The sequence below is a fragment of the Lissotriton vulgaris genome, chromosome 4_1 (assembly GCF_964263255.1).
Source record: "Lissotriton vulgaris chromosome 4_1, aLisVul1.2, whole genome shotgun sequence".
NCBI lineage: Eukaryota > Metazoa > Chordata > Amphibia > Caudata > Salamandridae > Lissotriton > Lissotriton vulgaris.
Genome location: NC_141691.1, coordinates 2,113,418,684 through 2,113,707,041, shown reverse-complemented (window position 1 = coordinate 2,113,707,041; position 288,358 = coordinate 2,113,418,684). Strand labels below are relative to the sequence as shown.

The 288,358-nt window shown below is 47.2% G+C and overlaps 1 protein-coding gene across 1 annotated transcript; it reads right to left on the bottom strand.

Moving 5' to 3' along the window:
• Positions 1 to 67,869: 67,869 nt before the first annotated feature.
• LOC147725149 (uncharacterized) lies at positions 67,870 to 273,864 on the bottom strand. The gene is made up of 5 exons (XM_086918190.1): positions 273,267 to 273,864; positions 136,718 to 136,801; positions 111,001 to 111,191; positions 100,400 to 100,503; positions 67,870 to 68,041 (listed from the first exon to the last, which is right to left on the bottom strand). The coding sequence occupies exons 1-5, from the start codon at positions 273,862 to 273,864 to the stop codon at positions 67,870 to 67,872; spliced, it is 1,149 nt and encodes a 382-aa protein (XP_086774316.1).
• Between the last annotated feature and the right edge of the window lie 14,494 nt (positions 273,865 to 288,358).

The window sequence follows — 288,358 nt, the reverse complement described above, 5'->3', positions numbered from 1 at the left end:
TGATTGTAGGGAAGCAGGCGGATCTCTGGGGAGATCAGTGGTGGCCTCCCGAACTAGGGGCGTCCCCCATCCCAGCGGCCGAAGTTAAAAACCTGGGGGTTTGGATGGATTCTAATCCATCTTTCACCAGCCACACGAAGAAGACAGCAGCTACCTGTTATGGTATTCTGCGAGGACTGAGACCAGTCCTCAAATTCTTCGACCCTCCCACTCGGCAACTGGTGGTTCAGGCCTCAATCCTTTCCCGGATTGATTACGGGAGTGCCTTGCTGCTTGGAGTCAACCAGGCTGAGGCCACTAGGCTTCCGAGGGTGCAGAACGCTGCTGCACGAGCCATTGTTGGCCTTCCGAGACGTTGTTTGGTCTCGACTGTTCTGACCTCTCTTCACTGGCTTCCGGTCAGACAGAGAATCCAATTCAAGGCTCTCTGTCTGACATTTAAAATTCTGAAGCTTTCTTCTCCCCCTGCCTTGACGGGCCTCATTTCTTCGTACGTCCCCACGCGGTCCCTCAGATCTGAATCACTCCATTTGGCGAGTAAGCCTAGGTTCAGGCTGAGCAGGATGTGAGGACGTTCCTTCCGTGTCCTGGCGGCGGACTTATGGAATTCCCTTCCTGTCCATATTCGCGCTCTTAATAGCCTGACTCTTTTTAGACGCGCCATCAAAACCCATTTGTTTTCCCCTGTTATCTGATCTCTTTTCCTTTCAGTTTTGACCTGTTGTGTTGTGTACATGATCTGGCGCCAGGACGCCCCTTTGCTGGGGCAGCTGTTTGCGCCTAATAAATGTTATTAACATAACATAACATAACATTCTGGTTTCATCTCCACTGCCCACTCTGGCGCTTTGGTGGCCCTCCCCAGCGTGGCACGTACAGATGCATCCACCCAGGCAGCGCCACCTCGAGCAGAATGTGCAAATAATAGTGAACGTACAACATTTCTCCTCCACAATGTCCTGCAGCCTTGCAGGGACACAGCAGAAACTCTTCGGCTTCATGTGAGCAGGGTGAAGTGAGTGGACCCACTCACTAAAAGTTGTCAGAAGGAGGCTTCACTGTATTCTAAAGTGCCCTTGACACAGCATCTGCGAAACACATCTTAGTCCTCTAAGATCCTAGCAGCAAATGACATACTGCTCACTGCTAGAACCCTAGAGCCCTGTGAACATTGCTGTACACACATGGTACAACTTGACATCATGTGATCACAGAGCACAGGGCATACAAAGATGCCATTGATTGGCAGGCATGTAGACCAATCGCAGTGCCGGGGAGGAGATGGCCAGGCCAACCTCCTGTCCAGTCATGGTCAGGATCTGACTGGCAGTAGTTGCGTCATCCTGTAAGAATCCATGAAATAACGAAGAATAAACGAGGTAAGTTCAAGAGATTTATTTGTCGACAACCATCGCCTAGAACAAGGCAGTTAGACAAAGGAGCTTGTAAAGGAACATTAGAAGTAACATGGAGGGGTGGAAGGGAAGGTTCCAAAGGAGAGAGAGAAAAGGAAAGAGTGGAGAAAAGGGAATTAGAGGAAAAAGAAAGAGTAGAAGAAAATTACAACAATCCATAATGATTGGCTACACACCTGCAGTCTGTAGAATATGCCACAAATAAGAAACACACAGTCAATTTTGGCATAATGGAATTCAGAGTGCACGATAAGGAGGGAAAAAGAGGGAACACTTGGGGAGAGGGGAAGTAAGAAGGATAAGGGGTAGCAGGGCAACCACTGTATGTGTGGGTAGGTGGATCTATCTATCTATCCATCTATCTATCTATCTATCTATCTATCTATCTATCTATCTATCTATCTATCTATCTATCTATCTATCTATCTATCTATCTATCTATCTATCTATCTATCTGTCTGTCTGTCTGTCTGTCTGTCTGTCTGTCTGTCTGTCTGTCTGTCTGTCTGTCTGTCTGTCTGTCTGTCTGTCTGTCTGTCTGTCTGTCTGTCTGTCTGTCTGTCTATCTATCTATCTATCTATCTATCTATCTATCTATCTATCTATCTATCTATCTATCTATCTATCTATCGATCGTACTTTGTAAACCTTTCTATCTGTTTTTCACACCTCTTCATTTATCTATCATTTCAAACTTCTCTATTTGTTATAAAAAACGCAAGAGGATGCCAACCATCACCAGATCCATTGGCTTTTTTAGGTCGGATCTTAGTTTGACCTTTTTGATTTTATTAAAATTATGGGCATAACTTAGTTGCGTATAGGATCACCAGCCAGACTTCATCCATACCTCTGTTGTTGAGTCTTTCACATTTGCCTTCCACCCACAGCTCGGAGGGCCATGAAGAAGCATGCTTGGGTTATAAAGATGAGTGGGGCTGTCCAGTATCTTCCAGGTGTCTGACACCTGGTGCTGGGCATGCTGGATGGTCTTGTATGGATGCGAGCTGCAAACCATAGACACTGCCGGGTTCTGACTACTAGTTTTGATTGTGCATTTCTAGAGGTTTCAACCTATGTGCTTGATCGCCTCTACTCTCTTCGCCTCACCCCTTCTCCCTGTCTCATACACCTACCTGTCTCCTGACTTCACCCTCCTTTCTCCCCATTTTACTCTGCCGTCCTGCTCACCACGCCCTTTACTTCCTCCTGCTTATTCTTTTCACCTCATCCTACTCTTTGTACCTTTTCCTCCAGTTTCCCTGCTGTGACAATCTCTTTCTTCACTTCACCCTCATATTTCTCTCACCTCACCATCCTCTCTTTCCATCTTATTCTGCTTTCATGTGCCATCCTCTCACTGTGGGTCAACTTTATCTCGCTCCACTTCACCCTCCTACCTCCATCTCACCCCTCTCTCTCTTCCTCGCCCTTGTCTCTGCTCTTTGCCCACCTCTCACTCTTGATCATCCTCCTCTGTCTTTCGGACTCACCTTATTTCTCTCCCCTCAACAGCCTCCTTTTTAGGTCGAGCTATTTATAGCTCTGAACTATTGTAGTTGAAACAAACTCTTTGACCAAGAGGATTCCAAGCCGGATTCCACCCAATGCATGTTGTCTACTGAAGCATAATGCTTCGCCAGGCATGCGCTTGGCCTCACTCACACCCCATATGCTCTTTCCCTCCCACTCGATTGCTCCCCTGCTCCCCCGCCCCCCAACCGACTTGAAAGGAAGCCTCTCACACCAACATTTGTCTCTCACACCACCAGTCATCAAAGGCTGCTGCTCCCCGCCCAACCACCCCCCTACCTACCCGCCCACAGCAATGCCGAGAGCTTGTTGCTATTGCCTCTGAGTGTCCTTTAGGAGCTGCCCGCGCTCCCTTTGCACTTTGGCCCCCTGCTGCCCCTCCCTAATCCAGCCTGTTCTGTGCCATCGTAATCAATGCTTGGCGTGTTCATTCCACTTAAGGCCCTATCTGTACCTCTCCCACAATTATCGGGTGCTGCTTACTCTTTCGCTCTCCTGCTGCCCGTCCTCTCACTTGCCCTCTCCCTTGTCCCCTGTGTTTCTTGTGTTTCTTTTTTTCTGAAAGTGCGCCAACTCTACACGCTATATTTGCATGGTCTGCCACAGTGAGTGCATTGTTTTAGTATGAATATTTTTGCTGGGGAAGGGCATGTAACGCTCCAAGTGGCATGTCTAACGCTGCTTAAGGCCTCCGAGGCATTGAGTTTAGTGATTATCCTGTCCATCAAAGTGCTTCCTCTGCAGTAAAATCAAATGCCTATTTTAATTAGTAATTGACATGATGCCAAGGCAAACTATGCCACTAACAGAACAAGATTATTAAAATAGAGAAAGGTCCATATGAAAAAATGTTCCAAAACCATCATGCCACTTTGATTTTATTGCACAGTAGTTAAACACTTTACATCTTTCAAGTTTAAAAACGAAAACATGTTCCTCATATCTTTAAACATGATCTTCTTGACTATAAACGTGTTACTTTCTCCTCCTTTGCTTGCTCTTTTCATGCATGGCTTGAAATGTTGAGCGAGCGCTCTTCCTACGATTTTGGCATTTTTAAGCTTTTTTTTAAATTAAAAAATGCTAAGCAACTATTACACAAATGCTTTTAACATGAACACTGCACTCAGTTTATTATTATATTTTTTCTCCCCTCCTCCCACCGCCCGCACTCTGTTGACCGTGCCTTTTCACCCCCTCCACCCACCCTCACCATATGCACGGGTCATCTGAGTTTAATTAACGTGGCTGCACGCGCTTGTTTACGCGCCTTTCATTTCTCTAGCGAATGAATAACGTTCCGTCTCCTCACCCACGCACACAAATCCCTCTACGACATGGGACCGGAATGCCTCAACACGCGTCTATCCTTCTACACCCCCTCCCGCCAACTACGATCATCCAATCAAGCCCTCGCCACTATTCCGCGCATCCACAGATCCTTCTCCTACTTAGCGGCTAAAACCTGGAATTCTCTCCCCACCCACCTCCGCCTCACTCAGAACCACCTCTCTTTCAGAAAGCAACTAAAAACCTGGATATTCGATAAGTCTATCACTACCCTCCCTCAAGCGCCTTGAGACCCTCTGGGTGAGTAGTGCGCTATACAAATTTTGGAACTTGAACTTGAACTAGTACAGGGGTTTCCATTCACAGTAGTCAATGACCACTTGTAGCTAACTACATCTGAGAGCCTGGGCATCTTTTTATTTCACTGAAAATCGTTGTTATTCAACTGTGTCTGGAAATACAGCTGTTACGTTGCTTGGTGGTGTATCTGAATCTGTGTGGTTGATTTTGTTATTTCTTTTGGTTTGTATTGCATTAATCTTGCTGCTCTATGCTGGTAGAATTGCTGGTTTTGCACCCCCCAACGCCACAGCACCATTCAATGCCACAGCACCACTCAATGCCACAACACCACTTAACGCCACAGCACCACTCAGCGCACAGCATCCCTCAATGCCACAGCATCCCTCAACGCCACAGCATCACTCAACGCCACAGCATTACTCAACATGACAGCATCACTCAAGGCCACAGCATCACTCAAAGCCCCAGCATCACTCAACACCACTGCACCACTCAACGCCACTGCACCACTCAACGCCACAGCACCCTTCAACGCAACAGCACCACTCAACGCCACAGCATCACTCAGCACCATAGAATCACTCAGCACCACTAAATGCCACAGCACCCCTCAACGCCACAGCACCACTCAATGCCACAGCACCACTCAATGCCACAGCACCACTCAGCGCACAGCATCCCTCAATGCCACAGCATCACTCAATGTCACAGCATCACTCAAAGCCACAGCATCACTCAATGCCACAGCATCACTCAACGCCACAGCATCACTCAGCACCACTCAACGCCACAGCACCACTGAATGCCACACCAACACTCAACGCCACAGCACCACTGTACACCACAGCACCACTCAACGCCACAGCACCACTCAACATCACAGCACCATTCAACGCCACAGCATCACTCAGTGCCACAGAATCACTCAGCACCACTAAATACCACAGCACCCCTCAACACCACAGCACCCATCAATGCCACAGCACCCCACAATGCCACAGCACCACTCAATGCCACAGCACCACTCAATGCCACAGCACCACTCAATGCCACAGCACCACTTAGCACACAGCATCCCTCAACACCACAGCATCACTCAACATCACAGCATCACTCAACGTCACAGCACCCCACAATGCTACAGCACCACTCAATGCCACAGCATCACTCAACGTCACAGCATCACTCAGCACCACTCAACCCCATAGCACCACTGAATACCACAGCATCATTCAGCACCACTGAAAGCCACAGCATCACTCAGCTCCACTGAAGGCCACAGCATCACTCAGCACCACTGAACACCACAGCATCACTCTGTGCAACCATTCAACAACAACTGGTTCTAATATGTTCTCTCAATGTTTCAAGCTTTATTACAAATGTCACAAAAAGATGTTAATATTCCACTGCTGTTCTTGGATTTTCATCACAATAAATTACAATGAACATAATCTTCCCAAAAGTTATTTACAAAAGTTTAAGCTATTGCCATTATAAATTACAATAACATTTATTTAAGTATTAATTATTAAAAAAATAAAAGCCATTGTTATTTGTAATATTAATACATCTAAGTCATGCAAATACAACACATATTGCATTACAAATGCTATAGGTGTGACGTTTGCGAAAGTTAAAACTATTGGCATTGTAAATGACAAAGCTATTAATTTCGCTATTTTCAAAACCAACACATAAATAAAATATTTGTCATTTACAATACCAATAGACCAAACTTTCCTAATGCGAGACCTATTGCATTGCAAATGCTTGTTTCCCTCACTATCCTCCCTGTATCTTAAGGGTAGCAAAGAGGAAACATAGAGTTTATGTGGGTGCCTTAAAATTGAACTGTCTTTCCCAAATAGTGACCGGCATGCTTCCTCTCCATCCCCAGTGTCCGCTTTTCCACCAGTTACTCCTATTCCCATTGCTGCCTCTTTACCCATCACCCCGACCATTAATCTCTCCTCCCTCTTGTTCTAGCGCTATCCTCCAGTCTCTTTACACTCCATATTTGGTCCCTCCCCCACCACTTACCATTTGCTTCTGACCCTCCTATGTGACCACCCTGTCTCATCATCCCCATCCATCACCAGTATCATTATCTGCCTTCATATTTCTGTATTCCTATCCCTCTACTCACCTCTCATCAACCCAACTCAGTCCATGCTTTCATCCCCCAATTATGTAACTCATTTTGCTCATCAATTGCATGCTTCATCAATCCTACTTCCTCAGTCTCCAATTTCATCCTCCTTTATCCACTTCTCACACCATCTTCATCACTTTCTATATTTAGAGATGTGTCCCCCCTTTCTTCTCACTAATCAACCTTCTCTGTCATATTTCTCCTCTTCACTGTTAAGCACTGCTCAATTTTGGTTTCATCCACCTGTTGCCTTACGTTCCATTGTCTCATGCTTCCTTTTCTTTTTTTCATACTCATCTTTTCTACCCTCATGCTCTCCTCTAATCGACTTCCATCTCTCACCTCTGTTCTCCATCACCTTTGCCTCTAGTCATGATTCTACAATGCTTGATCATGTGTGTTACCCATAAGAGTTAGTTCTGAAGGTGGCTTTGGGTGTTTTTCAGCACCCCCGCTTCCACAACTGCAAGTTAATCATTAGTTAACATCATTAGTGTTATAAGTGAGTCTTGCGCTCTATCATTCGAAATGCCACAAAACATCAAGTTTATTCAGAAGTATAATACTGATGGTAGGACATCAAAGATTATTTTCTTATAGTGCTCGCTGTCTGTAGGAAAGGTGATTATTATTTTGACGGGTGATTGCCCACCTCAATGACTAGTAACACTTGTTGTCAGGGTGAACCCTCAAATCACTAAACTAATCTGAGCTGAAGCCCCTGTTAGTGATGGCAAAGAGCAGACAAGCTTAACTTAGGGGAATGTGGGAACTATTTATGCTATACCAAAACAGTATAAAAGTAAAAATACCAAGTAATAAACTGAATTAGACGAAAAGAGTAAATTGAATAAGCAGAATTATACCACAATAACAAACATCCAATAAGGAGAACTGGAGAAATTAGTTTTAAAATGTGTAGGAGAAAATTGAACCAAAAAGCACAAAGTGCTAATGGTAGTCAATGCTCATGCTACACTGGGACCTAGGTACGATTTGAGGCCAATCTTAATGACGCTTGGGTCAGATACACCAGGTGGATTGGTCCTGATGAAATTCCGAAGTCAAAATGTTTTTAAGTTCCACTTTAGAAAAGGGACTTTGTCACTTTTTTAGATAACAAATCCTCTCCTTGTGGACATCACTGAAACCGTAGCCACTGCAATGGAATCCATTCACGTATACCTGAAGCAAGGTGGTCCTACTGGCACTCCGAAGCATTTTAGTTTTCTTACCGAAATAATTTCAGGTCCCAACTCAGAATGGGATACACTCAGGGTGTCATTAAGAAACCAACTGCAAACTCCAATACAGTTCCAGTTTCCACTGCTCAGCAGACCAATTTAAGGAAAAAGCTTGTTGTGTCTCTCTAGCCACACAGGATGTCAGCCAACTGTCCCTTGGAGCCCACCTCTTTGTCATGGGTAACAGAGGAAGCATCTGTAGCCCTTCACAGCTAAACTAAAGTCACAAAAAGCAGGTCCTGTCCTTTTCTGATCTTTCAAAGTCCAGACAGTGCTTTGAGGAGGGTGCATTGGGGTTCCACATTTATGGTTGGAACAAGCACTTCCGTAAGGGTGACTCCTGGGTGTGATACAAGTTACCAGGGACTGACCTACCTACTTCTCTCAGTTTTCAGTAGTTCCAATTTGTCTACCTGCAAAGGGCCCAAAATGGTGTCCAGAAAATTCCAAGATTGGCAATTCTTCAGGCACATTAACCTAATGTTCCAATAGCTGAGAATGTGTTTTTGTAGGAAAGCGGGTTCTGTTGCAGTACCCCCCACTTTTTTCCTGGCTTTGATGCAACTTCGACTGTAGAGTACTGGATGCCTGCTGTCCAGGTTCCCAGTACCAGTGCTCCATCCACAAAACAATACCACAATTGGCAAAACTTCCATTGCCCCTATAAGCCCCCAGTAGATGGTTTTACTAGTACCTAGGGCATGGGTACTGAAACTGATCCCCTGGGGCTGCAGCACTGGTTGTGCCACCCCGAGGAACCATTACAAAACCTATGCTCTCTGCCATTGCAGGCTGCGTGTCTTGGTGCTGAGAAATCTGAAAAGTCAACATGGAATACAACCCTGTGTGCCATGCCTCCTATGCACTGCATAAGATCTAGGTAAGTTATCCCTACTGCAATCCAGTAGCCCTAAGGCAGGGTTCACGATATTCCCTGTGTTGGCATGTCAGCATGAGCAGATATGCCCCTACCATGTCCAGTCAATTATGTGCTGTTGTAAGGGCACATGGAAGCCATAAGCTGTCTGAACCTACGGACTCAACATTGTGTCATATGCAGACGACATCCAACTCATCCTCTCCCTATCCAACGAACCCAATACCGCCAGACAAAATGTTCGAGAAGGCATGGAAGCTGTTGCCAAATGGATGAAAAACAGCTGCCTAGAACAAAACATCAACACAACAGAAGAACTCATCATAGGCCTAAACCCTGACGCATGGAACGACACCTGGTTGCCCCCACTCCTCGGGAGCCCGCCCACTCCCACAGACCACGTATGCAACCTGGGAATCATCCTGTACTCTGTAATGCCAGATCAACTCTGTCTCATCCTCCTGCTTCCACACCATCCGCCTCCTAAGTCAGACCTTCAAATGGATCCTCCTCGAACACGGAAAGACAGTCACTCACGCCCTGGTCACCAGCAGACTCGATTTTGGCAACGCACTCTATGTCCGAATAAACAAAAACCTCACTGCAAGCTACAGAACATCCAGAAGGGCGCGGCAAGACTGGTCTTCAACTTGCCAAGACACGGCCACATCTCCCAGCCCCTGTACACACTCCATTGGCTCCCCATCGAAGCTAGAGTCACCTTCAAGATGCTCACCCATGCCCACAAGGCCCTCCACAACACCGGACCAGCATACCTGAACAGCCAACTCAAATTCCATACACCCCCTGAGGACCCTATGATATACCCAGCTCTCCTAAGCTGTGGTTTCCTGCACCAGAAAGACCAGATCGGGAGGCCACTCCTTCTCCTTCCTTGCGGCCCAAGCCTGGAACCCCCTGCAGCTCCACCTCAGACAGACAAAATCGCTCCCCATCTTCGCAAGAAACCTCAAAACCTGGCTCCTCAACAGACCCCCCCTTGATGGACTGGAGCCTCCTAACCCCCCAACCCCTTGAGACCCTTATGGGTAAATACGTCTTCAGATCCTTCCTAAAAATGGGCTCAGAACTCTCAAGCCGGAGTGCCTGAAAAAGCGAATTCCACAACTGAGCTGTTAAATAGCAGAACGAGCGTCCGCCCATCCTGGCTCTTTTAATTTTGGGGACACACACTCTACCTGTTCCACTGGACCTTAACAATCCAGTAGGGGCATTGGGAGCCAAAAGACCATAAAAATACACGGGACCTTTCCTTTGTAGGATACTTTGGCTCACACACAAAGCCTTGAATTTCACTCTTTCCCTGATAGGGAACCAGTGCAAGGACGCCAGTGCCTTTGTCACCGAGGCCCTTTTTGGGAGCATGAGGATTAATCTTGCTGCTGCATTTTGAATGCATTGCAAGCGCCTCAGGCCTCTGACCGGAGCACCCAAGTACAAGAGATTACCGTAGTCCAGGCGGGAGGTTACCAGCGCGTGAACAAGTATTTTCCTTGATTCCGTAGGAAGGGCGTCAAGGGTCTTCCAAAGTCTCCTCAGAATACTAAAGCAGGCTCCTGCCACCCGCCTGATGTGTAACTTATTATCCACCCAGATACCAAGATTCTTGGCATGTTCACAGGGTATAGGAGTGGGGCCCAGTGACTGGGGCCACCATGCGGAAGACCATACTGATGGGGCCTTGCCTATCACCAGTACCTCGGTTTTACTGCCATTCAACCTCAGGCAGTTGCTGGCCATCCAGCCCGCCAGTTCTTGAAGGCAGGATGCAAAATTGGAGGTTGCACCAGGCTGGGCCTGGGTCAAGGAGAACACCAGCTGGGTGTTGTCAGCGTAAGACAGGGCATTAATCCCAAAATTATCTGAGATTTTAGCCAAGGGGGCGACATAAAGATTGAATAGGGTAGGGCTCAAAATAGATCCCTGAGGCACCCCCTGGGCCAGCTTGATGTTTCTAGAATGGAAGTTACCCTGCATAACAGTGAAACTGCGCTCAGATTAAAAGGATTCTAGCCATTTTAGTGCTCTGTCCGCTACACCCCCTCTCATTAGATCGTGAAGTAGGGTATGATGGGAGACGGTGTCAAACGCGGCACTTAACTCTGACAGAATTAAGGCCGCTGTCTGTCCTTCGTCCACATGCTTCCTGATGATCTATGTGGAATAGAGTAGAGCCGATTCGGTGGAATGCAATGCCCGGAAACCCGACAGCGAAAGATGGAGGAGGTTATTAGTACAAATGTGTGTAGTAAGCTGAGTATTTACAATCTTTTCCGCAACTGTAGCAAAATAAGGAATCAAGGAAATCGGCCGCAGATTATCAAGCTGATCGGCGCTAATGTGAGGTTTTTTCTGTAAAGGAAGTACCACGGCCTCCTTCCACACTTCCGAAACCCCTCCAGAGTTAAAAGACAATTCTAAGAGATGTCGCAGAAAAGGTTCCAATATATCTATGCTGTCTCTGAGTACTCTTGGCGTATCAGGGTCCCTAGGCGAACCCGACTTAATACAGATCGCCACCCTTTTAAGAATGTCCTTGGAGGGTACAATGAAATTATGGAGACCTTGTATTCCACGCACAACCAAGCATTCCTTATCAGCTCTTTTACCCTCATGAGCCGATTGCAGAAAAGAGTAAACCCTTTCAACCTTTTCTGTGAAATGTTCAGCAACTCGACTGCACGACTCTACAGAGCCCACAATAGGCGTTGCAGCAGATGCCAAGGATGATATCTCTTTAAATATCTTAAACAGCTCTTTTGTAGAATTTTCCGCTATTTGGATCCTATTATTAAAGTAAGCTGCCTTAGCCTTCCTAATGAGTGAGTGGTAGTATTTAAGGCTGACTTTGTGTTCAGCTTCCAGATCAACTGAAAACTGCTTTCTCCATCACCTTTCTAATTGTTTACAGGTCGATTTAGTAGCCTGTAACACTTCACTGAACCACAGGGCTGATTTGCGTCTGTTTGTCGCCTTTTTAGTTGAACAGGGTGCCGTGCAGTCGAGAGTGGCAATTATCCCCCCCTCGAGATCTTTACACACCCTATTTATGTCCCGGCCATAAGGCAGATCATCCTTTAGTAAAGCCAGGTTAAAGGCCCCCTGTGAGAAGCCTTCTCATTTCCTTCTCTTTATATCGAAGTGAGCTTTCTCCTGCTTTTTATGCATGGGTAGCTTTATCACAAACGTGATCAAAAAATTATCTGACCAGAACACTGGGCAAGGAGGCTTAATTTCCACAGCATCCCAGTTGGCAAGAATAGGGTCAAGTAAATGTCCCAATTTATGAGTCGGGAGTTCTGATTTTAAAAATATTTGTAGCACTTCAAGTCCCTGGCGCATCTCATGTTCGCCGGGGTCACGTGAATTATCAAAACGTAAGTCAAAATCCCCCAGTACCCGAAGCTTTTCGTACCGGAGAGCAGGTTGGATAAGGTAATCAACAACACTGGGTATGAAATGTGAGTGAGGTCCCGGGGGCCTATAAATCAGGAGCCCCTTCACAACATAATCAGTGGCTAGTCTGATAGTAAAAAAAACAGCCTCCCCAACATCCATGCCCACAGGTACAAGGAAGCACCGTGCGATGCCCCCCCTTCCTGACATTCGGTCTACTCTCATGATTCCATAGCCACTAGGGAGTGTCTCTAAAATTTCTGGGGCAGAGTCATCGTCCAGCCATGTTTCCGTAAGAAACATGTAGTATCAATGTGGACTAGCCCACTGTGTATTGGAATACACTCTGATATTCTTAGTCGCTTGAAACATAACATCAGTTTGACCCTCAGATAGTATATCATAGATCTCGATCCTATGCTTTCTCAAAGATCTCCAATTGATTTACGCTAAAGTGAGTGCGGGGCTTCCCTCCCTGACGTCTACTTGTTCTGACGCCCCATATGAGCAATGATTGCATTGCCAGCCCTCCCCCTCCACATTAATACTATGCTTACACTTAATATCAATCGTTGGGCGGAGAGCACGAAGTTTCTGGGGGCTGTATTGGCGTCTTGGACCAAACCCAGCAGGTGTTCTGGCCCCTAGCTCTGGTCGGCCACGGACGGGCGCAGACAGGCTTGACTTTGGCGCGCCTTTGGCGCACCAGCAGCGCGCCCACTGCGCTGCCGTTGGAGCATGTGAATTTAAATGCAGAGCCCTCACAACAACTAGAACCCTGCCCTCCCCAACCGGAAGTACCTGGCTCTGTATCCCCCGCCCTCCGCTCAAAGGCAGCGCCGCATCAGACCGAGGCAGGGAGACCAGGCAATCGAGCCTAGGTAAGCGTAGCCCCACTCAGACACACTCAGGAATAATTAAATTTAAAAACAAAGCAATGTCCAGTATTAAAAGTAGATCGTTTTTATAACTGATGCTGTTGCATGGAGAGAAACCGCGAGCAGACTGGGAGCACTGCCACTGCCCTTCGCCCACAAACTAGCAAAAACCTCCAAAGAAACCCCTAAATCGCTAATATATTGTGAGGAATTCTCCTCCTTCTTCTGCAACAAAATCTCTACCCTAGGAATCGAACACAAATCTGCAACTCTCTCCCTAACTCCTTTGGCTCTAACTCCTCTCTCCGCGCTGCCCTCCCAGACTTCACCCAAAAATCAAGCGCACTGGTCCAACTTTAAAATCTATGATGACCACTCTGTCTCAAAAATTATATCATCGCTAAACCCGAACAATCATTTCAATTATCCTCTCCCCTCTAACTGTCTAGCCGCCGCCTCTAAGTTTATCATCCCTTCCTGAACTGCAATAATCAACGCCTCCCTGCTACATGGATCCATACCTGACTCTCTTAAAGCTGGTCAAGTCACCCCCATTTTGAAAAAAAAACTACCCTGGATCCTACCGCCCCTGACAACTATAGACCTATATCAAACATCCCACTCCTAGCCAAAGTTCTGGAAAAATGTGTTCAACAGCAGCTGAGCCTACACATCACTATCTTCCACTTACTGGACGATTTCCAATCTGGTTTCAGACCTGGACACAGCACTGAAACCACCCTCCTCCACATCGTGGATGATGCCCTTCAAGCCCTGGACCAAGGCAAAATCTGACTCCTTATCCTCCTATGTATATCTTTGGCTTTCGATACGGTCAACCATGAAACACTCATTGAACACCTCAAACTCACGATGGATTTGGATGACACCATTCTTGAATGGTTTATGTCCTTCCTCCAGAATCGCTCACAGAGAATCCAAATTAACGGCAACCTATCCGCTCCCTCTCCTTTCACAGTGGGAGTCCCTCAAGGCTCAAACCTGTTCCCAACCCTTTTCAGTTTTTTACCTGGAACCACTCGCAGAGATGCTATGCCACGCAAATATCTCCTACCACATGTATGCCGACGACACAAAGATCTACATAAAAATCTCTTGTCCTAAGGACATTCTCTCCCTGAATGAGGCCTTGAAGCTAAATGTTCACTGGCTCACCTCTAACCAGCTCAAACTTAACGCAACAAAAGCGGAGTTTCTTCTTATTTCCCCACCCAAAACTAATCCAGACATCCAAGAATGGATCAAGGCTATCACAGCGCTGAACTGCACTCCTACCATTGTGGACTGTGCTAAATCCCTGGGAATAACTTTAGACAGCAGCTTGAACATGCGTGGCCATTTCAACTCGATGGCCAGAGCTGCCAGATTTCACCTGAGTTACCTAAGAAACCTGAAACTCTTCCTTGACCCTCCCGACCTAAAAATGGCAAAACAGGCACTAGTCATCTCCTGACTGGAATACGGATGCTCTACTCTTGCAGGTCTACCTAAGAACTCCCTGGCCCCACTGAAAGCCCGCCTCAACGCCACTAGCAGACTCCTAACCGGTTCAAGGAAATTTGACCATATCTCTCCCCACCTTAAAGCCCTGAACTGGCTTCCTCTCAAGGCCAGAATCCAAATTAAGATGGCCTGCATTACTCACAAGGCTCTATACTCTAATTCCCCTGTCTTCCTCGCCTACAAACTTGTGATATCCGGAGGGTCCAGAAACTCCCAGTCTGCCAGAGACCTTTTGCTCCAACCAGCTCGCTTCTGAAAAAAAACTACAATCGGGCCTTCTCTGGGGCCGCTCCAAGAATATGGAACTCTCTCCCGCCCACTATCAGAAGACTGTCATCTTTCGCACAATTCAAAAAGGAGACCCAAATTTTCCTTATGGGTAAATTCCTCGCCTAACGATTGCAGTACAATCTCCTCTATGACCTTGTACCACCCTCATTTCGGCATTATCCTTGACTTTTCCCGGATGATACCTTCCTGGCCTTTCTGGGCATCCCACCCGGGAGCTGAGACTACTTATTTTCTTGTATAACAACTCTACCTGTTTTTATCCCAAATGTTTCCGAAATTTGAGACTGCTTGTTTTTCCGGCACAATGTACATAACCCTTTGAATCCCATTAATATCCTTCCCTCCTAAGCCCTTTGTATACCACCCTTCAATCCTGTTTAGCGCTCTGATACCCTCACCGGTCTGGTTCGCGCTCTATAAAACCTTAAAATAAATAAATAATAGCCACTCGCCGGTCTGTGAACCTTCCCTTTACTGTATGTTGGTCACCCATTGGAGTGGTGTGGCTCACTGGTTAGAGGCGGCAGACCAGGAAGCAGAGTACGGCCCGGGACCAAGGTTCCATTCCCGACGCGGCAGGGTTGTGAACCAGGGTCAGCGGACTTGATAATTCTTGCCTCGGTGCCTACTCTAACCAGGGATTACACTCGGTAACTCTGGGCATTAGCTTGCCTCATCTCCACAACGGCCCCCCACAAACGCCGGGGATGCCTGGTTTGACCTTGGAGATACCCAGGAGGGAACATCTCACAGGGAAAGCCAGGATGGGTTCCCCAGCGGTCTATAGCGCCAGGACACCTCCGGGTAGCAGTGCACTTTACAAGACACACACATTTACACATTTACATTGTTAGACCTGTCAGCCTTAGGGTGGTCTTTCCCTATTTTTTTCGCATTTGCCTCATTTTTTCCCACCTTCTTTTTGTTGGCCTTAGGTCTCTGGGCACCTTCCCATTGCTAATCAATGCTAAGATGCAGGTGGTCTCTTCCCCCAATATGGCTGCCAGTGACCCCTGCTACTGCAGCGTGGTCTTTTTAGATGCACTGTAGTAGCCAGGAGCTGGCTGGAACCCTAAACAATGTTGCAACTCCAGCCTGCCTGCCCTGTTCATAGCTAGAGTGAGGAAGCTCCTGGAACCTTCCGGAATAGGGGAGTGGTCACAAGCTGCCAACTGCCACTATAAAAGAAAAGGGAGGGAAACTTTCAAGTCAGTTGGGGCATCACTGACCTGGGGGACCCTACACATGAGACGTAGTCGTGAACCTATACCACTGGGGGTGACAGGGTTTAGACACTGTCCACCAAGCTGAGTGAGGAACACTGAACTTGCCCACTGATCTGGCCCGGCGGGAGGGGAACCCAGGGACCATCTGAAGTGACCTGCTGAGGAAAGCCTTCAACTCAACCCCCCCCCACCTCAAGAAACGAAGAGACTGTAACCTATCAAGGGTGCAGGAACCACCAAGCGCCAAGGACAAACCCATCTGCCAGTACTACTGGGGATCAACCAGGTACTAGGCCTGCGCTGTCCTGCCTAACCCCCCTTTGCTGTCCCACATCATCTCCACTGTGGTGCTGCCTGCCCTTCCTGCCCAGTGCTCCCCTACTTTCCTCTGAAAGGCTAGTGAGAAACCTGTCCCCAGCGCTATCCTTACTAAGTGCTGGATTCCCCTCTGAGTGCTGTGCCACCTGTGAAGCGCTGTAGTTCTGCCTCAAGCACCCACCTGCTGGGTCCTGTGAAGCGCTGGTATTGGCGACCCTGAGAGGGACTTCCAAGCGTTCCTATTCCTGGCGAGACGCTGCGAGGAGCGGGGGCTGTGTGCCTTGTGGAGTGCCCCCCCGGCTGTCATCTGCCCGGCGGCCCCCGACGCCAGGAGATGGCCTCCGCCGTGCTGCAGTGGGCCGCGCCCAGCCCAGAAGGAATTGGGGGAAAGGCGCTGCCCTCCGGTGCGCCTGGTGGGGCCCCGTTACCTCCGCAGCCCAGCCCAACCGTGAGGAATACCCGCGGCAGCCCCTAAGGCTGTGAGAAGGCCGCCGTGGAATTCTAGTCAGGCCGTGTTAGGCCCGAGAGGCTGAGACACTCACCCCAAGCCCCCCCCCCGCCGCGCACTAATTGGTCTGCGCTGCTGAGCCCCGTCAGGTGAGGCCGCTGATTGGCCGGACGCCGGAAGAAGCCTGGTCGGCCCGAGAATCCACACGGAGGGGGCCCAGAGGAGCGAGAGTCCCCTCCGTCGTGCTGCACCCCTGAGGCTGGCTATTTCATCTCTGTTGGGGCCCGGGAAGCCCGGCTGAGACCTGCAACCTGCCCCCACAGCGCCAGCCCTGCCGGAGAGCTCTGTAACGAGCATGAGCCCCCCGACCAGCTGGAGATCTTCGCAAGGGCTCAGGAGGAGCCGAAGAGTCAAGGTAACCCCCCAGGAGGAGGGCGGAAGGCCTGAGTTCGCCCCTCCCCTGGTGAAGATTGTTGCTGGGCCCCATTGGCCCCAATTGGCCCTTTCAAGCACTGGAACCGGGCCAGGGCCCCCAAGAGACACCGTGGGGGCCGCAGCTGATAACAGTAAACCCCTTGTTAGGGGAAAGGCCCTGATTAAGGAACAGTTAGTTATTCTTGCCCCATGAATGGTGGTTATCCTGGCCCAAGGAAATGCTCTTTTTACCGGGAGGCATGGTTTTCTAGTGCCTGATGCCTAACTAATGAACTGATGTATTGTTTACCTAATGAAATGGTTACTGCTGAGCAATGAAATTGTTATGAATTCCGACAGGTAGCTGCTGAAAGGGTTGTCCTTACCTACTGAAGGGTTTACTTCTAATACATGAATTGCTTTATTCCAGTCCTATGAAATGTTCTACTTCTGCTGTTGCTCTGCTTATCTTTGCAGCTAGGAAATGTTTTACCCCCATTTAATGATATGCTGATTCCTGCAGTGATGAAATGTTGATTGCTAAGTAATGCAATGGTATTTGAATGTCTCTATAAGAAATTCTTTGCAGGTGCTGACTAGGAGCAAGGCTGATGTCAGGCTTACAGTTATTTACTATTTACTATTTATTTATTTATGGCCAAGTAATGGAAAATATGCGCTTTTAATGAAAGGTAACGAGTTAGTACTACTGTGATTTTGGATTGCCCTGACCTTGATCTTAGATAAAACTTATTTATTTGAGTCAAACATACTGGTGTGGTCTCAGTCTTTGCGTGCATTTATCGTCTCAGTGGATGTGTGTGCTGTGTAGTCACTTAACACCTACGCTTTCGGGTGCCTACCTGCTCGGGCCAAGCTACCCCCCGGGGATCTGGTGACCCCAGGTCCTACACCCATACAGAAGGCCTGCGGGCCGCGTGCGTTGTATGTAGAAGGCAGGTCATGCCCTGGAGTGTGTGGGTTGACCTGGTAATGAATTACCCCCGCGCATTTTTCACTATTGTGAGGCTACCGATCGGCGTAGGCTAGAATGGGCAGTTTGATTATAGCATCCTATAATCCCAACAGACTCAGGGAACCAGGTAGAGAATCAAGTTTAGTATGTCTCAACTCAGAATGATAAGATGCATATTTTAGTAAACTTGGATTTAACATTCTGTGTTTGAAAATACCACTATTAGAAAGACCGTATTTTATAGCTTGACCATCCAGCCTGCTTCTGCTAGCATGTGTATAGTGTGTCTGGGTTTCGAGCAACAGGTCTGAGGGGACTCCAGGAGGTCGGGTGCGACAGCACTAGGCTGATCATCCTAAGAGTGGTGGGAGGGGTAGGCACCTGGGTCTGAATAGAGCTGGCCATCTCCCCCAACGTTGGCTCCACTTCCTGTGGTGAGTCTGAAATCCCTGGCCCACCCCGACAAAGGAAGAAGACACGCACTGGTAGAATGCACCCAAAAGTGGTTTTGACCAGACAAAGGACCCTCTGCCTTCGGAGGACAAAGGATTTATGGGTATAAATACTGGGGCCCAGACCCCAGATCTTCGGAATCACTCTGGAACAAACAAGACCGCCCTCTGCAGAGGAAGAGCATCAGGAGACCGCAGAAGTTGTACTGCCCCTCTGCCAGAGCGCTGTATTGCGTTGGCTTGTGGTGGTGCTTCTCGCGCCAAGGAGAGGTAGAAAGGACCACAGAAGAATCTTTCATCATCTTGCCGATAATTACCCGAGGGCTGGAGTTTAGCTAGCTTCCTGTTTGAAGACGCAGGGATACCACCAACTTTACCTCTTCTGTTTGCGCAAAGTTGGAACTGCTGTTCCAGCCGCTAAAGAGGAACTCTGCCACTCAAGCCAGCTAAAGTCACCGCCATCTGTCACGAAACCGTGTGCGCTGCTCCGACTCGCACCATAGACCAACGCCTGCCGCTGTGCCTCAACCGGCTCTGAGATTGATATCTGGGCAGAGCCGATTATCGACAAGAGTGACCAAGCACCCACTGACCCAACGACATCAGCAATGACCTGTGGTGCCAGCACTGCCGTAACGTCACCTCCTCTCCGGTAAGGACCAAAGCAGCCCCCTGCAAACATCTGCTGCCAGGGTCCCACCGCATCACTTTCCCCTGAAGCAAAGAACCAATGCTACCAATTTGCCACATGACATCGCAGCTCCCTGATGCAGAGAAGAGACTTTGTTTTCTTAAAGGTACTGTCCTGTGAGAGTCTAGTTGTGGCTCCGGTCCAACGCTGCTCTCCTGGCAGGCAGACTGTACCCTGAGAACCTTTTTGTGCATTGAAGCAATAACTCCGGTTGGTGTTATCTGTTGCCAATGACACTTGAAACTAAGAACGCATTTTTGAGTAACGGTAACGCATATTCGAACTGTGGATTTTTGCCATTAAGATCTTGTGTTAATTATATAAACCTTACTTATATTTTGATACATCCCATTTGTAGTGGTTTATCTATATTACTGTATGTGTTCACAAATGCTTTGCACACTGCCTCTGAGATAGGCCGTTCTGCTCGGGCCAAGCTACCAAGGGGATGAGCAGGGGTTATCTACTCCCTTGCCTGAGGTAGAAGAAGGGTCCCTACTTGACAAAGGTGCATACCATTACCAATTAGAGACTCCAGGTTCTAACAGTGTAGATTTAGTTGGGGATGTTCCTGATGAGCTATTTTAACCTGTAGCTTTCAGGGAGTCCACTCTTTACTTTTTTCAGCAAGATAATCCACAGTGCTGTAGTTTCGGATGGTGCAGTCTTCAGAGGTCCTGCCTTAGAAAACTTTGCACAGCAAAACTTCTCAACAGGGCACTTCTTGCTTCAGTAAGTTTTAAGCAGCAGATCTGGATGGCTCTGCACCTCTCAGGCACTTATTCCAAGTTATCTGGGTCAAGCAGGAGGTCACTTCTGACCAATGGGAGCAGGGTAACTCCTCCAAGATATGACCACATCATTGAGAGTTTGGCATTATTTTGTCCCAGAGGGAATCAAATCTTCAAAATCCATAATGGCTGATTTTCCAGCATGGAGGTAAGAGCTGGCTAAACACACCCCTAGGATGGCTAATTTACTTAGACCCCCTCCTGAATCTGCTCATACCTTCCTTAAACCATGCCATCTGTTAAGATGGGAAGTTCAGAGTTGTAAATGACACAGTTCTCTGCTCTCCCCTTTGAAGAACATAGTTTACGACTCCTCTCCTTGGCCTGGCATTCCTATGGAACAGCACACTTCCCTGCCAGCAGACCTGGTTGCCCCCGGGGCTCTTTATCACCTCCACAAGGCAGCCTGGCTAATCCACTTAACTCTGACCAATCAGGACAGACCACTGGCAGGACTGATTTTGGACTTACAAACAAGAAAGTCTTACAAATTCTTATATGTACACTTTAGTAGAAATTCAAAAATATGATATTGTTGGATTTCTTAATACCATTCTGGGAAGTCTTTGAATGGCATTTCTAGCCCTCTCCTATCAAGAGTTATTAACCATAACTTCCTTCCTTGTTAACCTATGTAGCAGGAGATTTGCAATGGGAAAAATGACTTGGGCCATTTTTCCAGCACTAGGACTTAAAAAAACATATTTTATAAGTACTCGGCTTATATCTACAGGACCCCACCCCAGGTGCTACTAGGGGAGACTTTAGGGGTTCTCAATCTGTAAAATATTGCAGATCCTCCCCCCTCAGTACTGCTAGCATCAAAGTCGAATTTGAGCTGCACTTTACCACAATGTGGGGAGTGAAATGTTAAATTTCACTTAACGCAGGCATATAAAAACTCATTTTATAAGGGTGTACCTTATAAATACCTGACCCCCCCACCCCTGGGATACATAGGGGAGACCCTGGGGGTCCCCAATGTACCCAAATATTGTAGGTTATCTATTTTTAAGTGCCCAAACATCAAAGTCGAGTTTGGGCAAAAAGTACTTTTTAAAAGCAGTCTTGGCACCCAGGGCTGTTTTTAAACTGACCTCAGGCTTCAGCAGTGCACAAATGCAAGTGCAGTAAAAGGCTGCTGGCCTCTAAATTGCCATGCCCCAGGGTACTGGGCACTTCTCTGTAGTTTCAATTCCCCTGCCATATTGTTTAATAAGGGCCTCTAGGGTAAGTCATGCCAATCACAGGGGTACCCTACCATCCATTGTGTACCCTAGTGTATGTTAGGTGTTTTAACTGTATTCTAATGTGTCTCTTTCAGCATAGCACTGGCCCTGGGCCTGGTTAGGCAGAGCCCAGGGTCACTCAGAGTCAGCTACCACCAGAATCAGTCAGCAAAAGTTTGAAGGGTGCCCAGGGCACAGGATGACTTTGGAACAGTGATGGAGGGCTTTGTTCCATTGGACTGGTTATCCAACAGACCAGGGAGGCTGCAACATTATCTTTCAGTGGTGATTTGCATCTACACTGAGTGTGCCGGCCCTTAACCACAGTGTTTACTCTACGGGGGACTAGAGCCTGTAGCCCAAAGGGAGGTTCTCAGCAACTGGTGAAGTCTGCAGGGGCTATGTGGTTTCTTGGAGGCCTTGCGTGTTTCAAGAAGGGCAGCAGGGCCCTGTTGTTGAGTCTGTTTGCAGTTGGCAGATCGCCTATTTCTTCTGCAGCAGCGATCAGTTCCTGGTCCGCCAGCAGTCTTCTTCTGTTGTCTTTTTTAGGTCCATTGATTCTGAAGTCAGCTTCTTGTGGGATCACCTAAGTACTGAATTAAGAGATGTTTTTTTGAGAAGCCAGGTAGTAGTCATTGGGCTATCAACCTGTAGGGTGTCTACACCCTCTTTATGTTCGTCCCACATGGGGGGTGGAAATACCGTGACTTCTAATTGGCTACTAACCCTATCCTCAAGATGGCAGATAGAGAAAAGTGATGTCTACCTCGTCTGACCCACCTGAGGGGTGCTGGAGGGTGAAGGTAGACCAATTTCCTAATTTACCTCATTTTCCCACCAGTCCTCCCACCGAAAGTGCAAGCAGAACTGGGGGGGGGGGGGCATCTGCTTCTAACAGCAGAGGACAGGGGCAGATTTCAAAGGTGCCTTGTCCTTTGAAGTTCACTCTTCTGGCGAGACAGATCCTGCCAGGGGAATGTATGAACACCTCTGCACAGAGCAGACATTGTTTCGGGTTCCTGAGAACTCTGGCTCTCTACCCAGGTGTCCAGAAACATGTCTGGTGATGGCAGGCTGGCTAAAACTGAACAGGTAGAAATTCAAGAAAGAGTGGGAGCTCGCACAGCGTTTAGTGGCTGAAGTTGCGTGTTGAAGGACTGGGTTCTTTAAGACCCAGCGGTGCCAGGGCACAACACCTGAAACCTTCGTGGGTAACCTGCTCCGGCGTACGAATGACAGAGACACGGGACACTTCCTTCGGCGTCAAAGATTCAAGGTTTATTTACTGCAGGGAACACAGAAGTCACGACAAGTACAACACGTGCAACTTGGGGAGACTGCTTCAAATTGGTTCTGTGGATCGCTCCTTTTATACAGATTTTACCCATAGGACAACATGATACACAAAGGTTTACAACCCGGTTCCCATAATTATCCCCCAGAGGGGTCGCTTTTGGTCACTTTGATACACATAAGGTCCGGAACACAAGTGCGGAAACATTTGGCGGTTCCCAACTGTAAAAACCCATCTTCCCAACATTAGTGCATTCCAATCGGCAGTAAAACAGATCGAAATAGGAACAAAGACAGGTGCGGAGGAAGACGGAGACAGTGGGGAGATCGGAAAGGGTGTAAGAGGGGAGGTATCGGGAAACACGAGATACAGGCATCAAAGGGACGTGCCTAATGAGATGCACGGCTGAGACAATAAGTCCGTGCGGCAAGATGAGCCTCGAGCGGCGCCATCTGCTTTACAGCATCATCCCCCTCGTCATAAAGACACTTACAAAGGACATGTGTCTTCCGCAAATATCTTGGGAGTCCCAGGGTCGCGAAGCGGACATCGTCCGTTCGCTGGCTACTTGAGGGCAAGAGACAAAATGGATGCCGTATCTAAGATGGAACCCGTGGGTACAGATGAAAAACCCACATAACAAACGAACGGTTTAAGTTAGCACAGCGAAACTGCGCATACTTACTAAACTCGTCATTTGCGGTTCATAGATACCAGACTCGACCATATTCGTGCGAGTCGAAAACACCACTTACAATTGTCACAGAACCTCAGACGCTCCTTTTGCCCTCATGTAGGCAAGCACTAGTCGGAATCATACTCGATATTCATCAGACCATCGAGATGTTGCTGTAGCATAGCTCTGTCCAACCGAGTCCCCTTGGTAACAGGTGGCTGTCTCATACACGTTGTAGCACAGAGGCCACATAAGGCAGGACCGCACTGCACACAAAGGCAACACGTGAACAGGAACGCCACAACGACTCCGATGATCATCAGAATCTTCCAACCCCAAGTCGACATCAGGCCCCAAAACCACCCAAGTAGCGTCCAATCCCCTACATCCACGTGTATGGATTCGGAGATCTTATGCAACTTCGAGATGGCTTGATAGACAGTTGGAGCGTTATCTGGAATGAAAATGCAGCAGCTCGAATGGATCACCTTACATACCCCACCTCGATCTGCTAAGATCACGTCTAAAACCATACGGTTTTGTAACGTCATAAGTCTATCCGCCTGAAGTTCAGTGGTGATATTACCAAGGGCACTGGCAGTAATATTAGCGGTTGATTCTACCACTTGAGTCAACTGTCTCAGGTTCCTACTATTAACCATAGGTCCCCAAAACGGGAGGAAACCCTTGAAAAAGTCTCCTGCCTCTTGACCGGCAGTATCCTCTTCGCTAATTACGCCTCTCACAACTCTAGTCTTATGATAATCGGCATCTACAGTGAACGTCGGAGGCAACAGATTTGCAATGAAGCATGAGCCCATGAAGTCAGAGGGCAACCATGCATATGCACGATCATGGCAGATAAAGTATGTACCCTTGGCAGCCAGGAACACAGGGGACGAGACCATCGGCAGAATGTAATTTTCAGTGCAAGCACTCTCTCCAAGTCGGGCTTTCGATCTTCGGCCGCGACCTATGAGACAAAAATTACCAATGTGGGGTACGACCCATATCGGGGGCGAGCTTTTAAGCTGCTTTTCACTGGTGAACACACTATATTCGCCTCTACTTAGGACCCTATAGGCTTCTACCTCTTCTTCAGGAATAAGCGAGGGATCATAGATATCGCTATCTAAATCCTCTATTGCTATAGACAAAGGTTTTTGATATGAGGTAGGACCAGAGTAGGGGGAACGTGGTTCTCGAATGGGGTGGAAACCCAGTGCGCTTCGAAACATTGTCTGAAATGCTCGAGCAGACCCTTGGGAACTATACGGTAACACCAGATATGGAATTCCCTTATCCGTAGTATGTGGCATCAACCCACACACCCAACAATTAGTAGTTTTAACCACTAACTGATGCTGATGGAGGAGCTGAATAAAGGAATTATTGCGGAATTCTGCACGTCTAGCCTGCTCGTGTTCGGGTAAGATATGGAAAGAATGAGGAGATGCAGTGGAGGTAAGTTTAGGGTCAGGGGTAGAAGTAGGTGTAGCAGTAGGTAAGAAATAAAACATCGTGTAATACACCCCACCCGCCAAAAATGCAGAAGCAATCAAAAACAATGCGAATAGTTGGAATATAAAACATTTGGAACGACTGAGTTGCTGCAGCTTGAATCTATGAGCCTGAGCTCCTTCCAAATCCATCAGCTTCGAAAATGCCATTCCCTATGACCGTCCGCAACGTTTCTTGACGCACTTTGTTCTGTGCACCAATAGTCAATCCCTAGGAGTTCCCAGGAACCGACGGTCTTTAACCTAGCGTCAAGACCTACTATCCAGAAGGAAGTACGCGCGCGGCCCTACGGCCTTTATTTCACAAATGTATATGCAAAAACAATGTCTCTCAGCTGTGGAAGCAAAAAGTGTAAGGAACGAAGCTCAATGAATATGTACAAAATAATTACAATAATATGAGTGTTCAAAACTGATCACGGAAAACGGGATAATGCAGTTGTCAATACAGCAAAGCAGGATCTTTTATTAGTCTTTAGTGCTAGATCGCAAAAAGTATCGGGTTTTCCCAGGACGTGTCTGTTCGTCAAACAAAGGATCCGTTGAAGGGACAGCGTCCTGTTGATCAGCTGAATGTTTTGGTCTTGAGTCTTTTGCTGACAAACATTCAACAGTGTCTTTCTGCTGCACTGAGGATTCTCCGACAGGTTGTGCGTCGCTGAAAGGTACAAACGCCGGCAATCCTTCGGTTTCAGTTGATGCAATGCCTTTCCTCACCCACGAGTCTGCTGGCAACGGGATGGGGACTTTCTTCGTGTGGGTGGCGTGCACCCAATTCTTCCGCCCCTCAAGACGAACTGCAGTTCTCGTGGCAAGGAGGACCTGGTAGGGTCCAGTAAACCTCGGGTCCAAGTTGGTTTTGCGCGAAAAGTTCCGCGTCACCACCCAATCTCCGGGCTGGAGCTGGTGGCCTGGACCCTCCGTCCGCGTCGGCAATGCTTCGTGAACCTGTTGGTGAATTAACCTCAGTTTAGCAGTCAAGTCATGAAGATAATCGATCAACATTGGATATTCGAGATCACAGAAAATACCTGGCCTAGGAACCCCCCAAACATTCGCAGGACGACCGAACACTATTTCGTAGGGACTAAGCCCTACTCGGGAGTGTACAGTCGCCCTAGTTGACAGTAATGCTAAGGGTAAAGCGTCAGGCCACGAAAGACCAGTCGTAGCCTGAATCTTTGCTAGTTTTAGTTTAAGGGTGCCGTTATACCCTTCAACCAAACCAGCTGACTGGGGATGATTGGCGCTGTGGAATTTCTGATTAATTCCAAGGCCCTTACACACACTCTTCATCACACTCCCCACAAACTCACTTCCGTTATCTGACCACACGATTCTAGGCATTCCATACCGAGGAAAATATTCCTTCAGTAGGATTTTCGCAGTAGACAAAGCAGTATTGTCTTTGAGAGGATAAGCCTCGATCCATCGGGAGAATGCGCAAACCACAACTAAGACGTATTTCAGGTTATTGCATCGCTCCATATGGATGAAGTCCAATTGGATCACCTCAAAGGGACATGAAGGGGGAGCAAAACTGCCATAAGGAGTTGGGGTTCCCTTGCCAGGATTGTACATCATACACACCAAACAGTTCTTAACTAAGCGTTCAGCACATTTCGTAATACCATCATTCTTCCACACAGGGGACAACAACTTACAAATACCTTTCGTGCTAATATGTGCTAACCAATGCGCCATTGTCACAACGGCCAGCACATACGCATCCGGTAACATCCATCTTTTCTGATCAGACAAATCAATCCAACAACCATTCGCATCCAACTTTCCCGCACTTTCTTTCCACTTCATCTTTTCAGTCTCGGTGGCCTCATTCTGAATTGCTTTCACACTCTCAATAGTGTCCTCACACATACTCGATTCTGTAGGCCACCTAACCGAACTCGTCACATACATTCGAGTGCTAAGGTTCCCGGCAGTCTCCTTAGCAGTCTCATCCGCAAACGCATTACCACGACCGACATCATCCGTCACCTTACGATGCGCACTACATTTAACAATCGCCACTTGCTTAGGCAACGTAAGTGCATCCAAAAGATCATTCACAAGCTGGCCATGCTGAATCTTCGTACCATGCGATGTTAGAAAACCTCTCTCTCTCCACAAACGTCCAAAACTATGTGCGACGCCAAATGCATATTGGCTGTCGGTAAACACATTCACACGTTTCCCTTTCGCTAACACACACGCTCTAGTAAGAGCAATCAGCTCTGCGGCTTGGGCAGAATTCTGATTTAATCTTGCAGTCTCAACAACAGTATTCAACGTTACAACAGCATAAGCAGTAGTCACATCACCATTCGGTAACTTGAAACATGAACCATCCACATACAGTGTACCATCCGGATCTTCCAATGGGGTGTTTTTAAGGTCCACTCGACCTTTTGTTTCTTCTTCTGTCCTCAAGTAACAATCATGTTCTGCTACTTCATCTGACTCTGTGCTAATTGGTAACAAAGTTGCCGGGTTCAGAACATTACAACGTTTTATTTGAATGTGGCTTGCCAACAGCGTCAACTCGTAACCAGACAACCTCGCACTCGTCAAGTGCTGAGTTTTCGTACGATTCAAAAGAGTATCGACTGCATGCAGAACCATCACCGTAAGCATATTATCCATGACCAATCCTGCTGATTGTTGGATGGAGACTGCGGCTGCCGCTGTTGCTCTCAAACAACTCGGCAATGCTCTAGCTACCGGGTCCAAGGTCGAGGAAAAATATGCACATGGACGTTGCTTACCACCAAAAGGTTGCGTTAAAACACTCAACGCACAACCTTTCCTCTCGTGAACATATAATGTAAACGGCTTGCTATAGTCAGGAGTACCTAACACAGGAGCCGAACATAATGAATCACGCAGTTCAGAAAAACTTTTCTGACATTCTTCCGTCCATGGTAAAGGAGTTGAAACATCCTTGCACGTAGGAGCCACTAATGGTTTCGCTAGCAATGAAAAATTTGGAATCCATTGCCTACAGTACGACGTGATACCTAGAAAGGCACACACATCTCTTTGGGTTTGTGGCACAGCCATACGTGCAATTGCTGCAATTCTCTCTGGGGTCAACCTCCTTCCCTCCTTTGACAATAAGTGACCTAGATAGGTTACTTCTTGACAACAATATTGGAGTTTAGAAGGGGACACCTTATGATTCAAGTCACAAAGATGTTGCAGCAACGACACCGTAGCAATCTTGCAAATGTCCTGAGTATCAGCAGCCACCAATAAGTCGTCGACGTATTGTATTAAGGCCGCACCGTCCGGCAACCTAAACGCATCCAGTTGACCCTTCAAGGCTTGGCTGTAAATCGATGGACTTTCACAGTAGCCCTGAGGAGCGCGCTTAAACCGGAAGCTACGTCCACCGAGAGAGAAACCGAAAAGGTCTCTGCTCTCTTCTGCAATCGGGATGCTGAAGAACGCATTCTTCAAGTCAATCACCGAAAACCACGATGCAGAAGCTGGAATCAGAGTCAGTAGCGCCGTGATGTCAGGCACAACAGGGAATTGAGGAACCACAATTTTATTCACCTCCCGTAAATCGATAACAAAACGATAAACAGGTGGTTTCGAAGGATCAGTACGTTTTAGAATGGGCAGTACAGGGCTGTTGCACACATTTCCCCGTGTTTCCTCAATAACATCTTTCTCGATCAAATCATAGATGATCGCCAACAGTGCTCGTTCACCATCAAGGGAGATACGATATTGGGGAATACGTGGCAACCGCACATTAGATTTCAACTGAACAACATATGGTGAGATATCAAGTAGGCCCACATCGTTGGGACCTGTTGCCCACAAAGACGCAGGAAGAGAACTCAATTCCGGTGGAAGCTTATCGAGAGACAAGTACATGGGAGAGACAACCCTCTCTCCCAACGTAAGCTTTACACCCGCAGGAGAACAATACAAAGTTGCATACAGACGTTTAAGCAAATCCAGGCCCAAAAGATTTTCACCACAGCCAGTAGTCAAAATCAACGGGGCTTCTAGCTCACGAGGCCCAATTTTAAGGGGCAAAGGGCGCGAAACTGGATTGCTAACGGGGGCGCCAGAGAATCCAACGGAAACATTTGTTAAGCCAGACAAAGGTGCGCCAGGGAGTTTCGAATGCTTAATGGAACTTTTCGCTGCACCAGTGTCCAATAGAAAAGGCTCAACGACGCCCGATGTAGCAACTGCGACGTAAGGCCCTCTCTGATCAACCGGAACTGATACCACTCCCTCTCCTTGTCTATGGCTGTCCTAGTAATTACTGTCGTCAGTTCCCTGATCGACGTAATAATCGTCTACATTGTACTGCGCAGATCGTCCTTGCGACGATCCACGTTGATCAAAACAATTATCGGAATTTGATGAGTTATCTGAGTGATCGTTCTGAGCTCCACGACCTCTACCACGTGGTGTCTGCTGTGAACCACCACGACCTCCTCTAGATGAGTTACCACTATTACGTTCATTCAAAACGGGACAATTGAATTTAATGTGACCCTCTTGTCTACAATAAGCACATTGATTGTACCCCAACGAGGATCTTTGGGAAGAGGAGTCATTACGAGTTTGGGATCGGTTCGATTGCGGCTGCGATCTATTTTGTTGTGAAGTATTCTGATTCGACCGTGGAGGATACGCTTGCTGAAGCAACACTTTAGTTTTTAGGTCTTTCGTCTTTTTATCAGCACGGTCGCTCTCTTCTTTCTCCCTATTCTCATAATATTGTGCCGTAGCCAATATCTGAGCTGAAGTAGAAACGGCCCATGCACTTTCTGAATTTTTCAATTTATTGCTCAAATCGGGCAATAAGTTCGAAACAAATTTATCCACGAACAACCTCTGACCACCCTCAGTGCTCATATCCTGACCACTATGATCGATGAATGCCTCCTCGAACCTCGTAAAGAAGTCGGAAACACTCTCGTCCTTCTTTTGCTTGCAAGCTGACAATTTGTCCCAATTTACCCTCATAGCTGGCATAAGAATTTTCATTAGCGTTATTATTCTTTGAGGGAGAGCAGTAATCATCTGCTCGGGTTTAGCTCCACCAGTTTGTAAAGCATCCGATGCTACAATGGCAGCCCAATCACCACCTAGTTCATTCGGATGATTTTCCTGACGAATCTTAGCCCATACCGGTTGCGGTACAACATTGCCAAACAGCATGTCAATATCGGCAAGATTCATTATCGTAGCATCTACAAGCTGCGATAATTCCTTATAATACCCTGCAGGATTTTTGCGAGGGTCAGGCAAAGATTGCTTCACCTGCAACACTTCCGAGCGTTTCCATGGGAGATGTATCCATACTCTCTGGAAATGCGGCGGAACAATAGGAATAGCAGTAGCATCACCTGGCATCCACACTTGTGGAACTTCGCGCATAGGAAATTGACCAGACTCATCTGGCTGTCTTTCAATATCCTCGACAAACAAGGCTTGGGGTATAGGAGTGGGACGAAAAGATAGCAATCGCTCAACAGCTCGTCGAACGTTGGTATCCACTATCAGTCCAGCCGAAAACTGAAGCTGTAAATCAGACAACGCGGTCAGCACCTCGTCAGGTGCGTCGGCCGATATCTGATCACGAAGGACCTTACACATTTCTTCGAACACAAATCTCTGGGTTGGTATATTGAACTGACAAAACGTGTCGAGTACAATACGGGGTGGATTTCTAAGGGGGTGCGTCATCCAACCCATCGCCATATTATATAACGACGCACGTTCCCTATTACCTGGAAGCTGGCTACGTCTCTGAGGACCATCTGAACCAGCGGACCCAAGAACAGGTCCGAGCGAATAAAAGAAACTAGCCGCAAGAGGAGAATTACGACTACGAGTAGAGGGAGAAGTATAGGACACAGGACTAACAAGTGAAGGAGTAGAAACAGAAACAACAGCAGGGGTTAACAAAGCAGGAGCAGTAGCGTGAGCAGGAGTATGTGGAAGCGGAGGAGCAGTAGGAATAGCAACAGACGAAGGAGCAGGAACAGTCGGAAGAACGGGTGCAGGTTGAGGAACAGGCAAAGGAAGAATAGGTGCAGGAACAGGTACAGGGGGAATCACAGGGGCTGTGGTACCCTGTACGTACAGAGGTGGCGACTTCATTAGATAAGACATTAAAGGATCCTCAACTGACTCATCCTTCTTTTCCGACTCCGTAGGCAAAGCAGGATAGCACTTATCTATAGTCATACGCTGTAATCTGTCAAACACTTCCTTTTCCCTAACCTCCTTATCATGCTGAAACTGCTCTGCTTTCTTTACAATGGTACCAGCACTATCTCTCTGATTTCGCTTAGTCTGTCTGATTTCTTTCTGTCGGGCTTCTTTACGCCACAACCGAAAGGCATCAAACATGGCCGGCCTTGACTTTTTCGCGAACAATTTAACCTCTAGATTATCTAAGATCGGGGCCTCGAAGCTACCATGTGGTGGCCAGCGAAGGTCACCATCTTTCTTCGTGTATTTGATCCAATATTCATTGAAAGTAATCGGGCCTAGCCCATGTTTACTGTACAGTTCATAAGTGGGAGTTCCAACCGGAGGTATCGGACACGAGTCCTCCAGTCGGGAATCCGTACCACAAGGTCTGAAACAACTAAACAAAGTACTGCGACCAGGCATCTTGCACACTAGCCGAGTTTCACAAACTTCAAGGGTCACGGGATTTACCAAGTCCCAGCAAAGAACAAAAACCCTCAGTTTTTGGCGGCTGCAGTCGTCAAACAACACAACAAAGTACGCTAGCAAAGTGTCACCGACAAAAACACTCACACAGCGTCAACAACAAGAACACTCGCTAAAGTGTCAACAACCAAGAACTCTGGGAGCGACCCAAAAATACTTAACTCAAAGATCGCTGGCGTCACCAGGAAGGCCCGTCAATCGTCTCGCTATACCAAGGTCTACGCCAGGCGCCAAAACAGGTCTACAGTCAGGGCAGCAGTCCGTCGCAGCCGTCAGGAGGCGGGAATCTTCGCGGGAAAAGTCTTCGGGCCACTTGTTTCGACAACAGGATCGATGAAGCGGAGTGCACTTTCCCTCGGAGATTTCACACGAAGTTCCTCACGATCGTCGGGCTTGGACCGGTACCACTGATGCAGCCCCACGTTGGGCGCCAACTGAAGGACTGGGTTCTTTAAGACCCAGCGGTGCCAGGGCACAACACCTGAAACCTTCGTGGGTAACCTGCTCCGGCGTACGAATGACAGAGACACGGGACACTTCCTTCGGCGTCAAAGATTCAAGGTTTATTTACTGCAGGGAACACAGAAGTCACGACAAGTACAACACGTGCAACTTGGGGAGACTGCTTCAAATTGGTTCTGTGGGTCGCTCCTTTTATACAGATTTTACCCATAGGACAACATGATACACAAAGGTTTACAACCCGGTTCCCATAATTATCCCCCAGAGGGGTCGCTTTTGGTCACTTTGATACACATAAGGTCCGGAACACAAGTGCGGAAACATTTGGCGGTTCCCAACTGTAAAAACCCATCTTTCCAACATTAGTGCATTCCAATCGGCAGTAAAACAGATCGAAATAGGAACAAAGACAGGTGCGGAGGAAGACGGAGACAGTGGGGAGATCGGAAAGGGTGTAAGAGGGGAGGTATCGGGAAACACGAGATACAGGCATCAAAGGGACGTGCCTAATGAGATGCACGGCTGAGACAATAAGTCCGTGCGGCAAGATGAGCCTCGAGCGGCGCCATCTGCTTTACAGCATCATCCCCCTCGTCATAAAGACACTTACAAAGGACATGTGTCTTCCGCAAATATCTTGGGAGTCCCAGGGTCGCGAAGCGGACATCGTCCGTTCGCTGGCTACTTGAGGGCAAGAGACAAAATGGATGCCGTATCTAAGATGGAACCCGTGGGTACAGATGAAAAACCCACATAACAAACGAACGGTTTAAGTTAGCACAGCGAAACTGCGCATACTTACTAAACTCGTCATTTGCGGTTCATAGATACCAGACTCGACCATATTCGTGCGAGTCGAAAACACCACTTACAATTGTCACGGAACCTCAGTATGGTAATGGATTGTAGTGTGCAACCAGATGAGACACTGTCTGGCCAGGCAGTGTAAGCGTCAGCAATAAAGTTCGAAGGTCCCCCTACTGGGAGGGGAACAATCTAGTGCACAACAAATAGACCGTAGTCTTATTCCATAAACAAATTAATCATGAGTCTATATGTATGATTTCATGATTTTAATCTTCACGTTGTGAATATTCTCTTATATTCATGTTCAAAGTTGCAATAGAAACCAAAAACGTGTCATTGCATAATTTGTAAATCAACCATTGTAATCCTCAAAAGATCCCGATGCATTTCGGGCCGGAGCCCTTTGTCAAGGGAATACTCTACAATGAAAAATAAAAGTAACCAGAATCAATCTCTTGTCTAAAACAAAGGGTGTAACATCAGGCTAAATCAAGCAATAGCCGGAATTTAAGTGCCTAAAGGATTGTGACGAAGACTAAAGGAGTGTGACATGAAATCAGCCTGGTGGTTGTCTATATGCCAAGGTACATAAGAAAAGAAAGCGTGACGGTGGTATTCCCAAGTGAATATAAGAACAAAGCGTGAGTAAACGCAAAGTGAAGGAAACGATAGGAGCAAGATTGTTTCCCAAAAGGTGCCAGTTTCAAATGCGTTTGTGAGTACTGCGAGCGCTGAATAGTCCGCGAGAGAAAACTCCCATGCGTTACTTACTGAAAGAGGTTTACGAGGTGCCTCGCGGTGTGTCTGCGGGACAGAGATAACGCTGATCAGTGTGCGCGTGTGAATTAAAACAATAATAGTGAACATAGAGGAAGGGTAACAAACCAAGGGTGATAAAAATAAAGAAAGGACCATGCAGTGAATTGGGAGTATGAAAAAATGAAAACGCCATGTTTGACAGTGTATAGGAAACAGTAAACGATGATGGAACAAAGAAAAAAGATGACATGAAAAAAGTCTGTGTATAAGGACAAAGATTGGGAACATTTATAAATAATATAAGAATTCGATGCGATCATTCAACCCGTTGGGTGCCATCGTGGAAAGAAAACGGATCCAGAAGTTTTCTCGCTTGAGTAGAGTGTTCTTGTTGTTCTTGGTGACTTGAACTTGTTCCAAAACCTGGAATTTGAGTTGGGCGACAGTGTGTCTAAATTCAGTAAAATGAGAAGCTACACTGGATTTAATGTTGTTAGTGCGGATGTTACTTTTATGTTCTAAAATCCTGGTGCGGATTTTTCTTTCTGTGTGACCAACGTAACATTTGCCGCACGGGCACTTCAGGAGGTAAATGACATTATCAGAATTGCATGTGGCATTAACTTTAAGTCTGATGGAGTGTCCTTTCATAGGGTGACAGATGACGTTACCAGTGATGCAATTATTGCAATTAGAACAATTATAACAAGGTTTCAGTCCTTTGTATACCTTCTGTTTGTCATCCTGGCTGGGTTTACACAAAAGTTCTTTGAGGTTTCTTCCTCTTGTGAATGCAAAAATGGGTGGTTTTTTGAATAGGCCCTTAAAGTCTGGTTCAAGTGTTAAGATGGACCAATGTTTTCGAATGATAGCTTGAAAACGGTTAGAGGTCTTGGAATATTTGGATACGATGACCAAACGTTCTGATTGGTCTTTAATCTTTGGTTGCAGCAAGGCAGACCTGCACTTTTTGTCACTTCTTGACATTGCTAAATCCAATATAGGTGTAGGATATCCTCTCGCTTTCAACCGTTCGAGAGTATGTTTCATTTGTTTTTTGCATTCATCTTCATTAGAAACAATGCGTTTAATGCAAAGAAGTTGAGCATAGGGTAAGTTGTTCTTAAGGCCGGGACGGTGAAAACTGTTGTAGTGGAGGGTGGAGTTTCTATCCGTGGGTTTACGGTATACAGTTGTAAACCAATCGCCTGTTCTCCTGTGAATTTCCACATCAAGGTAATGTACTTGTTTTTCACTGTGTTCCCATGTAAACTGGATTCTCTGATTGAAATGGTTCCATGTGTCAAGAAAGGCATTCAGAGACTCTGTAGTACCCTCCCATAGGAGGAAAATGTCATCTATGAAGCGCAGATACAATCTGCCATGTTCTTGCCAACTGTTTTGGCATAGAATGTAAGACTCCTCAAATTGCTTCATATAGATATTCGCGTAGCATGGAGCAGCCGAATTTCCCATGGCAGTGCCATTGAGTTGTAGTATCCATTTGTCTTTGACTGTGAAATAGCTGTGGTACAACGTGAATATAGTTAATTGCATTAGGAAAACTTTCAGGTCAGCATCTAAATCAGATGAGGAAAAGAACGTTCTGAATGGATTCAATACCTCCTTCATGAGGGATGGAGGTATATAGTGAACACACGTCCACCGTACACATGATGAGTTGGGTGTTTTTGAGTTCATTCATGATGGGTTCGATTTTTAATAGAAAGTCAGTTGTATCTTTGACGTGTGATTTAGTTGCCTGAACAAAAGGTTGGAAATATCGGTCCAAAAATTTGCCTACATTCTCATGTAGGCTGCCTCAGGTCGACACAATGGGTCGAAAAGGAGGGTGCGTAGGATGCTTGTGCATCTTAGGAAGCATGTATAATTCTGGAGGTCTAGGATTGGAAGGTGTCAGGAATCGGCGGGTCTTGTCGTTGATGGTTCCTTGATCAAATGCTGTCTTGATGATAAGTATCAGATCTTGTGAGTACTCATTAGTGGGATCTCCCGGTAGGAAATCATAAGTGTCTCTGTCATTAATGTGTAGATTAATTTGCTGGTCGTAAAAAGTGGTGTCCATGATGACCAGGGCACCACCCTTATCAGCGTTTTGACATGTGATGGACGGGTCGTCGGCCAGTTTTTGGAGGATGTTTCTCTCCTTCCGGGTGAGGTTCCCTCTTTTAATAGTCGGTTGAAAAGGCAGGTTCAAGATTTTATGTTTGATCAAGTTTTCGAAAGTATCAATGATTTTATGGCTTTGGAGTGCCATGAATGTGCTGTGTGGTCTTAATCCTCTAAGCATGTCTTCTTCCTGGGTGAGTGTGGGATTGATATTCGAAAAGTAGTGTCTTAAGCGGATGCTGCGTATGAGTTTGAATACGCTAACTTCCAACTCCAATGAGTTAATGACAGTGGTTGGAACAAAAGACTGACCCTTTTGTAGGGTATTGATTTCATCACTGGTTAAAGTGGTTGAGGAAATATTGATGACCAAATTGTCTTGAGTATTCAACGTCTGCCTTTGGGTTTCTTCTTGGTTTGCGGAGGTGTTTTTTCTGTGTCCTCTGCGGGTTTTTCCCCCCCGGGATCTTTCTGTTGGTCCAGGCCTAACTCTAAAAAATGAACAGAGGGATCAGTGGAAGTGCTCGGTGTTTGTGAATCAGCACTAGGTGTAGTACGAGTTGATCTAGATCTGCTGTCATCCTCTGAAGATGAAGTTTCGGTAGCTGATGTGGGGTTATAAGGTTTGTTAGAGCGTCGGCGGGCATACACCTCTGCCCAGGTGTACACCTCGCCGAGCTTGTAGTCTATAGTGTCCCTCTTAAATTTACGCAGTTTTCTCTCCTGTGTCTCACGGGTGTGTTTGTCGAGTTGAATATTGATGTCCTCCAACATTTTGTTCAGGTCCTCAGCAGACATGGTGTCGGTCAGCTCTTTTTTTATATTGGTTATTTCAAGCGTTAGTTCATCAAGGGATTTGGAGAGTTCCTCTACGATCAGTAGGATCAGATCGAGGGAACATTTGTTGAGTATAGAGTACCAACGTTCTACAAATTTGGTGTTGTTTTTGCAGAGTAGCGGTTTGAGTGGGACCCGTAGGCCGCGAGGGATCCGTTGGACACGATGGTACCGTATCAGGGTGCTCGCATGTAATTTCTGGTTAGATTCCTTTTTCAAAAGGTAGAGTAGTTGTTTGAGGTTACTTTCCGCACTGCGGATGTTGCCGGGGGCAGTGATTTCTTCCTGAATTAAATTATAGATTTTACTGGCATCTTCGGTCGTGTACGCAAAAGTGGTTGCTTTTTGATCGGTCATCCCTGACACAGAATCAAAATTCATCTTGAAGCGCGTGCTGAGTTCCGGGGACAGAGTAAGTAGAAATTCAGGAAAGAGTGGGAGCTCGCACAGCGTTTAGTGGCTGAAGTTGCGTGTGGTAATGGATTGTAGTGTGCAACCAGATGAGACACTGTCTGGCCAGGCAGTGTAAGCGTCAGCAATAAAGTTCGAAGGTCCCCCTACTGGGAGGGGAACAATCTAGTGCACAACAAATAGACCGTAGTCTTATTCCATAAACAAATTAATCATGAGTCTATATGTATGATTTCATGATTTTAATCTTCACGTTGTGAATATTCTCTTATATTCATGTTCAAAGTTGCAATAGAAACCAAAAACGTGTCATTGCATAATTTGTAAATCAACCATTGTAATCCTCAAAAGATCCTGATGCATTTCGGGTCAGAGCCCTTTGTCAAGGGAATACTCTACAATGAAAAATAAAAGTAACCAGAATCAATCTCTTGTCTAAAACAAAGGGTGTAACATCAGACTAAATCATGCAATAGCCGGAATTTAAGTGCCTAAAGGATTGTGACGAAGACTAAAGGAGTGTGACATGAAATCAGCCTGGTGGTTGTCTATATGCCAAGGTACATAAGAAAAGAAAGCGTGACGGTATTCCCAAGTGAATATAAGAACAAAGCGTGAGTAAACGCAAAGTGAAGGAAACGATAGGAGCAAGATTGTTTCCCAAAAGGTGCCAGATTTCAAATGCGTTTGTGAGTACTGCGAGCGCTGAATAGTCCGCGAGAGAAAACTCCCATGCGTTACTTACTGAAAGAGGTTTACGAGGTGCCTCGCGGCGTGCCTGCGGGACAGAGATAACGCTGATCAGTGTGCGCGTGTGAATTAAAACAATAATAGTGAACATAGAGGAAGGGTAACAAACCAAGGGTGATAAAAATAAAGAAAGGACCATGCAGTGAATTGGGAGTATGAAAAAATGAAAACGCCATGTTTGACAGTGTATAGGAAACAGTAAACGATGATGGAACAAAGAAAAAAGATGACATGAAAAAAGTCTGTGTATAAGGACAAAGATTGGGAACATTTATAAATAACATAAGAATTCGATGCGATCATTCAACCCGTTGAGTGCCATCGTGGAAAGAAAACGGATCCAGAAGTTTTCTCGCTTGAGTAGAGTGTTCTTGTTGTTCTTGGTGACTTGAACTTGTTCCAAAACCTGGAATTTGAGTTAGGCGACAGTGTGTCTAAATTCAGTAAAATGAGAAGCTACACTGGATTTAATGTTGTTAGTGCGGATGTTACTTTTATGTTCTAAAATCCTGGTGCGGATTTTTCTTTCTGTGTGACCAACATAACATTTGCCGCACGGGCACTTCAGGAGGTAAATGACATTATCAGAATTGCATGTGGCATTAACTTTAAGTCTGATGGAGTGTCCTTTCATACGGTGACAGATGACGTTACCAGTGATGCAATTATTGCAATTAGAACAATTATAACAAGGTTTCAGTCCTTTGTATACCTTCTGTTTGTTATCCTGGCTGGGTTTACACAAAAGTTCTTTGAGGTTTCTTCCTCTTGTGAATGCAAAAATGGGTGGTTTTTTGAATAGGCCCTTAAAGTCTGGTTCAAGTGTTAAGATGGACCAATGTTTTCGAATGATAGCTTGAAAACGGTTAGAGGTCTTGGGATATTTGGATACGACGACCAAACGTTCTGATTGGTATTTAATCTTTGGTTGCAGCAAGGCAGACCTGCACTTTTTGTCACTTCTTGACATTGCTAAATCCAATATAGGTGTAGGATATCCTCTCGCTTTCAACCGTTCGAGAGTATGTTTCATTTGTTTTTTGCATTCATCTTCATTAGAAACAATGCGTTTAATGCGAAGAAGTTGAGCATAGGGTAAGTTGTTCTTAAGGCCGGGACGGTGAAAACTGTTGTAGTGGAGGGTGGAGTTTCTATCCGTGGGTTTACGGTATACAGTTGTAAACCAATCACCTGTTCTCCTGTGAATTTCCACATCAAGGTAATGTACTTGTTTTTCACTGTGTTCCCATGTAAACTGGATTCTCTGATTGAAATGGTTCCATGTGTCAAGAAAGGCATTCAGAGACTCTGTAGTACCCTCCCATAGGAGGAAAATGTCATCTATGAAGCGCAGATACAATCTGCCATGTTCTTGCCAACTGTTTTGGCATAGAATGTAAGACTCCTCAAATTGCTTCATATAGATATTCGCGTAGCATGGATCTGCCGAATTTCCAATGGCAGTGCCATTGAGTTGTAGTATCCATTTGTCTTTGACTGTGAAATAGCTGTGGTACAACGTGAATATAGTTAATTGCATTAGGAAAACTTTCAGGTCAGCATCTAAATCAGATGAGGAAAGAACGTTCTCAATGGATTCAATACCTCCATCATGAGGGATGGAGGTATATAGTGAACACACGTCCACCGTACACATGATGAGTTGGGTGTTTTTGAGTTCATTCATGATGGGTTCGATTTTTAATAGAAAGTCAGTTGTATCTTTGACGTGTGATTTAGTTGCCTGAACAAAAGGTTGCAAATATCGGTCCAAAAATGTGCCTACATTCTCGTGTAGGCTGCCTCTGGTCGACACAATGGGTCGAAAACGAGGGTGCGTAGGATGCTTGTGCATCTTAGGAAGCATGTATAATGCTGGAGGTCTAGGATTGGATGGTGTCAGGAATCGGCGGGTCTTGTCGTTGATGGTTCCTTGATCAAATGCTGTCTTGATGATAAGTATCAGATCTTGTGAGTACTCATTAGTGGGATCTCCCGGTAGGAAATCATAAGTGTCTCTGTCATTAATGTGTAGATTAATTTGCTGGTCGTAAAAAGTGGTGTCCATGATGACCAGGGCACCACCCTTATCAGCGTTTTGACATGTGATGGACGGGTCGTCGGCCAGTTTTTGGAGGATGTTTCTCTCCTTCCGGGTGAGGTTCCCTCTTTTAATAGTCGTTGAAAAGGCAGGTTCAAGATTTCTTGTTTGATCAAGTTTTCGAAAGTATCAATGATTTTATGGCTTTGGGGTGCCAAGAATGTGCTGTGTGGTCTTAATCCTCTAAGCATGTCTTCTTCCTCGGTGAGTGTGTGATTGATATTCGAAAAGTAGTGTCTTAAGCGGATGTTGCGTATGAGTTTGAATACGCTAACTTCCAACTCCAATGAGTTAATGACAGTGGTTGGAACAAAAGACTGACCCTTTTGTAGGGTATTGATTTCATCACTGGTTAAAGTGGTTGAGGAAATATTGATGACCAAATTGTCTTGAGTATTCAACGTCTGCCTTTGGGTTTCTTCTTGGTTTGCGGAGGTGTTTTTTCTGTGTCCTCTGCGGGTTTTTCCCCCCCGGGATCTTTCTGCCTGGCCAGACAGTGTCTCATCTGGTTGCACACTACAATCCATTACCACACGCAACTTCAGCCACTAAACGCTGTGCGAGCTCCCACTCTTTCCTGAATTTCTACTTACTCTGTCCCCGGAACTCAGCACGCGCTTCAAGATGAAATTTGATTCTGTGTCAGGGATGACCGATCAAAAAGCACCCACTTTTGCGTACACGACCGAAGATGCCAGTAAAATCTATAATTTAATTCAGGAAGAAATCACTGCCCCCGGCAACATCCGCAGTGCGGAAAGTAACCTCAAACAACTACTCTACCTTTTGAAAAAGGAATCTAACCAGAAATTACATGCGAGCACCCTGATACGGTACCATCGTGTCCAACGGATCCCCCGCGGCCTACGGGTCCCACTCAAACCGCTACTCTGCAAAAACAACACCAAATTTGTAGAACGTTGGTACTCTATACTCAACAAATGTTCCCTCGATCTGATCCTACTGATCGTAGAGGAACTCTCCAAATCCCTTGATGAACTAACGCTTGAAATAACCAATATAAAAAAAGAGCTGACCGACACCATGTCTGCTGAGGACCTGAACAAAATGTTGGAGGACATCAATATTCAACTCGACAAACACACCCGTGAGACACAGGAGAGAAAACTGCGTAAATTTAAGAGGGACACTATAGACTACAAGCTCGGCGAGGTGTACACCTGGGCAGAGGTGTATGCCCGCCGACGCTCTAACAAACCTTATAACCCCACATCAGCTACCAAAACTTCATCTTCAGAGGATGACAGCAGATCTAGATCAACTCGTACTACACCTAGTGCTGATTCACAAACACCGAGCACTTCCACTGATCCCTCTGTTCATTTTTTAGAGTTAGGCCTGGACCAACAGAAAGATCCCGGGGGGGGAAAACCCGCAGAGGACACAGAAAAAACACCTGCGCAAACCAAGAAGAAACCCAAAGGCAGACGTTGAATACTCAAGACAATTTGGTCATCAATATTTCCTCAACCACTTTAACCAGTGATGAAATCAATACCCTACAAAAGGGTCAGTCTTTTGTTCCAACCACTGTCATTAACTCATTGGAGTTGGAAGTTAGCGTATTCAAACTCATACGCAACATCCGCTTAAGACACTACTTTTCGAATATCAATCCCACACTCACCGAGGAAGAAGACATGCTTAGAGGATTAAGACCACACAGCACATTCTTGGCACCCCAAAGCCATAAAATCATTGATACTTTCGAAAACTTGATCAAACAAGAAATCTTGAACCTGCCTTTTCAACCGACTATTAAAAGAGGGAACCTCACCCGGAAGGAGAGAAACATCCTCCAAAAACTGGCCGACGACCCGTCCATCACATGTCAAAACGCTGATAAGGGTGGTGCCCTGGTCATCATGGACACCACTTTTTACGACCAGCAAATTAATCTACACATTAATGACAGAGACACTTATGATTTCCTACCGGGAGATCCCACTAATGAGTACTCACAAGATCTGATACTTATCATCAAGACAGCATTTGATCAAGGAACCATCAACGACAAGACCCGCCGATTCCTGACACCATCCAATCCTAGACCTCCAGCATTATACATGCTTCCTAAGATGCACAAGCATCATACGCACCCTCCTTTTCGACCCATTGTGTCGACCAGAGGCAGCCTACACGAGAATATAGGCACATTTTTGGACCGATATTTGCAACCTTTTGTTCAGGCAACTAAATCACACGTCAAAGATACAACTGACTTTCTATTAAAAATCGAACCCATCATGAATGAACTCAAAAACACCCAACTCATCATGTGTACGGTGGACGTGTGTTCACTATATACCTCCATCCCTCATGATGGAGGTATTGAATCCATTGAGAACGTTCTTTCCTCATCTGATTTAGATGCTGACCTGAAAGTTTTCCTAATGCAATTAACTATATTCACGTTGTACCACAGCTATTTCACAGTCAAAGACAAATGGATACTACAACTCAATGGCACTGCCATGGGAAATTCGGCAGCTCCATGCTACGCGAATATCTATATGAAGCAATTTGAGGAGTCTTACATTCTATGCCAAAACAGTTGGCAAGAACATGGCAGATTGTATCTGCGCTTCATAGATGACATTTTCCTCCTATGGGAGGGTACTACAGAGTCTCTGAATACCTTTCTTGACACATGGAACCATTTCAATCAGAGAATCCAGTTTACATGGGAACACAGTGAAAAACAAGTACATTACCTTGATGTGGAAATTCACAGGAGAACAGGCGATTGGTTTACAACTGTATACCGTAAACCCACGGATAGAAACTCCACCCTCCACTACAACAGTTTTCACCGTCCCGGCCTTAAGAACAACTTACCCTATGCTCAACTTCTTCGCATTAAACTCATTGTTTCTAATGAAGATGAATGCAAAAAACAAATGAAACATACTCTCGAACGGTTGAAAGCGAGAGGATATCCTACACCTATATTGGATTTAGCAATGTCAAGAAGTGACAAAAAGTGCAGGTCCGCCTTGCTGCAACCAAAGATTAAAGACCAATCAGAACGTTTGGTCGTCGTATCCAAATATTCCAAGACCTCTAACCGTTTTCAAGCTATCATTCGAAAACATTGGTCCATCTTAACACTTGAACCAGACTTTAAGGGCCTATTCAAAAAACCACCCATTTTTGCATTCACAAGAGGAAGAAACCTCAAAGAACTTTTGTGTAAACCCAGCCAGGATGACAAACAGAAGGTATACAAAGGACTGAAACCTTGTTATAATTGTTCTAATTGCAATAATTGCATCACTGGTAACGTCATCTGTCACCCTATGAAAGGACACTCCATCAGACTTAAAGTTAATGCCACATGCAATTCTGATAATGTCATTTACCTCCTGAAGTGCCCGTGCGGCAAATGTTACGTTGGTCACACAGAAAGAAAAATCCGCACCAGGATTTTAGAACATAAAAGTAACATCCGCACTAACAACATTTAATCCAGTGTAGCTTCTCATTTTACTGAATTTAGACACACTGCCGCCCAACTCAAATTCCAGGTTTTGGAACAAGTTCAAGTCACCAAGAACAACAAGAACACTCTACTCAAGCGAGAAAACTTCTGGATCCGTTTTCTTTCCACGATGGCACCCAACGGGTTGAATGATCGCATCGAATTCTTATGTTATTTATAAATGTTCCCAATCTTTGTCCTTATACACAGACTTTTTTCATGTCATCTTTTTTCTTTGTTCCATCATCGTTTACTGTTTCCTATACACTGTCAAACATGGCGTTTTCATTTTTTCATACTCCCAATTCACTGCATGGTCCTTTCTTTATTTTTATCACCCTTGGTTTGTTACCCTTCCTCTATGTTCACTATTATTGTTTTAATTCACATGCGCACACTGATCAGCGTTATCTCTGTCCCGCAGGCACGCCGCGAGGCACCTAGTAAACCTCTTTCAGTAAGTAACGCATGGGAGTTTTCTCTCGCGGACTATTCAGCGCTCGCAGTACTCACAAACGCATTTGAAATCTGGCACCTTTTGGGAAACAATCTTGCTCCTATCGTTTCCTTCACTTTGTGTTTACTCACGCTTTGTTCTTATATTCACTTGGGAATACCGTCACACTTTCTTTTCTTATGTACCTTGGCATATAGACAACCACCAGGCTGATTTCATGTCACACTCCTTTAGTCTTCGTCACAATCCTTTAGGCACTTAAATTCCGGCTATTGCATGATTTAGTCTGATGTTACACCCTTTGTTTTAGACAAGAGATTGATTCTGGTTACTTTTATTTTTCATTGTAGAGTATTCCCTTGACAAAGGGCTCTGGCCCGAAATGCATCGGGATCTTTTGAGGATTACAATGGTTGATTTACAAATTATGCAATGACACGTTTTTGGTTTCTATTGCAACTTTGAACATGAATATAAGAGAATATTCACAACGTGAAGATTAAAATCATGAAATCATACATATAGACTCATGATTAATTTGTTTATGGAATAAGACTACGGTCTATTTGTTGTGCACTAGATTGTTCCCCTCCCAGTAGGGGGACCTTCGAACTTTATTGCTGACGCTTACACTGCCTGGCCAGACAGTGTCTCATCTGGTTGCACACTACAATCCATTACCACACGCAACTTCAGCCACTAAACGCTGTGCGAGCTCCCACTCTTTCTTGAATTTCTACTTACTCTGTCCCCGGAACTCAGCACGCGCTTCAAGATGAATTTTGATTCTGTGTCAGGGATGACCGATCAAAAAGCAACCACTTTTGCGTACACGACCGAAGATGCCAGTAAAATCTATAATTTAATTCAGGAAGAAATCACTGCCCCCGGCAACATCCGCAGTGCGGAAAGTAACCTCAAACAACTACTCTACCTTTTGAAAAAGGAATCTAACCAGAAATTACATGCGAGCACCCTGATACGGTACCATTGTGTCCAACGGATACCCCGCGGCCTACGGGTCCCACTCAAACCGCTACTCTGCAAAAACAACACCAAATTTGTAGAACGTTGGTACTCTATACTCAACAAATGTTCCCTCGATCTGATCCTACTGATCGTAGAGGAACTCTCCAAATCCCTTGATGAACTAACGCTTGAAATAACCAATATAAAAAAAGAGCTGACCGACACCATGTCTGCTGAGGACCTGAACAAAATGTTGGAGGACATCAATATTCAACTCGACAAACACACCCGTGAGACACAGGAGAGAAAACTGCGTAAATTTAAGAGGGACACTATAGACTACAAGCTCGGCGAGGTGTACACCTGGGCAGAGGTGTATGCCCGCCGACGCTCTAACAAACCTTATAACCCCACATCAGCTACCGCAACTTCATCTTCAGAGGATGACAGCAGATCTAGATCAACTCGTACTACACCTAGTGCTGATTCACAAACACCGAGCACTTCCACTGATCCCTCTGTTCATTTTTTAGAGTTAGGCCTGGACCAACAGAAAGATCCCGGGGGGGAAAAACCTGCAGAGGACACAGAAAAAACACCTGCGCAAACCAAGAAGAAACCCAAAGGCAGACGTTGAATACTCAAGACAATTTGGTCATCAATATTTCCTCAACCACTTTAACCAGTGATGAAATCAGTACCCTACAAAAGGGTCAGTCTTTTGTTCCAACCACTGTCATTAACTCATTGGAGTTGGAAGTTAGCGTATTCAAACTCATACGCAACATCGGCTTAAGACACTACTTTTCGAATATCAATCCCACACTCACCGAGGAAGAAGACATGCTTAGAGGATTAAGACCACACAGCACATTCTTGGCACCCCAAAGCCATAAAATCATTGATACTTTCGAAAACTTGATCAAACAAGAAATCTTGAACCTGCCTTTTCAACCGACTATTAAAAGAGGGAACCTCACCCGGAAGGAGAGAAACATCCTCCAAAAACTGGCCGACGACCCGTCCATCACATGTCAAAACGCTGATAAGGGTGGTGCCCTGGTCATCATGGACACCACTTTTTACGACCAGCAAATTAATCTACACATTAATGACAGAGACACTTATGATTTCCTACCGGGAGATCCCACTAATGAGTACTCACAAGATCTGATACTTATCATCAAGACAGCATTTGATCAAGGAACCATCAACGACAAGACCCGCCGATTCCTGACACCATCCAATCCTAGACCTCCAGCATTATACATGCTTCCTAAGATGCACAAGCATCATACGCAACCTCCTTTTCGACCCATTGTGTCGACCAGAGGCAGCCTTCACGAGAATGTAGGCACATTTTTGGACCGATATTTGCAACCTTTTGTTCAGGCAACTAAATCACACGTCAAAGATACAACTGACTTTCTATTAAAAATCGAACCCATCATGAATGAACTCAAAAACACCCAACTCATCATGTGTACGGTGGACGTGTGTTCACTATATACCTCCATCCCTCATGATGGAGGTATTGAATTCATTGAGAACGTTCTTTCCTCATCTGATTTAGATGCTGACCTGAAAGTTTTCCTAATGCAATTAACTATATTCACGTTGTACCACAGCTATTTCACAGTCAAAGACAAATGGATACTACAACTCAATGGCACTGCCATGGGAAATTCGGCAGCTCCATGCTACGCGAATATCTATATGAAGCAATTTGAGGAGTCTTACATTCTATGCCAAAACAGTTGGCAAGAACATGGCAGATTGTATCTGCGCTTCATAGATGACATTTTCCTCCTATGGGAGGGTACTACAGAGTCTCTGAATACCTTTCTTGACACATGGAACCATTTCAATCAGAGAATCCAGTTTACATGGGAACACAGTGAAAAACAAGTACATTACCTTGATGTGGAAATTCACAGGAGAACAGGCGATTGGTTTACAACTGTATACCGTAAACCCACGGATAGAAACTCCACCCTCCACTACAACAGTTTTCACCGTCCCGGCCTTAAGAACAACTTACCCTATGCTCAACTTCTTCGCATTAAACTCATTGTTTCTAATGAAGATGAATGCAAAAAACAAATGAAACATACTCTCGAACGGTTGAAAGCGAGAGGATATCCTACACCTATATTGGATTTAGCAATGTCAAGAAGTGACAAAAAGTGCAGGTCCGCCTTGCTGCAACCAAAGATTAAAGACCAATCAGAACGTTTGGTCGTCGTATCCAAATATTCCAAGACCTCTAACCGTTTTCAAGCTATCATTCGAAAACATTGGTCCATCTTAACACTTGAACCAGACTTTAAGGGCCTATTCAAAAAACCACCCATTTTTGCATTCACAAGAGGAAGAAACCTCAAAGAACTTTTGTGTAAACCCAGCCAGGATGACAAACAGAAGGTATACAAAGGACTGAAACCTTGTTATAATTGTTCTAATTGCAATAATTGCATCACTGGTAACGTCATCTGTCACCCTATGAAAGGACACTCCATCAGACTTAAAGTTAATGCCACATGCAATTCTGATAATGTCATTTACCTCCTGAAGTGCCCGTGCGGCAAATGTTACGTTGGTCACACAGAAAGAAAAATCCGCACCAGGATTTTAGAACATAAAAGTAACATCCGCACTAACAACATTTAATCCAGTGTAGCTTCTCATTTTACTGAATTTAGACACACTGCCGCCCAACTCAAATTCCAGGTTTTGGAACAAGTTCAAGTCACCAAGAACAACAAGAACACTCTACTCAAGCGAGAAAACTTCTGGATCCGTTTTCTTTCCACGATGGCACCCAACGGGTTGAATGATCGCATCGAATTCTTATGTTATTTATAAATGTTCCCAATCTTTGTCCTTATACACAGACTTTTTTCATGTCATCTTTTTTCTTTGTTCCATCATCGTTTACTGTTTCCTATACACTGTCAAACATGGCGTTTTCATTTTTTCATACTCCCAATTCACTGCATGGTCCTTTCTTTATTTTTATCACCCTTGGTTTGTTACCCTTCCTCTATGTTCACTATTATTGTTTTAATTCACATGCGCACACTGATCAGCGTTATCTCTGTCCCGCAGGCACGCCGCGAGGCACCTAGTAAACCTCTTTCAGTAAGTAACGCATGGGAGTTTTCTCTCGCGGACTATTCAGCGCTCGCAGTACTCACAAACGCATTTGAAATCTGGCACCTTTTGGGAAACAATCTTGCTCCTATCGTTTCCTTCACTTTGTGTTTACTCACGCTTTGTTCTTATATTCACTTGGGAATACCGTCACGCTTTCTTTTCTTATGTACCTTGGCATATAGACAACCACCAGGCTGATTTCATGTCACACTCCTTTAGTCTTCGTCACAATCCTTTAGGCACTTAAATTCCGGCTATTGCATGATTTAGTCTGATGTTACACCCTTTGTTTTAGACAAGAGATTGATTCTGGTTACTTTTATTTTTCATTGTAGAGTATTCCCTTGACAAAGGGCTCTGGCCCGAAATGCATCGGGATCTTTTGAGGATTACAATGGTTGATTTACAAATTATGCAATGACACGTTTTTGGTTTCTATTGCAACTTTGAACATGAATATAAGAGAATATTCACAACGTGAAGATTAAAATCATGAAATCATACATATAGACTCATGATTAATTTGTTTATGGAATAAGACTACGGTCTATTTGTTGTGCACTAGATTGTTCCCCTCCCAGTAGGGGGACCTTCGAACTTTATTGCTGACGCTTACACTGCCTGGCCAGACAGTGTCTCATCTGGTTGCACACTACAATCCATTACCACACGCAACTTCAGCCACTAAACGCTGTGCGAGCTCCCACTCTTTCTTGAATTTCTACTTACTCTGTCCCCGGAACTCAGCACGCGCTTCAAGATGAATTTTGATTCTGTGTCAGGGATGACCGATCAAAAAGCAACCACTTTTGCGTACACGACCGAAGATGCCAGTAAAATCTATAATTTAATTCAGGAAGAAATCACTGCCCCCGGCAACATCCGCAGTGCGGAAAGTAACCTCAAACAACTACTCTACCTTTTGAAAAAGGAATCTAACCAGAAATTACATGCGAGCACCCTGATACGGTACCATTGTGTCCAACGGATACCCCGCGGCCTACGGGTCCCACTCAAACCGCTACTCTGCAAAAACAACACCAAATTTGTAGAACGTTGGTACTCTATACTCAACAAATGTTCCCTCGATCTGATCCTACTGATCGTAGAGGAACTCTCCAAATCCCTTGATGAACTAACGCTTGAAATAACCAATATAAAAAAGAGCTGACCGACACCATGTCTGCTGAGGACCTGAACAAAATGTTGGAGGACATCAATATTCAACTCGACAAACACACCCGTGAGACACAGGAGAGAAAACTGCGTAAATTTAAGAGGGACACTATAGACTACAAGCTCGGCGAGGTGTACACCTGGGCAGAGGTGTATGCCCGCCGACGCTCTAACAAACCTTATAACCCCACATCAGCTACCGAAACTTCATCTTCAGAGGATGACAGCAGATCTAGATCAACTCGTACTACACCTAGTGCTGATTCACAAACACCGAGCACTTCCACTGATCCCTCTGTTCATTTTTTAGAGTTAGGCCTGGACCAACAGAAAGATCCCGGGGGGGAAAAACCTGCAGAGGACACAGAAAAAACACCTGCGCAAACCAAGAAGAAACCCAAAGGCAGACGTTGAATACTCAAGACAATTTGGTCATCAATATTTCCTCAACCACTTTAACCAGTGATGAAATCAATACCCTACAAAAGGGTCAGTCTTTTGTTCCAACCACTGTCATTAACTCATTGGAGTTGGAAGTTAGCGTATTCAAACTCATACGCAACATCGGCTTAAGACACTACTTTTCGAATATCAATCCCACACTCACCGAGGAAGAAGACATGCTTAGAGAATTAAGACCACACAGCACATTCTTGGCACCCCAAAGCCATAAAATCATTGATACTTTCGAAAACTTGATCAAACAAGAAATCTTGAACCTGCCTTTTCAACCGACTATTAAAAGAGGGAACCTCACCCGGAAGGAGAGAAACATCCTCCAAAAACTGGCCGACGACCCGTCCATCACATGTCAAAACGCTGATAAGGGTGGTGCCCTGGTCATCATGGACACCACTTTTTACGACCAGCAAATTAATCTACACATTAATGACAGAGACACTTATGATTTCCTACCGGGAGATCCCACTAATGAGTACTCACAAGATCTGATACTTATCATCAAGACAGCATTTGATCAAAGAACCATCAACGACAAGACCCGCCGATTCCTGACACCATCCAATCCTAGACCTCCAGCATTATACATGCTTCCTAAGATGCACAAGCATCATACGCACCCTCCTTTTCGACCCATTGTGTCGACCAGAGGCAGCCTACACGAGAATGTAGGCACATTTTTGGACCGATATTTGCAACCTTTTGTTCAGGCAACTAAATCACACGTCAAAGATACAACTGACTTTCTATTAAAAATCGAACCCATCATGAATGAACTCAAAAACACCCAACTCATCATGTGTACGGTGGACGTGTGTTCACTATATACCTCCATCCCTCATGATGGAGGTATTGAATCCATTGAGAACGTTCTTTCCTCATCTGATTTAGATGCTGACCTGAAAGTTTTCCTAATGCAATTAACTATATTCACGTTGTACCACAGCTATTTCACAGTCAAAGACAAATGGATACTACAACTCAATGGCACTGCCATGGGAAATTCGGCAGCTCCATGCTACGCGAATATCTATATGAAGCAATTTGAGGAGTCTTACATTCTATGCCAAAACAGTTGGCAAGAACATGGCAGATTGTATCTGCGCTTCATAGATGACATTTTCCTCCTATGGGAGGGTACTACAGAGTCTCTGAATACCTTTCTTGACACATGGAACCATTTCAATCAGAGAATCCAGTTTACATGGGAACACAGTGAAAAACAAGTACATTACCTTGATGTGGAAATTCACAGGAGAACAGGCGATTGGTTTACAACTGTATACCGTAAACCCACGGATAGAAACTCCACCCTCCACTACAACAGTTTTCACCGTCCCGGCCTTAAGAACAACTTACCCTATGCTCAACTTCTTCGCATTAAACTCATTGTTTCTAATGAAGATGAATGCAAAAAACAGATGAAACATACTCTCGAACGGTTGAAAGCGAGAGGATATCCTACACCTATATTGGATTTAGCAATGTCAAGAAGTGACAAAAAGTGCAGGTCCGCCTTGCTGCAACCAAAGATTAAAGACCAATCAGAACGTTTGGTCGTCGTATCCAAATATTCCAAGACCTCTAACCGTTTTCAAGCTATCATTCGAAAACATTGGTCCATCTTAACACTTGAACCAGACTTTAAGGGCCTATTCAAAAAACCACCCATTTTTGCATTCACAAGAGGAAGAAACCTCAAAGAACTTTTGTGTAAACCCAGCCAGGATGACAAACAGAAGGTTTACAAAGGACTGAAACCTTGTTATAATTGTTCTAATTGCAATAATTGCATCACTGGTAACGTCATCTGTCACCCTATGAAAGGACACTCCATCAGACTTAAAGTTAATGCCACATGCAATTCTGATAATGTCATTTACCTCCTGAAGGGCCCGTGCGGCAAATGTTACGTTGGTCACAGAGAAAGAAAAATCCGCACCAGGATTTTAGAACATTAAAAGTAACATCCGCACTAACAACATTAAATCCAGTGTAGCTTCTCATTTTACTGAATTTAGACACACTGCCGCCCAACTCAAATTCCAGGTTTTGGAACAAGTTCAAGTCACCAAGAACAACAAGAACACTCTACTCAAGCGAGAAAACTTCTGGATCCGTTTTCTTTCCACGATGGCACCCAACGGGTTGAATGATCGCATCGAATTCTTATGTTATTTATAAATGTTCCCAATCTTTGTCCTTATACACAGACTTTTTTCATGTCATCTTTTTTCTTTGTTCCATCATCGTTTACTGTTTCCTATACACTGTTAAACATGGCGTTTTCATTTTTTCATACTCCCAATTCACTGCATGGTCCTTTCTTTATTTTTATCACCCTTGGTTTGTTACCCTTCCTCTATGTTCACTATTATTGTTTTAATTCACATGCGCACACTGATCAGCGTTATCTCTGTCCCGCAGGCACGCCGCGAGGCACCTCGTAAACCTCTTTCAGTAAGTAACGCATGGGAGTTTTCTCTCGCGGACTATTCAGCGCTCGCAGTACTCACAAACGCATTTGAAATCTGGCACCTTTTGGGAAACAATCTTGCTCCTATCGTTTCCTTCACTTTGTGTTTACTCACGCTTTGTTCTTATATTCACTTGGGAATACCGTCACGCTTTCTTTTCTTATGTACCTTGGCATATAGACAACCACCAGGCTGATTTCATGTCACACTCCTTTAGTCTTCGTCACAATCCTTTAGGCACTTAAATTCCGGCTATTGCATGATTTAGTCTGATGTTACACCCTTTGTTTTAGACAAGAGATTGATTCTGGTTACTTTTATTTTTCATTGTAGAGTATTCCCTTGACAAAGGGCTCTGGCCCGAAATGCATCGGGATCTTTTGAGGATTACAATGGTTGATTTACAAATTATGCAATGACACGTTTTTGGTTTCTATTGCAACTTTGAACATGAATATAAGAGAATATTCACAACGTGAAGATTAAAATCATGAAATCATAAATATAGACTCATGATTAATTTGTTTATGGAATAAGACTAGGGTCTATTTGTTGTGCACTAGATTGTTCCCCTCCCAGTAGGGGGACCTTCGAACTTTATTGCTAAAACTGAACAGGGACAACACCAGTGGCTGGTAGGTTTGAGGGGATACTCTAGTAAGGTCCCTTGTGAATTTATTAATAAATCCAATACTGGCATTTTTTAAGACGAGGTGTTTGGTACCAAACACCTTCAAAATCAGTGAAGCCATTATGATGTTAGGAAGTTTGTGTTGACGAGTGTCCAACCCATGTACTCTTTGTGGCTTCCCTGTATACCTACAACACAAAGAATGGACTGGATATTGTAGGGACCCATGTGCTTGTTCTGATGGGCCCTCACAAGGATATAGCGTACCCTGCCTCAGGGCTTAAGGGCTGTCGTAAGGGTGGCTTACCTATATCTTATGCCATGCGTGGTTGGCATGGTAGACAGGGCTGGGTGTCATGTTGGCTTGGATGAGGGGTCTCTAAGGGACCATCTTCTGTCCTTGCGCCCTGGGTACTGGAGGTATCATTTATTGGAGCCCTGAGAAGCAACAGAAGGGGGCATTTGGTATAGTTTTTGGGAAAGATCTGTCACTGAGAACCTGATCAGCAGGGACTCAGTACACTTTCAGTTCAAAATTACATCAGAAATCAGGCAAAAAGTGGGGGCTAACCATGTCAAAAGAGGCACTTTCCTACATGAGTCATGAATGAGGCAGGTTCCTGGATAAGTAAACAAAACAATGCTGCCAGAACATGGACATGAAGAGTGTATGCAATGCGTCAACACTTGAAAGAATAAGTAAATTCATACAAGGATGCATGGATGAACAATTGACGGCATGGATGGATGACTGGATGAATGAGCGGCTTCATGAATTGATGTCTGGGGAATGGACAGAATCAGACAGATGACATCAATCTGAGGCCTCGGCCAGGGGTAGTGATAATATTATGTATATGTCAAGAATTACCAATATTATACCAGCGAAAGTGTCACAGCAGGGCGGGGCACCGTGGTGCAGAGAGTCTCTACAATATGTCAAGAATTACCACCACTACACCTGTTTAGGTGCATCACCCAGGGACCCTTTGTGCTGGATCAGATGCCTGTCATCACTCATACATTATTATTATTATAGAGGCTTTTGTAGCGCACTCTGTTACTAAGAAAATAGTATCCTGGCGCGAAAGGGATGAGAGGCAAAGCAGAGTAGACCGGCACGGTGGAAGAATAGGGGGGGACCCTATACAGTGATGTTGAAAAGGTGGGTCTTCAGTCCCTTCTTGAACAGAGTGATGGATGGGGCTGTTCTTAGCTGCTGCGGAAGGGTGTTCCATGCTCTCACCGCTCTGATTGAGATGGATTGGCCTCCGAGCCTGCTGTATTTGAATTTTGGAACAGTCATTTGATGCAGGTTAGATGATCTGAGGGGGCGGTTGGGAACATAGAAGGAGAATCTTTTCCTCAGGTAGACTGGACCAGCTTGGTGGACAGCTCGATAGGCGAGGACAAGGATTTTAAATAAAATCCTGTGGGCAACTGGGAGCCAGTGTAGGGTACGGAGAGTTTGACGGACACTTGAACTTTTTGGGATATTAAACAAAAGCTGTACAGCGGCATTTTGTATAACTTGGAGGTGATGGATCAGGTAGGCAGGAAGGCCGCAGAAGAGGCCGTTTGCGTAATCCAGTCTGGATAATATGAGGGCGCGGATGACAGTCTCCTTGGCCTCTCTCGGGAGGAGCGGGAAGAACCTGCATAATGTTTTAAGTGTGGAAAAGCAGATCCCGGTAAGTTTTTTTAAATGATCCTCGAATCTGAGGTCATTGTTGAACCAGACTCCAAGATTTTTGGCAGGGCCTCCGATGGATTTGGGGCATGGTAGATCGGCCGGCCAAAGAGAGTTGCCAAAGTTGTCTGGGAAGGAGCCATATAGCAGAATTTAAGATCTGCTTTCGTTGCATTTTAGTTGGGCGAGGGCAAGCCAGCGAAAGACAGATGATAGGCAGGCTTGGGCTCCAGATGTATCCAGATTGTTTTTGGGCCACGTGAACAGGAGTTGAGTGTCGTCAGCGTAGGCCATTATTTTTGCTCCCAGTTGTTCAGCGAGGTAGATGAGCGGGGTCAGATATATATTAAAAAGCAGGGGGCTAAGGGTAGAGCCCTGAGGTACACCCGTTGCAAGTTTCTTGGGGGAGGAGGCAAAAGGCGGCATCCAGACTTGTTGGGATCTGTTGTCCAAAAAAGACGTTAGCCAGACAAGGGCGGAGCCTGTGATGCCTATGGCCGCTAATCTGGTAAGCAGGAGGGAGTGAGGGACAGTATCGAAGGCGGCAGAGAGGTCTAATAAAATCAGAGCCACTCTGCCACCTTCGTCCAAACACTCCCGGATGGCCTCAGATATTTCCACCAGCGCCGTCTCCGTACTGTAGGCTGCTCTAAAGCCTGATTGCGCTGGATGAAGAGCCTGGGAATTTTCGACAAATTTGTCTAGCTGAGTGAAAGCGACCTTTTCACATACTTTTGCTAGAGCCGGCAGCAGTGAAATGGGCTGGAAATTAGCGGGGATAGCAGGATCTAATCCATTTTTCTTTAGAAGTGGGAGCAGTTTAGCTTGCTTCCAGCAGTCAGGGACCGTGGCAGTGAGGAAAGAGCGGTTGATAATATGCGTTACCTCATTGCCGATTGTGTCTGCGAGACGCGCAAGCACTCTGGCAGGACAGGGGTCAGAAGGGGATCCTGATTGTAGGGAGGCGAGGATGCTAACAATGTCCGTGTTTTCTGCTGGGGTGAACTGGTGAAACCGTTCCGTGGGGGTAGGTAACACAGGAGACGGAATGACCAGTGTGGGTGGAAAACTGTTGCATACAGTAAGTAGATCATCCTGGATTTTGGTGATTTTGTCAACGAAGAAAACGGAAAGTTCTTCGCACCATTTCTCCGTGGAGGCAAGTATGGGTTGGGCAGCGCAGGGTGAGATGAAGCTTTTCACTATAGCAAAGATTTCTTTGCTATTATTATTGGCCTTAGTTATGCGCCCTTCGAAATATTGGCTTTTTGCGGATCTGATCGCCGCATAATATTTCTTTTGCGCCATTCTTAGGTTCTTTTTAGCCTCGGGGAGATAGGCTTGTCTCCATGTCCGTTCAAGTTTTTTACAACCTGACTTAAGATCACGGAGGGTGGGGGTGAACCAGGGTTTGGAAGGGGTCTTCTTACAGTATCACTCACAGAGCCCAAAGGGAGGTAACTAACGACTGTCCACCCGCGAGGGCAAGGGGTGCTCCACTTACAGCCACACCACGTATGTGACCCCTCAACTTCTCAAACCTGACCTCGTTCACCCCAGTCCACAGCTGAGTGTGTTAGATGCTGATGTCAGGGGGCCGGTGCAGCCGTCACTCCCAGCTCATATTCTGTGTTTATTGAACTTTGCATTTCACACTCATTTATCATGAGTTATGGGTCGAGGTCACGTGTCCTGTCATTCTAAGCTGGGTTCAAAGTTATAAGGTGTTATAAGGTGCATCATGTGTGAGCCCGATCTGAGGTGTCCATCCCCCCTGCTGTCCTGATGACCGGTGAGAGAGAAAGGGCAGTTTCATGAAATAACCGCTCGTCCCCAAAACAGCTCTCGAGGCACGTGCACTTCCGTGTTCAAATATGTTTAATATGATTTGATAACAAAATTCAGAGAAAACATTTCTTAATTTGTGAGATGAATGACTAGATCAAAAAAATATAATGCCGTCAATTGGCAGGATTAATAGCAATGTAAACAAACTGAATAAATAACAGAATTATAGAAATGACTTGCTTGACATCATCATTAAAAACTTTACTCTGCTACCATGCCAGACAAGTTTAGTTCACAGTGCAATACAACACAGTAAAATGTACATAAGCAAAATGTTATAACCAAACATAGACCAAAGAAAGGAAGGTTTGATCGGTTCTGAAAGAATCCTTTAAAGAATGCACGAATATCATACAGTATACAGTAAATCTTCTTTTTAAATTAAAGCCTTATCCTTTCTGCAACCTCTACTCTTGGTTAGTTTCAAGGGAGCAACTCCAAGTAACATGCTCCCAATGAGGTGAGAGTATAAACACATATTTGTATTTCTCTTGCATAAAACATAAAGTGCAAAGTGCATTCAGCATCGGAAGCACAAATGCAGAGGGGCCAAAATCTCTAAATTCCAACATTGTTCTGATTTGTGCCAAACATACGGAACTGATGCAAATCACAGCTGCCATCTTCAAAGGCAGAACAATCGAAGGAAAACTAATATAGGTAAAAGAAAGTTTCAATCAGAGCACCCAAATTACCACTCATGGAATCAATGCAACTAGTCCGCTGCCCCTTCGTAGCGTGCTTCAAGGGGGTCTACCGCCAGTCACTTTCAACTGCTGTCCCTGGAGTATTTAAATGTGATTTTGAGGGGGATCAGGGGTATCCCATCAATGGATAAGACTCGCTCAACCTAATTATGTACAAAAACCTTTCTTCGGGCCGCTATGTAGCAATGAGGAACAGTTGAATAAGTTTGATATGGCAACTTTTCCCTTTATGATCCACTTTCTTCCTAGAAAGACGCAATGTACCAAATGTTGTGTCGCGCGATGGACAGCGCAGACACTTGAAGAGCAGACGTGACGTTAGGGGGCTGGGGGCCTACTTTAATAATGACCACAGGAGCCACGTGTGCTAGGTAACTACAGGGAGTCGTCTCCGTCGCCAACTGGCCGACGTGAGCACGCCCCTTGCTCTTTACTAACTCAAGGTCATGTGATCCACACGTCGTGACGTGACATGCTCGTCACGTATCGCGACATTACACCAAGCATAAGATGGTCCTGGGTCTGATCTTGATATTCTTAAGGCCTCTGCATAGTTTTGTCGGGTTGGCCAGTTCCCACTGGCCTCAGGGTCAATACTGATTTGCATATGGCTGGGTCCAAAGTGGAATGGCATGGTGAGCAAAAAAAACGATGGATTTAGGCCCAGATCTCTGTACTGGGGTGAATGTGTGACATTGTTCTGCATTCTGTCCATCTACTCTTCTCTTTGCATTTGTCACTCCTACAGCCAGTCCGGCCCTGCCCACAGCCTTCGAGTCAGAGATACACGGTGTTCTTTTAGTATGGTGCCCACACCTTTTTTCGTGTTTTAGGGTCATTTTGTCAAAACGCATTTTCCATGACATTTTGGATGTTAACGTGACCCCTAAATACTCAAATAAGTCTACCTTTCTGAGCTTTACTCCTCCCAGTGTCATCTTCCCTTTATATGACCTGTGCTAGTTGACTGACACATACTTACTTTTAGCTGTATTTATTACTAACGCACCCAAAGAACCAACATTCTTCAAAGTGGTTCAGCAAGCGCTGCAATACACCTGGAGTTTAGGACACTAGTCGGGTGTCATCAGCAAAAAGTAGGGTAGGCATTTTTACTTTAACCAAAAAAGGGGCATCAGAAGCATGCAGTGAAAGGAAATGAACAACATCGTTCAAATACAAAGAAAACAAGGAGGGAGCCAAAACGCAGCCCTGGAGGAGCCCCTTACTAGCAGGAAAAGAGTTTGTAAATTGTCTCTGCTCGCCCCATCCTATTCTGGCAAAGCTGTCCTTGTAAAGAGGAAAAACTACATTCAGAATATTTAAGGGCATCCCCATGTTCCGTAGTAACTCTCACAGTTTCTGCCGAGGTTCGACCAAAATCGGACTTCAAATCAACAAAGACCACATATAAGTGACCACTGTCTTAGCAAGGTCAGACAATACAAAAGTTCAAATCGAAAGACCAGATCTCCGGTGCTAGTCTTTCCCTGAATCCAGCTTGCGCTGAGGTGGGTTTTTTGGTCCTCAATCCACTCGTGGATTTTTCCACTACCACCCGGCAGAAGACCTTTTGTATGGTATCACTATCACTTATTGGCCTATAATTTACGGGCAGCGCTGGGTCCGCCTTTTTCTAGATTGGGACGCCCTGCGCTCCTCATTGGTCAGAGCTAGAATGTATTTAAAGTAACCAGTTTTCTGTACCATGGATGAAGATATCACCTGTACACCATTAGGGCCTGGTGATTTACAGTGTGCAATGGCATTAAAGACAGATTTTATATCCCTTAATTCCAACTCCAAATTACCTTGCTTCAAGTCTTGAAAATTGAGTGACTTAAATATACTTATCATATACTTTGTAATAATACTAATACATGAAAATCAAAAATCCTAAACATGTTTAGGTGCATACCTCAGGGACTCTTTGTGCAAGGGGATGTCTCTCTCCTCTTAAAAGCTCAGGGGTGTTGCCACCTGAAATTGAAACACGGAGCAGCTAATTCGAGACGCTCTGTTTTTCACTTGAACGCCCCAACACAGCATGACTGGGGGCAGCTCATTCAATAATGGGCGCACTTTCCCTGTTTGCACCAGGATCACCTGTTTTAGGATGCGCTGAGGTTTAAACAGGGAAAGTGCGCCTTATTTCTAATATGATGATCACTCTCCTTATCAATTTTTAGGTCTCGCCTTGTCAGTGCGTGCGCTGCTTCCGCGCTCTCAGCGAGACATAAAGTAATCTGTATGTTGGCTGAAACTTCTTCTAATTTGTTTTTCCACTTGTGATTGGTTCACCTGAGGCATTGCTGTTGTTTTTGTGCTTTCTGTTGGCTGTTGATCCTATAGTTACTTCCCTGTTGTCTCGAAGCAGCAGAGTCTAAGTACAGTTTTTGTCAGCTCCACTCGCACTTGTTTTAATTGCCTGCAGTGTGCCATCTGTTTTTCACACCATATTTGTTTATTTATTTTGATAGACGTGCTCCCTGTGTTCGCGATAGAATGGTGGATTTCCTCAAGCCCAGCATGCTACTTTCAAGCCTGGTCGTATCACGTGGATTTGCTAATCCTTCCGTAAATGACTGCGGAGCACTATCGGCCACATGCATCATTGTTGCCATTTGCGATTTCTTAATTGCGAAAATTAAGGAATCGCAATTAAGAAATCGCAAAAGGCTATGCATCAAGAAATCGAATTTTTTTTTGCGATTTCTAAAAATTCCCTAATTGCGATTCACAATTTGCGAATCGCAATTAAGGAATCCCTTTCCATTGATTCCTACGGGCCAAGAGGCCCATAGGAATCAATGGGAAGTCATTCTCCATTTGCAATTAGCAATTTGCGAATCGCAAATTGAGAATGCAATTTCAAGGGTGCAGGGGGGGTCCAAAGGAACCCCCCTGCACCCCTGAAATATAACTTTAAGTGCATTTTTCACACACACATGCCCCAACGGCATGTGTGTGTGTGAAATGAAACTTTCAAAAATGCACTTATATGCATTTTTGAAAGTTTTCGCAAATTACCATGAAGGTCAACTTCCTATTTGCGAATTCGCAATTTGAAAATGTTCATGCATTGCATTTAAGAAAACTCAAATTGCGATTTCTTAAATGCAATCGCAATTTTAGAAATCGCAACATGATTGCGATTTCTAAAATTGCGAAAAACATGATGCATTCCAATTTTGACAATTGCATTTGCAAACGGCTGAAAATTGCGATTCGGACCGTTTGCGAATGCAATTGACAATGATGCATGTGCCCGCTTGTGTTGTTGTTACAGAGGCGCTCCCTGTAAGTGTTTTTGAATGGAACTTTCTTTGTCAGAAGCACTTTATTTTTTATCAGCCTGACAGAGGAGCAGAGCCAAGCTTGTTTACTTCATGTTGCCGAGCGATCTTTAGCCCTGTGCGTGCTCTAAATCTCATTATCACCATAGGGCGGATGCTTTCAATGTAAATGTCAGCCCACAGTTGGTCTTCTGGCGCCTAGACGCGCTGCACAATTTCCTAAAGTGCTTCGGAACGTGAATGTCTATAATTCTGGTATTCGTCATTAGGCCAATGAAAGGATTGATGAAGCAACCACGTTCTAAATGGTACATGCCTGGATGTCTTTATTACAGTAACTCCAGACTTGTTGGTTACAATCGTGCAACATAGGAGATTTCGTAGCATATCATTTTTGAATTACTTTACTGCAGTAAAAGGTGTCGCAGCCATGAGTGCAGTATGTAGCTAAGTGCTGTGCACACAGGGAGCGCTGTAAAGTAACATTGTGGCCGGTAATCTTTTACATGACGAAAATTGCCCAATTGTTCCTAAATGAGTTTCTGGGGGGCATATTATCAAGGACAGGCGATACATTATCGCCGCTTTTATCGGCCGGAAATTGCAGATAAAGCGGCGATAATGGCATTGATAATATGCCCTTGTGAATTCCAATCGAAGCCCATGTTAGATGTGAACACATCTAACATGGGCTTCGATTGGAATTCATAGAGCATATTATCAAGGCCATTGTCGCCGCTTTATCGGCAATTTCCGGCCGATAAAAGCGGCGATAATGTATCGCCTGTCCTTGATAATATACTCCCTTATTCGCTGTAAAATAGTCATGCACCTTCGAATCCTGTCTAGAACATTATAGTTTTGATCATAGGGGCTTTATTAAAATAATCTTCATTCTTAAGGGGTCCATATACTTTTAATTATACTGTTCGGAGTTTTAAGATGTAGCCCCTACCGGGGTTGTAACGTGTTGCTTAACTGACAGCCCGTCCCTAGCGCTTCCTATTGAGGAGACGGGGAGGGGCTACACTAAATAGGTTAAAGAGCAACAATGGTTTTAAGCTAGGAGATGACTTTGTAAGCAGGAACACTTACACATGAGTTTTAACGAAAAGCATTCACATTCTTGTAAATTAATTACAGTATTGTGTTAAAATCAGGTGCATTTTAAATTGGGAATGTAACGTCATTTTATTTTCTATGTTTTTTATCAACATTGGGGGGAATTGTAATGATTTTAATTAATCAAACAATAAACAATGACTTGACTTAACTAGTCATGCACCTTCCAATCCTGTTCTTTTGATGGAGAGAAAACATGGATTGGAAGGACTCAGTTGGAGATGTGCTTATGACGCCTGCCATATCTCTGCGGGGGCTGTGGTGCAGGAACAGTTTTCAGAGTGGAGGACGAAGGAGGGTGCTGCAATCAATTGGGTGAAGGAGAGGGGTGTCGGTGTGGCGTGCAGGAAGTGGGGCATTTTGTAGGACACTGTCGGAAATATATTAATAAAGCATGGTGTGTTGGCGCCCTATCATTTACAGTCAGCACATTTTCCACTGAATAGGCACTACATTTGTACAAACAAATAGTTTTCTTGATGACACGATACAGTGTAACAACAATATTGTGTGGAAATCAATCAGGTGTCAGTGAAAATGTATAATTTGCGCTTCACCAAGTAAAGTGTCTAGATTTATTCTAATCCTATTAAAATCTTTGTTTTCATCACACTTCACACTTGCAAAATAAAGAGCTTCATTTCTGCAGGGGCGGCCTTAGGCATGTGCACGTTTTGCGCCTGCACAGGGCCTCCAAACCCCAGGGGCCACCACACCAATATATATCCTTAATATAATAATCCTCTGAGGATGGATACATATTTGCTTGGCGGCCCGTGGCAGGGATTTGGCGTCCGGCTCTGTTCCACTTCCAAACACACTGACCCGCCCCTCTTCACTGGCCAGCCCCGCCCGGACCCCCTCTTCCGGGGCCCCCTACCTACGCTCCCTGCCCAGGCCCGCCATGAGCCTAGAGCCACCCCTGATTTTTGCTTTCCTAACTTGCTTCCTGGAGCTGCCATCTTTGTCAAAGGACCTCGCTCGGCCCTAGGTCTTGTTTAGGACTTGTGCCCTGTATATGTGTGTAAGTTGATAAGTGTGTTTTTATGCCGTTACGTCAACACTCTCTCTCCACCTCTCCCAGTTATCAACCCTCGATGTTTTAAAGCTGACAACAAAACTGTTTACTATGGTTTTGTTTCTGGTTTCAAATGTGATGCCCTTGACAGTCTGGCTAGCTGCAGCCAGTCACAATGTGGCGCTCAGAATGTGACATTTCACTGCTTGTGGTAATATTGCAGTCCAACAGCCCAGACACGCAACCTTTAAACTGCAGCACCCCCTTCTTACCATATTCTCTCCTCTAGCAATCTTTCCTTTTATGACAGGAAGTGCACAATTTACAGAAAGCCCAAAACTGCTGTCTTTCTTCCCTAAAACTGCTTTTTTTTTGCGAATAACGGGGCATATTATCAATGCTGGCGATATGCTATTTTCGCCGCTTTAGCAGCCGTTTTTGGCCGCTAAGCGGCGATAATAATATCGCCCAATTAGCAAGCTGTCGCTAACTGATGTTAGCAACAGCTTTAAGGCGATAGCAAGCGGTTTGGGGCCCGCTTTGCATGTTAGCGATAATTATCGCTAATGACATGAAAAGTGGGCATTCCCAACCCGTTAGCGACTGAAAGCAGTCGCTAACGTCGCTAACGCCTATTAGCAAGGCAGGCTTAGTGATGGCAATATTTGCGCTAAGCGCGAATATCGCCAAAACCTAACACCTGCCCGGACCAGTTCTTAGCCATGGTATCCAATGGGAGGTGGATAACATGGCTAAGAACATTTAGTCGCTAATGCGTGAATATCGCTGTATTCTCAGCGATATTCACGCTATCGCCGGGAAAATTATCGCTTTGGAGATAAACGTAGCTAATAGCACGTTATCGTAGCAATAATTTCCGGTGATGCTTAATGATAAAAAAATCGTTGCTAAGCCTAGTTAGCAATAAATATCGCTAATCATTGGTAATATGCCACTTCATTCACTGCTGTTTTCATGGCAGAAACGCTGTTCGCTTGAGATCAATCAAACCTGAGTGCAGCGTTTGTGTAATATTACCCGAGTCTCCGAGCCATGATACTAAAAGCTGAATATTCATCCTAATTGTAGACTTTGCTGTGTCCATAGAAGGTGTGTGTATTTTAATATGGGATTTCACATTGCATAGTAAAGTTTTGTTTTGATCAGGTCTGGTATATTTTCAGGGTTAAAACTTTGGCAGAGTCATCGTGGTGTGCACAAAACTTTAAGCAAAAAGAAGTTTGGTTACTACGCATGTTTACCTAGTTTTACCAGGTTGGTCTTTGTAAGGCTTGTGGTACCAGTGTCTGTAATATGGCAGACAATGCAAGGGCACAGACATTCAAATCTAAGCATCCCTTTGATGTTGTTTGCCCCCGTTACTTGCCTCACCCCACCCATGTTGCTTTTTACACAGCTGCAACTAACTTAAATTCTGCCTTTTCTCACCCCCAGATTGCCTACTGTTATGTTTCATTTTTGTGTAACTGTGTCTATTTTACCTTTTCCTACACTTCTCAAGGCCAATTAAGTAATGTTATCAGGTTGCATTGAAGCAGTTCTCACTCCATTCAATCGCACAAGGTTCCCCTCTACCTGAGCATGAGTATCTAAAAACTCTGCCAGTTTACCGGCACTTCTTTATATCGCACTCCACTACAAACAAAAATTCATAAGTAAGAAACAATGGGGCATATTACCAAGGGCCTTATCGCCGCTTTAGCAGGAATTTTTCCCGCTAAAGCGGCAATAATTTTATCGCCCTATTACCTACCTGTCGCTAACACCATTTAGCGACAGCTAGTACGAGATAGCGATCATTTTGGGGCCCGCTTTGCATGTCAGCGATATTTATCGCTAATGAAATGCAAAGTGGGGGTGCCAAGATGTTAGCGACTGGAAACAGTCGCTAACATCGCTATCTCCTATTACCTACAATGGCGTACTTTTGGAAATATTTGGGCTAACCGCGAATATCTCCAAAAGCTAACGCCTGCCCAGAGCAGTTCTTAGCCATGTTATCCAAAGGTAGGTGGATAACATGGCTAAGAGCATTAGCTCGGTAATGCATGAATATCGCTGACTTTTCAGCGATATTCATGCATTTGGGACGATTTTTATTGCTTTTGATAATAGCAAGGTTTATCTGCGATAAAAATCTACGGAGCTTGGCGATAATGATATTGCCGCTAACCGTGTTAAGCGATAATTATCGCTTAATCTTGGTAATATGCCCCAATGTCATTTACAAAGCCAATAGCTCAAACTTTCACAAATGCAAGACTTGTTGCATTGCAAATGCTTGTTTCATTTGCATGTCCCCCATGTGCCTCTTGGAAACCTTCTTTGCAGCAATAGAAGCAATGCTCACTGAGTTCCTATGCTGTTCCCAAAAAATACAAATTGCTCTAAAGAAACTAAGGCTTTCCCATAAAATTTGGGGCCTAAACTTACCAGACCACAGGGGGTACCAACACACTTTCCTAGCGAAACGGGGAAGCCAATGGTTCCTACCCACTATCAACACCTCCCGCTCCTCGCTCAACATCGAAAAGGAACTCCCCAAACCATTATCCCTACACCCCTTTAGCATCCATTATAACCATTCTAAAAGTTAGAAGAGACCCTTCTGCAAACATTTATCAAGCACAGTACAGGCCCTAGGCAAAATAGACAGCAAACTACCCAACACAATGAGACACTCACACTTAGCCTCCGTATTGCACAACGAAAACCTGAAATTAGAAGGCAGAACGCTATTCATAGAGAGATGGGCACAAAAAGGCATCATTTCGGTATATGATCTAGACACCCCCTAAGAGCCAATACCCTTCTCACAACTCAAAGCCGAATTCGACCTCAGCAATCTAGACTTTTACCAATTCCTAAACATTAAATCACTTATAGCTAGACATAAATCACCAACCTCCCCGACCTACCAAAAACACTAGGGGCCTCAATTATGAGGCTGTGCGTCAATTTTACGCCACTGGTGCGTCACTTTTTGTGACGCACCAGTGGCGTAAAAATGCGCCTTGTTGCGCCATATTTACAAAGTGGCGCATCTAGGTAGATGTGTCACTTTGTAAACCCCTGCGCCACATTATACCTGTGCCAGGTATAATGTATGCAAGGGGGGCGTATTGACACGAGGAAGGGCCGTAAAAGTGACGCAGTGAAATCTATGCGATTTCACTGTGTCACTTTTAGGACGCGGTTGCGTCAAACTCTTGCGCCTGCCTCACAGCAGGCGTAAGACTGACGCAGGCCCTTTCACATGGGGCTTGCCCCATGTGAAAGGACGCATTGCTGGAGTTGCGTCACTTTTGTGACACACTCCAGCAATGCGTCACTTTTGCGCTTACAGATACGTCATGATGCGTCATACATTAAATATGACGCATCAGGAATGTTGCAAGGAGTGCACACTGAGAAGTGACGCATCACTGCATTCACGCAGCAATGCGTCATTTCTCATAAATGAGGCCCTCGAAACGTATAGCACAGGCGTACACCAAGCAGCTAAAGTATATGTTCTCCTCACGCCCAGTAAACCTTCGTCAAGAAAACCAATTCAAGATCAACGGGAAACCCTAATTTCCGACTCTAACTGCAACTTGAGGATAACACAACACTGGCCGTCCATTTAAGAGAACATCACTGCTAACAAAATGACTCCTTCACTGGCACAACGTCGGTGCTGGATTGCCACTATGGCCCTCTGGATCCAGGCAAACTTCATAAACTAGATCTTCGGCTCTCCAATACCTGCTGGAGCTGCGAGAAAGGAACAGGTGACCCTAAGCACAAACCTCTTGAGTGTTTCTCCGTTACTAAGAATTACTGGCCGGACATCAGCAACACCATTTCACAAATCCTTACATAAATTGTACTCCTAGCCAGCAGCCATAACACTAGGGGGCATATTTACAAGGAAAGTGGCAAAGTGAGGCGTTAGCCTTCCTGGCTTTACGCCTCACTCTGCTACTTCCGAAACGCAGGTCTGCACTTAGCCTAGCGACAATGCAGGCCCCCTTGAGCCATAGTGCAAGAGTGTCAGCATGCAGGGGAAGATTGTTTATGTACTGGCAGGTCCCCCTTCCTGCACATAAACAAACTTTAAATGCAGTTGTGTAACTACTATGTGTGCTGCTTAATGTAGCACACATAGAAGTTGAAAAACAATCATTGGCCTTTTGCTGTTTTCATGTGTGCGGCACAATGCAGCACACATGAATGAATGAATGAATTGTATTGACTGTTCGATTAATTAAAATCTTTACAATAAAAACAATAGAATAGGCAACTCCTCCCTCCTGCCCCCTGCACCCTCCCCTACCCATCAATATCCTGGGTTTGTGCGCCGCCATTTACCTTTGTGCGGACACATGAAAAAGGCAAGAACAAGAAGAAATGAAGCATTTCTCCTCGTTTCGCCTGTTTAAGACCAGGTTTTCCATGCTCTTAATTTAGGCGCTGCCTCCTATGTATGCATCCCTTGTAAATAGGGAGGAGCGTCATAATCAATAGGTGTTGTGATGGAACACCCACTGCAACACTCACTGCCCACCCCTTTCGCGCTAAACATAGCGTGAAAGGGGGACTTTTTTATAAGGCAGCGTTAAGCCATGTTAAGTGGCTTCACGCTGCTTTGTAAATAAGGCGATGCCCCTATCGCCACGGGAACATTGTTGATGTTCCCGTGGCGATAGGGGCTTGTAAATATGCCCCTAGGTATCCTCCCCGCATGCTTAACAAACACCCACCAAAGACTGAGAAACTTTATGGAAAAGACTGGTCACTACCAGACTCAAGGTCACCCTCTCTGAATGGAAAGGCTCGTCCAAACTCCTCCCACACCTGGCGGGAATGGACCCAGTTTACCTGAGGAGCAATTAATTACATCAAACCTGCCCCTACATCGGCACGGACAGTCATCCCATCCACTCCCTTCCCTTCCCTGTTAGCCCCACCTCCTCCCCATTACTATACTAACCCCCCCCACCCCCGGGCCCTTCCCTTACCCCCACCATGACTCCTGCTATGCCCCCTGCAGGGCTCTCTCTCTTTCTCGCGCTCTCCCTTTCTCCTTCTGTTCTCTCCACCTGTTCTACTTCTTTCTCTCAATCTACAGCCAAACAAGGAGCCACACAGACCTTATGCAGCAACCGCCCTCACCCACTCCTCAAACCGGCAGCAAATACCCGACCCTCGGCTCGCTCCCTCGCACACTCCTCTCCCCCACACAGTGGTGCACTCATTTCTTTACGGGATCTATTGGTGTTTCTCCCCAGTTTTGTTGGTCCTTCCTATTATGGAGGCTTCTGTTCTTGTGTTTTGTTACTGTCTTTCCTGTATGAACAAATCCGTAAAAAAATTCCCCTGAAAAAAAAAAAAACAGGTAGCAGCGTAAAGTGATGGGAGCTTACAACAGGCGGAAAGTGAAAATATTTTTAGCTAATACTGATGTAGCAGCGCCATCCAGTGGCATAGACTGATCTCTGCATCTCCCACGGTGCTGCAGGGGGTGACACCCAGACACCCGCAGGGCTCCAGCTCCGATGTAGGCGCACTCCCCGAAGTCTGTGATTGTACATCTGGGAGGAGAGAGAGAGAGAGAGAGAGAGAGAGAGAGAGAGAGGGTCAGAGTCAGACAGAGTCAGACAGAAACAGAACTCACTGCAGCCGGTGTGAGAGAGAGACAGGGTTAGAGTCAGACAGAGAGAGACAGGGTTAGAGTCAGACAGAGTGAGGCGGGGTCAGACAGAGAGAGACAGGGTTAGAGTCAGACCGAGATACAGGGTCAGAGTCAGACAGAGAGACAGGGTTAGAGTCAGACAGAGAGACAGGGTTAGAGTCAGACAGAGAGACAGGGTCAGAGTCAGACAGAGAGACAGGGTTCGAGTCAGACAGAGAGAGACAGGGTCAGAGTCAGACAGAGAGACAAGGTCAGAGTCAGACAGAGTGAGACAGGGTCAGAGTCAGACAGAGAGGCAGGGTCAGAGTCAGACAGAGAGGCAGGGTCAGAGTCAGATAGAGTGAGACAGGGTCAGAGTCAGACAGAGTGAGACAGAAACAGAACTCACTGGCGCCAGTGTGAGAGAGTCATGGAGACGTGAGACACTGGGGGAGGAGTCAGAGCTGGGAAGGCATGAGCAGTTGTATATCAAGTGACCTCATTGATAAGGAGGTATGCATAGGGAGTGAAGCCATTGAGAGGGAGTTATTTATACGGAATGAGGACAGACACAAGGAGCTATGTAGAGGGAGGGAGGCCCTGCAGAAAGGAGCTATGGATTGACACTTATGTATAAGGAGTGGGCTATCCACAGGAAGGTATGTAGAGGAAGTGAGACCATGCAGACGGTGCTCTGTATAGGGATTGAGACCATATATAGAGACTGAGGTCATGCTCAGGGAGGTATGTATAGGAAGTGAGGCCATGCACAGGGAGTTATGCAGATAGTGTTATGGATAGGGAGTGAGACCATGCATAGGGAGTGAACCCGTGTATACGTAGTGAGGCAATGCACAGTGAGCTATGTATAGAGAGTGAGGCCATGCACAGGGTATTATGTATGGGCCGCAAGGCCATGCAGAGGGAGGACTGTATAGGGAGTGAGCTCATACACAAGGAGGTATGCATAGGGAGTGAGGTCATGCACACAGAGTTATGCATAGGGATTGGAATCATGTGTACCAAGTTACTCTTCTCATAACACACAAGTATCAGTGTTTGGAATGAGGTCTGATCTAGAGGAGGTGAATCCCTCAGAGCTCATGTCCTGGCACTGGAGTCACTCCTGGGATTGAGCTCCAGTAAGAAGGCAGCACAGAGCGATGTATAACCAGGTGCAAGAGAGCGACTCATTTACAACACAAGTGTTGGATGACAAATCTATGCAGGGCACGAGATAACATGACCTGTACTTTTAAAGAGCACCCTAACCCCTGTGGCATCTTGGCGTTTAATAACTGAAGTTTATTGCTACGCAACACAATGAGGCACATTTTATCAGCCTCAGAAACATAAAAGGCTGAGTCGACCTGCTGAGATCCGACTTGTGCATTTGAAGTTATCCATAGAGCCTATGCAGGCATCAGTGCCCTGTGCCACAAGACACCCAAGACAGGGAATAAACTAGCTATGCTGCCTGGTGCAGAGTGAGCCTTCTCCAGCCGACGGCAGCTTGACCCACGGGGTGGGCCAGATCTGGGGTCGAATTATGGAAAGTTCACCGGGGGTGGAACAGACATGTGCACCTGTTTTGCACATGCACAGGACACATTGGCATTGCAGAAGCGGCCACAGGTGCTTGTGTGGCTCCTTTTGTAATATAGATAGTGCTGGCACACTTTTAGCACCAGCGCTGTCACCAGAGGGTGTTCCCTCATTTGCATGGAGGCGTGGCCCTATGCAAATGAGGGAATTCCTTTGCCTCTGCATCTGCGTTGTATTATTGATGTGAGAACAGAGGCAAAGAAGCTGTCAGAAGGCGCACTGACAGAGCGCTACCTAGGAGGTGGCACACTCTCAGTGCACCCCTGATAGCAGCCCTCTGGAGGGGACCCCTGACAACCCCTTGCAGATGGGTGCAGTCACACTTAGATGGGTGCAGTCACTCGCTGCACCCACCTGCAAGGGGATCTCTCAACCCCTCAAAAGTGCTGGTGGGTTTCCAGCTGCACAGGGAACCATGGGGCTGCTGCTTTAAAGCCGCTCCTTATTTCACTTGAATGTGCTGCCCTGGGGTTAGCATGAGTCTGCAGCTGCCCTGGAGGTAGCGCATTCTATGTAATAGGGTGAATTCTCCCTGTTGACACCCGGCACACCTGTTTTAAGGTGCGCCCTGGCCCAAAGAGTGACAGTGTGCCCTATGTGTAATAGGGCACCTGGAGTCTCTCAAAGCATGTCGGCTCTGTACGTTTTGACTCCATGTAGGCAAAGTTTATGCAATGTTAGTGTATTGAGAAGAATATAACTCATTGTAGTGTAGTTCGTATATTCCCAATAGGCTCTGCGCATTGGAATAACATAAACGATAGTTTAGACGTAGGACTGAAGTCGGCTAGGTCTCTATTGAGTATGTTAGACTTCATTGTCAATGCCAGCTAGCTCAGAGGTCATTAGAAACTTTCTCGAATAAACAAGAAGGGATTAGTTTCTGAGAACCATATAACATGACAACTTTGTTCCCCAAGAAAAAGAAATATATCTTCAGAGTCGCGGAAACAATAGATGCTATTTCACTCAGTCAATCGTGCATGCTTAGTTTCACCAGGGTTTTTGCAGAGAAATAGAGAGACTGGCGTTTTCAATAAAAAAAGGTTACTTATTGAGCAGTCTTCTTTCTCATGCAATAGAAATTAATTGCTACAATCGCAATACATGTCATAAAGTAAAGTGCGTACAGTAAAAAGAGTATTATGAAATAATACTGTAAAAGCATGATATGGTTTCTAAGCCATGAAATACATGAAATAGATAAAATACATACAATGATAAATAATGACTAAAAGTACTCAACTGGTGCATCAAAAATACGCCAACCCGGTGTACCTAACCTAAGTCTAGTACAAGGGAAGAAGTAAGTGAGGTGTTGCTTGAGTTAAATAGTTTCTGCCAAGAATCTATCCAAGAATTCTCTAAGGGTCTAATCAGCTCCGTACCTTGGTTATAGAATGAAGGAGGTCTTGTATCTCTCTCTCAGGACTCGATCTTCCAGTAACCCGCAAGGGTAGCAGGGAAACACTGGAGCTGGATTTCTCGGCAGGAGGAAAGACAGCGTCTCTCTCAGAGCGTCAGCTGGAGGGTCGGCTTCCTTCGACACACGCTACAGCAGGGCATCAGGCAAGTAGTTAGTCGATCTGCTCCAAACCACTGTGTGTTTGCTAGGGCAGGTGTGGGTATATTTATACCTGCAAGGTGCCGAGTTTGACGTAAGGGTGGACATAATAACGTCACTAAGAACTCAAAGTTCTTTGCATGCTCCAGGAGTTCTGGGACAATTCAATACTGAAGCAGGGGGAAGTCCTGTACTGCTGAAGGCTGGTTGTCTTCAATAACTTGTTGTACTCTAGGAGCTTAGTGGAAGTAGCCATGCTGTATTTGGACTGCATTGGCTGTGTCTAAATATGGTTATGATTCTTATGCCTATATAAGGATATGATAAGTTATACCTATATAAGGGCATGAATCGGGAAAATTACACTAGGGCCCTAGATACGTTTACAACACCCACTCCACGTAAAATGTCCATCTTTACTAAATACTAAGCAGTTATAACATTTCTAAGCATGTGTTTACAATCCCACCCCAAAAATAAATAAAAATGCACTTGAAATGGTTTGTACATGAAAAATTAGTATTGTACTGTACGTTTTCTAAGCAGTGGTATCATTCAAATAATGCATATAGTTTTACATTTGAAATGCTGACTGAATGATTCATGAAATTACATTCATGAAATGGCTCTTAATGCAGAAGAGAAGGTCGAGACCATTTCATCACAGATTTATATAAGACTGTACATGTGCTAGGGGCTAAGTATTGTCTCTAGGTTTCAAAAATAGAAATCTTGTTCTCTAAGAATAGTTCTACATTAAGCAGATTACTCTGTGCCAAAAAAAAGGTAAATATTTTGGTAATGAGGAAAATAATTTTGTTGTAGTAAAAAATAGTTCAAATTTTTAGGAGTTCTGTTTATCAAAACTGAAGGCCGAAATCAAAGTTCAGGGAACACTTTGTGCTTGTTTCTCAAGAGTTATTCTAGTTGTTAGGAGAAAACATTAACTCAGATAGGCTGGCAAAGAATTTATCTACCACAGTAGGTGAAAGTTGGACCATTTCCGAAAAAGTAGAAATAGTGCATATATGAGATGCATTACTGTCAGCGTTATCTGGATCAGCAATGTTCAGAGAAAGTTGTACCTGTGTGCCGCTTTCATCTAGTACCTCACCGCCACCTAGTCGTAATGGTGAGGTCTCAACGAATGCCATCATCAAAATTGGTAGCCGCTGGGGACAACACGTTGCATGAGCCGTTACCGAACCAAGCAAAGTATCGACATCCATAGGTACTGCTGATGGGAGTGAGAGACAGATGTCTAACACGCATTCTTCTCCGCAGAGCAGGCATCGTAGAACAGGTAAGATGCAATCTTGCCAGATTGGTCTGAATGATAGAAACCATGTGGTATTCTGATCTCTTAGACGAGCCAAGCCGAGGACCTGTGTTATCTTATTTCCGTACAGCATTGCCTGGATCATTTGTTCCATGGTAATCTGGGTATCGCTGGTGACTGGACTTGCCATATCGGAGCAGAAGGAAGAAAATAGAATTCCTGCTACGAGTCCCAAAATGAGAGGCAGACCGCCGAACACAGAGTGCACGAAATTTGGGAAAATGCTCAGGACTGCTTCAAAGGGTGCTAACAGTCCCGAAAAAAGTGTCTTAAATAGATGTGCGATGCCAGTGGTATCTGACATGTTTAAAATTTGACCTAACATTTCTACAAAATGTACGGGGAAGTTTGTTGATAATAATGTATGTATCTCTGCTGAGGTCCTTGCAACTTGCAGATCATACGTTTCTCTAGACGAGGTTAAAGGCATAGTTTTTTGTAAAAGAATGGCTTTCATTCTGCTTAATGTATCAATTTGAATAGAAGAGATATTCAATGAAGGCGAAATCGTTGCCTCCTTGTCTGGCTTGCTGTTTGGATACAATACTTGCATACAACAAGTGACATTGGATGTAACACTGACGAGATAGGCCGTTGGAAAGCTGCCTGAAAACAGGTTCTATTTGTGTGGCTGGGGTGCCGTGCAAGTGGCAAGAAAAGGTCATTAGATGAACCCTCACAGGCTCCATGTAAATTAATTTCTTGACACAGAAGTGTACCACTTAGCGAGTTTTCACAATTTTTCCCACTAAGAAAGGCTTCTCGGAAACTGTTAATGGTAATCTTTCTAGTTTTTCAATGCTCAGCACCGTATAGTCTGCTCCTTTTTGTGCCAAAGAGATTTGTTTATCTGTAAGGTTAAAGATAAAAAATAATGACGTTGTGTTGATTAGACGCCAAGGCACGTAGCCTGAACGCAGATTTTGTAATGTCCAGCCTAACTGTACAATAGAGCGTAATTGGGACTGGCCATGTTGTAACATTAGCGTATCCTGTTCTATTATATCATTAGCAGATGATAGAAGGCTTTCCAAAGAATAAATTCTGGAGGACAGAGTCATTAACCCATTGTTCACTACAGACAGTGACTTTTCCAAATTAATACAATCAATTTCTCATATTTTTTCAGCAGTTTCAATTTGCATTATTTTCCAAGCTTCGTTGTAAGCAGCATATATACCGGCGTATATGAAACGTTTTTGACGCTGTTTGCGAGGTCCCAATAAGAAATCCCGCAAGTCAGCACCTTCTTTAAGTAAGGTCAAGTGTTGCTTAATTTCAGGTAGTGTGGATTTCTGTAGCCATTCGAGGCAAAGTTTTCCTTCACTGTATGTTGTTATTATCCCTGGATGTTGTCTCTGGGAATATCTTGGGTCTGGCCTGTTCTGTTTGAACCACTGTGTTTTGTTCAGGAATCTATCTTGACAGTTATTAGTGTCTGTGGGCTAGATCAACCATTTTTTCCAATCAGGATTAGTTCTGTTTTGGTGTAAAATATGGGACACGTCTAACCCCTCATCTGTAGTGCTATTTCTATCAGGCATAGGCTTTGGTATAGACGGGTTGTTTAAATCTTTTATCCTGGCTAGGCCAAGACAGGTTGTTTGTTGAATGGTGTCATTCAGGAACATTATTTGTTCTGGGATCATGCAGGCTCTGAATAATGATTCTAATCCCTGTACTTGCCAATCTTTTGAATCCCAGGTTGTTTTTGTTTCAATGTTATCTTTCCAGATTTCAAAACCAAATGTAGACAACTGTTCATAACATTTTGCAGAATATATCTGTTTTGTATTGGTCAGCATATTTTTCATTCCTGTCTTATTCACCTTTTTGAAATAAAACGTTTCTGGATCTGTGATATTAAACCCTGGGAAGTATTGACATTTCTCATAAAATGTTTTCGAGCTGCCTTTTGGAGGTGTTGGACAATGTTCCCATTGATTATAAGTAAAAACATTTCTAGGTTTTGCAGATTTATGCAAATAGTGGTGCCCATAATGATTAAAGCAATACATTTCTTCACAATCAGATGAACCTTCTAAATAACCATGATCTGTACATTTTGCTGACATTTCTAAATCAGACATCATAGTCTCAAAGTCCCAATCATCAGAGAAAGTGCTCGGCGAGACAAAGTCACTTAAAGAAACCTTAAACTGGTGTGGCGACTTCAAGAGTTCAACCGGGCCATAGATGTTGTAATTAGTAGCGTCCCATGCTACACCACCAGGTATAGGAATGGCTGTGATGTTTACTGATGACAGGTCTCTTTTTTCAACATGAGATGACTTGTGAGATTTTAGGACCAAGTTGATTTTCTGACTTGCTGTGTCCATTGTACTGTATTTTCCATCAATCATTCTTCCCAAGCTTAAAACCAAAATGAGCCAGAGCAGGAGGAAAAGTACACCTAACACAATCCACAATTCAATCCATGGTGAAATCAGATATATTTCTACAAGTTGATGAAAGAGTTCTGTTATTTTTTCTTTGAATGTTTTGTTTGCTGGCTTTTCTTCATGTTCACTGGGATCTTCAGAAAAGTCATTGAAATTGATGAACTAGCCAGAGGCAGTTCTGTCATTTGTTGGAATCGCATCATGATTGTTATTAATCTTTGTAAACGCTTCTTCCTTTGTCATATCAGTATAGTCAGAGGCTACATCATTATAGACAGGTGTTTCTTGACGAACTGTTGCAATTTGGGTTTCAAGAGGCACAAGTTCCATGGCTTTGTTGCATAGTCCTTTTTTATTCACTGCAGGTTTATAAAATGTGATTAGTCTTTCAATTTGAACCTCTTGAATTGTAGCAAGGTTTGGTCTTCTGCTACATCTTGGGAGTCCACTGGGCCTACTACTTATTATTGGCCACATGATTGTGGTTTTACCAGGTCGATTGATACAACTCTGTTCTCCTTTTTACCAGCAAGGGGCGGTGGTACTACTGATCTTGTTCCGTGGATTGCTAAGACAGGTACTGCTTTTCTGTAAGAAGGCCTAAATTCCTTCTTCACCACAATCTTTTCTCTGACCAGAAGCCCAATCTTTGGAATCCAGACAGGTCTTGCTGGGACAGGTGGTTTTTCTTCAGTGGCCGTTGGCTTTAGCTTTGTGTTACTCAGACTTCTTCTTGTTTCATTTAAGTCCTGTAAAACAGCCAAACTATATTTGATATCAAAGGTTTTTTGTTCCACCACTGAAGTCTGACTATCGAGGTCTTCGATTATCATTCTAGTACCAAACAAAAGTTCATAATGAGTGATTACACCCAGAGAATTTCTAGGCAGATTATTAAGACTACGTTGGACATTTATTAGATGCTTGACCCACCCATCACCCGAACCTAATACCCTTGCTGTTATAGATTGCTTTATGTCACGGTTTTTCTTTCCACCGCATTACCCTCACGATGGAAGGAACTAGAGTACCGCAATGCAACGCCCAAGCTGCCCATGGCCTCCTAGTAAGCTCGAGAGCTAAACGCAGGACCCTGGTCAGAATGTAGTGTGCCGATTGCGTATGTGCCGATAGAGACTCGCAATCTTTTACAACAGTTCTGGCGTCAGCCGAGCGCTGGGGCCACATCCAAATGAATCTTTGTCTTAGTAGTTGTGGGGCGCATCCGTCTGTAGGGACGCCTGCGTGTAGACAGTCTAATGCTAACATAGGTGTCTTGGCTGGGCTGACTGTGCTATTGTCAGTTACCTGGTCCAGTTTATAACTGCGATCTCTGTTGCAGTTTTGGCAATTAATTGCAAAGTTATAAATTTGCACGCTCATTCCCGGCCACCAGTACTTCATTTGTAATTCTATTAGAGATTTCAAGATTCCTTGATGTGTCAGCCCCTCTCCCAAAAGTGCTTCTTGAACCAAGTAAGCCCTCCGTTTCCTGTTTGGGATTACTCGGTCCCCCACTCCAGGGATTTGAGCAAAAGGAAAGGAGTTTGCATCAATTATGTATGTATTTCCGAGTGGATAGTTTAGAGGTAACGCTGCATGATTGCCTTCCATTGAGGCTTTTACTGCTAGTAGCGTTTCACCATCTATTCTTTTTTAGAATGCTTAATTGTAGCTACGGAAGCCGTGTGGACGGCTGCCTTTGCGGCTTCATCAGCCAATGAATTCCCTGCAAAGTGAACGCCACCACGTTGATGACTCAGTGTATGGATCACGTGAGTCTTTTGTAGTTCTTTCTGTAAAAGAACTACTTGTTCCCAAAGCATTTTATGCTTTATTGTGCCACCTTTCGCAGCTTTGAAACCATTTTGAACCCAGTTCTGCAAATATTCATTGTAAGACAGGACGCAGTAATACCAATCACACACTATTAGTGTGGGGAACTCGCCATCGGTATTCTCAAGCACCATCTTGAAAGCCTGTAGTTCAGCTCGCTGAGCTGTACAGTCTCCGAGTGATTGGGTTTTTGTGACCATAGTTCGGAATTTCCCTTCGCGCCAGCAACCTTTAATAATCGCGCACGCATCACTATACACTTGTTTACCCCCAATTGCGGGCTGTGCTGATCCGTCTGTATATATTATACAGCCGTAAGGTTCAAGAGGCAGAATTTCGTTCGGAGGAGGACATTCGTACTCGTATTGGAGAAATTCTTGTGTTTTCAAGCTATGGTAAAAAACGTATTCAACGTCTGTTGCAGCAAGAGAAATAACCCATTGTATCCATCTTGGATGTAATGCTTTTGCAGTTGGAATGCTCGCTCTTGTTACTGCCTCCAGGGCAGGTACAGGTGTAACAACCAATATGCATTTTCCCTGTGCGAGGGCTCTTTCTTTTGCTATAGCAGTTAGAACCGCTGTCAGAATTTTCTCTGTTGAACTGAATTTTATTTCAGCTTGTGTGTACAATTGTGATTTGTAAGCTATTGGCACCGTTTCACCTTCGTTATAGGTCAGGTACGTGAATCTGCATCTTCCTGGGATGACTCGGATTACAAGGTTGTGTACGTTTACGCGTGTTTGTAGCTTTGTTTTAGCTAACATGTCTGTTTGTATTGAACGTAAAATTTCTGTGTGTGTCTGAGTCCAATTAGTTGGTTTGAAATCAGGTTTTATTAATTCGTAGAGAGGTTTAAACCTCTCTGCGTAATTCAGAACGTACGTTCTTCCAAAATTCAGGAAACCTAGAATTGATTGTACGTTTTTCTGCGTTTTTGGAGCTTGGAGCAGCGCACATTTCTCTAAGAAATTGCCTGCCAGGCTTTTCCCTTCACTTGATAACTCATATCCTAGAAATAGGACAGTGAGGTGGGCAATCCGTGATTTTTTAAAGTTGGATTTGTACCCTTCAGATGCGAACCCAAGTATAATTGTGTTCACTCTTTTCAAGTGCCTGTCCAAATCATCGTCTGTTAGATAGATGTCATCGACATAAGATAATGCCTCATCATCATACATTTGTAGTAACTCTGTTACTCTGGCTGAAAATAATCCTGGGCTATTCTTGAATCCCTGGGGGAGATAGCAAAATTGCCTCTGGGCCCCCGTACTTGAGAAAGCGGTCACATACCTGCTTCCTGCTGCAATGTTTTGACAGAAGAAACCATTTGAAATATCTAATGTTGTTTTATATTTTTTGAGCACAATGTTATTCATCAGTGCAGCACTGTGTGACTTTTGTATTGCAAATGTTTTGCAACAAGAGTTTAAGTGTCTGTAGTCCAATACTAGACAATATGAATTGTCTGGTTTGGAGACAGAAAAACAAAGGATTGTTCATTTGAGAGGTGCATGTTTCAATCACCCCCTGGTAATCAAGTTGATCTAAGATCTCCCTGACTTCTTTTTTTAGCTTCTTGCTTAACAGAATACTGCCTTTGTGCAGTAGGTTGATTTTTTAACTGGATTTTATGGTGAGGGGATTCCTCATCCCAACCTACAAGATTTTTAGGTCTCCGGCGTTAACCGCGCGAAAGCGGGGTCTCGCCAGAGATCTATTGTGAGCGACTCTGCTTCCCAGGAGAGGGGACAGGAGCTGGCCACGCGCATGGAATTGAGCGGGCCACGCACACACGATCACGCTTGCTGTGGCCAGCTCCTGTCTCCTCTCCTGGAAAGCTCCAAGAACCACGCATGCGCACACACAGAGACACACACATGAGCACCCAGGCACGCACGCACATACATACAGAGACACCCCCCCCCACGCATACACCCACACGGCACACACACACAAGTGCACCGAGCCCCCCCCGCCGTCGCACACATACATAAACACACGAGCACACACACACGAGTGCACCTAGACCCCCCCCCCCCTCCAGCCTTTTTCAACTTACCGGGCCAATCTCTGGGGACTCCGCTCTCCGCAGGCGGCAGGCACCGGGCATATGCAACACTTGCGCAACCTCCTTCTGGCGGCCCCGGGGCTCTCCACCGCTCACAGGAGCCCCGGGCTGCGAGACGCTTTCACTCAGCCTGCCTCCTCTTCCGGTCCGGACGCTGCCCCGCCCCGTCACAGGCGACCTTGCCTGACTTCCGGTGAGGCTGCGCATCGTTCGCGGTGCTTCAATGCTCCCCCCCACCACCACAGAGCGTGTCTCGTTCTCGTCGCTTTAGCGGACGCGCAGCCAATGCTTGTTGTCAATCCTGAGTGGCCCCGGCTGGATATGTCAATGTATGAAAGCGAGATTCCTGTGTGCTAACCCTGAGCAGTCGCATCACAATGCCCCTTTCTTCAGATAAATAATCCACCCACCTCCCTCTATCAATCAGGGGGCCTTTTCTACTTCCCCTCCCCTCGGCACCCCCCTTCCTCCGGTGCCTTCCTTGCTGCAGGTACCTCCGCCTCCCGCGACAGCACCAGACAGCCCAATTTCCTGTTCACACCGGAATGTTTTAGCCGGGAGTGCAGGAGCGGCAGCGCCTGTCGTTCCCTTCACCTTTCAGGCAGTGCTCTCGGCTCCAGCCCCTCCCAGCAGCAGCATCCCCGGCCTCTGCTGTAGTCCAGGAGGACGCACGGGAGACAGACAGACAGACGGAGCAGGAATCCCCGAGCCAGGGAAAACTTTTTCAGACAAGTGAGTGCTGAAGAGGAGCTAAGGAGAGGTGGCAGCAGCGCGCACAGAGAAGGGACGGGGGCAACAAAGACCTGCGTGTGCAACGAGGAGCTGGTGCAGTCCAGAGTTGTATGTGGTGGTGTTTAGTGGGGAGTCCCAGCAGCGACAGGCCTTGGCTGTCCCCCCAAATCACCTCTTCCTTCTGAGATGACACCGCCTGCTCTGAGAGGTGCTGCTGGAACTGCGCAAGGTTGCCGGCCCCCCGCCCGTGTAGTCTGCTGACCCGAGCTCTCTGCCCCGGACTTTCCTCCCCGCCTCCCAGTGCGATGGACCTTCACCCAGGCCCGGCCCTGTCCGCCTGCAGGGCCCCGGTGCTGCTCTAGCCCGGCTGGTCGCGTGGTCTCGGACGTGGTTTCCAGCCCATTCTCCATGTCTTTCCCCCCTCGCGCTGCTGATGGCTGAAGCCTGGCTGGAGGAAGAAGAGGAGGAGCTGAGGGAGCGCAGAGATAGCGCCGGGAACAGGAGGAACAGGAGAGCCAGCGCTAACCCTGCCACAGGTCAGACAGGTCTCGGTGACTGCTGTGCTGGGGCTGTCCCCTGTGCTTGGAGCTGTCAGTCCAATATATACACAGTAAAGTTTTAACTTAGTCAAGTCAAGTCAAGTCAAAAGATTTGTATAGCGCGCTACATAGTCAGAGGGTCTCAAGGCGCTTGAAGAAGGGTGGGGAGTTATTTGTCGAATATCCACGTTTTGAGTTGCTTTCTGAATGCTAGGTGGTTCTGAGTAAGGCGAAGGTGAGTGGGAAGTGAGTTCCAAGTTTTAGCTGCTAGGTAGGAGAAGGATCTACCTCCCATGGTGGTTTTGTTGATGCGAGGTACAGTGTCAAGGGCTTGGTTGGAGGATCGTAGCTGGCGTGAGGTGGTGTAGAAGGATAGTCGTGTGTTGAGGCATTCGGGTCCGATTTCGTAGAGTGCTTTGTGTGCGTGGGTTAGGAGCCGGAAAGTGATCCTCTTATTGACGGGGAGCCAGTGGAGGTTTTTCAGGTGATCAGAGATGTGTTCTTTACGCGGGATGTCTAATATGAGCCTGGCTGAGGCGTTCTGGATGCGTTGTAGTTTCTTCTGGAGTTTTGCGGTGGTGCCGGCGTAGAGGGTGTTTCGGTAGTCCAGTCGGCTCGTGATCAGAGCGTGGGTGACTGTTTTTCTAGTTTCGGTAGGGATCCAGCGAAATGTTTTTTTGAGCATGCGAAGAATGTTGAAGCAAGATGAAGAAACAGCGTTGACTTGTCTGTTCATCGAGAGTGAGGAATCCAGGATGACGCCCAGGTTCCGTGCGTGGTCCGTCGGGATGGGTGCTTTTCCAAGGGCCTCTGGCCACCAAGAGTCGTCCCAGGCGGAGGGGGAGGTACCTATGATGAGGACTTCTGTTTTGTCAGAGTTCAGTTTCAGATGGCTGTGCTTCATCCATTCGGCTACTTCTTTCATTCCTTCGTGTAGGTTGGTTTTGGCCGTGTTAGGGTCTCTGGTGAGTGATAGGATCAGTTGAGTGTCGTCAGCGTAGGAGATGATGTTGAGGTTATGTTGGCGTGCGATGGCCGCGAGGGGGCTCATGTAAACGTTGAAGAGGTTGGGACTGAGTGAGGACCCTTGAGGTACTCCGCAGATGACTTCAGTGGCCTCTGACTTGAATGGTGGAAGGCGGACTCTCTGGGTTCTTCCGGAGAGGAACGAGGTGATCCATTCCAGTGCTTTTCCTTGGATTCCAATGTTTTTGAGGCGCTGTAGAAGGGTGCTATGGCAGACTGTGTCGAAGGCTGCGGAGAGGTCGAGGAGGATGAGGGCGACTGTGTCTCCATTGTCCAGTAGAGTTTGAATGTCGTCTGTTGCTGCGATGAGGGCGGTTTCGGTGCTGTGCTTAGCTCGGAAGCCGGACTGTGAGGAGTCGAGGGATTTGTTGGTTTCGAGGAATGCGGCGAGCTGGTTGTTGATAGCTTTCTCGATGACTTTGGCCGGGAATGGAAGGAGCGAGATGGGGCGATAGTTTTTGAGTTCGGGGGGGTCAGCTGTGGGTTTCTTCAGGAGGGCGCTGAGTTCGGCATGTTTCCAGCTTTCCGGGAAGGTTGCGGAGTTGAGGGAGCAGTTGATGACGTCTCGGAGGTGTGGTGCAATAATGGATTCTGCTTTGTTAAAGATGTGGTGAGGGCAAGGGTCTGTGGGGGATCCTGAGTGGATAGAATTCATCAAACGGATGGTGTCCTCAGTTGATATTGGCTTCCAGTCCTTGAGGATGTTCAGGGTGGGTGGGGGTCCTGCAGGGGATTGGGTGGGTTGGTCTCCGGGTTGGTTGTCGAAGCTGTTGTGGATGTCTGCAATTTTGTTGTGGAAGAATGAGGCTAGGGAGTTGCAAAGGGCTTGAGAGGGGGTGATGTCGTTGAAGTTGGCTGAGGGGTTGGTAAATTCCTTGACGATGTTGAATAATTCCTTGCTGTTGTGGGCGTTGTTATCTAGACGGTCCTTGAAGGGGGCTTTCTTGGCATTTCGGATTAGTTGGTGGTGTATGCGGGTGGCGTTTTTGAAGGCGTCCTTGGTGCTGGTGGTTGGGTCTTTTTTCCAAGCCTTCTCGAGGGAGCGACAGAGTTTCTTGGATTTCTTAAGGTCGTCGTTGAACCAGGAGGCCTTCTTGCTGCCTAGTTTGATTTGTCGTTTTTTCAGTGGTGCTAGGATGTCGGCGCTGTTGGATAACCATTGGGTGAGGTTGGTGGCTGCTTGGTCTGGGTTTGAGGAGTGGGCGGGGGGCTTTTGAAGAAGCGATGAGGAGATCTGGTCGATGGTGATTTTGTTCCAGTTTCTTTGCAGAGTGGGTTGGGGGTGGTTGTTGGATGTGGGCTTGTTGTAGGTGAAGTGAACGCAGCTGTGGTCAGTCCAAAGGAGAGCTGTGGTGTGGCTGAAGGAAACATGCTTGCTGGAGGTGAAGATAGGGTCGAGTGTGTGACCTGCGATGTGGGTGGGGGTAGTGACAAGTTGTTTAAGTCGAGGTTTGCGAGGTTGTCCAAAAGGGTGGTGGTGTTGCGGTCGTTGTTCTTTTCAAGGTGAAAGTTGAGGTCTCCCAAAAGGATGTAGTCCTCGGAGGGGAGCGCGTGTGGAGTGATGAAGTCCGTGATGTCTTCACTAAATTGTGCGCGGGGTCCTGGTGGCCTGTAAAGGAGGGTGCCTCTGAGTGTGGTCTTGGGGTCGATGTGGATCTGGAAGTGAAGGTGTTCAGAGTTGGCGAGATTGACGTCTGAGCTGGTTGAGATGCGGATGGATTTCTTGTGGACGATAGCGATGCCTCCTCATGTGTGGCCGGTACGGTCCTTGCGAATGATCTTATAGCCTTCCGGGATGGCAATGGTGATGTCCGGGGCTGAAGAGGCATTCATCCATGTTTCTGTTAGGAAGGCGACGTCCGGAGAGATGGTGTCTAGTAGATTCCAGAGGTCAATGGCGTGTCTGTGGACCGAGCGGGTGTTGAGCAGGATGCATTGTAGGTGATTGGGGTCGGATATCTGTTGTGTGTTCGTAGATGAGGAGTTGTTCTTGGTGCCGTCGAACTTGCAGGAGTAGCAGGAAAAGGGTCCATGGGTGTGTCCAGGAGCAGCTTGGGCGCAGTTGAGGGAGCGGCCGGGGTTGAGGGCTAGGAGGGTGGTGGCATTGTAAGTAAAGCGCCAAGGGTGGGCATTATGAGGACCAGGGGCTCTGGCGCTGGGCGCGGTCCAGGCGCGGACGGGCATAGACAGGCTTACCTTTGGCGCACCTTCGGCGCGACTGGGGCGCGGTCGCTGCGCGTGGACCCTGCGCGTTAATGCAGCGGTCATATATGGATGGTGGAGGGGGAGGGGCGAGGGCGGCTCAGCTGGGAGGCGGGGCGGGCTACAGAGGACGACAACAACAAACAAAATGGCAGCGGAGGGGTGAGCACAGCAGAGCGCTTGGGGAAAACGCGCAATCAGAGTCAAAGTTACAATTGATAATTAAAAGTGCATAAAAAGCAAAGCGGCAAGCAAGGCAGACTACAGGCAATAATTAAGAGGCAGTTTTGATCAGAAACGCAGCACAACGATACCAAATGTCGCCAGGGACACTGGGGAGCGACCACTCAGCCCAAAAGCGAAGAGCGAGTCACAGCGCTTTCAGGTAAGGGAGCGCTGTTTGTAGTCTGTGGGAGGGCGGCTCAGCTGGGAGGCGGGGCGGGCTACAGAGGACGACAACAACAAACAAAATGGCAGCGGAGGGGTGAGCACAGCAGAGCGCTTGGGGAAAACGCGCAATCAGAGTCAAAGTTACAATTGCTAATTAAAAGTGCATAAAAAGCAAAGCGGCAAGCAAGGCAGACTACAGGCAATAATTAAGAGGCAGTTTTGATCAGAAACGCAGCACAACGATACCAAATGTCGCCAGGGACACTGGGGAGTGACCACTCAGCCCAAAAGCGAAGAGCGAGTCACAGCGCTTTCAGGTAAGGGAGCGCTGTTTGTAGTCTGTGGGAGGGCGGCTCAGCTGGGAGGCGGGGCGGGCTACAGAGGACGACAACAACAAACAAAATGGCAGCGGAGGGATGAGCACAGCAGAGCGCTTGGGGAAAACGCGCAATCAGAGTCAAAGTTACAATTGCTAATTAAAAGTGCATAAAAAGCAAAGCGGCAAGCAAGGCAGACTACAGGCAATAATTAAGAGGCAGTTTTGATCAGAAACGCAGCACAACAATACCAAATGTCGCCAGGGACACTGGGGAGCGACCACTCAGCCCAAAAGCGAAGAGCGAGTCACAGTGCTTTCAGGTAAGGGAGCGCTGTTTGTAGTCTGTGGGAGGGCGGCTCAGCTGGGAGGCGGGGCGGGCTACAGAGGACGACAACAACAAACAAAATGGCAGCGGAGGGGTGAGCACAGCAGAGCGCTTGGGGAAAACGCGCAATCAGAATCAAAGTTACAATTGCTAATTAAAAGTGCATAAAAAGCAAAGCGGCAAGCAAGGCAGACTACAGGCAATAATTAAGAGGCAGTTTTGATCAGAAATGCAGCACAACGATACCAAATGTCGCCAGGGACACTGGGGAGCGACCACTCAGCCCAAAAGCGAAGAGCGAGCCTTAAAGGAAAGGCTTCTAAATAAAAAGAAACTTAGTATGATGAAAGTGAGTAAGAACATCTTTACAGTGCTTACTGCCCCACTCTTTCCTTTTCTATCAGCATTTGCTGGATTACACTGTCCCAGGACTCCATTGTCTCTAATAGGCCAGCCTTCCAAAGCCATACTGCTCGTAATGGTGAAATCTGAATGAATCCATATGACGGGGTGAGAGTGAAAACAAGTTGTGACTGCTACATCCAATGATGAAACGCGAGATATCCATGTGGAGCTGTGGCCCTAGTATAGTTTAAGCTCACACTAATACCCAGGGGAACCAGAAGAAAGGTTAGTGTCCCCGGGGTATCAGAGGCTTGCCCCATTAATACACATGCAAAATACATTCGGGCACCGCCACCTACTTCAAGAGCAAAATTTGACAAACAAAGAACTCAGAAAACCTTTCAAAGTAATCGGATTTGTGTGTGACTAACTAGCCGCGCTCTTGCTTAGAATGCTTAATAAAGCGGCATTCTCGTGTTGTAAATACGGATTTTGTTTTGGAGTATATTTAATTTCTTCCTATTTGCACTAGGGGTGGGCATACTAACAAATGCATCATACCTGCCAACAGATTTGCTCCCGATTTTTAAAGCCAAAAATGTCTTTTGACTGCTCCACCGCTGAAATTACCTATGCTTCAATAGAAGTCACTGAGAATATTTTATTTATTTAGTGCATTTTTAGGTCTCCACACTGCTCTCAAGAACAGCATACTCTTGCACACACTGCTCACCAATTCAAAGTTTGCTAAAAATGTTATGCAACGCATTGTCATACACATTGCCAATAACTCAAACTTTAATGCTGGAAGACCTATTGCATTGTAAATGCTTGTTATATAATGCAGGGGCTTGGACCACTGCCCATTTTCTTGCATATGTGTATTTTTATGAATTGGAATATGATTTGAGAAGGCAGGCATAATCATGTCTTCGCCATGTGGGCACTCCCTAACAAATTCTGGTGGCCAGTCTTTCTCAGCTAGAAGAATATCATAGCCTTTAGATAGCTTCTCCTAAAAGAGAGTTCTTATTTTCCTAGTTCATGTCCCCTTCTATACGCAATGTTATTTCATATAGTTTATGGGGTACACTAACTCTGGTGTCTGCAGTTTCCACCTGAATGTACTAATTTGTGTCCACTGTCTCCAAAAGATTCATCAGGATCCTGCGAGCTATGGTCACTTCTGCTGCACTGTCTAGCATTGTCTGGGCCCACTCTCCGTTCTTGAGTTGTGTCCTCAGGATCCTTGGCATGGTTTATCTTTATGCTTGCTACCTTCTTTTTGGAAAATTGAGATTTTTTACTTTGGTGAGCGGGTTCCTTGTCTTTGGACTTGACGCGCTCTTCTTTATGTTCTGACCGTCCTCTTCTTTCCGATTTCTGTGAGGAAGTCTGAAAAGATCGAGAGGGACGTGTATCATTATCTTGATTTCTGTCAGTTTTTTTTAAATTATCCCTATTTCTGAGGTTATATCTTTTCTCAGAGGGCTCCTGTTGTGGAGATCTACCCCCCCGTTCTGGAGATCTATCTCTCCGTTGGAAAAACCTTCCTCTGGACTGAAACTGTTTCTCTTTAGGAAGAGTCTGTCTGGTAGTTTCCCATTTCTTTTTAGGAGTAATTAAACTTTTTTTTCTGTTAGTTGTGGTTTTAGTGGTTTCCCACCCAAACTATCTCTATCTAATTCTTCATAGGATTTTTCAATTATTCTGGCGAGTTCAAAAGGTTGTTCTGCTATATCTATTTCTTTTAATTTTTGGCGGATCGTCACTGATGCTGCTTCTCCTTTTATGTTGGCTAGTAGTATAGCCGAGACTTGTTTAAAATCTTTCAGTAATTTCATACCTAGATTTAAAGCAGGCTCTGGACCGTATTCATTTTGAATCTGGCTTAGTACGTCCTTCTAACCGCCATAGATGGAACACCATGTGTTTATGTGTAGATTGAAGCAAAGACTGTTCCCCAAGTGTCATAGTCTTCCACATGTGGTGCGATCCCCATTGGTAAACAGATTGTCAGAATTCTGTGTTTTTCATGAGGTGTACTATCAGGGAATACTGCCTCTATTTGAGTAATCTTTGAGGCAAAACAGAACGGAATTTGTTCCCGTTTTGCGGGTAATTTACCAATGACTGATTGTGTAGTCTAAGGTGTAATTTTGTTTGTATTCCCCTGGTGAGGGGTTTGCTGTTGAATTGTTATTGCTGGTTGGACTGTTAAAGTCCGCATGACATATTGGACTGTCTATGTATTTTAATTAATTGTTTTAGTTGAACTAACAGTTCTCTGTCTGACATTTCTTCAATGTCACGATGTGGTGTAAAGCTGGCTAGAACCGGCCATGTGGTTCCTGGTCTACCTAGTCAACCGAGCCTGGTAATGTGATTTTGATGTTTTAGGGTGCCATTAAACCAGCGCTGATGCTCCTGGTAAGTTAGTGGAATTTCGACGTCCTCAAAAGGAACGTATTCCGCTGGGTGTTCCTCTGCTTTGTAGTAGTGGAACTCGTGTGTTACTGCATTTGCTGCTGGAAAAGTTATCCATGAATAGAATACCTCTGTCTGCCGATACTCATGTGCCTCTACCACAAATATGACTGTACCACCTCTCGATGATACTCCATTATTTATTAGTTTGTAAGTTACACTCTTTCTTACATTTACCGGGATGATTACTGCATCCCGGTTGTTTTGCTGAAGACTTGTGTCTTCTGCTAATAGTTGAGTTGCTATTCTAGCTCTCTCCCTTTCCTCGTGACTCTCCATCATTTTGTTGACCGAAAGTTTGCAGAGCAAGTTTCAAGGAAACAAAAATTAGGTGCACAACATGTTGGAACACTGTATCCTTCACCGTTGAATAAACCAAAAACTAATACATAGGATTCTGGCCCTATTTAGTTCTGGCGGATACTAACCTTTTACCCACTTCAGACATCTATTGGAGTTTTTACGGAAAAAGGGGTCTGTGTGAAAAGCATGACTGAGTTACTCTAGTATCTAGCGTAAAATTATCGCCTTACCAATGGTTGGGCGCCATGAAGTGTGGTTCCTATATTCCCAATAGGCTCTGCGCATTGGAATAACATAAACAATAGTTTAGACATAGGACTGAAGTCGACTAGGTCTCTATTGAGTATGTTAGACTTAATTGTGAATGCCAGCTAGCTCAGAGATCACTAGAAACGTTCTCGAATAAACAAGAAGGGATTCGTTTCTGACAACAATATAACATGACAACTTTGCTCCCCCAAGAATAAGGAGTATATCTCCAGAGTCGCGGAAACAATAGATGGCTATTTCACTCAGTCAATCGTGCATGCTTAGTTCCACCAGGTTTTTTGCAGAGAAATAGAGAGATGGGCGTTTTCAATGAAAATATTATTTATTGAGCAGTCTACAATCGCAATATTTGTCATAACGTAAAGTGCGTACAGTAAAAAGAGTAATATGAAATAATACTATAAAAGCATGATATGGTTTCTAAGCCATAAAATACATAAAATAGATAAAATACATACAATGATAAATAATGACTAAAAGTACTGAACTGGTGCATCTAAAATACGCCTACCCCAGTGTACCTAACCTAAGTCTAGTACAAGGGAAGAAGTAAGTGAGGTGTAGCTTGAGTTAAATAGTTTCTGCCAAGAATCTATCCAAGAATTCACTAAGGGTCTAATCAGCTCCGTACCTTGGTTATAGAATGAAGGAGGTCTTGTATCTCTCTATCAGGACTCGATCGCCCAGTATCCCGCAGGGAAACACTGGAGCTGGTTTTCTCGGCAGGAGAAAATACAGCGTCTCTCTCAGTGCGTCAGCTGGAGGGTCGGCTTCCTTCGGCACTCGCTACAGTAGGGCGTCGGGCAAGTAGTAGGTCGATCTGCTCCAAACCACCGTGTGTTTGCTAGGGCAGATGTGGGTATATTTATACCTGGAAGGTGCCGAGTTTGACGTAAGGGTGGACATATTAACGTCACCAAGAACTCGAAGTTCTTTACACGCTCCAGGAGTTCTGGGACAAATCAATACTGAAGCAGGGGGAAGTCCCGTACTGCTGAAGGCTGGTTGTCTTCAAGAACTCGTTGTACTCTAGGAGCTTAGTGGAAGTAGCCATGCCAAATTTGGACTGCATTGGCTGTGTCAAAATATGGTTATGATTCTTATGCTTATATAAGGATATGATAAGTTATACCTATATAAGGGCATGAATCGTGAACATTACACTAGAGCCCTAGATACGTTTACAACACCAAATGGTCTTTGTCTACCACAAGTAAATTATATCAAATTATTGTACTATATAAATGCACCCTACTTTTGCTTTTCTTGCGTTTATGTTTGATAGGTGTACTACAATATGTCTGCGCACCAGTGCTTGTAGTTGTGGGGGGAACTGGTTTGTTGCAGCACCCCAAATACAAACTGAATTAACTCTAAGGTGACAAGAGTTTCCTTCCGGTTTAAGCTCCTTCACCGATGCTCAACCCAAGATCCATCTCTCAGCTCTGGGAATACTTCTGAGTGTGGTCAGATGTACCATTGAAACCTCCTTGTAATTGGTCAATACTAACCCCAGGCAGGGAAGTATGCAAATAGACTTCATGCTCACAGTGAGTTTGGGAGCTTGGGTTGTAGATGACAACCCTTCTAATGTGACCCTGGTGGCCAGCAGTGTCCCTAGCCTCCCATAAGTGCTGGTTCTTTGGGCCAGACCCCTGAACTTGTCTGGACTTCAGCTAGTGACAGATGCTGTGAGCAGCCCCTCCCCCATCCACATCTGTCCTGTCTTCAAGCCCAATGGAAACCATAGATTTCCCCCTTTCACGCAGGGTCCCATTCTGTTGAGTGGGCCCACTTGTGATTAACTTCAAACCACAGGAAACTTCTCACAATGACTTGTGGTTCCAACTCATTATGGAAAAAGTCTAATATCAAATTAAGATAAATGAGGGTCCAACATCATCAGGGGTTCAACCTTGTCCAGTGAACCCCCTTTACAGGATAACTTGAGGGTAGCCTCCTTCTGATGTCCCCACTCCCATTGCCTGTTTGTTGAAGCAAAAAAGTCTCCTGCATAGTGATAGACATGCCCTCCCACCATGAGTGCCGTAGCCGCACCCATATATCGAGCCCTATACAGATTTGTGGTCATAGGCGAACACGTATCATATATGTGTGCCATGACCCGGGTCCTTCCCACAGTAATGTGGTCTGATTATGCCGGTAGGGACACACCAAGCGCTACCCTTGTAAAAGAATTAAGTGACACACGCAACCCCGTTTTTGTGTGCAGTAGACTCAGCAATATGAACACGCCTCTTAACCTATGTCATGGGAATAAGGCCTTCTGGCACAATCATGTAAACCTCTGTGGCTGTGCACTTAAGTCACCACCCTTGGCCTGTATGGATTATATGTAGCACTGGACAGCATGTGGAACTTGTGTGTGCATGCTGGGTTGCATGTGTGTGCCTCTGAATGGTGTATAACATGGAAGCCTGTGGGTCCCAGTTTGGGAGCCCAGCACCTGGAGAGGCCAGTGGAGGTGAGTACTGCAATCCTCAGACAGGATGTGTATTGCTGACATTCCTGAGGGCTGGGCTGGGGCACACACGCTAAAGGGACAGGAGCAGAGCATCCTCTGTGCACAGCAGAGGGCTCCTTCATTCCAGGAAGAGTCACTGGTGAGCGGAGCCTGGGCTCAGTGTCAGGGAGATAAACAGACTGATAAGTTAGTCACTGCCAGGAAATCTTGAGGCCGAGGATGGTTTAGTCCTTGAACCTTTTGGGGGTATATTTCAGTGGGGCTGAAAGCCATGTGTGATACCTGGTTCCTTCCTTGGCATGTGTGGTGTTTCACTCAGGACTGCAGACATTCCTGCTGTTACAGACTGTCCCCTTGACAAAGGACAGTGTAAATGAGAGAACACATACAAGGAGCTTACATTCACAGATCAAAAGCCAGGCCCCGAATCACACATGAGTCTGGACTACGAAGATGGGACCAGGAGACCGTACTTGTTTGAACATCACCATCTCATCAGAAAAGGGAAAATTCCTAAGAGTTCTTCCTGCTGGAACCAGGGCTGATGACCAAAGTCTGCATGTCTTCCATTTGGGTGAGAGGGTTCATCACCCAAGAGCAAGAACATTTCCCCTGTGCCTGAAGGGCTAGCCTTCTGGCTGCCAGCCAAGACAAGTGTGTCCTCTGTAGAGGACGAAAGAGCCTGGATGGAGAAGGGCCCATCTGGCATACTGCCAATTGGATCCCAGAGAGCAGAGTGTGAGGTGCCCGGTCTAGAACGGAACAGTGTTTTAAGAGTGTCATTTACTCTCTGATCGGAGTCGGCAACTCCCATCGAGCTGCGATAAAGATGCTGGCAGTCGTCAGTTGCATTGATCTTGTTGTAGGCATCGCCCGTGTCGGTGATCCCTGTGTTCTGGTAGGGGAGCCACTGGGACCATTGAGGCAATTACTCATGAAACTGAGCATGAGGGTTGTCACTCATACAACTGAGACTGGCTTCTACAATTGATGCTGTGTGCCATCGACTGTGTTGGCCAGGAGTGGGTCACTGAGACTGTTGTGGCTGTCGCTCAGAGGATCTGATCAAATTGGGACTATCACCGGGTGTGTGACCCCTGTATGCCTGGAGGTGTCCACGGGGACCACTGGGGACAACACTGTCCACAAGACCAGTAAAGGGACTTGGGAACAAACCTAGAAGTCTCTGGCAGAAGTGCGGCTGCTGCTTCCTTGACTTACTTCCAGGAACTGGGAAGAAGAGAGAGCTGCTGCACCTGGAAGCCATTGCCCTCTGCGACCACACCAGCATGCTGATTTCACTGATCGGGGACAGGTGCGCGTGCAAGCAGCTCCTTGTGAAGCACTGTTGGGGGAAGGAGCCCAAGCCCCTGGATACTTCTGCGAGCTGCCTTTGGCGTAAGCTGGAAGTATTGCCATGGGCCCAAGTGAGACTTTTAGGAGATTAGCGGGTGATGGCCTGAAGAGCTTAAGGACGTTCAAGGCCAATGCCAGACTTTGATCACATCGCTATGTGGACCACTGTATAACTCCCGCCGTAGTATTAGAAACTTTGCTGGAGACAAGATCACATCTATCAGGAGTGACCTGTGTATGACTTACGTCCTGAAACTGGAATCAGTACTGGAGGTGAGGACAGACCTACCCAGAGTGGCCTTTGCATAACTCTCATCCTGGAGGTGGAATCAGTGCTGGAGATGAGATCTGTCAGGAGTGACCCGTGAATAACTCACATCCTGTGATTGAAATCAGAGCTGGAGATGAGATGAGGGCTATCAGGAGTGACCTGTGTTTAACTCCGGCCCTGGGATTGGAATCAGTGCTGTAGATTAGATCAGATCTATCAAGAGTGACCCATGTAAAACTCAGGTCCTGGGATTGGACTCAGTGCTTGAGATGAGATCAGATTTATCAGGAGTGATCCGCGTATAACTATCATTCTGGTATTGGAGCAGTGCTGGAGATGAGATCAGATCTATCTGAAGTGACCTTTGAATATCCCACCTCCTGGGATTGGAATCAGTGCTGAAGATGTTAATAGATATCAGGTGTAACCAGTTTATTACTCACTTTGTTGGTTTGGAATCAGTGCTGTAGTTTGGGTCAGATCTGGAGTGAGTGACTCTTGTATAATTCATGTGCTCGGGTTGGATTTAGCACTGGGTTTGAGATCATATACCAAAGGACTCAATCCTTTGAAACACGTGCTACAAATGTAGTAAGTGTTTGATAAAAGTTCAAATGTGTGGAGTGACCCATTGTTAGACCTGGCATCATTGGTGTGAGTCTCCCTTCCATTTTTACTGATTGCCTCCTCTGTTTTTGATATGTTTTTGCTGGTTATATGCTTTGGGCACTGTGCTGTTTTATAGCATTTTAGGAACCTAGTGTAATTTTCCCAATTCATGCCCTTATATAGGTATAAAGTACCGTATCCTTATATAAGCATATAAATCGTAACCATATTAAGACATAGCTCATGGAGTCCTAATACGACTTGGCTACTTCCACTAGTAGCGCCAAGATGCTCCTTCCGGAGCGAAAGTCTGCGCTCTACAAATACTCATAAATATCAAAAATATCAAATAGTTCAGAAAATCTACAACGATTTCTTGGAAAAACCCGCCTTCAGCAGTCAGGGACCTTCCCCTGCATGAATATTGATTTATCCAAGAACTGTGTGACGATTATCTTTAAGAAACCACTAAAAGCACGACTAGTTTTTAAACTAGTAGACCCAGGTGGCAGATGGGTCATAGTAACGGTAATCCTCGCTGGGGCTCAAATTACTATTCTGGGTTACTATGGGCTCAACCCGGACGATTTATCGGTCCTGAAGTCCATTTTTTCTCACCTATTATCTTTCCCGGAGCCGATTATTTTGGCTGGGGATTTTAATATAGTCCTGGACCCCTTTTTTGACAAAACTCCTAATAGCCGGCCTTTAACTCTCTCTAAAACTATGTCTTCTTGCTTAACAGCATGAAGCAGTATGGTTATTTGGACATTTGGAGAATTAGGTCGGGTCAACTTCAGGGCATTTCTTTTCGTAACAATAAATACCATCATCAGTCAAGAATTGATTTTATTCTGATTAGTCAGAAACTGGCTGATTTGGTTAAGAACATCTACTATCTTCCCTCCCATTCATTGGACCATTCAGCTGTATCTATGGAACTTGTTGGTTTCACTAAAGTTTCCCCCAGAATTTGGTCATATGACCGCTCATTACTTTCGTCATCAGAAGATATTGCCTTTTTTATAACGGAAGCTCAGTGCTTTATGAATAATAATATTGGATCTGCCTCATCAGGGAGCGTATGGGACGCTTTTAAGGCCTTCTTAAGGGGCCTAATCACCAATAAGGTTTCATATAGGAGGAAACTCTATAGAGAGGAGGTAGTATCCATTGAAGATGAGATGGTCAAGACGCAAGCTGAAATCGATTTGAATGCAGCTTCGTCTGGCAATGTCTTACAGTTATTTCAGAACAAGTTACTCTCCCTAAAGGGACAGCTGGGTTCAGTCCTGAATGCACGCATTCTTGAAAAGTGGGAAGCTAGTAAAATAGCCCATTTCCAGTATGGAGAAGGGGCGGGGCAACTATTGGCCTGGAAGGCAAAAACTGACCAGGCCCGTAACAACATAGATTCCATTACCTGTAATAATGTGGTTTACTCTGCGGACGAAGACATTAGAAGAATTTTTCCACAATTTTTTCAAACCATCTATCACGAAGATAAGCAAGTTGAATTAGATTGCATTCAGGATTGGTTGAGTGGGATCTCTCTCCCCTCATTGACCTCAGAACAGCGTACTTCTCTTGATAACATTATTACGGAGGAGGAGGTCAGAGCAGCTATCTTAAGTAGTAAGAAGGGGAAGGCAGCAGGACCTGACGGCCTTCCGGCCGAAATCTATAGGGCTTTGGAACAGGCAATTGTTCCTTTTCTTACTATATTATTTAATCATGGCCTTCAGGAAGGTCTGCCACCCCCTGTTTCTTGGGATAGCATGTCTATAACTTCGATTTTAAAGCCGGGAAAACCAGCATCGTGTTGTGGGTCATATAGACCAATTTCTATACTAAATGTCGATTATAAAATCTTTGCTACTGTATTGGCAAAGAGATTGGGGGCAGTAGCAGCTGACATTTTACATCAAGATCAGAAAGGATTTGTCAAAGGTCGTCAGCTCTATGAATTGACATATGATCTGATAGGGGCTATCGATATGGCAACAACCGATTCCCTCCCCCTGGCTGTTCTGACGCTCGACGCAACCAAGGCCTTCGACAGGTTGAATTGGTCATACCTGTCGGGGGTCTTGGCTAAGTTTAATATCGGTGATGGTTTCCGTCGAGCAGTGAGATTACTTTATCAGAATCCCACAGCTTGCCTCTTGGTGAATGGAGAACTGTCAGACCTGTTTACCATCACAAGGGGAACACGTCAGGGCTGCCCTCTCTCCCCTCTCCTATTTGACTTATATATCGAACCTTCGCCCAACGATTGAGGGACGACATTAACATCAAATTTTTTAAGTATAGGGGATGGAAGAAAAAGGTGGCCCTGTACGCTGATGACATCCTGATTTTCTTGTCAGAAATACTCACAGCCCTTCCATCAGTCATTAAGTTAGCCTTGGACTTCGGGGAAATCTCTGGCTATGAGTTCAATGCCTCAAAAACAGAGATGGAATGATAACGATCTTGGGACAGGGGTCAAGCCTAGTCCAAATTTGCGTTATCTTGGATTTAATATTGTCTTGACTTAACATTGTCAACGATATGAATAAAATTATTACAATTAACTTTTCTGCTGTAGCAAAAGACTGCTGTAGACTTATGCGATCTTGGTCACAACTTCCATTGCCTATCTTGGGAAGAGTAAACCTGTTAAAGATGACTATTCTATCAAAAGTTTCTTTTTTGTTTAATACTATTCCTCTCTATTTTGAATCATTCTCAGGGTTGGAGGTTTGGGGTTATCTGTTTGTGGAAGGTTGCTTGTTATCATGGGAATCTCTGAAGGATAAAGTTGGGCTAAACCTCTCTAGGTTTAAATATCTTCAGATTGTTAGTTGGGCTCACTCACATACCTCACTCAGGAGTGGATTCCCAGTAGGAGGGGGTAGTCACCTTGAGTCGCTAACACTTGATAAACCATCAGTTAGAAAGGAGGTTTCTTTATGGTACAACTTAATGTTAGATGAGGTTGACAGCGAATTCCAACTGCCGAAGAAGTTATATGGTTCCTCCCTAGTTCGTCCTAACCTAGATAACCTGTGGTTTACATCGTTTAAGGTGCTGTGGGACATTGTTAGGCCCGCTTGGCTTTGGAGGAACCATCTGTTCACTCTTCATAGAGCTTACTATTCTCCACAGAGACAGTCAACATTTTCTAAAGAGACCCCAGTGGCATACGCAAGATGTGGTTAGGTAGCTGCCTCTGATGTTCATATGTTTTTTGAGTGTCCCCTTCTGTCCTCGTTTTGGGACTCTATAAGTGTCTCACTTACGGCTTTCTTGGGTTTCCAAATTTTGATTAACCTCCCTCTTGTAATTTTTGGGTTTATGGTTGAGGCCCGAAGTCCAGCTAAAAATCTTCTTTTTTATTCCATTTTACTGGCCAGAAGGGAAATCTGTAAAAAATGGAAAGACTCTACACCACCTTCCCTCCTTGACTGGTGTACCTCAGTTTTGCAGGTGTCAAAGCTGGACTTTGTTAGGTCTGGAAACTGAGAGAAAAGAGCCTTTTGGCATTAGCTGAAATGGGATCAACAATGAATTTGACTGTGGGTTGTTTCCCCCCACCCATGGTCCAATGATTATGCTGCTGTGGTTTTATTTCCCTGCGTTGTCTGGTGCACCTAGGTATCCCGGTCCGATTCTTGAGGCTGGGGTATGATCAATCAATCAATCAATCAATCAATCAAAGACATTTATAGAGCGCACTACTTACCCGTAGGGTCTCAAGGCGCTTGGGGGGGTGCCGTTACTGCTCGAATAGCCAGGTCTTCAGCTTCTTCCTGAAGGAGAGGTGGTCTTGGGTCAGGCGCAGGTCGGTCGGGAGGGAGTTCCAGGTCTTGGCGGCGAGGTAGGAGAAGGACCTTCCTCCTGTTGATTCGGTTGTTGAGGTAGCACGGGCCTTGGTCGTGTAAGGCTTTGTGTGCGTGGGTGAGGAGACGGAAGGTGATTCTTTTGTTGACGGGAGCCAGTGCAGGTCTCTCAGATGTCCGGAGATGTGGCTGTTGCGAGGGATGTCGAGGATGAGTCTGGCTGAGGCGTTCTGGATCCGCTGGAGTCTCTTCTGGAGCTTGGCGGTGGTACCGGCGTAGAGGGCGTTGCCGTAGTCCAGTCGGCTGGTGACGAGGGCCTGGGTGACGGTCTTCCTGGTCTCGGTGGGGATCCACCAGAAGATCTTCCGTAGCATGCGCAGGATGTTGAAGCACGACGAGGAGACGGCGTTGACTTGTCTGGTCATGGAGAGCGAGGAGTCCAGGATGAAGCCCAGGTTGCGTGCGTGGTCTGTCGGTTTGGGTGCGGTGCCCAGGGCGGGGGGCCACCAGGAGTCGTCCCAGGCGGAGGGCGAGGAGCCCAGGATGAGGACCTCCGTCTTGTCTGAGTTCAGTTTCAGGCGGCTGGTCGTCATCCACTCGGCTACATCTTTCATCCCTTCGTGCAGGTTGGCTCTGGCGGCGGCGGGGTCGTTGGTCAGGGACAGGATCAGCTGGGTGTCGTCGGCGTAGGAGATTATGTTGAGGTTGTGTTGGCGTGCGATGGCCGCGAGGGGGCTCATGTAGACGTTGAAGAGGGTGGGGCTCAGAGATGATCCTTGGGGGACGCCGCAGATGACTTCGGTGGACTCTGACTTGTACGGTGGTAGGCGGACTCTCTGCGTTCTTCCGTCGAGGAAGGAGATGATCCAATCCAGTGCCTTCTCCTGGATTCCGACGTTGCTGAGGCGATGCACTAGGGTGCGGTGGCAGACCGTGTCGAATGCCGCGGAGAGGTCTAGGAGGATGAGGGCCGCTGTGTCTCCGTTGTCCATCAGGGCTCGGATGTCGTCGGTGGCAGCGATGAGGGCGGTCTCGGTGCTGTGGTTGGCTCGGAAGCCAGACTGTGAGGGGTCGAGGGATCCATTCGTCTCGAGGAAGGCGGCCAGCTGTTTGTTGACGGTCTTCTCGATGACTTTTGCTGGAAACGGGAGGAGCGAGATGGGGCGGTAGTTCTTGAGTTCGGTGGGGTCCGCTGTGGGTTTCTTGAGTAGAGCGTTGAGTTCGGTGTGCTTCCAGCTCTCAGGGAAGGTGGCGGAGTCGAAGGAGGTGTTGATAATGTCCCGTAGGTGGGGTGAGATGATAGCGTCGGCTTTGTTGAAGACGTGGTGAGGGCAGGGGTCGGTCGGAGATCCGGAGTGGACGGAGTTCATCATGCGGACCGTGTCTTCGGTGCTGATCGGGGTCCAGGCGCGGAGGGTGGTGGTGGGTGGCGTTGCTGCGGTCGTGGCGTGCGTCGGTTGACTGCTGAAGCTGTTGTGTATGTCCGCGATCTTGTTGTGGAAGTAGGAGGCGAGGGAGTTGCAGAGGTCTTGCGATGGGGTGATGTTGTTGTTTCCTGCGCTGGGGTTGGAGAGCTCTTTCACGATGTTAAAGAGTTCCTTGCAGTTGTGTGCGTTGTTGTCCAGCCGGTCCTTGAATGCAGTTTTCTTGGCGGTGCGGATCAGTTGGTGGTGTTTCCGGGTGGCGAGCTTGAGGGTGGTCATGTTGTTCGGTGTAGGTTCCCTTCTCCAGACTTTCTCGAGGGCTCGGCAGTTCTCCTTGGAGCTCTTGAGTTCGTCGGTGAACCATGGTGCTTTCTTGCTGCCGGGTCTGCTGGGCGGGGTCCTCAGAGGGGCGAGTTCGTCCGCGCAGTTGCTGATCCACTTCGTGAGGTTGTCGGCGGCCTGGCTGGGGTTCGCTGAGCTGGCAGGTGGGTGCTGGCTCAGGGAGGTCGGCTGTGATCTTGTTCCAGCTTCTTCGAGCAACCTGACCTCGATGGCAGTAACTTCACACTTTAATGGTTTCTCTAGAGTGGGGGTCTTGGAGACAATGACATCACTGATGGGAAACACTGAATTATATCCGGCGGTCCCTGCCAGTTCCTACTGTGGCAGTATGTTGCGCTCTGTCTGCCTTAGCACTTGAAACCACATTGGAAAATAAGGACCATAAAACAAAAAAAGAAGTATTGGTCGGGTGTATTTACCCGTTATCAATTGCCGCTATTCAATGAATTGTGATTAAGATTGTGATTCTTAGGTGAAGGTTGTGGTTTTATGACCCTTCACATTTATTTAGTGAATATTGATATATTTGGGTTCAGTGTATATATTGTACTGAACACAAAATCCTGCGCACTCAGACAGAATCTCAATAACAATGTGACAGTAAATAGGATTGCACAAAAGAGAATTTTTTGTCCAACGTCGTTTTCATGGAGGTTCATGTATCTCTCCTTTTTATTCAAATAGGCAATAATATACAGCCAGCCGACACGTGTTTCGTTGTAGGACTGTACATACACAGTGACTACAACTCTTCAGGTCTCAATGGCTGAATCATCAATACTTTGGCCCAGTTCCGGTGATAACTCCAACCCGGAAGGGTACCCCTTGTGGTGTTAAACACGAGAAATAATCGTCATCGCTATGTTTGAAAAAACTCAATCCAATGCGCCAGTATTAATCCATATAGTTCCAAAGTTAAGATTAGGTCCAGTCATATCCAAATAGTGAAATTCCAAAATAAGTCCGTAACCCACAGGTACGTGTGGTACGAAATCCTGTGGAACAATCGCCCTCACTCTACTGGCGTCCAAAATCCGGGTTGATGGCAATTGATCCTTTGTATGTTTTCTTCAATCATGTTTTTCTCAACCAAGAGTCTTTCCCATGTAGTATAAATGTATGTATTAGTTGGTTGTATTATCTGTCAGTAAATCCCTGAAAGCAAACCTGAGAGCAGTTGTAATATAGAAAAAATAATTTAGTTAAAGTATTTGTGCAATGGTTATAGGAATGAGTTCTAAATATTGTGTTAACCTACTTTTAGATCTTTTGATCGTATCTCCCTGATGAAGGCATGCCCCAGTGCTGAAACGTGCGTCGAAGACAGCATTCTCACCGTATATAATTGTGTATCCTGTATATGTTTTTAGCCAAGGTTTTGATGATATGTAACAAAACTTATTGGTGATGATTTTAAAATATAAATGTATTTACTTAAATAATTAAAAAACACTAATTTTTTATTTTTGTTTTCCTTTGAACTAATTTCTTACATTGTATTTGTTTAAAATTACCTGGGAACTTTATTCTCTATTACATGTCTTTAGTATTTCTCAGAGTGCCAAAGCACACGTCTCTCTCTCTCTCTCTCTCTCTTAGTAATAACATGGTCAACTGCCGATGACTAACTCAATATCTTATTTTCTCTCCCCAATTGCCTGCAGGTGATTTATCACATGTGTCTTAAATAAGAGAATGAACAAATATTAACAATGCTAATTATTATGTATATGAATTTTTGTATTTTAGATACCCCCGATGAAGGGATCATTCCCGAAATGCATTGGGTAATTTTAATAAAAATGTGATATATGAAAACTATCACCCCTCCTGCACTTGTGTGAATACCTATGCATTGTACTTCAATTAGTAAAATGAATTGAAAAATATACAATTGATGAAAAAGCAACTGAGTAAAATATGGATAAACAGAAGATTAAGATAAAACATTTGATTGATTGGATTCATTTGTGAATTGGCTGTGCAGTTTGAATTGGCACTTAAAGAGGTTCCTACGTGTTCTGTTATGTTGTAAAGCAATTGGGCGGAGCGCAATCAAGCTTGCACGCCTGAACAGTTCTAAAGATATTAAGCTTTACAAAATCTGGGAGCACGCCGGTGTGCATCTCACCATCACTGATGAGCATTTATGTTGCAACACTTCTATCAGGATGCAAACCACAACATTAATCTAAAAATGATTAAATCTCACAGGCTGCTGCTGCAGGCGGTCCCATTGGCCCAGTGGATTCCATCCTGTCTCTTCCTCAGACCCACCCACATGTGGTGCTGACAGGAAACGTCCAGCAAGAAACTCTGCATCAGAAAACAAAAACAAATCAGCTCTATGTTTTCTACAGTTATCAAACAGTATCTGATGCAATAAATGAATCAGTGTTTGCGGCAAACGCCTCCTCGCTCACGCAGTCTTATATTGGGAACTATCTGATTAAACTCATTGTCAAACAATACTTTGTTGAGTCCCAGGTTCACTCTAAGTGGGTTTGGTATAACTGAGCGGTGTCTGTTTTTAGGTCTCGCTAGAGCCAGCACATGCTCTACTCTAGCGAGACATTTAGTAAGCAAGTTTTTAAAGTGCTGCCAAAGGCAGCCACCAGCTTGCTCTTAGGCGCACAAGTGCGTGTGCCTCGCTCTGCTGCTCCAATGTTCTGTTGCTTGTAAGCGCGAGGCGCGCGCGCTTGTCTTTTATCGTTTTAGTTTTGCCGGCACACGTGCACCACTCGCGTACTTTTTTTCTCCGTTCAGCCCGCGCACGCACATAACACCCTTGCTTGTTTTGCCTAATGGCTGCTCCCTATGCCTGTAATGTTTGTTATGGGTTGACTGGTAAATGAAATTCCGCACTTTTCTTGGGCATGTCAGAATCTTCACAGCGGTGTTTGACGAACCTATTTTCCACCATGTGTATCCCTTTGTGGGCTTTAATTGAGAAAAATAAGAACCGCAGAACAAGAAAACACGTGCAGAACTCCCACATGGTTTGTACACAGCAGCAATTTATTTAACAAAAAGCTTGTATTAGGCTGCAGGATCAAGTCCTTTCCAAGCATCTGGTGTCAGTACTCGCTACAATGCACATAGTTATTGCCTATGTATATTTTGCTAGTTTGCATTTCTATGATTTTGCGCCGCTAGCCTGGAAATAAAGTTATTTATGAACTCAGCTGCCCGTGTTTGCGGTGAACAGCGAGCACATTTTTAAAATGCTTCTGCGCGTGTTCCCTTCACAGGAAGTTATCGCCCCTCCGCGTGCACCAAATGGAGCTCCGTGACGGCGTGCAATGTGATCTAGCTGTGCGGGGAAATAAATACACCCTTTACCACTTTTTATCTGCCCGAGAGATGTCCCCGCTCGCATTGGCACACGCTGCGCATATTTTAGTTTTATGATTTTTGCTGTTGCTGCGTGAAAGAGGCGGTTTGCCATCTCTGTGCACTGGCATGCGGATGGTGTTTATTGGATAGCTTGAACATGCTGCAGTACTGTGAAGGTCTCCCCATCAGTGCGTTGAAGTTGGATGTTGACCCGAGCATCAAGGTTCAGCTGGAATTATAAATATGGGGTTGGCTTCCTCGTAGAGTCACTATTCGATTAACTTTCAGATGTCCTTTTGTCTAGCTGTGGGTGGCAGAACGTTTAAATATATTGTATTTACACTTATATGGCGCTTACTACCCCAGCCTATGCGCCGAAGCACTTTATCTGCAAGTAGCACACTACTCCGGAACCCAAAAAGGATTAGTGGTGAAATAGTATCAGGTCTTTCACCATTAGCACCTCCAACCCAGAACTCTGCTTTTCTTTTGTGAATACAAACGGTGCACCGTTTTATCCATTTCCATGAATCTCAGAGTCACAGCTTTTTACAAATCTTACTGATTATGGACCATGCCCATATATTCCGCCAACCAAAGTTTTTTTTCCCTTTACCATTTATCCATATCACTGATTTTCTTTCGCTACTCACCTCAGTTTTCCCTTCTTATCGGTTTCTCGCGCTATACCCTTTTTAGCTGCCTTGTCTTTTTCTCTCACTTCTTCTTTTTTGCCTTCTTTCTTTTTCAGTCATGCTCCCCCCGGGCCCTCTCAGCTCCCTTCCCGCGGATTTCTCTGCAAAGACCATGCTTATGTCACTGTATCAGTTCGGTGGCTTTCAGCTCTGCGTGAACACTCTCCCCCGTTCTTCCTGCATCTGTTACATCTATCAATACTGCTTGTGTTGCCTATCTGTCACAGTATGCATCCGTCAGTTTCTTGTCTTACTCGTATTTGTAAATATCGCTCCACCTCTCTCTATCTCTCTGTTTCCATGTGTGCTCCTGTCTCAGCTGTCCGTTTCTACCTCGTTGTTATTCCTTTTTTCTGACTCCTCAGCCTGTTCTATCCATCTTTCCCCTGGTTAGGCTCCTCTGTGCTCTAATCCACTGTTCCCAAGTCCTTACCCTTTTCATTGAACAAGTACATATATAAAAAAGACAGTTTGCTTGGTTAATAAACCTGCTGCAGAGATACTTGCGTCATTTGTAGGTCACTGTTTCAAATCATGGCGAGGCAGACTCAGCCTTTCCTTTCCTTCGAATATCTTTCAGCTCGATGATTGGGTGTGAGGGGCTGACGTACTCAGCACGTCCAGGTCGCTCTCCATTGCCAAAGCTCCAGGCTCCTGCCAAGGTCAACATCCTCTTCTGATTAAAGGGGTTTGTGGAGAAGGGGGTTCGGATCCCAGGAGCCCCTCAACACGACATGCATTCATGAAGACCGTCCGTTTGCATTTTGACACTGGCTGTTATTTCCACCACTAAACTACTGGCGAGGAATACTCTATCTTTCAAAGCAATGCCTCTAACAACATCTCTAGTTTAATCTCGAAAGAAGAACTTGCCTCGTCTGTTTTTCAGCATACCCCTGTCTCTGAATCCCTTCTGGTGGAGCTCTTTCTATGGCCTGCACATGCCCTCTTGGCTCCATTCCTCGCTTTCCACACCCTCTCATAGCTTCTATTGACTCTTCGGTTCTCACCATTCCCGTTCTTGAGTTTTTAATAACTTAGGTTTGAAATGATTTGCTTTGGAATTATTTTAAATTCTGGTTAAAAGTTCAGGGTTACTTGGCTACTCAGGTCATGCTAAACCACGTGTGTATGTGGGTGTGTACCAGCAAAGCACTGCCTTAGTATTGTTTCTGATTTTAGGACGCCTAGTGGCAGCGCGCATGCACTGCTCGCTCTGCGAAGCATGCAGTAGTCTAATAGGCTGTGGAAGCCTCGCCCACTCTCCTCCGATATTTTTCATTGGCTGGTGTTATTGTCCATGGTAAATGCTGGCTTCTGATTGATAATGAGGCTTGTTAGTCCCTCCTTGTTACCGCTCTGTCGCTATTTGTTGCCTCCCATGAGGACTGAAGATTTTACTTGTGGCGTTAGATCGTCTCCTTCATAAGTTTATCATAAGTGGACTCACAGCCTGATTCATGTACATGCCGTTTTGCGTGTCCCTAATAGCGAATCATAGCGAATCGCTATTGAGGACACGCAAAACGGCATTCATGTAGGAATTGCTACTTAAATAGCGATTCCTACATGTTCTTTATTTGCGAGTAGCTATTTGCTACTCGCAAATACTCCCCAATCATTCCTATGGGCCAAGAGGCCCATTGGAATGAATGGGGATTTGCGAGTAGCAATTTGCTACTCGCAACTGAGATAGCGATTTTAAGGGTGCCAGGGGTGTCCAAAGGACGCCCTGTAGCACCCCTAAAATGCACTTTTGGACAGGTGTTGCGCACACACATGTCCAAAGGACATGTGTGTGTGCTACATGCAACTTTGAATGATGCTTTTAAAAGCATTTTTCTGAGTTTTTGCTATTTACCGACAGGTCTGACCTGTCGGTAAATAGCGGCCCCAAAAGTCCAAAATCGCAATTTTGTTGTGTGTCATGAATAGCATTTGAGGAATCTCTATTAGAGATTCCTTAAATGCCATTCCACGCAAATATGTGAATTCTTACATAGCGATTTTTGCATTTGGTATCATGAATAACAAATGCAAAAATCGCACTCGCTAAGTGCCAGATTCTGAGAATCTGGCCCTTTGCAAGTGCAATTTACCTACATGAATCAGGCAGTAAGACACTTGTAACTACGTTACACAAGGTTGTATAGTTAACCCTCATAAACGCTATGTTTGTGCTGTGCGGTTTATCTTGGTTCTCCGCCCCACATAGACGTTGTGGCATTTATCATTGGGTAATCTATTGTGCTACATGCCAGCCTCAAGCCTGAGGTCAACTCTGGAGTAGCGTAGTAGTGTCCAGAGAAAGGTATAGGTACCGCCACATAAGAAGGTTAATATTAAAAAACACACCTACATCCAGGAGATTGCTTTATTTTTGAACGGATGTGGTCTGTTATTAAAAATAACACTAGGGTATACTCTTGGATCAAGCACCTTGATCCTTGTATATCACTTAAAACGTACAGTCAACAGGTTTCTGCTCCCTTTGGCCCAGCCGGGTCTGTGGAACGTTCGTCAGGACAAAAAACAGATTAAAATTGATACTCACACCTTTTGTGCAGTATATCAGGGGTTGTAATTGTACCCACTGTGGTTTGTATTCAAGGCTCAATTGACCTTAACTGTAGCGAATTTCGTGTCCTCGGGGGAACGGACATATGGGTCCCAGGCCGCAAAGGAAGGCGTATTCCGCGTCTGGTGCTGGCGCTGCCCCCGGACCGTCTCCTTCATAAGTCAGTAGCACATTTTTTTTGTAGCGCGGTCCGCTTTCACTTTAGAGGCCGTGCTTGTTGATTTAAATAATTTGCTGCGTGGGCTGAAAAAGAGCACTTCTACTCACAAATCTTACAAGCATTAGCAATGCAAAAGGTCTCGCATTTACGCGAGTTTGGGCTTTTCACATTGCAAATAACAATGCCTTTTATTTTGTGATTTCTTTTTTAAAACATAAATAAAAGGCATTATCATTTACAATGCCAATAGCTTAAACTCCTGTAAATGCGAGACCTATTGCATTGCAAATGCTTGTTCTTCTGGAAGCTGTTACTACACTTTTAGTTTGTATGTATTGAACTGTTGTGGTGTCTCCCTGGCGTCGGTACCCCTCACATGGAATTGGGATGAACATTATTTGCTGATTTTAAGAGACCGCTTCAACAGAGGGCCCCCAAAACCACCCTCTCCAGTCCCAACATGAATTTGAAGAACAGCCGCAAGGAATAAACAGCAAAGAATGTGCTGGAGCTGAAAGTACTGGACCAGAGCAGCAGGGGGCGCCGTGGAGCTAGAGAGAAGGTGTAATGGATGCGACCCAAAGGGACCGGCATTGAAGGGTAGGCGAGTGAATTGGTGCTTGAACGATGGACCAATCATTTCCTGTGAAATGGGAAATATCTGCCTTGTTTCTTCCAGTAGTTCTTTGTTTCAATAAAAAGTCATATAATAAATAAAATACAAACAGATGAAAGTCTACAGTCCCCATTCAAAATATACAATTATAGCCAGAAGTGGGTAAGTGTTCAATGCTTGTTTTCCTTGTGATCTTCCAGTTTCCCAGGTGTAAGATGCCGCTTCACAAGATATGTCAGTGGATCAGGCCTGCAGGATCCTTGTAGGTTGTGATGGAGTTTGTTCTAAACTAAGGAAACAGCGATTTCTTCCTTTATTTGATGATTTTGCACAAAACCCCATATATAGTCTCAGTTCCTCTGAAAGCTCAGACACACATGCCGCCCCTGCTGACTTTTTACACCCATTTTCCAGTGAAGCCTCACAGAAAGTATCCCAAGCCTCACAGGAAGTGGAGAACGAACTTCACAACACAGTCGTTACACTGTGGTTACATCGTGGGCATCACAACGCATGTCATTACAACAACTTGCGCTAAATGGTGCTCTTAGCTGAGGAATAGTATGATTTACTATTCCAACACCTTCCCTACTGTAACGTAGGCTGGAGTTGGAATAGTAAATCATACTATTCCTTAGTCCAGCGCCCTCCAGCGCAAGTCGTTGTAACGACTTGCGTTGTAACAAACGCAATGTAAAATACCACGTTGTGAATGTATGCGTTGTAATGTCATGCATTCACAGGATGTACCACAACCCTCACAGAAGTACTTCAAGTCTCAGAGGAAGTATCCCAAGCCTCAGCTGTAGTATCCCAAGCCTCACAGGAAGTACCCCAAGTCTCACAGGAAGTATCCCAAGCCTTAGAGGAAGTATCCAAAGCCTCAAAGGAAGTATTCCAAGCCTCACAGAAAGTTTCGCTAGACTCAGAGGAAGTATCCCAGGCCTCACAGGAAGTATTCCAAGCCTCAGAGGAAGTATTGCAAACCTCACAGGAAGTATCCCAAGCCTCACAGAAAGTATCCCAAGCCTCCCAGGAAGTAATTCAAGCCTCTCAGGTCGTATCCCAGGCCCCAGCGCAGAGGAAGTACCTCAAGCCAAACAGGAAGTGCCACAAGCCTCACAGGAAGTATCCCAAGCCTCAGAGGAAGTATTGCAAACCTCACAGGAAGTACCCCAAGCCTCACAGAAAGTATCCCAAGCCTCCTAGGAAGTAATCCAAGCCTCTCAGGTAGTATCCCAAACCCCAGCGCAGAGGAAGTACCTCAAGCCTCACAGGAAGTGCCCCAAGCCTCACAGGAAGTATCCCAAGCCTCACAGGAAGTATCCCAAGCCTCACAGGAAGTATCCCAAGCCTCACATGAAGAATCTCAAGCCTCACAGGAAATATCCCAAGCCTTACGTGCCCTAGGATAATCTCACGTCATAGGTCATCAAGGTGCAGTTCAGGTCCCTACTGCCACTTGTCCAGTAGTTATGTAGCGCATAGATGCCCTGACCTAGCACTATTCACTGATGTCTTCAGTTTGAGTTGCCAGTATCTCTCATTAAGGATATTACAGGACAAATTATTTATTTTTTTGTCCAGAACTCACTGCATCCAATCTTTCTAAATGTCATCCCGATGTGAACCAGGGATCAACCGTTGAACTTGTCCATGACTTTTGCTTCCTGCAGTGGTTTTAGGTATACATCTGTCAGGATGTATCTGAACTGTCTGTTCCAGAATAAATCAGATAGTATCAGTATTTTATCAAATGTAAAGTTTAATTCCAATTCCATCCTCTGTGGGGTTAGCTGGGTCTCAGGGGTTTTCTGTAATAGATCTCTAAAAAATCATATTTTTGGGTGGACTTGTTGGTAAGACCCACAGTTCTGCTCCATATCAGCGGCTGCCACAGCCTTCATGATACAGACTTGTATGCTCACCCTTAGCAGGCAGTACGGAGCTTCACCTGAGACAACAAGGTGATGGACGGAAAGCTTGAATTAATCTCAGCCACTGGGGATGCCATCAATCAGGTCACATTCCAATCCATTGCTTTTTGCCCATCATGCCAGTCTAGACATAAGCCATTGTTAACCAGTCATCCTTAGTGGTTGCCTCTGTCACGGCTGCTGGCTCCTCGGGATCGGAATGATGCTCAAATGGGGTCCACCTCCTGACGTCCCTGCACTCTGACTAGCTATAAGCACACAGAACACAAAAGCAGTCAAGCGAGGGATAGGTAAGGGTAGGAGCAGCAGTGGAAGGTACACCTAAAACAAAAGATGGCACACATTAATACATACAATCTTCTTTCTACCCTCCTGTACTGTCCCACTGATATTAAACAGTACATGATAATTATTCAGGAGATGACCCCTTCCCTCATCTGAGATACTTCTCTCATGAAACACGGTTGACCTATGATTTATAAACAACAACCGGTATAATCTTGGGGAATCATACATTCGACACAGTATTCAATAAGGCACACAAAAACCATACATACCAAACACTCTCACAAAGATCCTTTATAATTTCAGGTCCTTTGGCATCTCATTTTCCGAGGTGAATAATGACTTCTACCACGAGGCTCCAAAACAAATGTAAATCATAACCTATGGCCAGGCTTCACTACCTTGATGTCTCGCGGTGGAGAAATGCCCCGATAGTCTTTGAAACCATACCAGTCAAAGAAGAAAAACAAAAGCAGCCTTTCCGGCAGACGAAGGAGTTTGAAATAATGACTCACTGTTTCTCCAAATACGGCCAAAGCAAAATCCGGGTGTTAGATTGGCAAGACAAAACTTAGGAGGGGCAATTCTGACGTCTCCCAGTTAACAGTTCCCCAAAGTTACACACACAAGCACCATTACCTGATGCGGCCAGGAGGGGGCAAATCCAGCGTCTCCTATCTCATTTCTCAGGTAATTGAATTCCAAAATTACAGGCTCTATGGCGTCTTCACTCAGCCGAGTGAAAAATGAGGCGGTTTCCATTGAGGGCGCTGAGGGGGCAATCCAGCGTCTCCCAACGCCTCACACCAGAACCCCCGGCAAGGCTAACTACACAATGTCAAGGGCGTTCATGCTCCGCCTCGCATGCACGCAAAAACTCCACTTCGCAGACGTGAAGTCAGAACAGGCAACGAGGATGCAAAGAGAGAAATCCAAAAGTAGCTCCGCGGGAAAACAGGACGTCCCCTGACCTGGAGACAACTCTAAGGACAAAATCACGTGCGAGGACCTCTGTCTCTCGCGTTGCTAAATGCCTTCCTGGTCCTCCCCTTAACGCTAGGCATTATGGGAGATGTAGTCTTCCCTGTTATTTGACATTCGGCAGGCACGTACGTCAGGCCCTGACAACCTCTTCCTCTTTTATTACACCCATGCCACCCCTAAGATAGGCCCTAAGGAGCCCTTGGGCAGGGTGCTCTGTAACTAAACGACAGGACATGCACTTTTAAGATTTACATGTCCTGGTAGTGACAAACAGCTGATTTAGTTTTGCACTACTGTGTGGCCTACTGCTCTCATAGACAAGCATTGGGAATTTCTTAAAACACTTTTACTGTTATTCCTAATAAGAAAGCACTACTTGCATCATGTTTCCTACCTTTGGAAGGATGGTGATTGATCCTCTTTTTTTGGTAAAGGTGGACTTAATATTACTATTTTAGAAATACCACTTTTAGAACATGGACATTTCTATAGTTTTAACTTTGCTTAGTGTGCCTTGCATCCTTTTTCCAATACACATCCGTGCTGGGTGACAACTATACTTTCTGTATTCCCTTTAGACATCCACAAACACAGGCAGCATGGGTGTGATAGAAGACTAATCTGCATTCATCTGCATTCTGATAGCCTTCCTGGGCAGAAACTCACAATTACATCTGAATAGACAGTGTTCTGTGTCCCCCACAAAGGACTGATTACTCCCCACAGACACCCTGGAAGACAGGATTGGGAAGAAAGGGGACCTCTGAGCCTCAAGGAGCTGCTTGGAATTCACCCCTCTTCAAAGGCACATTTGGGTGTATGTTCTGGGGCTCTGACCCTACTAAACCATACACTATCGGACCTTTAAAGAACTCCTCCAGGAATAAGGACTGCTGTTCTACAAGGGCTGCTACTCTGCTTGACTGACTGTTCCAAGGAACTTCTTCAATGCTGTGCTGAGCTGCCTCTAACCAGCACAGGCAGCGTCAGCTTGCAATCTCCGAGGACTGCATTGCTACGTGAGGCCTTCTCTGCTGCTTGAACCCAGGACTCCCAGAATGATTTGAAGGCCTCATTAGTTGGCTTTCTGTTCAGAGCTAATAGGACCCAAAAGCTCCAAGACATTGAGCTTCTTTCTTCCTGTAGTCCTGACCCCCCCCAAGTTACCTCGAACCAGTCCTGAACTTTTGGAAGTGGTGCTAAAGGTGCCAAATGAGCCTAACCCGAAACCTGGGACTTAGAAAATGTTCTGCTCAAAAGTGGCCTGACAAGAGACCGGAAGCTACCTGCTCGCGAGCCACCCAAGGCACATTACCAGTCTGTCTGAATTTGACGTAGCTCCCACAACAGCAAATCCTCTTGGACTCCAGCCTGCAGCTTTGTCCTGCTGGAGATTTTCGACTTCCATAAAAGTGTCAAAGTCCGAAAGTAGAAATCTTCATGGCGGATCCGTCCACTGGCTCCCTGACAACAAAAACTCCTTCTCCTTGGACTCTGACAGCTCCCTTGCCCAGCTAAACTTTACATTACCATGAACATTTCTTTCAAAATGTGTCCAAGTCCAAAGGTATGCTGAGACCGGAATCTCGCGTGACCCGCTACCTGTGGTTGGGGCTTTGTTCTTTCTGGCACTATTTTTCACTTTAAACATTGTTAAAATTCATATTTCCGTTTTTACTGATTGGGTTTAATTTGCTTTGGTGTTATTTCATTTATTAAAATGCACTCTATTTTTGTACATTGGTGTCGGATTTTTCATGTGTTAGTTTTTCACTTTGCTACTTTTCATGTCCTGCATGAATACTTAACACAGTGCCTCTAAGTTAAGCCAAGCTGCAGAAGGTTACCACAAGCAGCCAGAAGGTTCAGCACAGATTATTTGATGACTTTTGTGGTTCACCCTAACAAGGATTGTGCTTGAGAAGGGTTTTTCACTCCCCTCAACCAATAACCTAATTTCTTACAACATCCTTGTCCAGTTCTTCCTGGATTGCCCTCCTCCATATCTGTTCTAGTTGTTTGCAGTGCAGTTTGGTCATTCTGAGTTTTTTCGTGTGCCAGCTTGCAATCGGCTGTGACCGCCATTGATAGAGGAATGGGAAGGTGGGGAGCAGGGGGTGAGGAGCCAGGCCACAGACGGCTCTGCATAGGCTGCCGAGAAATCCCTGCACTGCTCTTACAGCTGGTTCTAAATGTTGTACTTGTTTGTTTCTTGTCCTTACCAGTTCCTCCTGGGTGTCGAAGAGCGCGAGGGACCCGTTGTGTGAGGAGCAGAATCGCTGGCTCTCGTCCCATTCCCCCTCCTTGTTATACATCATCGAGAAGTAATAACATTCGTTCCTGCTGTAGAGCCAGTCCATGGGGCAGACCTCTATGCGGGAAGGCACTGGGGCTTCATGTAATAAACAATGTCCTAAAAGCAGAAAATGTACAATAATCATTATCAAAAATACTTTGATGAAAGAAACAGGGTCAACGTGTTTGATGTCAAGGTGGGGATACGGGTTGAGTGTGGAAACCACTACATGCGGCTAAAGGTGGGAGTAAATGTGTTTGTTTGGTGAAAGGAGGTAGTGTGAGAGCTCAAGGTGGTCAATGGTGGAATAGAAAGAATGTGTTGAGGGTGAATGAATTTGAGAAGGGAATGGACATGAGATCAATCTGTGTTTAGATCCTATGAACCAAGGATCTGGGTTGAGTCTTGGGGACAGAGTGTGGAATGTACCAACAGAGTGATGTATTTCTTCATGTTTTTTTATAGTGCATTGCCATATTGGAATTTGTTAATTTGGTTTCAATTTTCAATCCTATTAGAGCCGCTGTGTGTTTTCAGTACGTGTTTTGATTTTTTGTGTATATTTTTCTATGTGTTTAAGTTTTCATATTCAGTTATCTTGTAAACATGGATTTTCTGGTATTGACATGTTTTACTTGATGTGATTTGATCTTTGCTGTTTCCATGTTGTTGCATTTGAAAAGGAAGGAGGCCTGTAGTGCTCTGTGTGGGATCATGGAAGCTTGGCATAATAAAGGCAAGGTTCCACGTGTCGGTGGGACACTTTAGTCCACCATGTGCCTCCGACAGTTTGCAGACAGAATAAAGGTTAAATGAAAAGAAACTGCACCTTGACGTCTGCAACTCCTGATTACAACAGACTTGAGAAGGTGTTGGCTAGTGGGGATGATCAAGATCTTGAACAACTCATAAAGAAATATCCCCATGTCTTCTTGCCGCGAACGGTCGGTGGCACACGGCGGACCAAACTGTCCCAAGTCGAATCCCCACCAACACGTGGAACCTTGCCATTAATATATCAAGCTTCCACGAGCCCATCCCACAAGAAACTTCACATACAGAACACTACACAGAACCTCTATACTTTACAAAAATCAGCAAACAGTAAGATACAAACCCAGCAACAGAGTGATCGAAAAGAACTTCTTCAGATTTAGAGATGAGTAACTGTGAATAACGGGGATGTTTTTCACTATCGAGTGTCATGTGCTAAGCTTGGGCTTTCTATAATGTCACTCAGAACATAGAGGTGAAAGGCATTCCTTTCATTCATAGTTTTTTGTCTACATTTGTATGTAATATATGGGATCTAAACCTGGACAGAAGGAGTCAGGACTTAGCTCCAGGACCAGGCACGTGGTAAGCCTAGCTTTGTTTATCAATACTGTGATGTAATTACAGTGAATAACAGCATTATCAATGGTCTGTTGGGGATACTGGATGGTGATGGGACATGTAGCATCAGATAAATGTTTTATGCACTCCCGTGAAGTCACAGTGGTGGGAAGTGGTATAGTACCCACATCCCTTGTCTTTCCCCAACCTCAATCCTTCCAAGACCACGCATCAGGCATTAAACTAACTCATTTCAGTATGGCGCTCTGCATCACTGCACTGAAATGCATTGTCGCACATCCTAGGCGTTGTGCCACAGCTGTCACTCAAGCCGTTAGCACTGCCTAAAACTGTTCAAATGGAGTGGAAGCTGACAGCACGGACTGCTCCTTTTTCATGCTTGGGACTCACATCTTCTGGCTGAGTTATTAGTGGCAGAAACACTGCTTTGCTAACTCTGCCCTTCTTACTCGTGTTCTTCCCTACGGTTGTGCAAGACTCCGTTCCTTACAGTTGTGCCTTAGGGAGAACTTCACAGAGTGGTGGTGTGCAGCTCACGCCATGTGGCAGAGCTCAGCCGTAGTTAACTGTGGGAATATGGACGGGCCACCAGGGAGAGGGAGAGCACTTCTTCTGCCTCAGCTCTCCCCTCCCATCACTCACAAACCATGAGGCAAGGACGGCACTGCACATGTTTATTTATTTAAAGAGTTTTATATAGCACTGACTAGACCCGGAGGTATCAGAGCGTTTTACATGAGAATCAACAATGTAACAGGAAAAGTTCAACAATCACACAATAAATCCCAGAAAAATAGGCAATACAATTAGGAGAGGAGAGAGAAAAGTAGTGTAGGGGGCAGGGGAGGTGAGAAAGGGAGGATAAGGTAAGAGACAGTAAGGAGAGATGAAAAGAAAGTCTTTCTAAAGACCTACTAAAGACCGACTGAGTAGGTGAGGACCCAGGAGGGAATCCACGGCCCATCTCACCTATAGCTAAACCAGGAAGCTCCATCGGGCATCAGACACAAAATTTCTGTCTCAATACTTTGAAAGAGGGGAGAAGGAGAGACATAAATAGAGGGAGGATGCAAGAAGAGACGACAGGAGAGACGAAAGGAAGTGCAACAATTTGGTTTAACAGTGTAACTGGAAAAGATCAACAATTACAACATTACATCAGACAATCGGCAATACATTAGGAGAGGAGAGAAAGGAGAGAGAAAGGAAGTGGGGGGTAGGTGAGGTGAGAGCGTGAGGATAAGGGAGGAGACACCCGTAGAGACGTGAGGAAGTCTGTCAAAAGACCGACTGGGTAGGTGACGACCAAGGAGGCAATCCAGGTCCATCTCCCCTATAGCTAAACCAGGTAGCTCGATCGGGCATCAGACAAAGTAGTTTGGTCTCAAGTGTCGAGGGAAGAGGATCGCAGAAAAACAGGATGGGAGGGAGATACGGCAGAAAGACGAAGGAAAGTCTGTCCAGAGACCGGCTGAGTAGGTGACGGTCGAGCAGAAATCCAAAAACCCATCTCCTCTATAGCTATCATGTAGCTCCACCGGGCTTTGGCCAGATAGCTAGGTCTCAATGAGAAACATTAAATAACATGGATGGTAAAATAAATGGAGCGTTGAGGAGAGGGAACAGGGAAGGTGAGAAAGGGAGGATATGGGAAGAGACCATAAGGAGAGACAAAATGAAATCTGTCTAAAGGCCGACTGGGTAGGTGATGACCAAGGAGGGAATCCATGGCCAACCTCTCCTATAGCTAAACCAGGTAGCTCAATCGGGCATCAGACAAAAAAGTTCAGTCTGAATACATTTAGAGAGGGGAGAAGTAGAGATATAAATAGAGGGGGGAAGTGGGAAGAGACGACAGGAGAGACGAAAGGAAGTCTGGCTAAAGACCGACTGGGTAGGTGATGTCCAAGGAGGGGATCCCCGACCTGTCTCCCCTATAGCTAAACCAGGTAGCTCCATCGGGCATCAGGCAAAATAGCTAGCTCTCAAATGACGCGGGAAATTCACAGGTAAACAGGGTGGGGACTAGGGCAAGGACAGGTGGGGGCAAAGGTTACTATCAGAAAAGAGGAGAGGAATAGAGCAGGGAGGGGAAGGGGGAAGGTAGTTTGGTAAAAAAAAATCCCATGGATCTGCTGCGAGGCATTCAAAAAGCATGTCCGTTTCTTCACAGGCGCCACCTTGAGGTTAAAACGCCGGGTGAGAGTTACGCCACAAGTCTTGTGTTGCTATAACCGGTAGGAACGGCGGCCAAAGCGTCAAACGCGCTCGACCATTCGAAGTCCGGGGACAAGAAAAATCCAAATAATGTCCGGGGACAAGTAACATTTTTGCTAATAATTCCGATTAGTGCTAATTTAAGAGTTGTGGGGAATATGGCATTTTTTTTGTTAAAGACCTTGATCCCAAAGTTTCCAGGTGTCTGTTTCCGAATTTGAGGGGTTACTAATGATTAATGTGCCATTTGAAGATGTCTGCCCATTTTGCAGGGTGTTTTTGCATTGGTATATGGAGCAGTCTTCTTGTTGTTTCTAGAGTTGTTTTTCTTAGTTCCGATCTCAGGGGGGTCTCAAAACAGGGTGCGCACAACATACTATACACAATACACTTCCTAGCAGCCAAAAGCATTAGCACATAAATCGCATTAGGGCCTTGCGCCCTATCCATCTACCAGTCCCCCCCTGGCCAACTGGCCAGCTCCAAGGGGCTCAAATGCCCTGTGTACAGTGTCAGGGCGCGCTGCCTATGCAGCGCCAGTCAGGGGAGCGCCATCTGCGCAGACCTAGGCGTTGCAGCTGCCCACTACTTGCTGGCCAGCTGAGAAAAATAACAGGGCCTACACACTGCAGCTGGCTCCAAGTACTGCGCAGCTGTGAAAGGCCTGGCACCTCGATGCCACTTCCCTCTATGGTCTCTCTGAAGGATAGCGCCTAAACGGTGCAGCTGCCCACTAATTGCTGGGCAGCCGTAGGAGGCAAACTGCAGCAGGGGGCTGTCAGTAGTCCTTTAAACAGACTGCCCCAAACGTTGGGGCCCCCTAGGCTCCAGACATCCTGACCCATGGAGCACACGGGCTCCTAGAACAGCTCGATACTCGATAGAGTATCGAGATATCAGCCTTGCTTGATATCTTGGTGTACCTCTGTTTTCAGTGTCGAAATAAGGCGCCATGGATCACCCATTCGAGATCAGTCCCGGGGGGGCGGCCATCATAAGGTCAGGCATCTTGGAAACCTGAGCGAGTCTTGCAAATTCTGCGCAATTCAAAGCCAGCGGTAAATGGCCATGGTTAGGGGTCTGAGGAATCCGAGGTCGGGCCTCCTTAGATCCGGGCTGCATGTTTAAAAGGGGGGCGCTAAAGATATTCGGGGCTGGGGGCGGCCATCTTAAAGACAGGCACTACAGGGCATTTTGTTGCTCCCTACAAGCGCGCTGGGATATGTGGCACACACCAGCATTACCTTGCTCTCACTGTGTTTCAGGCTGACTTTGTTCTTGCAGAGCGGAGCATCTTTCAATCTCCACGTTACATGTAACGCTGCAGGTTTTCACGTCTTGTTGTAACCCCTCTTCATTCCAATTGCTCTGCAAATCAGGGCGTCGCCATTTTGCGCCCTCCCGGCTCCGTCCCGAGCCCAGCCGTCTCACTCGTTTTTGCCGCTTTAGACCCTTGCTAGCGGTCAAACGAACATTGCACATTATTGCCCCGGCATTCCGACGGTCATTTTTGTAGGCTGCAGCTGGGTCACAGTCTGCAAGATGCTGAACGTAGTAACATCGGTCCTGGTGTGGTAACCTCTGGTTCTGGTGATGCAACTGCTAGACATGCTGTAGTACAAACAAAAGAGATCTACACATTCTTACTTCTTTCGTAAGTACAAAGGTGCAATGACAGTGCAGTCTTTTCTCTGTTCCAGGCAAGAGCAACCACTGCAGGCCATCATACCCCATGCAAGTTAGAAGCAGTGCTCCTCACACAGCTTCTCCAGGCCTCCTTCCAAGCATGTTCCTTTGAGATACTGTAAGGATCTTTTAATGAAGTCTTTTATATCCCTGAGAATTCTAACAGGAGGCTAGCACACACAAGCCATTGGGGAGTCCTTCACAAGCAAGATACCAGAGCAGGGTAAATACATCAGTCCTTTTCCTCCACCACAGACAGAAGCAGCAACCGCAGACAAACCCACCCCTCACTCAGAAAAGGCAGCGCTCCACACACAGTTCTTACACTGTTCTTCTTGGCAGGGTTCTCTTGTTCCCTGAAGTAATATAAAGTCCTGGGGTTTTAGGTGTAAAACTTATTCCCCATTTTATCATTGTTCTCTCTGTCTGTGAGGATCTCTAAACCCATTCCAAACCCATACTGTCCTACCTGTTGCAGCATGACCACAGGGGGCGGAGACAGCATTGTGAACAAGCATTTACAATGCAATAGGTCTCGCATTATTAAAGTTTGAGCTATTGGCATTGTAAATGACAATGCCTTTCATTCATTTGTTTTTAAAACCTGCAAGCGGCGCATAAACACGCACTTTGAACGTATAGTCCTTGCTTACGATGAGCAAGGCTGGCAGTAAAAGAGACCGCCAGCCTTGCTTCTCATAAGCATGGACTATAAGTACAAAGTGCTTGTTTACGCACCGATGCAAATGAATGAAAGGCATCAGGAAGAGCAGGAGGGGGGGCTAGTTCCTGCCCTCTCCATGATTTGAGTGTGCGGTGTGGCATTGCGTAATGTCATTTCTATCTTTTGGCCTAATAAAAAACACTCCTGCTGTAATAGGGCCCTGACTTCACCTCCTGGTGCAGGGTGGGCAGTGCTTTATGGCAGGCATGGAGGGAGGCAGGGGTGGCCTCAGCTGCAGCTCTATTTCTCTATTTTTGTTTTCGTTTTTAAAACATAAATAAAAGGCATTGTGATTTACAATGCCAATAGCGTGAACAAACGTATATGCGAGACCTATTGCATTGCAAATGCTTGTTATGTGTTGCAGTGCAGAATAGGTTATCCACATTGTCACAGTGCAGTCAGTGAAGTTGCTTTACGCCTCTAATTCTATATTTGTCTAATGCCCCTTTTTTGGAGTTTTGAAATTGTGTCCCCCCCCCCCTAAGCCTGCTCTTGACTCCATCTCTTAAACAGGGTCAAAATGGTAGGATGTAAAAAAGTCCTGGCCCCCACATATGAGTGCCAGTGCTCACCACCTGCAACCGCCAGTGCAAATTAAGCACTCCTTACATTACTGTAATCTAAATTAGAAAGAAAACCCAATCAACCCCTGTTTCTGTGTCATTCTGGGAGACCTGTACCGCCGTACATCATGCCGAGAGCCTTACTCTGACTTGTAGTCCACCTTCTGAATGAGAATCATCTTTGGAGTTCATTGTTAAGTTTTTAAAGTTTACCCAACATAGTGGCACTTCTTTCCGGTGCTTAGAGTTATCATTTGTTTGGGTTCTTTGATGAGCGCCTCCATCTTATCATGAATTATATGGGTGCTCTTACCAAATTCCAAATGTGAATGGGAGAGGCCAACTCCCAAGCATTTCAATCTTTGGCCTACTGCATTGGCACACCTACATTGGGAAGTTACAAGGAGTATATCAATTAGGAAAGACGGCAACTGAACCTGGACTATCGACGGGGGATCATTGATGCTGCCTCTCTCGATCCCTTGCACACCTGCAGCTTGTTAGAGCTGGGGATACAGTAAAAGAGGCAGCCAAGTTATCTAGGAATGCAAGGAGAAAGTGCAAATGCAAGTGGTGAGTCTACTGATGCCCCTTTCTCAACCTCCCTCAGCTCGCTTGATCGTCCCCAGATGCTGCGCGTACCTGCTGATCAGACTTAACTCAGAGCTTGTAGTGGAAAGGCAGTTTCTAATTTCTCTCAATACCACATGGCCTTCTGTTGGGGGTAGTGCTATCTTCTACCACCTGCCAATGGTTATCAAAGCATAACATACTATAACGTATAAGATGGCATACCATTGACATGAACCTTTTCCCTGGAACATGAACACTGTTAAACACTGATCCTGTCCCTGGCAGTGTGACAATGATCCCGACACACTGACCCAGACCCAGAGTCACTGATCCTAGGCCGCAAACACTGGGAGAATGGCACCAAGACACAGACCTGTGAAACAACAGAAAACCCTGATAGATACACTGTACTGTGAAATCAGAACACTGGTACTAGAACACAGACGCAATCACTACACACCTCAACCAAAACAATGCACACCACGTTCAATGATCAGCAGCATAAAGTCATGCAAACTATAGCAGCTGCACTTTACATGTACCACCTACCAATAATATCCCATAAAATACATACAATGCTTCATCATACACCAGAGCATTTCACAACATAGTCAAACACACCGCACATGACATGTCGCATCACATCATTTCATAATATATAATAACATGCCACATCAAACAAACTCATGTTTATAGCTTAACAACATTACATTCATAACATACAATATCAAGTCTTAGCATACTATAGAACTTACCATGAACATGTAACACTCTATCACATCATGTCAAAGCACCTTATAACAAGCCATAGGACACAATATGGTACCAGAGCTCACCAAATTTTGAAATAGTGCGTCCCTTGATACCACACCGTACAAGATAAAATATCACATTCTACATACCATCATAAAATAATTGTCATGCCACGTCATATCAAGTCATACAATGGCATACATTAAAATAGCATAGTATGTAATTTAAAATATCATACTACGTCACACCTTGTAATAATACCTCATTAACATAAAATATAGCACACCACCACATCATAAAATTGGACATTATACCATAATGTAAAAGCCTGGCATAATATACCACAGGATGTCATACATAACATATATTAACACAACAAAACATAGAACACAACATAAGGTTGCAATGCCTATGCTGTTATCACATGTCCTAAATCCACAGCGCGGTATGAATGCACTTGTCATGAACTGAAAATTACATAGCATAGCCTCTCCAACCACAGACATGCCCACGGAGATCTAAATCCAGGCAAAACTAATCTTTTCTGCCAAGTATGGAGAATGGGCCATTTACATGACTCCCGGCTCCAAGTTAAAAGCCATTTTCGTTTGCAAAAGAGTCACTGCCGAAATAGGTCCAATCCCTTTTTAAATCTTGATAAGGCGGTAAATACATGGACGTCCCGAGAAGAAGAGAAAAATCCAAGAAAAACATGCTCCAGCAAAGCCAGGTACTGTACAGTGTAGCGCAAGTGCCGGGGAGGGTGAGACTCTCACTTGGTGAGTATAAAAGCAGAACCGAGCAGCCACTCCAGTCTGCCCCCCTTACACCTGGAGCAGCCTAATGAGAGAGCGCCGGTGCTGCCTGCTGGGACTTCCTTTTCTTTCATAAAAACTAAAGTCATTCCGGGAGCCTCCAAGCGAGCAAAGAACAGCAACAAAGACCAACTGGGGAGGAATAAAAGCACTTTCAAAGAAAATAAGACGTGAGCGTGCACTGCCGAAACCTGTCGTGGGGCGGGACTTCCGTCTTCTGAATTCCGCGCCCACAGAGTGGCTGACCCAGAGGAGCAGTGGTGACGCAGGGTTTCCATGCCCGAGGGAGAGCCCCGCGGAGGCTGCAGAAGTCCGAAGTGGCGCTGATGCAGTGAGTGGGACTTAGTTGTACTGGTGGTGGAGGTGGCGGGGGTGGTGTGTGTCTCTGTGCCTCGCGTGTGTGTGTGTGCGTGCGTGTATGTGCACTCGTGTGCGTGCATGTGTCTCTCTGTGTGTGCCCTCGTGTGCGCGTGTGTCTCTCTGTGTGTGCGCTCATGTGTTTGCGTGCGTGTGTCTCTCTGTGTGTGCGCTCATGTGTGTGCGTGCGTGTCTCTCTGTGTGTGCGTTTGTGTGTGTGTGCGTGCGTGTGTCTCTCTGTGTGTGCGCTCGTGTGTGTTTGCGTGCGTGTGCGAAACGAAAGCAGAGTTGGTGTGGCTGTGTGTGTATGTGAGAAGTGTATGAGGCTTTCAAGGGAGACAGGAGATGGTGAACGCGCACGCGACCTGATCCGATTCCGACATGCTGCGAGTGCCTATCTCCTGTCTCCTTGAAAGCAGACTCACCGACTATAGGTCTCGCTGCGACATCGCTTTGCGATGCGTCGCAGGTGCGAGACCTAAAAAGGAGACACAGACAATTCAGGTGCAAGCAAAATTCCTTCCACCACTCTAAATGCGACCCAACAATGAGTCATCCAGGCAAGGCAGGGCATACCTCAACCCCCAAGTGACTATCTGGAGTGAATGCAGATCGCCAGCTCCTGTCACTCAAACACCAGACGCTGAATTCACAACCAGCCAGCTGCAAACAGAATGGTAAAGTAAGAAAATGCCCACTTGCTAAAAGTGGCATTTTCAAACACAAGTGTTCCACCTTTGCTGAGGGACACGGTCTTTATGTCCCCAACAGGTTCCGCTATGCATGCTAATCTAGTACACACATGCCAGGTGTAGTAAAGTAGGATCTGCTTCATATGGTTACCCCCACTTTTTGCTTAATGTTTGACTAGTCTTACTGGGATCCTGCTAATCAGGACCCAAGCTTATCTGCTCTCTCCCTAAACTGTATGTTATGCACTTAGGTACACTCTAGATTTTATACTGGGGTACTCTTGTCATTCCATGGTATATGGTACCCATATGCCCAGGGCATAGGTGCCACAAAGGCCTCCCATGGTCTGAAGAATGTATTATGCCACCCCTGAGAGGCCATGCAAAATTGAACTACAGGCCTGCCATTGCAGCTTGTGTAAGTTGGTGCATGCAACACTTACTTAAGATATAGTTTTTGTATATCTAAGGGTCACTACACTTTAAACCTATAAGTAACCCCTATAGCCGGCCTTGACAATCCTGAAGGAAGGGTGCTTTGTTCTAATTGAGCAGGACAACCCTGCAGCCTACGCAGTCCATTCTTCCGGGTTGGTAGTGCTGCAGCCATTTACAACATATAGGGTGGCATTATGCAACCGCGTGATGACCAACTCTAAAATGGCTGAAAGTAACCCTATCGTGTTTGGTATCAAACAATGTGGAACCATACCCCCACACTGGTAACCAGTGTGGGAGATAGGATTCCCCACCTCAGAAACGTGCTTTGTGAGGTCCCAGGTTTTCCCGGTACCAGCCTTTTAGTCCCGTGCAGGCCAAAAGGGTTGCTGCCGACCAGAGACACCTTTCTGCCCTCCGGCTGCTGAGCCAAGCTTGAGCAGAGGAAGGTGGAACAATAGGCATCCTTTCACAGGGAGTTGTGACCACCTTCCAGACAGGATTTAGTGTATTAGGGATGGGTGGGTGCGCTTGCCAACATCGAAAGTCTGCATGAGGGGCACATTTGGTGTCCCTCTACATAGTCCAGTTCAAACCAGTCCCTGGAGCCATTGGATCCCACTCTGGAGCAAAACCGCACAAAGGACATGGGAGTAACCTCCCCTCTGTCCAGACCCTCCCTTGAGAGGGTCCCCTAATCTATCCAGCCCTCTCTTGTGGGTACAAAAGGGCTTACCTGGCTGTAGAACCTTCAATTCGATGTGGACAAGATTCTGAACAAGAAACCACTGAACTTCAACCGTCTGGACACTATGGACTTTGCTGGGCTTCGTTTGGGCCCGACTTCGACCCTCTCTCAGTCTGACGCATTGGCTGTGCATGTGCACCATGCAGGCTCCATAGAGGACCTGTGGAGCATCACGGACAACTGAAGATATCTTCCTTAGAGTGAAGGAGTCACTCCCCTGCAACAGCAGGCACCACATCTCAACTGACTGGCCTGCTGCTCCTGAACTCCTACGGACTCCAAAGGATCCAGTAACACAGGATTTGGGTTTCCTCATCAACCGATGTCCGTTGTGCCCTCTTACCAAGTTTGAGGTCAGAATCCTTTGTGGGGGCTGCAATACCCATACCCCGGTGCACCGCGTTTATTTGCAAGTGCATATGCTTGTTGGCTTTTCCAGAACAAGTGCACTGGGCTCCAAGTATCCCCAACCTCTGGAACTATTTTCTACAAAGAACTACGGCCTCCTTGCCCCGAGTGCTCTGTGGGCTATTGCTTTGAGAAACTGCTTAAAGTTCACTTGTGACTCCTGTGCCTCCGGCCTGTGGGTCCCCTTGAGGATAAACATAGCTTTTCTTGAACCCCCTCATGGTTGCTCCAGACTTGCCCTGACTCCCCTGTGTTTGCTGAGTCTCCTGGATCTTGCTGGTCCGAACTATAACCTTCTTTGATCTTCTGTGTGGGTTGCCATCCCCAAGGCTGGTAGGTGCTCCAACCAGACACCGACCCCTCAGTACCCGACATCCTTTGTGGGACAGCAGGTATCTGGCTGCTGGTTGTCCTCGACATCTCTTGGTCCCTGTGGCTGTAGAATCAAGAGCCCCTTCAACGTACCTGAAGCACCCGACATCGATAGGCATTCTGCTGAGCCCCTTCACTCCTGAGTGACTCAGACTCTGTCCCCTATGCTTTCAGGTACTCTTCAACAAGAATCACCTTTAGATTCCAATAGACACTTTTTTACCTTCCAGCAGTGGCTCTTCTTCAAAGTATTTCACCGAGATTGACGCCACTTCAGATCTATGCACCTGGCTTCCCTGGGATGGGTAACTCTGGTGCTACGACATCCAGGGGTGGGGTGGCTCTCCAATCTCCTAACTTCCACAGGGTTTCTTCGAAGTGCACTGGGAAGGGTCCTTAAACTTTAAAACTTCAACAGCTACTCTCCCATGGAATTGTATGGTGCACATGTCCTCTGTGGGGTCCCTACTTACTCACCTTGGGTGATTCCTTGGGTCCCAGCGATTCTACATCCTCTAGACACTGTCTTGACTCGAGCCATGGTACTTATACCACAATTGTATTATATGGTTTGGTCCCCCCTGTGGCCCACTGTTTATTAGTGAAATATACAATTGTTTCTGTGCTACAGTATTGTGTGCTTTGTGATTATCTTCGTGTAGAAGGTACTTTATCGTACTAGAGAGTGTTATAATAATAAATACATATTTTTATAACTATTGTGTGGTTCTCCTTTCATTTAACCAATACAATAAGATTGCATTCTGGTAAAACAAGCTGCTTACCATTCCTTCAAGACTAAGCCTGACGGCTGCTCTCCACAGCTACCACTTGGATAGCTTTCAAAGGTTATCTTTGACGTCTTAAATCACCATAAGTGTTGTTTGGACTGGTGAAAGGTACCCACTTCAACTAGTGGACATCATATACCAGGCCAACTTCTTACACTAGGCCAAACTAAATGCTCTTGGAAATTGAGGTTGCCAGGGAGTGATGCGCAGTAATGGTCCAGATGCAAAAGTAATCCTTTAAATGTGCGCTTTGTGATCTACATTCAAAGAGACACTGGCATTCTGAGCTTTGGACTCCTCACCTAAGAGGTGGAATAAAAAACAGAATACTAAGAAATATGGTAATATATGCAAATTAAATTAGCAATAGTGGAACATGCAGCCAATCCAGGACACTATAGAACTTCTGTGAGCCACAGTGAGTTCTGGACACTACTGGCACCCACTGACTACAAGTAAGTGCTGATCACATGTTACCTGAATGAACTATTTAAACACAGACACAGTTGGCTAGCAATCCTTTATATGTTTGCTTTGTGCTCGACATTTAAAGAGACAGTGGGAAGTCAGATTTTCAGACTAATGTGTGGACACCGGTGGGCTTGGCTTGGTAGACACTCACCCTCAGACTGCACCCAGAGTCTTTGTGAGCGTTTAGGGGACAGGAGGCTTCCAGGGCTGAGAGCTTCCGGTAGTTCTAGGCCAGTGAGAGGCAGCCCATAGACCAGAGTGCAGCCTGATCGGCCTTGTGCCTGCTGATCAGAACTGGAGGGGTGTGTAGAAAGGGAGGGGTAATAGGGGATGGGTCGGTCTGAAGGTACAAGTCTGCTCACTGAGCCTCCCCTTGGGAATAGGAATGTTAGTGTTAGACCTGGCCCTTTTGATAGCTTTACCCCCAAACTTGTTGCCTTTTGACAGGCCCAAAATCTTCCTTTTCCTTACATGTAATGCACCCCTAAGGTAGGCCCAAGGTACCACCATGGGCAGGATGCGGTCTATGTGGAAGGTAGAACATGCACTGGTGTGTGTGACACGTCCTGATAGTGATATATTATGTATTTCGGTTTTCACTATTGAAAGTCAGTCTTTCCCATAGGCTTATCATTGGGGTTGCACTGCAACTTTCAGACTATTACTTTCAATAGGGATAAGATGGAAAAATGAAGTTAAGGCTCTCTGAACTCATAATTTATCAATGCAACTTTTGATGAAGGTGGTTTTTAAATTCTATTTGGTACTTTCAAGAGGCACTATAATCAGAAGACAGTGCATCCACAGCTAGCCAACGACTAGACGACCCCTCTAGTAAGGCGAGGAAAGCATGAAGTAATGGCTAGACACATATACTAGGAAATATCAACCCTTTAGGCTGTGCTCGAATGAAGCAGTATCTACACGATAGCAGCACTTTGTGAGAAGATTTATGGGTAAATACTGTTAACATTAACAGTAGATTCTGCAAATGCTGTAGTAAATGTTCATCCTCATCTGTGGCTCACAGTATTCATTGTAGGTAGGGTTCCTCTTTGATCCTGGAAATAGTTTTATGTTTGTTTGCAAGTGAATATCCCAGACCTTTCAGGCTGCGCATTCAGTTGTACACACCTAGTGTGAGGTAGAGTCCCCATCCCCTCAATTCATCCTAGAGGTATGATCTAGTCGACACTGCAGTGTTAGCTGCACGCCCCTAGGGTGCGTTGATCCCTCAACCCCTCAGTTCATCCTAGAAGTGTCATCTAGTGAGACACTTCATTGTTATCTGCACGCTCCTAGTGTGAGGTACAGTCTCTATCCCTTCAGTGCATCCTAGAAGTATCATCTCATGAGACACTTCAGTGGTAGCGGCTCGCACCGTGTGTGCGGTAGAGTCTTCATCCCTACAGTGTATACGAGAAGTATCATCTAGTGAGACACTTCAGTGGTAGCAGCACACGCTTAGTGTGAGGTAGAGTCCCCACCCCCTCAGTTCATCCTAGAGGTATCATCTGGTCAGACACTGCAGTGTTAGCTGCACATGCCTAGTGTGAGGTACATCCTGCATCCCTTTAGTGCATCCTACAAGTATCATCTAGTGAGACACTTCAGTGGTAGCAGCAAGTGCCTATTGTGAGGCAGAGTCTCTATCCTCTCAGTTCATCCTAGAAGTGTCATCTATTGAGACACTTCAGTGTGTGTGTGACAGCATCTGACACCTCTGGCACTGACTCTACGTGTGTGTGACAGCATCTGGCACCTCTGGCACTGGCTCTATGTGTGTGTGTGACAGCATCTGACACGTCTGGCACTGGCTCTAGTTCTGTGTGTGGGACAGCACCGACACGTCTGACACTGGCTCTGTGTGTGTGTGTGTGTGTATGTGTGTGACAGCACCTGACACATCTGGCACTGGCTCTAGGTGTGTGGGTGTGTGACATCACCTGACACCTCTGGCTCTGGTTCTAGGTGTGCGTGACAGCATCTATTACCTCTGACACTGGCTCTATGTTTGTGTGTGGACGCATCTGACACGTATAGCACTGGCTCTAGGTCTGTGTGTGGGACAGCACCTGACACGTCTGGCACTGGCTCTATGTGTGTGTGTATGTATGTGACAGCACCTGACACATCTGGCACTGGCTCTAGGTGTGTGTGTGTGTGACAGCACCTGACACCTCTGGGACAGGCTCTATTTGTGTGTGTGACAGCACCTGACAGCTCTGGCACTGGCTCTATGTGCGTGTGTTGTTTAAAACGACTTCCTGTTTGGATCTTTTTTGAGACCTGGGACCCGTCCCCCAACTTTATCCTTATCCAGGTCTGTGTGTGGAGTTGGATGATAGTTTGTAAAAGGCCTGGGGGTATACCCCAACAGAATAATTTTTGCCATAGGCGGCCGCCTGCACTCAATCAAAAGCCGCCTTAAAGTAAAAAAAGCCGCAATAAAGTTGCATGCGACGGATGTCAGCCTTCTCAATCAATACAGATAATGCCAATAGATTGTTGGGTGTGCCTCACTTGGCTACGAAGCCAGCCTGGTTGAAGGGGAGGTGCTGTGTTGATTCAACCCAGGTTGTCAGTTCTTTTAGTGAGATACTTACATAATATTTGGATTCTATGTCAAGTAGGGCTATCATTCTATAATTTTTTGTGTCATCTCTTTTGCCACTTTTATAGATGGGATGAATGAAGGCACTTTTCCAGGAATCCGGGATGTGGTCATTGAACCTACAGTGTGAGAACAGTGGTGCAAGGAGACCTGACCACAACATTTCATTTGACTTAAACAAGGCCTGGGGGAGTCCATTGGGGCCATGTGCTCCGTCAGACCTACCCTTCCTAATAATCCGGGCAATGCTGTTTATTAAAATTCCGTGTGTCATCAGCGTCCCTGAGTTGGAGTCGTTTCTTGGCTTCTTGAGTATGGACCAGTCCAAGTCACCTTCAACTTTAGTAAATAGTTGCCTGTGATATGGCCATCGGTGGGTGGTGGTCGAGATTTGAATGTCGAATGGGGACTATGGAGCTGTAGCCCGCTTGAATTTTCTCCAAAGTGATTAAATAGAAACATAGGGCCAGATGTAGGTAAATACCATTTACCGATTCTAAAACAGAATTTTACTGATTCGTTATTTTAGAAGGGGTAAATGGTATGTAGGTATTCATTCGGTAATTTTTACCGAATATGTAAAATTTGGTAAATACCGATTCGGTATTTACCGAATCGGTATTCCCCATTCATTCCTATGGGCCTCCAGGCCCATAGGAATAAATGGGGAATACCAACTCGGTAAATACCAAATCGGTAAGGGGGGAAGACCTACAAGGGTGGCAGGTTGTCACATTGACGCCCTGTTGCACCCCTGATTAGTGCATGGGTGCACATGTGGCACACATACATGCCCTAAGGTCATGTATGTCTGCCACATGGCACTGTTAAAAAAGCACAAAACTGCTTTTTTAACGGTTTTCGTTATTTACCACTAACTTGTGGTTGGTGGTAAATAACAAATCGTTACAGGTGAAAAGCACTCACTTGAGTGCTTCCTACATTTCAGATTCAGTAATTTACTGAATCGGTATTTAAGAATTCGGTAATTTACCAATTCCTTCAATTACTGATTCGGTAAATTACCGAATCTGAAATGAAGCCACTTACATCTCAAATGCCTAATACTGATCGGTAACGGCCGAAATTCGGTAATTTTGATGGTTACCGACCGGTATTAGGCTTCCTACATCTGGCCCTTAGTCCAGTAGTCAGCACTTATGTTTTCAATGATATGTCCACTGCCTCCTAGTGGGCCTCTGTTTACAAGGGCCCAGAATAACTTTGTGCTGGACTTTTTGCTGGCGTAGACTAGCTTCAGCCAGAACTGGTCTGACGCTGATTCTTTATCTTTATGCACTGATGCCTTGAAAGCTTTTTGAGCTTGCTTGTAATGGTTAAAAAAAATTACATTTTATTACTGAACTAAAAAAATTACATTTTCCTTGGCTTTTTCTGTTCCGGCGCAGGTCAGCGTTTCTTAGTTGTTTTAACGTTTTTGTTGCAGGAGAAATCCGAGGTTGAGAGGGCTCTGGCCGAGGGTGGGATTTAGATGGGAATTCATTTAATAAACTGGTCACAAGCGCTTCCCATCCGTTAATAATGGGCAAGTCTTTTTCACCTCCTGGACGTAGAAGATGACAGCATTTCTCAATATTAGGAGGGACTGCGGTTGACGACCATTTAATTCATCTTAGATTCTCTGTATGACTGTTGTTATTATGTGGGCCAGTGCGCAGTGGCGAGGCATGTTGCGGGATAATGATATTATTTGGGGTCGATGATCACTTTCCCCCAGTGCTGCGATGTAATGGCACTCAATTAGAGTGAACATTTTGCTGTTTGACAGTGTGAAGTCCAGGAATGAGTGGGTTCACCCATTGGTTCTCTCGTCCAGACCGGGGGGATGTCTGAGGGTGAGAGACAGTTTATTACTATATATCCGGCTCTGCTAAGTTGAAGGACTGCATATTCACCCAGTTCAGATGGTTTGAGTCCTGGCAGTAATATTAGCCTGGCGAGGTGTGGGGGGACTGCTGAAAGAATGATCCCTAGGACTTCAAACTGGTTGTAAAAGAGGTTTGTGTTGAAATCTCCAGAGATTAGGCATGGTATACTGCTGTATGTACTTAGGATGTTGCATAAAATTATAGTCAGGCAGTCCAGTTTAGAGTTTTTCCCAACTGGGACATGGAGACATGTAAACATTTAGCAGTAGTAGCTTACTCTCAGAAGAGAAATTGTCGGCCACAATGCCAGTGACCCAGTCAAGATCAAATTTAAGCTGTCTGATACGTGCTGACAGTCTGGTAGCCACATAGTTAGACAGCCTGCCACACTGTCTACCATGCTTGCTCTATCTTGTGGCTGGCGATGTAAATTCTAGATACCCTTCGAGTGGAGTGCTCGTTGAAAGCCAAGTTTCCTGGAGAAGGATGATGTCAACACCCGCTCCATCCACAGACATGCCATCGAACTCTGGAACCTCCTCGACACCACAGCTCCAGACGTTGCCTTCCTCACGGAGACCTGGATGAACGCCTCTTCAGCTCCCGACATCGCCATCGCCATCCCAGAGGGCTACAAGATCGTCCGGAGGGACCGAAACGCCAACCAGATGGGAGGAGGCATCGCCATCATCCACAGGAGCACCATCCGTCTCACGACCAGCACCGACAACTCCCTGACCACCGCCGAACACCTGCATTTCCAGATCCACACCAACCCGAACACCACCCTCAGAGGCACCCTGATCTACCGACCCCCTGGACCACGCACACAATTCAGCGAGGACATCGCCGACTTCGTCAGCCCACATGCCCTCCCCTCCGCTGACTACATCCTCCTGGGAGACCTCAACTTCCATCTGGAGAACAACAACGACCGCAACACCAGCACCCTGCTCGACAACCTCACCAACCTGGGACTCAAGCAACTGGTGTCCACCCCCACCCACCTCGCCGGACACACACTCGACGCTGTCTTCTCATCCAGCAAGGACATCAACTTCAGCCACACCACAGAGCTTCAATGGACGGACCACAGCTGCGTCCACTTCACCTTCAAGAAAACAACGACCCACCACCACCAGCAACAGACCGCCCGCAGAAGCTGGAACAAGATCACAGCAGACCAGCTCGCCACCTCCCTGAGCCAGCACCCTCCTGCCAGCTCAGCGAACCCCAGCCAGGCCGCCGACAACCTCACGAAGTGGATCAGCAACTGCGCGGACGAACTCGCCCCACTGAGGACCCCGCCCAGCAGACCCGGCAGCAAGAAAGCCCCATGGTTCACCGACGAACTCAAGAGCTCCAAGAAGAACTGCCGAGCCCTCGAGAAAGTCTGGAGAAGGGAACCGACACCGGACAACAGGACCTCCTTCAAACTTGCCACCCGGAAACACCACCAGCTGATCCGCGCCGCCAAGAAAACAGCATTCAAGGACCGGTTGGACAACAACGCACACAACTGCAAGGAACTCTTCAACATCGTCAAAGAGCTTTCCAACCCCAGCGCAGGAAACAACGACATCACCCCATCGCAAGACCTCTGCAACTCCCTGGCTTCATACTTCCACAACAAGATCGCGGACATACACAACAGCTTCAACAACCAACCAACGCACACCATGACCGAACAACCACCCCCCACCACCACCCTCCACGCCTGGACCCCGATCAGCACCGAAGACACCATCCGCACGATGAACTCCATCCACTCCGGATCACCGACCGACCCCTGCCCTCACCACGTCTTCAACAAAGCCGACGCTGTCATCGCACCCAACCTGCGAGACATCATCAACACATCCCTCGACACCACCATCTTCCCCGAGAGCTGGAAACACGCCGAACTCAGCGCCCTACTCAAGAAACCAACAGCGGACCCCACCGACCTCAAGAATTACCGCCCCATCTCGCTCCTCCCGTTTCCAGCCAAAGTCATCGAGAAGACCGTCAACAAGCAGATGGCCGCTTTCCTCGAGACGAACGGATCCCTCGACCCCTCACAGTCCGGCTTCCGAGCCAACCACAGCACCGAGACCGCCCTCATCGCCGCCACCGACGACATCCGAGCCCTGATGGACAATGGAGAAACAGCGGCCCTCATCCTCCTAGACCTCTCCGCGGCATTCGACGCGGTCTGCCACCGCACCCTAGTACGGCGCCTCAGCAACGTCGGAATCCAGGACAAGGCGCTGGAGTGGATCACCTCCTTCCTCGACGGGAGAACACAGAGAGTCCGCCTACCACCGTACAAGTCAGAGGCCACCGAAGTCATCTGCGGCGTCCCCCAAGGATCATCTCTGAGCCCCACCCTCTTCAACGTCTACATGAGCCCCCTCGCGGCCATCGTACGCAAACACAACCTCAGCATAATCTCCTACGCCGACGACACCCAGCTGATCCTCTCCCTGACCAACGACCCCGCCGCCGCCAGAGCCAACCTGCACGAAGGGATGAAAGAGGTAGCCGAGTGGATGACGACCAGCCGCCTGAAACTGAACTCGGACAAGACGGAAGTCCTCATCCTGGGCTCCTCTCCCTCCGCCTGGGACGACTCCTGGTGGCCTCCCGCCCTGGGCACCGCACCCAAACCGACAGACCATGCACGCAACCTGGGCTTCATCCTGGACTCCTCCCTCTCCATGACCAGGCAAGTCAACAACGTCTCCTCGGCATGCTTCAACATCCTACGCATGCTACGGAAGATCTTCTGGTGGATCCCCACCGAGACCAGGAAAACCGTCACCCAGGCCCTCGTCACCAGCCGACTGGACTACGGCAACGCCCTCTACGCCGGGACCACCGCCAAGCTCCAGAAGAGACTCCAGCGGATCCAGAACGCCTCAGCCAGACTCATCCTCGACATCCCACGAACCAGCCACATCTCCGGACATCTGCGAGACCTTCACTGGCTCCCCGTCAACAAAAGAATCACCTTCCGCCTCCTCACCCACGCACACAAAGCCCTACACGACCAAGGCCCGAGCTACCTCAACAGTCGAGTCAACTTCTACGCTCCCAAACGCCACCTCCGATCAGCCAACCACGCCCTCGCCGCCGTCCCCCGCATCCGAAGAGCGACTACAGGAGGAAGGTCCTTCTCCCACCTGGCCGCCAAGACCTGGAACTCCCTCCCGACCGACCTGCGCCTGACCCAAGACCACCTCTCCTTCAGGAAGAAGCTGAAGACCTGGCTGTTCGAGCAGTAGCGGCTCCCCCCCCCCCCCAGCGCCTTGAGACCCCACGGGTATGTAGCGCGCTTTATAAGTGTCACTGATTGATTGATTGATTGATGTCGTGTTTATTAAGGAATCGGGGTGTGTCCGGAGATTGCAGTTTCGACAAGAGCCCATTGATGTTCCAGGAACAGATTGTTAAACCATGTTACAAACTAGTTCAAGTCATCCTGCTTTGAGATAGGGCTGCCGGCAGCCATGACCAGTCTGCGCTTCTGGTGGTTTGCTGTATTTCACTGCACTCATCATTGCCAACTAGGGAGCGACTTCTGGCTGACTTTGAAATTAAAATGGGGATGAGGCTTGTGCTTGAGGCTGGGACCTTGCTAGGAGCGAATATTGAGGGATATCGGGGTACTCTGGGCATTGCTATAATTATTCCCCAGTTTTTGAACTGGTCAGCCTTTGATTGGACCAGTTCCCTTATAGCTTTAGGTGCTAATGTGATGAAAGGTAATTCTCCCATGTGAAGGCCAATGGTGGGGTTAAATTCGATAGCAAGGATGTCTTTTGATTCCAGCTTACAAAGGTCCGGATTCGATTTGAAGAGCCGCATTATGTTCCAGCAGTTTAACCCCTTGGCTGTAGGGCTGATTCCCCCGCTGTGCAGGTGGGCGGGTGGGGGACGCGCACTGCGCCCCGGTGCTCATGACGAGCTCAGCTCGTCATGAGCCACGGTGCTTGTGTGCTCATGATGAGCTGAGCTCTTCATGGCCACACCCGTTTCCGTAGAACGCTCAGCACAACAGGGGAATTAGCCCAGTATGGGAGCATTCTAACAGCCATGATGAGCTCAGCTCGTCGTGAGCACACGAGCACCGTGGCTCATGACGAGCTGAGCTTGTCATGAGCATGGGAGGGGTTAATATGTCATGAGGGCCTTGAAAAATGTCCTCTGGTGTTAACAGTAGTTTGGTTTCATTGGTTTCTATGGACAGGGTTTGGATTTCAGCAGGTGTGGGCTAAGATGACATGTGCTTGTCTGCTAGCGATCGTTGAGAAATTGATGTGCCGTGCTTGGGGGGGGGCTTGCTGACTTGCTGACTAGCTTGATGGTGAAGTAAAGACTGTTTGCGCACACATGCTGAAGGAAATTGACTGGGTTGGATTGCTGGAAACTGGTACTCTGCTTCTTTGGTGGGGTTCGCTGCGCCACGTGGGCCTTGGCTGTTGATCGTCGGTTGAGGTGGAAAAGACGATTCAATGGTTCGTAGACACTTTGGGGGTGGTGTAGTTATGACAAACCTGGAGAAGTTATTGGGTCTTCATCGGTTTGTAATTGCTTGTTTCCGTTGTCTCTGATTTTGTCCTGGAATGTTGAGTGTGGGGAGTGCCTAGGGACTTACGGTGACTCCATTTTTATTTAGGGTTTTAATTGTGAATGTCCTTTTTGGGGAGTACGGAGCTGGGCTACTTGCATCTGACTGGTGCAGACGGTGTGCATTGTGCTCGGTGCCTGTACTATCTCTGATTTGTTGTTTATGAAATAGTTGCTAATTGTTTTTTTAGGTACTTCTGGGAGCCTATTAAGAGATTTCTGAAATCTTTTTTTTTTCCCATTTTGATAGTCGGTGGCCGGATAACTGGGGTGATTTGACTTTGGTGGATGAATCGGTGGGGGCGTTGGAGACTGCTGTTGCTTTAGACGATGGTAAAGAAACCAGTGGTAAGACTTCGGCAACGTGCTCAAAAGCGGAATCTGGGCCTTGTAGAGGAGCAGGTATTGCGGGGGCAGAAGGCCTAGACTCTGGGATCGTCTGAATTTCTGAAAGTACTGATGTCAGAAATTCGGGCAGCGAGGATAAAGAGTCGATGATGGGGAGCAACAGCATACTGATTGAACTAACTGCACTTGAGATTGGGCCTCAATGATCAGCTAGTTGAGCGCCTCCATTTATTGGTCGATTCCTACGGTGTACACAGCAAGAGTATTTAATAAAATAACGATGGATTAAACCCAGATCTGTGACTGGGGGTGAATGTTTTACCAATGTGCAACATTCCATCCATCATCTTGTGTGTTTTGCTGTGACAGCACCTGACACCTCTTGCACTGGCTCTATGTTATGTTATGTTATGTTATAACATGTTTATAGAGCGCGCAGCTACTCGAAAAGAGTGTCCGGCGCTAGCAGAAGCACAACGATTTAATGGAAACAAGTAAAGACAGCTCATAAAGGGAGGGAGAATTACTGCTGAAATAGCCACATTTTCAGCTATTTCCTAAAAAGCAAGATATCAGATAACTCCCTCATTGTGGCAGGAAGTTTGTTCCACAAGTGAGCAACTTGAACTTGAAAAGAGCGACCACCTTTGCGAGCGCGTGCAAATTAAGGCATACTCATCATATACAGATGGGACTGTCTTAGGACTCTGCCAGGTGACTAGAAGCTCGCTCTTCTCCTGATGTAATGAGCCCTGGAGCGGTGCAGAGCTTTAAAAGCCAAGTCAGGGTCTTAAACTGAATTCTACGACTGATAGGGAGCCAATGTAGGTTCCTAAGGTGGGAGGAAATGTGGGCACAGGGGCCCAACATAAGGATGCCTCTAGCTGCAGCATTCTGCACCACCTGGAGTTTACTTAATAGATATTCCGGAAGACCCAAGTAGAGGACGTTGGCGTAGTCCAGACGTGATGTAATAAGAGCTTGGACTACCGTCTTTCTGTGGGAAACTGACAGAAGAGGTAGAAATTTACGGAGTGTTTTCAAAGTTCCGTAGCAGGTTCCTGCCACTGATTGAACTTGTTTCTTCATGTCCAAGGAATCATCCATTTGTACCCGAAGATTTCTGGCTACCCTCACAGAGGACTGTGGGGAGGACATATCAGATGGCCACCACTGTCTCCATACATCTGGATCAGAGGCTCCGAAGAGAATCATTTCTGACTTTGCCGAATTACACTGAAGCTGGTTAAGACTAAACCAGGAAAAAGACTTTTCTCAGGAAGTTATTGATTTTCTCACCGTCAAAAACATCTCCTTTTTTACAGATGAACAATAACTGAGTGTCGTCGGCGTAAGATATAATTATGGCTCCCGCTTCTTAAGCCAGAGGAGCGAGGGGGGTCATGTATAAATTAAACAATAAAGCACTAAGCATAGATCCTGGTGGTACCCCAACCTTTATAGAAGGCATACAGGAGGAAAAAGGCGGGTTCCAAATTTCCTGCCTTCTGTTCCCCAGAAAGGAGGAGAACCATTTCAACACTGTGCCCCCCACTCCGCAGTCACTCAATCTCTGAAGGAGTCTATCATGGGGCACGGTGTCAAAAGCAGCTGACAGATCTAACAATATTAAAACCGCTCTTCCGCCGGAGTCGAGAGTCCCTTTGATGGAATCTGAGATCTCAAGGAGAACCTATTCCGTGCTAAAATTAGCGCGGAAACCAGATTGGCTCATGTAATGGAGGTTGTTTGATGCGATGTATTTAGTAGTGACTTGGTTCACATATTTTTCAATTGTTTTGGCGAAGAAAGGCAGAAGTGAGATAGGTCTATAGTTAGAGGCTGAAAGTGGATCCGCCAAAGGTTTCTACAGCATTGGTAAGATTTTAGCCTGTTTCCAAATAGAAAGAACCTAGCCGCTGCTTAAAGACAGACTCAGCACTCGTTTGACCTCAATATTGATAACGTCTGCCACCTTCACCACAGTTTTAGCAGAACAGGCGTCTGATGGGGAGCCAGATTTTAAACTTTTCATAATCGAGAGGGATTGTTACAAGGTGATCAGAGGGAACTGAAAAAAAGGAGGCGTTACATAATGGACTGGCACCAGAGAATTGAGGATTAGTCAATGTACCTAGGAGGAGTTTAAGAGAATTTGGATATCAGCAATTTTTTTATGGAAATACAAAGCTAACTGATGTGTCCAACCTTCAGATGCTTCACCTTTGGAGGTGATTGCTGTGGGCGATGTGGACTGTTTTGCAATTTTAAAGATGTCTTTACTCTTATTGGCCAATTCCTCAATCTGTGCTGCAAAGAACAATTTCCTCAAAAATTTTATGATGGTACAGTTTTAGTTCTTTTTTATATAATGTATGTATGTGTGTATGTGTGTGTGTGTGTGTGTATGTGACAGCACCTGACACCTCTGGCACTGGCATAATGTGTGTGTGACCGCACCTGACACCTCTGGCACTGGCTCTATGTGTGTGTGACCGCACCTGACACCTCTGGCAATGGCTCTATGTGTGTGACCGCACCTGACACCTCTGGCACTGGCTCTACTTGTGTGTGACCCCACCTGACACCTCTGGCACTGGCTCTATGTGTGTTTGTGACAGCACCTGACACCTCTGGCAATGGCTCTATGTGTGTGACAGCACCTGACACCTCTGGCACTGGCTCTATGTGTGTGTGACCGCACCTGACACCTCTGGCACTGGCTCTATGTGTGTTTGTGACAGCACCTGACACCTCTGGCACTGGCTCTATGTGTGTGTGTGACAGCACCTGACACCTCTGGCAATGGCTCTATGTGTGTGACAGCACCTGACACCTCTGGCACTGGCTCTATGTGTGTGTAACAGCACCTGACACCTCTGGCACTGGCTCTATGTGTGTGTGTGACAGCACCTGACATCTCTGGCACTGGCTCTATGTGTGTTTGTGACAGCACCTGACACCTCTGGCACTGGCTCTATGTGTGTGTGTGACAGCACCTGACATCTCTGGCACTGGCTCTATGTGTGTTTGTGACAGCACCTGACACCTCTGGCACTGGCTCTATGTGTGTGTGTGACAACACCTGCACCTCTAGCACTGATGCTACAAGTGTGTGTGTGTGTGTCTGTGAGACACATCACCAGCCACCTCTGACACTGACTTTAAGAGCAATCAAATGATGTCATGCACTTTATCAGAGTAGGAGACTTACCGGTCAGTGCAGCCAAGGCCACCACCAGGAGTAAAAGTGCACCGGCACCACAGAGCATGACCAGCACTCGGTAGGATACAGTCACTATAAGAGAGGAGACAGAACAAGGGGTCAGAGAAGCTTCTGGTCACAAGATGCAGTGAGAGGATCTCTACAGGATAGGGGGGTGATGGGCCTGTACAGGCCGGGATAGGTACAGGGGTCAGCTGGGTGTCTCTTACTAGTAGAGCTTGGGAGGAATCCATACTAAGAAGTGGGCCTATATAGTGTCTGACGTCAAATGTGAACTTCAGAAACCTGCAGGCTTCTAGGCGCTCAGGAGACGGGCTTTCACTACATACTGCAAGGCTTAGGGAATAGGACTCTACAGGCTAGAACAGTGTCAAGATTAGAGCGTCTACCCCTTACTCAGAGAGCCTGGAACCTCTGATTTCTGACATCACAGGTGGACTCAACCCCTTAGGCTTCTTGGCGCTAGAGAGAAGGATACCGACACAGTTATGGATTTCAGCATTGCAGTAATCACTAAAGGTTTTCAAGAAAATGACCAGATTTTCTGCTAAAGAGGTCTTCAAAAAGTAATCTTTTTTAAAACTGATTTTAACTTGATGCAAAAGCCAGGTTCAAAGTGAGATGTATTCTCTGACTCATCTCATGAAATGACTCCTCACCAGTGAAACACGTGCTGGGGTGACATTAATGCACAGATCACAGCACATGCTCTCTTCTGCTCCTCAGTTTGATGATCAGATAGAAGTGAATGCATTCATTATTTTTCTTGCTGGTTTTGTCCCAGTATTCGCTTCTGAGGTAACTCTGGTAAGTCACAGTTTCGAGCCAAGGTCACACAGAGTTTCAAGGTCACCAAGCTTTAGAGGTTGATTTACTCCAGACACAGCTCCGACAGACGGCGGAAGACTTTACAGAGGCTTACTCCTGCTCCACGGAATGTTCCGAAGTGGAGCAGATGAGAAGGGGCACAGCCGTTAGTTTTACCAATGCTTGTTCCTCTATTCTGCAAGCATTGAAAGTCAATACAGGCAGCCAACAAGCATTGGCAAAACAAAGATTTCCAGCCAACAAGCATTGACAAAGTCAATACTGGCAGCCAACAAGCACTGACAAAACCAATACTAGACGCCAACAAGCATTGACAAAACCAACATTGCAGCCAACAAGCATTGACAAAACCAAAACTGGCAGCCAACAAGCACTGACCAAGCCAATACTGGTAGCCAACAAGCACTGGCAAAGCCAAAACTGGCAGCCAACAAACACTGACAAAACCAATACTGGCAGCCAACAAGCATTGACAAAATCAATACTGGCAGCCAACAAGCACTGACAGCGAACAATCATTGACTAAAGGAAATCTTTCCAGTGCTTATGAGAGACTGTTTTGCCCTTCTTTCTCTCTCGTTCTCTGCTCCCCCACTTTTCTCTATTAATCACCCCCCCCCCCACCTAGAGGCAACTGCTCCACAACTATACTCTGGTGGCTTCTGAGCCCTCAGCGTGCTACCCTCTTCATTTGGATTTGCACAGTTTCTTGTCACCGCCTGTGGATGTGCACAGACAGAGACACTGGAATACAGGGCATATTCTATGGATTGTGTTAATGCTTAACATAATAAATGTAAACATTACAACCAGGCATGTTTATGACGCCGTCACAACTGTATTTTAGTTAAAGTGTGAATAGATTAGATGTATGCAAGACCACCCGGACAAGACGCCTTAACCTAGCAGGAGCAAACAAGCATTGGCAAACCCAATAGGTTTCTGAACTAAGACCTATTGGATTTGCACATGCTTGTTAATGTGCTGAAGTATCTGATGTAGATACACTTACCTCAGAAACAGAGCAAACAGAAAATAGAGAGGCAAACACCGCTCACTGTTTCTGAGCTGTGCTGTTTGCAGCTCAGACACAAGCTGGAAGAATTTCAGTGTTAAAAGGTGATCTTTCATTTGCATTGGGCGTGGCATCATCTGAAAAAGACAACACCTTTGCACATTGGTCTGTGCCATATTACAGATGCGTTTTAACAAAACGGGGGTTGGGCCCGGCACACACCCAAACCGGGCCTCTACACTAGTTTTAAACAACAGGGTGTCTGGGTGTGTGGTTTGTTTTCACGGTAGTCTAAAATCAATTGTGCTGTTATTATTATTCATGTTAAGTTCATTGTCTTGAATTAATTGTTGTTCTTGGTTTGACATGATTTAAATGTTAAAAGTGTATGAAAATATTTGATTAACTCATGAAGGTGTAATAAAAACACCAAACCACTTTAGTAGTTAGTAGTGGATTTTATATGAATTTCATTCATTTAAACCACACACCCAGACACCCTGTTGTTTGAAAATATTACAGGTGCGGACACAGGGATGGAGGAGCTACTGGGAGCCACAGCTCTGGTCTACCACACATGAGGCAGGGCACTGGCAGTGCGTCCTCCAAAGGAGGCCTTGGAGCTGGCACAGAGGTCGTGGGGAGCCCAACGTCTTCACCCACAAGTAGATACAGGCACCCTTACCACCTGTGGGGAGATCTCTGCTTACGGTTCCAACCATTAATGCAGAGAAGGCAGGAAAGCTCCCAGGATGGAGCTGGTCATGTGAGCCAGGGTTCAGTGGTAGAGAAGGACTGTACTGGGATCAAGGATGTGGTGTGAGTGGTGAGGAAATTGAACAGTGAGGGATGGCGAGGATTGTGGTTCATTTGTGTACGTCACAAACAATAGGCAAAGATTTGGAGTGACCAGTTCAAAACAAGTTGAACAAACTTGGAGAGGAGCACTCCCAGAGCTTCTTTGTTCCTTTATATCAAATAATCCTTTATTTTAAACGTCATACGACAACATGAGCTACAGCCAACGTGTTTCGTTCATTAAGAAATGAACTTCATCAGGGCTTAATATACTTTTCCAGTGGGGACGTGGATCGAACTTGCAGTTGTTCCCGAAGCTTTAGCCGGATTGATTCCTTCTTGAGTACGCCTGCATCATTAGACAACTCTTGGTAACAGGAGCTGAGAAATCCCCAGCTGTAGAGCCATTTCCTTGCAACTCTATTACCACATGACCCTTCCTAAGAAAGCAACATGCCTGCCGTGTTTAGGGTTGCCACCTTCACGTACCTGGCACGTACTGTCACGAGTTCCAGGGACACGCTTGGCTAGTCAGCTAACATAAAGTTGTCCACATTGGCATTTTATGCTGTAAATTACATTCTTTGTGTTACAGTGTGACAAGTGCCTTTATTTTAAGGACAGGCCTTTCTGTGAATGAACACCGCTTTGTCTGTGATTACATTATTGTAAATGATGCAATTGTGGCTTTTTTGGTGCCTACCTGTGACTTGCAAGCAGCAGCTTTGTAAATGCCAACAATTCTCTGAGATTTTTGGAGCCCTGGTAAGCAAAAGCGGTTTGTGAATGAACAATCCCTTAAAGTTATTTTTCAAAAAAATCCAGTTCAGTAGTGTATTGGCTATAACAAAATCATAATATCGCACAGATTAGATTAAAAATCTTTTATTGTAAAAAAATTTGTATTGCTATTTCAAAAGAGTTACAGTTAAATGACAAGAGACCCGTTGACAGCAATAACAGTATAATAGCAATAAAACATTTCAATATGTGCACATTACTCCCTTCAACATCCACATCAGCTGTCCAGCAGCTGCTGCAATTCCCCACACAGCTCTCCTCCTCCGCAATAACATCAGCAACGTGAGTATTCATATCCCTCAATTGTGACAGTTCAAGTCATGCACATATTATGTTCCTACCACGGTTCATTCTGGTGTATGCGTTGTCTCCAAGTCCGACCCAACGTCCCCTGGACCCCCGGCTCCCTCCACAGACCTCCTCTCCATGTGCAGTGACCAATAGTTCTTTATGCGATTACGGGAGGCAAAAGCTCGCTGTATAATCCCGTCTGTGTGCAGCAGTATAGCATATCACGGGACCATCTGGAGAGTGTCGGAGTCGGCCCTCTCATCCAGGCCATCGCTACGCAGCGCTTAGCCACAAGGAAAGCCATATCCACCATCCTGCGATGTTCCGGGGCTACATCTTTAGAATATCCCTGCAGCGCAAGCAGTGGGGAGGGGGATTGTAATAAGCCGCAGACCTCATTCACTGCTCTCCAGAAATCTGCAACCCTAGGGCAGAGCCAGGCGAGATGTAAAAAATCTGCGGTTGGAGCCGAACATCTTTCACAATTAGGCGACTCGCACAAACCATATCTGCACAAACGCTCAGGGGAATAATACACCTGATTGAGAAATGTAAAATGTAATAACCGATGCCAGCCGTTAAGGGACACCCTCTTAATATTTGCACAACAATACCTCCATTTGTCCTCCGGAAGATCCTGCTCTAAATCAGTCTGCCATGCCAATCTGGGCTTGGCATAATGTGCTGTTTTATCAGCCAGTGTGTTGTGGTAAGGTCGCGAGATAAGCCGAGTCGGTGATTTAGCTGTGACTACATAGTCGTATACCATTACTCTTGAGGGCTCCGCCATGTCTTCACCCAGTAAGTCCCTCAGTGCGAGTCTCACCCTGTGAAATTGGAAGTAGGTGAGGGGAGGAGCGCCCGGCCCACCTCCCCTGTCCACATCATCCCACAGTTGGGCCATGCCATCGAGGAACAAGTCTCCCATGGTAAGTATATCTAATTTCGCAAGTGCCCCGACCTAACTCCCGGGTCCCTGCACTGTCCGAGCCACGAACACCACTCTAGTATTGTCTCCGGGGCATACAATAGCGAACAGGCCTGCGCGTCCATGAGATGGTGCCAAGCGTGTGTAACAACATTAAGTGAATCTAAGAGGCCCGTTCTCCGATCACGGGGGCGGGCTAGTAGAGAATAGATTAAAAATCTTAGAAGTCATTCAAACCAATTCTGGAATAAAGTCTCATAAAATTCTTGTTAAATGAGAAATCTTTTTGACTAAAACATTAGATACTGTACAACCCAAAGATGTTAAATGATAAAATAGAGGTGTACTGTTTTTAGTGATTTTGAAATTAAATGAAATGAAGACATACTTGGTATAGCGCATGGCTACCCTAAGGCATCCCAGCGCTTTGACCCAGGTAACATCACCATCACTCATCGGAAAAGAAAGGTTTTTAGTTGTTTCCGGAACATGAGATGGTTCGGTAGGAGTCGGATGCTCTCAGGAAGATTATTCCAGAATTTGGCCGCTTGTAAAGAGAACCGCCGACCCCCCGTTCGGGATCTTTTGATTTTTGGTTACGGCTAAGGAACTGTATGTTGACAACACAGAATGATGAGAGATAAAATCTTTGAATATTTTTAGATGTTTTCAATGATTGTTTCCTGGATTTTATTTATCTCCGTTTATTTATAATGTATCTCAGGAGCAATTTTATTACTTTGCCTAATGTTATTATATGAGCATCATTACAGCATCTGTTTACCGTAATGTTTTCTGACATTGCAGTACATATTTATATATGTTCATTTTTCTCATGCAATGATCGTCATTTCCACATGCACATAATTTATATAGTGGTAATATGGCAAAGTCTGTGATGAATATAATTGCTGCTAGTGTGCATTTAGGGGTTTTCTTTACATGATCTTTTTGTGTATTTCTTATGCATATGGATTGCACGCACAATTGGCGCATTTTCTTGCATTATGGCTCATTTACTGATAAATGTTAACGTCGCTGCCGCACACACTCTTCGACACACGACGCAAGTGTCTCTTCTATTTTCTTTTACTCTTCACCACTGCTCTTACGGGTGTTGATTGAATTCAATTGGGATGAAATGGCAGACCTTTAAAAGCTTGTGCACGCCGCCACTATGTTGAGGGATCTGTTTTTTATATCCTATAAGGTAATTAGGGTTCTTTTTCACCTCTGTATGAGCGTTGTTGTTGTTGGTACACTGCAGGTTTTAAACATTATATTGTTGTCATTTTATTTCTGTAAACAAGCCTGATTGAATTCACATGATGCAGCACTTGAACCGCTCCGTGGTTGGTGTGAATTTACAGGCACTGCAATCACTCTGCGCGTTTAGTTGTTATACTGCTACAATCCCACCTATCATTTTATTTGCACACTCTTGGTATTGATGTCTCAACCTTTCCTGTTAAATATTCAGATATGGTTGTTCTTGAAAACACTTGTATTTTTTTTCTCTCCTGAGTCTTTCCCTCTGACTGAGTTGACTTAACACTGAGGGAGGTGGGTTTTCCTGTATTATGTTATCTTTCTGGAATGTTCCGGTGTTGCAAAGTCATCCTGTGCCCTGGGCACCCACATTTCTTTGCTGACTGGAACAGGTGGTAACTAACTCTCACTTATCCTGGGCTCTGCCAAACAAGGCGCAGGGCCTGTGCTATGCTGAAAATACCCTTAGAATACAGTGAAAACACCTACATACACAAGGTACACTATGGGTTAGGGTACCCCTATGATTGGCATGACCTACCCTATAGGTCCCTAAGACATAATAGGGCAGGTGGATTGAAACAACCTTTAAGCCACTAATATAGAATAGGGAATGGCAGTTTAGAGGCCTGCAACCCTTTCTGCACTCGCATGTGTGCACAGCTGAGAGCCTGAGATCAGTTAAAAATAGCCCCGTGTTGCAGGACTGCTTTTTAATGGAAATTGTGCCCAAACATGACTTTGGTGTTTGGGGCACTTCAAAATAAATAAACTACATTAGTTTGCCGTATTAGGTACCCCCAGGGTCACCCCTAGTTGTCCCAGGGGTGGGGGTACAGGTAATGATAAGAAGGACCCTTATTAAAGAGGTTGTATATGACCTGGGGATAGAGAATTTGCACATTTCACTTTCCTCATAGTAGTAAAGAGCTTCCCTTAATCACATTTTATGCTAGGAGCACCTTGGAGAGAGTATCTACAATATGTTTACATGTTCAGTACCCCTAAAGTCGGCACTATGTGTTCCAGGGTTGGCGGGTCCTGTAGATATAGGCAGAGTCCTTATACAAGATGTTTTATATCCCTGGTGCCTAGTTTACTTTCCCCATTATAGTTCCCCAATGACATTGGTTAACATGGCAAGCCCATACCTGATTGCTGCTGCTGCTGTTTCCTGACCGTGGGGCCCCCCGGGGATCCCGTGTGCTTACTAGCACACCATTACCGCTACTACAGCTGCTGGGCCTGTGGGGAGGTTGGAACCACAACACCCAGCCTGCTTTGCGGCGAGGACGCCACCGACATACTTGTCCGTGCCAGGAAGTGCTAACAAAAACCTGAATCTGATTGCTGCTGCTGCTGGAACCACAACCCCCAGCCTGCTTTGTGGTGAGGACGCCGCTGAGGTACTTGTCCGCGCCAGACGGCGCTTAAAAATCGGCCAGGGCTCCCACAGTGCGGGACGCGCACGGGTGTGCCTGGGCTGTTCCTGGGCAGCCGTGGCCGGTAGTGGGACGTGGGGAGTGGGAGGGGCAGGGTGGGGGGTAGTAATGTATAGATTACGGACCTTAACAGGTAAGTAAACATATAAATAAATAAAACGAATTTCGTTGCGCGCACTGCATGGCATTTGGTTATGCAGTGCGCGCAACTAAATTGGTTTTATTTATTTATATGTTTACTTACCTGTTAAGGTCCGTAATCCATACATTACTACCCTCACTCTACCCCTCCCCCTCTCCATGTCACCTCCTGGCCGGTACTCCCACTACCGCCCGCGACTGTGCCTGGGCTAAGCCTGGGCCAAGGGCTTGCCCTTCTGCACCCGTCAGAGCCCAAATGAGACTGGGCTGGGCCTATCTTCAAGTTCTTGCTGTTCCTGTGAGAGCTCTCTGGTGATGTGAGTTGTTATTAAGAAGACTGTTTGAGTTTCCCTTAAGTATTAACTCTTGCACCACTTATGGACGTGACTTCTGATTTGCATAATAATCCCTGTAGATCAAGGTCTAAAGCCCAGAGCCCTAAAAGGCTAATGATCCAGCGAGGCAGCTTCTCTCCCAGACCAATGTCTTGCTTACTCTGACAAATCATCAGTTGAGGTCAAACTGGATCTACCACCCGAATACTGTGCATATGTTGCAAGACTCGTAATGTCCCTCCACTTCACTTCAGGGCAGCCTTCAAGAAACCACAGGCTAATTAAAAAATAAGGTATGTCATTTGCTATCCCAAACTACAGAGTACTAAAATTGCAGTTACAATTACATTTTGATGGTCAGGAGAGTAAGATGGGTTGGTCCCTTACGCAAGTACTCTGATGGAGAGTGTATTATGATAAGCTGTCGAAAACGGGACCTTGCTGGGTCTATAATCAGGAGCATGAGCAACCAACCCAGATGGGGTTTAGATCATGGGATAGGCATAATGCTGTTGGGTTTCTTCTATAGACATCTAAAACCTTGCGGCCTAGCAAATCCACAAAATGTCTGACCACCACGGAACGAGTAGAAGAGGAAGGAGAAATCCCCTCTCGTAATTAGCAACAGATACAAGGCATTAACAGACTTGTATCAATTAGATTGACTAGAGCCTAGTAATGCATTCTCGGGATCTCGCGATGGCATTTTTTGTGGAGGAACTGATACATTCCAACCTCAAAGAAATAGTGAATCATACCCCAATCAGCTCACCCGATATTAATGCTCTCAATACAGTTATAACAAGAGGTAGCTCCCAAATAAGACAGCCATTGAAGGGAGGACCTATCACCAACCCACAGTTGAACATCATTTCCTGGAACATTGCAGGGTTGCGTTCTAAACCTAATGATCCTGAGTGGGGCATACTAGTGGATAATTGCATTATCTATCTTTTCCAAGAAACAGATCCACAAGGTGGGCTTTTTCACATTTAGAATAGAGGCAAGACAGTCACCATTTGGCAGACCAGCGGGAGGAATGTTGATCTGAGTCAAAACGACATTAGCGGGTACATTAATCACCTAGACAAAGACTCCTGGGAGATCCTTGGCATAGACTTGATCTCGTTTCAAGGGGATACCAGTGTCAGGATTCTTAATATATACAATTGGTTTAAAGTCCTCATAAGCCTTCTGACACCAAGTCACTGTTAACTAACTTCCTCGAAACTGTTAAAAGCGAATGCCCTATCATTATAGCAGGAGACTACAATACAACGCACAAGCTTGTGGATTTCGTTCAGGAAATAGTCCAGGATGAAGAAGAAGCTAGTGGCATTAAAATGCTCCTGATTCCAACCCTTAAAAGATGCACTTGTGTTGCACAGCAAGTCCTATTATTTACTTTTGCTCAGGGGTGCGGGCACGTAACGGGTGGACACACTCAGATGCCAGTGCAGACAATAGTAAAAAGAGGGGGAAGTAGAATAGATTATATCATAGTTGACCTCGATCTTTGGCCACAAGCAAGTTATATGACCATCCTCAATTCCGAGGATAGGGACCATAACGCCTTGCTTCTAAGTCTCTCTGGGCTCCCGGCTTTACAGCGCCAGCCTAATTTAACGAAAGCACAGGTGGTAACAACCAACAATGAAAGGAGAGTCAAGTGGGCAAATGCAGTCAATGATGGTAAGCTTCTCCCTAAAATTTATACTGAGGTGGTGCAGACTCTAGTGAAGTTGACTAATGCCAACATGAACAACAACACCATTGTAGCCAGCTATCATGATCTGTTGAATAACATCTCACCGTATTTTAGCAGTCAGGGTAGGTCATTTCCGCGGACACGTAATTATGCCTTATGGTATAATGAGGAATGCAGGTAGGCAAGAGCAGAACCTATGGTGGCAGTAAAAGAAGGGATAAGGCCCTACATAAATAACAAAAGAAGGCTATATAAGAGCATACAAGTTGAGGCCAAACTGAGCTGGGAGATAGAAAATTGGCATATCCTAATTGAGGCATCCAGGCAAAAGGACTGCCAACTATTCTGGCACATCTTTTCTAAAGGGGTAACCCATCAGGTTAGCGGAAATGATTTTCATATACAGCCACACATTTGGGAAGAGTATTTACAGGTATTATATTCTGAGAAGGATTGGGAGTCTGTTGCTGATGTAGAGGAGAAAACCTTGGCTTGCAATGAAGTGTTTGATCCAAACGAAGAACTGAGCTTCTCCCTTACGGAGACTATGAATGTAATTAGCTCGCTATAAACCGGTAAAGCCCCTGGGTTAGATAGACCCCCTGGATATCTATGTATGTTGGAACCCAAACTATGGATGTATGATGTTACAACGCATACTTTTACAACGCATACCTTTACAACGCATTTTTTACAATGCAACATCCTTTACAACGCATTCCATTACAACACATGCCATTATGATTTTTAAAAGACTACCTTTACAACGCATTCCATTACAACGCATACTACCTTTAAAACGCATACCATTACAACGCATACCATTACATTGCATGTATGGTAAGTATTGGATAGTGTAGGGGTAAAAATTACTATTCTAACTCCGGGGGGTGCAACAGTAGGGTAAGTGTTGGCTAGTGTAAGAGTACTATGTGTTGTAATGGTATGCGTTGTAATGGTATGCGTTGTAATGACATGAGTTGTAAGTGTATGCGTTTTAGTGTCATGCGTGGTAATGGTTGCGTTGTAATGGCATGCGTTGTAAGGGATGTTGCGTTGTAATTACTGCATTGTAATGGTAGTGCATTGTAAAAGTTGCGTTGTAAAGGTTGTTTCCCCAAAATATGGGGTTGTTAGAATTGGGGATCTCTAGTTGGCCCAGGTAGATACTTGTGACAAATAGGGACCTATTCAATCAGGGTAAGAGGGTACACTCCAAAAATAACCCCTGCTCACCCCCATGGTAGCTTGGCACGAGCAGACAGGCTTATCTCAGAGGCAGTGTGTAAAGCATTTGTGAACACATACAGTAATCTAGTGACAACACTACAAATGGACACCACACAGGTTGTATATTTATAAAAACAAGTATATTTTATTAGAAATTTACTACAAGACCAAAAACGATAAGAATAATCCACAGTACTATTAAAAATCAAGAGTTCTTATTAAAAAGGCTTATAACAAAGTTCTCTGCGAGTCGGTAGCCCTGTTTGGCTTGAAGTACTACAAAAATAACATAAAGGGCTATACCTACCAATAGCCCCAATTCCATTACCAAATAATCAGTCAGTTGGAAGTGAAGAAAGTTCAATCGTTTATTAAGCAAAATACTCTATAGAGGAGCCTCTCCAACCCTCACCCATCCGGTGCGCGGAAAAGACTGCTGGCTCGTATTCAAACATGAGGTTATATATTTTTCGGTTCAACACATATAATCACTGTAAAAGGAAAAACACCAGTTGGCCCTCAATCTCCAAGGAAAGACCATATATGACACACATGATTAGATTCAAAGCTTAACTATTTATTACTGGGAAGGTCAGGAGGGGTGACTCCCTTTCCTCTTGGTGCCCGGGAGTGTGGGGACGGCGCCTCCAGGAATGCGCCTATCGCTCCCAAAGCCAGATGCAATCTTGAGTCTCAGGACAGTCGAGTAAACATCAGAAGAGAGGTTGATGTCTCTTAAAAGCCACTTGGATGGAGCCACCAGATTTAAGATAATCACACCCTATTTGGGTTTGAAGGAAAGCCCTCACACACCGACCTAGTCAGTGTCATGCTTCATCATCGGGCCCCACCGAAGAGACCTAGTGCCTCTTCGGTGTGCTGCGACGCCAGAAGACTGCGGAGCTGGTATTGTGTAAAGGGTGTGTTGTGAGGAAAAATAAACTTAAGCTTAAAAGTGTCTAAAGGGTATCTAAAAAAGTTTATTAGTGATCCCTAGGACACGAATACAAGAGTTTTATGTGTCTGAATTGTAAAGCCAAGGTAATGGTTGGTTTAATTCAGAATCAATATATCATTAGTATGTCAACATGTTTCAGCCTTAGTATTGGTTTAATTTTACCTAGGCATTCGTCAGGACAATGATAAACCCCGGCGGTATGGACTCTCTAATCGTCCACCCTAACCTGGGGACGTGAAAGTGAAAAAATAAAAAGTGTTTAAAGTGCATAAAAATAGGAAGAGCGAATGCTCATTCCAAAAATCACTCCTAGTTTGGAGTGTCTCGGCACCTGTAGAATAAAAAGTACGAACAGACATATAAGACAAACAAACAATTATTTGTAGGGCTATGCCAGAGTACTTTACGGTTCATGGTGTTCCAAATCAGTGGCAGCAAACGTGTTCCCAGAATAACTGTTAGCGTTAAGCACCATCCAAATACCCTCTAGGGATGATACAACTAGTTCTGGGAAGTGTGGTGAAAATAGTGATTTAAAATAAGCCAACAATGGCTTCAGGGGGTTAAAATCACATGGTATGAGTGTTTCAGAGGATCAATAGACAAAGAGTCAGTGACCCCCACACGCAAGTATAATATAAAAACAGGTCTCACTTTAAAGATTGGCGCTATCTGCACCATGGGTCTCAGGAGGGGGGTTGGAGTGTCCCTGGCACATCCTAAAGGTAAGAAAACATAGGCTAGAAACATACGGAATCGCGATTGACTTAGCTTGATGGTATGGAGTTGTTCCGATCCTCACTGCAGCATTACTCACGCCCTCTGCACTCTCAGCCCGCTTGTACACCTAGTACTGCCTCTACCGGACCCCGACGATGGAGAGCGGGGCCGGTGGATTTGTTTTAAGGGGCTATGAAACGCTGTTCGCGCTTTTCCGGGTGGGCGTGGCTAATCCAGACCGAGGCCAGGGCGTTCATACCAGTGGGCGCGGTCGCTGAAAACGAGTGAAAACGAGGCTTGGTTGCACTCGTTGTTATAGAAACCTCGTGTTGTTTCGCCAGAGAGAGGCTTGCATTTTAGCGGACCAATCCTTGACAACGAGGCTTGGTTGCCTTCGGTGCTATGGAAACCTCGTGTAGTGTCTCCAGACAGAGGTTTACTTATAATAGGCCGATCCTTGACTTTAAGCTTCGGTCTTTTGTTTTTAAAGAGAACACAATCAAACATATGATAAAGGATGTGTATGGCGGCAAGCCATGGTAGTACTTGTTGCCATGCAGAACATTGCGTAGTGTTTATTTTACATCGGGGCTTACTGATGCGCCAGTAAAGCACAATTTGAATTGGTTTGTGTGTTTAATTGAGATCTGCTTGTATCTACCCGTTTTTTAGTGCGCGGGGTAAAAAAAGGCTCGATGTTATTCTACATGAATATGAAAATTCTCAGAATCTGGAGATTAGGTTCTTGGTGTTTACAGCATTAGCGTTTGTTTTTAAATGGAGCGCTACTGATCGGACTTACATGGTTGGTGACTTTGACAAACATTGGAATCAAAGGGTATCAGTTAAGTACAGTGTTCCATGGGATATCATCATTGAGCCCAATGATGTTGGTTCCTAGACGGTACACCCACCGCTGTTCTTTCTCAAAGAGTCTGGTAGGGATGTTTGTGGTACCGGTAATTTTTTCAATTATTGTCCATTTCATATCATTCGGGGTATGGTTGTGTTCAAAAAAATGTCGGCTCAGTTTAGTTGTTAATTTCTTGCATCGGATATTACTCCGGTGCTCACCAATGCGCTGTTTCACCTTTCTTGTAGTCATGCCGATGTAACGTAAGGAACAGGGACAAGTTATCAGATATATCACATTATTTGAGTTGCAGTTTGTATGGGCAACTTGTGTCCAGATTTTACCTGGTTCCAAAGACAGTGATTTTGTAGCTTCTGTAAGATGGCATATACTACAGTCTGAGCAGGGATAATGTCCTGTGATGGGAGGAAGACCCCATGCTGTTGTGACTGAAGGTGTCTGGGGGTCAGTCTTATGTTTCGGGCGAGTATGAACCAGGGCATCTCTTAAGCTTCGGCCTTTTTTAAAAGAAAACATGGGTTTTTCCCAGTCTTTTTTTGCTGACTTTATGATGCTCCAATGTTTATTTATGGTTTTTTTCATGTAGTTTGATAGCCCGTTGAATGTTGTCACACAAGTGAGTGGCACTGGTTCTTGGTTGTTGACTTTTTCTTCTAGTAGGACTTCTCTTGGCTGATTCCTGGCTCTCTTAAAGCCTTTGTTGAGGATAGCAGAAGGGTATCCTCTGTCTTTCAGTTTTTCAGTTAAACTTGAGGCTTGTTCCTTGAAGTCAGTAAGTGTACTGCAGTTCCGCCTTAACCTCAGGTATTGCCCATAAGGAAGGTTCTCTTTTAAGGGGCGTGGATGAAAGCTACTGAATTCTAGTAGGTTATTCTTTGCTGTTGGTTTATGATGAGTTCTTGTGGTTAAACATGTGCCAGATATTGTGATCAGTACATCCAGAAAAACAATATCAGTTTTGCTTGTGGTATTTGTGAATCTCAAATTGTTGTCTAGAGTGTTAATCCACAACAGGAAAGCTTCCAGGTTACTCTCACTGCCTGTCCATAATAGCAAGATATCATCAATGTAGCGCTTCCATAGAAGCATTGATGACCGAAATTTTGCAGTTGGAGGAAGAATGTGCTGGGCTTCAAAATCCGCCACGTACAGCCCGGCCACACTAGGGGCTCGGGTACTACCCATCGAGGTACCCGAGCGTTGAAGGAACAGCTTATCCTTAAAAGAGAAGAAGTTTTCTTTGAGTGCTATTGTCGCACAATCAATAATGAATTTTTTGGGGGTTTGATATTCCCATTCGATTGAATCCAATGCTTTCCCCAGGACTTTGATGGTATCGTCCTGGGGGATGCTTGTGTACAAGCTTTCAACATCCAAGGTCACTAATGTGACTGAGTTGGCCTCGAATGTAATGTCTGTCAGGAGATGTAGTAAACTTTTGGTATCTTTCAGGTACGAAGGAGTTGCCTGTACCAGGGGCTTCAAAAACTGGTCACAGAACCTAGAAAGAGGTTCCAGAATTGATCCGATCCCGGATACAATTGGGCGACCTGGTGGTGGTAACCGGTTTTTATGCAGTTTAGGTAGTGTATAGAAATATGGGATGATGTTGTCATTGGTATTTAGAAACTCTGCTTCATTTTTGGAGATGTGTTCATTATCTACAGCCTCTTTAACTAAGATGGTGATCCTTTTCGTTAGATCAGAAGAGGGATCAGTCATTAATGGAGTATAGTTCCTGTTGTCATTTAGAAGATCCTCACAGGTTTTTTCATAATCGCTGGTGTCTAGTATGACAATGCCACCGCCTTTATCAGCTGGTTTTATGGTTATTGAATCGTCATTTTGTAGAGCTTCTAGTGCCTTATATTCCGCAGTCGTGAAATTTCCAAATATTTTGGGGTTCTGGCTAGCCTCCAAATCCTTGAAGACTGCCTGTTCAAAGGCCGTGATAGCTGCTGGTACCGTATGCGGAGGAGGGATGAATGTTGAGTTAGGTCTAAGCCCCGTATCTCCTTTTCTGATTGCCTCGTTGAGATCTGTTTTTCCTTCAAAGAAAGCCTTAAGTTTCAGTTTCCGAAAGAAACCGGCAAGTTCACAATGAAGTCTAAATTTATCGGGTCTTGCTGTGGGGACGAAACCTAGGCCTTTTTCTAGAACCTGGTTCTCCATTGGTGACAGGATTCGTTTGGACAGGTTGGTCACTAGACTTACAGTCCGCTTGTTCCTGGTTGTTGGGCACTGCTGCGCGTGTGGTTCGACACTGAGTCGTCCTCTGTCCAGGAGACTCTGTTGTTGTTGTTGCCTCTCCTCCTGCCTCTTCCTCTCCGGCCGCTCTCTAAAAAAGGCTGCCTATATTGATTTTGAAAATGGATGGGAGGCATGAATGCTGGGTTCCAACCCATGAAAGGATATTGGGGTTCTTGGTAAGGGTAGGGAGTTGGGCCCATCTCCATTTGTGGTGGTTGCCACTGTTGATGGTAATTCGGGTTGCCTGGTCTTCCTCTGTTGTTCCTGTTCCCCTGGTTCCCTCTTCTTCTTGTTTTTTGGGCAGAATCGTTACTTGATCCGCTGGTATCGGAGGAGTTGTCATCTGATTGATCTGATTTATTAGTATTTCTGGTTGGAGGTACAAAGGTGGCTGCAGAGTAAGGGTATACTGTTTCAAAAGACATTTTTTTTAGATCCTTTTGGAATTTTGTAGCTTTTGATTGCATGAGATTATCCTTATACTCTTTCATTTCACTGTTTATTTCATCCAACTTTTTCTTATAGCCGGTTATTGTGGCTTTGAAGGTTGATTCAGTCTCTCTAATTTCAATCATTAATGCCTCTGATAATCTGAATGCTGTCTTTATGATTAGGACCAGCCAATCACGCGTACAATGCCATGCTATCATGGCCCAATCTTTTCTAAATGTTTCATCATTGAGGAAGATACGAGGGGCATTGGTGACTAGTAAGCCTCTTGGTGCTGCATTTGCAATAAGGTATTGTTTCATGATGGTACCATGTAGGATAGTCCGAATGTGTTCGCGCTTTTTTTCAGTAAGGTTTTCCCATTCTGTAGTGTTAGCTATGGCTTGGGAAATGTGGGGATCTGCAAATAGAGTGGGGTCGGACATTAGTTCCTCTATCTCAGATTCTGAATATGTTAAGCCTAAGTTAGCCATGGTGAGACTAGAACAAATTGATAAAACAGGCAATGATACGAAAAAGAGTTATCTTGCCTGAAGTAAAAGCGAACTCTCACAGCTGTGCGCTGCTAGGACACTGAAAAACAATGGGAGAGATAGGGAAGTGCAGGAACACTCTCTTGATCCCCAGTAATATATCAATAAACAAAAGAAGAGAGGTTGATGTCTCTTAAAAGCCACTTGGATGGAGCCACCAGATTTAAGATAATCACACCCTATTTGGGTTTGAAGGAAAGCCCTCACACACCGACCTAGTCAGTGTCATGCTTCATCATCGGGCCCCACCGAAGAGACCTAGTGCCTCTTCGGTGTGCTGCGACGCCAGAAGACTGCGGAGCTGGTATTGTGTAAAGGGTGTGTTGTGAGGAAAAATAAACTTAAGCTTTGCCTGTTTTATCAATTTGTTCTAGTCTCACCATGGCTAACTTAGGCTTAACATATTCAGAATCTGAGATAGAGGAACTAATGTCCGACCCCACTCTATTTGCAGATCCCCACATTTCCCAAGCCATAGCTAACACTACAGAATGGGAAAACCTTACTGAAAAAAAGCGCGAACACATTCGGACTATCCTACATGGTACCATCATGAAACAATACCTTATTGCAAATGCAGCACCAAGAGGCTTACTAGTCACCAATGCCCCTCGTATCTTCCTCAATGATGAAACATTTAGAAAAGATTGGGCCATGATAGCATGGCATTGTACGCGTGATTGGCTGGTCCTAATCATAAAGACAGCATTCAGATTATCAGAGGCATTAATGATTGAAATTAGAGAGACTGAATCAACCTTCAAAGCCACAATAACCGGCTATAAGAAAAGGTTGGATGAAATAAACAGTGAAATGAAAGAGTATAAGGATAATCTCATGCAATCAAAAGCTACAAAATTCCAAAAGGATCTAAAAAAAATTTCTTTTGAAACAGTATACCCTTACTCTGCAGCCACCTTTGTACCTCCAACCAGAAATACTAATAAATCAGATCAATCAGATGACAACTCCTCCGATACCAGCGGATCAAGTAACGATTCTGCCCAAAAAACAAGAAGAAGAGGGAACCGGGGGAACAGGAACAACAGAGGAAGACCAGGCAACCCGAATTACCATCAACAGTGGCAACCACCACAAATGGAGATGGGCCCAACTCCCTACCCTTACCAACAACCCCAATATCCTTTCATGGGTTGGAACCCAGCATTCATGCCTCCCATCCATTTTCAAAATCAATATAGGCAGCCTTTTTTAGAGAGCGGCCGGAGAGGAAGAGGCAGGAGGAGAGGCAACAACAACAACAGAGTCTCCTGGACAGAGGACGACTCAGTGTCGAACCACACGCGCAGCAGTGCCCAACAACCAGGAACGAGCGGACTGTAAGTCTAGTGACCAACCTGTCCAAACGAATCCTGTCACCAATGGAGAACCAGGTTCTAGAAAAAGGCCTAGGTTTCGTCCCCACAGCAAGACCCGATAAATTTAGACTTCATTGTGAACTTGCCGGTTTCTTTCGGAAACTGAAACTTAAGGCTTTCTTTGAAGGAAAAACAGATCTCAACGAGGCAATCAGAAAAGGAGATACGGGGCTTAGACCTAACTCAACATTCATCCCTCCTCCGCATACGGTACCAGCAGCTATCACGGCCTTTGAACAGGCAGTCTTCAAGGATTTGGAGGCTAGCCAGAACCCCAAAATATTTGGAAATTTCACGACTGCGGAATATAAGGCACTAGAAGCTCTACAAAATGACGATTCAATAACCATAAAACCAGCTGATAAAGGCGGTGGCATTGTCATACTAGACACCAGCGATTATGAAAAAACCTGTGAGGATCTTCTAAATGACAACAGGAACTATACTCCATTAATGACTGATCCCTCTTCTGATCTAACGAAAAGGATCACCACCTTAGTTAAAGAGGCTGTAGATAATGAACACATCTCCAAAAATGAAGCAGAGTTTCTAAATACCAATGACAACATCATCCCATATTTCTATACACTACCTAAACTGCATAAAAAATTGTTCCCGCCTTTGTTTTCAATCTGTCTGCAATCTTTGAAATCGGCATCTGTCCCAGATTGCTGGAAGCTAGCAGTGGTGTCGCCTCTGCTAAAAAAGCCAACCTTGGATCCAGCCGGCCTCTCTAATTATAGGCCGATCTCCTTACTTCCCTTTCCCATTAAGATCTTAGAGAAGTGGGTAACTCGCTCTCTTTCCGGCTACCTGGAACAAATTGGGTGGTTCGATGAGGACCAGTTTGGCTTCCGACCTGGTCATGGGACGGAGACCGCACTTGTGACCGTGCTGGACAACCTGCGTTCGCGTGTCGACAGTGGTCGGGCAGCCTTTTTGGTGCTGCTCGACATGTCGGCCGCGTTCGACACGGTCTGCCATCGGACCCTGGTTCGGAGGCTGGAAGAGTGCGGGATCTGCGAGGGATCCAGAGACTGGCTGATTTCATATCTTGAGGGCAGGCAACAGCTGGTGTCACTTCCACCTTTCAGCTCGGAGCCAAGGAAAATTGGACAGGGGGTGCCACAGGGCTCGGCCATCAGCCCGATATTGTTCAATCTGCACCTTCGTCCACTTATCCAGCTAATAAAATCTTTTGGGGTCTCGGCATTTAATTATGCCGATGACACTCAGCTGGTGTTTTCCTTAGAAGGGAACAATGCGATTTCGCTGAGCACCTTCCATCGCTGTATGGCAGCTACGGCGGACTGGCTTCGAGCAAACTCTCTGCAATTTAATAGCGCGAAGACAGAGGTGCTCCACTGTTCCACTGATCGGATCCCGCGGCCTCTACCCACTGATTTCTGGCCCAGCACCTTTTCTGAACCAGTGTTGGCATCGGAGTCAGCTCGTAATTTAGGGGTCATGTTTGGCCCTAACTTACAATTAGACCTACATGTCAATAAAACCACGGGAACATGTATGATGCTGCTCCGTATGCTACGCAGAGTTCTGCCTTTGCTCCCCGCCCAGGCCAGGCCGGAAATAGTCCGCGGGACTATTTTAAGCCGGCTGGATTACTGTAATGGTCTTCTCCTGGGGGCCCCAAAAAACTTGATAGGGAAGCTGCAGAGGGTGCAGAATATGGCGGCTAAACTGGCCCTCTCACGACCCAGATCCAGCTCTTCTACTCTTGCGCTCCGCGATCTACACTGGCTTCCGGTAGATCTACGGGTCCAATTTAAAGCGGCCTGTTTGGTGTTTAGAGCGGTACACCTCCTAGGCCCTATCCCATTACAAAACATGTTTGCATGGTATTCTGCCCCACGTCTTTTGCGGTCGTCATCGGCTCACCTTTTGGTGGTGCCTAGGTTTCAAAGAGTGAGGATGGGTGGCCGCTCATTCAGAGTGGCGGCAGCCAAATTGTGGAATTCTCTCCCACTCACTCTTAGGAGCCACCAGGACTATCTTCCATTCCGGAAGGCTTTAAAGACCTATCTATTTCCCAAGTAATGGTTGTGCGTCTGCGCTGTTTAGTGTGTGGGTTTTTTGATCAAAGCGCCAGGATGCCCTCTGGGTGACAGGTATGCGCTCTATAAGTATGCTAAATAAATAAATAAATAAATAAATAAAAACCGGTTACCACCACCAGGTCGCCCAATTGTATCCGGGATCGGATCAATTCTGGAACCTCTTTCTAGGTTCTGTGACCAGTTTTTGAAGCCCCTGGTACAGGCAACTCCTTCGTACCTGAAAGATACCAAAAGTTTACTACATCTCCTGACAGACATTACATTCGAGGCCAACTCAGTCACATTAGTGACCTTGGATGTTGAAAGCTTGTACACAAGCATCCCCCAGGACGATACCATCAAAGTCCTGGGGAAAGCATTGGATTCAATCGAATGGGAATATCAAACCCCCAAAAAATTCATTATTGATTGTGCGACAATAGCACTCAAAGAAAACTTCTTCTCTTTTAAGGATAAGCTGTTCCTTCAACGCTCGGGTACCTCGATGGGTAGTACCTTTGCCCCTAGTGTGGCCGGGCTGTACGTGGCGGATTTTGAAGCCCAGCACATTCTTCCTCCAACTGCAAAATTTCGGTCATCAATGCTTCTATGGAAGCGCTACATTGATGATATCTTGCTATTATGGACAGGCAGTGAGAGTAACCTGGAAGCTTTCCTGTTGTGGATTAACACTCTAGACAACAATTTGAGATTCACAAATACCACAAGCAAAACTGATATTGTTTTTCTGGATGTACTGATCACAATATCTGGCACATGTTTAACCACAAGAACTCATCATAAACCAACAGCAAAGAATAACCTACTAGAATTCAGTAGCTTTCATCCACGCCCCTAAAAGAGAACCTTCCTTATGGGCAATACCTGAGGTTAAGGCGGAACTGCAGTACACTTACTGACTTCAAGGAACAAGCCTCAAGTTTAACTGAAAAACTGAAAGACAGAGGATACCCTTCTGCTATCCTCAACAAAGGCTTTAAGAGAGCCAGGAATCAGCCAAGAGAAGTCCTACTAGAAGAAAAAGTCAACAACCAAGAACCAGTGCCACTCACTTGTGTGACAACATTCAACGGGCTATCAAACTACATGAAAAAAACCATAAATAAACATTGGAGCATCATAAAGTCAGCAAAAAAGACTGGGAAAAACCCATGTTTTCTTTTAAAAAAGGCCGAAGCTTAAGAGATGCCCTGGTTCATACTCGCCCGAAACATAAGACTGACCCCCAGACACCTTCAGTCACAACAGCATGGGGTCTTCCTCCCATCACAGGACATTATCCCTGCTCAGACTGTAGTATATGCCATCTTACAGAAGCTACAAAATCACTGTCTTTGGAACCAGGTAAAATCTGGACACAAGTTGCCCATACAAACTGCAACTCAAATAATGTGATATATCTGATAACTTGTCCCTGTTCCTTACGTTACATCGGCATGACTACAAGAAAGGTGAAACAGCGCATTGGTGAGCACCGGAGTAATATCCGATGCAAGAAATTAACAACTAAACTGAGCCGACATTTTTTTGAACACAACCATACCCCGAATGATATGAAATGGACAATAATTGAAAAAATTACCGGTACCACAAACATCCCTACCAGACTCTTTGAGAAAGAACAGCGGTGGGTGTACCGTCTAGGAACCAACATCATTGGGCTCAATGATGATATCCCATGGAACACTGTACTTAACTGATACCCTTTGATTCCAATGTTTGTCAAAGTCACCAACCATGTAAGTCCGATCAGTAGCGCTCCATTTAAAAACAAACGCTAATGCTGTAAACACCAAGAACCTAATCTCCAGATTCTGAGAATTTTCATATTCATGTAGAATAACATCGAGCCTTTTTTTACCCCGCGCACTAAAAAACGGGTAGATACAAGCAGATCTCAATTAAACACACAAACCAATTCAAATTGTGCTTTACTGGCGCATCAGTAAGCCCCGATGTAAAATAAACACTACGCAATGTTCTGCATGGCAACAAGTACTACCATGGCTTGCCGCCATACACATCCTTTATCATATGTTTGATTGTGTTCTCTTTAAAAACAAAAGACCGAAGCTTAAAGTCAAGGATCAGCCTATTATAAGTAAACCTCTGTCTGGAGACACTACACGAGGTTTCCATAGCACCGAAGGCAACCAAGCCTCGTTGTCAAGGATTGGTCCGCTAAAATGCAAGCCTCTCTCTGGCGAAACAACACAAGGTTTCTATAACAACGAGTGCAACCAAGCCTCGTTTTCACTCGTTTTCAGCGACCGCGCCCACTGGTATGAACGCCCTGGCCTCGGTCTGGATTAGCCACGCCCACCCGGAAAAGCGCGAACAGCGTTTCATAGCCCCTTAAAACAAATCCACCGGCCCCGCTCTCCATCGTCGGGGTCCGGTAGAGGCAGTACTAGGTGTACAAGCGGGCTGAGAGTGCAGAGGTCGTGAGTAATGCTGCAGTGAGGATCGGAACAACTCCATACCATCAAGCTAAGTCAATCGCGATTCCGTATGTTTCTAGCCTATGTTTTCTTACCTTTAGGATGTGCCAGGGACACTCCAACCCCCCTCCTGAGACCCATGGTGCAGATAGCGCCAATCTTTAAAGTGAGACCTGTTTTTATATTATACTTGCGTGTGGGGGTCACTGACTCTTTGTCTATTGATCCTCTGAAACACTCATACCATGTGATTTTAACCCCCTGAAGCCATTGTTGGCTTATTTTAAATCACTATTTTCACCACACTTCCCAGAACTAGTTGTATCATCCCTAGAGGGTATTTGGATGGTGCTTAACGCTAACAGTTATTCTGGGAACACGTTTGCTGCCACTGATTTGGAACACCATGAACCGTAAAGTACTCTGGCATAGCCCTACAAATAATTGTTTGTTTGTCTTATATGTCTGTTCGTACTTTTTATTCTACAGGTGCCGAGACACTCCAAACTAGGAGTGATTTTTGGAATGAGCATTCGCTCTTCCTATTTTTATGCACTTTAAACACTTTTTATTTTTTCACTTTCACGTCCCCAGGTTAGGGTGGACGATTAGAGAGTCCATACCGCCGGGGTTTATCATTGTCCTGACGAATGCCTAGGTAAAATTAAACCAATACTAAGGCTGAAACATGTTGACATACTAATGATATATTGATTCTGAATTAAACCAACCATTACCTTGGCTTTACAATTCAGACACATAAAACTCTTGTATTCGTGTCCTAGGGATCACTAATAAACTTTTTTAGATACCCTTTAGACACTTTTAAGCTTAAGTTTATTTTTCCTCACAACACACCCTTTACACAATACCAGCTCCGCAGTCTTCTGGCGTCGCAGCACACCGAAGAGGCACTAGGTCTCTTCGGTGGGGCCCGATGATGAAGCATGACACTGACTAGGTCGGTGTGTGAGGGCTTTCCTTCAAACCCAAATAGGGTGTGATTATCTTAAATCTGGTGGCTCCATCCAAGTGGCTTTTAAGAGACATCAACCTCTCTTCTTTTGTTTATTGATATATTACTGGGGATCAAGAGAGTGTTCCTGCACTTCCCTATCTCTCCCATTGTTTTTCACAGTCGAGTAAACAGCCTACTTTCAGCTGCTCTCAGTAACTCAAATGAACTGGGGCTTGACAACTGCCAGTGATTAACACGTGATCACAGCCCGTGTTTGAGCATTGGTTCGGAAAATGGCGTCTTTATGGTTCCCGGCCTACTCTGTTAACAGTAAATACGCAAGGAGCGAATAAACGTTTTCGTCCCTGCAAAAGCATATAGACGATGCATGTATATATCAAGCAAAGAGGGCACATATAGATGCATCATGCTAACATAATATAGGTCCGATACTCCTTATGCATGGGAAACCTATTTTTTATCCCTCAGAATGGCCCTTTTAGCATGATGTAGTTAACTAAAACAGCTCAATCTTCAAATATTCCCTCATCAATCAGCATTAAATCTTTGAGCTCCTGCTGAACTAACTGAGTCTTTACTGCAGCTGGGGATGGACCGGCCACATAGGAGGTGAGTTTAGTTGCGCAATAAGAGCAACATGCATGTCCACATTGTACACAAAGGCAACATGTGAATATGATACCGGCTATACATGCCAGAACTATCAGAATTTTCCATCCCCAAGTAGACAACAAATCCCAGAACCAAGCAGAGAGGGACCACGTACCAGTCTCTACATGTATTTCGGAAGCCAAACAATGTAGCTTCTGGATAGCCAAATGAATGGAGGGGGCGGAGTCAGGAATATAAACGAGAAAGAACTGCCGATCACATGGCATGCTCCTCCTCGATCTGCCAAGATAACTTCTAAAACCATACGATTTTGAAGCGAAACAAGTCTGGTCCCTTGTAGCTCTACTGGTATATTAGTTAATCTTCCTGCAGTAGTGTTAATTACCCCTTCAACTACTCAGGACAAACGGCGTACTTCTTTACTGGTTATTATAGACCCCCAGATGGGAAACACTCCTTTTATAATGTCAGTAAAATGCTGCAGTGGAGTATCTGCCTGATCTATATCGTTAGTATCTATCTCTTTTTTATTTTTCCTAACAAGCACACTTCGTTTATCTAAGCGGAGATCCTTGTGATAATTAGAAGGAGCAATATAGACTGGAGGATACAGGAAGGACAAGTAACAACGTCCAGCCCAACCTCGTGGAAACCAAGTATAGGCATTCCCTCCACAGACAAAATATATATTAGACGGGGTTAACAATGGAGGGCTGCTAAAAGTACGCAAATGATAAGTGTAATTACATGGGCTCTCTCCTTCTGATATGTACCCATCTCCCTGAACACAGAACGCAGAGGTACTATTTAGTATAGGCACTGGAATAGCTCTATCTTCAGTAACATTACGGTCTTGAAAATGTTGAAAATACTGCGTGAAATTAAACTCAACAAAATCCAAAATCTCATTTTCAACCAAGTGGCATTTGTATGCGTTGTGTACATATTCACACATGCATTCTAATCTAAGGTCCCCTCTCCATGATTCCCATCGGGGTCGAATCCTTGATGAACCTCAATATATGCTAAAATCTTTTCATAATCTTTTTCCGAAAACCTTTGAGTGTCCACAATATAATGCATATACATCATTGAAAGTAGTTCAAACCAAGCCTCGCAAACGAGCAAAGGGATACATACTAACTAAAAGTCCAATAATAAACTAGGGCGATGCAGTCTAACCTGCCAGAGGGTGCTTCTTTCCTGTGTCCGTTTAGAGCCTTACAGGCAGGCTCCTATCGTTCATCACAGATAATACCAAAGCAAACTTCTCACGTGAGAGTTATGTTCTCACACAACCCTTGAAGAAAACACAACCTGCGCCTCTTTAAACACGAAATTCAGTCTTTCTTTCTGAACAGAGCAAGCAAATGTTCAAGGCTCTCAGCGCGTTCAGTCCAGTGTCTCACTCAATACCCCAGAAGCGCATCTAACAGACATTTGTAGAGCAGGTTTGTATCCTATCACTCAAGTCTTTCCATATCTCCTACCATATATATGTTTTCTGGGCCACAGGTTGTATCGAATTCAAACATGAGGTTATATACTTATCGGTTCAACACATATAAACACTGTCTAAGAAAAACACCAGTTGACCCTCGAGCTCCAAGGAAAGACCATGTATGGCACACATGATTAGTTTCAAAGCTTAACTATTTATTACTGGGAAAGTCAGGAAGGGTGACTCCCTTTCGTCTTGGTGCCCGGGAGTGTTGGCATGGCGCCTCCAGGAATGCGCCTATCGCTCCCAAAGCCAGATGCGACCTTGAGTCTCAGGACAGTCGAGTAAAGAGCCTACTTTCAGCTGCTCTCAGTAACTCAAATGAACTGGGGCTTGACAACTGCCAGTGATTAACACGTGATCACAGCCCGTGTTTGAGCATTGGTTCGGAAAATGGCGTCTATATGATTCCCGGCTGTTAGAACCGGGGTCTCTAGTTGGCAGGGGTATGCACCCTAGTCCAAGTAGGGACCACCGCTTCCGACCTGGTAGCTTGGCGCAGAGCAGCAAAGGCGTAACTTCAGAGGCAATGTGTGAAGTATTTGTGCAACACACCCACAGTTCCCAGTGACACACGCGCACAAGACACTACACCGGTTTTATATATAAAAATATAAATATCTTTATCTAAGAATTATGAAAGATCAATCATCAGGTACATGCAGTTGCAGGCAAGATCAATAATTAGCCAAATCTAGCTTCCAGTCCAAATCAAGGGTATGAATGAATCCAGTTGCCAGGCAAGATTAATAACAAATTAATTCAGTTCCCAAACAAGATCCATAATCAGGCCAGGACAAAGGGACAAGATTCCGTATACTCAGTCAAATAGATGTCAGTACTCTTTATTTAGGGAAAACAGTTCCTCCAAGGTAGTGAATTATATGCTGCCCACAGTCTCTGTGAGCCTGTCTCCCTTTGGATGAACAGCCCTTTAGATTCACTCAGGTCCTTCGTCCGATTCCAGGAGGAGTGCCTGCGCAGTCCGAGGTAGCCTGGCCTTCACTCTAGACTGTCTCCTGGGCTTAGTGAATGCAATGCAATGCCCGGCAGTCCTGCTAGAGGCCCTCTATTCTTTAAGGCGGAGTCACACCCCTTTGGCCCGATCTCAACGAGGCCCCCACACAGTCTCGAGCCGGCCCGCTATCCCCCAAAGAGAGTTCCCCGCAGCCCGCTTCCCAGTGAAAACAGCTTCCCAGGGGGGCCTCCCGCCCAAGGCAATGATCAGCGCGGGAGGCTCGGCACATACGCGGGCTTTACATGGGAGCCGGATGGGGGCTGGCGGCAGTTTGGTTCTTCTCCAGTCCTCGGTGCAACTCTCCCTGTTCCTGCCGGCGCTGGGGAAGCCCTCGGGGCAACCACCAATCCCAGCGCGGCCCTTCTCTGACGAGTAGAATATCCCGGAGGCTCAGAGCCAATCACAGTGCCGCCTGGGGCTGACATCGCGTCAATCCCAGCGCAGCTTTACCTGATGCCTGGGATGACGCGCCCCGGGCTCCCGAAGCACGGTCGTGATCACGGAGAGAAAGCAAAGTGGTCAGAGTGGTCCTGGTGCACTTTCCGCCCAGGCTGCGGCGGTGACGATCGGGAGGCAGTCTCCTGAAGTATCCTCTAATCCCAGAGCGCAGCGCTCCCGTTGCCACAGCGCTCACACTCTACACTTTGCCCAGGGGCCCGGGTGGTGGCAGTGGAGACGGAATTGCGGCGCTTTTACTTCATAGCGCTATACCACGCCTTAGGGGTTCCTGAGGGCACCAGGTCTTCAGCGCTTCAGTCCCTTCACAGCGCTACGTGGCACAGGTTGGTCCCGAGCAGCGGCGGTGACTTTGGGGGTGCTAGAGAAAAGGATTCCACCCTGGGCGGCAGAGGCAGTCTTTAAAGGTCCCCGGGCCAGTGATGCTGTCTGCAGGCACAGAGATGCAGGGACAAGTCCTTATGAGAGTTGTTTTCCCCAAAAGGCAGTCCTTAAAACGAGGTGTCCAAAGGCAGATGGTTCTCTGTAAGTTAAAAGAGATACAGTCCGAAAGGCAGTTCTTGTGAATATGGTGGAGACACTCTGGTGGTGGTTTCTTCAGTCTCCTCTTGCAGGGCAGGATCAGCAGACAGTAGGGCAGCTCAGCAGGTTGTGGGGCAGCAGTTCCTTGGAGCAGTCAGCCTCCTTCCCAATGGCAATCCTCCTGCGCAGCAGTCCTCACTCCAGCAGGGATTCTTCCAGGTCCAGCAGTGTAACCAAGAAGTGAGGCCAGGACCCTCCCTTATATATCTTTCAGTCTAAGGGCTAGAAAGTGGTGGAAGTGTCTGGAAGGGTCTGGGTGCAGGGGCTTCTGGACGAGTCCAGGGAGTTCTGGTATGTTCCCTGCCTTCCCTGACCTAGCTGTCACAGTGACGAGAGACAGGCCGTTAAGGCTACAGTGGGCAGCCCATCACAGCTCAACCCAGGGATGAAGGTGTGAATCACCACTCCCACCCCCCAACCCAGGCAGGCTATCAGTATGCAGAGGGGAGGGGGGAGTCTGCAGAGCCTAATCTAAGTGTAGTCAGGAAAAGGTCCACTTTATAAAAGTGGGATCCCTAGTGTAGTAATGCCCAAACCCTATATATCATTGGAAAGGGTTCCCCACCCCGAGTCCAACAAGACCAAACATGACAGACTTATTAGGTCCCTGTCAGAAGTTATCCCATAAGTAGAGGTTCCCAATATTAGCCTATGGAGGATTAGCCTTACTGCGGTAGCAGTGACTTGTGGCAGATATGCCAGCCTCACAACGTTTTTAGGGGAGAGCACCCACACCTCAGCACTGTTTAGCAGTGGTGAGGCGCCCAGAGTCCTAAGTCCAACAAAATGTAATGTCAAAATGGGAGGCAAAAAGGGCAAAAATGTAGGGGAGACCACCCTAAGGCTGACAGGTCTAATACGTGTCCCCCCCAGCTGAAAGTGGGGAGAACTACCCAACCTCCAGGGAGTTCTCATCACTAAGGCGAAAAAACCGAGAGAGACCGTCAGCATTGGCGTGGTCTACTCCGGGTCTGTGTTCCACCCTGAAGTCCATCCCCTGTAGGGAAATGGACCACCTCAACAATTTGGGATTCTCGCCCCTCATTTGCATGAGCCACCTGAGGGGCCAGTGGTCAGTCTGAATCAGGAAGTGGGAGCCAAACAAATATGGCCTCAGCTTCTTTACAGCCCAGACCACCGCAAAGACTTCCCTCTCTATCGCACTCCACCGCTGTTCTCGGGGGAGTAGCCTCCTGGAGATGAGAGCGACTGGTTGGTCCCGTCCCTCCTCATTGAGTTGCGAAAGTACTGCCCCTATGCCATGCTCTTAGGCGTCCGTTTGGACAATGAACTCTTTGGAGAAGTCAGGGGCCCTGAGCACAGGAGCTGTGCACATGGCCTGCTTTAGAGAGTCAAAGGCCTTTTGGCAAGCCTCTGTCCAAATGACTTTTCTAGGGTATTTCTTAGAGGTTAGCTCAGTCAAGGGGGCCACAATGGTGCCATAGCCCTTGACAAATCTGCGGTAGTAACCTGTGAGGCCCAGGAATGCCCTGACCTCAGTCTGTGTTTTGGGAGGCTCCCAGGCCAGGATGGTTTCTATCTTGGCCTGTAGGGGCTGCACCTTGCCCCCGCCCACCAGGTGTCCTAGGTAGACTACCGACCCCTGCCCTATCTGGCATTTGCTAGCTTTGATAGTCAGGCCTGCCTGTTGCAGAGCCTGAAGCACTTCCTGGAGGTGACACAAATGGTCCTCCCAGCTGCTACTGAAGACAGCTATGTCGTCCAGGTAGGCAGCAGAGAAGGCCTCTAAACCGGAGAGGACCCGGTTCACCAGCCGCTGGAAGGTGGCAGGAGTGTTTTTCAGTCCGAAGGGCATCACTCTAAACTGGTAGTGGCCCTCTGGGGTGGAAAAGGTGAACCTCTCTTTAGCTCCATCTGTTAGGGCGATCTGCCAGTACCCTGACGTGAGGTCAAAGGTACTCAGGTATCGGGCAGCCCCCAGCCGGTCAATGAGCTCATCCGCCCTCGGGATAGGATGAGCGTCAGTCTTGGTCACAGAGTTCAGTCCCCTGTAATCCACACAGAACCTAAGTTCTGGTGTGGTGCCCGGTGGGGCAGCTTTTGGTACCAGAACCACCGGACTGGACCAAGGGCTGTTGGAGGGCTCTATCACTCCCAACTCCAGCATCTTAGTGACCTCACTCTGGATGCTGGCCTTTACCTTATCTGACAGCCTGTAAGACTTGGACTTGACAGGGGGGCTGTCTCCTGTGTCCACATCATGGGTACACAGGTGGGTAATCCCAGGGATAAGGGAAAACACTGAGGCAAACTGCCCCAGGACCTGGCGACAGTCCCTCTGTTGCTCAGGAGTCAAGGATGGAGAGAGAACCACTCCCTCCACTGACCCATCCTTCTCTTTAGCCGCAAAAAGGTCCGGGAGAGGTTCACTTTCCTCTTCCTCAGCCCCATCAGTTACCATCAGTAAGGTGAGCTCAGACCTCTCATGGTGGGGTTTGAGGCGGTTGGCGTGTAGCACCCTGTGGGGCTGCCTGGGGATCTTAAGGTCCACTAGGTAAGTGGCCTTGCCCTTTTTCTCCAATATCTCATAAGGGCCTGTCCAGCGATCCTGGAGGGCACTAAGCTCTCCAGGCTCCATGACCCACACCTTCTGTCCAGGTTCTAGCTCCACAGGGTGAGAATTCTGGTCGTACCATTCCTTCATCACCGCCTGGCTGGCCTCTAAGTTGTCAGAAGCTTGCTTCCACAACTTAGCCATTTGGCTGCGGAAGGCCAGCATGTAGCTCACTACATCTTGGGGAAGCCTCCTGAGAGTCTTCTCCCACCCATCCTTCACTAAACTGAGAGGTCCCCTAACAGGGTGACCGTACAAAAGCTCAAAGGGGCTGAAGCCCACTCCCTTTTGCGGTACCTCCCTGTAGGAAAACAACAAACAGGGCAAGAGGATGTCCCACTTTTTCCTCAGGCCCTCAGGCAGACTCATGATCATGCCCTTTAGGGTCTTGTTAAATCTCTCCACAAGACCATTGGTCTGTGGGTGGTAAGGGGTGGAGAACTTATAAGTAACCCCACACTCCTTCCACATGGCTTGCATGTAGGCAGACATAAAATTGGTACCCCTGTCGGACACCACCGCTTTGGGGAAACCCACTCTGGTAAAAATCCCCATCAGGGCCCATGCCACTGCAAGTGCAGTAATGGTTCTCAGAGGAATAGCCTCTGGGTACCGGGTGGCATGGTCCACCAGAACCAGGATAAACCTGTGACCAGAAGAAGTCGGTGGATCCATAGGCCCAACAGTGTCGATGCCCACCCTCTCAAAGGGGGTGCTAACGACAGGTAGTGGTTACAGGGGAGCCTTCAGCTTAGCCCCTGTTTTCCCACTAACTTGGCAGGTCAGACAGGTCCTGCAGAATGTATCTGAGGAGATCCTCATCTGCGGCCAATAAAAATGTGAGACAAGCCTAGCAAAGGTCTTGTCTTGGCCCAAGTGTCCTGCCAATGGGATCTCATGAGCCAATTCCAAAAGAAAGGCCCTGTAGCACTGGGGGACCACTAAGGCCCTTGATGACCCATGCACAGGAGCCTTGGGCTCACTGTAAAGGAGCCCATCCTCCCAGTAAATATGATACTTTGCGGAGGCATTGCCTGCTGCTTGGGCCTCGGCCTGTCGCCTCATGCCCTCAAGGGTAGGACACTCCTTCTGTGCCCGGCAAAACTCCTCCCTGGTGGGCCCTCCTTCCACCTGCCACCCTGCAGGGGTAGGTAGGTCCCCCAAGGGAGCAACGTCCCCCTCCGTGGACTCCGGTGCGACCTCCTCCGGTGCCCCATTCATCTCACGGGGTGACTGTCCTGGGGCGGCCTTCCCACGCCCTCGGGCTCCTCCCTTCTTAGCAGCTGACTGGGCCATTTTTCCAGGCTCCAGCCCTGGTTGACTCCCTTTCCGGGCAGCCATAGACCGTGTGGTAGCACAAATCCACTCCGGTAACCCCAGCCTCTCCACATGCGCCGTGAGCTCTACCTCCTTCCAGGCAGTATGCTCCAGGTCATTCCCTAACAGACAGTCCACTGGCATGGCAGGGCTCACAGCAACTCTTAAAAGACCTGAAACCCCTCCCCACTCAAATGGAACCTGCGCTATGGGATAATGACCCCCCTGTTGTCAGCCATCACAACTGGGTGGAACGCATCGGGAATTACTTGTTCGGGGGACACCAGCTGACTCCTTACCATAGTCATGTTGGCACCTGTGTCCCTCAGGGCCTCCACCCCCGACCATTGAGGGTGACCCACTGCCTATACTTGGTAGTATTTGAGGGCACATGGACCTTAGGGACCATCTCACTGTCTCCCAGAGACACTAGGACAAGCCCTGCCCCCTCACTCCCATCATCTAGGGACAGCTTCTCCCCAAGCGCTACACTAGCCACCCCGGGGTTTTTACCTCCAGTGGCCTGTGGTGCTCTCTTGCGACACTTGGGATCCCCCTTGTAGTGTCCAAGTTCACCACACTCATAGCACCGGACAATTCTGGGCTGCTGACCTTTGTCAGGATAAGTGGGCTTCTGGTGGCCAGATTGGGGCTGGGACCCAGACCCATTCCCTTGTGAATTATTTTGGGGGCCTTTTGAGAAATCTTTCTTTTTATCTCCCCCCTCTTTTCTCTGGTGGGAACCCTGACCACCCCTTTGGGAGTCCCCCCCAGAACCCTTGTTGGACACTCTGATACTGACCCAGGTGTCCGCCTCCTCCGCAAGCTTCCTAGGATTGGTCAGCTTGCGGTCAACCAGCTGTTGGCGCAGCTCTGGAAAATATTTCTCTAGAAGGTGCTCTCTTAAAAACAAGTTATACAATCCTTCATAGTCATGCACATTGCTGCCCCGCACCCAGCACTCTAAAGCTTTACTAGCGTAGTCCAGAAAATCTACCCAGTTCTGTGTGGGAAGTTTGTGGCTATTCCTAAACCTCTGCCTATACCTCTCAGGGGTAAGACCGAACCTCTTAAGCAATGCTTCTTTCGTAACAGAATAGTTGGTCTGGTCTTCCTTTTCTAGGCTAAGGAATGTGTCCCTGACTTCCGGAGGTATGCACTTGTACAGACCACCCCCCCAGTGACTCTCTGGGACCCCATGGGCTCTTAGTGACACCTCATAGGCAGCTAACCACTTATCAATATTATCCCCCACCTTAAAACTGGCCATCACATCTTTAGGCATAAAGACCCTGGACTCACGTGAGTCTTCCGTAGGTATGCTGCCACCACTCTTGATGCTGTTCGTCCCTGCTTGTAGGGCTCGAATTTCCAGTTCCTTCAGGTTGAGCTTATGGGTAAGTTTCCTCTCCTCCATGGCCCACCTTTCTTTCTCACGCTCCCTTTCCAATTTGGCGAGTTCCAATTTAAACTGTCTCTCCTCTCTCCTGTCCTCCAATTCCTCTGAGGACATGGTCCTTACTGACACACTACTGCCTGCCCTGGAAGGTACCCTTGTACCTGGTAACAAGTTGCCATTTTCCACCAAGGGCAGTAGGTCAAGTTCTCCTGTGGCCCCTTGCTCTGCTCCCTGCCCGTCCCCTTCTCCATCTCCTTCTGGGTGGGCCGTTACCCATGCCCTCAAGGCTTTCTGAAGCTCTGTCTTCTTAGCGCCTCGCTTAAAGGGCACCCTTTTCTCCTCGCAGAATTCCTTGAGCTGCGCCGCCGTGTAAGTTTCCAGGTTGGCCAGTTCAAATTCCATCTTGCCAGGTAGGACCTCAGACGTTCGTAGAGAAAATCAAATGGGACATAGGCCAAAGGACTTTTAAAAAGAGCAGCCAGTCAGGGAGAATTTAAACAAAAAATAAAAATGCCAATTGGAGAGGGTAGACAAAAATTCAGTGGAGTCAGGTGTAGGGTTGTGGTGTATACTGCGTCACTGTGTGGTGTTACACAAGCACAAGTCCTATCCCACCGCTCGATCACCAATGTTAGAACCGGGGTTTCTAGTTGGCAGGGGTATGCACCCTAGTCCAAGTAGGGACCACTGCTTCCGACCTGGTAGCTTGGCGCAGAGTAGAAAGGGCGTAACTTCAGAGGCAATGTGTAAAGTATTTGTGCAACACACCCACAGTTCCCAGTGACACACGCGCACAAGAAAAAGACACTACACCGGTTTTATATATAAAAATATAAATATCTTTATCTAAGAATTATGGAAGATCAATCATCAGGTAAATGCAGTTGCAGGCAAGATCAATAATTAGCCAAATCTAGCTTCCAGTCCAAATCAAGGGTATAAATGAATCCAGTTGCCAGGAAAGATTAATAACAAATTAATTCAGTTCCCAAACAAGATCCACAATCAGGCCAGGACAAAGGGACAAGATTCCGTATACTCAGTCAAATAGATGTCAGTACTCTTTATTTAGGGAAAACAGTTCCTCCAAGGTAGTGAATTATATGCTGCCCACAGTCTCTGTGAGCCTGTCTCCCTTTGGATGAACAGCCCTTTAGATTCACTCAGGTCCTTCGTCCGATTCCAGGAGGAGTGCCTGCGCAGTCCGAGGTAGCCTGGCCTTCACTCTAGACTGTCTCTGGGGCTTAGTGAATGCAATGCAATGCCCGGCAGTCCTGCTAGAGGCCCTCTATTCTTTAAGGCGGAGTCACACCCCTTTGGCCCGATCTCAACGAGGCCCCCACACAGTCTCGAGCCGGCCCGCTATCCCCCAAAGAGAGTTCCCCGCAGCCCGCTTCCCAGTGACAACAGCTTCCCAGGGGGGCCTCCCGCCCAAGGCAATGATCAGCGCGGGAGGCTCGGCACATACGCGGGCTTTACATGGGAGCCGGATGGGGGCTGGCGGCAGTTTGGTTCTTTTCCAGTCCTCGGTGCAACTCTCCCTGTTCCAGCCGGCGCTGGGGAAGCCCTCGGGGCAACCACCAATCCCAGCGCGGCCCTTCTCTGACGAGTAGGAAATCCCGGAGGCTCAGAGCCAATCACAGCGCCGCATGGGGCTGACGTCGCACCAATCCCAGCGCGGCTTTTCCTGATGCCTGGGATGACGCGCCCCGGGCTCCCGAAGCACGGTCGTGATCACGGAGAGAAAGCAAAGTGGTCAGAGCGGTCCTGGTGCACTTTCCGCCCAGGCTGCGGCGGTGACGATCGGGAGGCAGTCTCCTGAAGTATCCTCTAATCCCAGAGCGCAGCGCTCCCGTTGCCACAGCGCTCACACTCTACACTTTGCCCAGGGGCCCGGGTGGTGGCTGTGAGGACGGAATCGCAGCGCTTTTACTTCATAGCGCTATACCACGCCTTAGGGGTTCCTGAGGGCACCAGGTCTTCAGCGCTTCAGTCCCTTCACAGCGCTACGTGGCACAGGTCGGTCCCGAGCAGCGGCAGTGACTGTGGGGGTGCTAGAGAGAAGGATTCCACACCCCCTGGGCGGCAGAGGCAGTCTTTAAAGGTCCCCAGGCCAGTGATGCTGTCTGCAGGCACAGAGATGCAGGGACAAGTCCTTATGAGAGTTGTTTTCCCCAAAAGGCAGTCCTTAAAACGAGGTGTCCCAAGGCAGATGGTTCTCTGTAAGTTAAAAGGGATACAGTCCCAAAGGCAGTTCTTGTGAATATGGTGGAGACACTCTGGTGGTGGTTTCTTCAGTCTCCTCTTGCAGGGCAGGATCAGCAGACAGTAGGGCAGCTCAGCAGGTTGTGGGGCAGCAGTTCCTTGGAGCAGTCAGCCTCCTTCCCAATGGCAATCCTCCTGCGCAGCAGTCCTCACTCCAGCAGGGATTCTTCCAGGTCCAGCAGTGTAACCAAGAAGTGAGGCCAGGGCCCTCCCTTATATATCTTCCAGTCTAAGGCAGAGGTCTTCAATCTGTGGGGCGCGACCCCCAGGGGGGTCGTGGAGTCCTGGGAAGGGGGTCGCAGATTCTGCCAGGGTGCAGTTCCTGGCGTCGGGCTGATCGAGGGTGCTCAAGGCGGAGGCCGCCTAATTCACACCGAGGTGTGAAAAACATCAAAGCCTCGTTAACAAGTAAAGGTCTTTTAAAGACCTGTGATAGTACTCTGGTGTGCCTTTGTGTGTGTCCAAGCTGTTTCAGCCAGGCTGATATACACGAGCTGGGGGAGGGGGGGGAAGGGGGGGGGGGGGGGGAGGAGGCTGTAGCCCTTTGAGTTCAATGGACTTAGCTGTGGGTTTATTTTTACTTTTAACGTTTTATATAGCGCTAGTTTAACCCGTAGGTATCAGAGCGCTTTACAAATACACAGTAAACAGCAGAAGGACAGCAGAAGGACATTACAATCATATCATTGGTTCAAGTCCCACGAGCCCTCATACCTGGCGCCTGTGCAGGAGAAATGTGGCTGAGAGTCTGTTCTTCATGGTGAGATGTTTTCACAGCCGTCTGCCACCCCCCAACTCCCCCCCCCCCCCCAAGCATGGAGGCACAGAGATGCCCTTCCATGAGAGAGGAAGACGAAGCAGAGAGATACTGACCCCCCATGAGAGAGGCACAGACAAAGTGGGTGAATGAATGATGGGTGGATGGATGGATGAAAGGGTGGACGGATGAAGGATGTATGGATGGATGGATGAAAGGGTGGATGGCTGTATGGATGGACGGATGGAAGGATGAAAGGGTGGACGGATGTGTGAAAAGGTGGGTGGATGAATGATGAGTGGATGGATGTAAAGATGAAAGGGTGGATGGATGGATGAAGGATGGATGGATGTGTGAAAAGGTGGGTGGATGGAGGATGGATGGATGAAAGGGTGGATGGAAGGATGAAAGGGTAGATGGATGAGGGATGGATGTATGGATGGATAAAAGGTTGCATGGATGAATGATGGATGGATTTGTGAAAAGGTGGGTGGATGAGTGATGGGTGAATGGATGGATGTAAGGGTGGATGGATGATGGATGGATGGAAGGATGGAAGGATGAAAGTGTGGATGGATGGATGAAGGATGGATGTATGGACGGATAAAAGGTTGCATGGATGAATGATGGATGGATGGATGTGTGAAAAGGTGGGGGATGAATGATGGATGGGTGGACGGATGGATGAAAGGGTGGGTGGATGAAGGATGGATGTATGGATGAAAGGGTGGAAGGATATATGGATGGAATAATGAAAGGGTGGATGGATGAAGGATGGATGTATGGATGAAAGGGTGGATGGATGAAGGATGGATATATGGATGGATGGATGGATAAAAGGTTGCATGGATGAATGATGGATGGATGTGTGAAAAGGTAGGTGGAAGAATGATGGGTGGATGGATGGACGGGTGGATAGGTAAAGGGTGGATGTATGGATGGAAGGATGAAAGGGTGGATGGATGATGGATGGATGGATGGATAAAAGGTTGCATGGATGAATGATGGATGGATGTGTGCGTGAAAAGGTGGGGGATGGATGATGGATGGGTGGGTGGATGGATGGATGAAAGGGTGGGTGGATGAAGGATGGATTTATGGATGAAAGGGTGGATGGATATATGGATGGAATAATGAAAGGGTGGATGGATGAAGGATGGATGTATGGATGGAAGGATGCAAGGGTGGATGGATGAAGGATGGATGTATGGGTGGATGGATAAAAGGTTGCATGGATGAATGATGGATGGATGTGTGAAAAGGTGGGTGGAAGAATGATGGATGGATGGACGGGTGGATAGGTAAAGATGGATGTATGGATGGAAGGATGAAAGGGTGGATGGATGATGGATGTATGGACGGATAAAAGGTTGCATGGATGAATGATGGATGGATGGATGTGTGAAAAGGTGGGTGTGTGGATGGACGGGTGGATAGGTAAAGGATGGATGTATGGATGGAAGGATGAAAGGGTGGATGGATGAAGGATGGATGGATGTGTGGAAGTGTGGGTGGATGAATGATGGATGGATGGATGTGATGAGGTCTAACAGGCGCATTTATGGTTGTCGATAGTTGTTTATGATGAGGAGTACTAGTTTCTAGAATCTTTTGTCGGAAGGGGGTCCTTACGCCTAAAAAGGATTTACAAGGGGGTCTCGGCATCAAAAAGTTTGAAGACCTCTGGTCTAAGGGCTAGAAAGTGGTAGAAGTCTCTGGAAGGGTCTGGGGGCAGGGGCTTCTGGACGAGTCCAGGGAGTTCTGGTATGTTCCCTGCCTTCCCTGACCTAGCTGTCACAGTGACGAGAGACGGGCCGTTAAGGCTACAGTGGGCAGCCCATCACAGCTCATCCCAGGGATGAAGGTGTGAATCACCACTCCCACCCCCCAACCCAGGCAGGCTATCAGTATGAGTGGGGAGGGGGGAGTCTGTAGAGCCTAATCTAAGTGTAGGCAGGAAAAGGTCCACTTTATAAAAGTGGGATCCCTAGCGTAGTAATACCCAAACCCTATATATCATTGGAAAGGGTTCCCCGCCCCGAGTCCAAAAAGACCAAACATGACAGACTTATTAGGTCCCTGTCAGAAGTTATCCCATAAGGAGAGGTTCCCAATATTAGCCTATGGAGGATTAGCCTTACTGCGGTAGCAGTGGCTTGTGGCAGATATGCCAGCCTCACAAGGTTTTTAGGGGAGAGCACCCGCACCTCAGCACTGTTTAGCAGTGGTGAGGCGCCCAGAGTCCTAAGTCCAACAAAATGTAAGGTCAAAATGGGAGGCAAAAAGGGCAAAAATGTAGGGGAGACCACCCTAAGGCTGACAGGTCCAACACCGGCCTACTCTGTTAACATCAAATACGCAAGGAGCGAATAAATGTTTTCCTCCCTGCAAAAGCATATAGACGATGCATGTATACATCAAGCAAAGAGGACACATATAGATGCATCATGCTAACATAATATAGGTCCGATACTCCTTATGCATGGTAAACCTATTTTTTATCCCTCAGGCTACAGCGTTGCTGAAATAACACAGAGCCTAAGAAATCCAGCAGACCACATCGGTCCGGGCCCATTCAAATGTCGACAGACTCAGCCACAGTACCTTTACTTGATGTGGCCGGCGCGGGCGTGCGAGCCGGGTTCCACATTCATCGCCTTGCGGAAAAGAAAGCATTGCACAACGTGTTGTCCCTTGATGCGGTACAGGCAGCGGCCCGTTGATGGAGTCGGTGGGTCCAAGGCGTACGTTGCAGGGTGAGACAGTGCTTCTTTGCAGTGCTTGCAGCTTGCGGTGCCGTGACAGAGCCAGAGTTCGGTTCTGGCTCGATCAGTCCGGACAGCTGTACAAGTTGGGCGGTCCGTCGCGAAGTGTGCAAGGCGGTGCTCAACTCCGATGCGTTCACAGAACTCGAAGTCAGCATCAGTGACCGCGTTGGTCAGACCAGTATGAGTCGGTGTAGCGAGGCAATGCACGTCACGGTGCCACAGGTTACGGTGCAGGCAATGGCTCGGTGATGGCATCAGGACGGAATCGCTTAGCTCAGAGCTTACATAGCAAGATGCGGACATTGTTCAATGTGGTACCTACAGGACACTAGTCCAGTTGTGAGAGTCGGTCACAGCTCCCTGCCTCTGTAGCCACTGAAACAGCATTTCTAGTAGGGGTGGGCGGAAAATCCGTTCCGCTCGCGGATTTTGCGGATTTTCGGGAAATCCGCAATCCGCGAGATTTGCGAATTGTAGGAGAGTAGGGTCTGCAATCCTATGATCACCCAGATTTTTCGCTTTTGTTTCACTGGTTTACGACTTTCTCTGGCTGTGGGCCTGCCAATCAGACCCACAGCCTGGCTGTTCTCTTTCTAAATTACGAGATGTACCCTAGGTGCATTTACCAATTGGTACTGGGCCACCTTATCAGACCCTGTAACCCAGGGCGTAGGTGTACCCAGGGCCGCCAGGGGCTGCAGCATGTATTATGCCACCCCTGGCTGGCCTCCTAAATTTGACACAACTGGCTGCATGACAGCTGGGGCAAAGTCGTGTAATCACCCTTTGCTTTAGATATAGTAGCCCTATATCTAACCCTCCAATGGACACCCGAGTTCCTATCAGTCACTCCTATGGCAGGCCTTGACAATCCTGAAGGCAGAGTGCATGGGCTCGCGTGAACTAAGCTCTGGCCCGAGCCGAGCCCGGTTGCAGCTTGCGGAATCAAGACCCAATGGCTGTTCCATGATAACGCGTACCATATCGGTAACTTCGGTGTCGCGTTATCAAGACATGTCGAGTAAGGTGTCATACGAATCGGGATGCTGCCCTCTCACCAACTCTGGCGACGAGGTTAGCATTCCGCCCTTCTAGAGGGACACGACATGTACGTAACTGTGAACCCCGGTTAAAGTTAACGAAAGCCTCAGCTCCACAAAATGGATGTTGCCACCACAGACACAAGTCTGACCTCCTGCTGCTGGGAGTCCTTCCAGCGAGGAGCACTTGGACAAAAGGTTTCCTGCCGAGGGCGGTGTTCGCACCGTCCCAGACAGGGTTTGTGTATTCTGGGTAGGTAGGGCTTTTGCGAGAAGGTGACTGCGGAGTGGCACCCCGGTGCTCACTACGCATCTGCCGGTTAGAACCAGTTCCAGGGGCGACAGCCCTGGCCTGGGGAAAGTCCGGCAGGGGAGAGGGGTGTAACTACCCCCCTTCCTGGTCCCACCCTTAGGGCAGGACCTAGTCATGTACCCACCCCTTTCTTTAGGATAAAGGCCGGAGCGGGGACCCTTCCAAATTAGATCATCTTTGAATCAAGAATACTTTCTACGAAAGGACTTCAAGACTCTTCTTAAGATTTCTCCCTTGTGACTAAGGAGTAGTCACCCTGCATCAGCGGGCACCATCTAAGAACTCTGCGGTTTGCTGTAAGTCCTTCCTCAAGGAATCCGACGGCCCAGCTCGACGAGAACCGGCTTCCCTGGCACCTCTGACCTCTACCCACGTCATCAGCTCAGCTGTGATCTGTGGGTGCGACGAGACCTCGAGGGGCCGGCCATCATCAGAACCTGCACGCTCTTAAAAACCAGCACGACCATCGAGGTAACTCTCTGGTGAGTGCTCTGGGGTCCGAGAAGCCCCGACCCTGAGCCGCTCCAGCACCGAAGTGCAGTCTCCCAGCATCTCCACGATCTGCGTGGGGCCCTTCTGCTCGCTGCTCAGCACGTTGTCTGGTCACTTGCCGCTGGCTTGTGCCCTTCTGTGACGACGACCAAGAATCAACACTGCCGGTCTGGTTGCTCCAGACTGGCCCCTGCTTCCATCTTTTGAGAAGCACCCCGGACCCTCCTGGTCCACCCCAGACGCCGACAGCGACATCCGTCGTGGGACAGCTCGCACCTCCACCGTGGTCGCCGACAACGCCTCCTGGTCCGTGAGACTGCAGAGCCTAGCGTCGCCCACTCACCTGGTCGAGGTGACGGCCAACTGGTGCCTGCCTGGTACCCTCTGACTACTGGCTAGTAGTACGAACTTGGTCCCCTCTGCTTTCAGGTTTTCATCAATCTCTACGAACTATACACCACTGGTCGCCGGCCAGCAACTCCTTTTTCTTCCGGCTCCTGGCTCGTCAGCGAAGACCCCGACGCCTGTAAGACTTGCAGCCGCAGCCCTCGTGGCTAGGTAACTCGGCATTTCGGTGCCTGCATAGCCTCCTTACTCTAGGGTCCCGAGTCCCTCGCTTCCGACTTGCCTTAACCTTTCCGTGTCCTCGGACACTTGTCTTTAAACTGTGCACTTGAAGTATTTGCTAAAGAGATTTGGTTTGTGCTTAGTACCCTGTCCTCATAAAGAGTACAGGGCTGTTGTGATTCTTAATAAATATACTGTTTATTTTCATAACACTTGTGTGGTGTCCTTTCACTGGGTGTTCAAGGGGTACATGTGTGGTAAACAGCTGGCTTAACGCGCCCTCTCGAGTCTTTAGCCTTAGACTGCTCGTATCCACGCTACTAGGATAGCTGGTCTATAGGTTGACTTACAACCAAACACCATAAGGGTCGTTGGAACGATACATAGCGGTCGCTAGAATAGCGAACGTTGCATATCGGGCCAACTTCTCACATTGGTGAGCAGCGGTTGGGATTTGAGCTTGCTGTTGTTTTACCACACGTATCCTAAGAATATCTTGTTGAAAGATCGCACAAGTACTGTTAGTACATATAACTAAAGCTTAGAATACTCTGAGTTCTACTGAACCAGCTGTTGTAGCTCCTCAAGGCTTAGCACACCTTGGCTACAACTCTTAGCAAGGGAAAAGTAGGTAAACACATAGTGTAGGTAGGTGCATCACTTACACCACACTAGAAGCAGTATGTCGGTCACAGGAGGAAACATCGAGTCTCCCCTGGTGTCAGTTGACCCTCCACAGGTCATCCCGTCAAGATATACTGCGCTTAACTTCCATGAGTTACGACAAGTATGTACCTCTAGGAAAATTAAGCAAGGGGCTAACCCCACCACCTCCTTTCTGATTGGTCTCCTAGAGACTTATGATGCCAGAAAGGCTGAGAAGCTTCTTAGCCCTTCTAATCCAGAAGGAGACATGCCTCCCCTCGAGGGAACCCGGGACGATCCTGACCTCATTCACCTCGCAACCGAGAACGGGGATGTGGAGGAGGATGAGGATGAGGATCTCTCTGGGGACGAGGAGGATAAGGGACAGGTAGAAGTCGTCAGACTAAGCAGGTCCAACTTAAGCAAACATGATAGCGGTACTGGGGGACCCCTGGGGCCACTATCAGGTCAGCTTAACATGGGGAATGGACGAGTTAGGTCTCTATCAAGAGGTTCTAACAGATCCCTTCGAACCAATGGCTCTCACAACTCTTCTCAAAGAGGGATGACGTCCCCTCAGAGGAGAGTGTACGAAGCAAAAGAAAGGGCAGCTAATCTGCGGATCGAAAGGGAAGAACTTGCCCTGGCCAAGGAAAAGCTTGCTTTTGCTAGAGAGCAACAGTTAAGTGGGACAGTCCCCACTGGTGGCAGCAATGTACCTAGTAATAGGGAAAAGAGTTTCGATACGAAACACCTTGGGAAGATAGTGCCCCCCTTTAAACAAGGGGACGACATCCACAAATGGATTACTGCTTTGGAGAGGGCCTGCACTGTGCAAGGCGTTCCCCAGAGTCAGTGGGCAGCTATCTTGTGGCTCTCCTTTGAAGGTAAAGGAAGAGACAAGCTCCTCACCACAAGGGTAGAGGACGCTAACAATTACCAAGTCTTGAAGAATACACTCGTTGAAGGGTTCGGCCTAACCACTGAACAGTACAGGGTGCTGTTCAGGGATACCCAGAAAACGCAGTCTCAAGATTGGTCTGATTTTGTCGATTGTGCCACTAAGGCTTTTGAGGGCTGGTTGCTGGGCAGTAAGGTTACTGATTACAAAGGATTGTATAATTTGATGATGAGAGAACAAATTTTAAACAATTGTCAGAACCAGTTGTTGCATCAGCATCTTGTCGACTCGGATCTGACCTCTCCTCAAGAATTGGGGCAGAAGGCAGACAAATGGGTTCGTACGAGAGTTAAACAGAACCAGGGCCAGAATCAAGGTGGTCAGAAGAAAGCAGACCAGAAGGGTAAAGATTCAAAAGGGGAACAAAATGACCAGAAGTCTTCGACAGGTCCCCAACAACCCAAAGAGGGTGGGGGTCAGGCTCCCCAAAAGAAGAAAGAAGGCCAATCCAAACGATGGTGCCAGTACTGTAAAAGTAAATCTCACTGGTTTAGTGAGTGCACCAAGAAAGGAGGAGGGCAGACTCCTGCCACTGCAGCCCCTAAGGCACCTGTGCCCCCTAGTACAGTCAGCAGTGGTAGTGCGCCTCCCAAGGGTTTAGTAGGGTTAACCCTGGGTTCTGAGGGGCGTGACAACTTAGTTGGCACACTCACTCAGGCTGTCCTTGTCAGTACAGGGGACGTAGACGTGTCCCCTGACGTAAGCCCCAATACTTTGGGCAAATACAGACAGACGCCTTTTATAAATGGAAAGATGGCTCAGGCCTATAGGGACACTTGTGCCAGCGTCACTATGGTGACGCCTAACTTTGTGGACCCTGGACAGATCATGCCAGGTACAGAATTCCTGGTGACCAATGCAAGCAATGTCACTACCAATCACAGTATGGCAATTGTAGCTTTCTCCTGGGGAGGGGTAACTGGCCAAAAGAAGGTTGTAGTTAGTCCAGACCTCCCAGTGGATTGTTTGTTGGGCAATGATTTGGAGTCGTCACAATGGTCAGAAGTGGAGCACCGGACTCACATGGAAATGTTAGGTTTGCCAGCACATGTGTTCGCTGTGACTAGGTCACAGGTCAGGAAATGCCCCACTGAACAGGTGCTGGATCCTGGAACAACGGACCAGACACCTCCCAAGAAAAAGAGCAGTAGGGTTAAGGCTGCGCCTTCCCCCTTGCCCCAGGTCGAGGATCAAGTCTCAGAGGAGGCTGACCTACAGGAATTGAGGGAAACTGAGCCGAGAGAGTTCGAACTTGATCAAGTTGAAATCTTGGGCTCAGGGGGACCCTCAAGGGAAGACCTGGGGAAGGACCAGTTAGACTGCCCTTCTCTTGAACCCCTCAGACAGCAGGCTGCTGCTGAGGCTGCTGGGAACGCCACAGGTACCCACAAGGTATACTGGGAAGATGGACTCCTGTACACTGAGTCAAGAGACCCCAAGCCTGGCATGACCAGGAGGCTGGTCGTCCCCTTGTCTCAGCGTGGTTTCCTACTTACCTTGGCCCACGAGATTCCCTTAGCAGGTCACTTAGGCCAGACGAAAACGTGGGACAGGCTTGTCTCGCACTTTCACTGGCCCCACATGAACGAAGATACCAAGGAGTTTTGCCGCTCCTGTGTCACTTGCCAAGCCAGTGGTAAGTCAGGTGGCACGACAAAGGCCCCCCTTATACCAATGCCTGTGGTGGGGGTGCCCTTTGAACGGGTGGGGATCGACATCGTCGGTCCCATGGAACCACCGACAGCATCAGGGCACAAGTTTATACTGGTGGTAGTGGATCATGCCACCAGGTATCCTGAAGCTATTCCCCTTAGGACCACTACAGCACCTGTTGTGGCAAGAGCCCTAGTTGGAGTGTTCTCCAGGGTGGGCTTTCCTAAGGAGGTCGTCTCTGACAGAGGTGCAAACTTTATGTCGAGCTACTTAACTGCTATGTGGAAGGAATGTGGTGTCAACTACAAATTCACTACACCCTATCATCCACAATGCAATGGGCTTGTTGAGAGATTCAACAGGACCCTAAAAGGGATGATTCATGGACTACCGGAAAAGCTTCGGCGTAGATGGGACGTCCTGATCCCCTGCCTCTTGTTCGCCTACAGAGAAGTCCCACAAAAGGGGGTTGGCTACAGCCCTTTTGAACTTTTGTACGGGCATCCTGTAAGAGGACCCCTGTGTTTGGTGAAGGAAGGATGGGAGAGACCTCTCAAAAAGCCGGCAACCAACATAGTGGACTATGTGCTCGGTCTCCGCTCGCGGATGGCTGAATACATGGAAAAGGCATCCGAAAACCTTAAGGCCAGCCAAGAACTCCAAAAAGCTTGGCATGACCAAAAGGCTGTCTTGACTGTTTACCAGCCCGGACAGAAGGTGTGGGTGTTGGAGCCAGTGGCCCCAGCAGCACTCAAGGACAAATGGTCCGGGCCCCACACCATCCTGGAGAAAAAGGGAGAGGTCACCTACCTGGTCGACCTGGGAACTCCCCGGAGCCCCCACAGGGTGCTTCATGTCAACAGGCTAAAAGCATATGTCGACAGGAAGGACATGAGTTTGCTCATGGCCATAGATGAGGGACAGGAGGAGGAGAGTGACCCTCTCCCCGACCTGCTCTCTCAGAATCCTGACGATGGCTCGGTAGATGGTGTTGTCTTTTGCGGCAGCCTCTCCGAACATCAACAGAGCGACTGTAAACAGGTTCTTCAGTCGTTCTGACATCTGTTTTCTCTGACACCCAGTCAGACCGATTGGTGTACCCATGAGGTCGACACTGGTGACAGCTTGCCCGTAAAGAGTAAAATCTACAGGCAGCCTGATCACGTCAGAGACTGCATCAAAAGTGAAGTGCAGAAAATGTTGGAGCTGGGAGTCATTGAACCCTCGGATAGCCCTTGGGCTAGTCCCGTAGTTCTAGTGCCGAAACCTCACACCCAGGGTGGTAAGAGAGAGATGAGGTTTTGCGTAGACTACAGGGGTCTCAATGCAGTCACTAAGACTGACGCCCACCCAATACCAAGGGCAGACGAGCTTATCGATAGATTGGCTTCGGCCAACTACTTAAGTACGTTTGACCTGACAGCTGGGTATTGGCAAATCAGGTTAGCTGAGGACGCCAAACCTAAGACAGCATTTTCAACCCCTGGTGGGCATTATCAGTTCGTGGTGATGCCCTTTGGTCTGAAAAATGCACCTGCCACCTTCCAACGGTTGGTGAATCATGTCCTTACTGGGCTGGATGACTTCTGTGCGGCATATCTTGACGATATTGCTGTCTTTAGCTCCACCTGGGAAGATCACCTGGTCCACCTGCGGAAGACGTTAGAGGCACTGCAAGCAGCAGGTCTCACTATCAAGGCCACCAAGTGCCAGATAGGGCAGACACAGGTTGTATACCTGGGCCACCTTGTCGGTGGAGGTCAGGTTCAGCCACTGGAGAGCAAGATACAGTCAATCAGGGACTGGGCTCCTCCAACCACCCAGACTCAGGTTCGAGCTTTCTTGGGCCTGACTGGTTACTACAGGAAGTTTGTCAGGAACTATGGTTCCATCGTGACGCCATTAAACGAACTGACAAGTAAGAAAATGCCAAAAAAGGTTCAGTGGACAGCGAGCTGTCAAAAAGCATTCGATGACCTAAAGCAGGCCATGTGCACGGCACCTATCCTCAAGAGTCCGGACTACTCCAAACCATTCATTGTCCAAACAGACGCTTCTGAGTTGGGTGTGGGAGCTGTTCTTTCGCAACTGAATTTTGATGGTCAAGACCAGCCCATTGCTTTTATAAGCAGACGGCTGACCCCTAGAGAGAAGAATTGGTCAGCTATTGAGAGGGAGGCCTTTGCTGTGGTTTGGGCCCTGAAGAAGCTGAGGCCATACTTGTTTGGCACTCACTTCAAGATTCAGACCGACCATAAGCCCCTCTTGTGGCTAAATCAGATGAAGGGTGAAAACCCCAAACTGCTTAGGTGGTCCATTTCCCTACAGGGGATGGACTTCACAGTGGAACATAGACCTGGTACTGATCATGGCAATGCCGATGGGCTCTCCAGATATTTCCACTTAGAACAAGAAGACTTACCTGGTCAAGGTTAGTTAGTTGTTCCGACGTTTGGGGGGGGTCATGTAGGAGAGTAGGGTCTGCAATCCTATGATCACCCAGATTTTTCGCTTTTGTTTCACTGGTTTACGACTTTCTCTGGCTGTGGGCCTGCCAATCAGACCCACAGCCTGGCTGTTCTCTTTCTAAATTACGAGATGTACCCTAGGTGCATTTACCAATTGGTACTGGGCCACCTTATCAGACCCTGTAACCCAGGGCGTAGGTGTACCCAGGGCCGCCAGGGGCTGCAGCATGTATTATGCCACCCCTGGCTGGCCTCCTAAATTTGACACAACTGGCTGCATGACAGCTGGGGCAAAGTCGTGTAATCACCCTTTGCTTTAGATATAGTAGCCCTATATCTAACCCTCCAATGGACACCCGAGTTCCTATCAGTCACTCCTATGGCAGGCCTTGACAATCCTGAAGGCAGAGTGCATGGGCTCGCGTGAACTAAGCTCTGGCCCGAGCCGAGCCCGGTTGCAGCTTGCGGAATCAAGACCCAATGGCTGTTCCATGATAACGCGTACCATATCGGTAACTTCGGTGTCGCGTTATCAAGACATGTCGAGTAAGGTGTCATACGAATCGGGATGCTGCCCTCTCACCAACTCTGGCGACGAGGTTAGCATTCCGCCCTTCTAGAGGGACACGACATGTACGTAACTGTGAACCCCGGTTAAAGTTAACGAAAGCCTCAGCTCCACAAAATGGATGTTGCCACCACAGACACAAGTCTGACCTCCTGCTGCTGGGAGTCCTTCCAGCGAGGAGCACTTGGACAAAGGGTTTCCTGCCGAGGGCGGTGTTCGCACCGTCCCAGACAGGGTTTGTGTATTCTGGGTAGGTAGGGCTTTTGCGAGAAGGTGACTGCGGAGTGGCACCCCGGTGCTCACTACGCATCTGCCGGTTAGAACCAGTTCCAGGGGCGACAGCCCTGGCCTGGGGAAAGTCCGGCAGGGGAGAGGGGTGTAACTACCCCCCTTCCTGGTCCCACCCTTAGGGCAGGACCTAGTCATGTACCCACCCCTTTCTTTAGGATAAAGGCCGGAGCGGGGACCCTTCCAAATTAGATCATCTTTGAATCAAGAATACTTTCTACGAAAGGACTTCAAGACTCTTCTTAAGATTTCTCCCTTGTGACTAAGGAGTAGTCACCCTGCATCAGCGGGCACCATCTAAGAACTCTGCGGTTTGCTGTAAGTCCTTCCTCAAGGAATCCGACGGCCCAGCTCGACGAGAACCGGCTTCCCTGGCACCTCTGACCTCTACCCACGTCATCAGCTCAGCTGTGATCTGTGGGTGCGACGAGACCTCGAGGGGCCGGCCATCATCAGAACCTGCACGCTCTTAAAAACCAGCACGACCATCGAGGTAACTCTCTGGTGAGTGCTCTGGGGTCCGAGAAGCCCCGACCCTGAGCCGCTCCAGCACCGAAGTGCAGTCTCCCAGCATCTCCACGATCTGCGTGGGGCCCTTCTGCTCGCTGCTCAGCACGTTGTCTGGTCACTTGCCGCTGGCTTGTGCCCTTCTGTGACGACGACCAAGAATCAACACTGCCGGTCTGGTTGCTCCAGACTGGCCCCTGCTTCCATCTTTTGAGAAGCACCCCGGACCCTCCTGGTCCACCCCAGACGCCGACAGCGACATCCGTCGTGGGACAGCTCGCACCTCCACCGTGGTCGCCGACAACGCCTCCTGGTCCGTGAGACTGCAGAGCCTAGCGTCGCCCACTCACCTGGTCGAGGTGACGGCCAACTGGTGCCTGCCTGGTACCCTCTGACTACTGGCTAGTAGTACAAACTTGGTCCCCTCTGCTTTCAGGTTTTCATCAATCTCTACGAACTATACACCACTGGTCGCCGGCCAGCAACTCCTTTTTCTTCCGGCTCCTGGCTCGTCAGCGAAGACCCCGACGCCTGTAAGACTTGCAGCCGCAGCCCTCGTGGCTAGGTAACTCGGCATTTCGGTGCCTGCATAGCCTCCTTACTCTAGGGTCCCGAGTCCCTCGCTTCCGACTTGCCTTAACCTTTCCGTGTCCTCGGACACTTGTCTTTAAACTGTGCACTTGAAGTATTTGCTAAAGAGATTTGGTTTGTGCTTAGTACCCTGTCCTCATAAAGAGTACAGGGCTGTTGTGATTCTTAATAAATATACTGTTTATTTTCATAACACTTGTGTGGTGTCCTTTCACTGGGTGTTCAAGGGGTACATGTGTGGTAAACAGCTGGCTTAACGCGCCCTCTCGAGTCTTTAGCCTTAGACTGCTCGTATCCACGCTACTAGGATAGCTGGTCTATAGGTTGACTTACAACCAAACACCATAAGGGTCGTTGGAACGATACATAGCGGTCGCTAGAATAGCGAACGTTGCATATCGGGCCAACTTCTCACACGAATCTCCCGCAAAATCCGCAAATCCGCGAGCAGCGGATTTTGCTCGCACTGCTCGCACTGTTCGCGTGAGTTCGCGTGAGTTCGCGCCCCGCGAATAAGTGCAAAATTGCAGAAATACGATCTTAGCAAAACTGAAAGTAACTACTTACCAGGTTCAAAAGTTCAGGCTCATCATTAGTAGCCATTTCCTGTAGTGCTTCCTGAGGGGCCCCTCCAGAGTTCAGTTGCCAGTTGAAACTATTATGTGACCCTGCTCTGAACCTCAGAATAGTTACACATATGCCACAAAGGTCCTGAATTACAGCTAAGGGAGACAAGCAGGAGCCAGGCTGGAAGTTAAAATCCATTAATCAGCCCCTAATTCATTATTGTCAGTTGGGGCAGGGCAGGTGTTGTAACTAATTTTGCAACAATGAAAGCACTTAGCAAGTGCAAAAGATCACTAATCAGGGCGCACTAAGGAAGCAGGTGCCAGCTAAAAAAATATTCTGTGACACATTAATCAGCCCCAAATTAATTCAGGTCACTTGAGGCAGGGAAGGTGTGCTTTGCTTTGCCGAAAATAATGTACACTGGACAACCAGAGGGTGTGGTGATGAAACAGAGGGTGGCATGGGTGGGCCAGAGGGTGGCATGAGTAGTCAGAGAGTGGCAGTGGTGACAGAGAGTGGCAGTGATGAAGAAGAGTGTCCCAAACAGGCTGGACACGTAGAAACAACAAGTTCGCGAAACTTGCGACCCGACAGGTAAGTTCGCAATTTGCGAAAGTGTACAAAACCCTCGCGAACTGGCAGAAACACGGGCGAACACACAAAAAAAAAATCCGCAAATTCGCGGGAATTCGCGGATTTTGCGGATTGCGAATCCGCAAATCCGCAAAATTCGCGAACGCGAGATCCGCAAAATTCGCTCATGCCTAATTTCTAGCAGCAATCCACAAAGGCTGAAGAAGTCTACTGGTCCTGAGACTTTGGTCAGGGGACAAGCTCTCTTCCAAGCCCTTAGAGATCCTTTACAAGTTGAAAATAAAGTACATAAAGTTATTTCTCCTTTCTTTGGCAGTCAGGCAACCACTGCAGGCTAATCCCCCAAGCAGCACTTCAGCTTAGGGACAGTCTCTCCTCAGTTTCTTCAGGTTCCTCGCCTCAGCAAAGGTTTCTTCTTGTAGTCCAAAAGTGATCTAATTTCTTGGGATCAGGGTCACAATATTTATACCCCAAAATCCTTTGTCCTCTGAGGGCAGAGGGGCCTTTACCCACTCCAAACCAGTTCTGGAGAACTCTGTTTGCATGACTCCTTCTTTCCTTTCACAGTGCAGGGCAGAAACATCAGACACCCCACAGGAGGTGGAGACAGCATTGTGGAGGAAAGGCACTGCCCTGGAGCACTCTGTTGACATGATTCCTTCTCTCCTTTCACAGTGCAGGGCAGAGACATCAGACGCACCACAGGGGGTGGAGCCAGCACTGTGGGGGGCAGGCACTGTCCTATTCAGGTCCCAGGTGCAACTCCTCCCGCCCATCTAGATGCAGATCTCTCTATTCACCACTGGGCAGACTCACCCTGTCTCCTGGAATCCCCCAGCCCTGCACTAAAACTCCAGACAAGGAATACACAACTTAGCAGAGGCAGTCGTGGAATGGTTAGACAAGAAAATACCTACTTTCTAAAAGTGGTATTTTCAAACACAGAATGTTAAAACCAACTTCACTAAAAGATGTATTTTATCATTCTGAGTCAAGCATACTAAACTTGAATTTCTACTGTGTTCCCTGCGTCAGTTAGGATTATAAAATGTAATAATCTACTGCCCATTCTGGCCTATCGAGAACAGGTAGCCTTGCAATAGTGAAAAATGAAAATGGCTGTAATTCACTATTAGGACAACCCACACACATCAGGGCATGTCCTACCTTATACTCACAATCCAACCTGCCCTTGGGCCTACCATAGGGGTGTCTGATATGAAGAAAAGGGAAGGTTTGGGACTGGCAAGTGGGTGCAGTAACAGACTGCACACAGGCTCTGCAATGGCAGGCCTTAGACACATTTTACAAGGCTACTTCTGTGGGTGGCACAACAAGTGCTGCAAGCCCACTAGCAGCATTTGGTTTACAAGCCCTGGGAGCCCCTGGTGCTCTGTACTAGGGTCATACAAGTAAACCAAATCAGCCAATCATGGAATCACAAATTAATACATTAATTTACAATAGGGAGCACTTGCACTATGGCACTGGACAGCAGTGGCACAGTACCCAAAGCATTTAACACCAGCAAAAATACACGAGGCAACAGCAAAAATGGAAGGGAGACCCACGCCAATGGTTCCAGGTCTAACAGGGGCCCTTTGCTCCACTCAGTTTGGATTGCCATTACGCGTGGAGGTGATATTCTGGCAACGTGGAAGGGTGCTGCAATAATCCCAATATTTTAAAAAAGGTGACAAAGGGGACCCTGCTAATTACCGGCCTATTAGCCTTATAGATGTCTCCCAGAAAATCTTTAGAAAAATGATTTTATCACACCTCCAAAATTGGATAGTGGACAATAACATACTCTCACATTTGCAGGCGGGGGTCAGAGCAGCCACAAGCACCCTAGATCAAGTGTTTAGTTTCTCATGCTCTTTTGGAAAGAGGTGAAGCTTAAGAAGGGTCACCTCTATATAGTGTTTGTTGTCATCGATTGCACCAGGCTTTGGATTGTCTTGAGGGACATGGGACTACCCCTCGGCCTACTCCAACTCCTAATTTGTTTACATCATGACAATTATGCCAGAGTCGGATGTAACCTCGATGGGGGCTTGATTGATAATATATCGTTTGGGGAAGGATTACGCCAGGGGTGTGTGGTGGCCCCAACCTTGTTTACCCCAAACATGAATGAGCTTATAAAAGAGTTGTACGATTGTGGAGGTGTCACACCTAAACTGGGAGTCCCTCTTATTTGCCTATGATACGTTACTTATATCAAAAACACCAATAGGCATTCAGAATTTGCTAACCAAATTTGCGAACGCGCGGAAAGCCCGGGGCCTGAGAAGTAATTGCACGAAAAATAAGTATATGGTTTTTAATCCTTATCAATTGACTAAGGGGAAAGTGATGCTTGAAGCTCAACTATTAGAACAGGTTATGGTCTTTGACTATTTGGGTGTCAAAATTAATGACAGCCTGGCATGGACTCCCCAAATCCAGAAAAGTGTCTTGACACTACAGCATGTGGATTGAGCAATTGTTAAGAGTCAAACGCTCAGCAGAAATTCATAGGGCCAAAGGCTTGGGTGCAGCCCTTTATGGGGCAGAATTGTGGGGTTTGAAGCATATTAATCAAGTAGAAGTCACTGAAAATACATTTTTGAGAGCTCTTTTAAATCTTCCAAAGAACATACACAAACTACCCTTGAGCCTCGACCCTGCGGCTAAAATCCATTTTTCAATGTGAAGTGCTGAAGGTGCTTATGTTCTGGATAAGACTCTGGACTAGTAACACCCAAGTACCTATGAAAGATGCTATGGGGGGATGATTAATCCTTTAAAGGAAACCAGGTCTCTTGCCATGGTTTGAAAAAGTTAAAGGGTGATTTTTTAAAATAGGGTTGAGAGCTTTGTGGGACGACCCCCATTCAATTATGAAAATAATTATACCTCTCCTAAAAATGACGCATTGGAACGCCATTAAAATAGTTTGCACTGAATCTTGGTCACTTGGCACTTTAACTACAAGTTTTTTAAATGTCAAAAGCTGTCTTAATTTGAAATGTATATGGATGAGATTTAACCACCACAAGCATGAGCACTTTATATACAATTCAGATTTGGCACTTTACCTCTGAATGCTACGAGAAGCAGGTGGGCAAACTCTACCAATACTCCAACGTGCCCATCTTGCCGATCTACTAATGAAACCATTGAGCATTATGAGTTTTTTCTGTCCTGCATATGCAAGTTTAAGGAAAAAATTGTTCATACCTGCATGTCGAGTCTTGTCATTCTCTCACCCATCAGATGCCCTGCGTGTATTTAGCTCTGATACGACTAAATAGATTGTTTTTACCTCATCCAGATATCTTCTGTATGCATGGTGGCAGAGGTCTAAAGCGGCTTTACAAACCCCCATGACAGGAGTAGGGGGATAATTATAGTAAGGGTTTAGACTGTGAGCCTAGTGAAAAAATGTTATAAGATAAATGCTTTAACTCCCCATATTAATTAACTGATTTTTTATATTCTATTCTCTCTTTTATAATCCTTTTAAACTTTGATCTACTGACACAATTTGTCTTTTTATCTTTTAGATATTGGGCCTGACATTTTGATGTCCAAATTGCTTACCATTTTATATGCATTTTTATTTATAAAATTATGTACCGAGACTTATTAATTTGTGTAAGTGTTTTTATGTCATGTGTACGATCATACAATTGATCGAATAAAGAAATTATAAAAATATCATGGCAAAAAGTAATTAATTAATAACTCCTGCTAGAAATAACAGACAATATTATTCAAGGACTTACTATAATGATATTTATGAGTCCAACAATATGCTCTTGTTGGATTTATCCTAAAATTTACAGATGAAAAGCTACGAGACTTTTTTGCCTGTAAGATAAAATTCTGCCTTTCGGTGATCTGTCCTGATTAGTCAGAGTTAAGTTGATTAGCCAGGCTGCTTTAATATGTGATATGTGGTAGCCAGGATGAGGAGCATTCTGGCAGGAGAGGGTTCTGCTCCACCGGAATGTCAGAGCAAGGGGGAGGGGTCGTAAATTATGAGCTTCAATGGAAGGACGGGACAGTTAGAGGAAGACAGGCCCATCTAACACATTCCATTTGAACCCTACCAGATGGCAGGCTTAAGGAAGGAATGTACAGATACCAAAGGGAGGAAGACTGTGGAGATGAGACATCCTGGAGGTTGGTTTAGCCAGTTCTCGTCTCCCTGCTGGGACTGCAGCCATATTGGATTTTGGAAGAATAGCGCTTTCTGGGAGACCATAGTCTCCAATGTCCATAGACCATAGTCTGGTTAAGAAAAAACAAGGAGCAGAATCCTTCCTTCACGCAGGATGACTGCCACAAATTCCAGTTTTTCTTTACCAATAAAATATCGGATCTTTTGACAGAAATACATCATACCCCGAGACTTGACTGCTCTGTTCAAACCTCATTGACAACTCCTCTGATTGCCCACTCCCTTAGCATGCTGCCTCCGATCACTAAGGAGATGCTGGCAGGCCTGATGGGACGAGTAAAGTCAGGCTCACCAGCGGACCCTTGCCCTCCCGGGATATTAAAACTAACACTACCAGGAATAGAGGACGATGTTCTCTCCCTCCTCAACAGCTCCCTGGAAACAGGACAGGTCCCTACTAATTTTAAGGAGGCTCGTCTGATCCCGCTTTTGAAGAAGCCGGGTGCAGATTCTAGGATCCTGAAAAATTTTAGGCCTATTTCACTGCTACCTTTTTTAGCTAAAATACTCGAACCGCATGTTCTCACACATGTTTCTTGCCATCTTGAAACAATCAGTTGTTAGAACAGAACCAGGCTGGCTTTAGGGCCCACCATAGTACGGAATTGGTCATGCTTTCCGTGCTCGATGATCTGAGACGCAGAGCAGATAAAAAGATCCCGTCCGCCCTGTGGTTCTGTGGTTTGAGGGTCTCCGTGGTTCCGAGGTTCTGAACCCGTTCAGTGAAGGTCGTCGGATATAGACGATTTTGGTATCAGCGGACCGCAAATGACAAGTGCGGTATGTACGAGTGTTTTCGTCATAACCGATCAATGATAACACTACGTATTCAGGGATTTCGTTTGAACCCTCGGGTTCCATTTTGTGTGTGGCAGCCATTGTGTGGGGTTTGAAGCATATTAATCAAGTAGAAGTCACTGAAAATACATTTCCAGTTCCTTGTTAAGCAGCTGGTCAGATAGAGATCAAAGAGCAGGACATTGCTGAGTTTATGGTACATGCACACACCCTTCTATCTTGCTTCTCATCTGTTTCTGTCCCTTCCTTTATGGCTTAATCATTGATTTGGGTTGAGGTCTTTATGATGGGTTTGTCCGGCCTGATCGAACAGGAATGTTGGAATTTGCTTGGCCATTTCTGGTGGGCTGGACAACGGAAAGTGGGATTGTCGTCATGCGATATGTTTGAAAAGCCTCTCGTTCATTGGTCAGTTTGTGTGTAATTGATGCTAGCCAGGAATGTGATTTTTGGAATAAAAGACTATGCTCCGCTCCATGAATTTGTGCAGTCTCTAGCGAACCACCCGTGTTGTGCTTCGTAGACCTCTGTTCCTGGTTGCAGCCAATAAACTTTGGTCTTTGATGTCATCAAGAAGTGTCCCGTGTCTCTGTTTGCCGAGGCAGGGGAATCCGAAGACATTGGGCGTTATCCCTGGCGCCGCTGGGTTCTAAAACCCGGTTCTTCAGCCCTGGTGCTGTTAGACCTCTCCACGGCATTTGACACGGTTAACCATGACCAGTTATTGTTATTGGGGGACTTCGGCATCCAGGGAACTGCACACGCCTGGATACATCATTTGTTCAAAACCGCTCTCAGAGAGTCCAATTGGCAGACCTGGTTTCGTCGCCAGCCGGCATCACTTGCGGAGTTCACCAAGGCTCGGCACTTTCACCTCTCCTTTTTAACATTTATTTGCAACCTCTGATCTCGGCATTAAATCAGATGGAATGCCGGATTTATAACTATGCCGATGATACTCAAATTGTTATCCAAATTGATAACTCACCCTCGGCATATGTTAGGCTGCAAAATATCTTGAAATTCACGGTTAACTGGATGTCCGCCAATTCATTAAAGATAAATCCGGACAAAACAGAGGTGTTGCCGATTGCCATAACATCCAGCCCCTGGAATGATCTATTCTGGCCTAATGAACTAGGGCCCTTTCCAGAACCAGCAGTGTCTGTGAAAAGTCTGGGCATTTATATAGATGGCAAGCTGTCTATGATAAAAACAAGTTTCATCAGTCGTCGCCACTTGTGTAGGCCTTCTGAGACAACTGCAGAGAATATCCCGACTTCTGACTTCGGCCACCCTCAGACGCGCGGTATCAGCCATGATCCTGTCGCGCCTTGACTATGGCAACTTGTTGTATGCTGGCCACCCCCAACAACTGCTGACTAGAGTACAAACAGTTTTGAATGACGCAGCTAGACTAATCTTTAAAAAACCAAGACGGGCACACGTTACACCTCTGCTTCGCGAGCTCCACTGGCTGCCAATCAGGCATAGAATAATGTTCAAGGGCCTTTGTATCACACACAAAGCCCTGCATGGACAAGCGCCAAGATATATCAAGGAGCGCCTAGTTCCCTGTGTCCACAGTAGGACACTCCGATAGGCAGATGCCACCCTCCTGGTTTGCCCCCGTTTCAGACTATCAGCTATGTGCGGGCGGGCTTTTTCCAATGCGATTTCAGTGGCCTGTAATATTTTGCCAATGCACCTGCGCAAGGAACCGAACCTCCTACCCTTCAGTAAGATGCTTAAAACAGTGCTCTTCCAGAGAGGCTTGGGGTCCGTCCTAATAGCTCCTCGCCCCGTGATCAAACCAGTATGTACTTCTGGACAAGCGCTTAGAGACCTCTGGGTGATAAGGCGCTTTATAAATCGAAATAAATAAAAATAGTGCCGCCATTTCGAGGAAATGGGCATGCTCTGAGGTATTTCCCTGCACCTATTAGACAGGAGTGCTCTCCTGCTTAACCCATAGAACACTGAATAAGTATCTGAGAGGGGCGGAGCCTCTTAGACATGCTGCTTGAAACAAAGGAAAGAAGAGGGTAATAAAGGCACATGGAGTACGGCTAACATCTTATGCAGATGATACCCAGCTGGTCCTGGGCATCCATAAGGACGGCTGTGCTGTGGCAGCCAACTTCCAGAGAGCTATGTTTGAGGTCAGTACCTGGATGGCCTCTAATTGTCTTAGGCTCAACTCGGACAAGACCGAGGTTATGACCTTTGGAAAACTCTCTCCAGAATGGTCTTCTAACTGGTGGCCGGAAAAGCTCGGCTATCCACCTGTCCCAGTGGAAAAAGCCAGAAACCTGGGAATCATTTTTGACAGCAAGTTGGTATTTGACCTTCATACAAACAAGGTGTGTCGTCTTCTTTCTTTATTCTGAAAAAGATTAAGAAGCTGATGCCTTATCTCCCTCCCTCAGCTGGGAAGACTCTGGTCTCTACCTTAGTCTTCTCCAAAATGGATTATGGAAACGCTCTCTTTCTCCATACCCAGAAGCGTGTTATAACAAAGCTGCAATCCATCCAGAATGCGGCAGCCAGGATTCTCCTGAGCATTCCTCGCCACAACTCCACCACTCCTGGCATTCGTCAACTCCATTGGCTGAGAGTAGAGAGCCGCATTAAATTCAAGGCCCTCTGCATTGCATATAAGGCAGTACACGGCATAGGACCCAGGTTCCTGACGGAAGCCTTTCAGCCATACACTCCTAGACGGCAATTAAGATCGGCCAATACCAACCTCCTCACTGTGCCACGCACAAGAACGGCCACCTGGGGAGATAGACGTTTCTTGGTGGCCACCCCAAAACTCTGGAATCTTCTGCCACATTCCATCAAAACTGCCCCGAACCTGATGAGCTTCCGCAGGCTCTTAAAAACGTGGTTATTTAACCAGTGAGAGGATGACTGACCCCAGTAGCTCCACAGCGCCGAGACACCCCAGGGTATTTGTTGCGCTATAAAAATTACGTAAATAAATAAAATAAATAAATAAGAAGGGTCTATGCTGGAAGTTTTATTTGCCCTAACCAGGCCTGCACTCTGAAAGACTGTGCCTGCTGTACAATCTGGAACTACAGCCCTGTGTATGTACCTAACTTGCTTCAAGAAGACTAAAGAGTGTACTCCCCGCAATCTACAGGTTAATAGAGCTCACCTGGATGATCACTACCGAGAATACCTAGCCTGCAGTGACTCCAGTGGATTTGTAAGGGTTGTGTACAAGTGGATTGTGGGAACTGAAGACCCAAACTTTCAAGGACCATCTTGGAGCTTTCAGGCACTTGGAGTACATTTTGGACACTTTAAGACCCTCTGAGGAACTCCACTAAGAAGTTCCAGAAGTTTGGAGAATGTTGGAGCAACTTTGAAAAAAGCTCCATAAGTGGACCGACTTGACCAGGACAGCCAAGCCGGCAACCCTCAACTCTGAGCCGACCAGCCCTCCAGGTTCGGCCCGCTGAAAAGCTACAGAGGTCCTACTTCCAGAGTTTGAGTGGGAGCTTGTCGAAAGTCAAGCCGGTGAATGCTTACCGAAGCCGACCTGGTGAAGAGCATGGAGGAACCCCGAGGAAAAAGCTCTGTAAAATTTTCTAAGTCAGAATTTAGAAGTCAGGGTCGGCTAAACTGCAAATGTCAAGCTGCTGACCTTTAACCATGCACTACCCTGGATCCCTGGTTCATCCCACCGGAAAGCTCTGTAGGTCTGACTTCCATAGTTTGACCAGGAGCTTGTCAAAAGGCAAGCTGGTGAACTCTCAAAGATCCTGGACTGGTGGAGAACTTCTAGGGCTCTCTGAAAAAAGCTCCCAAAACGTTTCTAAGTCAGACGGTATAAACACTTTGACTGAGGGCTACTGCGAGTGGAAGCAGGGGCGACCTTAGGCATGTGCAAGCTGTGCACCTGCACAGGTCCGCCAAACCCCAGGGGCCGCCACGCCAATATATATCTTTAATATAATAATCCTCTGAGGATGGATACATATTTGCGTGGCGGCCCCTGGCAGGGATTTGGCGGCCTCCAGCTCTGTTCCACTTCCAAACACCCTGCCCCCCCCCTCTTTACTGGACTCCGTGCCTGCCTTCCTCCTGGTTCCTGATTGGCTTCTTTTTTTTCCGTTCCCACTCCTGGCTTGCTGGTACAGGCGTATATAACATTGCAAGCAAAATGAAGAGAATTCGAGTACACAAATCTGGTTATTCTAAACGAAAGAGAAAGGTGGCTCAGCAGGCTTTCATAGCGTCACAGGAAGGAGCAATCCTGAACTTTATCACCCAAGGGAACCCTAAAGATGGAGAATCCTCCGGCCAGAGTACTGCTGATGCACTAGGTAAAACAGGCGCAGACGACCATAAACAAGAACAAAAAAATTATGATATCCACGAGCAGAATGATACTCGTGGCGGCCCCTGACAGGGATGTTTCCGGGCAAAAAGGCCACAGATTCTTTCTCTGTGGGGGGCGGGGGCTGTGGGTCCGGGGCCCGTGTCATGGCCCTGGCACTGCAGCAGTCTGTGCCAGTCCCTCACGTCGTGTGTCACAATATACCCTCCTCCTCCTAAATGTTATCGTTCTGAGACGAAATCGGAAGGGTAGGAGCAGCGGCAGGTACTGGTCATCTAATGCCTTTTCTGGACTATATTAAAACACCTTCCTGAGCTCTGGGGGACTCCGCCCCACCCGGACCCCCTCTTCCGGGGTCCGCTACCTACGCTCCTGCCCAGGGCCGCCATGAGCCTAGAGCTGCCCTTGATGGAAGCCATGCAGGGCTCCTTCGTGGTCAGCCTGAAACTTTGACTTTATCCTAGTCTAGCAGGACCGAATGTCGAAATAGGCACTATAGGTTTCTATGTGCTATATAGTACTACATTTTTTTAAATTCATATCTCCGGTTCCCTACATTTTCTCATTTTGATGTCATTTTAAAGATACAAATATTTCCAGTTCTATTAAATTGGTGTTGGATTTTTATTGTGTGTTGTGTCTCAAATATTTATTGAAAGGTGTTTTTAAGTGATTTACGTATCTGTCTCTGAAATTAAGCCTGCCTGCTCGCAGCCAAGCTACCAAGACTTGTGTATGGGAATAATTTTCTGAGACCTAGTTGGAGCCCTAAACTGTGTTAGTATTCTTATTGTCAGGTGTAGCGGCATATTTACCACTACTAATAATCCACTTTCCAACACTCTGTTTTTGTTTTTCAAAACTGGTAATTCTGGCTCAGTTACTGTCATATTGTGTGTCCCAATGAGAGAAAATCCTGCTCTGTGACATTGTTAAAATGCATCAGAAAAGAAACGTGCATCACCTTTCAATGAGGAAGCAGAAATAGAATCAGGCACAGTTAACAAGTGTGTTCAAAACTGGTCAAGATTGGCTTCTCATCCAAAGTTTGCTGCATTATGGGACTTGTAGTTAATGCTTAACGATCTTCAAAATTACCACTTTCCATGCTCGTGCTTGAGGTGATAACATTAAAAGTGAAACTACAAGCCCCAGAATGCAGCGTTCTACTGGCTGAAGTGTTACACATACCTGGAGCCTCTTGGCAACTGAGCTCAGTGTGATGGGACTGCTGTCAGCCGGTGATGCACAGCAACACCGTCTGTTTTTGAGTCTTCTAAAGGATTCAGCAATACGTTCCAGCTCCCTGGATCTCAGGATCTGCCCTGGTCAGGGGTAGGCAGCAGGTGGGGGGAGGACTAGGACAGGTAGCGACACGAGGGAGGCAGTATCCCAACACACCTGGAGCTTTGGTAGCACCCGTGGATAGAATGTTGATGCAGCAGGTGTGGTGGGTAAGACAGGTCGACAGTCCTGCAGCACTGTGGGGGCAGTGCCCCAACACACCGCGAGCATCAGTGGCACCTTGGACAGAATATTAAAGCAGCAGGTGTGAGGGGACCAGGACAGGTAAAAGCATGAGGGGTGCTGCACCCCATCACGCCTGTATCTTCAACAGCACCCACGGACAGAATGTCGATGCAGCAGATGTGGGGGGTAGGACAGGTAGCGGCAGTCCTGTGGCACTCCTGCGGCATGGTGCTGGCAGCACCCCAACACACCTGGAGCATCAGCAGCACCCACGGACAGAATGCCGATGCAGCAGCTGTGGGGGATAGAACAGGTAGAGGTGGTCCTGTGGCACTCCTGTGGCATGGTGCTGGCAGCGCCTCAACACACCTGGAGCATCAGCAGCACCCATGGACAGAATGCCGATGCAGCAGCTGTGAGGGGTAGGACAGGTAGCAGCAGTCCTGTGGCACTCCTGCGGCATGGTGCTGGCAGCGCCTCAACACACCTGGAGCATCAGCAGCACCCACGGACAGAAAGTCGATGCAGCAGCTGTGGGGGGTAGGACAGGTAGCGGCAGTCCTGTGGCACTCCTGCGGCATGGTGCTGGCAGCGCCTCAACACACCTGGAGCATCAGCAGCACCCACGGACAGAATGCCGATGCAGCAGCTGTGGGGGATAGAACAGGTAGAGGTGGTCCTGTGGCACTCCTGTGGCATGGTGCTGGCAGCACCTCAACACACCTGGAGCATCAGCAGCACCCACGGACAGAAAGTCGATGCAGCAGCTGTGGGGGGTAGGACAGGTAGCGGCAGTCCTGTGGCACTCCTGCGCATGGTGCTGGCAGCGCCTCAACACACCTGGAGCATCAGCAGCACCCACGGACAGAAAGTCGATGCAGCAGCTGTGGGGGGTAGGACAGGTAGCGGCAGTCCTGTGGCACTCCTGCGCATGGTGCTGGCAGCGCCTCAACACACCTGGAGCATCAGCAGCACCCTGGACAGAATGCCGATGCAGCAGCTGTGAGGGGTAGGACAGGTAGCGGCAGTCCGGTGGCACTCCTGCGGCATGGTGCTGGCAGCGCCTCAACACACCTGGAGCATCAGCAGCACCCTGGACAGAATGCCGATGCAGCAGCTGTGAGGGGTAGGACAGGTAGCGGCAGTCCGGTGGCACTCCTGCGGCATGGTGCTGGCAGCGCCTCAACACACCTGGAGCATCAGCAGCACCCACGGACAGAAAGTCGATGCAGCAGCTGTGGGGGGTAGGACAGGTAGCGGCAGTCCTGTGGCACTCCTGCGGCATGGTGTTGACAGCACCTTTAACACACCTGGAGCATCAGCAGCACCCATGGACAGAATGTCGATGCAGCAGCTGTGAGGGGTAGGACAGGTAGCGGCAGTCCTGTGGCACTCCTGCGGCATGGTGCTGGCAGCACCTTTAACACACCTGGAGCATCAGCAGCACCCATGGACAGAATGTCGATGCAGCAGCTGTGAGGGGTAGGACAGGTAGCGGCAGTCCTGTGGCACTCCTGCGGCATGGTGCTGGCAGCGCCTCAACACACCTGGAGCATCAGCAGCACCCATGGACAGAATGCCGATGCAGCAGCTGTGAGGGATAGAACAGGTAGAGGTGGTCCTGTGGCACTCCTGCGGCATGGTGCTGGCAGCGCCTCAACACACCTGGAGCATCAGCAGCACCCATGGACAGAATGCCGATGCAGCAGCTGTGAGGGGTAGGACAGGTAGCAGCAGTCCTGTGGCACTCCTGCGGCATGGTGCTGGCAGCGCCTCAACACACCTGGAGCATCAGCAGCACCCATGGACAGAATGCCGATGCAGCAGCTGTGAGGGGTAGGACAGGTAGCGGCAGTCCTGTGGCACTCCTGCGGCATGGTGCTGGCAGCGCCTCAACACACCTGGAGCATCAGCAGCACCCACGGACAGAAAGTCGATGCAGCAGCTGTGGGGGGTAGGACAGGTAGCGGCAGTCCTGTGGCACTCCTGCGCATGGTGCTGGCAGCGCCTCAACACACCTGGAGCATCAGCAGCACCCACGGACAGAAAGTCGATGCAGCAGCTGTGGGGGGTAGGACAGGTAGCGGCAGTCCTGTGGCACTCCTGCGCATGGTGCTGGCAGCGCCTCAACACACCTGGAGCATCAGCAGCACCCTGGACAGAATGCCGATGCAGCAGCTGTGAGGGGTAGGACAGGTAGCGGCAGTCCGGTGGCACTCCTGCGGCATGGTGCTGGCAGCGCCTCAACACACCTGGAGCATCAGCAGCACCCTGGACAGAATGCCGATGCAGCAGCTGTGAGGGGTAGGACAGGTAGCGGCAGTCCGGTGGCACTCCTGCGGCATGGTGCTGGCAGCGCCTCAACACACCTGGAGCATCAGCAGCACCCACGGACAGAAAGTCGATGCAGCAGCTGTGGGGGGTAGGACAGGTAGCGGCAGTCCTGTGGCACTCCTGCGGCATGGTGCTGGCAGCGCCTCAACACACCTGGAGCATCAGCAGCACCCTGGACAGAAAGTCGATGCAGCAGCTGTGAGGGGTAGGACAGGTAGCGGCAGTCCGGTGGCACTCCTGCGCATGGTGCTGGCAGCACCTCAACACACCTGGAGCATCAGCAGCACCCATGGACAGAATGTCGATGCAGCAGATGTGGGGGGTAGGACAGGTAGAGGTGGTCCTGTGGCACTCCTGTGGCATGGTGTTGACAGCACCTTTAACACACCTGGAGCATCAGCAGCACCCATGGACAGAATGTCGATGCAGCAGCTGTGAGGGGTAGGACAGGTAGCGGCAGTCCTGTGGCACTCCTGCGGCATGGTGCTGGCAGCACCTTTAACACACCTGGAGCATCAGCAGCACCCATGGACAGAATGTCGATGCAGCAGCTGTGAGGGGTAGGACAGGTAGCGGCAGTCCTGTGGCACTCCTGCGGCATGGTGCTGGCAGCACCTCAACACACCTGGAGCATCAGCAGCACCCACGGACAGAATGCCGATGCAGCAGCTGTGGGGGGTAGGACAGGTAGCGGCAGTCCTGTGGCACTCCTGCGCATGGTGCTGGCAGCGCCTCAACACACCTGGAGCATCAGCAGCACCCTGGACAGAATGCCAATGCAGCAGATGTGGGGGGTAGGACAGGTAACGGCACGAGGGGGCAGCATCCCTTCACACCTGGAGCATCAGCAGCACCCATGGACAGAATGCCGATGCAGCAGCTGTGAGGGGTAGGACAGGTAGAGGTGGTCCTGTGGCACTCCTGTGGCATGGTGCTGACAGCACCTCAACACACCTGGAGCATCAGCAGCACCCACGGACAGAATGTCGATGCAGCAGATGTGGGGGGTAGGACAGGTAGCGGCAGTCCGGTGGCACTCCTGCGGCATGGTGCTGACAGCACCTTTAACACACCTGGAGCATCAGCAGCACCCACGGACAGAATGTCGATGCAGCAGCTGTGAGGGGTAGGACAGGTAGCGGCAGTCCTGTGGCACTCCTGCGGCATGGTGCTGGCAGCGCCTCAACACACCTGGAGCATCAGCAGCACCCTGGACAGAATGCCAATGCAGCAGCTGTGGGGGGTAGGACAGGTAGCGGCAGTCCTGTGGCACTCCTGCGGCATGGTGCTGGCAGCACCTTGAACACACCTGGAGCATCAGCAGCACCCATGGACAGAATGCCGATGCAGCAGCTGTGGGGGGTAGGACAGGTAGCGGCAGTCCTGTGGCACTCCTGCGCATGGTGCTGGCAGCGCCTCAACACACCTGGAGCATCAGCAGCACCCTGGACAGAATGCCGATGCAGCAGCTGTGAGGGGTAGGACAGGTAGCGGCAGTCCGGTGGCACTCCTGCGGCATGGTGCTGGCAGCACCTTGAACACACCTGGAGCATCAGCAGCACCCATGGACAGAATGCCGATGCAGCAGCTGTGAGGGGTAGGACAGGTAGCGGCAGTCCGGTGGCACTCCTGCGGCATGGTGCTGGCAGCACCTTGAACACACCTGGAGCATCAGCAGCACCCATGGACAGAATGCCGATGCAGCAGCTGTGGGGGGTAGGACAGGTAGCGGCAGTCCTGTGGCACTCCTGCGGCATGGTGCTGACAGCACCTCAACACACCTGGAGCTTCAGCAGCACCCATGGACAGAATGTCGATGCAGCAGCTGTGAGGGGTAGGACAGGTAGCGGCAGTCCTGTGGCACTCCTGCGGCATGGTGCTGGCAGCACCTCAACACACCTGGAGCTTCAGCAGCACCCACGGACAGAATGTCGATGCAGCAGGTTGGGGGCAGGATAGGTAGTGTCAGTCTTGAGGCCCTGGGTGTGGGGGATCTAGGACAGGTAGCAGCAGTTCTGAAGCATGGGGGCAGCACCCCAACACACCCGGAGCATCAGAAGCACCCTGGATAGAATTCTCAAAGACTATTAACTCCGTTTTTAGCTTCCCTCGCCGAAAGAATACAGGTGCTATTTTAGCTATTTAAAAAAAAATTAAACTACACTGTGTCCCTGTAGCTACGTATGGAGCTGAGACTTGGGGTACCGCACACAGCTCCTGCATTCAGGGGAAAGAAAACCAGTTCTGCAGAAAGTTGTTGCATGTCCCAATCTTGACCCCACCGTACATTTGCCACAATGAACTGAACTTAAATTACATATCTGATTTTATACATGCTCACCCAGCTCTTTTTTGGCTATCAGTTTCGAAGAACCAGGCAGCTACCCTAACACAAGGTATTATAACAGACTGTTTGAAGTGTGAGAAGGAGATGGCCATTCCCTTGCTATCTGGAGTGTACCAGAGCTTATGTAGCGTTAATAAGGGCTCCATTTTCTTAAACCCAAGTGATGCCGGAAATGTAAATAAAAAAGAACCTAGAAGCGCACTTGATTTGTCATATAGCAGTGCAAGAACTGCGCTGGAAGGGAAGAAATCCTCTGTTTCCAGTTATATGGCTTATGAACGTCATTGCTATCCCCTGCCCAATTATCTCACCCTGCCTATGAGTCGATGGGAAAGGAGCCTTTTATTTCACCAGAGGGCTGGGACGGTGAAATTTGCATTGTGTTTCCCCTTGGATTATCATTCCAAACTTGACTCACTACCCTGCCCATGCGATGGTGTGAGTGGTCAATCAACACAGCATTTTCTGTTTTTCTGCAAATTTTACATGGAATATAGTAAGTGGCTTCTTTTCCCGTTCTTCATTAAGAGTAGGCCTGTTTGCTTGGCTACTGCCTATTCATGCATGCTTGCCTTGGAGGACATTCCTGAGAATTGCCACTAGGGCATGTAAGCCAATGTTCATGGACTGAGTTTTTAATTATACATAGACATTTCTTAATTATTGGATGGATTGGTTTTATACATTAGTGATTTATCTATGATGATTGTATTGTTCCAATTTGCCATCTAAATTTTTTTTGTGTTACTCTCCCCATGCAACTGTAATCTCTGCTACTATATATTTTTCGTTTTTATTGTCATTTTTAATTACTGTCGCACTTTTATGGATACATTGTTTATCCGAAAAAAGTTTGTGAACTGGCAATGAAGCAGCTGTAGAGCTTTGTCATTTAGTGACCTTAAGTGTGAATATGATTGTCGGTCATTGTTGTTTTACCTGAAAATGTCTGTGCATTTTGTCTGTTTTATCAAGGTTTTCCATGGTTGTAACACTTGTGTTTAGATTACCCTGGCGGGAGTCAATTTCTTAAAACTGTTATATAAATAAAATATACTTGATTGTCTAACTAGATAATTCCTGGGCATTATTGTTCTCCCAGTAATATTGTTCTTAAAAAATATATTTTAAAGACCTCGGTTCGTTTAACCCGACTGAGAATCTTTGGCAGAAATGCAGTGCAGCATCACAGCGAGCTGAAAGTAAACTTCCAGAGTGACATGCTTCTTCTGTGCTCCTTCCTTCAGTGCACGGGGTTCACTGCACCTGTGGTACGAGTCCCTGCACTTCCCACTTCTGACTCTTCCTCACTGTGGGCCACTCAGAGACTGACCTGAAGCCCCTACAAGTGAGGCATCACAGCGAGCTGAAAGTAAACTTCCAGAGTGACATGCTTCTTCTGTGCTCCTTCCTTCAGTGCACGGGGTTCACTGCACCTGTGGTACGAGTCCCTGCACTTCCCACTTCTGACTCTTCCTCACTGTGGGCCACTCAGAGACTGACCTGAAGCCCCTACAAGTGAGGCATCACAGCGAGCTGAAAGTAAACTTCCAGAGTGACATGCTTCTTCTGTGCTCCTTCCTTCAGTGCACGGGGTTCACTGCACCTGTGGTACGAGTCCCTGCACTTCCCACTTCTGACTCTTCCTCACTGTGGGCCACTCAGAGACTGACCTGAAGCCCCTACAGGTGAGGCATCACAGCGAGCTGAAAGTAAACTTCCAGAGTGACATGCTTCTTCTGTGCTCCTTCCTTCTGTGCATGAGGTTCACTGCACCTGAGGTACAAGTCCCTGCACTTCCCACTTCTGCATCTTTATCACTGTGGGCCAATCAAAGACTGACCCGAAGCCCCTACAAGTGAGGCATCACAGCGAGCTGAAAGTAAACTTCCAGAGTGACATGCTTCTTCTGTGCTCCTTCCTTCTGTGCATGAGGTTCACTGCACCTGAGGTACAAGTCCCTGCACTTCCCACTTCTGCATCTTTATCACTGTGGGCCAATCAAAGACTGACCCGAAGCCCCTACAAGTGAGGCATCACAGCGAGCTGAAAGTAAACTTCCAGAGGGACATGATTCTTCTGTGCTCCCTCCTTCCTTCTGTGCATGAGGTTCACTGCACCTGTGGTACAAGTCCCTGCACTTCCCACTTCTGCTCCTGCGTCTTCATCACTATGGGCCACACAGAGACCGACCTGAAGCCTTACAAGTGAGGCATCACAGCGAGCTGAAAGTAAACTTCCAGAGTGACATGCTTCTTCTAAGCTCTCACCTTCAGTGCACGAGGTTCACTGCACCTGTGGTACATGTCCCTGCACTTCCCACTTCTGCTCCTGCGACTTCATCACCGTGGGCCAATCAGAGACTGACCTGAAGCCACTACAAGTGAGGCATCACAGCGAGCTGAAAGTGAACTTCCAGAGGGACATGCTTCTTCTGTGCTCCCTCCTTCTGTGCATGAGTTTCACTGCACCTGTGGTACAAGTCCCTGCACTTCCCACTTCTGCGTCTTCATCACTCTGGGCCAATCAGAGACTTACCTGAAGCCTCTACACTTGCGGCATCTCTTTACAACTGTTCTTAAACACACTATCAAACTCTGGTAGAACAAATCCAGGAATTTGCATCAATTATCCTGGTCCTCTTTCAAATGGCATGTCAATTCACCTCCATGTTTTGTCCACAAAACGTCATATAAGAAACAATCATTGGAAAAGAAACAGGTCTGGCATTTTGTTGTAAGTGCATCTTCCCTGGGTGGCGAGTTTCCATGTGTGCAATGTTGCGAGTGAGTGAGTGGGTGAATGCATGAATATGTTAACGGGTCATGAGTGCAAGCATCAGTGACCGAGTGCAGAGGCGAAGAGTCACTGAGTGCAGGCTTGGACACTTGAACACAGTGACAAGGCACTTCTGGTTATCAACCAGACCTATTGGCTTTGTCTCTGCAGTCTGAGTATGTCATGTGTTGACACTTAAGATGGGGCATTCAGATATGCACTCTAGACCTGGCGCCTAAAATCTCTCCTGTATGTAGAAACCCTGTAGGCGCACTCGGTGCAACCCTTGACCCTGCTTGCAGGTCAGGCTGTTCCCAGCTCCGCACAGCACCTCTGCCGTGTCCGTGCCTCTCCCCCCGCTGCCGTAAGTTCGCCGCTGCATAGCGTCAATGGGCACCCACTGTGTACCTGGTTTACTTTGTGCCTTTTGTGCCCCTTGGTATTGTTTTACCTGTTTTTTTCTTCTGCCATTGTTTGTTTTCACTAGCCCTGACCCCCGTTTCTCCGCCAGTACCCCGCTCTGCCCCCGCTCCCGCCGCTGCTTCCCTGCGGCCCCGCCCCCTCGCTCTCCAATAGGCCATCCCGCTCCCACCTCTCAGCTGCTCCTCCCTCCCTGCTCCCCTTATATGGAGGCAGCTATGCGGCAAGCCAAAGGCAAGCCTGTCCGCGCCTGTCTGCACCTGGACCATACCCAGCACCAAAACCCCTGGACCCGGCGAACGCCACAACACCAGACTCCGCTACGATGCCAGCACCCTCCACGCACTCAACGCCGGCCGAAACCACACCTGCTTCCAGGCAGCCCCAAAACTGACCCACAGACCCTTCTCCTGCAGCACCTGCAACTTCACCTGCGACAGAACCACCAAACCTCCAAGGTCTGGACCCAACTACCTCCGCTGCATACTCCTCAACACCCGCTCTGCACGCAAACACGCCATTGAGATCTGGGATCTGCTGGACACCTCCGCCCCAGACGTGGCCTTCCTGACCGAGACCTGGTGGAACGACTTCTCGGTGCCCGACATCGCCATCCCAGACCGGCTACAAGATCACCCGCCGTGATCGCGCCAACGGAAACGTAGGAGGAATAGCCATCATCCACAAGTCCACCCTTAAGGTCGCCACCCACGCAGACGACACCCTCAACACTGCCGAACACCTGCACTAACCCCACCGACCCCAACACCATCCTCAGAGGAACACTCATCTACAGACCACCTGGACCCTGAGCTCAATTCAGCGACTCCATCGCCGACATCGCCAGCACCCACGCACTCGCCTCCACTGACTACATGCTCCTCGGACTACATCCTCCTCGGGGACCTGAATTTCAACCTTGAGAACAACAACGACACCAACTCCGCCACCCTGATCGACAACCTCGCCAAACTCGGCCTCAGACAACTGGTCACCGCACCCACCCACGCCACTGGCCACACACTGGACCCCATCTTCTCCACAGGTACCAACATCGCCTTCCACCACACCACTGAACTCCACTGGACCGACCACCGCTGCATCCATTTAACCTTCAACAAACCAACACACACCACCGCACCCAACAGCTGCCTCTCTGCTGCTGGTGCAAAGTCACCGAAGACCAGCTGATCACCACCCTTGCCCAAAACCCACCCACCGACCCCACCAACCCAGACGCAGCAGCCCACAACCCACTCAAGAAACCCTCCAACAACCAGGCCAGCAAGAGAGCCACCTGGTTCACCGACGAGCTGCTGTCCTCCAAACGCGCCTGCCGGAAACTGAAGAAGATATGGCTCCACAAACGCATTCTGGACAACCACGCAGCCCACAAGGACGCCACTCGCAGACATCACCGCCTCATCAGAATAGCCAAGAGATCCTACTTCAAAGATCACCTGGATAACAACGCACACGACAGCAAAGAGCACTTCAGCATAATCAATGAACACTCCAACCCCAGTGCCAATGCCAACGACATACCGCCTTTACAAGAACTGTGCAACTCACCAGTCATCTTCTTCCACTGCAAGATCGCTGACATCCATGACAGCTCCAACACCACGACTGCCCCGACTACACCAGACTCCACCTCCCCTGTGAACACCACCAGCATCAACCGCCTGACTTCCTTGTCCAACGTCAATGATGACGAGACACAAAAGGTCATGAAATCCATCCACTCAGGATCTCCATCAGACCAGTGCCCACATCACGTATTCAACAAAGCAGACTCTGCTATCGCACCCCAACTACGGAAGGTCATCAACATCTCCTTTGAAACAGCAACATTCCCAGAAAGCTAGAAACACACCGAATTCAGCGCCCTCCTCAAGAAGCCCAAGGCAGACCCCAAGGACCTCAAGAACGTCCGGCCCATCTCCCTGCCACCGTTCCCGGTGAAGGTCATCGAGAAAATCATCAACATGCAACTGGCCCACCACCTGGAAGACAACAACATCTAGGACCCGTCCCAGTCCGGGCTCAGATGAAACCACAGCACCGAGACAGCCCTCTTTGCCGCCACAGACAACATCAGGCGCCAACTAGACAACGGCAAAACATCAGCCCTCATCCTCCTGGACCTGTCAGCCGCCTTCAAAATGGTCTGCCATGGCACTCTAAAGACACACCTTCAGGAGAAGGCCCTCGACTGGACCACGTCCTTCCTCTCTGGCAGAACCCAGAGCGTCCGCCTCCCGCCCTACCGATCCGAGGCCACCGACATCATCTGCGGGGTCCCCAGGGCTCATCCCTCAGTCCCACGCTGTTCAACGTCTACATGGCCCCCCTCGCACAAGTGGCCCACCAACACGACCTCAACATCAACCCCTACGCCGACGACACTCAGCTCATCCTCTCCCTCACCAAGGACCCGCACACTGCCAAAACCAACCTCCATGAGGGAATGAAGGCCGTCGCCAACTGGATGAAGAACAGCCGTCTGAAGCTGAACTCGGACAAGACAGAGGTACTCATCCTCAGACCCACCCCCTCAGCCTGGGACGACTCCTGGTGGCTGACCACACTGGGAACAGCACCAACACCCACCAACCATGCACGCAACCTAGGATTCATCCTCGACTCCTCCCTCTCCATGTCTAAACAGGTCAACGCCATCTCCTCCTCCTGCTACAACACCCTCTGCATGCTCTGCAGGATCTACAAGTGGATCCCGACCAAAAAAAGAAGAACGGTGACACATGCCCTCGTCAGCAGCAGACTGGACTACAGCAACGCATTCAACGCAGCACTCCCAGCCACCTACGACGACTACAACACATCCAAAACACCTCCGCCCGACTGATGGTCAACGTCCCCGCAGCAGCCACATCACCCCCCACCTGAAAGAACTACACTGGCTCCCTGTCGACAAGAGGATCACCTTCGAGCTCCTCACCCACGCACACAAAGCACTTCACAACGCCGGACCAGCCTACCTGAACAGCAGACTCAGCTTCTACACCTCCACTCGCCAGCTCCACTCCACCAGCCTCACCCTCGCCGCTGTCCCCTGCATCCAACGAACAACCTCCCGTGGCAGATCCCTCTCCTACCTCACCGCCAAGACCTGGAACACCCTCCCTACCCACCTACAGCAGATTCAAGTCGTACTTGCCTTCAGAAGACTCCTCAAGACCTGGCTCTTCGAGCAGTAGCTCTGATTGATTGATTGATTAAAGACACAAATGGCTGCTACATGTGACCACTACACTCAGACATCAACAACAGCAGGACCATTGAGTGCATTGCATGGAGCGTTTGAGGGGGACACATGTGAGACCTCTAGAATTACCTTACATAATGCAGCTAGCATTAAGAAAAAGTAACATGCAGCTTCTTGAAATAGATCTTGCCTACATGAAAGTTATTGGCTTTGCCATTGTCTGTTAGTGTGGCTGCTGTTCAGCATGGCTAAAAGTTAGTGCTGCGGTGTAGAGGGAAATGGAGTTCAGAAGCATAGAGTGGAGAGGCGTAGAGTAGAGTGATGTATTCTATGTTCCTAGGGCAGCTTCAAAAACTGTTTTGTCTTAAGCTATCAAAACAACATACAGAGAGACAAAATGTTGAAAAAATACAAAAATATTTATTGATGGACCAACACTTCATGCACACCACATTAATCTATTCATACATACTCATCATTCATACGTATCTACATGTATATACGTAAAACACTCATTTGTTTTAAACATATTGTTTTCCTTCAACATAGGCCTTATTAATAGGCTATTGATGTATAACATGTATGCTACGTTATGTTATTTTGATTTATAAAGTGCACATATACCCAGAGGTGTCTTGGCGCTATGGACAGCGTGGGTCTGCGCTGACAGCTAGTTCTGGACCAGCCAGGTTTTCAAGCTTTTTCTAAAGGAAATGAGGGTGGGGCGCTTCTGAGCTCAAGTGGGAGAGAGTTCCAGAGCTTGGTGGTGAAGAATTGGAAGCTGCGACTGCCCCATTGTAAGGTGCGGATTTTTGGCACCCGCAGAAGTTTTGTGCCGGAGGAATGAAGGTGTCTGGTAGGGTCGTACCATGTGAACAGATTCTCCAGAAAGACCGGGCCTTTTTGGCTCAAGGCTTTGTAGGCTAGAAAGAGTGCCTTGAATTTAATCCATTGCTCCACTGGGAGCCAATGCAGCTTTAGAATTTCAGCAGTGACCAAGTTGTTCCTAGAGATGTTAGATAACAGCCATGCCACTGAATTCTGTACACTTTGCAGTTTTTTCAGGCATTTTTTCAGTACGTTTCCCAGTAGTCCCTTACAGTAGTCAAGTTTTGACTGGATTAAGGATGTCACTACCGTTTTTCTTGTTTCTACCGGAAGGTATGGAAGGATCTTCCTTACCTTTTTAATGAGAAAGCAACTGGCCGAAACTGTTGCATTAGTGTGTTGGATAAGAGAAAGTTTGTGGTCCAGCTACACCCCCAGATTCTTAGCTTTTACCACCGGTTTTAGGAGCTCTTTCATCTCTACTGGCCACCATAGCTTTCCCCAATTCGGTAGTAAAATGCCAAAGATCAGAATCTCTGTTTTGTCTGAGTTTAGCTTAAGGCAATGGGTATTCATCCATTGATTAATGGTACGCAGGCAATTTTGAAATTGTAGGGTAGGGGGGTCTCATTTTTGTATGCTGTTACCACAATCTGAGTATTGTCAGTGTAAAATGTGAGGCTGAAACAAAACTCTGAATTAGTGGGGCCAGCTCTGAAACATACACATTGAAGAGTGAAGGGCTCAGCGAGGAGCCCTGCGGCACTACACAGTCTGCATCAACCGAGACAGTAAGCCTCCTATCTTTAAGAAAGGAGGACAGTAGGGCCAATGCTGAACCCCCGATCCCTATCTCTTGTGTCGCTCATGCAAGAGAGAATGGTCAACCGTATCAAAGGTGGCTGACAGATCGAGGAGTATCAGAACCGCTGTGCCACCCCGATCCATCACCGGCCTGATCTCTTCGGTGGCTTTGGTAAGTGCTGTTTCGGTACTATGTTCGCGACGAAAGCCACACTGTGAGGAATCTTGCAAGTCATTCTCATTAATGAATTGGGTCAGCTGGGAGTTCATAACTTTATAGATTATTTTAGCCAGTAGTGGTAGCCGGGCTATGGGCCAATAGTTATTGGGGTCTGAAGCATCCAGCGAGGGTTGTTTCAGCAGTGGTAGGATGGAAGTATCTTTCCAAATGTAAGGGAAGGATCCAGAAATAAACATGGAGTTAAAGATTTCTGTGAGACCTGGACTAACCAGGTCGGCAAATTCTTTAAGTATTTTTGGTGGACAGGGGTCAGTAGGAGACCCTGATTTACAATCTTGAATAAATCTGGCTACAATGCCCAAAGAGATAGGTGAAAACGCGAGAAATGTGCTAGCATTGGGATCTCTAGTGGCAGACCCACCCCTCCTTGGGGAGGGGTGGGTTGAGTCCTGAAAGTTTTTAAAGATGTTCATCACTTTTGCTTTGAAGGCGGCTGCAATGTTGTCACATAGCTTTTGGTCACCTTTGATCCCCGGGGTCTTTGCAGTGGTGAGTTTGTTCACCACTGCGAAAAGTTTGTTGGATGAATTTTTTGCAATCTTCGATTTGTTTGGTGTAAAAATCTTTTTTACTGGCTATCAATCAATCAATCAATCAATGACATTTATAGAGCGCACTACATACCCGTGGGGTCTCAAGGCGCTGGGGGAGGGGGGGTGCCGCTACTGCTCGAACAGCCAGGTCTTCAGCTTCTTCCTGAAGGAGAGGTGGTCTTGGGTCAGGCGCAGGTCGGTCGGGAGGGAGTTCCAGGTCTTGGCGGCCAGGTAGGAGAAGGACCTTCCTCCTGTAGTCGCTCTTCGGATGCGGGGGATGGCAGCGAGGGCGTGGTTGGCTGATCGGAGGTGGCGTTTGGGAGCGTAGAAGTTGATTCGGCTGTTGAGGTAGCTCGGGCCTTGGTCGTGTAGGGCTTTGTGTGCGTGGGTGAGGAGGCGGAAAGTGATTCTTTTGTTGACGGGGAGCCAGTGAAGGTCTCTCAGATGTCCGGAGATGTGGCTGGTTCGTGGGATGTCGAGGATGAGTCTGGCAGAGGCGTTCTGGATCCGCTGGAGTCTCTTCTGGAGCTTGGCGGTGGTACCGGCGTAGAGGGCGTTGCCGTAGTCCAGTCGGCTAGTGACGAGGGCCTGGGTGACGGTCTTCCTGGTCTCGGTGGGGATCCACCAGAAGATCTTCCGTAGCATGCGTAGGATGTTGAAGCACGCCGAGGAGACGTTGTTGACTTGCCCGGTCATGGAGAGGGAGGAGTCCAGGATGAAGCCCAGGTTGCGTGCATGGTCTGATGGTTTGGGTGCGGTGCCCAGGGCGGGAGGCCACCAGGAGTCGTCCCAGGCGGAGGGTGAAGAGCCCAGGATGAGGACCTCCGTCTTGTCCGAGTTCAGTTTCAGGCGGCTGGTCGTCATCCACTCGGCTACCTCTTTCATCCCTTCGTGCAGGTTGGCTCTGGCGGCGGCGGGGTCGTTGGTCAGGGAGAGGATCAGCTGGGTGTCGTCGGCGTAGGAGATTATGCTGAGGTTGTGTTGGCGTGCGATGGCCGCGAGGGGGCTCATGTAGACGTTGAAGAGGGTGGGGCTCAGAGAGGATCCTTGAGGGACGCCGCAGATGACTTCGGAGGCCTCTGACTTGTACGGTGGTAGGCGGACTCTCTGTGTTCTTCCGTCGAGGAAGGAGATGATCCATTCCAGCGCCTTGTCCTGGATTCCGACGTTGCTGAGGCGCTGTACTAGGGTGCGGTGGCAGACAGTGTTGATTGCCGCGGAGAGGTCTAGGAGGATGAGGGCCGCTGTTTCTCCGTTGTCCATCAGGGCTCGGATGTCATCGGTGGCGGCGATGAGGGCGGTCTCGGTGCTGTGATTGGCTCGGAAGCCGGACTGTGAGGGGTCGAGGGATCCATTCGTCTCGAGGAAGGCGGCCATCTGCTTGTTGACGGTCTTCTCGATGACTTTGGCTGGAAACGGGAGGAGCGAGATGGGGCGGTAATTCTTGAGTTCGGTGGGGTCCGCTGTGGGTTTCTTGAGTAGAGCGCTAAGTTCGGCGTGCGTCCAGCAATCAGGGAAGGTGGGGGTGTCGAAGGATGTGTTGATGATGTCTCGCAGGTGGGGTGCGATGACAGCGTCGGCCTTGTTGAAGACGTGGTGAGGGCAGGGGTCGGTCGGTGATCCGGAGTGGATGGAGTTCATCGTGTGGATGGTGTCTTCGGTGCTGATCGGGGTCCAGGCGTGGAGGGTGGTGGTGGGGGGTGGTTGTTCGGTCTTGGTGTGCGTTGGTTGGTTGTTGAAGCTGTTGTGTATGTCTGCGATCTTGTTGTGGAAGTATGAAGCGAGGGAGTTGCAGAGGTCTTGCGATGGGGTGATGTCGTTGTTTCCTGCGCTGGGGTTGGATAGCTCTTTCACGATGTTGAAGAGTTCCTTGCAGTTGTGTGCGTTGTTGTCCAGCCGGTCCTTGAATGCAGTTTTCTTGGCGGCGCGGATCAGCTGGTGGTGCTTCCGGGTGGCCAGCTTGAAGGTGGTCCTGTTGTCCGGTGTGGGTTCCCTTCTCCAGACTTTCTCGAGGGCTCGGCAGTTCTTCTTGGAGCTCTTGAGTTCGTCGGTGAACCACGGGGCTTTCTTGCTGCCGGGTCTACTGGGCGGGGTCCTCAGCGGGGCGAGCTCGTCCGCGCAGATGCTGATCCACTTCGTGAGGTTGTTGGCAGCCTGGCTGGGGTTCGCTGAGCTGGCGGGAGGGTGCTGGCTCAGGGAGGTGGCGAGCTGGTCTGCTGTGATTTTGTTCCAGCTTCTGCGGGCGGCCTGTTGCTGGTGGTGGTGGGTCTTCGTTCTCTTGAAGGTGAAGTGGACGCAGCTGTGGTCCGTCCATTGAAGCTCTGTGGCGTGGCTGAAGTCGATGTCTGTGCTGGAAGAGAAGACTGCGTCGAGTGTGTGTCCGGCGAGGTGGGTGGGGGTGGACACCAGCTGCTTGAGTCCAAGATTGGCGAGGTTGTCGAGCGGGGAGCTGGTGTGGTCTATCAGATGGCATTTTTATTGTGATAGGGCTGTTTTATAGGTTTTTTCCTCTTTAGGGCAGTAGTTGGCCCCCCAGAGTCTTTCTAATTGCCAGCAAATCTGTTTTTCTTTCTGAAGATCTTCGGAAAACCAAGGTGCAGAATGGTTGTGCCTATTTCCTGATATTTCTTTAATAGGTACTGCAGTATTGAAGGCATTGTTTAACATTTAAAATATTTAGGGGCTGTGGTCTCGGGAGGCCCGAGTAGTTGCGGTCGGGAAGCCTCTAGCAGGGAGCGGAGAGATTGTCTATCCATTAAGTCCCAGTTTCTTTTTGTCGCAGCAGGGATCTTGGCCCTCTCGATAGGTCCCAGAGAAGTAATAGGTAGGGTAAATTTAATGAACGAGTGGTCAGACCAGGTTAGAGGAAGGGTTTTGGTAGGGATGAGGCTGTGAACTGATGTAAAGATGTCATCTAACTTGTGACCAGCTTCTTGGGTAGGGGTCTGAAATTTTTGCTTGAGACCCCACTGCTTCCAGGGTTTCTAGTAGAGCCTCTGTCTCTCTGTTATTCCTATCTTCGAGATAAAAATTAAAATCGCTTAAAATGGTGAATTCATCATTTTGTAAAGTGGGCTCGAGGAGGCTATCTAGGTTAGATGTGAAATTGCTCCTGAAGCCAGGTGGCTGATATAAAAGAATACCCTTAAAAGTCTGCTTTGTGCTTAGCTCGATTATTAAAAGTAAGACCTCATAGAGAAGTGTGGAGGCCGTGTAGAATCTGACCGGGAAGTGTTCCCTTAAGATAATGGCTACTCCGCCACCTCGTTTGGAGGGCCTGTCAACCCTTAGAGCCTGGTAACCTGCCGGGGTAGCGGTCACGAAGTCCGGGTCAGAGGCTGTGTCTGCCCAGGTTTCAGTTAGACACAGTATTTCCAGTTCATGATCCGAAATGAGGTGGGAAATTTCGTATTTATGTTTGGCTGACGATCTAACATTTATAAGTCCGCCCTGTAAAGTAGTGTTCTTATTAAATGGGGAAGGCTTGCTATTTTCTGGGGGATTCTGGGCCGGAATGAGGAGCCCTGATCCTCTGTGGTTCAGGGAGGGCAAAAGCGCAAGAACAGACTAATTGTTCATTGCCAGGTAATAGCTTGCAGCAGTTGTCTTCTACCATGTTAAGACGGAGTAGATCCGTGGAGTTAGAGCGGAGTGTACATGTTCCTGGAGGAGCAGGGATCCTGGCACTAGGCGTGGTCCAGGTGCGGACGTTGCGCAGACAGGCTTACCTTTGGCGCGCCGCTAGCGCGCCCGCTGCGCGCGTCCACTGAGCGAAGCTTCCAGCATTGGAAGTGCACCCACCTGGCGCTCCCTCCACAACAATCGGGAAAACCCGTGGTGGACCGGGAAGCATGAGGCAGTGAGGGGCGTCAGAGAGAATCAGAGAAATGTGCAAAGTGGCAAGTAAGTGGTAAAAACTATTTTTAAGAGTAAAATTTTAGCGTCTAATAAAATAACTAGTAGCAGCACTAGATGTCAATAGAGAAACGAGCAGCGCTCTCACCCCACAAATCCACTGCGCCAAGCTGCCAGCATTGTGCTTTATGCTGGACCTCCGCCCTCTAGCCCGGAAGTGCACCCGCATGGCGCTCCCTCCACAACAATCGAGAAAACCCGTGGTGGACGGGGGAGCGCGAGGCAATGAGGGGCATCAGAGAGAATCGGAGCAATGTGCAAAGTGGCAAGTAAGTGGTAAAAACAATTTTTAAAAGAGTACATTTTTAGCGTCTAGTAAAATAACAAGTAGCAGCACTAGATGTCAATAGAGATATGAGCAGCGCTCTCACCCCACAAATGTATCTGTGTCTTGAAGTAAATGCAAATCCCAGGTGGTTCCTACACGCGTTTCGGCCTATCAAAGGCCTTCTTCAGCAAAAGCCACCAGCCAGAAAAGGTACTATCTAAAAAGATGAAATGCACAGCTTGGTATACTGTCTCTCTATTATGATGGATACATATTCGATATTCAAATACAACGTTAACAGAAATGAAACACAAACAAACAAGCTCCATATCTAAGATCCCTCACCCAGATATAAGATAATTTCAGATAGATAGACGTGTCGAAAAGAAGAAACGTGTATTCATTATTAGGCGTAGGCCAGTTGACCTCGATGAAAAGTAATAAAGAAAGAAACATAATTCTAGAGGGGAAAAGCGGTAAAAGAAATAAGACCAAAGATGCCCAAATAATGCCTTCAGCCAGTTATGCTGATAGCATAGTGTTAGACCTGGCACCTTGGCGTGAGTCTCCCTCCCACTTTTTGCTGATGCGCCTCCGATGTTTTGCTGGTTTTCCGATACTCAGGGCACTGCGCCACGGCTGATCCGTGCCGCAGTGCAAGTGCTCCCTACTGTAAAATTGTACATACGATTGGTATCCATGATTGGTTCTTTGGATTTACTGTTAGTCCCTAGTAAAGTGCACGAGAGAGTGCCGGGGCTTGTAGATGCCAATACTGCTGGTGGGCCGGCAGCGCTGGTTGCGCCACCCACCGAAGCAGCCGTAAAGATGTGTCTGGGAACTGCGACCGCAGAACCCGCGTGCGGTCTCGTACTGTCACGCTAGCTGGGCAAGTGTCCCCACTTGCCAGCACCGACCCTTCCCTTTACTACATATTAGTCACCCCTCTGGTAGGCCTGCGGGCAGGGTGCGTTGTAGGTGCAAGGTAGGACAAGCCCTGAGATGCGTGGCCTGTCCTAGTAGTGACTTACAATCAAGACCGTATTTCACTATTGAAGGCTACCTGCTCCATTAGGCCAGACTGAGCTGCGAGGATTATTACACCCTATAATCTCCACAGGCTCAAGGAGCATGGTAGCGAGTCATGTTTAGTATGCCTGAACTCAGGATGATAAAATATTTCTTGTAGTCAAGCTTATTTTAGTATCCTGGGTTTGCAAATGCTACTTTTAGAAAGTTAGCATTTGCTTGCTTAACCATTTCAGCCCGCCGCTTCTGGTATGTGTATCTGACTGTCTGGGATGTGTGAGTGACAGGGCTGGAGGGATGACAGGTGGTGAATGCGCAGATTACACCTTAGTGGGAGGTAGGAGTGCCTCTTGACTCGAACTGTCACTGTGCTCGGCCACCACAATGCTGGCTCCACCCTCCTGGGGAGCGGCGGATGACTCTGCCGGCCCCTGGCCCAGGAAGGGCGAAGCCCCCATCAACAAGGTACTCTGGCCGCCCCTGTCCGCACAATGCTGGCTCCACCCCCTGTGGGGCGTCTGATGCGCCTGCCCCTCACACTGAAAGCAGAAGCCGGAGTACACCCGCCGGGGTACTCCAGAACTGAGAGTGGGTATGCAAAGGCCCCCCTGGCCTGCGAGAACAAAAGAATTGGCCTATAAAAGAAGGAGCCCTGCTCCTTGAAAATTAGATCCGGTTTGGGCCACAGAAGGACTCTGCCCGACGAGAAGGACCGTGAGAGACAAGGAAGGGTGCTGACTCTTGCCGGTGTCTGGTGCCTTGCTGCTGAAGGAGAGACAGGAGAAAAGACTACGAGAAGACTTTTGCTTTACTTTGTGCCAAACTCTGCTGAAGAGATCTCCAAGGGCTTGCAACTGAACTTGCCCCCTGACCAGCGTCCCAGGACCAGTGGACGCTAACCCCCTAGGAAGAAAGCGACTGCGGGTGCTGACCATCGCCGCAGTATCGACAGAGGAGTCTCCTCTAAGGCGTCAACGTCCTCCCGACCACCGTGACCGGGGCCCAAAGCAACAGCGAGAGCAAAGTAAGGACCAGCCACCGCTGGCCCGAACACCGTGACCGCCACTGCACCGGGAGCCCGAGAGCAAAGTGAAGGAGGACCCGTCCGGTCCGAGCTCTCGAGGTGACTTTATAGCGAGCAGTCACTCACCTGCAAAGACGGGCAGTTGCCCTACGAGAATCCACAAAGTCGGTAGCCTGCCCGACAGCCCAGCTGTGAGCCCACAGCTGCACCGACATTTGGCTGGGTACGTCCTGCACTTGGGGACCGTACTGCCACTTGTCACCGCCGCACAACCGCCGCCTCCAGGGTCGGAGCGGACGACGAGGAGAGGACCCTGCCGCCACAGAACACCGCTGCCCCGGATGACCAGTGACCTGCTCGGCTGAAGAGCCGCAACGATCAGCGATCCCGGGAAGGCAACGCGACGTGGGACAGATCCCCTGGAAGCCGCCGGCTCCACAAGAACTTTGGTTAACACCGGCCTACGGGCCTCAAGAGAACTGCATAAGAACTGTGGTAACCCGAATTAAGTAATCTGCAACCGTTTTCGTAAAGTACATTGACTGTATTCACAAGCCTGCTTAAAATCTATATAAAGGTATATATTTTTACAGAATACAGTCTGGTCTCGTTGTGTGGTGGGTTGGTTGTAAAGGTGTACTGTTGCAAGTGTTTAACCCTATGTGCCCCAAAGATTAGCCTACGACTGCTTAAGCCACACTACCTAGAGGGTAAGCAGAGGTTGTCTGGAAGGTAACCCTCAGCCCTGACGAGGAAGAGAGAGTCCCTGCTTGTCGCTAGTGTTGCACTGCGCCAACTAGAGCCTCCCCCTTCCTACATTGGACGCAGCGGTGAGGATTTCGAATTTACACTTGCGATATCTATACCTGAGCTTCTGACCACGACACAAGGATTACGGTCCAGTTACTTAGCCACAGACTTTGCTTTTTGAATTTTGCCAAAAGAAGATTCCGAGTGCAGGAACCATGCCGGGCACAAAGAGCCTGGATGGAGCGGAGTCCACGACCTCCGAGGTGTTGGAGGTAGAGTGGGACGCCGCAAAGCTGGACAAATACTCAAAGATGGAGCTGAAGTTTTTCTGTAGGAAACTCAAGGTTCCGCACGCTGGTTGCAAAAACAAGCCGGAGCTCTACAAGGCCCTGAAAGCCTGGGTGGAGTCCAGAAAGACCCCGGAAGAGCAAGACGTCCTCGCCGAGCAGAATGCGACGGAGGAGCAGAATGCGCTTGGGGATCTGATCGATCTCGAGAGGCAAGACAGCGAGCACAGCTTTGGTAAAGGCCTGTCGCCAGAGGAGCTGGCGGACAGGAAGGAAACCCGGAATCACGAGAGAAAGTTGGCAGAATTGAAAATCCAGCTGGAGCTTGAAACCAAAAGAATGGCGCTGGAAGAGCGAAAGCACCAGATGGATTATGAAGTGAAAATGAGGGAGATAAGTCTCAAGGAGAGAGACTTGGATCGTCCTCCCTCTGGTGGCAGCACATCGCCAGTGCAGGTAGAGTCAAGAGTGCACATCCCGAAGGACGTAGTTAAGGAGTTCTTTAAGGGGGATGACATAGGACAGTGGTTTAGGGCATGCAAGGTAGCCATGTCCTCCCACCGGGTCCCTGACAAGGATTGGGGAGCGGGGTTGTGGGGAAGGTTCCTTAGCGAAGGGAGAGATACCTTGCTAGATTTGCCCGTTGAGAATCAGAGATCCTATGCCCACATGAAAGAACCTTTATTGAACAGGTACGGGCTTACCCCTGAAATGTATAGACAGAAGTTTAGGGGATGTACTAAGCGGCCTGGGAATACGTATGTGGAGTATGTGACTTACTTTTGCAGAGCGCTGGATGGTTGGGTGAAAGGTAACAACGTTAATGATTTTCAAGGTCTCTTTGATTTAATTGCATGGGAGCACTTGTCTGATCACTGTTTTCCTGAGTTACGCCAACACCTGATCGATAGCAAGCTGTCCAACCCGAGGAAGCTTGCTGAGGAGGCGGACCGCTGGCTCAGCACCAGGGTCCACAAGGGTCCCGTGGGAGATTCCGCCAAGAGTGGGCAGGGTCCCCAGCAGAAGAGTGGGGGGGACAAGGGGGGAAAACAGAAAGGGTTCCAAAAAGGCCCCCAAAGTAGTTCCCAAGGGAATCCGCAGCAGGGTTCTCAGCCTCCCCCACCCCCGAAGCAGAATGGGGCCCGACAGGTAAACCTGTTCCAAAGGGGCCCTTCAATTGTTTCAAATGTGGCGAGCCTGGGCACATATCCAGTGACCCCAAGTGTCGCCTATTTGGAAAACCCGCACCCACTGGTGCTCCGCCCCGACAAGTGACTAGCGTTCACCTGGGAGAAGAAATGATGGTCCCGGGGGGTGGAGATCGCGTTCACATGACCCTGGTCTCATTAGGAGACAGCGAGATGATCCCTACGAACTACCTGCCCTCTAACACTAAAAAATATGGGCAGGTGGTGATCATCAATGGTAAGGAAGCCGAGGCTCTTAGAGACACAGGAGCCAGTGTGACTGCAGTGAGGCAGCACCTGGTGTCTCAGGAGCAGGTTGTACCCCATGCCTACTGTAGGGTTATCAACGCTGATAATTCTGAGAGTCAGTGTCCGATGGCTCAAGTTCCCTTCGAGTGGGGGGGGGGTCTCTGGTACTCTGCAGGTCTGTGTGAGAAAAACCATGCCTGTTGACTGTTTGCTAGGGAACGACTTGGAGCACTCCCCTTGGGAGAAGGTGGAGAAGACGACTCACCTGCGGATGGTGGGTCTGCCTGACTGGGCGTGCGTGACCACCCGGTCGATGGCAGCCAGTAGGGGTGATCGAGAGGTCCTGGGGCCTGAAGGAGAGGCCCAGGAACCGGCCTTAGGGAGGAGGCGCAGGGGGCGCGGGAAACCGGCCCCTGAAGTTCCTACGGTCCAGGAGGAGGCAGACCTTGAGGGGGATGCCCTGGAGCCTACAGGGGAACAGATCGCCGAACTGGGGGACCTGCCTGAGCTGACCCATTGGCAGCAAGAAGGAGGACCCTCCAGGGAGGAATTCTGCAGGGAGCAGAAAGAATGCCCTTCTCTCGTGGGTATGCGGCAGCAGGCTGCAGACCAGGCCAATGGTGTTCAGGCCAAAACACATTACGTGTACTGGGAGAACAACCTCCTGTATTCGGAGCCTAAGGCTGCTGAACCTGGGTCAGCCCGTGTGCTGGTGGTACCCCAGAAGTTCAGAGCCTTCCTACTGGGTCTGGCTCATGATGTGCCTTTAGCAGGACATTTGGGGATGGAAAAGACCTATGACAGGCTTGTCACCCACTTTTACTGGCCCCAAATGCATAAGAGCTCAGATGCTTATTGCAGAACCTGTCCAACTTGCCAGGCAAGTGGGAAGACGGGAGGGAAGAACAAGGCTCCCCTCCAACCCTTCCCTGTGGTCGGTACGCCATTCCAGCGAGTGGGTATTGACATCGTTGGGCCTCTGGACCCCAAGACAGCCATGGGCAACAGGTTCATCCTGGTCTTGGTGGACCATGCCACCCGGTACCCTGAAGCCATCCCTCTGAGGACAGTGACGGCTCCCGTGGTGGGGCGTGCACTGATGGGAATTTTCTCACGAGTAGGATTCCCTCTAGAGGTGGTGAGCGACAGGGGGACCAATTTCATATTGAAATATATGAAGTCCCTTTGGCAGGAGTGTGGCGTAACGTACAAGTTCACCACACCCTACCATCCCCAAGGTAACGGGTTGGTTGAAAGATTCAACCGAACCCTCAAAGGCATGATCATGGGCCTGGAAGGTCCGATGAGGCGTAAGTGGGACGTCCTCTTGCCATGCCTGCTTTTTGCATATCGCGAGGTACCACAGAAGTCCCTAGGGTTCAGCCCCTTCGAACTGCTGTACGGCCACCCCGTGAGAGGACCACTGAGTTTGGTAAAGGAAGGCTGGGAGCAATCTCCCAGGAAACCTCCCCAGAATGTATATAGCTACATGCTGGCCTTCAGAAACCAAACCAGACGCTTCAGACAACTTGCCGAGGCAAATCTGGAAGCGAGCCAGGAGGAAATGAAGCGGTGGTACGATCAGAATGCCACTCTGGTCGAGCTTCAGCCTGGACAGGAGGTGTATGTCTTGGCCCCAGTGGAGCCCTGTGCCCTTCAGGATAAGTGGACAGGACCCTTTGAGGTTGTGGAGCGCAAGAGCCCCGTGACATACTTGGTGGACATGAAGACGCCCAGGAACCCTTTGCGGGTCCTACATGTCAACCGCCTCAAGCCCCACTTGCGAAGGTCCGAAGTGGGCATGTTGTTGGCAACCGATGACGGAATGGAGGAGGAGTCGGAGCCTCTTCCTGACCTCTTGGTGGCCTGTGAGAAGGATGGGTCAGTGGATGGAGTTAACCTCTCACCCTCCCTGACCGCCGAACAACAGGAGGACTGCCGCCAGTTGCTGGGGCAGTTTCCAGACCTGTTCTCCCTGGTTCCGAGTGTCACAGATTGGTGCGTCCATGATGTGGACACTGGAGACAGCTTACCTGTGAAGCATAAGGCTTACAGGGTAACTGACAGGGTACGGGCCGGCATCAAGGAGGAGGTCTCCAAGATGCTTGCCCTCGGGGTGGTTGAGTCTTCCAGCAGTCCTTGGTCCAGCCCCGTGGTCTTGGTTCCGAAGGCTGCTGCGCCGGGAGCCACACCCGAACTCCGGTTCTGTGTGGACTACAGAGGACTCAATTCAGTCACGAAGACTGACGCGCACCCCATCCCCAGAGCTGACGAGCTCATTGATCGGCTACGGGCTGCCCGGTTTCTCAGCACGTTTGATTTGACGTCTGGGTACTGGCAGATCGCCTTGACTGATGGGGCAAAGGAGAGGTCGGCATTCTCAACACCAGATGGGCATTTCCAGTTCCGGGTTATGCCATTTGGGATGAAGAATGCCCCTGCCACTTTTCAGAGATTGGTCAACCAGGTGTTGGCTGGACTGGACGAGTTCAGTGCCGCCTACCTGAATGACATCGCAGTGTTCAGCGGTACCTGGCCCGAACACCTGCGACACCTCTGGGAAGTGTTGATGGCCCTGCGCAGAGCAGGCCTCACAATCAAGGCAAGCAAGTGCCAGATTGGGCAGGGTTCCGTGGTGTACTTGGGACACCAAGTTGGGAGTGGCAAGGTAGCCCCCTTGCAGCCCAAGATCGAAACCATCCTGGCTTGGGAACCCCCCAAGACCCAGACTGCAGTGAGAGCCTTCCTGGGGCTCACTGGGTATTACAGGAGGTTTGTCAAGGGCTATGGCACGATCGTGACCCCCTTGGCAGAGCTGAGTTCGAAAAAGCAGCCCAGGAATGTGATTTGGACTGACACCTGTCAGAAGGCTTTTGACACCCTGAAGACTGCCATGTGCACGGCACCCGTGCTCCTGGCTCCTGATTTCTCCAAGGAGTTCATTGTGCAAACAGACGCTTCAGAGCATGGTGTAGGGGCTGTTCTTTCACAGATGACTGAGGAGGGCTTTGACCAACCCGTAGCCTTCATAAGTCGGAGGTTACTTCCACGGGAAAGTAGGTGGAGTGCAATAGAGCGTGAAGCATTTGCTGTGGTCTGGGCGCTGAAGAAGCTAAGACCCTACTTGTTCGGGTCTCACTTCCGAGTTCAGACGGACCACAGGCCCCTCAGATGGTTGATGCAAATGAGGGGTGAGAACCCGAAACTGTTGAGGTGGTCCATTTCTCTACAGAGTATGGACTTTACGGTGGAACACCGCCCTGGCACCGATCACGCCAACGCTGACGGTCTGTCCAGATTTTTCCGCCTTAGTGATGTGGAACTCCCTGGGGAAGGGTAGTTCCCCCCACATTTCAGCTGGAGGGGACACATGTTAGACCTGGCACCTTGGCGTGAGTCTCCCTCCCACTTTTTGCTGATGCGCCTCCGATGTTTTGCTGGTTTTCCGATACTCAGGGCACTGCGCCACGGCTGATCCGTGCCGCAGTGCAAGTGCTCCCTACTGTAAAATTGTACATACGATTGGTATCCATGATTGGTTCTTTGGATTTACTGTTAGTCCCTAGTAAAGTGCACGAGAGAGTGCCGGGGCTTGTAGATGCCAATACTGCTGGTGGGCCGGCAGCGCTGGTTGCGCCACCCACCAAAGCAGCCGTAAAGATGTGTCTGAGAACTGCGACCGCAGAACCCGCGTGCGGTCTCGTACTGTCACGCTAGCTGGGCAAGTGTCCCCACTTGCCAGCACCGACCCTTCCCTTGACTACATATTAGTCACCCCTCTGGTAGGCCTGCGGGCAGGGTGCGTTGTAGGTGCAAGGTAGGACAAGCCCTGAGATGCGTGGCCTGTCCTAGTAGTGACTTACAATCAAGACCGTATTTCACTATTGAAGGCTACCTGCTCCATTAGACCAGACTGAGCTGCGAGGATTATTACACCCTATAATCCCCGCAGGCTCAAGGAGCATGGTAGCGAGTCATGTTTAGTATGCCTGAACTCAGGATGATAAAATATTTCTTGTAGTCAAGCTTATTTTAGTATCCTGGGTTTACAAATGCTACTTTTAGAAAGTTAGCATTTGCTTGCTTAACCATTTCAGCCCGCCTCTGCTGGTATGTGTATCTGACTGTCTGGGATGTGTGAGTGACAGGGCTGGAGGGATGACAGGTGGTGAATGCGCAGATTACACCTTAGTGGGAGGTAGGAGTGCCTCTTGACTCGAACTGTCACTGTGCTCGGCCACCACAATGCTGGCTCCACCCTCCTGGGGAGCGGCGGATGACTCTGCCGGCCCCTGGCCCAGGAAGGGCGAAGCCCCCATCAACAAGGTACTCTGGCCACCCCTGTCCGCACAATGCTGGCTCCACCCCCTGTGGGGCGTCTGATGCGCCTGCCCCTCACACTGAAAGCAGAAGCCGGAGTACACCCGCCGGGGTACTCCAGAACTGAGAGTGGGTATGCAAAGGCCCCCCTGGCCTGCGAGAACAAAAGAATTGGCCTATAAAAGAAGGAGCCCTGCTCCTTGAAAATTAGATCCGGTTTGGGCCACAGAAGGACTCTGCCCGACGAGAAGGACCGTGAGAGACAAGGAAGGGTGCTGACTCTTGCCGGTGTCTGGTGCCTTGCTGCTGAAGGAGAGACAGGAGAAAACACTACGAGAAGACTTTTGCTTTACTTTGTGCCAAACTCTGCTGAAGAGATCTCCAAGGGCTTGCAACTGAATTTGCCCCCTGACCAGCGTCCCAGGACCAGTGGACGCTAACCCCCTTGGAAGAAAGCGACTGCGGGTGCTGACCATCGCCGCAGTATCGACAGAGGAGTCTCCTCTAAGGCGTCAACGTCCTCCCGACCACCGTGACCGGGGCCCAAAGCAACAGCAAGAGCAAAGTAAGGACCAGCCGCCGCTGGCCCGAACACCGTGACCGCCACTGCACCGGGAGCCCGAGAGCAAAGTGAAGGAGGACCCGTCCGGTCCAAGCTCTCGAGGTGACTGCATAGCGAGCGGTCACTCACCTGCAAAGACGGGCAGTTGCCCTACGAGAATCCACAAAGTCGGTAGCCTGCCCGACAGCCCAGCTGTGAGCCCACAGCTGCACCGACATTTGGCTGGGTACGTCCTGCACTTGGGGACCGTACTGCCACTTGTCACCGCCGCACAACCGCCGCCTCCAGGGTCGGAGCGGACGACGAGGAGAGGACCCTGCCGCCACAGAACACCGCTGCCCCGGATGACCAGTGACCTGCTCGGCTGAAGAGCCGCAACGATCAGCGATCCCGGGAAGGCAACGCGACGTGGGACAGATCCCCTGGAAGCCGCCGGCTCCACAAGAACTTTGGTTAACACCGGCCTACGGGCCTCAAGAGAACTGCATAAGAACTGTGGTAACCCGAATTAAGTAATCTGCAACCGTTTTCGTAAAGTACATTGACTGTATTCACAAGCCTGCTTAAAATCTATATAAAGGTATATATTTTTACAGAATACAGTCTGGTCTCGTTGTGTGGTGGGTTGGTTGTAAAGGTGTACTGTTGCAAGTGTTTAACCCTATGTACCCCTCAGATTAGCCTACGACTGCTTAAGCCACACTACCTAGAGGGTAAGCAGAGGTTGTCTGGAAGGTAACCCTCAGCCCTGACGAGGAAGAGAGAGTCCCTGCTTGTCGCTAGTGTTGCACTGCGCCAACTAGAGCCTCCCCCTTCCTACACATAGTAGTTTGGAAAACGAAAGAAGAAAGGAATATACCCAGTGCATCTTAAAAAAGTTCAGCTCTAATGATTAGGAGGGGATACCTAAAATACAATAGGTCCACCCGGACCTAATGTAGAAGATACCGGTGTCTTGCAATCCCAGACGACTTCATATGGACACCTGGTGATGTAAAATTATTTTGGCATCAGAATAATGATGGTGTACAATGTCTGATCATACAACTGAAGAGATATACAAAACTATAGTTAACCTGATATGATATCGAGTGACTTATGGGATGATAGTGGATGTGTTACCGACCAACAATCGATAGGTACGTTTCCATTTTTTCTTTTCTAAAGATTTTTCTGAGGCCACACAATTCAAAGGGTAATTGCCTGCAAATAAAAACGCAGGAAATAGTGATATATAAGTCGCCAACGTTACGCATGTATAAAGGAGACCAATCAACTTCAAAACCTCAACGTTCAAAGGTCAAGGTAAAGAGTATTGCAGCCTCTTGACAAGTTTGGTCCATCTCTGGCGTCAGCAAATGATCAATGCCACAGAGATGGCATGTAGATTGACCCCAAATGATTGACATAATGATATGGCAGTGGCAGGTCTCTATAGTATGGCCTATCCAAGAAAAACATTGATGCATAATGTGCAGCCATAGAATTTGAACAATGCTGAATACTGGCTCCTAGCTTATTATCAGTGTTGCATGCTAGCAAATGCAGGAGATCATATATCTAACCCAAGAAAAGCCATGCATTTAAAGATAACAGTGTTAAATGCAGGACTGATTAACTCTAGACTGTATTCTAATACAGCGTGCTAACACATGCAGGTGAGTCATATGTCTAACCTAAAAGTAGCCATGCATATAAAGGTAGCGGTATTAAAATCAGGACTGGCTGACCGTGTCAATGATAATAGACTAAAGGATTGAGGTTTCACGACGTGGCAACAAAACAGTTTGCAAAGTTTAAACCAAACAAAACTACTGAGTTTAGCAAAAAAAAGGGCTCATCCACTCTCCCGGTAATTTTACTCATGATTTAGATTATATAAATATACAGAATATACTGCATGAAAATAAGGTGGCTAATATTGGAAATGGCACATACACTCACCCCTTGAGAATCGCCTGCGTCGCTCAAGTTCAAAAAGATAAAATATTGATGCGTGTGCCTCGTTTTTTAGGTCTCGCCTGCGTTGCAGCGCATGCGCTGCTTCCCTTGGTGATATCTATTGTTGTTGGTTTTGTGTCGGGCTTCTTTGGAAGTAGGGTTTGTGTCACCCTGGCTCCCTTAGGCCCCGCCCACCCAGACTGGTTGCTCGTTGTGCGCGATACGTCTCTTTCCTAAAGTAACTTTTGATGAGCACTAGTGTGTACCCCGCCCTGTCTTTGTGCATGCTGCGCTGCAACTTTCCTCCCTCCTCTTGTGCCCGTTGCCCCTAATGCCAATTCCCCGTCCTGTGCTTTGTTCCGCCATGACAATGCCTGTTCAGTGTGAGTGTGTCAAAGCGAGGGTCGCAGCCGGCTCAGCGGCGACTCTTGTGCCTGCCATGCTGCTCCTCCTGTAGCTACTCTTATGTTGTGCTTCCCATCTGCCATGAGCGCGTCCGCCCTCTCCTGCTCAGTTTGTGGGTTGTGGCCATAGTGGATCCAGTATCGGCCTCTCCCGCTGTTGGCTCCTTTATTGCAGCCCCTGTTCCCTGTGTGGGCTGGGTCAGGTAGTCGTTACTGAGCAGTTTCCACTTGTGTTGCCTGCCGGCACAGCAGATTTGCTACTCCTTTTACATTAAGGTTTCCGCAGGCCCCCACACACCTTTCATCAGGCTAACTGCTATTACATTTGAAAGACGTTTCTTAAATCTAACATTTTGAAATACGTTTTCTCTGTTAGCTTTAGCTTTGTTGTCTGTTTCTGTCAGGCAGACAACAAAACGGCGCATATTTCTCTCTAAAAGGACCACACTTATGGGGCCCTGGTGGCTGGGGGGTAAATTGATGTTTATTTAGGACTTCAGTTTCCCTGATAACTGCACAGCGTGCACACCCCACAGCACCCCGCAGCCCTACCCACATAAAAATATTTATTGGTTATGCCATTCCGATGCCACTTAAAGCCGATACCAGGGGGGCCCTATTATGACGGAACAACAAGGAGCTACCAGACTATAAATAAAGCCTCAAACCTGGCCTCGTTCCAAGGGGATTGGGAGCTCAAGGACGCAAAAAAATGTAATTTTCCTTGGTGCTTTGAAAGCCCTTTCATGGGACCTGCATGGGGGTACTTATATTGTGGGAAAAAGCAAGGTAATTGCTGGCTGGGCCCACCACATGCTCCTTCTTCTAAGCAACAGTAGAGAACTGAACTCTTAGAATGTGATGGTCTGCTAGATAGGATGAGAACCGAGGCAATCAAAGCTTTTCAAAGCGCAAGACAAAATAAAATGTTGTCTCATGGAGCACTCTCTACACACCTGCTATATGTTACATTTATTGAATACAATGCTTCACTATAGAAAGCATTTCTCGCCTTCACAACAACTCCCCAAAAAGCAGTTGTCCAACCGTTCGTAGTACTTTTACACCAGTTGAAGCCTTCAGGCTTCTGGTCATCTCTATTTATGGAAGGGTTGACCCCGATATCTGAAGTTTCACCAGTGTTTTGGGAAACACTCCCACGCATATTTTTAGTTTGGTGGGTATCCTGACAACCCACTGAGACTTAATGTGTCCTTAACTGGTGCTTATTAAAAGAGCAGTGTTGATGATTGAGTGCTGGTAGTGAGTGCTGGAAACCACTGGCGCAAATCACACACTGGCCGCTTTACCTTTGCTAGTCTGGTGTATGATTTAGGGATCCCACCTGTTTTTGAAAGTGCTCATTTTCACACAGAGTGTTCACTTTTCCTGCTGGAAGACAGGAGTGCTTTTGGGGCAGGCCACCATGTGATTGATTCCCGCTCAGCATGTGTTTTATTTTTTCTCCCAGAAATAAATGACCAGGCAGGGGGCTCTTTCTGAAAAACAAACATTTTCAATGCAATAGATCTCGCAGAGTTTAAGCAATTTGCATTGTAAATGACAATTCCTTTTATTTATCTGTTTTGAAAACCAACACAAAAATAAAAAAGATTTGGCATTTACAATGCCAATAACTCAAAATCTCATAAATGCAAAACCTATTGCATTGCAAATGTTTGTTCAATACTAGGCTGTAGCTCGAGGGCATCCACCGTTAATAGGTCAAACTTGCAGTCCAAGTCGGCCAGAAACTTCCAGCTGGAACTTGATTTTCAGGCTGAGAGTGACAGGTTTTTGCTCACTTCTGCGCAAGTAATTTACATCATTCCAGAGAAAGGTATGCTTAGTGAGTAGTAGAGAGTACAGAGTAGTAGAGAGAAGTAGAGAGTGAGTCGTAGAGATTGAGCAGTAGAGAGTGAGTAGTAGAGTGAGTTGTAGAGAGTAGTAGAGAGTAGTAGAGAATGAGTAGTAGAGAGAGTAGTAAAGAATGAGTAGTAGTAGAGAGTGAGTAGAGAGTGGAGAGTAGTAGAGAGAGTAGTAGAGAATAGTAGAGAGTAAGTAGTAGAGAGTGAGTAGTAGAGAGTGTTGTATGGCGTTTTAGGATCCGAGCGAAATTTCCAAACTTATGTCCTGATATAGGTACAATTTACATTGCCCTAATATAGGCATATAAATCATACCCATATTTAGACATAGCCCAAATACAGTCCAAATACAGGCATGGCTACTTCCACCAGTACGGAAAATCGGCTTAAGCAGTCAGGGACCTCCCCTTGCTTGAATATTAATTTGTCTAAGAACTCATGGACTTTACAAAGAACTACTATTCCCTTGGGGTTCTTTACTGACGTTATTATGCCCGACTGTACATCAAACTAGGCACCTTCAAGGTATAAATATGCCTTCACTTGCCCTAGCAAGACATGGTGGTTCGGAGCAGCTCGAATATCTACTTGCCCGACGCAGCTCGCTACAGTAAGTGCCGAAGGAAGCTGACCTTCCAGCTGACTCACTGATCGAGAAGCTGTCCTTTCTCTCGCTGAGAAACAAGCTCCAGTGTTTCCAAGCTCCCCTCGCGGGGTGTTGGGAAATCGAGTACCGGGACAGAGATACCAGATCTGCTTCATTCTAAACTAAGGTATGAAGCTGACTAGACCTTAGGAGAAATCTTGGATAGATTCTTGGCAAAGAAAACCAAACCTATGCTACACAAATACTTACTCCTTCCCGCTTACTAGACTTAGGTTAAGTCAGGGGTACTCAAAGTACGGCCAGTGGGCCAGTAGCGACCTGGCAAGCCTTCAGTGGCGGCCCGCGGAGCTTGAAACACATCGCACCTGTGTGGTTTTTTTTAACTTCAGCAAATACCTCAGGGAGCAGCAGTGTGCAGTCAGAGAGACTGCTCTGTGGGAGCCGGGCGATTTCAGCCACAGTCAAGAGTGGGGCTGCAGGGGCGCTAAGAGGTGAAAAAAGCCTCATTAACAAACAAATGGTCGTTTAAAGACCTGTGAAGTACTGGGGTGCCCGGGAGGCTGTGACAGCCAGGTTGACACACAGGGGAGAGGGGGGGAGGGGGGGGACAGCAGGAACTGATAGCTGAGTGAGGTGGGAGGACAGAGCAGGGAGTGAGAGCGCGAGTGAGGGAGGTGGGAGGGCAGAGCAGGGAGTGAGAGCCCGGTGAGGTGGGAGGGCAGAGGAGGGAGTGAGAGCCCTGTGAGGTGGGAGGGCAGAGTAGGGAGTGAGAGCCCGGGTGTGGGAGGTGGGAGGGCAGCAGAGAGTGAGAGCTGGTGAGGAGGGAGCAGGGAGTGAGAGCCGGGTGAGGGAGGTGAGAGGGCAGAGCAGGGAGTGAGAGCCTGGGTGAGGCAGGTGGGAGGGAAGAGCATGGAGTGAGAGCCCAGTGAGGTTGGAGGGCAGAGCAGGGAGTGGGAGCCCGGGTGACGGAGGTGGGATGGCAAAGCAGGGAGTTAGAGCCGGGTGAGGTGGGAGGGCAGTGCAGGGAGTGAGAGCCGGGTGAGGTGGGAGGGAAGAGCAGGGAGTGAGAGCTGGGTGAGGTGGGAGGGCAGCAGGGAGTGAGAGCCCAGGTGAGGGAGGTGGGAGGGCAGAGCATGGCGTGAGAGCCGGGTGAGGTGGAAGGGCAGAGGAGGGAGTGAGAGCCGGGTGAGGTGGGAGGGCAGCAGGGAGTGAGAGCTGGGTGAGGTGGGAGGGCAGCAGGGAGTGAGAGCTGGGTGAGGTGGGAGGGCAGAGCAGGGAGTGAGAGCCCAGTGAGGTGGGAGGGCAGACCTGGGAGTGAGAGCCCGGGTGAGGGAGGTGGGAGGGGAGAGCAGGGAGTGAGAGCCCTGTGAGGTGGGAGGGCAGAGCAGGGAGTGAGAGCCCGGGTGTGGGAGGTGGGAGGGCAGCAGCGAGTGAGAGCCGGGTGAGGTGGGAGGGCAATAGGGAGTGAGAGCCGGGTGTGGGAGGTGGGAGGGCAAAGCATCGAGTGAGAGCCCGGTGAGGTGGGAGGGCAGAGCAGGGAGTGAGAGCCTTCATGAGGGAGGTGGGAGGGCAGAGTAGGGAGTGAGAGCCAGGTGAGGTGGGAGGGCAGCAGGGAGTAAGAGCCCGGGTGAGGGAGGTGGTGGGAGGGCATAGCATGGAGTGAGAGCCGAGTGAGGTGGGAGGGCACTAGGAAGTGAGAGCCGGGTGAGGTGGGAGGGCAGAGCAAGGAGTGAGAGCCGGGTGAGGTGGGAGGGCAGCAGGGAGCTAGAGCCCGCATGAGGGAGGTGGGAGGGCAGAGCAGGGAGTGAGAGCTGGGTGAGGTGGGAGGGCAGCAGGGAGTAAGAGCCCGGGTGAGGGAGGTGGTGGGAGGGCAAAGCATGGAGTGAGAGCCGGGTGAGGTGGGAGGGCAGAGCAAGGAGTGAGAGCCGGGTGAGGTGGAAGGGCAGCAGGGAGTGTGAAGGACTGGGTTCTTTTGGACCCAGCGGTGCCAGGGCACAACACCTGAAACCTTCGTGGGTAACCTGCTCCGGCGTACAAGTCACAGAGACACGGGACACTTCCTTCGGCGTCAAAGAGTCAAGGTTTATTTACTGCAGGGAACACAGAAGTCACGACAAGTACACCACGTGCAACTTGGGGAGACTGCTTCAAATTGGTTATGTGGATCGCTCCTTTTATACAGTTTTTACCCATAGGCTAACATTGAACACAAAGGTTTACAACTCAGTTCCCACATCTAGCTCCCAGAGGGGTCGCTTTGGTCGCTTTCAAACATACAAGGTCCGGAACATAAGTGCGGAAACATTTGGCGGTTCCCAACTGTAAAAACCCATCTTCCCACCATTAGCAAATTCCAATCAACAATAAAGCGGATCGAAACAGGAACGAAGACAGGTGCAGAGGAAGACGGAGACAGTGGAGAGATCGGAAAGGGTGTAAAAGGGGAGGTGCCGGGAAGCACGAGATACAGGCATCAAAGGGACACTTTCAAAGGACATGTGTCTTCCGCAAATATCTTGAGAGTCCCAGGGTCGCGAAGCGGACAGCGTCCGTTCGCTGGCTACTTGAGGGCAAGAGACAAAATGGATGCCGTATCTAAGATGGAACCCGTGGGTACAGATGAAAAGCCCACGTAACAAACGAACGGTTTAAGTTAGCACAGCGAAACTGCGCACACTTACTAAACTCGTCATTTGCGGTTCATAGATACCAGACTCGACCATATTCGTGCGAGTCGAAAACACCACTTACAATTGTCACGGAACCTCAGACGCTCCTTTTGCCCTCATGTAGGCAAGCACTAGTCGGAATCATATTCGATATTCATCAGACCATCAAGATGTCGTTGTAGCATAACTCTGTCCAACCGAGTCCCCTTGGTAACAGGTGGTTGTCTCATACACGTTGTAGCACAGAGGCCACATAAGGCAGGACCACACTGCACACAAAGGCAACACGTGAACAGGAACACTACCACAACCCCGATGATCATCAGAATCTTCCAACCCCAAGTCGACATCAGGCCCCAAAACCAACCGAGTAGCGTCCAATCCCCTACATCCACGTGTATGGATTCGGAGATCTTATGCAACTTCGAGATGGCTTGATAGACAGTAGGAGCATTATCAGGTATGAAAATGCAACAGCTCGAATGGATCACTTTACATACCCCACCGCGATCTGCCAAGACGACATCTAAAACCATACGGTTTTGTAACGTCATAAGTCTCTCCGCCTGAAGTTCTGTGGTGATATTACCAAGGGCACTGGCAGTAACATTAGCTGTCGATTCTACCACTCGAGTCAAATGTCTCAGGTTCCTACTATTAACCATAGGTCCCCAAAACGGGAGGAAACCCTTGAAAAAGTCTCCTGCCTCTTGACCGGCAGTATCCTCTTCGCTAATTACGCCTCGTACAACTCTAGTCTTGTGGTAATCGGCATCTACAGTGAACGTCGGAGGCAACAGATTTGCAACGAAACATGAGCCCATGAAGTCTGAGGGCAACCATGTATATGCACGATCATGACAGATGAAGTACGTACCCTTGGCAGCCAGAAACACAGGGGTCGGGGACATTGGCAGAACGTAACTTTCAGTGCAAGCACTTACTCCAAGTGAGGCTTGCGAACCACGACCCACGAGACAAAGATTACCAGTGTGGGGTACGACCCATATTGGAGACGAGCTTTTAAGCTGCTTTTCATTAGCGAACATACTATATTCCCCTCTACTCAGGACCCTATAGGCTTGTACCTCTTCTTTAGGGATGAGAAAAGCATCATGGATCTCATCTTCCAAATCCTGTATTGCCATCGATACCACCCACTGATACGAGGTAGGACCAGGTTTGGGGGAACGTTGTTCTGGAGTGGGGTGGAAACCTAGTGCGCTTCGAAGCATTGTTTGGTATGCTCGAGCTGACCCTTGGGAACTATACGGTAACACCAGATATGGAATTCCCTTACCCGTGGTATGTGGCATTAACCCACACACCCAACAATTAGTAGTGTTAACCACTAACTGATGCTGATGGAGGAGCTGGATAAAGGAATTGTTGCGGAATTCTACACGTCTAGCCTGTTCGTGTTCCGGTAAAATGTGAATGGGGAGAAGCAGTAGTAGCAGTAAGAATACACCCCACCCGCCAAGAATGCAGAAACAGTTACGACTGAGTTTCTGCAGTTTGACTCTGTACGCCTGAGCTCCTTCCAAATCGTTCAGCTTCGAAAATGCCATTTCCCTACGACCGTCCGCAACGTTTCTTGACGCACTTCGTTCTGTTCAGCAATGGTCAATCCCCAGGAGTTCCTAGGAACCGACGGCCTTTAACCTAGCGTCAAGACCTACTGTCCAGAAGGAAGTACGCGCGCGGCCCTACGGCCCTCAATACACATTATGTATTTATTTAGCACAATAATTCAGCTGTGGAAGGAAAAAGATACAAGGAAGAAGCTTAATATATATACAAAACAAGTTTCAATGATACGAAATGTTCAAAGTTGATCAGGGGAAACGAAGATATTGCAGTTATCAGTTTCAGCAAAGCAAGAAAAACAATTTTATTTGTCCTTAGTATGAGAACGCAAAGAATATCGATGTTTCCCGGGACGTGTCTGCTCGTCGAACAAAGGATCCGTTGAAGAGACAGCGTCCTGCTGATCAGTTTGTTGATTTGGTCTTGAGTCTTTTGCTGACAATGTTCCAACAGTGGCTTTCGGCTGCGCTGAGTGTTCACCAACAAGCTGTGCGTCGCTAAAAGGTACAAACGCCGGCAATGTCTCTGCTTCTGTTGACGCAATGCCTTTCCTCACCCACGGGTCTGCCGGTAAAGGAATAGGGACTCGTTTGCAATGGGTAGCATGTACCCAATTTTTCCGCCCCTCAAGACGAACGGCAGTCCTCGTGGCCAGGAGCACCTGGTGAGGTCCAACAAAGCGGGGGTCCAGATTCTTCTTGCGTGAAAAATTACGGGTGACTACCCAATCACCGGGCTGGAGCTGGTGGCCTGGACCCTCCGTCTGCGTCGGCAAGGCGTCGTAAACCTGTTGATGAATTAACCTCAGTTTAGCAGTCAAGTCATGTAAGTAGTCAATCAACATCGGGTACTCAAGATCAACGAATATTCCTGGCCTAGGAACCCCCCACACATTCGCAGGACGGCCGAACACTATTTCATAGGGACTAAGCCCTATTCGGGAGTGTGCAGTCGCCCTAGTTGACAGTAATGCTAGAGGCAAAGCGTCAGGCCACGAAAGTCCAGTCGTAGCCTGAATCTTCGCTAATTTTAGTTTAAGGGTACCATTGTAACCTTCAACCAATCCAGCTGACTGGGGATGATTGGCGCTATGGAATTTTTGATTAATTCCAAGGCCCTTACACACACTCTTCATCACACTTCCAACAAACTCACTTCCGTTATCTGACCACACGACTCTAGGCATTCCATACCGAGGAAAGTATTCCTTCAGTAGGATTTTCGCAGTAGACAAAGCAGTATTGTCTTTGAGGGGATAGGCCTCGATCCATCGGGAGAATGCGCAAACCACAACCAAAACATATTTCAGGTTATTGCATCGCTCCATATGGATGAAGTCCAATTGGATCACCTCAAAGGGATACGAAGGAGGAGCAAAACTGCCAGGGGGAGTTGGGGTTCCTTTGCCAGGATTGTACATTATACACACCATACAATTCTTCACCAGACGTTCAGCACACTTCGTAATACCATCATTCTTCCACACATCAGCCAACAACTTGCAAATACCTTTCGCGCTAATATGTGCTAACCCATGTGCCATTGTCACAACGGCCAGTACATACGCATCAGGCAACATCCATCTTTTCTGATCCGACAAATCAATCCAGCAACCATTCGCATCCAACCTTCCCGTACTTTCTTTCCACTTCGTCTTTTCAGTATCGGTGGCCTCATTCTGAATTGCTTTCACGCTCTCTATAGTATTCTCACACATACTTGATTCTGTAGGCCACCTAACCGAACTCGTCACATACATTCGAGTGCTAAGGTTCCGGGCAGTCTCCTTAGCAATCTCATCTGCAAACGCGTTACCACGACCAACATCATCCGTCACCTTACGATGCGCACTACATTTAACAATCGCAACCTGAGCAGGCAAAGTCAATGCATCCAAAAGATCGTTCACGAGCTGGCCATGCTGTATTTTCGTGCCATGCGACGTGAAGAAACCACGCTCTCGCCACAACCGTCCAAAGCTATGCGCTACACCGAAAGCATACTGACTATCGGTGTACACATTCACACGTTTACCTTTTGCTAGTACACATGCTCTAGTAAGAGCAATCAGCTCTGCAGCTTGGGCAGAATTCTGATTCAATCTCGCAGTCTCAACAACAGTATTCAACGTCACAACAGCATAAGCAGTAGTCACATCACCATTCGGCAACTTAAAACATGACCCATCCACATACAGGGTGCCGTCAGGGTCTTCCAATGGGGTGTTTTTAAGGTCCACTCGACCTTTTGTTTCCTCCTCTGTACGCAAGTAGCAGTCATGTTCTGCTACTTCATCTGACTCTGCACTAATTGGTAACAGAGTTGCCGGATTTAGGACATTACAACGTTTTATCTGAATATGGCTTGCCAAGAGCGTCAATTCGTACCCAGACAACCTCGCACTCGTCAAGTGCTGAGTTTTCGTTCGATTCAAAAGAGTATCGACTGCATGCGGAACCATCACCGTAAGCATATTATCCATGACCAATCCTGCTGATTGTCGGATGGAGACCGCAGCTGCCGCAGTTGCTCTCAAACAACTCGGCAATGCTCTAGCTACCGGGTCTAAGGTCGAGGAAAAATATGCACATGGACGTTGCTTACCACCAAAAGGTTGCGTTAAGACACTCAACGCACAACCTTCCCTCTCGTGAACATATAACGTGAACGGCTTGCTGTAATCAGGGGTACCTAACACAGGAGCCGAACACAATGAATCACGTAATTCAGAAAAACTTTTCTGACATTCCTCCGTCCATGGTAAAGGAGTTGAAACATCCTTGCATGTAAGAGCCACCAATGGTTTCGCTAGCAATGAAAAATTAGGAATCCACTGCCTGCAGTACGACGTGATACCTAGAAAGGCACGCACATCTCTTTGGGTTTGTGGCACAGCCATTCGCGCAATCGCTGCAATTCTCTCTGGGGTCAATCTCCTTCCCTCCTTTGACAATAAGTGACCTAGATAGGTTACTTCTTGACAACAATATTGGAGTTTAGAAGGTGACACCTTGTGATTTAACTCACAGAGATGTTGCAGCAACGACACCGTAGCAATTCTGCAAATGTCCTGAGTATCAGCAGCCACCAATAAGTCGTCGACGTATTGGATTAAAGCCGCACCAACCGGCAACCTAAACGCATCCAGTTGACCCTTCAAAGCTTGACTGTAAATCGATGGACTTTCACAGTAGCCTTGAGGAGCACGTTTGAACCGGAAGCTACGTCCACCAAGAGAGAAACCGAAAAGGTCCCTGCTCTCCTCGGCGATCGGGATGCTGAAAAACGCATTTTTCAAATCAATCACCGAAAACCATGAAGCAGTAGCTGGAATCAGAGTCAGTAGCGCCGTGATGTCAGGCACAACAGGGAATTGAGGAACCACAATTTTATTTACCTCCCGTAAATCGATAACAAAACGATAAACAGGCGGTTTGGTAGGATCAGTACGTTTAAGAATGGGCAGTACAGGGCTGTTGCACACGTTTCCCCGAGTCTCCTCAATAACATCTTTCTCGATCAAATCATAGATGATCGCTAGCAAAGCTCGTTCACCATCAAGGGAGATACGGTACTGGGGAATACGTGGCAATCGCACATTCGATTTCAACTGAACAACATAAGGGGAGATATCAAGTAGGCCCACATCGTTTGGACCCGTCGCCCACAAAGACGCAGGAAGAGAATCCAATTCCGGTGGAAGCTTATCGAGGGACAAATACATGGGAGAGACTACTTTCTCTCCGAACGTAAGCTTTACACCTGCAGGAGAACAATACAAAGTTGCATACAAACGTTTAAGCAAATCCAGACCCAAAAGATTTTCACCACAACCAGTGGTTAAAATCAACGGAGCTTCGAGCTCACGAGGCCCAATTTTAAGGGGCAAAGGGCGCGAAACTGGATTGCTAACGGGGGCGCCAGAGAATCCAACGGATACATTTGTTAAGCCAGACAAAGGTGCGCCAGGGAGTTTCGAATGCATGATAGAACTTTTCGCTGCACCAGTGTCCAACAGAAAAGGCTCAACGACGCCCGATGTAGCAACTGCGACGTAAGGCCCTCTCTGATCAACCGGAACTGATACCACTCCCTCTCCTTGTCTTTGGCTGTCCTAGTAATTACTGTCGTCAGTTCCCTGATCGACGTAATAATCGTCTACATTGTACTGCGCAGATCGTCCTTGTGACGATCCACGTTGGTCGAAACAGTTATTAGAATTTGATGAGTTGTCAGAGCGGTCGTTCTGAGCACCACGACCTCTACCACGTGATGCATTCTGTGAACCACCACGGCCTCCTCGAGACGAATTACCATTAATGCGTTCATTCAAAGCAGGACAATTGAATTTAATGTGTCCCTCCTGTCTACAATAAGCACATTGATTGTACCCTAATGAAGATCTGTTGAAAGAGGAATCGTTACGCGACTGCGATCGATTCGATTGCGACTGTGATCTATTCTGCTGAGACGCATTCTGATTAGAACGCGGCGGATATGCTTGTTGTAACAACACTTTAGTTTTCAGCTCTTTTGTCTTTTTATCAGCTCGGTCAGTTTCCTCTTTCTCTCTATTTTCGTAATATTGTGCCGTAGCCAGAATCTGAGCTGAGGTAGAAACGGCCCACGCACTTTCAGAATTCTTCAATTTATTGCACAAGTCGGGCAATAAGTTCGATACAAATTTATCCACAAACAGCCGTTGTCCACCCTCAGTACCCATATCCTGTCCACTATGATCAACGAATGTTTCCTCAAACCTCGTAAAGAAGTCTGAAACACTCTCATCTTTCTTTTGCTTACAGGCTGACAACTTGTCCCAATTTACCCTCATAGCTGGCATGAGCGTTTTCATTAACGTAATGATTCGCTGGGGAAGAAGTTCAATCAACTGATCGGGTTTAGTAGCAGCCGCTTGTCCAGCGTCTGCCGCTGTAATAGCAGCCCAATCACCACCTAATTCATTTGTGTGATCTTGATGACGAATCTTGGCCCATACCGGTTGCGGTACGACATTACCAAACAACATGTCGATATCGGCAAGATTCATTACCGTAGCATCTACGAGCTGCGATAATTCCTTATAATACCCAGCAGGATTTTTGCGAGGATCGGGCAAAGTTTGTTTCACCTGAAGCACTTCCGATCGTTTCCATGGGAGGTGTATCCACACTCTCTGGAAATGTGCCGCTACTGGGTTATTAACATCAGTATTATCAGCAGGTACCCACACCGGCGGAACTTCACGCATAGGATATTGGCCAGACTCAGCTTGTTGGCGTTCAAGATCCTCAACAAACAGTGCGTGAGGAATAGGAGCAAGACGAAAAGACAGCAACTGCTCAATAGCACGTCGGACATTAGTATCGACTATCAGTCCAGTTGCGAACTGAAGCCGAAGATTAGACAGGGCGGTCAGCACCTCGTCAGGCGCAACAGCCGCTATCTGATCATGTAGGAGTTTACACATTTCGTCAAACACATATCTCTGAGTCGGTATGTTGAATTGACTAAATGTTTCAAGAACAACTCGGGGTGGATTTCTTTGCGGATTGTCCATCCAACCCATCGCCATATTGTATAGCGCAGCGCGTTCTCTATTGGCAGGAAGCTGGCTACGTCTCTGAGGACCATCAGAACCAGCGGACCCAAAGACAGGTCCGAGCGACTGAAAGAAGCTAGCCGCAATGGGAGAATTACGGTTACGAGTAGAGGGACAAGAATAAGACACAGGACTAACAAGAGAAGGAGTAGAAACATTAGCAACAACAGGGGTTAACAACACAGGAGCAGTAGCGTGAGTAGGAGTATGTGGAAGCGGAGGAGCAGTAGGAATAGAAACAGGCACAGGAGCAGGAACAGTCGGAAGAGCGGGTGCAGGTTGAGGAACGGGTGGAGGAATAACAAGCGGAGGAACAGGTACAGCAGGGACCACAGGAACTGCGGTACCCTGTACGTACGGAGGTGGCGACTTCATAAGATAGGACATTAAAGGATCCTCAACTGCCTCTTCCTTCTTATCCGACTCCGTAGGCAAAGCAGGATAGCATTTATCTATGGTCATACGTTGCAGCCTCTCAAACACTTCCTTATCCTTAACCTCCTTATCACGCTGAAACTGCTCAGCTTTCTTCACAATAGTAGCAACATTATCTCGCTCACTACGTTTATTCTGTCTGATCTCTTTCTGTCGGGCTTCTTTGCGCCACAACCGAAAGGCATCAAACATGGCCGGCCTAGATTTACGTTCGAACAACTTAATTTCCAAATTATCTAAGATCGACGCTTCGAAGCTACCATGAGGTGGCCAACGAAGATCGCCGTCTTTCTTTGTATATTTTATCCAATAATCGTTAAAAGCAATCGGGCCTAGCCCATGTTTGCTATATAAGTCATAAGTAGGAGTTCCAACCGGAGGTATCGGACACGAGTCCTCCAGCAGGGAATCCGCACCACAAGGTCTACAACAACTGAACAAAGTACTGCGACCAGGCATCTTGCACGCTAGCCGAGTTTCACAAACTTCAAGGGTTACGGGATTTACCAAGTCCCAGCAAGAACAAAACCCTCGATCTTTGGCGGCTGCAGTCGTCAAACAAATACAACAACAAAGTTACGCTTAGCAAAGTGTCACCGACAAAAACACTCACACAGCGTGTACAACAAAAAGCAAACACTAGTGTTTACAACAAAAACACTCGCTAAAGTGTTTACAACCAAGGATTCTGGGAGCGACCCACAAATACTTAACTCAAAGATCAATGGCGTCCTCAGGAAGGCCCGTCAATCGTCTCGCTATACCAAGGTCTACGCCAGGCGCCAAAACAGGTCTACAGTCAGGGCAGCAGTCCGTCGCAGCCGTCAGGAGGCGGGAATCTTCGCGGGAAAAGTCTTCGGGCCACTTATTTCGACAACAGGATCGATGAAGCGGGGTGCACCTTCCCTCGGAGATTTCACACGAAGTTCCTCACGATCGTCGGGCTTGGACCGGTACCACTGATGCAGCCCCACGTTGGGCGCCAACTGAAGGACTGGGTTCTTTTGGACCCAGCGGTGCCAGGGCACAACACCTGAAACCTTCGTGGGTAACCTGCTCCGGCGTACAAGTCACAGAGACACGGGACACTTCCTTCGGCGTCAAAGAGTCAAGGTTTATTTACTGCAGGGAACACAGAAGTCACGACAAGTACACCACGTGCAACTTGGGGAGACTGCTTCAAATTGGTTATGTGGATCGCTCCTTTTATACAGTTTTTACCCATAGGCTAACATTGAACACAAAGGTTTACAACTCAGTTCCCACATCTAGCTCCCAGAGGGGTCGCTTTGGTCGCTTTCAAACATACAAGATCCGGAACATAAGTGCGGAAACATTTGGCGGTTCCCAACTGTAAAAACCCATCTTCCCACCATTAGCAAATTCCAATCAACAATAAAGCGGATCGAAACAGGAACGAAGACAGGTGCAGAGGAAGACGGAGACAGTGGAGAGATCGGAAAGGGTGTAAAAGGGGAGGTGCCGGGAAGCACGAGATACAGGCATCAAAGGGACACTTTCAAAGGACATGTGTCTTCCGCAAATATCTTGAGAGTCCCAGGGTCGCGAAGCGGACAGCGTCCGTTCGCTGGCTACTTGAGGGCAAGAGACAAAATGGATGCCGTATCTAAGATGGAACCCGTGGGTACAGATGAAAAGCCCATGTAACAAACGAACGGTTTAAGTTAGCACAGCGAAACTGCGCACACTTACTAAACTCGTCATTTGCGGTTCATAGATACCAGACTCGACCATATTCGTGCGAGTCGAAAACACCACTTACAATTGTCACGGAACCTCAAGTGAGAGCTGGGTGAGGTGGGAGGGCAGCAGGGAGTGAGAGCCGGGTAAGGTGGGAGGGCAGCAGGGAGTGAGAGCCGGGTGAGGTGGGAGGGCAGCAGGGAGTGAGAGCCCGGGTGAGGGAGGTGGGAGGGCAGAGCATGGAGTGAGAGCCCAGGTGTGGGAGGTGGGAGGGCAGATTTTGGAGTGAGAGCCGGGTGAGGTGGGAGAGCAGTGCAGGGAGTGAGAGCCGGGTGAGGTGGGAGGGAAGAAAAGGGAGTGAGAGCTGAGTGAGGTGGGAGGGCAGAGCATGGCGTGAGAGCCGGGTGAGGTGTAAGGGCAGAGCAGGGAGTGAGAGCCGGGTGAGGTGGGAGGGCAGCAGGGAGTTAGAGCTGGGTGAGGTGGAAGGGCAGCAGGTAGTGAGAGCCAGGTGAGGTGACAGAGGGCAGCAGGGAGTGAGAGCCTGGGTGAGGTGGGAGGGCAGAGCAGGGAGTGAGAGCCCGGTGAGGTGGGAGGGCAGACCAGGGAGTGAGAGACCGGGTGAGGGAGGTGGGAGGGGAGAGCAGGGAGTGAGAGCCCTGTGTGGTGGGAGGGCAGAGCAGGGAGTGAGAGCCCGGGTGTGGGAGGTGGGAGGGCAGCAGGGAGTGAGAGCTGGGTGAGGTGGGAGGGCAGCAGGGAGTGAGAGCCGGGTGAGGTGGGAGGGCAGCAGGGAGTGAGAGCCGGGTGTGGGAGGTGGGAGGGTAGAGCATCGAGTGAGAGCCCGGTGAGGTGGGAGGGCAGAGCAGGGAGTGAGAGCCCACGTGAGGGAGGTGGGAGGGCAGAGCAGGGAGTGAGAGCCGGGTGAGGTGGGAGGGCAGCAGGGAGTGAGAGGCTGGGTGAGGGAGGTGGGAGGGCAGAGCAGGGAGTGAGAGCCCGGGTGAGGGAGGTGGGAGGGCAGAGCAGGGAGTGAGAGCCTGGGTGAGGGAGGTGGGAGGGCAGAGCATGGAGTGAGAGCCCGGGCACGGGAGATGGGAGATGGGAGGGCAGAGCATGGCTTGAGAGCCGGGTGAGGTGGGAGGGCAGAGCAGGGAGTGAGAGCCGGGTGAGGTGGGAGGGCAGCAGGGAGTGAGAGCCCTGTGAGGTTAGACAGATAGAGATAGAGACAGATAGAGACATATAGAGACAGATAGAGGCAGAGACAGATAGAGACAGGGACAGACGGAGCTAGATAAGGTCAGAGACAGGGACAGACAGAGACAGATAGAGGCAGAGACAGATAGAGTTAGAGACAGACAGCGATAGAGACAGACAGCGATAGAGACAGACAGCGATGGACAGAGAGAGAGACAGACAGAGAGAGAGACATAGGGAGAGAGGAAGACAGACAGAGGGAGACAGACAGAGGGAGACAGACAAAGGGAGGGAGACAGACAGAGGGAGGGAGACAGACAGAGGAAGTGAGACAGACAGAGGGAGGGAGACAGACAGAGGAAGATAGACAGACAGAGGGAGGGAGACAGACAGAGGGAGACAGACAGACAGAGGGAGGGATGGAGACAGACATAGGGAGGGAGACAGAGGGAGACAGACATAGAGAGGGAGACAGACAGAGGGAGAGAGGGAGACAGAGAGACAGGAAGGGAGACAGAAAGACAGAGGGAGACAGACAGAGGGAGGGAGGGATACAGACAGAGGGAGGGAGGGAGACAGAGGGAGGGAGGGAGACAGGGGGAGGGAGGGAGACAGACAGAGGGAGGGAGGGAGGGAGGGAGACAGACAGAGGGAGGGAGACAGAGGGAGACAGAGAGACAGAGGGAGACAGACAGACAGAGGGAGGGAGACAGACAGAGGGAGGGAGACAGAAAGACAGAGGGAGACAGACAGACAGAGGGAGGGAGGGAGACAGAGAGAGGGAGGGAGACAGACGGAGGGTAGACAGAGGGAGGGAGACCGAGGGAGATGGACAGTGGGACACAGATAGAGGGAGGAAATAGAGGGAGGGAGACAGAGAGAGAAAGAGAGGTAAGACAGAGAGAGACATAGGGAGAGAGACAGAGGGAGACAGAGAGAGAGGAAAGGAGTGAGCGAGAGAGAGAGATAGAAGGAGGGAGACAGAGAGAGGAAAGGAGAGATAGGGAGAGAGAGAGAAAGAGAGATGTCTGTGTATGCTGGTCTGTTGGCTCAGTGGACGAACGCTTCTGCTGCAGGGGCCTGTGTTCAACTTCATGGTCACAGTTTTTTACTTTCTAGCCCCTTCCCCCTCCCCTACTGACCCCGCCTCCACCGGTGCGGCCTTTGGCCACAAACCACACTGTAAATTTGGCCCCCGAGAGAAAGTTTGTGAGTACCCATGGGTTAGGTACATTGGGATCGGTGTATTTTAGAAAGTACTAGTTGAGTATTTTAGCCTGTGTATTTATGTATGTACTTTTATATGGATCAGAAACTATACAATGCTTTTACAGTATTATTTCATAATACTATTCTCGCTGTACGCATTATACTTTGCAGCCTGCATTACGATTGTAGCAGTTCACTTTACTTACATGAGAAAGAAGACTGTTCAATAAAACCTTTTTATTGAAAACACCCGTCTCTCTAGTTCTCTGCACCTCTGTTGAAAGGAAGCAAGCACAATTGACTGAGTGAAATATTTATCTATAGTTTCCACGACTCTGAAGATATGTTTATTCTTGGGTAAACAAAGAATCCCTTCTTGTGTATTCGAGAAAGTTTCTAGTGACCTCAGAGCTATCTGGCACTCATTATTAAGTTTAGTATATTCGATAGAGACCTAGTCGACCTCAGTACTACGTCTAAACTATAGGATATATTATTCCAATGCGCAAAGCCTACTGGGAATATAGGAACTACACTACAAGAGTAGTGAGAAGTGAGTAGTAGAGAGTAGTAGAGAGTGAGTAGTAGAGAGTTGTAGAGAGTGAGTAGTAGAGAGTGAGTAGTAGAGAGTGAGTAGTAGAGTAGTAGAGATTGAGTCGTAGAGTAGTAGAGAGTGAGTAGTAGAGAGTAGTAGTAGAGTGAGTAGTAGAGATTAGTAGAGAGTGAGTAGTAGAGAGTGTGTAGTAGAAAGTAAGCAGTAGAGAGTGAGTAGGAGAGAGTAGTACAGAGTAAGTAGTAGAGTAGTAGAGAGTAGCAGGGAGTAGTAGTAGAGAGTGAGTAGTAGAGCGTAGTAGCGAGTGAGTTGTAGAGAGTGAGTAGAGAGTGAGTAGTAGAGAATAGTAGAGAGTGAGTAGAAGAGTAGTAGAGAATGAGTAGGGGAGTAGTAGAGAGTGAGTAGTAGAGAGTAGTAGAGAGTGAGTAGTAGAGAGTGAGTAGTAGAGAGTGAGTAGTAGAGAGTAGTAGAGAGTGAGTAGCAAAGTAGTAGAGAGTGAGTAGTAGAGCGTAGTAGAGAGAGAGTAGTAGCGAGTAGTAGAGAGTGAGTAGTAGAGAGTTAGTAGTAAAGAGTGAGTAGTTGAGAGTAGTAGAGAGTGAGTAGTAGAGAGTAGAGATTAGTAGAGAGAGTAGTAGCGAGTAGTAGAGAGTAAGTAATAGATAGTATGAATGAATGAATGAAATGAAAATGTATTGTTCAGTTCATAAAAACGTACAATTAAAAACACCTTGCAGTGTTTACCCCAAAGATGACCGACACAACATAAGGGGATAAACAAGAGTCTTTATTCCGGTCTGCAATTAGAAAGGACAAAACAACCTCAGCCACAGCTCCCAGTCACAACAGGTGACAGCCTCATTCTAGCCGCGGCGCACGTCCTGGAATCTTGGTTGTGGCGACATTCTAAATTATGTCACCACGAGCAGTTCCATCGCTCGCAGTGCTTTGGTGAGGGGGGGTAGCGCGGTGGTGGAAGATACCACACATCCCCCTTCCCTACGGAAAAAGGAACAGCAAAAGAACAGGTATACAGCAAAAAGTTACATCATCACATATTGCTCCAAATGTCTGGGCGGCCTGGTCACTCTCCGGCTAGTTCGTCTAACCGGGTGATGGATCGTCCCGTATTCCCTGGGAGGGGGTTCCTTGGCCACCCATGATTTGTTTTCCCTCCCTCTCTCCACACTTCTATCCTGCTTAGGAGGACGATAACTCACAACTCTTCCCAGGTTCCAGATCTTCCCTTCCTGGGTTTTTACAGCATTTCTGAACAATTTTACTATCTTTGTGGGACTGCTGTATTCTGACCAACTCGCCTTTCTAGTAGGTGTTCTGATTTTTATGTCATCCCCTACTTTGAACCCAGCCTCTTGTGTGCAGTGCAGTCTATCAAAGCTTTCTTTCCTCTCTGCCATGGCTATGCTCTGTCTCACTAGCTCCCTCGATTCCTTGGAGTGGTCTGACGATCCCTTGTACCACCCCATCCAGCCCGGTGATAGTTTAGTGTTCGGTACCCTTGCTCTGAGCAACTCAAAAGGGGTGACTCCCGTCGTCTGGTGTGGCGTGAGCCTATAAGCTTCCAACCGCTTCCACACTTCTTCCTTCCAATTCAGGCCACTGGTATTTGCCAACTGGATGCTCTCCTTGAGAGTCTTGTTGAACCTCTCGACCATCCCATTGGTCTCAGGGTGGTACAGAGCGCAACGTTTGTGTTTGATCCCCCCCGCTCTTCGAGGAAGTCTTTCATTTCTTTTGAGCACAGTTGAACCCCATTATCTGTGAGTAGACTGCTTGGTAGCCCCTCTCTGATTAACACTTCTTGAAGGAACTCAATGACAGTCTTCGTCATGATTTCATTTACAATCTTCAACTCCGGCCACCTTGAGTATAGATCCATGAGCACTAGGATGTAAGGTGTGCGTACCTCTCCCGTTAGTGGGCCTACAATGTCTAGCGCCACCTCCTCCCACGGCCCTGACGGGGGTGGCCTGCACACCATGGGCGCCATTTGTTGTCTCAACACTTTGTCGCTAACATTGCACTCGATACAGTCTCTAACTTTCCTTTCGATTGCATGGTCCTTACGTGGCCACCAGTAGTCTTCCCTTAGCCTTTGTTTGGTCTTGGTGATGCCCAGGTGAAAAAACATCTACTCTGACAATCAGCTGTGGGAATCATCATATTTTTTAACCTTTCCCCTTGGCATTAGAGATTCCTATAATTGAATACTGTACTCTCTTTTTATTGTTTTTATATAACTTTTGTACTTGATTGAACATGTCTATCAATTTTTATTAATGTGATTAAATTTCATGTATGATTACATCTACTGGTTTAAAAAATCTTTCTTTTACTTGTGTTTATATTTGTTATACTAATAAGTTCCCAGCTACCTACATTGTTTTTGCCTGGATGTTCATTTCTCCATCAATTGTTTAGCCCTGATCCAGGAATCTGATCTTATTCAGCCACTATGATGCCCAGGTGACCGTCATGAGCTATATCCACAAGATCCTCTCTTACCGCTGTGGGTAGGACCAACCTTGTCCCTCTGAAAAATAAATCGTCGACCACTGACAATTCGTCTTTGACAATCCAGAACGGCGGTAGAGCTTCGTCCCGTTTATCTTCGTGTCTCCACTTACTTTGTACTCTCCCGCACACTTTATGAATGATATCGTCTGTCCTGAGCGCCTCTTTCCATGGTTCTTCACCTATGGCTGTTGGGATTATCGAGCATACATTTTCTGTTTGGTAATCCTCCTTCTCTTCTTCGTCTTTTCCTTCTTCTTTGTCTCCATCACTTTCCGTCACCATGCGCGACAGGCAGTCTGCAGAGAGAATCCTTGTTCCAGAGACATATTCGACCTTGAACGTGTACTCTTGGAGACCTACAACCCACCGCCTGATTCTGCTAGAGATTGCATCAAGGCCCTTTATACCGAACACCTCTACCAATGGTTTGTGGTCCGTCCAAAGAATGAACTTTGTTCCCCATAGGAAGTCCCTGAATTTGCCCACGGCCCAGAACACCGCCAAGGCCTCTTTTTCGATCACCGAATAGTTACTCTCTGACTTCTGTAGTGATCTCGACGCGAACGCTATAGTTTCTTCCCCACTTGCTCCAACCTGAGTGAGGACCGCTCCAAGCCCCTTGGCGCTAGCGTCGCTGGTGACTACAGTCACGCGATTGGGTATAAATGACTTTAGGTTGGGAGCTTCTGCGAGCGCTCTCTTCACGTCCTCAAACTCTTTTTGGCACTCCGTACGCCAGCTGAACGTTGTATCCTTTTTTAGCAATTGGCGTATAGCAAACGTCCTTCCAGTGAAGTTCTGCACAAATTTGCTGTAGAATTCCAGCATTCCAATGAAGGACTTGATTTCGTCTTTGCTCTTCGGTGGCATCAAATTCGTTATGGCGTTTTGAAGTTCGGCTTTATGACGAATTCCTTCTGCTGTCACCTTGTGTCCCAAAAAATCTAGTTCTTTGCAGCCAAACTTGCCTTTTTCTATTCTCACCGTCAGACCTTGTGACCTAAACCTGGCTAGTACTTGTCTCAACCTCTTGTTGTGTTCCTCATTGTCTTTTGCGAATACCAGCACATCATCTTGGTAGCACATTACTCCGGGGATCTCTCTCAAAAGGTTGCACATGAGTCGCTGGAACACGGCTGCAGCCGATACCAAGCCAAAAGGCATCCTCTTAAACTTGAATGCACCCATGGGCGTCACAAACGCCGTGAGCTCCTGAGATTCCTCATGTAGCCTGATCTGGAAGTAGGCTGAGGTGAGATCAAGAGTTGAGAATACTTTCGCGCCTTCTAGCATGCTCATCATTTGAGTGATGTTGGGCAGTGGGAACCTGTCAACCACGACCTCTTTGTTCAAGGACCTAAGGTCAATGCACAAACGAACCGACCCATCCTTTTTCTGAGCTGCTACAATTGGCGCCAACCATTCCGTGGCCTCCACAGGTTCGATGACTCCTGCTTTGCACAGTTTCTCCAGTTCAATCTTCACTGCTTCCTAGATTGCTATGGGTAGTTTCCTTACTTTGGCTACAACCGGTATCGCGTTTTCCTTTAGTTTGATCTTGTGGCAGTAATTCTTCAAGCATCCTAGTTCTTCCCTGAAAACCTCCTTGAACTCTGTCACAATGTCTTCCCTCGTTTCTTGCACTTCTTGCTTTAGGATTTGTGGATTCTTGTTAGGATTTAGATAGACCCCTAATTCTTTCTGTGCCTGCCAGCCCAAGATGTTGTCACCAACTGTTGACACATACATTTTTGACACTGTTGCTCTATACTTGTACTCTGCTGTGTCCCAAAAGTAACCCTTCATGGAAATGGGACGACCTGCATAGCCCCCAGGCCTAACATCCATCCTGTTCAATCTAATCTTCCCCCTGGACACCCGTGAAAATTCCTTGGCGCTAATGATTGGTATTCTGGAACATGAATCAAACAGTGCTTCTACTTCAGTGCCTTTTACTTTTATGGTGTCTTTGGGATTTCTGACCTTTTCTCCACCAACTTGCAACACTATCTCGTCACACACTGTGTTTGACCTGTCTTTGCTCTGCTTGCTAAACCCCTGACTGCTCTTGCAGTACTGCCTAAAATGGCCCTTCCTCCCGCACTTGTTGCACGTGAATTTGAGTGAGGGGCACTCCTTATCATTAGCCATGTGTCCTTGCTTTCCGCATCTATAGCAGGTACCTTTGAATGACCACCTTGTCTTGCTCTCTTTCTGCTCTCTATGTACTATCTTCTGGCCCTTGACCTCTGACACACCTTCACATTCAGTCATGACCTCGCTTACTTTGGTTTTGTCTTCGCTTCCTTTCCCACCACTGTCTTGTTTGATTTCGCTAATGCACTGCAACATGTGTTCCACCTGTTTAGCAACTATAAGGACTTCCCTCAGTGGCGGGTCATCTTTCAGCCACAACTCCTCCCGCACGCGTTCCGTCCTACACGCTAGCACAAACTGGTCCCTTATTCTCTCTTCACATGTGCCACCAAGCTTGCACGTCGCTGCCAGTTTTAGCAGATCAGACACAAAATCTCCTTCTGCACTCTCTTCCCAAAATAGTACCTTTCCATTATGGCGCTGGTCTTAAGAAGGAAGTGTAAATCTAATTTCTTAAGGCTACCTTCTAACTCATTCAAACGTCTCGCTTCCTGTGCACCTAGATCTGGGAGGTGTTCCAATACCTCTTCCCCTCTGCTCCTAAGTAGTACGATATTAAGGCTACCTTCCTTTCTAACCCTAGATTGGGACCACATACTGTCGCATAGTTCAAAAACACCTTTTTCCACTTTTTCCAGTGTATTACAGGCTCCCCAGGGTTAGACAGAAAGAAAGGTGGGGGTGTTACACTCTGCATCTTAGATACAATACCTAGGAGTCCACCTGGATCAGAGAAGCAAGTACCCTTGATGCACAACGGGATAGTGTTGATTGCCAACCAACTACTACCAGTCACGCATTAACTGGTAGATGAGAACTGTGAAAGAAGAGAATTCAAAATTTTTCTGTCCACTAGATGGTACTGTGGCGCCAAAGTCAGCTCTCCTTGTGAGGAGATGCACTTGAAAATGCGCTGTTGTCTTCCCTTCCCACGGAACACCACCAGCCACTCAAACAGCTCCATTGTTCGATCCTCTCATCAAGGGGCCGAGGTGAGTAATGAAAGTCCCTCTCACCAGTTGTCACAGGGTAGACAGTCTCACTAGGAGGAGCACAAAGTTTGGTCCGCTCGCCCGCACTAAAATGAGGGTACTCCACAGTTTGCTTCCAAGATCCGCTCCTTCGAGCCACCTTTCACCGTTATGCCACACCCATTTTCGATGCTACTTCTCTCGCTCGTGCCGCTCCCACTCCGTACCTTTCCACCTCCTGATGCGAGTTGTGCTTTACATTTTATTTCCATTCGAGTCTACCAGCCGCCTCACATTTACTGCTACAGCGCTGATTCCGACTCGCCCAGCTTCGCCGTGATGCGACTCACCGCTGGTCTTTTCTCTGCCTCTGTGACCTTTTCTTGCCCTACTCCGCACCCCGAAGACTCTTCCTTCACAGAGTCCACAAGCATTCGCACTGTCGCGGCTGTCGTGTAGGCACAGTCATTCTTCCGCTTTGCTTAGCTGCCACTCACCGCAGGTTTTTTCTTCCTCCGTGACCTTTTCCTTTTTCCCGTGCAGCCAACGGCTCAGCGTTCAGGATTTTCTTCCTCTTTTTAATTCGAATCTTCTCCTAGTTCAGCTACTTCCCGCTCACACCATTACACGTCGGGATATTCTTTACTTCTTCCTTTAGGTTTGCGTGTTGAGGTCGTTGTTAATGCTTCACCCTCGTCACCAGTGTAGTGTTCACCCCAAAGATGACCGACACAACGTAAGGGGATAAACAAGAGTCTTTATTCCGGTCCGCAATTAGAAAGGACACAACAACCTTAGCCACAGCTCCCAGTCACAACAGGTGATAGCCTCATTCTAGCCGCAGCGCACGTCCTGGAATCTTGGTCGTGGCAACATTCTAAGAGATGTCACCAGGAGCAGTTCCATCGCTCGCAGTGCTATGGTGAGGGGGGGGGAAGCGCGGTGGTGGAAGATAGCACACACCTTTATACAAATTCTTACATTTCATGCGTAATCAGTTCCATATCCTATTTAAAAACCACATAATTAAAAAGTACTTTTCATCAATTCATATAAACCCAGAATATATAAAACAGTCCTCACTCTCCACAGTAAAGCAGTTTCTTCTCCACTATTTCTATAAACTTCAAAAGTCTGCCAGTGAATTGCAAACTTTCTCCAAGTAAGCTGGCTATGACTGCTTGTCGACATGTTCGTATCATTTGACTATTAAAGCCCGACCTCTGCAGCCTCCTGCGTTCACCTATTAGAGTAGGACAGCTACAAATGATGTGACAAATATCTTCTCTCTTGTTGTTACAGAGACAACACATCCTCTCACTACTCATCATTTTCCAAGCCGGGCGTCTCCAAGAAATCGGCTATTTCCAAATCGGAGATTCATTAACTTCAACTTTGCTCTTTGGCTATTTAATTTTCCTAGATAGCTCTGAGGTTTAAGAATACCGTACAAAGCAATAACTGTCCACGCATGGGATCTTATTACCAATACTGCTTTATCCCATAACAACGACAATTTTTTACTGTACCCATTTATGACTTTATTAAAAGCCATATGTGAGAGGGGTAAAGACCATAATTGTTCCGCCTTAAACATGTCTATCGCCAGTTTAAAATGTTCATGAGCCTGCTTATGTTTACTATCACATATTGCCTCCCAGACCACTGTCATAAGCGAGGAGATATTATCCCTTCTTAGTTCATGGCAGAATTTTAAATATGCTCCTTAGCTGTTTAGGTTCTGTCGTTTGAGACCAAACTCAAGTTGGATTTGCGCTGGTGACATCTGCCTAGGAAGATTAAACAGGCATCGGTAGGTCTCTGTCAAAAGTTTGTCTATAGTGTTTTCAGCACATCCTCTTAAAGTCTCTACTCCATATGCGAGAGACGAAACATGTTTAACTGACATGACTTATAATAATGGATTGAGGGAAAGCCCTTTTAAGTTATTCTGGAGTGCAGCAAATGCTGCAATTAATGAGTTATTTCTTCTTTGTGGTGCAGCGCACTGATTTTTACCCGTACCCCTAGCATCTATTACCCGTGATATCTATACTCAGAAACCGATTCTGAGATAGAATCTTCCATTCTCAATTTTGGTCTTGCAGCCATCCCCCTAGTCACCAGCATTGTTTTTGTCTTTTTTAAGTTAATCTTTGGCCCTTGAGTAGAGGTATAATGAGCACTTTCACTAGTTAATCTCTGCAACCCCATCTTTGTGTGACTTATTAATACAATATCATCAGCATACAGTAAACGCGTAATCTTAAAACCTGCCACAGTCATGAAGCCCTGCTGAGATATCAGTAAATACAAGCTATATAAGGTAGGGGCCAAAACACATCCTTGCTTCAACCCGTTCCTTATAATTTTTTTTACAGTACTGTGCCCTGTCCCAACCTTACTCTCGTCCAAGTATTGGTATACAACAATTGTATAACTCTCAGCAAACTCGGTGCGATTCCCATTTTCGATAATTTGTTCCAAAGAATATTTCTGTGCACAGTGTCAAAAGCCGAGCTCAAATCAATAAAACACAAATAAAGATTCATCCTACGGCGGCTGACCATTTCCATTATAAGAACTAACATTTGAATGTTAATAATCATCCCTATGCCTTTAATAAACCCTGTTTGATTCTTTGGAAGTAGATTACTGGCACCAACCCAATCAGTTAACTCTGCCAATAGACATTTAGCAAAAAAACTTTGCTTCACAATCCATTAAAGCTATAAGTCTATAATTAGCAGGATCTGATGCTTTATATCTTTGTATATCGGGCGCCAACATTGAGCCCCTCCATTTATCAGGGACTTCTTCCTTCATCAGAACATGATTGAATAAAATTGACAATTTCTTTGCCCAATATCGCGGGTTTTCTTTGAATAGAGTTTGAGGAAGGCCATTTGGCCTTGGAGCACTACTACGTCTGCTAGAACTTATAATTGTTCCACTGCAATCTGCTGGATCATTAGCTGGGTATTTTTTCTTACATTGCCATTGATCCTTGTGTTGTCAGCTGTACCTTCTTCTGTTGGATTTATTATATTTCTTCAAAAACTCACTTGCATCTTTGCGTTGTCCTGCGTAATTGATTTTACACGAGAACAGGTCTAGTTCGGCTTTAGTTTGTATCCATACCTCTTTTTTGTAGAGTGACCTCAGTTTTGGTAGTATATTGCTCCTGACTTTTTTGGGAAAAGACGTTACCGTTGCTACGATGCCTTTTGAACGTACAGCATTTTTCTCTAATATGTTAATTATGAACTGCTCCCAAAGGGTCAAATGATTTCGATCTATTCTGTTTATCTCTTCTTCCCACTGGTCTCTTGCTTGCTGTTCGATGTTTTGTATGCTGTTTACTGACCAGTTTAATCTCTTGTAATTAAGACCAATAGCCTGCCCTAACCCTGGGGCAATTTGTTCGTATTGGGTAATATTTAGATCGAGGCTGATCGTTTGAGGCTGGTGATCACTTTCCAGCCGATTTCCCAGCTTGTAGCTTATTATTGATTGATATAATGGGAGGGATACTAAGGTGTAATCAATAACAGCTTTTGATTTTATCGCAAAATGAGTCACTTGAGCTGGAATGTCCAGATCCACCCGGCCATTCAAAACTCGAAGGCTGTGATGCTCCAGATTTCTCATCACTTCTTTGCCCATTCTGTCAGATCTTTGCCTAATTGCTTTAGCTTCTGGGATATGCCAAATTTGATCAATCACATCCAATATTTGGTCCCTAGGTGTCATCTGGAAGAAATTCATATTAAAATCACCTGTCAAGAGGATCCAAGGAGCAGGGTTCATCATGCTTTGTGACTTAGTATCTTATCTATTGTTTCTTTTTTCCTGCTACTAAGGGGATGTGCGTATACATTTATTATCATCAGGGGTGCCTTATTTCCGGAAATAAGAGGCCAGATCTTCATTGCTTGAATATTCAAATGATCAATTTCCACTTCTTAAATCTTTATTTTTAAGGCCACTGTTACATATAAAGGCAAACTTCCTGCTGCACGCCCCTTCAGTTTTGTTTTAATTGCTGGCTTGCTATAGCATGAGTATGCCGGTAACTTAATTTCGTCTTGTGGCCATGTTTCTTGAAAGAGGATTATCTGAAACCTTCCAATGTATGTTAAAAATTCACGATCGTCTACCTTTGCTGCCAGACCCTCTTTGTTCCATGAGCAGATGTCAACTTTGTTTTTGTGACCAGCAATAAGTTTTTTATCCTGTCAATATATTAAGTCTTTGTCTGTCCTAACATTCAGGGCACTCGGGAGCCAGGACCAATCTGATTTCGAAAAGAGGGTTTTGCTCACCATGGCATCCGTGTAGTTATCTGCCTGAAGGGTTATATTATCCCTTAAAGGAGTGATTGAGCTACTCCTTGCCCCCTTTAAGATCGTCGTTATGCCCGATTGCTATTTTTTATTACCCAGTAGTAGAGAATAGTAGAGAGTTAGTAGTAGAGATTGAGTAGTAGAGATTAATTAGCAGAGAGTGAGTAGTAGTGAGTAGTAGTGCGTGAGTAGTAGAGTAGTAGTGAGCAGTAGAGAGTGAGTAGTAGAGAGTAGTAGTAGAGAGTGAGTAGTAGAGTGTAGTTAAGAGTGAGTAGTAGCGAGTGAGTAATAAAGAGTGATTTGTAGGGAGTGGTAGAGTCAGTAGTAGAGCGTGAGTAGTAGAGATTGAAAAGTAGAGTAGTATAGTAGAAGAGATTAGTAGAGGGTAGTAGAGAGTGAGTAGTAGAGAGTAATAGTAGAGAGTGAGTAGTAGAGAGTAGTAGAGAATGAGTAGCAGAGAGTGAGTACTAGAGAGTGAGTAGTAGAGAGTAGTAGAGAATGAGTAGTAGAGAGTGAGTAGTAGAGAGTGAGTAGGAGAGTAGTAGAGAGTGAGTAGTAGAGTAGTAGAGACTGAGTAGTAGAGAGTGAGTAGTAGAGAGTGAGTAGTAACGAGTGAGTAGTAAAGGGTAGTGGTGAGTGAGTGGTAGAGAGTAGAGAGTAGTAGGGAGAGAGTAGTAGAGAGTGGATAGTAGAGAGTAGTAGAGAGTGAGTAGTAGAGAGTGATTAGTAGAGAGTAGTAGAAAGTGAGTAGTAGAGATTGAGTAGTAGAGTGAGTAGTAGAGAGTAGTAGAGAGAGTAGTAGAGAGTGAGTAGTAGAGAGTAGTAGAGAGAGTAGTAGAGAGTGAGTAGTAGAGTGTGAGTAGTAGAGAGTGAGTAGAAGAGAGTGAGTAGTAGAGAGTAGTAGAGATGGATACAGAAGAAGAGGGAGAGTAGAAGAGAGAGTGCGGAAGGAAGAGATTGGTAGACGGGAGGAAGGCTAACAAACGTATGTGAGTAGAGAGGAAGGGAGAAAAGGAGCGATGGACAGGTGAAGAAGGGAAAAAGACGGGAAGAAAAGAGGTAAAGAAGAAATGATGAAGAGGGGTGTTGGGAAGAAGGAATAGAAGTGGAAAGAGAGAAAGGAGTGGATCACATGGAGGGAAAGTACAGAAAAGAAAAGGTATTAGGAGGTTGAAAGAGTGAGAAAAGAGGGAGAAAGAGAAAGGAAAGGAGTGCCTGAGACACAGGCACAAATGAGAGGGACAGAAGATGTGAATTCAGAGACAACCGAGAGGTCCATGGAGAGAGAGCAGAGGGTCCAGTAGTACAGAAGAGACAGTCTGGGGGACTTAGAGAGACAAGCGAGGGCCTGAGGGACTTTGGAAGGCACATGGCCTCTGAGGCCATGTAGCGCAGCAGAGAGGCCAATGAATGGGTTCTGAGGAGAGCAGGGAAGCACATAGATAGAGAGGCCCTGTAACGCAGCAGAGACGACAAGAGATAGCATATGAACCGAAAAGTAGATTGTTAGAAAGGCCATGTAAAGGAGCAGAGAGGCCAAGTGATAGGGCCTGGGGGGAGCAGAGAAGCACATTGACAGAGAGGCCATGTAACGGAGCAGAGAGGCCAATGAATAGCGTCTGAGGAGAGCAGAGAAGCAATTTGACAGAGAGGCCATGTAACGGAGCAAAGAGGCCAAGAGATAGAGTCTGAGCAGAGAAGTAGATTGTTAGAGATGCCATGTAATGGAGAGGATGGCCAAATGATAGGGCTCGGGGAGATCAGAGAAGCACATTGACAGAGAGGCCAAGAGATGGATAGGGCCTGAAGAGAGTAGAGATGCACACTGACAGAGAGGCCATTTAGTGCAGCAGAGAGGGGGTCTGAGGGCAGCAGAAAAGCACATTGACAGAGAGGCCAAGAGATGGGTAGGGTGTTAAGAGAGCAGAGATGCACACTGACAGAGAGGCCAGGTAGCGCAGTAGAGAGGCCCTGTGTCTGAGCCGGGAGAGCCCGGCGCTCAGTGATGGCGCAAACAGGGCCTCTGGCTCACGCAGGGTCTGAGCTCACGCCTGGTTGGGGTGGGAGGGGGGTCTGCCCCGAAGTGAGGCGCTCTAAGTGGAACACGCAGGCCTCGCACGCACTGAATTCCCAGCGGGACGTGTGTATCCCGCGCTCACATCTTTCCACAGTCATTTACTTTGCCATTCTTCTTCCAATTGTCACCCCTCCCTCCTCCCTCCTGGCCCTCCACCCCACCCTCCCTGCTTCCTCTGGTCCCTCCAGCCCCTCCACCCCTCCACCCCCGCCCTCCCTGCTCCCTCCAGCCCCTCCACCCCGAAACTACAAACATCGAAGGATTCAGTACAGTTCAGGACAGCAATTTAAAATGGGAGAGAAACTCGGCATCCAAGGGTCAGTGTGAAAAACGCTCTCCTCGTGCCAGAGAACACGCTTCTATAGAGAGCTGAACATTAGATTCCAAAAATTTACTACAGCTGTACATGGCCCTCATTACTTTAACCACTCAAGACAGCTGCAGATAAATACATTTAGAACATCTTTGGTCATTCTACCACATGGAGCGTCTCACGGACCCCACCGGGCCGGGACCAATAATTCTATGACATGTGCAATTCTGCTGACACTTTGAAGTACAACCTTGAATGAAAGCAGACTTCCTTCAGATGGGTTTTCAGGCCGCTGCCCTCACCCATGAAGCACATTCACACTCTATCCTCCAAAGACTTCAAAATAAAAAAATGCTTCCTCGAAAAGCGCAAGCAGGAAATAACAAGCTGGCTGCTGAGGATGCCCGAGGCTTGTTACATGTGCCTCGGAAGGAAAACACACAGAGTCTGCCGGGATCCCCTTGTCCTCCCCGTGGCCTCTCAGCTCTGTGCCTGCTTCAGGGCTGTACTGAAGAATTTTCTTATCTGCTTGTTAAAATAAACAAGCAGATAAGAAAAGTCTTCACGATAGCCACAAACCAGGCCATGGTGTCCGGAGGGGCTGTCCGAAAAATGGACAGGGTGGCACCTAAAACACTCCTTTCCATTGGGAAGCCAGAGTTTACCATAAATGCTGATGCTACCCAATGGAAAAGAGGGGCAGGGCTTAGAGTCCCTTTTATAAATCTTGTATTTACAAGATCTCTGTCAGAGGAGGTGCAGGGCTCTGCCCTGCCCTGCCCAGGTGAGACCTGACTAGATAGAAATGTCCCGGGCGTCAAATGAGTTTTCTCGCTGTGTGTCCGGGACATGTTTTGATGTTTATATTTATTTGGAATGGGGGCCGAATATTCTGCATCTGAAGGCTGGCCCTAAGGAAGGCAGCCCTTCCAGTGTTCTATAACCAATGGACCTGAGATGTGGGGCCATCAGCTAAATGTTTCCGAGCGTGGATCAAGCTGGGCTCTGCTGTTGAAACCAAGCAGTTCTGCTACATGTAAACGAGGTTGAGGCACCCCAGGTTTGGCAAATGGGACATCCACTGGTTTAAAGAGGCTTTCCCATATCCACAAAAATCCTAAAGCCATTCTCTGCCTGTCACTTTCACCTGCACCCAAAGTGTTATAGTTAGGGAGGGTCCTCTTTGGGGTTTTTGTGTTATAAATATAACACAATATAACAAATGCAGGGCAGGTGGCTGCGCCCCATTGGAAGGTGGTGGTGCATAGCATTGCTGATAGACGCTAGTGGCACCTGAAGCCCTATGTACATAAAAACCTAAAGCAGAAGCACAGTAGGTCTGTGATTCTGGATTCGAGGCACAGCTGTGGTGGCATACAGTGTGCTTCAAATATTTGGGAATATATTACCGAAAAGGTGCACTTCCCTGGTATGTGATCGGTGCACATTTACCCGATGCCCCGGTGGCAGGCTGGGTCAGTGCGCCCTGCCACAAAGAATGCACGGTTTGCAGTGTAGGCGCAAACCGGTGCCAGCAGTGGGAGCCACTGGGCCTGGCCATCATTGTGTAGGCAGCAACACAGCCTGGTTTTTAAGGGGTTCAGTGATTCTCCTAAAGGTGGGTGCAGGGAGAGACTGCACAGGCTTGCATTAGATGTCAGTGGAGTTCCAATGAAGTGCCTCGGTGGGGCCCCTGACTGTGCGCCACCTCTGTGGCTCACAATCAACGAGCCCCAGGCAGCCTATTCACCTCGGTGCTTGCAACTAGAACGCATCGTGGTCACAAAGGGAAAGGATTCCATAATGTGCACGTTGCCACACCCTCGTGCAAATGAGGGAATAGCCCCTCAAGATGACACCACCACACATTCAGCACTGCATGATCTGCAATACACAATAATCCTCACACACATCTGGGTCGCCTTCAGTAATATCAAAGTGCCCCAGAGGTGCACAAACTGGGCACAAATTCCCATTGCATCCTGAGACAATGTTCTAATAAAACCCCTGGGGTGGTAATCAGGCAGTTAAACGTTGTTTTAGGCAGAACATCAATTAGCGCTACATAATCTCTGCTGCTCATCCGAACGTTCAATGCAATAAGTTGCTTTGGGTTGGGGGGCATCTGCCAATCACATCATGGCTGCAGTACTCTGTGGAAGAGCCATACCGACATTTATTAAATACATTCAGCTGCCAGGGCTGGAACCTGTCCTACATGTGAACAAGCAGAAGAACCATGTATCCATGTTGTCGTGTTACGCCTACTATATACTGAAATCAGACGCGGAAAATAGGAGATGGAACGGGGAGATAAGAGAAGCCCTGGAAATGTTTTCAATACAAACCTTACTTTGGCATGAGTAAGAATAGCAAAATTCATTTTCATGTTTTGTGCAGTCTTTTTCTCACTTGCAGTGGATTGCACTGGGCTGTGCGGCGCTCGTGTGTGAGAGACGTTGCAATATTTAAGCGAAAATACGAACGCCTTAGGAAAATAATACAAGCGGTCAGTTTTGTGTTTTTGAATGTTTAGATGGTGCCAACACTATCCCTTTGTGTTGGAGCACTTTTGAGGAAGGACAAGTTGAGAGAAGAGAATGCTTTCTAAAATCATCGGCATGAGTGAAAAGTACTTGGAGAGGTGGGGGCCTGTGGAAGGGGCATGGCGGATGTCTACGTCATGGAAAGGAGCCAGATGTATGACATTACTACGCATGCTTTTACATCGGATGCTTTTACATCGCAACTTTTACAACGCATGCCTTTACAACGCATAGTGTTGAGGGGTGCTGGATAGTGAATAGTTTAATTTACTATTCCAACTCCAGTCCCCGTGGATAGTAGGGAAGGTGTTGGATAGTAAATTAAATCTATTCCTTATCCTAGAGCGCCCCCCAGCGCAATGCGTTGTAATGGTTTGTGTTGTAAAAGATGCGATGTAAAAGCACTGTGTGGTAAAAGTTGCGTTGTAAAGGATGTTTCCCAAAGGAGCCTCTTGGAGAATACAGAGCCGGGTTTTATCCTGGCTGTGGGTGAGCATTGTGCGATCCTGGGCAGATCAAAAGTTTTTTTCCCCTGAAACTGCTTTTTCTGATGCCAGTTGCTTCCTCTGACAGTGTGTTGCTAGTTTTGGTGCCAGGATGGGTCAGTGAGTTGCGCTGCTAAATGTGATCTGTGGTCGCACGTCCGAATTCAGGCAGGGTCGGCTCACCCTTTCATCCTTACGATGCCACTATTGATTATTGGCAGCTCCTATTGTGTACAAAGCTTGTAGACTGCAACTGCCCCATTGCATGAGGAAAATATCTGATTGTAGATTATTCACATCCACCTACAAATTGTTCCTCTCTCTTCAGTCGCAAAGCTGGTTCAAAGTATGCTTTTTTTGTTCGATGCGTTTTTTATAATAACTTTACATATACCTATTTTTTTCCGCACTCATTTTTAACATTTATGTTAAAAGTTGTTTAAGCGGCCTGCAATGTGTGAGGTTGGTTAGGTGGGGATTTATTCTTGTCTACTGTACATATAATAAAAAAATGCACAGAGCTGAAAGACTTGGTATTTAAATGTAAAACTTCACTAGTAAAACCGCTGCATTGGTGAATATTGCATTTATTTGGTTGTTTTTTTTGCAAATATAAAGCAAGTCATTGGGTGATAGCATTATATATATTTTTTTATTTTAGCATAATTATTTATTTTTATTTTTGCAGCATATACTTGTAACAAAAGATAAATCCATTGCGCCAGCAAACTGAGGTCACACCTATTGTCTTTGCCGGTGTTAGGTTCTCTTGTGTCAATATTTTTGGGTTTTCCATTTTTAAGTTGCACAGTACCACACAGCACAGCTGTCTGGTTTGCTAAAGACATCTTGGGGGCATTCTGAATGCATTCCACCCGTTGGTTACCATTAACTTTGTAGTTTGTAACTCTTTTTCTGGCTTTTTTATTTGCTGGTTTTTTGCTTTTTTATTGGGGACAGTTCAAGCCTTTAGTTGAGATGTCACATATTGACAATTCTGCACCACCCCGCATATTTCCACTCAAAGCCACATAATTATACTACACACAATTATACTCTACTCAACACAACATAAATACACTCCCACATAAATGCATTTTATAACCATAACACATAATTCCAATAAGCATAATTTCGCTCCATGCCACACATAGTGTTGAGGGGTGCTGGATAGTGAATAGTTTAATTTACTATTCCAACTCCACACAATTCAACTCCACACATTTCCAAAACACACCACATAATTCCACACCAACCCACAGATTTCAAATACACAACACAATTCCACAACACACCACATACCTAAAATACACGCCAACATTTACACATCATACACCAATTAAAACTACAATACAACCCACATAATTCCACTCAATCAATCAATTAATACATTTGTAGAGCGTGCTACTCACCCATGAGGTTTTCAAAACACATAGGTAGAACACATTGTCATTTAGAATGCCAATAGCTCTAACTCTTGCAAATGTGAGACCTATTGCATTGCAAATGCTTGTTGTAGATAGTGCACACGGATGGCGTGTCCGACCGAGTCTGGTCAGGCATGCGTTTTCTGCTGGTTTAAGAAGGGGTGTGTGTTGGGTCTAGTCATGTGACTACCACCCAAATTTTGAAATGGCAGGCTGAGTAAGAACGTTTTAGGTATAGTTTTTAAAATAGACCAAAATTGAAACAGGGGAAAAATATCCCATATTTATTTGAAAAATAGTACTTGCCATGTTATACTCATGTGGAAAAACTCTCAAAATATATTGGTAATAGAAACATAAAGAAATGGGTTCGTGAGCATAATTGCTAATTGCAAAACATATGCCAAGATAACTGTCTTCAATGTATCCATATATATATATATATATATTTATTTGAAAAATAGCACTTGCAATGTTATACTCATGTGGAAAAACTCTATAAATATATTGATAACAGCAACATATAGAAGTGCACAATTGCTAATTTCAAAAGATATACCTAGTCTTGTGATATAACTGTCTACAAGGTATCCAGATATACAGGATATTAGACGTAAAAGAGTCAAATACTAACGCAGCCATTTTAAGATGGTGAGCTCAGTGGGAGTAGATATAAACAAATCAAATAATAACGCAGCCATTTTGAAGATGGTGAGCTCAGTGGAAGTAGATATAAACAAATCAAACAATAACGCAGCCATTTTAAGATGGTGAGCTCAGTTGGAGTAGATACAAACAAATCAAATAATAACGCAGCCATTTTAAGATGGTGAGCTCAGTGGAAGAATATACAAACAAATCAAATAATAACGCGGCCATTTTAGGATGGTGAGCTCAGTGGGAGTAGATATAAACAAATCAAATATTAACGCAGCCATTTTAAGATAGTGAGCTCAGTTGAAGTAGATATAAACAAATCAAATATTACCGCAACCATTTTAAGATGGTGAGCTCAGTGGAAGTAGATATAAACAAATCAAATAATAACGCAGCCATTTTAAGATAGTGAGCTCAGTTGGAGTAGATACAAACAAATCAAATAATAACGCAGCCATTTTAAGATGGTGAGCTCAGTGGGAGTAGATATAAACAAATCAAATATTAACAGCCATTTTAAGATGGTGAGCTCAGTTGGAGTAGATATAAACAAATCAAATAATAACGCAGCCATTTTAAGATGGTGAGCTCAGTGGAAGTAGATATAAACAAATCAAATAATAACGCAGCCATTTTAAGCTAGTGAGCTCAGTTGGAGTAGATACAAACAAATCAAATAATAACGCAGCCATTTTAAGATGGTGAGCTCAGTGGAAGAATATACAAACAAATCAAATAATAACGCGGCCATTTTAGGATGGTGAGCTCAGTGGGAGTAGATATAAACAAATCAAATATTAACGCAGCCATTTTAAGATAGTGAGCTCGGTTGAAGTAGATATAAACAAATCAAATATTAACGCAACCATTTTAGGATGGTGAGCTCAGTGGGAGTAGATATAAACAAATAAAAGAATAACGCAGCCATTTTAAGATGGTGAGCTCAGTGGGAGTAGATATGAAAAAAATAAAAGAATAACGCAGTCATTTTAAGATGATGAGCTCAGTGGGAGTAGATATAAACAAATCAAATAATAACGCAGCCATTTTAAGATGGTGAGCTCAGTGGGAGTAGATATAAACAAATAAAAGAATAACGCAGCCATTTTAAGATGGTGAGCTCAGTGAGAGTAGATATAAACAAAATAAAAGAATAACGCAGCTATTTTAAGATGGTGAGCTCAGTGGGAGAGGATATAAACAAATAAAAGAATAACGCAGCCATTTTAATATGATGAGCTCAGTGGGAGTAGATATCAACAAATCAAATAATAAGGCAGCCATTTTAAGATAGTGAGCTCAGTGGGAGTAGATATAAACAAATCAAATCATAATGCAGCCATTTTAAGATAGTGAGCTCAGTGGGAGTAGATATCAACAAATCAAATAATAAGGCAGCCATTTTAAGATGGTGAGCTCAGTGGGAGTAGATATAGACAAATCAAATAATAACACAGCCATTTTAAGATAGTGAGCTCAGTGGGAGTAGATATAAACAAATCAAATATTAACGCAGCCATTTTAGGATGGTGATCTCAGTTGGAGTAGAAATAAACAAATCAAATAATAACGCAGCCATTTTAAGATGGTGAGCTCAGTGGGAGTATATGTAAACAAATCAAATAATAACGCAGCCATTTTAAGATGGTGAGCTCAGCGAGAGAAGATATAAACAAATTAAATAATAACGCAGACATTTTAAGATGGTGAACTCAGTGAGAGTAGACATAAACAAATAAAAGAATAACGCAGCCATTTTAAGACAGTGAGATCAGTGGGAGTAGATATTAACAAATAAAAGAATTACGCAGCCATTTTAAGATGGTGAGCTCAGTGGGAGTAGATATAAACAAATAAAAGAATAACGCAGCCATTTTAAGATAGTGAGCTCAGTTAAAATAAAAAGATAGTGAAAAACACTCTAAAATAAATAGATGAAGGGAACCATATTGATTTGAAGAGATAATGCTCACAGAAAGATTCTTAAGTAAGAAATCGCTTTCTTTATTAGAAGGGAACAAACATGGAAGATACCTTTGTTTTCACATGAGAATTGCAAATTGCTGTTTTGGAGACCTACAGTCAGCAAAACAAACGGATATTTACAAATGATCCAAAGTTGGGAGATTAACTGAATGTTGCCAACAAATATATGCAAAATAAAAAAAAACAACAATAACATTCTCCAATAAAGATTTTGTTACTACAAATGACAGGTTCTATCCGTGTATGACTATCATATGGTGCTCATGAAAAGGATGCATATATGAACAGGACTGAAAGTGGAGATATTATGTGTGTGGGGACTCTTAGTGCTAAATGTTCTATCCATTATTATAACAGCGACCGCTTGATCCCATGGAATTTCCGAATTCAATCCATGAGAGAGTGTATCAAGTACAAATATCCAATATTGCTCTCTTCTCTTTCTTATTTCTTCAGTGTTGATACCTGGTTTGTTATCAAACTTTTCAAGTATTAACCGTCTGATGTCTTCAGGGATTTCTCTAGATAATGGTTGACTATAGGTGCCGCAATTTTACTATTCTTGATGGCAGGACGGTGCTCTGTGAGGCGCGTGGAGAACACACGTGTTGTCTCCCCTACATACCCTAACTCACATGGGCATAGGAAAAAATATGCAACGTTTTTCGTTTAGCAGTTAGTGAATAAATCCATTGATGGTCTTTTGGACAAAGGTGGTGTTAGTCATTATCCTGGAGTGCTCTCCCATGTCCCTCAAATTTTGTATGCGCAAACATGGGACGTGGAATGGTAGTACTTTGCTCACTGTTTGCATTAAAGATATGCCGTTGTGCAATAATGATTTGACAAATCTTCTCATTAAAGACCAAATGTCTTGTAACACAAACCAATTTAGGGGTTTCTGTACTTTCAGATGTTTTCAACAAGTGATCATGATCATAAAAGACCGCTCTCTTATATGCCTCTCATACTAGTCTTCTGAGGAAGCCTTGATTAATGAATTTAATTTTCATAGCTGCTTCCCTAAGATCATAGTCTGTGAGGTTGGTACAATTGCGCCTGAGGCCTGAAAATGTACCCATAGGGATACTCTTTTTCTGGTTTTTAGGATGATAGCTATTGAAATGCAGTAAGGTTTTTCTTGCCGTAGGTTTGACGTAAATATCAACTTCCCGTTTTGAATCACTCTCTCTGATTTCTATGTCCAGAAAATATATTTTGTGAGTTCCTATATAGGTGGTGAAACATAAGTTTGTGTCACACAAATTGATCCAAAGAAATACAAAGAAAATGTTGTTGATATATCGCAAGCAATATCTAATGGATTCATAGAAGGGGGCGACTTCATTATATATGAATTGATCTTCATAGTATGCCATATAGATGTTTGCCACCGTTGGTGCGCAGGAGGCCCCCATGCTTACCCCCTTGACTTGTTTAAAAAGGTTACCATTAAATTCGAAGGTGTTTTCATCAAGGACTATGCGTAAGATGTCTAGCATAAAGAGCACATCACAGACTATAGGATAATAAGAGATGAACCATTCCACCATTCCACTGCTGCTAGTGCTCCCCCTTGTGGAATGTTGCTGTAGAGAGACCCTATGTCTAATGTGACTAGAGTACCTCTCATGGTGTGAAAAGGAAGACCCTCTACTCTTTTAATAATTTCTTTTGTATCCTTAATGTGTGATGTGCTTTTTGGTATATGAGGACGCAAGATTTTATCGATGTATTTCGAAATCGGTTCAGTTGTTGAACCTATTGTATTCACAATAGGTCGATGGGGGGGGGGGGGTTGTAGCTGTCTTTGTGTATCTTTGGTTCCCCATATACACTAGCCATCCATGGGTTGGTGAAATTGAGAAATTCATATTTATGTTGGCAAAGGATACCTTGTTCCAATGCCCCTTTTGTTAGATGTAATATTTTTCTCTGGACTCTGACCGTGGGGTCCAAATTCACTGGGAGATAGTGCACGGTGTTACTGAGAAGATTATACATATTAATAACATAAGTCTCAGTATCTATTACCACAATACCTCCCCCTTTGCCACAGTTTTCACTGTGATATCTTCGGTCTTTTTAATTCTACAAGGGCAGCAAGTTCTTCTTTTTGAAGATTGGGAGAAGGACGTAAATTATATTTTGTAGCTGCTTTGAGTTTGGCCATCCCTACCGTTTCAAATATGCTGACTTCTGGACCCACTTGGTCCAGTGTGGGGGTAAAAGTTGATTGAAGGCGTAATCCTGACCTATTGATTTCAGCACTTCTCTACTACGAGAGTTTTCAAAGAAGTGGAGCGGTGTACAGTGGAATTGGTTAGAGTGGAGCGGCATACAGTAGACAGGTGTAGAGTGGTATAGACTAGAGCGACATAGAGGCCAGTACTTATTGCTCCGGCTCCTATCGAGTTACAGATTCGGGTTTTATATCTAAACACCCGCTCTATGGTCAAGCACCAAGCTGACATTCTGCACTTACTCATGACTGAAAGTCCTGACGTCCTACTGTTAACAGAGACCTGGCTCACTGACGATTCACTCCCCGACATTTTGGCTGCGTTACCCCCAGACTACTTTCTGTTAAATACCAACCGGTCAGGGGGTCGCACCGGGGGAGGGGTGGCGGCGGTAATACGCAAGGATCTCAAGATTATTGCCTCCGCGGCCATGACTCTACCGGAAGTGGACACCCTGGTCCTTAGCCTCGGGACTGAGGTAGGTGCAGTCACTCTTATGGTACTCTATCGCCCCCCCCACTCTATGCCGTCTTTTCCCTCATCTTTCATCGATCAGCTGACCAACATCGCTACCTCCTCCCCCCGTATCGTCATCATAGGTGACTTTAATTACTGGTTCCAGCATGAGGACGCCGGCCCGCATGCTTCCGAACTGTTCGAGGGTCTCTTGAGCCTGAATTTTATCCAACTAGTCAGGTCCGCCACCCATAAGGGCGGCCACATCCTCGATCATATCTGGACCCATGGGGTCAAGTCCTCTTGCCCATTAATAACACCTTGTGTGTGGTCGGATCACTTTTTGATCGACACCACAATCTCGGCGGTTGGCCAGATTAGGGTCCCCCCGCGGGACGGCGGCACTGCCCGTAAGTGGAAGGCTGTCGACTCCCCTAAACTGCTGGCTCACCTGTCCCAGACTTGTCCCCTGCTACCTAATGACACCGGTACCGATGAGCTTTATGGGCTGGTGGCAGACTGGCTCACGACAGCCAGTGACATTTTTGCTCCCCTAACTAAGTTTCCCCAATCTCGGCACAGCAATTCCCATAAATGGTATACCCCCCATCTTAAAATCCTCCACTTGGAACTTCGTCAACTTGAGCGTAAGTGGAGGAGAGATTACTGCCCTCTAAGTAGAGATGCCTATGTGGCCGCCCGCAATAGGTACAAACTCGCCATCCTTGTAGCAAAAAAAGCTTACGCTTCAGGAAAAATTCTATCTGCCCCCTGCCAGTCTAAAGAAATCTTCAAAGTCCTTAATGAATTCACCTCCGATTCTAGGACGCTCCCAACTCAGGCCCCCACACAGGAAGCATGTAACACTCTCAGCACTTTTTTTATCGAAAAAATTGTATTGATTAAGGACACCATTCCAGTCACTCCTCCTGGCGCTGGATCTGTTTCCCCCCCCCACAACACCTCTTCACTCACACAACTCCCTCTTCTAGACCCTACTTCTCTGGCCACTCTTGCCACCCGCATTAAGTCGGGATCCCCAGACGATTGCTGCCCTCCGTCCATACTCCGGGACATCTGCCATTCTTTACCCGACTGTATTCTCTTCCTGCTAAACTCTTCTCTTTCTTCCGGTACGGTGCCTGGCTTCTTCAAGGAGGCCGTGCTGATGTCCCTTCTGAAGAAGCCAGGGGCTGATCCCGCCGTCCCGGCGAACTACCGTCCTATCTCCCTTCTACCTTTCTTTTCTAAAATCCTGGAAGCCCACGTCATCACCTGTCTCTCACAGTTTATCGAGAGGTCCAACTTTCTCGAGGCTAACCAGGCCGGCTTCAGACCCGGCCACTCTACGGAGACAGTGATCTTGGCCGTGCTGGATGCCCTGAGAGACGGTGTTGACAAGGGTACCCCCCAGGCCTTGGTATTATTAGATCTGTCAGCCGCCTTCGACACGGTGGATCATAACATCCTTCTCCACTGTGTCGAGCAGGCTGGCATCCAAGGCCTGGCGCTGGCCTGGGTCAAGTCCTTTCTGACGGGCAGATCTCAGACCCTCAGCCTGGGCACTTTCAGGGCTCCTAGGGAGCGCTCGCCCTGCGGGGTCCCCCAGGGTTCTTCTTTATCCCCTCTTCTTTTCAATCTTTATCTTCGCCCCCTTCTTTTTTCCTTGAGGCAGTGGGACGTCACCGTGTTTAATTACGCGGACGACCTGCAACTCATCTTTTCTCTCAACTCCCCCTCTGCTATTCCCAATTTTCAGGCAGTCATGTCCCACATTCTCCAGTGGATGGGCCATAACCAGCTAAAGTTGAACCCCGGCAAGACGGAGCTCCTCCTTCCTGGCAGGAGCTCCACCTTCTGGGGGCCACAATTCTGGCCGGCGGAACTTGGTCCCTCTCCCACTCCTGTGGCCTCGGTGAAGAGTCTGGGGGTCACAATTGACTCCGATCTATCCCTTGGGCCGCAGGTGGGGATGGTGGTCTCGTCCTGTATCTACCAGCTGCGCAGGATCAGGAAAGTGGCATACCTTCTTACACCTGATGCCCTCCTGCAAGTCATCATGGCCCTTGTCCTCTCCCGCTTAGATTTTTCTAACGCGATCTATCACGGTCTGCCTAAAACATCGGTGGCTAGACTGCAAGCGGTTCAAAATCAAGCGGCGAGACTAGCCCTAGGGATCCCGAAGTGGCAATCCGCCAGGCCCCTCCTTGCCAAACTCCACTGGCTCCCTGTCACCTCCAGGGCGGCCTTCAAGATCGGCTGCCTCATCTTCAAGTCGTTAGCTGGGTCCTTTGTGAAATCTCTCATCAGACCCCACTGTCCACCCCGGAACCTGAGATCCTCTCATCTTCACCTTTTGACTGTTCCCTCTTACAAGCTCTGCAGATCTGGAGGCCGGAGATTTGCACACCTGGCCCCCAAGCTTTGGAACTCTTTTCCTTTTTCTCTCAAAACTTCTAATTCTCTGACTCTCTTTCGTAGGTCTTTAAAAACTTGGCTCTTCCCCCAATCTGGTTAGTCTCTCTCTCTGTCCCCCTCACTTCCAACCAGCGCAAGGAAGCCCATGGTGTCAGTGCGCTCTACAAGCACCCCTTACAATACAATACAATACAATAGAGTGGTATAGAGTAGAGCGGTGTAAAGTAGCGCAGAGTGACGTAGGGTTCAATGGAGTGTTGTAGAGTGAAATGGAGTGGCGTAGAGTGGTGTAGAGTAGGGTAGTGCAGAATATATTGGTGTAGAGTAGAGGGGCGTACAATAGACCAGTGTACAGGAGAGGCATAGAGTGGTATAGAGTGTTATCAATTGCGTGGCACAGAGTGGAATGGAATGACGCAGAATGGAGTAGGATAGAGTGGAGTGGCACAGAGTAAAGCGGCATAGAGCGTGATGGCGTAGAGTGCCAATGGATGACACTGTATAGAGTGGAGTAGTGTAGCGTGGAGTGGGACAGATTGGAGTGCTGTAGAGTGGAGTGGAATATAGTGCAGTTTGATGGCATTGAGTGGAGTGGAGTGGTGTAGAGTGGAGTGGTATAGAGAACAGTTTGATGGCATTGAGTGGAGTGGAGTGGTGTAGACTGGAGTGGTATAGAGTGAAGTTTGATGGCATTGAGTGGAGTGGAGCAGTGTAGAGTGGAGTGGTATAGAATGCAGTTTGATGGCATTGAGTGGAGTGGAGTATTGTAGAGTGGAGTGGTGTAGAGTGCAGTTTGATGGCATTGTGTGGAGTTGAGTTGCATTGAGTGGAGTGGTGTAGAGTGGAGTGGAGTGGCACAGATTGAAGTGGCATAGGGTGCCGCTGAATGGCATTGTGTGGAGTTGAGTTGCATTGAGTAGAGTGGTGTAGAGTGGAGTGGAGTGGCACAGATTATAGTGGCGTAGGGTGCCGCTGAATGGCACTGTGTGGAGTTGAGTTGCATTGAGTGGAGTGGTGTAGAGTGGAGTGGCACAGATTGGAGTAGCATAAAGTGCAGCTGAATGGCATTGTGTGGAGTTGAGTTGCGAAGAGTGGAGTGGTGTAAAGTGGAGTGGAGTGGCACAGATTGGTGTGGCGTAGAGTGCCACTGAACGGCATTGTGTTGAGTGGAGTGGTGTAGATTGGAGTGGAGTGGCACAGATTGGAGTAGCGTAGAGTGCTGCTGAATGGCATTGTGTTGAGTTGAGTTGCGTAGGATGGAGTGGTGTAGAGTGGAGTGGAGTGGCACAGATTAGAGCGGCATAAAGTGCCGCTGAATGGCATTGTGTGGAGTTGAGTTGCGTAGTGTGGAGTGGTGTAGAGTGGAGTGGAGTGGCACAGATTGGAGCGGCATAAAGTGCCGCTGAATGGCATTGTGTGGAGTTGAGTTGCGTAGAGTGGAGTGGTGTAGAGTGGAGTGGAGTGGCACAGATTGGAGTGGCGTAGAGTGCTGTTGAATGGCATTGTGTGGAGTTGAGTTGCGTAGAGTGGAGTGGTGTAGAGTGCAGGGGAGTGGCACAGATTGGAGCGGCATAAAGTGCAGCTGAATGGCATTGTGTGGAGTTGAGTTGCGTAGAGTGGAGTGGTGTAGAGTGGAGTGGAGTGGCACAGATTGGAGCGGCATAAAGTGCAGCTGAATGGCATTGTGTGGAGTTGAGTTGCGTAGAGTGGAGTGGTGTGGTGTAGAGTGGAGTGGAGTGGCACAGATTGGAGTGGCATAAAGTGCCGCTGAATGGCATTGTGTGGAGTTGAGTTGCGTAGAGTGGAGTGGTGGAGAGTGGAGTGGAGTGGCACAGATTGGAGCGACATAAAGTGCAGCGGAATGGCATTGTGTGGAGTTGAGTTGCGTAGAGTGGAGTGGTGTAGAGTGGAGTGGAGTGGCACAGATTGGAGCGACATAAAGTGCAGCTGAATGGCATTGTGTTGAGTTGAGTTGCGTAGGATGGAGTGGTGTAGAGTGGAGTGGAGTGGCACAGATTAGAGCGGCATAAAGTGCCGCTGAATGGCATTGTGTGGAGTTGAGTTGCGTAGTGTGGAGTGGTGTAGAGTGGAGTGGAGTGGCACAGATTGGAGTGGCATAAAGTGCAGCTGAATGGCATTGTGTGGAGTTGAGTTGCGTAGAGTGGAGTGGTGTAGGTGGCAGGGGAGTGGCACAGATTGGAGAGGCATAAAGTGCAGCTGAATGGCATTGTGTGGAGTTGAGTTGCGTAGAGTGGAGTGGTGTAGAGTGGAGTGGAGTGGCACAGATTGGAGCGGCATAAAGTGCAGCTGAATGGCATTGTGTGGAGTTGAGTTGCGTAGAGTGGAGTGGTGTAGAGTGGAGTGGAGTGGCACAGATTGGAGCGGCATAAAGTGCAGCTGAATGGCATTGTGTGGAGTTGAGTTGCGTAGAGTGGAGTGGTGTAGAGTGGAGTGGAGTGGCACAGATTGGAGTGGCATAAAGTGCAGCTGAATGGCATTGTGTGGAGTTGAGTTGCGTAGAGTGGAGTGGTGTAGAGTGGAGTGGAGTGGCACAGATTGGAGCGGCATAAAGTGCAGCTGAATGGCATTGTGTGGAGTTGAGTTGCGTAGAGTGGAGTGGTGTAGAGTGGAGTGGAGTGGCACAGATTGGAGCGGCATAAAGTGCAGCTAAATGGCATTGTGTGGAGTTGAGTTGCGTAGAGTGGAGTGGTGTAGAGTGGAGTGGAGTGGCACAGATTGGAGCGGCATAAAGTGCAGCTGAATGGCATTGTGTGAAGTTGAGTTGCGTAGAGTGGAGTGGTGTGGTGTAGAGTGGAGTGGAGTGGCTAAGATTAGAGTGGCATAAAGTGCCGCTGAATGGCATTGTGTGGAGTTGAGTTGCGTAGAGTGGAGTGGTGTAGAGTGGAGTGGAGTGGCACAGATTGGAGCGGCATAAAGTGCCGCTGAATGGCATTGTGTGGAGTTGAGTTGCGTAGAGTGGAGTGGTGTAGAGTGGAGTGGAGTGGCACAGATTGGAGCGGCATAAAGTGCCGCTGAATGGCATTGTGTGGAGTTGAGTTGCGTAGAGTGGAGTGGTGTAGAGTGGAGTGGAGTGGCACAGATTGGAGGGGCATAAAGTGCCGCTGAATGGCATTGTGTGGAGTTGAGTTGCGTAGAGTGGAGTGGTGTAGAGTGGAGTGGAGTGGCACAGATTGGAGCGGCTTAGAGTGACGCTTAATGGCATTGTGTGGAGTTGAGTTGCGTAGAGTGGAGTGGTGTAGAGTGGCACAGATTGGAGCGGCATAAAGTGCCTCTGAATGGCATTGTGTGGAGTTGAGTTGCGTAGAGTGGAGTGGTGTAGAGTGGAGTGGAGTGGAGTGGCACAGATTGGAGTGGCTTAGAGTGACGCTGATTGGCATTGTGTGGAACTATGTTGCATGGAGTGGAATGGTGTGGAGGGGAGGGGAGGGGAGTAGAGTAGATTGGAGTGGCCTGACGTAAAGTAGCATAGTGTTGAGTGGTGTAAAGTAGTACTGTTGTGAATATAAGTAACAAAAGTGTCAATAGACAGCGCCCTCCGGACCCTCCATCCTGTCAATAGAGATGGCAGATAGAGTGAAAGCAATGTGAAGAAGAAGCCGTATGCCTCTGCTAAAAATGAGAAAGCATATTGCATGTCCAGGAATACTACTGAAATGCTTATAAAATAAAATAAAAGAGTGCATTGCAAAAAGACACGGAAAAGCAGAGACGAGGAAGAACACATGCACTTGGTCCCTGCTCCAGGGAAGAACTGACACAAGAAAGGAAGGGAAGCCTATGGGAGCTAAGCAATGGAACAATTGCAATTGAGAGTGACAGCAAAAACAACTGATGGTAAGCTGTGGGCGAGTGGTAAGCGCCTCATTGTAACCCATGAGTATTGTAGGCGTAACCTAACAAGAGGGCAAGCAAAGGGCACGTTAGCCTGGTCGTATTTTTCCCAAATGTTCGGTTTATTTGAATCTGGGTCTTTAGCAGGTGCTGAGAATCGATATTTGGTATGAGGTCTGAGATGCACTTTCCATTACAAGTCAGAACTCTTGGCTTTGGCAATGTTTATTTAAACCAAGCAAGAACTATTGGCTTTGCCAGTGTTTGTTTTTACTTAACTTGGCACCCCAGCCGCCTCGTCACCAGGCCTCAGCATTGAAGGTTTGAACCCGCTGGTACCTTTCACTGCTGCTCACCCCCTCCCCCCTCAGGTGTCATTGCACCTTCTTACCTGTAGGTGACAGGCGCTTCTTCTTCCTGGTCTTCTCTCCGGGGGGTTTCTGTGTGGACCCCTCGGGTCCTCTCCTCCGTATCAGGCGCTGCTGCTCTGCCCCGGACCCCTCCTTCAGGGCCTCTTTCCTGCACGGGCCCTCCCTCCCCAGCAGCATCTCACCCTCTGACTCCGCATCTTCTCCTCCTCTCACAGTGTCATGTTGAAGCCCCCCTGAGTCCTTCCTCTCGTTTCTGTCTCTCGGACCCGGTACGAGCCCCTCCCCCTTCTGCCCCTCCGACCCAGCCCCATCCACAGCACCAAGTCCTGGGCTGTCCAGGCCCCCGGGCTCCGGCAGGGTCAGGGGGGTGTCGGGCACTGCAGGGGGTACCCTTGACCTGGTGCACAGTGTGGAATACCCCGAGTCGCACCGCTCTCTTTTGAGTCCGACCTCTTTGGAAAGGTCTGAATCACTCACAGGCCGGGTGAACGCACCCCCCTGACACTGCGGCTTGTCCTCGGCAGTCCTGGGGTCTCGGGGGTGCGGTGGGCCTTTCTTCAGCTCTATCTCTCTCACAAGCCCCGTCTCAGCGCCCTCCTGACACCCCGGACCCTCCATCCTCTCAGCCAGGTCTCGGATGCTCCGGGTCTCTCGTAGAAGTGGAAGCGGCTACCCTCGGCCCCCGGAGCTCCTGGTTTAGAAGTGAAAGCTGCTGCTGTAAATGCCTCTCTCCCCTGGCACATCAGGTGTAGGCATGGCAACAACTTCCATCTGTCCCCTGGTCCCTCAGGTGTGCATGGCAACGCCCTCCATCTGTCCCCTGGTCCATTAGGTGTGCCTCGTAATCACCTCCGCCAGTCCCCTGGTCCCTCGGGTGTGTGCGAAGCAACCGCCTCCCAGAGCCCCCAGTGAGAATAGATGCTCTGCTCTCGGCACGGCTGGTAATAAACAAAACAAGCATTTGCAATGCAATAGGTCTCTTGTTTTTAAGAGTTAGAGCTTTTGGCATAGCATGACATTATCTGGCCTAGCAAAACATGGCTTACTAGTGCGATTTACTCTAATCACTGATGCACCATGTGTGTGAACTTCAGTTTGCATAGGGCCTTCGAGAGAGGATGAAGAAAACCAGCCTTGGAAGCCAGGAGAAAGCAAGTGATCAGAGAACAAAACAAGCATTTGCAATGCACTAGGTCCCGCATTTGTGAGAGTTTGAGCCATAAGCATTGTAATAACAATGCCTTTTGTGTTTTCAAAACCTTCAAGTGGTGCATAAACACACACCTTGTTTCTTATATTCATTTCTCACTAGAAGCACGGCTGGCAGTAACTGCGCCTCTTTTACTGGCAGCCTTGCTTCTCGTAAGCAAGGGATATAAGTACAAAGTGCCTCTTTACGCACCGCTTGCAGGTTTTCAAAACATATAAATAAAAGGCATTGTCATTTTCAATGCCAACAGCTCAAACTCTCACAAATGCAAGACCTGTTGTATTGCAAATGCTTGTTGTTTTAGTTGTCAGGTCTGCATAAACGTGACATGGATCACTGTGCTATCGACATGGTACCAAATCCCTGACATCAACGTGCCAGGGAACACTCTGACATCACTCTGGCAGGCATCTCTCACTTCCATCATGTTGGCATGAACAACTCGTACATCGCCATGACATAGAATGCTGACATCACCAAAGCATTAAATGCTCTACAATTACTGAGGGATAGACCCCTCTGACATCACCAGATATGAAGACGCGCGGTGCAGTGAGTTGTGCCTCTGTTATCCTTTACTATTATAAACTGATCTTTAAGTTATACTCAAGTCAAGTCAAGTCAAATGTATGTTTATTATGACCATTGGTCTTTAAACAATGCAGTGAACATAACGCAATATGGAGTATGTACAATAAATTCATAGACCTATTTTTAAAAGTTAGTCCGTTAAAAAACAATCCTACACACCATTATCACAAATACAAAATACAAAGTACAAAATACAAAATACCAATAAAAAATTCCAGTTACCTTAAAACTTATATTTGTAAATTAAAACCTATTCACTTTCTTACCACCACAGCAATTTCAGTCGGCTAAAATTCATACAGTACTACATATTATTCCTTGGTTCTCAGTGCACTCAGGGCCACCTTTATGTATTTCCCGAGGGCAATTGCAATATCAATAAAGGGGATTTCTGTTAAAAGGCGGGCTGCCTGCGACCTTGTTTTATATCATATTTTAGAAAAACCGGGCGCAGCCACAGTTTTCTCTGCTCTAGGAGTGACAGACAGTCCAACAAGATATGTAGCAGGTCTCCCTTAGTTCCCAACTTACACCTGCAACGACCTTCTTGATCTATCATTTTTGTTTTAAGGTCTTTTTTTATTAGCCACGGGTTAATCCCAAATCGAAACCTCAGGATCTCTTGCCTGAACCCGCGGTTGGGTAATCTATCAAGGTAGGGGAACCAATTTTCATAGGACCAAGCATGTAGCATATGTGCCACTAATTTCTTCTTTGTTAAATAACCTATATCAATCGATTTAGAAGCTTCTTTTCCCCCTTTCTTCAGCTCACCTTTGGTACTTAGAACTTGAAACGTTTCCTGGTCCCAGTCGATCTCTAATGAGTTACAGATTCCCTTCAGTTTTTCCCCTACTGACCTTTGCCCATTTTAGCTCACTTCTCAGAATTTCTTTGCGGCACCAGTGTGCTACTTTTTGGCTTTCGGGGTCTTCCAATCTCTTCCAGAATCTAATCACAGCCATCTGGGTTTGTATCGCCCAGGACTTTGTGCCTATTTCTGTTCTGATGGCTTGTATCATAGCAGATTGAGGAAGTGATAGGAGCCTTTTTATGCAATTCCCCTCTATCACGTCCCAGGATCCCTTACCGCTCAAATAAAGGATCTCAGCACCATATAAAACTTGAGCGGGGATCATTGCTTCAAAAGCTCTCAGCATAGGTCGGTGTGACATCTCTCCATAGTCCCCATTAAACCTTTTTAGGCCACATATGGAAGAGAGTGCCTTTGCTTTTTGAGTTTCCAGGTGGGTATTCCAATTTAAAGCCCTGTCGAACCATATACCCAAATATCGGTACTCATTAACTGTCTCCAATTTAAGATCACCTATATACCAACTGAATCTGCTTATCTTTTTCCCGAAGCATAGGGTTTTAGTTTTATCCAGATTGATAGTTAGGAATTTACTGGCACAGTATGTATTGAAGGCATTAAGCTTTCTTTGGAGGCCCCTCTCAGTCTGATCTACTATTACCAGATCATCCGCGTACAATAGGCAGGGTATCTTGTTGCCATCCATTTTCGGACTGGCACTACCCTCCACCTCTAAATGTGCCGGGAGATCTGACAAGAAGATCGAAAATAGCTGTGGGGCCAGCACGCAGCCCTGTCTTAATCCATTGGCAATGGGTATTTTTGGGGTCAGAGAACCCACCGTATCCTTAATTACTTGCCCCCAGTTTTCCCTGTGTAGTTCTTTTATTATTGTGAGGAGATCTTTAGGAATATTTAACCTCTTTAGTATCTCCCATAGGCAGGCCCGATCCACAGAGTCAAAGGCTGCTCTGAAGTCGACGAAACAGCAGCATAGCTTGCCGTTCTGTTCCGTCGACTTCCTCGCCATCGCCCATAGAGCAAATCCATGATCTATTGTAGAGTGGCCTGCTCTAAATCCACCCTGTTCTGTGGGTATTATTTGAAACTCGTCTACCCATGCATTCAATTGTTTCAATACAATTTTAGAAAACACTTTCTCACCTATATCTAGGAGATTAATCAGCCGGTAGTTTTGTGGTGCCTCTTTGCACCCTTTCTTGTGGATTGGCCTAATTATGGCCCCCTTCCAGGTTGGTGGCATTACACCTTCTTTTAGGACTACCTGGAACATCTTGGCAAGAAATCTTGCCCACCATTTAACCTCGGATTTCAAAATTATAGCAGGAAGATTATCTGGTCCTGCTGCCCGAGTTAGCTTAAGTTCTTTCATTGTGAGCTCAACTTGTTCTTCGTTAAATTTAAAAAATAGGTCATCTGAGATTTCTTGCCATATTTTGGTCTCCTCCTCCTCTCTGGGAGTCCTTACCTCGTACAGTTCCCTTATGTACCCTTCCCATGCGGCCTCACTCACCACACAGTTTAATTCTCCGTCTGATGTTCCCGCTACAGCCTTTACTAGTTTCCAAAATTGCCTTAGATTTTTATTCTCTATGGCTTCGAATAGTTCTATCCAGCATTTTTCTTTATATATTCTTTTAGCATTGGTTACCATTAACTTGAATTCTTTTTTCTGCTTAACTAGCTGGTCCTGTCTCTCTTGAGTAAAGTTCTTTTTTTGTCTTCTTTGTACTGCTCGTATCTCCTTTTTCTTATTTTGGCACGCCACAGAGAACCCTTTACCTCGGTTTATTTGTTTTACCCTTGTGGGTTTAACCCCTTTTAGTTTTATCTTTAGGCATTGAACCACCTCTTTTAATTTCCCTATAAACCATTCCAGTTTTTTATTCTCGCAGTTTTCAGGTGCCATTTTTATTTGCATGGCCTTCAGTTTTTCCATATATTCCTCAGTTAGACGTGTCGTCACCCGTTTGGGGTACGCAACCTCCTGGGTAATCACCGTTTCTCTCTGTAATTCCCTTCCCCCGATATTATTATGTGTAGGAGTTTGTGATCACTCACTTCTTTTTGTTCTAACCTAAAGTCCCTAATCTGGGTGAAATTCCAGGCCTGCAAGAATATATAATCAATTGGGCAGTTCTGTTTTCCTTGGGTGAACGTCTTTCCTGCTGGTGAGTCTGTCTCTATTCTCCCATTTACGCAGTGAAAGCCCCTGCCTCCTAAGGTGTGTACTAGACCTAGATCTTGTTTCGAAATTTCCCCAGTTGGGAACTTAGCCGGGTTTATTCCGTACACCTCTAACTGTTCCCTATTCCAAAGGTCTGCCTTTTTTGGGTTTAGTTTATGATTAAAATCCCCCATTATTATTATTATATCTGCGGGGTATTTTTCTAGAGTACTGTCTACGTCCTCTTTAAAACGCCTCATTTCCCTTTCATACTCCTCCCCATTATCCCACTGCATGTATACGTTCATTAAAATCATCATTTTATAATTCAGTTCCACCGTCATAAGTTCAATTCTACATAATTGTACCCATTTACATTTTGTATTCAACAAATTTATTTCCCTCATTACTTTTGTTGATACCAATGTCAGCAGCCCCCCCCCCCCGAGGGCCGTCCATGATTTTTCTTTATGGCTGGCTGATGTATCTGGACGTATCCATCAAAGGTTGGGGTGTCGTCGCATAGCCAGGTCTCTTGCAGGCAGGCAATGTCCACTTTATTTATAACTTCCTTTATATATTCCCATTTTTGCTCATTGCCTAGCCCATTTACGTTCCAAGTTAAGAGACCTAGTTCTTGCGACCCCCCTCCATCCTATTCAACATCACTCAAACCACCTTCTTCTTCCGTATCCAACGAATTACTTTCATTACATTCTCCCATGGGATTACTATGTAACGACCAGTTGCCCCATGAGGAGTCGTTCCCTGTATTATCTATTACGACGTTCAGACAGCTTAGATCCTCTTCTGTTTCTCTATAGAGAATCACTTGTCTCTTCTGTAGCCCGGCATGCTGTTTTAAGAAGTTGCTATCTTTAGAGGTTTTTATTTCTCTCTCTGGGATAATCCTTATTCCCTGTTGAATTATCTCATTTGAGGCTTTCTGAATTGCCCTTTTTACCAGGTCTGAGTGAAGGGTGATTTTTGTTATTTCCTTTCCATACCTATTTTCTACAAAACCAACATGCTGGAGGTCTTTAGTGCCGATCCCCCTCAAACTGCCGCATTTTTCAAATGCAGTCAAAATCAGTGCCCTATTTAGGGGTCTGGATTTTCTTGTTGGCTTCTCTTTCCTCCCAGCTGATACCAGGTCCAGAAATAACCATTTGTTATTGTCTCTCTCATATAGATTCGTGTTTATTACATGCACCTGTTGACTGGCGATTGTTCTCCCTGTTTGCCGTCCATTCTTTCTCATATTGGGTTCTTCGTGTACCTGAGGTCTTACTGACCTTTGTTCTGTAACTCGTTCATCCATTAGCCTTACTTTCTGTTTCGTCGTACGGATGGAGGGGGGAATCTCAATTGCCTCCTTACATCTCTGCTTTTTCCTTAATTCTCTCGGGGTCTTTGGGGTCTTTGTAGTTTTTGCCTCTACATATGTGGGTCCATGTGTTGTAAAAGTCGGAGCTGAGGCATTTAATCCTGACTGTACCCCCCCCGTCGTTGTTTCCTTCCCTTTTCTCTTTCCTGCTTGTTTCAATTGCCTATTTTTTCCTGTCCTGTTCGTGGCCCCAAGAGTGACATACCCCCCGCGCCTTTTTATCAGCATAGGTCTTTTTGATATATATACATTGTCTACAGACTCTTCTTCATCCTTTGCTGTTTGTTCTATGGGTTGGGGAGCTCTTTCCAAAGTTTCCATACTTTCTTCTTCTGGTACTATCATGTCACTTTTCTCAATTGATGGGGCTATATCCGTTGGCATTATCCTACTTGGCATTTTGCTCTTTATTTCTCCTAGCTCTTCTTCTATTTTCTTTAAATGTTGTTTCTGAGCTTTCATCAGACCGTTGTTTGAGAGACTTACTTCCAGGATTCCTTGTAATGCCTTCTGAAGTAACAAGATTAAATCCATCAACGAAGATGTAGGAGTTTCAGAGAGCACCGAATCCAGTGTAGTGTTTCTGACTGGGTTTACTGGGTTACTTGTCCTTATGCTGTCTTGATGTATTGGTTTTTTTTTGCTGTGGATGGTGCTGCTGGAATTGATCTGGCGCACCTCCCCAGATAACGCTCTGGTTCTGGCCTTCATTTCCCCTGTGACCTTCGTTCCCTGGTGACAGCAGTGAGAACATCTTAGGTGATGATGATAATCGGGGCGCCGAAATGTGGTGATTTTGGCTCTGCAGAGTCAGATTTAAAGATTTGTGGTTCGCCCCTTCATCTTCGGTGTCAAGATTGACTTCTTCATGATATTCTCCCTTATCTAACCGTCTTTGACTTTCGTCCGGCTTGCCTGAATTTTCACCAATTTCTCCGTCAATTTCCACTATTTCTCCATCTATCTCCGATGTTATCGCTGGGTTTAATGATTTATAATGTTTACCCACAAACTCCTTTATGGACTTTGTCACTACCGTGTTCTCTTTCTGTTTATTAGTTGTTTGATTGCCACCTCTTTTTGCCTTCTGGGCGTTCTTCGTTGCTCTTTTGACTTTTCTTTTCTTTCTTTTCCCCTTACTATTATCCAAAGATGATACATGACTTTCCTGGCTCTCTTCCAGAGATTTTGAGCCCTCCATTGATTTACTCCTCCCTTGTTCGTCCCCTGTACGTAATTTTGTCCCTTTTTTAGGTACCATTTCTAGGTACGAAACTGTTGTTCAATTATAGGTGAGAACTCTTAATTAATAATTTTTACTTTATTAATAGTTATTCACTTACCTCTGTTCTGCCTTAGTTGCCTTCCGCCTGCTTGCCTTGCCACGATTGCACTTTTTGTCGTGTTTGATAAGGCTCCGACTTCTCTGTGGAGCTTTAGTGCCAACTTGCACCTTTAGGAGCCTCCGTTGTTTAACACAGTTTCCCCTTTGCAGACTCTGCTGAATCGCTGATCCAGCTGAATGTCCGAGTCTGCTGAATGGGGCTGAATGGGGGCTGGGTGGGGGCTGGCGGACGTTGGCGTTCTCCGCTCGGGTGCATGCACACGTATCTCGTGACACTCGGCGGCCCTCCGGCTCGCGCCTCCTCTCCCCCGAGGGCTCTGCTATTTTCCGAGGCTGGGGTGAAATCTGCAGCGGTATGCCCGCTTGCCGCTGGTGATTGACCGCGTCCTCGTCCGGCGGTCGTCCGGCGGTCGTAGGCTTACTCCGAGTCCTTCCTGCTCCTGCTCCTTACTCCTGCTCGGTGATCACTGCACTCGGTCCGGCGGGGCGTGGCGTGGCGTGGCTGAGGCTCGGCTAGGCGAACAGAGGTCCGTCCCTCTTTACGCACCGCTTGCAGGTTTTCAAAACATATAAATAAAAGGCATTGTCATTTTCAATGCCAACAGCTCAAACTCTCACAAATGCAAGACCTGTTGTATTGCAAATGCTTGTTGTTTTAGTTGTCAGGTCTGCATAAACGTGGCATGGATCACTGTGCTATCGACATGGTACCAAATCCCTGACATCAACGTGCCAGGGAACACTCTGACATCACTCTGGCAGGCATCTCTCACTTCCATCATGTTGGCATGAACAACTCGTACATCGCCATGACATAGAATGCTGACATCACCAAAGCATTAAATGCTCTACAATTACTGAGGGATAGGCCCCTCTGACATCACCAGATATTAAGATGCGCGGTGCAGTGAGTTGTGCCTCTGTTATCCTTTACTACTATAAACTGATCTTTAAGTTATACTCATTTTCAACTAATTTTAGCAATACCTGTTGTGCTTTCTGCACTCTACTTGCTTGGGCTTTACTCACCAGGGGCTTTCTTGTGCTGTCTGACCTATGCCCTCGGTCTTGTCGTGTAGTTCCCCAGGACCTGCACGTTTTGGATGACCTAAACTGAGGGCCAGTTGTGCAGACAGACTCTGGACACCCCCACAGGATGAGTCAGCCGTTAGACCAGCCAGCTCTATAGTGCCACTACCACCCTCCTGTATTCTACAGTGGTGTAGGTAGTTTCTGGCAACCACGGAACATGACAACCCTGATTCCTCAGGTATCGTGGAAAACAATATAGTATCTCTCGCTCAGTCACTCGTGCTTGCTTTTCTCAGAATAAACATAGAATGAGGAATGGAATTGTTTCAGAAATTATTTATTGATCAAGCATTAGTCTAGTATCAAACATATCCGCTGCGACAATCAAAAGACAGGAGCAGACAAATTTGATTGCTAGCATCAATATCGAGAATAGTAGATACATTTCTACCATTGTGCTAATAAGATGAATAAAAGCAGAGTAAATAAAACAATAGCATTGGCATACTCCATTGATGTGTAGCCTACCTAAATGTACCTAGCCGAGATATGTAGGTGAAGTATGTGTATACCGCTAGAGAGCAGCAGAGAGCCAGAATCATCAGAACGCCACTCAACCACAGCGTGTTACATGCGAGCCTCGCTACTTTCGCTTCCCCAGCCGCCAAGCCAAAGACGCCAAACAGAACACCCGCCGGCTCCCCTTTGGCACTTCACCGAATCTGTTATCGGTCCGGTTGTGGATTTGGCAGCACTGGCAGCAGCTCTGGCTGTGTGCCGCGGGAAGGTTTGCGCCCGTGTTTGGGGCTGAATCTGGCGGGAAGGGGAGCCACTGCACCGATCGCTGTATTGGCCAAGCCTGATGGGGCATAGCAGGTCGACAAGATCACCACAGACGCGGCTGGCTTCGGCTTTGGCTTTTGCGAATGTGAATTGGCCTCCATTCCCTTTTCCATGTTTTGCAGTTTGCTTAGTCGATCGAGAGAGGAGGCCAGAGGAGACCAGAGGAGACAGGCTGCGTGCAGGCGTGAGCGCTGAGCTTGCGCTGCGAGAACAACGCCGCCGCATGCCGCAACCCCGGAGATTACTACCACCAGCACCAGCACCAGGAAAGCCGCTGAGTAGGGATAATGCCACCACCAGTGTGGCCACTAGCCGCTAGCTGCAAGCCGGGGTTACTCAAGTTTACTCGGTGAGTTGGAGAGCTGGGGCATACGGTGCACATGGTGCATATGGAGTTGGCCGGTGGGCGGGCGTATGAATCCAGGCTGAGTCTTGTGCCCTGAGCCTGAGCCCTGAGCTCTGAGCACCTGCCCCCGCTCCGAGCTCCTGAGTGAACTACGGGAGAGGCTGCTGCAAGGTGTTTCGGTACATGACCCCCGGCCCCCACAGGTGGGACATCACGCATCACACTTAGCCTATGGCACCTACAGAAACTGGTGCAGAATCTGGTGCGCCGGAGTTCTGCCCCTGTGAGAGGTGGGCTTGTTAGAGGGCACGCCTGAGGAGCAAGCACTGGAGGAGCGAGCGACCAGAAGGACCTCCGTAGCCTTGACTCTCCATATTACAACATCCTGAGACACAAGCTTTGCCATGCGGTGAGTGGTGAGTGTGCTGCCTCCAGAGCTCTGTGCCTTGTGCTTCCCTCGCTCTCCTCGTCCTGCCTCCCCCTTTTTTGCCAGGCACCAGGCACCAGGCATCAGGCACCAGGCACCGGGGACCAGGCCCTGCAATCGAGGGGAAGTGCCAACAACGATACGAGGAGAGAGAAGAAGTGGCGGTATTGGCACTGGCACCAGTTCCTGCGTTCAAGCGCCCCTGTAGCGTCCCCCGTGGTACATTTGTTTTGTGGTCGAACAGGGGAGGATCCAATTGGGTCTAACAGGAGAAGAGTTGAACAGGAGGGGCTGAAAGGAGAAGAGCTAAACTGCTCTGAACAGAACTATACTGTACTATACTGTACTATACTGTATCGGTGACCCAGGGAGTCAGGGAGACTACGAGCAATAGCAGCATCAACAATTTTGCACTGTAACCCATCCCCGTGTTGGAGTTAGTTTGAGATAGCTGAGTGCTGAGAAAGAGAGAGAGGGGGAGTGGGCCACGGGCGGGAGCCTCTGTAGTAGTAGTAGCTGAGTGTAAAGGGGGGTTAGTCCTATGCCCCCCTGCCCTCATCTTCTCTCATTCACTGCTATTGTTGGTTTATCGGTTCACCTGTATTTCCTCAGCCGTCATAGTCCCGGTTGCCGGGCGGGGGTCAGCGTGTGGTTCTTGTCTGAATCGCTACTGAATCGCCCAGGCCCAGGGCAGGGTGGCGTGGTGTACGGGGTAAAGCAGTTGTGAGCTGCCATTCTACAAGGCAGTGGTATTTGTTTATCGTAGTTTTTGGGCACTCTATACGTCCAATTATCTATTCATCTGTTCTTTTTTATTGTATTCTCGTTTGTGACACTTATTCTAGTATTCTATTCTAGTATCCGGTGTTCTTATCTTAAGTAACCACTAAACATAATGACAGCGAAAAAGCTAAGGTCTGGGCGGTTACTGGTAGGAAGGACTTGTTCAAAGACTAAATCTAATCCCCTACGCAACAAGGATGTTCCTGGTATGTTGTCAAAAGGACAATGTCAACTTTATAGTTTATGGAAAAGGGGAGAGTCCCCCAAGTGTGACCAAATATTGTAAACAGTAAGGGGGAGGGAGATGGAGATGGAGATGGAGATGGAGGAGTAATTGTGAGTGGGAATGGGAACAAAAACTATGTTGAAATAGTTGAATCATTAGATATGGCTGACAATAAAGAAGCACATACTGTCGGGGAGGGTAGGTCCCAATGTCCCCTGGAACTCCTGAGCCATTTGATGCAAATCCCTGGGGTTCAAAATGGTTCTCAAACCATCCATGTATCCTCTGGACCTACTTCTAAAATAGTAGGGGTGAGTGTGCATAGACCCATACTTGCCCCTGGTGGAATCATAGAAGACCCTCTTGGTCCCACTCCGGTTGCGGAGGTACGAAATGATGATTTCACCCTCCCGGATCTAGATCTAGAGCTTTGTAGGAGATATATTGCCTATGATACTAGCAAGATTATAGAATTGGTGAATACCCCAGTAGTAACAGCCCCTATAGGACTTCAATTATTCTGTAGTACTTCATCTAATAAATCTAATTACTCTCTATCACAGTCCTGCACCTCCACGAACCCTGATTTAAATATTACTGATATCCAACCCAGTTAAACCACCAGGAAGGATATACTTGTTTTGGACTCTTTGTCATCGTTAGAACATCTGTTATCCTCCATTTTAAAGTTACTTGAAAAATTTGTTGTAGGGTCAGACTGTGTGCTGGAAACCGTAACACAAATACTAAAGGTTTTATTAAACAGCAAACAGAGGAGGGAACTTAGTTTAGAAACGGACTCTATTAAAGTAGGATTGGAAGCGAAGAATGATAAGGTGGTGGAGAGCAGGTTTGAGAACGCTAATTGTGATTCAATCTTAACTGACCACGATGGTATACCCCAAACCATTGAGCAAAAGAATATAGTGGTTACGATTGAGAAGACTCTTGATTCCTCATTAAACCCACTATCAGTTGATTGCGCTCATGAGTGTGTTCAAGAAGATAAAATCGTGGTGGACTTTAAGACCCAAACAAATGAGGAGAAAGAGTGTGTCCTGGATTCATCATGTTTTAGAAAAAAAGAAAAAAATGGGAAACTTAAAAAGAACAGAGGGAGAAAGATGAAACCAAAAAGAAGATTCGCAAAAAAGAGACAAAGGAAAATTTATTTTAAGGAAGACGTAGAAACCTCCATGGGAAATGATCTTTCCATGGGGTTATTGCACAATGTATCACATGATATGAACCAGCATGTCGAAGTAGATCAAGTGATCGCAGAGCCCAAAGATCTGGCAATAGGGCCATTGTTGACTTATAATGCCTCCCCCCTAAATACTATACACCCCCAGTTAGCTCCCTATACTATTTTAGCAGAGGGACTTCCAAGTGTTAAAATGGCGGCACAGCAGACGCCTGCTAGTCTGGTTTCTTCAGCATTTAATCCCTTGGCTATGCCATTCTCGGAAATGAAAGAAAGTAAAGGAGAATAGAAGTTGCCTAATGACATTCGCGTAAGGGAAATGATAGATACATTTCATTTAGACTTCTTGCCCCTGTTTGATAGGGATCTTATATTGAATAGGTCTTCTCTCCTCAAATGTCTTTTGGAGATCGAAAGTTTGAAACTCATTCAAAGTAGTGACTTAAGTTTAGTCTCTATCTTTAAAATAGAAGTTGGATATATAACGAGGGTAAGGTTTAATTCTAAAATCATTGTAAATCTTATACTCAAATGGTCAGAAGGCCTGCAAAGTAGGGGGATCGATGTCATCCCTTTTGTAGAGAAACCACGAAATAGAGTTCTAGATAACAAGCCCCTGATAACTCAGGCGGACTCTGTCACTAGAGTTCGACCTCTAGAATCCGAGGACTTAAAAATCTGTATTTCAAAAAAGGGAAGACAAGGGAGACTTATAGACCCTATCTCTCTCCCCTTCCAACGGAACTCCATAGAGGAGAGCCTACAATGGAATTGGATACCTGGCGTCCTGTCGAGTAGATCCTGTAATAATCTCCCCCTGCATCCATTCTTTTAGCAATGAACTAAAAATAACATAATGGAATGCTGCAGGAATAAAAAATAGTAGGGAAAAGCTGCAATTTCTACTCACACTAGATGTAAACGTGATCTGTCTCCAAGAGACTTGGTGCACAGATAAATTATTACTTGGCAAAGATTACTTTACATTGGACGGCAGAGCAATCCCATCCAGGAGAGGACATGCAAGGGGCGGGGTGGCTTGCCTGTTGTCTAATAAGATAAAATGGAGTTATGCTTATTACATAGACCCTAGCAACCTTTTTCAGGCAATAACATTGTTCAAAGTGGGCAACGCTGGAAAAGGTAAACCATTGATTCTGATAAATGCTTACATTCCTCCAGATGCCCGCCACAATGTACTTTAAAAAAATGTCTTTTCATACATAAAGAAAGTCACTGAAGCAGAACCTACCCCTCATATAATTTTGCTAGGGGATCTTAATTGTAAGATCTCCAATCTTAATTTAGAGATTTTCAGAAATAAGGATAAAGAAGAATCCTTGCAGATTCCTCAAGCGATCTTTCCACAAAACATCAGGACAAATACGAGAGGGAAAATGCTTCTTGATGAATTGATAAAAGTTGATGGCATTATAGCTAATGGAAGGCTCCCCTCAGATACACCGGCGAACTTTACCTTAAAATCAAACAACAGTGAATCCATCTTAGACTACGTGATAGTGGGAAGTACCTCCTTCTTCCTCTTGAAAGATCCCAAGGTCTCTAATACTCACCATAGCGACCATAAAGTGCTAACTCTCACTGTAAATTTAAATCCAATTCAGACCGATCCATGGTCGTTAAATAGTGATTTGGTCGGCTTTGGTAAGAAATCAGAAGATGCCACTGAGATATCTGGGCTATTAGGGGTTTGGAAAGTATTCTAGAGGCCACCGTGGTCAATTTGGGTAACTGGAATGGCTCTGAAATAGCATGTTTTGCTAACTTTATGGAAACAGTGATTGCAGTTGCAAAAAAGTCGATCCAAAGCAGTAACATTAGAGTAATTCCCAGATCTCTACGTCTACTTAATATTGAAATAAATAAATTAATTAGGGAACAGTATCTGACCAACTCCTCCGAAAGATATTGTAGAATTTTACTACTCAAGAGAAGGAGGACTAGGGTGAAGGCTAAGATGTGAAAAGAAAGGGAGGATAGTATATGGATTAAATTGAGGGAAGCTGCGTTGAAAGGTCAAACAAGAACATTCTGGTCTCTTATCGGGGAGGGCTGTGGAGCTAGATCAAAACCACTTCCAGTCGCTATTGAAGAGCAATTATGGGTTGGATATATCCAGAACCTTTATGCAAGTAACGGGAATGTGATTGATTGTAGCAGAGTAAATGAAAACCCCTCTCCATATGGACCACCTTCTGAAAAAGATATTGAACTGGCCATCAAGGGTATGCGCTCCTCGGGGGCAATGGGCCCGGATGAACTCCCAATTTCAGTTTTTAAACAAAATAGTGCAATGTGGAGTAAAATCCTTTTCCCGGTCTTCATATTCTGCTTTGAAAATAAAACCGTTCTCCCATCTTGGAAAGGGAGTATTTTAGTTCCCCTCTTCAAGAAGAGAGACCGTGACGCCCCACACAATTACTGACAAATTGCACTTTTAGATGCCGTGGGTAAAGTCTTCGCCAAATGCCTCCTGATGCAAATCAATGTCTGGGTGGACTCGGGTGAAATTCTTCCATTTGAACAGACCGGATTTAGGTGAAGGCATGGAACCATGGATAATCTAACGGCATTGCAAGTAATAACTGAAAAATATGTTAAGGTCCGAGGAGGGAAAGTGTACGCAGCTTTCATAGATTTCTCCACAGCATTCGACAAAGTAGATCGTCCTTTGCTGTGGAGAAAACTATCGGAA

Bases quoted from the DNA above. Each gene is read 5' to 3' on its own strand.
- LOC147725149 (XM_086918190.1), bottom strand. From the start codon at position 273,864: ATGGAGGGTCCGGGGTGTCAGGAGGGCGCTGAGACGGGGCTTGTGAGA. The intron at 136,802-273,266 runs GTAAGAAGGTGC...CCTCTCTTATAG, and splicing joins GAAGCGCCTGTCACCTACAG to TGACTGTATCCTACCGAGTG. The intron at 100,504-111,000 runs GTAAGGACAAGA...TTTCTGATGCAG, and splicing joins TCGACACCCAGGAGGAACTG to AGTTTCTTGCTGGACGTTTC.